This window comes from Lepidochelys olivacea (assembly GCF_965140295.1).
Source record: "Lepidochelys olivacea isolate rLepOli2 genome assembly, chromosome: 2".
Taxonomy (NCBI): Eukaryota; Metazoa; Chordata; order Testudines; family Cheloniidae; genus Lepidochelys; species Lepidochelys olivacea.
The window spans coordinates 104,835,762-105,124,119 of record NC_140412.1 but is presented as its reverse complement, the minus strand read 5'-3'; the positions used below and the strand labels follow the sequence as shown (position 1 = coordinate 105,124,119).

The following is a 288,358-nucleotide window of genomic DNA, read 5'->3' as shown; positions in this document are numbered from 1 at the left end:
ATTTTACCTCATTGTCTCTTTTAATAAATTATGCCTCACCAGGAGAGTCCACGGACACACTCACTTTATAACATTATTGGGCTTAGGGGCTCTCAGCCTCTGTGTTATATTCATGTGTGATATACTGATGCCTATTTTTAGCTATTCCCGTATCCTGATATTGCTGCTGTGCCCTGCTCTAAAAGAGCCGTGTGCATCTCTGTCATTACTCCCACCACTACCCAACGTAGGATGCAGCCATCCATAATTAGAAATAAATTAGTCCTCTTCTGCTGTCTGTCTGCTCTTGCATCATAGCTGCTTCAGCTTTCACTTCCCTTCCCTTCCTGGTTCATATTTTGACTCAATCATTTCTATTCTTTTCTTCTCAAATCTGAACCCTAATATAGCAAAATCTTTACCGACAAACAAGGGCTCTGAATCTGATTCCAACTATTACCCTTGTCATAAATATAAAGGGAAGGGTAAACCCCTTTGAAATCCCTCCTGGCCAGGGGAAAGCTCCTCTCACCTGTAAAGGGTTAAGAAGCTAAAGGTAACCTTGCTGGCACCTGACCAAAATGACCAATGAGGAGACAAGATACTTTCAAAAGCTGGGAGGAGGGAGAGAAACAAAGGGTCTGTGTCTGTCTGTAGTCGTCTTGGCCAGGGACAGAACAGGAATGGAGTCTTAGAACTTTTAGTAAGTAATCTAGCTAGGTATGTGTTAGATTATGATTTCTTTAAATGGCTGAGAAAAGAACTGTGCTGAATAGAATAACTATTTCTGTCTGTGTATCTTTTTTTGTAACTTAAGGTTTTGCCTAGAGGGGTTCTCTATGTTTTTGAATCTAATTACCCTGTAAGATATCTACCATCCTGATTTTACAGGGGGGATTTCTTTATTTCTATTTACTTCTATTTTTTATTAAAAGTCTTCTTGTAAAACACTGAATGCTTTTTCATTGTTCTCAGATCCAAGGGTTTGGGTCTGTGGTCACCTATGCAAATTGGTGAGGCTTTTTATCCAACATTTCCCAGGAAAGGGGGGGTGCAAGTGTTGGGAGGATTGTTCATTGTTCTTAAGATCCAAGGGTCTGGATCTGTAGTCACCTAAGCAAATTGGTGAGGCTTTTTACCAAACCTTGTCCAGGAAGTGGGGTGCCAGGTTTTGGGAAGTATTTTGGGGGGAAGGACGCGTCCAAACAGCTCTTCCCCAGTAACCAGTATTAGTTTGGTGGTGGTAGCGGCCAGTCCAAGGATAACGGGTGTAATATTTTGTACCTTGGGGAAGTTTTGACCTAAGCTGGTAAAGATAAGCTTAGGAGGTTTTTCATGCAGGTCCCCACATCTGTACCCTAGAGTTCAGAGTGGGGGAGGAACCGTGACAAGCCTAATCACCAATCCCTAGGGCCCTGTACTTCTATGGGGGTATAGGCTCAGATCAGTTCACATGCAGTTCCCATAACATTAGCAGAGTTTGCATTACACACTTTTGACAGCAGGACACAGACTATGGTTTGCAAATATTGGGACTTTGCTGATTCCCACTGAAGACAATGGCAAAATATCTACCAATTTCAGTGTCTGCAGGATCAGATCCCTAATGAACCGTTGAACTCTGCATAACTAGCATGTGTCAGTGATGTGATCTGGTGGCCCTGAAGTCTTATTCTGGACAGTTGGAAAACACTTTATTTTAATAGTCCAATGGCACCCCATAATCTCATCAAGACCTATCTGCCAGGATGGCTCCAGGGGTCAGTTGGAAAACACTTAACATGGAAAAAACCCTTTGCTTCTGTACTCCCTTCATATGCAGTACATTAAACTTATTACTTCAACGAGGAGAACTATGCTCCAGATGAGATTGACTCCTGGGACTGCCAGTCCCTGCTTAACTGGAGTATAGCCACATAAACTACCATGGAGACTAAATTACCTGTTATCCTCAGAGAAGCAGGTGATGGCAGGAGTCTGTTATGTTCCTCTGTGTGAGGTGAGGAAGGGGGTCTCTGAGAGGGCAGCTAATAATAATAATGGAGTTACTTGCAGACTGTCTGACCTGTGCAGTGCTACAAGGTTTTGAATTTTACTACAGTCATGGATTTTAAGGCAGTGCTTGTATTTATCCTCCCCAAGCAAATAAAATAATAATTAATACAATAGAGAGATCTTATGTACAACAGGTTGTTCTCATATATGTGCAGAGCATAGCAAGTCACAAGCAAACAAGGGGCATATGCCCACAGGAGCACTGTCTATCACACGCTGAGAGGAAAGCTGCCAATTGTTTATCTCCTTCCACAAGACAGGTCGCTCTAAGAACAGACAAAAAGGTTCTGCTCCCACTCCCTTAGAGGAGCAGGTGGGAGAGGAGAATTACATTTTTCTATTTTATAGAATCATAGAATATCAGGGTTGGAAGGGACCTCAGGAGGTCATCTAGTCCAACCCCCTGCTCAAAGCAGGATCGATCCCCAATTAAATCATCCCAGCCAGGGCTTTGTCAAGCCTGACCTTAAAAACTTCTAAGGAAGGAGATTCCACCACCTCCCTAGGTAACGCATCCCAGTGTTTCACCACCCTCCTAGTGAAAAAGTTTTTCCTAATATCCAACCTAAATCTCCCCCACTGCAACTTGAGACCATTACTCCTTGTCCTGTCATCTGCTACCACTAAGAACAGTCTAGATCCATCTTCTTTGGAACCACCTTTCAGGTAGTTGAAAGCAGCTATCAAATCTCCCCTCATTCTTCTCTTCTGTAGACTAAACAATCCCAGTTCCCTCAGCCTCTCCTTGTAAGTCATGTGTTCCAGTCCCCTAATAATTTTTGTTGCCCTCCACTGGACTCTCTCCAATTTTTCCACATCCTTCTTGTAGTGTGGGGCCCAAAACTGGACACAGTACTCCAGATGAGGCCTCACCAATGTCGAATAGAGGGGAACGATCATGTCCCTCGATCTGCTGGCAATGCCCCTACTTATACATCCCAAAATGCCATTGGCCTTCTTGGCTACAAGTGCACACTGTTGACTCATATCCAGCTTCTCGTCCATTGTAACCCCTAGGTCCTTTTCTGCAGAACTGCTGCCTAGCCATTCGGTCCCTAGTCTGTAGCAGTGCATTGGATTCTTCCGTCCTAAGTGCAGGACTCTACACTTGTCCTTGTTGAACCTCATCGGATTTCTTTGAAAGGAGAACTTTAGACTGAGCACGGACAGGAAATATAATGGAATTGATTTAGCTTCTATTGAATACCAGTTTTCTGTTTCATTAGAATACTCTAAAAAATCCATGAAGATGTTACAGAGTAACACAATCTACAAGACATCAACTGGGGTAGTAGGAGTTTGTTCTGAGGAATTAAAAATCCTCTTGAACCTCAGGTATTTGATTTGGAACCAAGGCTTTCATAGTCTGTGTTTCTTTTTTTGTACTGTCCATTTCAGGCTGGATAGCTTAGTGTAATAGTAGCAGTCCCTTGCATAACTACTGAATCTAGGAGGCCATCACTTAGGAAGAATCTGTGTGGTGACTCTAACCAGCACTGACTGCATTCCTTTGTATGGGAGCAAGGAGAGCTATAGGGTGTGTCTGGGTCCAGAAGCCTGAATAAAGGTTTTCCTTTGTACTCACTGCAGCTGAGTTCTGACACCCCAGGGAAGGAGTCTAAGTGACTCACGCCTTTCTCCATTTACCAGATCAACAGTTCAGATCAGCTGTGGTGTTCTTGTTGAGACCCTAAATTTGAACTCTGGGCCCCTGGAGGCAGTGTATGTGTTTTGGGAGATGGGGTTGGGCTCAACTCTGGATTGAGCCTATTCTAGGGGATCAGTGGGTCAAAAAAGCCCAAGTTAGCACACTTGTGACAGTGGGCATTCTGCAAAGCCTATGTGTTCACTGAGGCTCTTTCGGAATAAGTGGTGTCCGGGGGATTGAGACGTTAATTGTAATTTAAAATAGATTTATTTAAAAAATTCACTGTCTTTGTCATATGATAATTTTAAATGGTTGTAAATGCACACAGCAATTGTGAATAGGTGCAAATAAATAGCAAGTTTCCTTGAGTAGCCAGGCAGATGTGTGTGGAAAGGTTGTATGAGTTGTGAGAAAAAATCGACTCCAATGGTGGAGGAAATAAAATCAGGCCATCTTTGTGGCTTGTCACAGCATGATGACGTGCCACTGTGACTTACATTAATAAAATTGGGTAACCTTCTTACTATCCACAAAAAGAAAAGGAGTACTTGTGGCACCTTAGAGACTAACCAATTTATCTGAGCATAAGCTTTCGTGAGCTACAGCTCACTTCATCGGATGCATCTGATGAAGTGAGCTGTAGCTCACGAAAGCTTATGCTCAGATAAATTGGTTAGTCTCTAAGGTGCCACAAGTACTCCTTTTCTTTTTGCGAATACAGACTAACACGGCTGCTACTCTGAAACCTTCTTACTATCTTATCTGGCTGATAATGAATGCAGTAGAAGAACAGTACTATTGGAATGCACTGAGGGACAGTGTCTAAAAGTGAGATGTGAAGAGTCTGGGAGATTAAAAACAAGGGATGGTACCACAGTAGAGAGAATGGGTGAGTGAACATTTGAAGCAAATTAAGAGGGAAAAAAAATGAAGCCTTGGAAGCAGAAAGATTGATGGAAGAAATCCTGATGAAGGAAAACCACCACCACAAAGGAATTTACCCTAGGAGATCTTTCTGGCCAAGTGCACTGTAGCTCTGAGAATGTATTTTGTCAAGGGAAAGAATGTTAACAAAACTATTCTGTGACAAATTAAGGATGGGATTTTCAAAAGTGTTCAGTGCTGAGCCTAGCTCTGCTATCACTGACATCAACAAAGAGATGGAGTTCAATGGGAGCAGAGTTAGGCCACCACCACGCACTTTTGAAAATCCCACCAAAGCTTTTATTCCTTTCTTAGAATTTACCCAAAAACAAAGTTCTTCAAGAATGCGTAAAAATATTTGTTGCCCACCAGAATATACCAGGTGTCCACTGTTTGGAGAGTTCTAAAAGTTTTGTGAAACCGCAGGTTCCGCTGTGATCTCACAACCCAGGGGCAATTACTAAAGTATAACACAAGAGTGATTAAAGACTGCAATGGTCTCCAATCCTTAGTAGCTTTATTTGTTTCCTACTACTGTTTACTACATATTACGGTACTTAAAGCGTGTTTCTCAAATAAAATAATTACAAAACAAACCACATCCCAAAGCAAAGAAACCAGTATCCCACGTTTCTACGTTCTTTTGGTTTCCTGAAGCAAATGTAGTACTTAGGAAAGGTGCCAAGTTCACAGCTCTGCACATTGAACTCCTCTTTGTACATCTGCAGAATGAGCACAGAAGAGGGAGTGGCACTGTTAGCTTCCCCACGCTGCCCTGCCAATGTGCCTCAACCCTAACCTGGAGGGACCATTTCAAGGCGTGAGAAGGTGATTCAGACTCCACGCCTATTCCTCCTTTGGCCTTTCTGCTGAGACGATTAATAAAGATGCCAACACTGCTAGTAATTTGTGTGATGTGGCTAGTTATGCACTAGGAACATTTTCTATAGATTATCAAACAGCTAGTGAATGGCAATGACTTCACTCACTACCAGCTTGGGGTGGGTTCAAACCATTGGCCCATAGGTAAGGCTCAATATCTCATTTCCAGCACAGTCCCAGAACCCAGATTCTTAAAGGAAAAATCCCCCTCAATATGGTAACACAGGGAGGGAAAAGGATCAAGACAACGCTTATTCACATGGTAATAACCTTTACCCCATGCCATCTTAGTATACTTTGGTTCCCAACATAATTCCCTTATATTTCCACAGTGAGCTATTTCTGTGTATAACAAATGGAATATGTACCATTAGGCTGTTTTTGAAGAATCAGATCTCAGTGTCTATTAGCTCAGAATGCAATAATTATTAGATAAAGACAAACACTATAGCAATCAAAAAGAAAACTAAATAAAACCCACCTACACAGATTTCTCACAGTTGGCTCTGGACATGACTCATTGGATATGTATTAAACACAGTGGGTGAGTACTTTAATTTGTATGTGTTCCATTGTTAGATGTGTTTTGTACTCACTAATTCTGACTTTATTTTTTTGGCAAAATCTTAGAAAAAAAAATCTTGGGTCATAATCATGAACTGCAGCTGTGTTACCTCACCTGACTATCTTGGAATCAGGGTGGAATTCTCTGGGGAGAGGGGAATTATAGCCTATTTGGTTTGTTAATAGAAGCAGGAAAATGTAGATGGAAGGGCACAGGCATTATTCAACAATTAAACATGGAGAATACCTGACAGAGGATGACCTTCTTTAGAGATTTACCCGCTCAACTAGGAGTTACTTTGCATACTGGTCAGGCAAGATTTTTAAAAGCTTGTGCCTATGTTTTGTGCTCAAAAATATTAACAAAATAAACAGCCGGGCCCTTTAGTTTGCAACACAGTATTACACCCCGTATAACAAACCAGCAGGCAAAATATATATTAAATGTTGAATTTGCATGACATATACAGCTAAAACAAAAAGCATGTGTTTCCAACAGATTATAATATCACCCCTGAGTAAACACACACAAAAAATGATAAGAAATGAGAATGTTTGCTCAGAATAATGGCCAATTGTAACAATTTTCATTTCTAGATTTTTATAACATTAATAACATATAATTTTACTATTATCATGAATATGATTTGTGTTGTACTCTTCAAAATGCACTACGTGAGAGGGGAAGGGAAAGGTGGTGATGAGTGTAGGAGATGGTGGGTGGTGCTGAATAGAAGAAAGGCATTCTGCAATGTGTCTGGGAAACAGACTGTAGTTGTTAACGTTTCTGTTTGTTGAGATGGTGTAGAGTAAAACTTGGTTTCATCCAAGGACATTTCAGGGAGGCCTCCTGATATTCCAGGCTGAGCCATGAAAAATTCTCACATAAGTCCTTCCCAGCCACACAGGACAGTTGTCAGTAGAGCCCTGCAAATCCACAGACCACTTTTGAAGATAGTGGATCGGATGCAGATACAACTGTGCAGAGCTCTATTCACCGGCAGTGTCTGGCCTGTGGTGTCTGGCTTGGGCGAGGGGCGCTTGTGGCCAGTGGCACAGCCAGTGGCTGGGGCTGGACAGCTGGTCAGAGTCAGGGCTGTCCAGCACCTGCTCACCACACTGCTTCCTGTCCAGCAGCTCAGGCCGTTCAGGCAGCGCCAGCATCCCCACCAGGGCCCATCCCGGCAGCACTGGCCGCGCTCCCAGTCCCGGACCCGGCCCACCAACTCCTGGGCAGCAGGGCCCACCCCAGCCACGGAGATTGGAGTAGGCGGGGCCCCGGCATCCCACCCCTCTGCCCCTCTGTGATTCAACACGCACCGCTGCTGCCGTGTGCAGGCGCTTGCGAGCCCCCGGGAGCAGCACATCCTCCTACCCCCCTCCCCCCCCCCGTGCCTCCCCTTCTCCTTGAGACCCTGCCCCCGCACTGCCCCTTACCCCCAGTCCCCACCCTCATGCTGCCTCTTCCCTGTAAGATCCCGCCTCCCACTTTCTCATCCCCCCCGTCACTAGCCCTTGTGAGGTGGCTTACTAATGCAGGTGCGGATGTTGATGCGGCTACAGGTAAAAGCCGGCTAATGGATCTCGCGTCAGATCATGGATTGATCCTGGCAGATGCGGATCGGATGTGGATCCACATTTTTGTATCTGCGCAGGGCTCTAGTTGTCAGGTATAATAAGTTATAGTAGGTCACTCTAGTTTTAATTGGCGGTGGATTTTAATGGATAATATTTCACATACAGTATGCCCCTTTATTTTCACCGTGTTATATCAACATTTACCATTGGGGTTGGAGACAAAGCTTTGGTAAGAAGTAACACCACATATCACAGGGGTCCTCAATATCTTTGATAGTGCGATGCCACATTTAGCTACCTGTAAAAGGACCTGCACACCACATAATCCCTTGTGTCAGCTCCCATTCCATTTCAAAGGAGGTGCTGCAGGGATCACTTCAATCGTTTACCGCTATACTGAGAAGAATCTACTGCAGGGATTCTCAAACTTCATTGCACCATGAAACCCTTCTGACAGCAAAGTTACTACATGACGGGGGGGGGGGGGGGGGAGGGGGGGCGAGGCGCAGGCGCAGTCCAAGCCTTACCGCCCCGGGTGAGGGTGGAGCTTAGGCTTCAGTTTAAGCCCCGGGTCCAAGCAAATCTAATGCTGGCCCTGGCGACCCCATTAAAATGGGGTTGTGACCCACTTTGGGTCCCAACCCACAGTTTGAGAACCACAGACCTACTGTGAGTGACTGAACAGTCCTCTTCAGTAGAAGACTGGAGACTGGAATGAGAACAGGCTCACAGCCCTCCAGAAAGATTCTGGTGAACCCTCACAACCTGAGAACTGCTGATAAAATGGGCACAGCATGGCCGAAACAGCTAACACACCATTGCTGAAAACTGCTTGGGGCACACCCAGGAGACCCTGCCTATCTTTATACTCACCATTTACACAATTTCTATAGACAGAAGACCAGTTGAAATAGAGACTAGAAGACCAAATGTGTCAAAACCGTCCTATAGAACATCAAGAGTTGTGAGTAGAGCAACTTAGTGTCTGTTCTATTACCTTCCCAGAGTACTCTGCTGTGAGCCTGGATGTGCACAACTCAGTCACCCCTTTAACTGCCCTCCTGCACATATATTACCTCACAAAACCATGCACAGGTTAGAACTAACAAAAGGGTGCCACAGATATAGCTGAGATTATTTGGGCATCACTGATGATATGGATGCCCAACTCTTCAGGATACACAGTCTACTATAAAATGGCAAATTTTATATTCCTATGGTCAAAGTAATGAAGCTACTTCACCAAAATTCCCTGCTTTTCTCATTTACTTCACAATTAAAATATGCAACCAGTTTGACCTTAAGTACACTCCTTAGGAGGGTTCAGGCTGAAGGAGAGCCCAAAAATAAGCATGCTTGGCCTTACTGACCACTTTCCCTCAATCAGAAAGGAAACACCAATGCTACCATTGTGTAAATCCCTTTCTTTTAATGGCTGCAGTTTCAGAAGAACTACAGTCGCTAACCCATTCACTGTTGCTCCATGTTATTCTGTTCATTAAAAAGCAGCATCTACTTATGGAGTTACGTAACTGCTCATTTGTTTTCAATGGGACACTTGTGGGATATACGAGTCATTCAATTTTTCCATTATATCACATAAGGCACTTATGTCTGTCTGTTCCCATTTGTTTAAATAAGAAATGACGCTTAACTTTCCAGCAGCAGTTTCCTGTGTAACAACCATTTAAACGAGTGGCTCAGTAAGCTCCACAAGTATGTTTGGCAGCACTGGAGAAGCACATTTGAGAAACTAAATAGCAAACAATGCTTACTATAGTGATGAGGGAAACAGGCAGCTGGGGCAGAGTGGCTCTGGAGCCCCGCACATGCTGCAGGCATGACCTCTGTGGCAGGTTTCTACAAGAAAACAGGTGTGGAAATTGAATGTGTCAAGCACATGGCCAGTGGGTCTACCTGGTCCAAAATTAGCATTGGAGAGAAGCAGCAGGCTGCCTCCCCACTATTCTCAATATCCACCAAAAGCAATGAGTTGGCTGCACACTTGCCCTGAACTAGCATATTGACCTAAGGATTCCATCCTTTTTCTTGCATCTCCACAGCTCCACATGATCACAGCCTTATCAGAACTGGCCCTTACAAGAGCTGCAGTAAGTAGGCCCAATTGGGTAGGTTATGAGCTCAGAAAAATTCTTAGCTCTGAACTTTTGGAACTAGTTTCTGTTCTGATTTATACTGCTTTAAATCCAGAAAATCTTCAGTAAAGTCAATGGAATTCTTCCAGATTTAAAGGGATTTAACTCAGAGCAGAATTTCACCCTTAGTATTATTTTCTACTAATAATAATTATTTATGCAATGCTCCAAAGTGTGCTACGTACCTATTGTGTTTGAAGGCTCTTTATTTAGTACATATATTGATGCAATACTGCAAAACCTGTACCGTAAATGAACTTCTGCATAATCACTGAACTTCTGCATAATCACTGACCTTCTGATAGAACAGCTGCAAATGAGTAGTATGACCCTTGTATTTTTACTGATATTTGTTCTACTGTATTTTTTTTAATTGTGGCACTTTACACATATGAATAACTCTAGGAGAAAACACAGATTACTCAAACCATAGTGCAATGTTAGTGCAATGTGCAACTCAAATGATGTTAGTACCTTCAGTAGTGATATGGAGATCAAATAAATAAAGCATACACAGTGTAACATTAATTGTTCATATGCTGGGGGACAGGGAAGGGACTAAACTGGACAAAAAATGATAAAAAGAGTAGTAAAAACTGACCAGTCTATTTGAAAGATTACTCTTAGAACTGAAGTCATTCAGATACACACGGTACAATGGAACATTATTAAAAGCACAAAATATATATGGTCAATACAATTCTTTATTTATAGGCTTGTGCTATTACACCAATCACTGCAGTATCTGACCAGCTCACAAACATTAAATAGTTTAGCCACGCAATATCCCTGTGAGGAAAAGAAATATTAATCGTCTCCTATTACAGATGAGGAGCTTGAAGTACAGGGAGGAAAAGGCCAACATTTTGAAAACTGGCCACTGACTTTGGGTGCCTCCATTTTTTTGATTTGATATTACAAAGTGCTGGCACCAAGAATTCTAGTTCAAGTTGCTGGGAAGGAAGGATGCTCAGCACTTTTGAAAAATCAGACTCCAAGGTCTTGTCTTCACTACAAAATTAAGTCAACTTAAGTTACATTGATGTACAGCTGTCACAGTAAATACAGCTTTGCATGTCCACACTACAGTCCTCCTGTTGCTGGAGTGCGTCCACAGTAGCAGTGTTTGCATTGACTCAGGGAGCAGTGCAGTGTGGTGCACTGTGCAACTCACCACCATCTAGTGTGGGGTGTTTTGGGAAGGGTTTGCAATGCCTCATGGGTGCAAACGAGTCACATGGGGTGTCTGGGAATATGGGTTCAGCATCCCATGATTCAGTTTTCTCCATCGCATCATTCCATGGGTATCCTATTATGTTTTGCACCGATTTTCAAAAGCCCCACTTATCGGCACATCTGCCATCTCTGTGAGAAACATGGATCCTGCACTACTCTTCAGTATTGCGCTGAGCGTTATGAATACAATGTTCCTGTATTTCCTGAGCTGCGAGTCTGATGATGATGCCTTCATGGCTGCCTGGCTGTGAGCCAGGGAAAGAAACAATTCAAGACTGCTGTTGGCATTCACGGAGCAGCTGCACATGATGGACCGCTGGTTTTGGGCCTGAGAAACAAGCACTGACTGGTGGGATCACATTGTTATGCAGGTCTGGGATGACAAGCAGTGGCTGCAGAACTTTCGGATGCACAATGCCACAGTCCTGGAACTGTGTGCAGAGCTCGCCCAGCCTTCTAGTGCAGCGACCCCAAAATGGTGTCTTCCAGTAGAGAAGCAAGTGGAAATCAGTGTGTGGAACGCCAGATTGCTACTGATCAGCTGGGAATCAATCTGGAGTTGGTAAATCCATAGTGGGGTTGCTGAGATGCAAGTGTGCAGGGCCATTATTTGCATCTTGCTACGAAGGACTGTGACTCTGGCAATGTGTGGGAAATAATAAATGGTTCTGAAGCAATGAGGTTCCCAAACTGCAGTGGGGTGATAGATGGCACACATATCCCTATTTTGGCACCAGACCACCTTGCAACAGAGTACTTCAACAGAAAGGGCTACTTTTCTATGGTGTTGCAAGTGCTGGTGGATCACCGGGGTCGTTTCACCGACACCAATGTGGGCTGGTCAGGGAAGATGCATAACACATACATCTTTAGGAAAACAGGCCTGTCCAGAGAGCTGAAAGCAAGGATTTTCTTTCCAGGCCAAAGGACTATCTTTGGGGATGTTGAAATGCCGATAGTGATTCTGGGAGACTCTGCCTACCTGCTACTCCCATGGCCCATGAGGTTGTACACTGGCTACCTTGACAGCATCAAGGAGCACTTCAACAACAGGCTCAGCAGGTGCTGATTAACTGTTGAATGTGCCTTTGGCTGTTTGAAGGGCCGCTGGTGCTGCCTATTCACAAGATTGAAGACCCCAGTGAAGAAAATATGGTCATAGCTATGTGCTGCACGCTTCATAATATATGTGAAGCAAAGTGGGGAGATGTTTCTGGGGGGTGAAGCACGGAGGTGGATTGGCTGTTCACTGATTTTGAGCAGTCAGATACTAGGGCTATAAGAAGAGCTCAATGGGGAGCTATTCGGCTCAGGGAGACTTTGCAGGAGCATTTTAACAATGAGCCACCATAATGTGTGTTGCTGTAGTGTGCTGTGCTTGTCATTGGTTTTTTTTTTTTTTTTGCTCTGTGCTATGAACCTTGCAATGAGTGATGTGTGTGTGCTAATATAACAATGCAAAAGCAACTGTTTCTGTTATCTTTGAATACTGGCCACCGCCACCATATATTATAGACTAATAAAGATGAATTAAGTTTCCAAAAATAAAGGCTTTTATTCCTCACCCAGCAAACATACCTATTTAAAGCTGAAATAAACTTCATGCATAAAGGTAAAAGTATCTTTAAAGGGGAAGTGTTGGGAGGTCCCAGAATGCAGTTCTCTATGGACTGTAGGGGGAGGCAAGCATGGATGTGTCCAGCCTGAAAATCAGTTAGGGAACACAGCATGTCTGTGTGCTCCCTGAGCAGTGCTATCATCTCTTGCTGCCTGTTTCTCCTGCCTGTTTCTCCTGTCCTTGCTATCCCTCTGCATTTTGTCATTGATTCTCACCCTCCAATACCTCTGCTCACAATCCAAGGCACCAGAGGCTTACAGGACACCCTGGAACACATTTTCCATTGCCACTTTTTCAGTTGCTAAAGAAATGATGGATAAAGATACTATTGTGAATGCATCCACTCCCCTTGATCCACACAAGTTACAAGCACAACATTCTCACTTCCCCTTGGGATTCATAGAGCATGGCGGCAGTCCCAGACATGGTGAGTACAGCTCCTGGGGGCAGGGAGGGGGCAAGTTGGAACAATGAGGGGTAGCACTCAGGCATCAGTACAAGTGGATAGGGCAACTGAACTGAATACTGGCACCTTTTTCCACAGACGGTGCTGATTTTAGTTGATATCTCACTCATGAGGGTAACCAAGGCTGAAAGGGAACAGCTGCTGCATGTGTCTGGCTGCAGACCGGGTCCTTATGCTGCTAGCCCATGCGCTGCAATGGTGCCTGCTGAAGTAATTGATGACTGGTGTGGAAAAGTATCCTATTGCAGTGGAAGAAATAAGGCAGCCCTCCCCAGAAACCATCAGCAGAGGATTGCAGGCTACCCCCTGGAAAGTTTCCTAGAGATCTCTATGGAGGATTCACGGGACATCCTGGTGTGCATTAGCAAACTGTTCCAGAAGGCCCACTCTGCCTAGCTGTACAGGGCAATGAGAAGCAGATAGCAACTGTACCTCCACTGGTTATTTCACTGCCCCATCTAACCTGATTAAAAAAATAATATATGAAAAGATGTCTCCCTGCAATATTGAAGCAAACTAAGTACTTACCAGAGGTTCCCTCCCCTGCATCAAGCTAACCAGTGCTGGACTGCTGAGAGTGGCTTGACTGCTCAGGAGTCAAAAACAGGTCCTGGCTTGCCACGCCACTGGATCCCCTGGTTGCCTATCCCCCAAACTCCTCCTCCTCTTCCTTGTCCAGCACCTCATCTTCAGGTTTCACCGCAGTGCCCTGTGACTCCCACTCGTCCGAAGTATCCCCGGTGTGCTTGATGTTAGAGGTGGGGTTGCTGCTAAGGATGGCATGCAGCTCCTTGTAGAAGCAGCATGTCTGTGGCTCTGCCCCAGAGTGACTGTTTGCCTTCCTTGCCTTCAGGTACACCTGCAGCAGCTCCTTGATTTTCATCTGGCACTGCTAAGTGTCCCTGTTGTAGCCCTTCTCCACCATGCCCTGAGCGATCTGACCAGAGATGTCCAAGTTTCTATGGATGGATTGAAGCTGTGACTGCACAGCCTCCTCTCCCCACAGACCCAGGAGACCCACCACCTCCTGTGTACCCCAGGCAGGAGCGTGTCTGTAGCATGGAGCTGGCAAGGTCAGCTGGGCAGTTGCTAGGTTAACTCTCTACGCTGACCAAACAGGAAATGGAATTTCAAAAATTCCCGGGGCTTCAAAAGGAGAGGGGGAGTGTACCTGTTTACCTTGCTACTGGGTAGCAGAGTTCAGAACAGTGACCAGAGTGGTTATGATGGGGCATTGTGGGACTCCTCCTGGAGGCCACTAAAGTCATCGTAACCAGTGTAGTTTCTACACTGACACTTCACCGCCCTAACTACATCGAGCTAAGCGCTATGCCTCTCGCCAAGGTAGATTTATTAGGTTGGCATAGCAGGAACGTTAAAGTGGTAGGAGAAATATTTTAGTGTAAACACCTACACACTTAGGTCGATGTAAGTTGCCTTACATTGACCTAACTCTGTAGCATAGACCAGATCTGAGTGTCAAATGGGACACATAAAACTAAAAAAATGTTGGCCACAGGGCTGAAGTTTGCAAGATGCTGGGCATTCTTGTGAGGTACTGACTGCCCTCCACTTCCCTTGAAGTCATATGGAGATGAACATCTTGCAAGATTAAGCCCTAATAAGTGACTTTCATACAGGAAAGGTCATACAGGAAAGCTGTCGCTGAGATAGGAATAAAACCCAGGTCTCCCACAGCCCAATACACTGAGTTAACCACAAGACCATCTTTACTTTCACCTTTAGCTTTGCTAAAGAGCTTTCTAGTCTCTTCAGTTAAACTTAAAGTGTTGCTATCCAACTTCAAAATAATTAAAAACTTTAGTGCAGGGGTAAAATACCACTGTCTTGAAATGTGTATTTTTAAAACCACTCTTTCCCTCTGTTTCTAGTTTCCAGGGGCTGAAGCATTGTTGCCATGAAGAGTTCAGTCTGACTCTGTCAGTCATGGGATGCTGCCCATGACAAGTCATAGCTCTGATGGTTCTGTAGATGGAAACTTCATGTAACAAGGCTTTGGAATTCACATTCCAAGGAGGATTTTGCAAAGGAGACTGATTGACATATATAGTTTCACTGTGTCGTGCCTCCAAACTGAGTGGGACTCACTTCCAAATGGTAAAGTAGAAATAAAGTGCATGATTGCCAATGAAATTATTTTGTTGATTTACACATGACAGGGAGCTTGGATTAGATCGATCATTATCATCAACAGAGGGATGCATTGTGGCAATTGAACTTGCTGAATGCCTGATAAACTTTAAGGTTCAGAAGTTCAGTATTAGCTCATGCACTATAAGGAGAGATAGAGTGCACTTATGAAGACCTGCTAGCCTCATTACTGTGAAGCCCAGTGAATCCGCCTTTCCCTGGGGTACTGTTCAAAATGTGCATTGTATTTGACTGACGCATAGGTTCGAGAATGCTACAGTTCTTCTACAGTGAACCTGCTGCTGCTGCTCCTAAGAAAACTGGAGGGCTGATTCAGTGTAAATTGGAAGTAACTTCACTGGAATCAGTGGAGTTATCCCAATTTAAAACTGGAATCAGCAAGAGGAGAATCAGGTCGAGGTTTTTTGAAACAAGTTGTGATGAATTGGGGCTATATCTGTACAATTTATGAATTCTGACTGAAATTGTTAAACTGCATTATGAAAAAATGCTGAATCATCTGTGCCTATATATATGTGGATCCACCATTGCTGACAAGCCCTGTAGCAAGTACGCAACAGCAGGGTGGTCCCTAGGGGATGCAGGGCCTGGGGCATAAGTGACAAATCCGTCACTTCTGGGACCAACCTGTCACTTCCAGGACTGACCGCACTGGCCAATCGTGCCCCCAGCCTGCGGGGCCTGGAGCGGTTGCTTCAATTCGCCATACCCTAGGGACGGCTCTGCACGCCAGACAGATACAACAGAACCATGCTTCGGCCTTATCAACCCTATTCAGAAACAAACTTCTGGGACCAATAGGTAAGATGCATCCTTATACAACCAGTTTAGCTGACTCCTCTGAAGGGAGAAAGATAAGAGCAGTGGATACTTAACAGGAGGAGAATAAAGGGGCCTGGTGATCAGGAGGAGGTTAAGTAAGGGAACCCACAGGAACAGAGAATAAGACAAGAAGAGAAGTGTGGCACAAGGAAGTACAAGGTCACAGAAACTGGTTAAGGGGCACCAGTGGGGAGAGACCAGTGGGGAGAGACCCAGCACGTTATTGCCTGAATGAGGCAGGAGACTGCTTGCCTTCCTGGACACTGATGGCAATTGATCATAATGATCGATCTAATCCAAGCTCCCTGTCATGTGTAAATCAACAAAATAATTTCATTGGCAATCATGCACTTTATTTCTACTTTACTATTTGGAAGTGAGTCCCTAACGGCTCCCAAGGGAAGGGTGAGATAATAAGGGTCATTCTTTTGTATGATCTGTATTCTCCTGTGCTTCACATGATTAAGTATAAAGGAGCATAAAAGTGTTAGACTCTGTGCAAGGTGTCTGAGTGTGTGTATGTGCTTCTCAACTACTGCATGCCCCTGAGAAAGTTACGTTGTACACCAAAAGCTTCACACCTTTAGGTTGGAGTTCTGGGAGAGAGTATGTTTTAGTATTGGGGAGTCTGAAGGGTCAGTGATGTGCTCAGAGATGTTAGGTAGCTGGACAATGGACTCCAACTCTGAGAAAGGGGGTGCCATATAGAGGGTCTGTGCCCTGACTATGTGAGTAGGATCTCCAAGATTGGGGAAATGGCTGGACTCCATTCACACTCCAGGGGCTGGGAACACCTGGGGATGCAGAGCAGAAGCAGCTTGGATTCCCCTCACAGCAGTCCTAGTGAGCATCCAGGGTACATGACACAAATATATTAAATGTTGGCTACTCAAGGTAAAAAAATGAAGAGCAGAAATTATATATTAATATATATATTACCAGACCTCTGGAAAGCGAAGTTCTCGTACTCCCGTCTTAGAAAATAGCTTTTAACCAATAAAATATGACAGATACCTGAAAAAGGGGGAAGTGAAAACACCGCATGGTACTGACTGTGTTTTCTTTTAACAATAACCTCCCTTTCTGTCCTGTTCTTATCTCTGCCTCTCCTTGGAACTATATACACTGGTGAGTCTCACTTATTCTAATCCACTAGTTCTAAGGTAGGACATTTCTTCACATGGAGGACAAGCTAACCTCAGAGGCTCGTTTGCTAGTTGACTTGTGATTATAATCACAGAGATGCTCTGTCATATTTATAGAGCTAACTGCACCTGTAACGTCTGCTGGATTTGTCTTGAGTCTTAAGCCAAGATCTCTCTCTTGGGGTAAAATCACATGATTCTCCCATGCTTAGACTAGGCTTTGGGCTGAAATCCCCTATGATCATCTGCTATTACCTCAGCAGGTTTGACTTATCTTCAGTTCCTGAAGTTCTGTTTCCCCTGGGAGCAAAGACAATGATAACCAGTGACCAGGTAGCTTTCCTAAGTAAAGTATTCTTTATTAGAATCAAGGCGTGTAAGAGAAAAAATATCTTAAAACAATAAAGAGTCTATACACATGCCTGTTGTATTCCTGAAGGCTTACTATTCCCTGGGTCTGGGGAAGGTCCAATTTCTTCAGATTCCCTCTGCAGAGCCTCTTTCTGTGTCAGCCTGTTCTGGTGGAGGCCCCTGACAATTGACCCCAGCTTCCTATTCTTACGATAGCTTTTTAACTGTTTAGTGTCTTTTAGATCTGTAGGCTCCAAGCTTGCCAGCATAGGACTTGCATCTTCACAGGGGACAGAATATAAGATCCTCAAAGTTAATGGGTTTCCCCACGGTCTTTCAAATGTGAGCTCTTATCTGAGGAGTCACTGTGTTGCCTTCCTGTTTGTTCATCCAATAGCCCTCACTAAGTTAAAGAACACATGTATAATAACCATTCTGCTAACGCCTAATATAATTATACTGTCTCACTCAATAACTGGGTCACATGCAGTATTCACAAAATTACAGCGCAGAATCCTTAGATTATTACAGAGCAACCTCCCATCTGCACCACCCTCACACTAAGATTTTAGTTAACTCCCTCCCTACCAAGGTGAAGGTGAGATAGCTAAATAATGTTTCTATGGATGAGTAGAGACTGAATGGATGCAGGTGAGGAAAGAGGAGAAAGGAGAAAATTAGTTTAAATAAGGAATCCAGTTTCATTCTATTGATTGTTTGCAATGGTGTGAGGGGTGGAAATGATATTTGTTTGTAGATTAACATGCCAGTACATTTTATAATGAGAAATTAGATTAAATAAATTATTAAATGATTATGTAAGTTTTCCTAGGTTAGGGGTCCACCAACCACACTCTAAGAATTTAACTATTCACTTCTAACTGTCACATGAAAAAGATATCTGTCTTGTTAAAAAGCGAACAAATATCAAAGAGATATAGTCAAATTGAAATCTAGCAATTTAACAAACAAAAGCGTTGTGTTTCCTCACTATACACCATGGCGAAACCACACTGGCAGAGTTGGATTCCAACTAACTGTATTTATTAACTATGCACAAATAAACAAGACCTAGCTATCTACGTACACCGCTGCTCTGGCAGGTTCAGATGGCTTCTGCAACAGAAGACAGGGAGACCCACTAGACTAGAAGGCTCCCAAACTATTTAAAGGGATATTACCCAATTCTTATGCACTACAAAAAGAGAATGAGTCACAAGCAGTTTCAGAGACTACACCTGCCTTGGAGTCTCTCCATCTTTTTCTACTATTGTCCTTTAAATAAAAAAGTATTTCTCTCCCCCTTACTGTGTCAAAAACACACAGGGGAAAGTACCTGCACAGGGAAAAGAGTGAAATTCACTCTGGACAAAGTGCTTTCAAATGCACAAAGTAAACAAATGTAAAAACAGAGAAATAGATGTTTTTCTCTAATCTCTTCCATTTACAGTAGGCTTAAGCAACATTAATACTAGAGGTAAAACATTTTCAGACAGAAATGTGATTTTTAAGTTCATGGTTTCCCTTTACATTTTTCTCATGTAACTGTAACATGCAATATCAGGCAAATGGTTTCTTTTGTACAGAGGCCATTGTTTTTTGCTTGTTTATGTATACAGTAACTTTGGGTTGGTCTTACAAAGGGTAAAGCTGTGCCTTTCCTTTGTGCATAAAAATGTGGAAATGTGTCTAGCCATTGAACAAGCAATGCAGCCAGCTTGCATGTCCCACAAGCAGCAAAAAAGATTCTCATTGTGAGCTAGGTTCTAAAAGATCAGCTTTTTGCCAAGCCATTCAATATTGTGACATGCTGCTAATGAAGTTATAATTATATCTTTGATCACACAAAAGAATATAATTCATGCTGTAAATCATATCCTGACATGCCAACTTCTAGCGTCTTATTTGGTTTACTTACAATAATTTAATGCACCCGACTTTGAGGTGAGGAATTCTTTTATACTGTTGGTGTTTAGAGAAAGATGAATAGATTGTTTACTACTTTAATGAAGCCGTTCCACAAACATAATAATCAGCTCCTTCCTATTCCATTGCTGCTGCTATTTGCCTCAATGTACAGGTTCTATTATGGACCGAAGCACCAACCTTATATTTATTAAAGTATAATTACTTTAGTGTTATTGTTTTGGATTATTACATCATCACTAAACAGACACAGTTAAAACAAATAAAAATATTCCTTGATCAAAACTGATTTTCTAACCAATTATGGAAATGACCATGAAAAGCCTCACATTAAATTAGGTTGCTTTTCCCAAGTGGATTAATCTTAGTCTTTGCACCCACATTGGGGCTGTGTTTAAATTAAAGTGATTTCCTCACTTTTAGTTACAGTCTCTGCATGAAGAAAAGGAGTACTTGTGGCACCTTAGAGACTAACCAATTTATTTGAGCATGAGCTTTCGTGAGCTACAGCGCTGTAGCTCACGAAAGCTCATGCTCAAATAAATTGGTTAGTCTCTAAGGTGCCACAAGTACTCCTTTTCTTTTTGCGAATGCAGACTAACACGGCTGTTACTCTGAAACCAGTCTCTGCATGGTTCTGTGAACTTTCAAATATAACAAGGTTGCTTTCTCAGGGGCATGAGACCATTGCTCTGCAAGACTTTTATAGCAAAGACCAAAATCCGGTGAGATTCAGGTATGTTTGGGTTACCACTACAAGCCCAAATCTCAAACCAGGTTCACAACCCTGTTGCCAAGCAGGGACTGAGAATTTAGCAGGCATGGGCATCAACGTTTCAGAACGTCAGGCTGTCCAAAATCCAAATCTGAATCCAGATGTGAGTTTTGCAGTTGGCTTCTGTCTTTAATAATGATTTTGCAATGCCCTGATCTATAATAAGCTGGGGAAAACCAAAACCAAAACAACTGGATCTGAACATGCAAAAATTTGTTTGAAATCTGGATGGGAATGGCGCAGCTTGAACTCATCTCTCGTTTCAAGCAAAACATTCAGTTGTTTTGCATGATTTCAATCCCCAATTAGGCTATACTTGATGGCTTTGGCTGCGTTTTGTTCTAATGAACTCCAAAACTCAAAGTGAAATGCAGGGAGTGTGAAACACCACAAACCAGCCTGTGCATAAACTGATCCAGACCAATGGGATTCACACAACTCTGAATTTGGCCCACACTTTAACTATATGGATGTGTACAGCCAAAGAGAAGGGAGGCACTCAGCTTAATAGAATGTATTCACTCCCTTTTTGTCTCTCTGTAATTCCTACTATCCAGTCAAAACAAGTTGCTTTTAATATTTATCATTAGTCTGCCAGTTTCCTGAGGCAGTGAGAAAGCAGAATTTGGGAATAACAGCTCTGATTGGGCTTCAAACTGATTTATACTGCTAGTTGCTTCACTCTGAGAATTTTGCCCACAAATCACTGCCACCATGTTTCACTCGCACTAAGTGATGCTTTCCTCCTGGCAAGGGATGGGCTCGCCTCCACAATTCTCAGCCAGTTTATCAATTTTACTGATCTGAAACCATGGGTGGCAGGTAGAAGAGACTTGGGGAGGCTAAGCCTCCTGAAATGGGGCAAGAAATGTCAGTGCACCTCCTCTTGGAGGTGCACCGGCCTGCTGCCTTTGGATCGCTGCCACCAGAAACTCCTGAGAAATGGAGAGAACATTGACACCCGGAACATGGCCCCACCCATGCTCAGCCCATGCTCCACCCTGAGACCCTGCCCTTGCTTGGCTTCTTCCTGCCTCCGCTCTGCCTCTTTCCCCAAGGATGCCCCCACTGCCCACTGTTTGTTCCTCTCCCCTGCCATCGCATGCCCTTAAAGCAGGAGGGGACAGAAAGGAGCAACCATCCAGAGGGCACCTGGGTGGGGGGCTTGGGGAAAGAGGCAGAGAGGAGTGAGCAGTGGGTAAGGGGGCCTCAGAAGAGGGGCAGAGAGGAGCGAGTATGGGGCGCCTTGGAGGACAAGGTGGAGGGGGGGAAAGAGGTGAAGTGGGGCAGGGCCTCAGGGGAAGAGGTGGAGCGGGGCCTCAGGACAGAATGGAGGGCAGGGCCATGATCTGGAAACTGGTGGAACCCCCACTTCCAGGGAGCTTCTGGCGCTCCTACCCAGTCTTCCCAAATGCAACAGTCACCCACCACCTATGTCTGGAACATTGAACATCGTTGACTGAAAAAACACAGTGTTTATGAGGATGGAATCTGCTAGTGGATTCTGATGCACAGTTGAGGATTTAGACTGTCAGAACTATAAGGAGACGTAGGGAGGCTCAACAGCAGCCATAAAAAAAGGCCCCTCAACACACAAGGACAAAATGATTATGATTTTCCAACATTTTTGGTAACCCAATAATGAAAACAAGCAGCCTTTGATCCTACAAGGAACCCCCTCCCCTCAACAAAGAAAAGGGGATTGGCTATAGCATCACTTATCCATACCTGAGGTTCTTCAGGGGAAAGAGAAGCAAGTCTTTTGTGCTATCTGAGGCAATCTATACAGTTGCTTGATCACTAGAGAAGGAAATAAAATTCAGGATAGGCAAAATTATGATGACTTTTACTTTTTAGTTGGACAGTTTGAGTTGATTTGCTATAAGTGCTAGATTTTAGAGGAAACATAACTGAGGCTGGAGATAAAGCAGTGGTTTAAATTGCTATTCTTCACATTACAGGCAGCTTAATTTAATAGCAACTACAGGTTAATTTATATCGGTTTATTTGATTTTGTTGGATTGTTTGGAGAACAGTGATTACAAACTTGCTGAATAAGTTACTTTAAATATTCTTGAACTGTATACTCCACTGATGATGTTATATGTAAATGACAATATTCACTTTTAGATTATGAACTAGTCTGAGAATTATAATCTATTAATATGTACATTGCAACTTGAACTCGGGAGTGGAAGGTATTAGGTGAATGGTAGGGTCTGGCTCAATCCTGGTTGCAACCTACCTCCTCTCTAAAATAAAATAAAATTTTATTCAAATGAAATATACCCAGATTAGACTGTCCAACCATTACACTCAGATAAAGATGATTTTCCCCATCTGTACCTCATGCACAGTGATTTCAAATTACATAGTTCTCTCCATCTTCCCTAAATGAAGCCACAATTAGTTTTTCAAAAAGAGTTGTCAGCTCATATGCCTCTTACAAACCAATATCACTCTTGAATGTGGATAGTAAAATCCTAGCCAAGGCATATACAAACAACCTAGCACCTTTTCTACCATCCATTATCCATGCTGACCAGTAAGGGTATAGCCATCAGACAGATGCCAACAATAACATAAGGAGATTATTAAATATTATTCATTACCATCAATGGAACAAAACAGAAGCCTAATTCTTAGTTTTGATTCCAGGAAAATACTTGATAGGGCCCCAAGAGATTTTTGTTCTCTACTTGAGAAGCCTTTAATTTTGGCTCTCAGTTTAGATCATGGTTACAAATGTTTTTCCAACAATCTATAGCTGTGACGATAACTTAAAATCCCTCCCCCCTCTCCTTTTGCTTTATGAAGAAGAATGAGGCAACAGTGCCCCTTCCCTCTCCCCACCCCCATAAATGTCATTATAATTGAATCTCTAGCCGTGCTAATGAAATCACATGTGACTATACTGAGAATTAAGAAGGGAAACCATGAATAGCAGATCACATTCTTTGAGATGATCTTTGAATTATCTGAGTTCTTCCCAAAACACTTCCTGCAATACAATGGAAGGGTCAGGCTTCAAAAATCAATTCACCATAAATCAATGGCCACTACCATAGCTCCATTATAGATCAGTGAATTACTTGTTCAAATGGATTTGAAATCTTTTGGAGTAATGACTCCAGTAGAATTATGTTCTATTTTTCAAGAAAATAAGCCAACCCTATTAAAGAAAAATATAACTGAATGTAGCCATCTGGCAAAATCTCTCTCAAATATTTGGTTTTACTTCTTTTCAAGCTTAAGCAGTTTTTTCTTAACTTCTGCTCCTCCACTTAAAAAAAAAATCATAGATAAAGCCATGAAACATTGTGCATAGAAAACGATTTTAAAAAACCCAAATACCTAGAATTAGGCATGGTTTACACAAGAAAATTAAGTCATCTTAATATGTTGCCTCATGGGTGTGAAAAATCCACATCCCTGAGAGACATAGCCATGCTGACCTAACCCCCAGCGTAGACAACACTAGGTTGATGGAAGAATTCTTCTGTTGCTCTAGCTACCACCTCTCAGGGAGGTGGATTACCGATCCCAATGGGAGAACCCCTCCTGTCAGCATAGGTAGCGTCTTCCCTGTAGCACGACAGCAATACAGCTGCAACTGTGCACCACTGTAACATTTCAAGTGTAGAAAGGCCCTTAATGTTTTTTAAAGGAACAACCTCTTTTTAAAATCTAGTCAGTTTAAAAAAAACTAGTCAAGGCCATTTCAGGTGCTCCCACCTGCCCTTTGCCTCCTATCCCCTCACCAATTTTTGTAATTTTATTATCTTGGTTTCCTCTTTTAAAATAAAATTCACCTGTTGATGTGTGGAAGACCAACCTAAACAACATGCAAAATTGTTTAAGGGCATGATCCTGCAGACACAAATTCAATATGGCTACTCACTTGAATGAAGTGACTCATGAGCTTGAGTGTTTGCAGACCTGGGTCATCACTGACTACAGGTTATACCTGGGAACCATGAAACTAAGTATACACAGAGTGGTATCAAAGTGCACAAAGTACATACATTGAATAAAACAGAGGAAAAAAAGTTAATTTCTTTCATTTACAGTAATCTTAGGTGTTAGTTCTAATAATAGTAAAATATTCAGACAGAAACGTGAATTTTATGCTGCTGGTGCCCTTCAAACTACTGTCATTAAAAAAGAAAAGGCTTAACTCTTCTCAACTGGCTGTTGTGCAGTTACGTAACATTCTTATGAACAATATGAGAATGGCAACATTTTGCCTCTCACAAACACAAGGGCCAGATTTGGTGCACCATAGAGGAACATATCCTCTGTACTATTCCATAAGCATTATACTTCTTGTATTGAGTGACCATTTGAACTGCTAGCAGCAGCAGCCATTTGCAAACCTGGCATAGATTCAGGAACATAATCAATTATCTTTGGGAACTCATGGACAATGAGTGAGGTCCCAGATGACTAGAGACAGGCAAATATAGTACTTATCTTTAAAAGGTGGAACAAAGAGGACCAAGGAAATTATTGACCAGTCAGCCTAACTTTCATACCTGGAAAGATACTAGAACAAATTATTAAACAATAAATTCTGAAAGCACCTGCAGGATAATAGGAAGATAAGGAATAGCCAGTACGGATTTGTCAAGAAGAAATCAGGCCAAACCAGCCTAATTTCCTTCTTTGACAGGGTTCCTTCATTAATTGTTAAGAATCAAGAAAACTGAATGTAAAAGGTTTCAGATATAAAACCAATTTTATTATACTGAAACTAAGAGGAATCTATTTTTATTGGTAAAAAATCACAGTGTCACAGTCCAAGGCAACTGCACCTGGATTTCCCCTCAGTGGCCCAGCAAGGGCACCCATTCCCTGGCTTTCAGCTCCCCAGCAATTGCAGTGGAGACCCATGTCTCACTCCTTTCTGACTGGAGTCTTTCCAGACCCCACAGTTCTCTGCCTTCACTGTGTTATTCCCAGCAGAGACAGGCTGCTCAAGGAGGCTTGCTTGCTTTCTCTTCAGAGATGGTTAACAGCGTGACTGCCCATGGTTATAGATAACACACAGCTCTTTTTATGCAAGCCTATTTGTAAGGTAAAAATACCACACGGAAAAATTATTAAAAGCAATAAAAGAACTTACACGCATGCTAATAAGCTTACCAGAGATCACCCCAACTCTAACATGAGCAGTGGCCTGAGCAGGGCTGCAAAACTCCACACAGGGGGTTTCTTCTATGTTCACAAGTTCCTAGCAGCCTCAGCTCAGAACTAGTACCCAGTCTTATGGATGTCAGTAGGCCTAGTCCTTCCAACCCTTCTCTAAGGATTGGGGCCTCCGTGACCAGGGGTACTCTCCATTGGCTGGATCGGGAAGAAGGCCCCAAGTCAGTTTAAAACCAGGCTATTTATTCAAAAATCCTTTTTTTGTTGGTCATTGAAGAATACAATTTGAACTAGTATATGCCTACATCTCTGGGGAAGAGGGTGGCTTTATAGGGCTGATAACAGCGTACGTACAGTACCATCCACCTCCTGCTAGAGAAGGTACATGAAATTCCACAATAGCACATATGCAATTGCATTTTTAATACAATGACTCCAAAGGTATTAAACCCAATTCAGTAAAGTTTATCTTAATTCCATAAGGTTTGTCCAGGATATTGTTAGTCTGTCATAGGATGATCTGACATATTGTAGGAGACATGGTTCCTTAAATTGGAACAGCTAAATTTAGAGTACTATGAGTATACTGTATAATTCCACTAACAGAACTCTTCATGAAAAACGAATTCTATAACAGTATGTTTCTACAGCAATGACAGTATCTTTATCTACAGAAGCAACCTTCTTAGTGCAGTTCTGGAGTTAACCTAACTGTACAGACATATATCAATGAGGGGCCAGAGGAATGTTAATCTTAATAGAACATAATAAGCAGGGGATATTAAATCTGTGGATGCAACATTCACATGGACACACCGCTGGTTTGAGCAGAGCTTCAAAGAAAAAGGTTTGCTCTCATCGATCAGGTGAGGGGAGCAGACAATTTCCCCTTGAAAGCCTGTCTAAGTGGTCCGTTTAGTGGTGGCTCCCGGCAGACAGGAGCAACTCGTGATGTAAAGCCTTACTCACATCACTGTCGGAAAGAGGAAGGTAAAAGAACAAAGACAGGGGAGGCAGACGGAAGCAATTTTTATAAAAGGATTTAATTTTTTTTACAAATAGGAACACTGTGGGAAAATAGTCTGATGTAGCAAAATAATCTGGTTGTACTTACCATCCCAAAATGTATATTAGTTGCCAGGATCAGATGGCAATTTATATTCTATTTAACAATTCCAGCGAAATTAGGAATCCAGGGCAGGCATTTTTAAGGAATTATTGCATTTTTTTTGCCCTTACATTACTACCCAAAGGGTGCAGTCACCATCGGAGAGACATGCCTCATGGCCCTAGTTTCTGTTTTAGTATCGTAATTGTTACACCAGGTTTTACCAAGAAGGTAAATCATACTAATATTCAGCTCTTACAAACAGAATCTCATCTGTTTTTTACAAGTGTGTTGCTGGCATTTTGTCAAGAACAGACTTGCACAAACCACAATGTTTTGATGAGGACATAAAGATTAAAAATTGGTTTCTGTGGCTCAATGCAGAGTTGACATTCAGGAGGAGGGGGGAGAAAAGAAGAAGCCAAGGATATAATTGATGTAAACTAACCAACACTTTGTTTAATTATCCTCTAAGTAATTACCTGCCAACCCCCCTGCCCACAACTCTTTCTTAAAACCGTTCACAATAAAACCTCAAGACACATTTACACCTGGCCACAGACATTTCAAGGAAGCTGGTGTTTTCCAGCTCCCAATAAGCCATTAGGGATGCTTCCCACCCACACCTCAATAGGCAGGTCAGCTCCTTTGACAGAAACTGTCAAAAGACCTGGGCTTTCTTACACAGGGTATTTACACTAGGCTTTTTTACTACAAATTTTCCACTGGCACTAAAAAATTATGGGTGAGCTACTGTAGATAGTGCCCCAGGCAATTCCAACACCATATAATCTATTCCTGCTAAGAACATATTTGCATGAGATGGTTCTTAAAATGACCTGGCACCCTGTGTGCAATAACCTTTCTCCCTGTTGCTACCACAGGTGGAGATACACAGGTTTTAATGGTAATGGGAAATTTTAGAGAAATAAGGTAAGTGTAGGCCGGGCCTCAATGGTAGGGAGCTGGGAATCTTCAGTTTGTTCTGGCTCTGAACACAAGCCCAGCACAGATTGAGATATTTGCATTCACCATAGCAGGGAATACTCATGTGATCATTCGCAGAACACAGTAGGCATGTTTTGGTATGACTGCTGCATCAGTTATATGGTTTAAGAGCAGCCCATCGTACAGAGCTTTTTTGCCTGAGAACTTTATTTTGGAACAGGTTGTTGTAAATGAGTGAGTGAAGATGGAGTGTTGTCTGGGAGCTCTCTTGGTCTGTGAGACTACTCTTGTTAATACAGAATGAAAGTCTTCAAAATATCTTATGGACCTGGCTAGACCATCTCTGGTTATATAACCACCATCAAAGTCTTGTCTACACTAGGGAATTTAAATGAATTTCCACTGTTGCTAACCCAAGTTTAGCTGCACCAGTGCCTAATGTTTGATGGGATATTACTATCTTAAATAATGTTGCAAGAGGCTGGCATCCTATTGGCCATGCTGTTCACCCAGTTTAGTGTCAGGAATGGCCTGATTTGAGCAGCGAGGCAGCACTTAACAAGCCACCTGTTCTCTGGTCTCATGCCCTTTGTTCTTAGGCCCCATGGAAGGGCTAAAGGAAGGTCAGGTTACCCCAGTTATGCTGATATGGATCTTAATAGCATCTGCACTCTGCAGCTGCTGAGCAGCTGCATCACCTCCTTCTCCCTCTTACTCCTGCTGAGCAGCTGTATAGCAGGTGTGAACATCCAGTTACTTAGGCTGAGCATGAGGAGCTGCTGAGCAGCTGTAAAATGCAGGTGCCACTTATGACCTGACTGGGGCTCATACACTCCCTGACCTCAAAGGGATGAGCTCTCTGCCTCTGACTGCAGAGATTGGGACAAACTGGGTAGGAGAAGAGGTGGACTAGAGCATGGGAGAGAGATGGGGATGGTGACTAGAAGGAAAGAGCAAGAAAGGAGGAATAAACAGAAGGAATGGGAAAGAAAGAGAATTGAATACAGGGCGATATTCAGCAAGGGGAATAATTATTTGGAGGGGAAAATACATTGGAAAAAGACCTAAAAAAGGAGGGAGCCCAATAGGGAGAGAAAAAGTTAGTCAAGAAAGATAAAGAGCATGAACAAAAGCAAGAGAAACAAAGTAGATTTGTTTTTTTTATCTTATATAAAACTGCTGCCAGATAATATATTCATCAATAATGATATACACATATAAGCATATGTGCAATGTGAAGATGACTGGTTATGTGCCAAAGAATCTTATGTCGGCTGTATGCCAGTTACCAGGGAAACGCAAAGGATACGCAGCCAACAGCTTTCCAGAGGGGAAAGGGAAGTCATTTAGGCAAACTGGGTGGAAGCTTTGGAGGGGAATGGAAGCAAAGTCCCATGCTAATCTGGTGAATGGACTGAAGGGCTGAGTGTGCTGCTGAAAGGCTCAGTTGTCTTTCTGTGTGTGAACAAATAGTGGGGTCAAATGGCAGATCTGACTGCTGATGCTACAACAGGATAGAATCTCCAGTTCTCAAGACATGCTGTGGGTAAGAGAAACCTAGTTTCTCATTTTGTTTGGACCATTTTTACCCTTTAGAATTCAACATCATTTTAGTTTGAATTTCACCTTAATTTAGCTTTAGGAAGGCAGTGTGACTTAGTGGCTAGAACACTGGACTAGGATTTAGGAAACTTGGATTTATTCCTAACTCTGCCACAGGCCTGCCAGGTGGCCTTGGAGAAGCCATTTCACTGGTCCATGCCTCAGTTTCCCCATCTGTAAAATGGGGATAATGATATGATCCTTCTTGCAGAGTCTGAGTGATTACTCTATATCTTGTCCCAAGTCCAAAATATTCTGCCTGCAGCCCCATATACTTAAAAGTTTCCAGTGACATGTAGTTCTGGTGCTCTCTGTTCTTTTCCTCCCTGAGCAGTAGATAACCTTCTATTTGTACTCACCTTTAGAGCCAGAAGTGTTGCTCATCCCAGGAGGTGGATATTGCTATGTTAAATGAGATTTTCCCTAATAGTTGGAGGCATTCTCAGGTTCACGTCAAATTGCAGATGGGAATAATGTGGAGAGTCTTTTAAAGAGATTAAAGCTCATCTTAAAGAATATTTTTTTTAATTAAAAAAGTTATAAATGACTTCCAGACATCCTACTGGAAGAAGTAATTATATATATTTGGCTTGATTTTCAAAGGTACCAAGAATCACAGCTCCCACTGAAATAAATGTAAACAGTGGGTATTCAACATCTTTGAAAATCAAGCCAAAATTGCCTTTAGACTGTAAGCTCCTTAGGGCAGGGACCTGTTACTGGTTTGGCAAACCTATTCTTTTGCAGAGCACCTTTGCCCAGATAGCACTATATGAGTAATAATCATAATAATAGAGAACAGATTTGTGCTGGAAGTTAGGAACATTTGATGTGGTTCTACAGTCTTTGTATTACACATTATTTTTTAACAAAAATAAACTTTCAATTTATAAGCAATATACAAAGTGAAGCATGAACAAACAAACCTGTCTGAAAACAATTTGAAAACAGGAAGGTGTTTGCCTGCTCACACACAACTTGGATGCTTTCCCATCATTCCCTATTTTAGTATTTTGAAATAATTTGAATCAAATGCTTCCAATTGGAAATCTCAGGGAACAAGCAGACTAAGAAGAATGTGTTTATTTGTAGTTGTTCATGGAGCACTGAATCACAATGCTAAGTGATGGGGGGACATTGCTGATACATGCGTGTACACATGCGAGTGTGGATACACTCACTCTGTCACAGATCCACAGGATCGGTGCTACACCCACAGCTTTAGAACAATCTCTTGGAGGAACGCCTTCAGTGTGCTAGACCCCCAGGGGGACTCACTCTTCCTTCAGAGTGGGCCATACGGCTTCTCCACTTCCTAAGGCCTCTGGGGCAACAGCACTCCTGCTTTATATCGTGAGCTCTGGTCAGAGAGTCCAGTTGACATAGACTCCTGACAGAAACTTGTACGCTCTTCAAAGAGTAATGCACCTCACCAGGCATTTGCAGTACCCCTCAAATGGTGTTGTCCAAACAGTAGGGTTATTAGTGAGCTGCAACACAGCATAGGAAGTCCTTAGGTTAGGATAGAGAAACTAAGGATAAAGCATAATCCAAGTCCATTCTGATTAGCCCAGAGCCCCAGCCAAGCTGCAGTGAACTCCAAGTTCAGGCCCTGTCTTTCTCTCAGGTTGACCTCTTTGGTCTGTTCCCAAGTGAGATCCCCAATTTCCTCCAGCAGCCAATTCTTAGCCCCCCACACTCCCACCTTCCCAGTCCTTTGCTCTTGAGCTGGAGAATTTTGCTCAGCTTCCTTGCTGAGAGGTGGGGAATTCCATCTCCCTCTAGGCCATTGGTTGGTACGTGTCAATATCCTGGTGACTGGATTTGCCATGGTCTTCTCAGATTCTCCACTGATATGGGGTTGGCACTCAGCCATTCAAGCTCAGACAGCTAGGCAACATTCATACCTATGTCTCTTAGGGCTGGCCTACACTGAAAACTTACACCAGCATAGCTACATCTCCCAAGAGTGTGAAAAATGCACACCCTTGAGAGATGTATCTATGCTGACCTAATCCCCAGTGTTAGGTGGAAGAATTCTTCTGTCGTCCTAGCTATTGTCTCTCAGAGAGGTGCATTAAAGACAGCAATGGGAGAACCCCTCCTGTCACTGTAGCAAGTGCATGGGCAGCGGGTGAACCATGCCTTCGGGGAGGCTAGCCCTCTGGCCTCGCCACTTTCACCCAAGGCCCCACCCCCGAACACTTCTTCCCTCCACAGCTGGAGCCCCAAGTGGCCTGAGCTGGGCCAGCCAGCCCTATATTTGCATGGCCCAGCTGGCCCGATCTCCGAGCTGCTGGCCTGACCCCTGGGCTGGCCCAAGCACCAGCCCAAGCCGCCCATGGCTACTGGCTGAGTTCCAGAGGCTGCAGCTGGAGCCGAGTCCCGGCTAGCTTCAGGGCGGGGCCACAGCCTTGGGCAGTGAAGGCTTAGCCTTCCCTGGCCTATGAAACCTGCCGCCCCTGAGTAAGTGTCCACGCTGAAGTACTACAGCTGTGCTGCTGTAGCAGTTTAAGTGTAGATATACCCTAAGCTTGCCCTCAGAGCACAGAGTCCTTTTCCCCCTACTGGGTTTCCATGCAAAATATAGGAAAAACTAAGGCATACAGAGAGCGACATAAAAATGTTACAGAAAATTCCCACTTTGTCACACACCCCCAGCAGAAGTCACAACACTCCTTCAAATACACATATAATCCCCCTGCCTTCCATGTAGTCTCCTTGGTGATGGCTGTAACTACAAGATGACTCACTTTGACTGGGAGGCACTGGAGCCCCGGTATCGAATTCATAGGGTGTCATCATCACTGTATTTCCTGGTCTTGCTTCAAGGATCCTGGATCAATACAGTAACAGGGTGCCTTCAGTCAGCCTAAGCCCTAACCCATAACTCAGCATGGCGTCTCGTAGGTAAATTAACAAATCAACTTAATAATACACCTTCTCAGCAGAATTATGTATCAAATATTACAGAAACAACATTCACGGTTTATAAACATCAGGAAAAAGGAAAGGAATCTGGATTAAATTGAGCATAAACCAGACATCTCTAGAGAATGACATACTCCTAACAAAGAGTACTTTCTAGGCATCCCGCTTCCAGCAGCTACCATTCAAATCCTGCTGTTAAGTAATGCACGTTGGTCCGGTGACTAATACATCAGGTTGGGAGTCAAAAGACAGGGGTTCTATTCACAGATCTGCTGGTAATTCCCTGGGTGACTTTGGCTAAGTTACTTACAACTTGATTTTTGGAGGTGCTAAGCTCTGATGAAAGCCAAAGGGAGCTGCAAGTAGTCATTGCCTTTTAAACATTGTCCACTTCCTTCTCTGTGCCTCACTCTCCCCATCTGTTCCTCATCTGTAAAATGGGGCTAATGATGCCCACCTTTGAAAGTTCTTTGAGATCTATTGATGCAGGGTGCTAGATAAGTACTAAGTATTATATTATTGTAAAACTTGTGCAGTCCCAGAATTAATACCACATGACTCCAGGTGCTGGCTATGTCATCAGATGGCAATGTGAAATCCTTAGACTGTTATTTATTCAGAAGATTATAATTATGAAATATGAAAAAAACCCTCAGCCTAATAAGTATCAGGCCCTTCAAGAATGGACATTAAATACCATTTTCCAGGTAACAGATGATAGGAATCACAATGTTACGACATACACTTATTTTAATGATCCTGGTCAAAAGGGCTGTCTACAATATTTATTTATTTATTAATTTTTAGTTAAGTAGACAATATAAATCTACCCTTGGCTTTCATAAAAAGCCTTCTTGCTACATTCTATTTAGTTTAAATTGGCATGTATGTGATTCAACCTGGAAAGCCCAGCCAAATCCAATTAATGTCATTGAAACTCCAGGAGTACACATGTATGTTTTCAGTTTAAAAATGGAGTAAAAAAAAAAATCCATAAGGCCTAAATTTGGATTTTTTCCTATTTTCCATTTGGAGGAGGGGAAAGGAGGGAAGGGAGTAATCATAATAATAATAAAAATGTCATGGAAGTAGAAAAATCAGCCCATCAAGCCCATTTTGCTTGGCAGGTTGCTTTTCCTCTTTTGCTACAAAATACTTGATTCCCCAGATTTTTTTAGATTTCCAAAAAAAAAAAACCAGCTGGAATTCTAGTGGACTCGGTTGTTACTTGCAAAATTTGGGGTAACTCCCCCTCCCCTTTTACTTGCAAAACTTGGTTTTCTATTTACAGATAGAGATCCTGATGGCTTATTTGTTATATCCCCATCCCCGTCATTGGGCCTATGCAAGTCACTAGCAGATGAACTGTAAATTAACTTCAGCTAGAAGCCAAAAGAAAACATGCCGTTTCTATCTCTTGGCTCTTTCATCTACGGTAATTCCACATGTTTCTCCAAGTCACAGACTCCTCCCTGAGGGAATCACCTCTCCTTTCATTATGAATTAGGCATTACTGGAACTCCAATAGTCTGGAGAGAGACTGGTGGAGGTAACTCCCCTCCATTTCTAAAATGGTTAGTTCGATAGCCACAGGCTGACTGCAGTAAAGAATGGAGCTAATTTTGCTCACAAAAGCTTTTGTAGCTTATTACAGAAAAAAAAAGGTTCTTTAAAAATATTTCTGAAATATGAGTGTTTTGCAGAGGTTGCCACAGAAACATGTAGAGCTTATAATCCAAAATAGGATGTCTAGACAAACTCCTACTGTCTGACCTTTTATGTATTTCCTAATACAACCAATCTTGCCAAGCAAATTGGTGACTAAGCAGCAATTCACTTTACACTGTGTCATAAAGGCCTGACAAGGCCCAGGTCACAGTTATAAATTTCAGTCTGGCTACTTCAGCAACTCTCAGCTTCCTTTACCAACACAACTCCCATGTGGTTTCTGGGCTGTGATGTGTGCTCTGGATCATCATGAAGTAATTTTGGGGCTGTAAAATCCAAAAACCACAGCTCTGCTGAAAAACAGAGAGCACTTTCATCCAGTAGGACCCCAGAGTTTACATAAAACCGTAAAAGGAAGACTGGAGAAAGCCTCTGGTGAAAACAAAATAAAAGGCAGTGACGTTAAGGCCTAGAGCAGCCGTCTATTTCTGGGGGGCTCATAGCTGGCATCCCTGCCACTAAACATATTAACTACTAACTCCAATGAAGTTAATAGCACCAACACATGCTAATCACACCCTGATTCACAACCTTCTTTCTACACCGGGCTCCCCTCATCTCCTGCCAGGAAAAGTTTGTTTATTTGTGTATTAGAAGTTGCCTTGTACAAAATTAGCTGTTTCCAATTGTTGTTTCACCATAGAAAATTGAGACACTGCTCTTAAATACTGTACCATTCAGACTGCTCAGGTTCTTATGTGCAGAGAATCAGAAAAATGGCTTTAAAAAAGGACAAAAGCCAACATTAGGGCCCCTGTATTTAAAAAATAATATTCAAAGCCCATAAATGTGAAGAGATTTTACACAATTTTTTTTCCCCAAAGTAGGAACAAAAGCTAATTTTTCTACTTTGTTCCAGAGACAAAGTAAAAAATTGGAGCTTAGTTTGGGGTCAGACTAAAAGTGAACAGTGGATCAGACACTCAGCTAGAACAAATATTGTTGGTCCCAGCTGCAGTGACATGGTTAGTAAAGGGAAATTGTGGAGAAGGCTCTCAGATAGTACACTGATTGGAGTGGGGCATATGTAAGTTTCTAGATAGTGAGAAAGAGAGACAAAAGGAAGAGATATATTGCAGGAGGGAAATGAAATGGAAGAGCAGGAACACGGAAGAAAAGAAAGGGAACCTCGTTAATATTTGTACAGCACTTTCAATATGTAAAATATAACTCTGCTAAGTATTAATGACTGTTAATATCTGGCCACTGCATATGAATTGCATTTGCAAAAGAGGCATATTGGATTTTATATATATTTTCTGTGAAATTTAATTTTCCATACTATATTCAGCCAGGAAAGAGAGAGCTTCCCATGGGTGACGTGCTCATTAACATGCTAACAGAAACACTTCCAAGGAGGATGTGTGCTCTGATGCACAGAGGGAGGAGAGGACCCTGTGAAAGGCTCTAAGGGGCTGACCTTTCATCTTTTGAGCTACTTGTTTTGTTTTTATGTACAAGATCTGTTTCCCTCTTTAAAAATTCACCCCTTAGTTCAAAGAAATGGGAAGAAGATCTTCAAAATGCTCAGATATGAATTCATGCCAGTTAGAAGAAGGAAATTAAAAGAGTGCATTTTAAAAAATAGTGCACCAGACCTAATCAAACATATTGTGCCTTTGAAAGATAATTGTACTTTTCATTTGGGATTTTAGAGGTGTCTTTCACTTTTTTGGTGGTTATCAAATGAAAATTATGCTCTATTTATTTGAGAATGTTCTAGTGGATAAGACACTGGACAAGGAGCCAGGAGATCTGGATTCTATTTCCAACCCTACTACCAACAGGCTGTGTGACCTTAGGCAGATCACTTCACCTCCCTCTGCCTCTGTTTCTCCTCCCAGCCTTTGTCTGTCTTGTCTATTTAGTTTGTAAGCTCTTCAGAGGTGGAACTTGTCACTTGCTGTGTGTTTGTACGATGTGCATGGGGCCCCAGTAGTGGGGTCTCTAGGTGCTACCACAAAACAAAACAATAATCAGCCTGACCTGGTGAAGTTTGACAAACGGTATGAGCTAAAGAGAACAGGGTCTTAGGAAACACTATCTACAGGCAGAGCCAGCAGCAACACCTATAATAAAAATAAACCAAACCAAAATAGTATTCACCAAGCATCTGAGTTGTGTGATCCATCAGCAAAATATAGGATATAGGATATTTTCTGGGGTCATTGGGATTATGTGGTATAGAAGACATGCTTAGATTTGGCTTTAGCATTTTATAAATCTCAGTGGTATAGAAACTCAAAGGGAAAGAGTACCGTGAATTTGGCTTAATTTAAAGAAAATATCTAAAAGTTTGTGGTGCAAGATTCGCTCAAACACCTCATATTAGAAATGGTGCTTTTGTGGACTTCTCCCTAGAAACTCCCTGACCGCATTTTGCCATTGTAACTCGCTGGTCAGGATGCATTCTGTGTACCCCTCTTTGCCTGAACCACACAGGAAGTTACAGCTGGCTCTTCAGCTGTAGAGATTCATGCTATTAGCTCTAGATAGCCTTGGTTCAGTCCCCAGAGCTGGCAAAGCTGACACACTAGGGTCAATGAACTTTAGCCTGAAGTTGGTGTGGGAGACAAAGAGTACGGATGGGATGGCCAATTGCCCTGAAGACATTTTCCAGGAGTCTCATGGCCACAGTAAGTGCAGTGGTGAATTTTAGTTTAAATCGGAGTACAGACTCAACCTAGCATCAATACTGCAAAACTACGCAGAAGCAGCTTTGCTCAATTGCATGTTTCTCCACAGGGGAAAGAGAAACGGAATGCTTTTGGAGGTGGTGTTTCCTCTGAAACCTTCTCTCTTACCCCCCCTGCACGAGAGCTGACAGTTTGGGGGAATGTGTGTGTGTGTGTGTGTGTGTGTGGAGTGAGGGGAGAGATAGTTGTTCCCCCTAACTTTAAGCAAAATTATGCCAGGGATATGGTTAGATTTCACTGAGATGATTGTGGCATAAATACAATAACTCTCTATGAGTGAAAGCAGCAGGGATACCATACTGATTCCAATCAATTTCATCACCACCTCTCCCCTGAAACACTTATGGCTGACCCTGGACATTCTCTAATGCTTGCCTATAGAGGTGTATGATGCTGGATTGCAATCTATCACCAATGGTCTTTTATCCAGTTAGAACACTCACCGCCACTCTATCTTTTCCCTGATAGTAGTTCATAGAACAGTCCAATCAGTGAATAGTCATGTTGCAATATTCCTTTGGAAAATATATACAAGGGAGTCAGAAAATGTTAAACTTGTGGGTTTGGATATCTCCAAACTTTACCAAGTACCATGAGGGCCAACGAATCTGTGTCTTTGAGGCCACTCTGTTTTGATTTATTTTCATTACAACAACAACAAAACAGAGAATACAATCAGGGTAAATTCCTCCGTATGTATTACTGCAGAAAGCATAAAAGGTACCCAGACTTATGTACAGAGAGGGTTTTCACATGTTAGCCTTTTAACATAATGACTAGGCAGGTGGCCAGCAGGAACTACTGACACCATTAACAAATTATGTAGGTAGCCAGTCTATATAACCTTAGTTTCCCGTCACTGTTAACCTTGTCCTTCCTCTTCCACTCCCTCCACTTGCTTATCACACCAACATGTTGCATGTGTTAATTTTGATTACCAGCTCTTTGGGGGAGGTGTGTGTGCATGTGTTTATATGGCAGGGCCTTAATGTGATTGAGGCCTCATTCATCTTCATATACACAGCAAACCAAACCAGGTTCATATTCTGGGTTCAGTTATTTACGTGGCAGATAACAGTCTCTCGCTGCTTGGATAATGCATTTTCCACATGCACAGACAGCTCTTATGTCTCAGACTTTGTGGAGGACAAAAGACCCAACACACCCATATTACTAAATTGCATTAATGCTGCTTTGGACTGTCATTCCGTTGTACAGTGATGGGTTCAATCTTGTTCAGTCAGCCAACACTAACTGCATCACAGAAATAAAAGCGAGCTCCAGATTGACTGGAACCCAGAATTCTTTTGAAGACATTAATGTTAATACAAAACAGATTAATAACCAAAACAGGGGCTGGAACTGTGACCTCTGGAATTCCTCAGAGCTGTCTGAATGTACAGCATCTCTGGTCCTGTGTGCACCCCCCTTGCCTGAGTGACAGCTAACTGAAGGCAGCAAGGGGGAAGTGAACTTCGAAGTGCACACATGCACAGAGTTGCAGAAGAAAACTCGTCCTTTTGCTATTAAATGCAGAGTTTAATGGCTGTGACTGTTCTGCACACTCAGGCCATTCAGAACTTCACAACTGTGGGGGTAAAGTCTAAGTCCCCTTTCTCCAAATCACATGGTTCTGTACTTTGAGTTAAAGGAGAATCTTTTTTTGTTTGTTTTCTAGGTGTTAGTAATATAGGGCCTATATAACTTGGTTGAAATGGTTCCAATGCTCTCCAATAGAGGGCAATAGTATGTATACATACATACACACACACACACACACGCACGCATGGACGACAGTATCATGAAAAGGAACAGACCTGAGGGTTACACGGAAATTACTGAAGATGACAATCACAGAATACCCCCACTCTCTTTGAAATATCAAACATAAGCCTCTTTGCTTCAAAAATTGTGAAAATCCACCTCTCAAATCTATGTCATCCTCATCTACGTCCTACAGCCATTACACTAACAAACCAACAACAGAATCATTATGTTTTACAAGTCAACTTGCAGGAGAGGAAATCTATTTAATCTCTGGCCTTTTTGTGTATATAAACTCAGGACGTTTATCATCACTTCATAATGACACTAATATCTCTTTAATGGATGCTTTGTCCAAAAACTTACTTATATTACTGCCATTTTTGCTGATGCAGATTTAAGGGGCTGATAGTTTAAACATTTGAGTTAAAGCAAGAAAATGGAAGTTTAACAATGGACAGATTTTGCACTTGGGTAATTCCATTGCGGCTTTGGTTTGAAAAGAGAAAAGAAATGGCAACTTTGACTTACTTGCTTGTGTTAGAATAGAGGTTAATCAATTTTGATCTTTAGAAACAATCTGTAAACTAATTGATTTAATTAAGATGGTGCATGGCTTTTTTTTCTATGCAATAGCTACTTTTTAATATCATTTATGATTTATTGTTTGTAATACAGCAGCACCCAGAAATCTCAGACCCGGCTGGGGTTCCGTTGCACTAGGTTTTGTACAGCGGTAATCAAGAGCAGGACAAGCCTGCCTGCTGAGAAAACTGGGTGTTAAAAACAGCTAACCCCCTCCCCCCCCAACCCTCACTGTGTTTGTCAAGTGAAGAGAACTCTTGTTGCATGGCAAAATCGGAGGAAGCAATGACCATAAGAAATCAATTTGTTTGAAAAAAAAAACCAAACCAGGAGTGAAATCCTCAGACCTGCTCTAGAAGCCTGAACTCCTACCAGCATTGACATTGCAGAGAGAGCCATAAGGAAGCCTGCCTGGCTTCTGAGATCCCATAGGAAGCCCTAACATAAGGTGCATGCCAGGTTGCGGATAGGGGAAGGAGTGGTGTGTTGGGAGAGGTCCGCAGCAACAACGCTGTAGCGATTCTGGGCTTCACTGTGGCCCATAGCACAGCTTAGGGAGGCTGCTGGAATTTGGACAGCCCCCAGGGCTGTCTAACTTAAGCCCCCAGAGCAGGTCAGGATCCGAAGATGCAAAGATGGCTTAAAGCCACCATACCCCACCTCCTCCCATCAGGCGCTGAGTTTCATCTCACTCCAGTTGAAAGAATCTAGAGAGGTCTGCAGTCAGCACACAGACTGAGACTTATGTCTGTACAGTGCTGAGCACACTGTCAGAACATCATAAGCACCAGAAGGCTCAGACATGTGAAAGGCATATAAGCCTCGTTCGTATTTCACTTGCACCAGTTTTAGATGGATGTGACTCTCATTGATTTCCCCAGTGCAACCGGGAGCTGACTTGGGCTCTACAGCTCAAACCATGGCACCAGTACTATGCACAGCAACATCAATTTTTCCCTTTCCAGTTCCTTATTTTATATTTTAAACAAAGAAGCTGCCCTGGATCATTTTCACACCACCTTGCTTAGTCTCTTAAAGTATGTTCCTCTTTATGGATGAGTAGTTGCTCAGACTCTGATTTCTGGAATCTCCCCAAGATGTTATTTCAGAGCCGTCCAAAATGGTCACAGCAAAAACCTGAAACTATGTGACGCTTGGTTTCAGTTACAAAACTCAGCTCATACCCACTAAAAGTTTCAGTGAGGCTCAGGAACTGCAAGGGTAACCGGGCCAACACGCAATTTGCTCAGATCTGGAACTCAAAGCAAATGTCAGGGAACATGAAAGAGAGTGTATGCAGCCAAAGTATAGAAAATGTTTGCATGAACCACTGTATACTAAAGCAAGAGTTTCATGTTGATTTTACTGTTTCTTCAGTTAGGCTGCCTGCAACATATTGCTTTATTATGTGTAATTTTGTGCTGCTATAAACGATTCTACCTTTTTCCAGAGGCTTCATTCTCTCATTTACTGACCTGTCAGACTTTCTTTTTGTACCCTTCCGACTCTCATCTCTGATCTGGTTTAAAGGGTTTATTTAGTCCCAGCTGATTTTTCATTGCCCTGTAGTTCTTTGGTTAAAGTCAAGGCACCCAATTCTGTGCTGTTTTATTCCTGTGAACCAACTCCACTGGCTTCAGTGAAGTTACTCCTGAATTACAGTCTTGTAAGTAAGAGACCTAGGCCCGAGATATCAAAATAAAATCATAGAGCTCAAATTGCTTCATAAAATAGTATCCATATTTTACAGGTAAGGAAATGAAGAAGGCACAAAGAAGTGAAGTGACTTGCTCACGATAACACAGGGTTCAAAAATCCCTCATTTGCCCATGTTGTCAGGGGTTCAAACTTCCTCTGTTCACGTTTATTTCAACAACACTTCTGCTAATTTCTTTGTTATGCCTCTTGCACTGGCATCAGACACCAGAGAAATTTCCCCTAAGTAACCACTGTATAATTTTAGATTAAGCTTTGTAATTCTTTTCTCTTATTTCCCTCCAAGTCACACTTTACCTCTTTCACTGCTTACTATTATTTCCTGTCTGTTCATTCTTTGCTTATTTTAGCTTCTTCCTTCCTCTTTGCTGGTTGTCTGCCCCCATATATGGCTACCCTACACGGTTATACTCTTTCCAATAGTTGCCTGTTTTCTTTGCCAGTATATTGATTCCTATTCTCGACCATTGTCAGATTCTCACAGAATGGCCTACCTATTTTACGTTTTCTCTGTATGATTCACTGTCCCTTGTGGATGGACATGCCTTCCTTCATCTCTTATACAACAGTACCCCAGCTCTGCCTGAAGAAATCTCTTTGGGCCTCATTCTTCAGCTGGAACGCCTTACACTGAATACCCAATTCCCTCTCAGCAGTTAAAGTCCCTCCTTTTAACCTCTCATCTATAGTCTTTAATTCTGCACAGAGATGGACAGGAAAATAAAACAAAACTCTCGATCCAAACATCCCTGAATGTGAGAATTTATCTTTGAGGATCTGGCCCATCTCTAATTTTGAATGAACCAAAATAAACTGAATTATTTGGTTAATATGAACATTGGCTAAATAACTTCTTCAGTATTGCAAGTGCTCACTTTATTATTGTCTTGTTTTTTAAAAGGGTCAAGTAGGAGGACCCTGGAGATTAAAGTTAATGCGGTCTAATATGGTTGACCTTGCATACCAAGGTGATGAGCAGAGATAGATTAGGTAGCAATTGTGCTGAGTTTAGGTGACTGCTGAGCCCATTTTTGAAAGAATTTTGCAGGTAGCTAATACAAATGTGTGAAGGAAGAAATGAGGTGGAATAAGCTTTCATTCTCCTGAATGTTCTTTAAAGTGGAAAGCCTCAGCAGCCTTGTTCTCCCTCAAGTTCTTGATGGCACCCTTTCCAATGGTGGTCATTGTTTCCAGCCAGGAATCGAGCGAGCAAGGTTTACCACCCCCATGGCATCTGAGTGCCTTCCATAGTATCTGAGTGCCTTCTGCCGCTAAGGTAGAACCACATCATGGAACACTTGCAAATCTTAAGATTCTGCTACTTTTTGTTGTTGTTGTTGCCCCTATTTCTCTTGATTCTCAGTTCCCTGCAGCTGCTGAACAGTATCAACATAAAAAAAACACAAATGGAAGAGAAATATAAGCATAGTCAATCAGCAAGTAAACCTCTCTTCTTTTCACATAGTTTGCTGCACTCCTTATATATAATCTAAATCAATTTATGAGATGAAAACAAGTACATGCATACACAGGTTAAGATTTTCAAAGCTGACTAGGTGATTTAGCAACACAATTAAAATCCAAACTAACTCTTCCTCCCAGAAAAATAACCACTCCAAAGACCAACTCCTTCTTATAAAAATTAATATCCGCTGTAGTAGGAAAGGTGAAACAAACTTAAAACGTAGGGAGCATGGTGCCTGGAACTCCGAGTTCATCCATCACCAGTAACTTCCAATTTCCTCCCTCGCATCATCTCTCCCAGCAGCTTTTTAGCACAGCCCCAAAGAAACAAGTTCCATAAGAACTTATTATTGCCCTTGAAGTTCCTAATGGGCCTGATTCTGATCTGACATCAGTTTCATGCTGTCGTAACCCTATTGATCTCAGGGGAGATACTCCTGATTTATACTGGTCCAAGTGAGAGGAGAATTGGGCCCCAAATCTGAATTTTCAAAAGATTTGAGGCCCCTTTTTTCAACAACCATCTCAGTCATGATCTCTCCCAGCACTAATGTTGTGCTGTTATTTAGGAGGTGTTTTTTAAGATGTTGAGCATGCTGGAGACACTGGCCAGAGGAACAGCAGCGAAAGAGGTAGTGGGAGCACTTCCAGCTCAGATTTGATTGATGAGCCAAAAGCACCCACAGAGCCTCTGAAAGCAGGGCTCGCAGGAGTAGCTGGGATAGTTCACGAACAGGACTCTTTCATTGCTTTTGTCTCTTTTTGAGACGGAGCTTCGTAATTGGGTTGCAAGCCTCCGGCAGTGGGGTAAGCAAAAAAGAGAGGAGACTTCACTCAGAGTAGAGCTGGTTGATAAAACACTACATTGTTTTTATAAGTTTTGTTGTTGTTGTTTTGTGGGGTTTTTTACTTTTTTTCTTAAATTTTTCAAAATTTCAAAGAAATTTTTTGAAAATAAAAAAATTCCAACTAGCTTTAGAGCGGTTTGAAAAAATGGGAAAACTGTTACAATTTTGCAGGATACCCCTCCCCATAAAAATGAATCAAAAATTCAAATAAAAAAAAATATGAGCAGCTCTAACTGAGATACAGCTACACACAGCAAATTAAACCCCAGTTAGAAATCCTGTGTAGAACCTGCTGCTGCTGCACCAGGAATGTGCAGCTCCCCACGAAGCCAGCGGGAGCCATACCACCACAGTGGCTACAACAGCCAGCCCAGAAGGCAACTGTAGTTTGGCTCTATATTGTTGTAGCTGTAATGATAAAAATGAAATTAGTACCCAACGTGTCCACAACTTTCACACTCAAAAGAAGCAAACTGTTTTTAAAAAAAGTTTGTCTCAGCTTTGTGTTAAAGTTGCCAAGTAGCTTCAGAATTGAATGCAGATAGCTAGATATAAAGTGAAAAAAGCCCTGTTTGTGCTTAGAGCACAGACTGCATTGTGGTCACTGCTGCCGTTAAATACTCCGCTATTTGGTGCAATATGCCACTGAAAAGGACAATCAATCCTAGAAATCTCAGATGCACACTATACACACACTCACTTTTTGGGTATTTTTTTTTTTAAAAAAGGTTGCCTTTTGCCCTCTCCCCTGGGAATCTTCCCCAAACAGACTGACATCTGCAGAATTTGGAAGAGAGACCTTCCACACACACGGAAATCTGCTGCTGCCAAGAAAAAAAAAATCTTGTAAAATCACTTTATAAAGTTTGCAATTTTTGGAGAGGTTTTTATTTCCTTCTCTTTCAGCGCTAACTTGTGGCTTTTCTCACAATCACTGCATTTCAATGGTGAAGTCGCTCTCTCTCTCAGACACACACACTTCTCTCTTACACATATGTGTATGCTGCCTTACATGCTGGTAACCGTAGCCACATGCTGCATAATTTGGTACCTCAAAAACTTCAGAGTCACTAGCCAACTTCCTCAGATATCACAATAAGCTAGTGCAAGGCTGGTTCTTTGGTAAGCATATAGAGATCTTGTGAAAATACATTCAACATTACATCATAGCTCCAAAGAAATCTGTTCTACTGTGTACTTTTGGGGAAATGCATGAGGAAGATCTTGCACCTCCAGTGTTCACAACTGAAGGGAAATCTCCTTCTGGAAGCAAATATTGTCACAATTGAGCAAGCAGTCTAGACTCCCAGGCTCATGGTTTCAGTTAGGAGTGCTCTGTATATGTGTAAATAGATAATTATTAGATAAGGTGCCACTAGAAGGCAATCAAGAATTTGTAGCATAGTTCCTGGTCTTTGTAGGACCAATAAAATGTGGTGGTGTGCACTACACATGGCTTCCTCCGCCTTATCTTTACATCAGCTCTTAACAACTTCTACCCCCTATAATGAGGCCAGTTTAATTTGCTGCCTACCCTCCCAACCAGTGTGGTTTCCTGTATTAGTCTTATCACTCAGCTCAGTAATTCCATAAGTACATAAATACCTATAATTAGCTCAGCGCCATTCTGTTCAAACTGCAATTAAAATGGCCACGGTGCAAATACAGTGGGTTGCCCAGCTTGTGACCTCTGTATTAATTCTTGTGGCCATCCCCAATCACTTGGCTAAGTGTTTCTGAAGCCAAAAGGGGCTGTTGCTACCCTCTTCATGAAGGCTTTTCAGAACACTGTAATCCTGAAGGAGAGGGCTGGTTTCCCATTGCCATTAACAGGGTCTCCGCTGCACCCTGAAAACTCACAGCAAGCAATGTAGGTGAAGGTACAACAGCATCTTTTACTCACTGGAAGGCAAATTCAGTAACTGCTGGATACCAGGGCAAAGAATTCCCTCTTCAACAAGGGCACTTACCACAGTGTTGTTATTATTAGTCAGCTTCCAGTGAGGTACCCCCATGGTTCAGCTGATAACATAGGCTATCCCTCCCTGTGCACCCCCTTGCTGATTTTCACCTTCACTGTGACATCCGTGGGTGCTACCTTACTGGTTATCCACCCTGGATGTCCATTTAGCAGCTATGGACATTTTAATTTTCAGATAGAGTTTATACCAGTGAACAACAACATGGTGACTAACTACGTTTCTTGACATGTCGTACTGCTACCTAACTACTTAGATATCTATCTTAGGTACTTATACAGGTCCCATTACCATAGTGTCAGAGGACCTAATGTTCTTTAACGTATTCAACCACATGATGCCCTGGAGGGGCAGGGAAGTGCTATTCCTCTTTCTTTCTTTCTTTCTTTCTTTCTTTCTTTCTTTCTTTCTTTCTTTCTTTCTTTCTTATTTGTTAGGTTTTTTTTTAATACACCCTGACGCACAGAGAAACTAAGTGACTTGCCCAAGGTCACACAGGAAGTCAGTGGCAACACAAGGAATTGAATTTGAGTCTTCCAAGTCCCAGGCTAGTGCCATAACCACTGGCTCATCCTCTCTCTGACTCCATCATTAAAGGGCAGACGTTTCTAGATAATGAACTTCCCTTGCTAAGCCAGGGATCCTGATAGCTTCTCTCTGGATGCAGACAGTTATGTCAGACATCCTTCCAGGACCCCCAGCTGACCTCTCTCGGGGACCACTGTCTTGCTTCTGACCTCACTTTGGTCTTTATTCTTTAAATAGCCTGAAGTGCTATCCACAACTGTTGTCACCACCAAGGTTGTTATATCCCTGATATTATTTTGTGTAATACTTATTACCACCACCACTATACAAACCAACTAAATATGTCAGGGAAAAAAATAAAAATAAAATGTAATTTTATACATTTAAAGTCTATAAAATGTGCATGGAATTTTCATGAAAATAGGAAAGGTTAATAGCTATGGAACAGTTAATCCATTACATACAAAGGTTCCATGTTATGCTTTCATATCTAGAGGAAGATTGAACATTTAGTCTATAATACATCCGGACTGCTTGTCCCAGCTTGGAGCTTTTTTATATTCACCCTCCATATATATAATTGGATGCTGGACAAACCAGTTTCTGTGGAATAAAGATTGATCTAATCAAGTTCTCAAAACTGAGGCAGTCTGAGTAAGTGCATCATGCTGAGTAACTTTTGTTGTATTGTCCTTTTATACAGTAAGCAAGTTCAACAAGCTTAAGATAATTAGTTCAGGTTTCTGAGTGTCACACCTGGGTTTTATATTAGATAGTCACAAATTTATGATAAGCTTTCCTGCTGTCCTTTAACTGTGTAGTTAACACATTTTTACACCCATGTTATCTTTGCTGATCCCCAACATACATATGGCTGTAGTGAAAGTGATTAAGGTACGTGCCATTTCTATAGATGAATTTTGCATATAGACCCCAAAATTATATATGATGTTGTGATAGGGCCCTTAGTGGCTGGGCAGCCTAGTGGTTAGATCATTGGTTAGGGGGAAGGTAGGAGACCTGACCCCTCCTTCTCCCTCAGGTAATGGCCCAGGGTCCTGTGTTGCTCAACCCCTAAACAGGGGAGATGAATCTTTCTCCCAGCCATGAAGAGGGTGTTCAGGGCCTGTTTTCCTGACCTGCTCCCCATGCAAATCCTTTTAGTTTGGGGCATGGCCCCGCTAGTCCAGTTGTCCTGCAGTTGGAACTTCTCTGCAGATTCCCCTTGGGTGGGGAAGATTTACTTGCCTCCAGTGGCTGCATTGGCAGGCTGGTTCCTGGTCTATGCCTTCAGGCAGACATACAGAGAGCTCCTGCCTCTTCGCCAGTCAACCCTTGACTGAGCCAGGCTCCCATTCTTTTCTCCCCCTCCAGGCCTGGCATTGGCTGCAGGTATAATGGGGCAGGGCTAGCTGAACTCACAGGTGTTCTTTAACCGCTGCTGTGCCTGGCTGCTGTCTCTCTGCTCCTTCACACATTCCCGCCCCCCCTCCCCCCGATCCCATTTGGGGTCTGCCCCCACCCAACTGCTCTCCACCATCCCATGAAAAGAAGTCTGCATTCAGATGGGCTCTCCCAGCCCAGTGCTGGATGTGGAAGGAGAAGGGCTGGAGGGAAAGGTACCTTCTCATGATTTGGGGATGTGTGTCCTTCATGATGTGGAGCCAGCGGAGGGGTGTGTGGTCGGTAACTAGGGTGAAGTGCGTGCCCAGAAAATAATAATAGAGCGAGTCCATGGCCCACTTTACCACCAGGGTTTCTTTCTCGATTACTGAATAGGTCTTCTCTCGCGGGAACAGCTTCCTGCTAATATACAGGATGGGTGTTCGTCGCCCCCTACCACCTGCAATAGAACTGCTCCTAGGCCCACGTTTGAGTTGTCTGTTTGTAACAAAAACTCCTTGGCAAAGTCAGGGCTGTACAAGATGGCTTCCTGTGAGAGCTAGGCCTTCAGAGTTTGAAACGCTCTTGTCCACTGGATCCTTTTAGAACCCTTGTTCTTGAGGAGATTGGAAAGGGGGGCTGCAATGGAAGAGAACCCGGGGATAAAGTGGCAGTAATATCCGGCTAGTCCCAGGACTCGGCGTACATGCTTCTTTGAGGATGGCATGGGGCACAGCTGAAGGGCCTGGACTTTGCTAATCAAGGGTCAGATTATCCCCGTTCCCAATGTGTACCCGAGGTACATGGTCTCATTCTTCCCAAGGTATCATTTGGTGGCGTTTGCCGTCAGGCTAGCCTCCTTGAGGGACTGCAGGACCGTGGTCACATGTTTTAAATGGTGTTGCCAGTTGCAATTATAAATCACCACGTCATCAAGGTACGTGGCTACATATCTGGTATGGGGACGGAGAATTCGGTCCATCAGTTCCTGAAATGTGGCTGGGGCCCCATGCAAACTGAAGGGCATGGTCTGGAACTGGAAAAATCCCAAGGAAGTGGAGAAAGCAGTTTTTTCCCTGGACTTGGGTGTGAGGAGGAATCAGCCAATAGCCCTCCGTTAAGTCTAAAGTGGTGATGTATTCTGCCTTTCCCAGACATGGTCAAGCAGTTCATCCACCCATGGCATCGGGTAGGCATCGAACTTGGATACTGCATTGACCTTGTGGAAGTTGATGCAAAAGCAGGTGCTTCCATTGGGCTTAGGGACCAGTACCATGGGGCTTTTGCAGTCACTAAATGACTCCTCAATCACCCCCAACGCTAACATCGAGTGGAGTTCCTCTTTCATGGTCTCTCTAAGCTTCTGGGGGAGGGCCCTGGGTTTCTCCCTGACCTTAACGCCCAGGTCTATCTGAATATGATGAGTTATAAGGTGAGTCTGCCGTGGTCAGGTTGAGAAAATGGAAGAGAAGGCAGTGATTAGTTTTTGCGCCTGCCCTCTCTGCTCTGGGGTAAGATTGTCCCCAATCTTGACCACCCCTGGAGTTGAGGCCTCCATGGCCTGTGGGCCTAGTTCAGGTTCTGGTGGGTAGGACACTATTGGTAAGTCTTCCTGAGCTTTCCACAGTTTGAACAGGTTCATGTGGTAGATTTGTCATACCTTACATTTATCTGGTTGCTTGATTTCATAGTTCACCTGCCCCACATGCCAGATCACCTTGTACGGTCCTTGCCAGTGAGCCAGGAGCTTCGACTCTGAACTGGGCAACAATAGCAGACCCCCGGTCACTGTGCTGAAACTCCCGGAGACGCGCCTATTTATTGTAGGCCTCTTCTTGGGTATCCTGGGCATGTAGGAGGTTCTCCCTGGCAAACAAGTCTAGGGCCTCAAGCCTCTCCCACAGGTTTAAAACATACTGTATCAAGTTGTTGGCTCGGGATGGTTGTTCTTCCCACATTTCTTGCACGAGGTCTAAACTCCCCCGGGGTTGCCTCCCATATAAAAGCTCAAACGGTGAGAAGCCAGTGGAAGACCGGCGTACTTCCTGGACTGCGAGCAAGAGAGGCAGGAGTAGCTGGTCCCAGTGCTGGACATCCATTAGGACAAACCTTCGGAGCACTGTTTTTAGGGTTTGGTTAAAGCGCTCTTCCAGGCCGTCCGTTTGGGGGTGGTATACAGATGTTCTTAAGGTCTTGATTTTGAGTAACTGGCAGAGCTGCTTGATCATCTGGGACATAAAGTTTGTCCCTTGATCTGTCAGGATTTCCCGGGGCACCCCGACTTGGGCGAAGATGTTCATAATTTTCATAGTCACCCCTGGGGTAAAATTTTCATAATTTTGGCATTCATGGAGCGCAGTGGCACTCCTTCAGTACCAGGGTCACATAGTCCACTACAACAAGAATGAACCGGTATCCAGCAGCACTCTTCTCCAGCGGACCAACTATGTCGACTCCAATTTGTTCAAAGGGTACACTCACAAGTGGGAGGAGGATCAACGGGGCTTTCTCCTCTGGCTGAGGTGCGGTGAGCTGGCACTCTGGGCATGAGGCACAGAAGTCTGCCACATCTCGGTAGATCCTGGCTAAAAGAACCAGGCTAAAATCTGGACTAGCGTCTTTTCCCTTCCAAGGTGCTCAGCCGCAGGTATAGCATGGGCGAGTCATGTAACATCCCTCCGGTACGGTCGGGGCACCAAGAGCTGATGTCGGACCTCTTTGGTTGGTTGGTCTCTCTCTATGTGGTACAGACAGTCCACTTGAATTGCAAAGCGTGGGACCTGTCCCGTTTGGTGGGGTTTTACAGTCTCTGTTCACTGCCACCACCTGGGCATATGCCTGACTGAGGGTGTTGTCAGCCTGTTGCTCCTCCACAAAATCAGAAGGCAAGTCAGGATCTCCGATTCAGGTAATGGTGCGGGGGTTCCCCTCCTGGCTGGGAGGGGGCCTGGTTGGTCCGGGTTGACTCTGTGGACTGGGAAATCCCTTCACCAAGGGCAGCAAGCTCCCTTACCCCCGCAAGGGTCGCATCTTCAGGCCGGTTGGGGGCTGGAGGTAGGGGCCTTTGGCCACTGGACAGGGGTCCCACAAGTTTGGCTAACAATTCCCCAAAATAGTGCCAGTCCCTGTGTAAAATAACTGAGTAGGCCAGGGTCAAGACCAGACCGACCATCAGGGGCTCCTCGTGTCTCCCCACTGATATATTCCATGTGGGGGTAGGCCCTCATGTCCCCATACACACACTGTAACATACCAGGGTCTCGGCACACCCTGAATCAACTTGTCCCATCACTTCTCTCCCATTTGCCCACAACAGGATGGTCAATTTTGCTGGGTACCTAGGGCGTGCTCATGCTCACAGAGTCCAGATCTTCCGAAAGCTACATTCCATGTACGGTCAGTCTCTGGACCAGTGTCCAGAATGGCCACATGTGAAACACTGATCCTGATCTTGGGTGGAATGTGGGGTTTCCTGCTGGGGTACCCGGGCAGTCTGGTCACGACAGGCCTCCCCAAGTTCTGGGCCAAGTATGGGCCTGGGCAGGGCCTCCAGTGGACCAGTGGCCTCCCGAGCTGGAGTACGGGTAAACAGCTTTGGACCTCTGGGTTGGGGAGCCCTGGCACACCTGGATCCTCAAGCCCTCCGAAGCTCTGGTAGGGAGGAAGGAGGCTGACGTTCCTCATGATCCTGGGGTCTGTGAGTGGTTCCCTCCTTTAGGGGCACAGGGCTCTTGGTTCCAGCTGACTCCAAAGGGGGCCTCATCATGGGGGTCTCGCCAGCTAGGTAGTTCTCCATGAGTTGGATGGCATCCATCATGGTGTCAGGGTGATGTCGCAAACCCACTCTCTTCCCCCGGGGGCAGGATACGGACAAACCACTCTAGCAGGGCCCGCTCAACGACCTACGACCTTGCTTCTGGTTTGAGCGATCTCCAGCATGAGTTGTGCAGCTTCTGGCCAAACAGGTGGGGTCGGGCTCCCAGCAGGTACTGCTCCCCCAGAAGCATTGCAGGAAATAATCCTCCAATCTGTCCAGGGCGTCGAGGATCGCTGCCTTAACTTGGGCATAGTCCTGGGCAACAGTGGGGTCTAAGGCACGGTATGTGATCTATTCTACCCCGGTTGAGTACAAGGCCAGCACTGCAGCCCACTGGTCTCAGGGTCACCAGGCTATGGTGGCCACCCACTCAAAGGTCTGTAAGAAGGCCTCAGGATCATCGTTAGGCCCCATTTCGGCAAGCCGGATGGGGCGGGGTTAGGTAGCTTTGCTCAAGCAGCAGGTTGCAAAATGGACACCACCTCTTGGACAAGCTGCTGCTGGGCTGCCATTTCGCGAATTAGCTGCTGCTGCTCCATGGCCATCTGCTGTAGGAGTTGTTGTTGTTGCTGTTGATGTTGGGTGTTTTGCTCGGTGATCCATTTCAGCAGCTGTTCCATCTCCATTCAAGGGTTGGTCCTCAGGACTTTCTCTCTCTCTCTCCTTCCATCCCCCACACCTGTTTTTTAAATTCCCTTCAGCAGGGGCTAGGGCGATACCCGTGTTCTCCACCGTTTGTGATAGGGCCCTCAGTGGCCAGGCAGCCTAGTGGCTAGATCGTTGATGGAGGGGCTATAGGGGAAGTTGACCTCTCCTTCTCCCTCAGGTAATGGCCCAGGGTCCTGTGTTGCTCAACCCCTAAACAGGGGAAATTTATCTTTCTCCCAGCCATGAGGGGGGTTCAGGGCCTGTTTTCCTGGCCTGCTCCTCATGCAAATCCTTTTAGTTTGAGGCGTGGCCCCTCTCTGTAGGTTCCCCTTGGCTGGGGAAGATTTACTTGCTTCCAGTGGCTGCATTGGCAGGCAGGTTGCAGGTCTGTGCCTTCAGGCAGGCATACAGAGAGCTCCTGCCTCTTCTCCAGTCAGCTCCTGACTGAGCCAGGCTCCGTTCTTTTCTCCCCCCCTCCAGGCCTGGCATTGGCTGCAGGTATAATGGGGTGGGGATAGCTGAACCCACAGGTGTTCTTTAACCCCTCCTGTGCCCAGCTGCAGTCTCTCTGCTCCTTCACAGATGTGCATATACACAAGCAATGAAAGAGAGTTGCCTTAAGTGAATAATGATTTGGACAGCTAGATGGTAGCCCTGGCCATATGTTGCTTGCAGTTGTGGAGGAATAACATAGCCCACTTGTAATACTGCATTTGTGTGATCCTATTGCAAACAGAAGTTTCATGAATAGTAAGTTTCATGAATAGTAATAGTAATAGTATGAATGAATGCTAGACCAGTTTGCCTCTCATATTTCTGTATTCATTTCTTTGCTCCAAGTCTGTGGCACAGGATAATATTGTCATTCTTGGTATTCTGTAAGAAACTTGAAAATTATGTACACACTTGGTGAGCTGTTTAGCCACTGGACAGCCCAACATAGCCTTACCACCAACAATGGGTCACAATTCACAGCCACACACTTTAAGGCTTATCTTGCGGACTGTGCATGAACTGCACTTTGACCATCTTCATTTGTTCACAAACAAAAGATAGGGCGCCATGTTACAGTGCACATCTATACTACCAAGGATTTTGTGTGTGGCATTACAGAAGATATCCCTCCACTGCAGAACTTCAGGGCATACTACAACACCACTGTGCTGTCCCGTGGTGTTCATGCTGGGGAAAATAATTAAAATGCTGCTGAACTGACTGCAGAACCTCACAGGCTCAGACACATCTTCCTTCTGACAAAGGACAGTGGACCAATATCTTCACCAGACATCTATCATCTATCATGACCACCTCAACCAGTCATGCCTTCCACCTATTTTCTACTAGCAACTAGTTCTATAACCAGTGGCCCCGGATGGTTGAGAGTGGGGTTAATACCATCACCCAGAAGATGAGAACCAGCACAAGTCATTCAACAAGTAGGATAAAACCATTGCAGCTCACCCATGCTTCAAGATGGCATGCCACATGACAGAATGATATGGCCCACTTTGGGGACACATGCCATGCCACACAGCAGAACCATATACCCTCTGCAAAGACATGCTCATGGCACTATTTGGGAACTTCTCCACCCAAGAAGCCATTAAAACACTGTCCAACCAGTTGCAATTCCTGGACTCCTGCAGAAGAGACTCTGTGGATCTGTTCACACTGCACACTCAGCTTGGGTAAGTGGGACCCAGGTTCGAGGAGTTGGTGTTTCCAAGCTAGTGCTGGAGTGTTCACACTGCACTGTATGCCTGGGTTTATAATTGCTGGACCTGGTTCTCACAGCCGTGCTAACATGTCCATATTGCACTACTCATACCTTCTGACTTGGATCTGCATCCAGCCTGTAGAATGACAGTGCTTGGAACTGATTCATAGTGGGACTTGGGCTCTTACCCACCCTCCTAAGAGGGTCCTGGGATTTGGATCCTGAATGCTTGCTGACCTGAGTCAGACTGATGTGTGTGTGGGCAGAAAGGGAACTGAGGCTCAAATTTGACTCACAGCCCAGTCTTAGTGTGCAGTGGAGACATACCCTGAGTCAACCATACAATCCATGATTAGAACCATCAAGCTCTAGAACTCTGAAACCAGCTATTGCACTTAAGTTCAGAGGAATATACTGAGACTTTTGCAGGATAAGGCAAATGCTGTGCTATTACGCCATAGAACAGTAGGGGCCAGTGCTCCTTACGAGACATTTGCACCAAGAAATTAAGATTGTTTTAATGGAGCCTTCCTTGCTGCTTGGGTGTTGAAAGTTTGGAGGTCAGGGGAGCACGGTAGGGACAATGTAGGAAAAGCAGATTGTCATTTGTTAGTTTCTGTAAACCACATAGTCTCCTAGCTAGGCTGGACATCTGCTGAGGCAGTGGCTAAAAGCATCCTTTCCACACTACTCCAGCTGACTACAGAGACACTAGTTTACATTAGATCAGGTTTTCATCTTCACAGACAAGTTTGCTGCATTCCACATCAAGATGAAGGCAATATTTGTCTATTTTCTCTGAGCAACTTGGAGGAAAAAAGCTGCAAATCTTCACTGACCATCTCTCTCACACACACACCCGTCCCAGCAAACAAATTCACCTGTAGTGCATCTCAGTTTACTCAGCTGACTTCAGTGAGTCACACGGGCTACGATTTTCCCCTGCCGGTATGTCTGCACTGCAGCTGGGAGCACACCGCCCAGCCCGGGGAGGCGGACTCACACTAGCTCAAGCCAAGCTAGTGCGCCAAACTAGCACTGGACACTGTGACACCTGCAGAAGCTTGTGCTAACAATCCAGCCCCCTGGGTCCAAGCTGGGGCGGCTAGCCTGAGTATCCCCCAGTGCCTCACTGTCCACACTGCTATTTTTGGTGTGCCAGCTCAGCCGGGCTAGTGTACTTCTGTCTACTCAGACTGGGAGGCATGCCCCCAGCTATAGCACAGACATACCCCAAGGGCCTAATTCTCCTCTCCTGGACACCATTTTCATCCTCAGCTTCAGCAGAGTGTAAGGAGAGTAAGTACTCCTAACTTACCCAAAGTGACAGGAAAGTCAGCTCCCAAGTGTGTACTTGCTACAGACCTTCCATGTCCTTCAGGGAGGGTCTTTCTTCTAATCTTTAGAATTTTAAACCGAAAGTAAAGTAGGTGAGCACACTATTAAAGGTAGCCACTGCTCTGAAGGAGGGATGGGTGTGGGTGTATCCAGTCGTGACTAACCTGGGGAGACCATAACCATTTCTAGGTGAGAGGGTGTTTGATTTTATTTTGGTACAGAACAGCTGGCAGACACTCCTGGGTTTCTCCGTCCAAGTCTTTCATTTGAAATAAGTTACCATCACTCAAGACAGCTAGACACACACACACACAAAGGAATGGTGTAGTATTTAAAGCATTAAAAGTCTATAGAGGGAGAACTTTGTTTCTCGTAGGATTCGAACCATATGGGCATTCTCTCTCACTCACTCACACACACACACACAATCAGACTATCTACATGGAAAAGAAACACACTATGAACTCCATTTAGCAGCTGGCTAATAATTGATAAAAAACCAATTTGGGGGCTCAAAGATTTACGTGATAGATATCTAACACCGGAGCTCTCCTTGTGTGTGTTTTGCTTTCTTTCTGCTGCAGTAGCTCTTGCTGAGTGGGAGAGAGAGAGAAAAAACCCCAGCAGACTGGCATAGATCAGGCTTCCTGAGAGGCTGCCAAGTAGGCCTGGGAGGGCAGTTCAAATTGCCTGATTTAGCTAAATTTTATTTAAACAAAAAATTAGCTAGTGGGGTGACTCAACTGGCTAAGGAGCCAGTTGTGAATTCTGCTCCACTTGGGAGGCTATGGCTCATTTTCCAGCCCCTTTTGGTTAAGTCCGGAAATGTATATGTGATTGCAGCAAGTTACTGAATCTCCTTCAGCAGTCACCCCAGCAGCCTGGCATGGGGCGGGTGGTCGGGGGGGCTGGGGGGGGTGGTGGAATGGGGAGGAGATTGCTTTGCAGAGCAGTTTCTCCATAAATACAGAATGGGAGCTCCAGCAGAGCTTTGAGAGTGTTGTTGCCCCTTGGTTTCAGAGTAGCAGCTGTGTTAGTCTGTATTCGCAAAAAGAAAGTGAGCTGTAGCTCACGAAAGCTTATGCTCTAATAAATTGGTTAGTCTCTAAGGTGCCACAAGTCCTCCTTTTCTTGTTGCCCCTTGGGTTATTGCACACTGTGTATTCTGGATCACAGGCCGATTTGCCTTGAGCGCCTGCGAAGAAGGGACGGAGGGGGGAAGCATGAGGAATACAGATGAGAAATAAATGCTGCGCTCAGGGCTAGGACTACTCACTCTCCTCTTTTTGTGTGTTGCCTGAATTACAGCTCTCGACACTGTATCAGTGATATAAGCGTGGTCTGGAGTTTATTTTTCTATTTCTTTTTTTGGAGCATTTCCTACCACTTTCCAGACAAGTTTAAAATATCTACAGTGATATCTTGTTTCCTGGTAGGATGGAAGTGTGGTGACTTCTTTTGCCCATATTTTTTGGATGGCTACTGCATAAGGTAGGCCATGCCAGGCATATCCAATGCCAGACATGGTCGAGACACCCTGAGGGCTGCTTCATTGTGGGGTTACTTATTCCATCCTATGAAAACTCCAGCCTCCAGAGATTGCTGATGTAACAGCAATGCAGACTGAGAATCCCAATCCCTATTGCCCTGCAGCTTGCATGCAGTTATTTATGCTAGTGCAAAGCAAATGTCAAATGACTACACACGGTGCAAGGTAATGGTGAGTTATGCCCTCAGTCTTCTCAGTCAAGAGGGGCTGACTTACTATGACAGGAGGGTTTCTGTCACACTCAGTATAGGAGGGATTGTGTTTTCAGGTCAGACATCCAGGCTCTGTTCATAGATGGATTCAGACTTTGAATTCTGGATATACTGCTGCCAAACATTCTGCTTTATATAGCACTGAGCCACGTAGTGTAACTCTTTGCAAAAAGGACAAAGCATCAGATCCACATGCCTGGTTTCTATTACCCTTTATGAGGCATTTGATTCACTGAGAAAAGCAAGTACCATGCTCAGTTTTATCTGCTGGAATTAGATCACATTAAGGTGGTTGTGTGCATCTAGTGAGCATAGGGCAAAAACTCAGACACTCCTGAATGCTCACCCTGCTTTGCCATTGATTTGGGGGGTCTTGGGCAAATAATTTAGCCTCTCTGTGCCTACCTCAATGGGTAGTATAAGGGGCAATTACTTAATGTCAGAAGATGTAAATCCTTGTGTAAATGCTAAATATTCTTATCTTTCCTTTTGAAAAAGAGCGCCATTGGCCTTGAGAATTTCAGCATGTCTTGACAGGTAATAATAAGGGAATTAGTCCTCTTTAGACAGCGTGGTGATGAGTGCAGTGTAAGAATTTAGGGCAAGACTCTGGCCGGCCCTTGTAGATGCACAAGGGTGGCAAAGGGCACAAGGAGACTCCCCCCTTTTGCTTTCATTGTTCACATAAAGACGGGGCAGAATTGTATTCCCTGTGGCTCCCCAAAAGGGTGGGGAGAAGGAGGTAGGTCCATATCTCCACCCCTACACACCAGCTGGCTGCGCTGGTGGGCCACAGGGGGTAGTAAGCTGCTCCCCAAGAAGGGGTGTAGTGGAGAGTACACTGCCTTTTCTCACTTAGGGAAGAATTTTGATTCCCCTGGAGCAGAAGACCTCCTGGTCCTGTCCCTGAGCAAGGCTGGAGTCACACGAACCCAACACAGAGCTGTACCTAAATGGCACAACTGAGGCCTTAGCTTAGACTAATTGCTCCTTACTAGGTGGTAGTGTCCTATTGTTCTGCTCTCAGATGTCCCTTTTCACACAGACATTCTTTGCAGCTGTAGTGAGATTATGAAAAAATAAAACTAAGCGTTATACAAACCCCATACTTAACCTATTGAAATGATGTCCACATTGTTTGATGTTACCGATAGGCCACCTGTTTTCACTTGATTCCTTTTATTTGGCAATTTCATTCTCTCACGCTGAAGGGCCAGATGTGCCACAATTAGCTGCCCGGAGCACCTGGAGAGGCATGATGGGAACACATCTCATCTTGGTGAATCTCAGATGCCACAGAGAACGTATGCGTCAGTGACTGCAGCTTCCCAAGTGCGCTTGCCGACTGGAGTTGTTGCTGGCACCAGAAGAAGATTCACCAGGCTTCCCGCTAACAAAATACCTGGGGCTTATAGTGCTCTCCTTTCTTTCCTTTAGTAAGGAGTCTAAGGCGCGGGGGAGGCCGCTTTGTTTGTGCTGCTGGTCTCACGGAGCCCTGGGGAGAAAGGCAGAAGGGCAGTTTTGGATTTTCACCGACGGCGTCCTCCTTACTTTTCTCTGCCCTTTTGTGAACGGACTGCAGCTCACCCAAGGGTGTGCCTCTTTTTCTGACTCCATTACAGCCAGAGCACAAAAGCTGGATGGAGCTGCAGATGTATACAGATTTAGGAGCACAGGCGTGCTGTATATACCATGCTGAATAAATACGGGGAAAGAAAACCTGAGCTCAGAAAGAGAAAACCAAAGCCTGAGCCCTCAGCCTTGGCACTAGAGACATACAACAGCAGCAGCAGCAAAGTGAAATGAAACACCACCCTTTACATTCTATAAACAGATTGGAATTGAGCAGAGTAGATTAAAGGAACAACCTTGAGATAGTCATATATTAAAAAAAAAATCTTTTGGGTAGATTCTGCTCTCAGGATACGACTACAAGGCAGTTGGGAGCGAGCTTCCCAGCCTGCGTAGACACGCGTGTGCTAATGGGGCTTGCAATGGCACACTAAGAATAGCTGTGTGGATGTAGCAGCACCGGCAGAGGCTTGGGCTAGCTGCCCAAACTCAGTCTGTCACGGTGGGGTAGGTCTAAGGTTGGGTGGCCTCCAACATCCACCAGCGCTGCAACATCCAGACCGCTATTTTTAGCATGCTAGCAGGAGCTCTGCTACACAAGTCTGTCTACCCAGGCTAGGAAGCTTGCTGTCAGCTGCAGCATAGACATACCCGCAGTTACACTGGTGTAAGTACCAAATAACTGCATTAACTTCAGAGGTATTACTCTGGATTTATACTCTTGGCATGGAGAGCAAAGTGTGACCCTATATCTGTATTACCATACTGGCTTGTGCACTGTCCTGATGATGAGCTCCATGTGGGCTGATCACAGCACCTGCCCAGAGCCCCATTGTCTTCATTTGGGCTCTGCATAGACGCAGGGTCAGTCTGCACAGAGCTCTTTGCCAGATCAGGGCCTTAGACGAGTCAAGAATAAAAATCAAAACGCCGCCCCCCCCCCAAAACACCCCTCTGCTGATGAAGGATGTACCATGAGGAATCGTGCAGTTCCACTGCCTGAGAAGCAGTTGTTCTGTGGCTATGTAGAACTTAGCTTCCAGTGCACCTTTCACCAGTCCTGGATTCCTGACGAAGTGAAAGTGTATGGTTTCAATCCGATTCAGAGGGACCACAGCGAGGGTTTTGCTCCAGTTTACTAAGTGGGCTTTTAAACCACTTTAAATATGAATATCCACAAGGCCTTAGGTAATGGGCCAGTTCCACCAAAGCTACAAACAGGACTCTAACAGAGCCAGAAAATGGTTGTAAAAGCAGAAGAGCAAGGTAATTTGCACCAATTTGGCTCTAAACACATGTGCAGAACAGTGGTTGCAGTTGAAAGTACCATGTACCTACAGCTGCTGCACAGAGACAGCTGAGAGACAGAAATTATTTCCTATACTTAGATGTTGACATTTTAATGGTGACCTGCATAACTTACACTGATTACACGTATTCTGTGGCAAGGGAACACAGTGCTTGTCAGCTGCTCGATCAGGGGGCCAAATTGGTCCCAGGGAGTGCTAGGAATGATGTAGTGTGAGTTAGAGCAGCGAGGTGATAGCTTTAGTTTAGTGGCTTTCCTGATACGAATGTGTTCCCCACATTCACCAGCATGTAGGTGGCGCTCATCTTCGACACCTTGTGCAGTTTACACGGCTTTGCTGCTTACATCACATTTCAAATCAACTTGCACCATTGCAAAATTTGGCCCAGAAATGTTCATGGGAGTTTCACCTTCATACTCCAAGCTATATTTGACTTAATTTGGCTGTGTGTGTGGGAGAACACCCTTTGGGAGAAGTGCAGTAGTTACTGCACGGACACAGCTGCTGTTTTTCCAAATGACGTAAAACAATGTTAAAACAGAGGAGATAGTGTAAGTCAATCTGGCCCATGATTTGCTCTAAATTTCATTTGCCAGATTGCATTTCTTATATTCATATCTTGTTTTGGTGTGTTAGAGACACAAAGTATCTCTAACAGGAAGATGTTAACTTTATTTATGTCAGGGTAGGTAAAGCTATAAATGATCTTAGGCTAATTTTCAGGCAGATTTCTGTGCTCATGAAATATATTTAGAAGAGGACGACTTGGCAACGCAGCAGCAGTGAGGAGTATAATATCAGGAGGGTTCTGTCATGGAGGGGAGAAGAGATGGGGGGACAGAGAAGGGTGGCTCCCAAATTCACCCTTTAAGGAGGGGATATTGGTGGGCCACAGACTGGGGAGGTTAAAAAAGTGCATGTTGGGAAGGAGGCCAGACAGGGTGGTGCTTTATGCAGCAGCATTCATATGACACATGCCTTGGGCTTGACCTAGAAATACTAAAAGCAAAAGTCAAATGGCTAAAGCAATTATGGGGTTTCCGTATACAGACCAATGAACAATGTCAAGTCGTACCAGCTGAAATATTTGGGGCAAAATATTAAAGCCCTTAATCAGCCCTTACTCAACTGGAGTTTTGCCTGAGTAAGGGCTGAAGGCTTTGTCTCATTAAACTCTGTCTCTTGATATTTATGATTAACACTTACTACATCTGTACTGCCTTCTTGACTCAGAACAGCTCCAATGAAGGGACGTTAATACAAAATTTCAGACTATTAGGATGTTCAGGTATCCCTGTATTTTGTTATTAGACTACAGATCAGTGTGTCACTTTGGGGATGGGAGAACCCTTCAGGATCTCCTGCCTGTATGGCCCATGCATCAGAGAGAGCTCTGCTCTGACACAGAGAGCAGAAAACAATGCCATAAGGATCCAGTGTTTACCAGAGGTGTGGGATGAGTCTATTATTAAAAGACAGGAAGCACTGCCTTGTTCAGTTTACCAAACCCTAACTGGCTTATGGTACACTTGCAAGACATGCTGAGGGAAGACACCCCTAAACTTAGACCACCCCCCAGCACACTGTGCATTGCCACTAGAGTGCTAAACCAGCTCAATACAATTCATTCTTCATATATACACACTATGACAAAACACTTCAGAAAAGACAGCCAACAGAAGAGAGGGGCTTAGGGCCTTCCAAGGAGAAGCAGTAACACACACAGGCACTTTGCAAGGTTTGTGTATTAGATTTGTGTATTGTCGACACATGAAAATTAATCAAGAATAAGGTAGGGTGTGATTTTTAAAGCAGATTGCCTATTCCTGATTAAAGAGACAAGGTGGGTGAGGTAATATCTTTTATTGGATCAACTTCTGTTTGTGACAGCAAGAGATGCTTTTGAGATCCACAGAATTCTTCAGGTCTGCCTGATTATGCCTGATTTACAGTAGAGATGGGAATGTTCTTATTCCTGAATAAGAATGTCCACACATGGAGCTAATCAGGAACAGCTATTCCAGAATAAATCCCTGCATAAACAAGCCCATATTCATGAGTCTCCAATAGACAGAAGGGGAAACTGATGTACAGTGATGAAGTAGAGGAAAAGATGAAATGTGAAACTGAGGCTAATTAAGTATAATAAATGTACTGACACACATGAGTGGATATGGTATTTGTTCCCTTTGACCCATTTTTCAGGGCCCCCAAAACTGCAACAGTCAACATTTTTACTTCTCCTAGCTTTTCTTAATTATAATGTGAGAAAGCAAAAACACATGAAAATTGGGCACTTGGTAACAGAATAGCATTTCTGAAATACAGATCAGAACTCTCAAGTATAAAACTGCATTGCAGGATGACTAATTGTGGGATGAGTAATCCCTGTCTTTCCTCCAAAACTCTCCCTTCACAGTGGCCAAGAAAACATACCATCAAGATGCTGTTATCATAGCACTCCGGCTTTGCTCGCATTGAGAAAGACAGAGGATTTTAGGGTGCTTGTGTGATCACCAAGTGGTATTCTTTTCCTAGCAAAAACAGGGCCACTCAGTCTTCATAGTTCAGCGTGTACAATTGTGAGGGTGTTTCGTTTGATGCTTCAAGGGAGCTGTCTTTCAAGCAAAAAAAAAAAAAATTATTGTTGTGGAAGGAGATGGATATTCAGATTGACAGAAAATGAAAACCTGCCCTACTCTTGCTTTCATTAGTCTTCATTATGTGACCATGACAGCTTTAATTGCTGCCCCGCATACATAAGTAATAAAAATGTAAAATGTTTAAATGAACTGTGGCTCCCAAAAGCCATTATAAAAGATTAATGACAAGTACTCTTTACTAACTTCAACCGCTTTGAGAAACACATCTGAGCAGCCCTTGCGGTTAAGATGATATTAGAACAATATTTGCCGGACCACTTGTCTCATACCATTATGCACCAGGCTTTGATGGTTTTGATTATTCCATCTTTAGGTAGTCTGACTTCTAGACATATTTGATTCCAATTTACTCATATCTGACAACTTATCCCAGGCCTGCAATCTAAAGTGTCTTCAGGTATTCATGCTAATATTCTGTCTTCAAGAATTGCTGATGCTTGCGTAGAGGGTTTTTACTGCAGGGGCCGTTGTATGGAGGGTCTATTAGCAGCACTCCAAACTTGTCCTGCTAATTAATACTACCAGTACATAGGTGAAGAGGAAAATAGTACCAGACTCCTTTCTATTTAAACTGGAGACAGTGCTCAACACCCACTTTCCTTTGTTGAAATGCAGATTTGAATCCTGATCCAAATGTAAGAACTGAGTCCTGTCTGTAACATAGGCCAAACCAAAACCCCAGATCCAACCCCCTCAAACTTTAGGTAAGTTTGGCTCCATATCTAAGCCCTGCAGTATAGGCTCCTCTCTAGTTGAAACATTAAAACTGAGGTGAAGGGACCAAGCCTTTTTTTTCTTACAGCTAGTCAGCAAATCTTCCATTTGTGGATTACAAACTCACCTATTGTGGAAACTCTGGCTCAAGAATTCAGTGTGCCAGATTGAACCTGATCCTTGCTCTGGTGCTTGGTAGGGGGTGGGAAGAGAAAAGCTAAGGAGATTTCCTCGTGCCTCTTTGCACCCGCTGCATGGGGACTCAAGCGCAAATGCACAGCCTGAGTTCACAGACTGCTGCTTGTTATCTCCTGAGACTCCCAGATAGGTTGAGGAGGAGGAGTCAGTCTGCCATATGGAAGATTGCACGACACATAAGGGTTCCATAAGAGTGCCACGGTACCCACTCTGAATGCGTGCATTGCTGTGCTTGGGGTTTCAGGACTAGAGTTATAGTAGCTAATGCTAGGAAATTTAGGAAGGGATATGCCACCACATGCTTCAGTGCATAAACCCATTTCTAACTATTAGGATGAGATTATACCACACCAGTCTACTTCAGGATTTTGCACACTTTCCTCTGAAGCATCTGGTGCTAGCCCTTCTTGGCAGCAGGATACTGGACTAGATGGACCATGGGTCTGATCCAGTAAGGCAATTCCTATGTTCCCTTCTTCTTCAGGGCTTGACTCAATACACTCAAATACAATGTTGAATTTAACCATAAGGCCTCCTTTCCTGAGATTATTATTATTTACTATTATTATTATTAATAAACAAAATTTAGCCCTTCGCCCTTGTACCCAGGCTCCCCAACACTTTTCCGGCTCTTCCCCAGGGCTTTACCAGGTCCCCCTGGCAAGTTGTGCTCCTGGGGTCCTGCCCCAGCTACTTTTGCACAAGGAGCTCCACTGATCACTCCAGGCTCTTGGCCACTCCTCTTCCCAAGGCAGCTGTCCCTCTGTCAGCCTCTGTGGAAGGACCCAATCCACCATCATCATCACCACAGCTTGAACACTGAACCTTAAGCACAGCAGCACACACTGCTACCATTTGAGGACTAACCATATTACCTGATAGCAGGGGAAGGCTGTTATCCCAGGGAGAAGGGTGGCAGAGGTGGAGATGGATGGAGGATTTTGGGTTGCTAGGGTCATGTCCTTGGAGGTGTTCAAAGAGATCTCAACCCACCTCTCTCTTTATCCCTCCTGAGAAGTTGGGGGCTCCTGCACCATGTGGCGCCCCCAGAAGTGGGGGGGGGGGAATGAGCGGTTGGGGTAATGTGTTGGGTCAGGGGATTAGTTGGAGGAGCCCATCCCAATGCCTTCTTTCTCTACCGCTACACACTTTAGAAGCTGGGGGAGCTACTGCCCCATGTTCCAGGTCCAGGAAGAAGTCAGAGTGATGAACCCAGCTTCCCCCCCAAAAAACCTCCCTGCTGCTACAATTGCTCTGGAAACCCCCTGCTTTCCCAGTGAAGTGTACGCGGCTGCTCTGGTGGTGGCACTGGTGCAGTTCAATTGTTTATGTGTGAAAGAATGTCAGTGCTCCCAATGTTTTCCTGAGGAACACCAAACAGAGAAAGGAAAAGGTGATTTTTAACTGCCAAACTTGAATAGAATTTCATCAGTCCGAAGAAAAGAAAAGAAAAGAAAAGAAAAGAAAAGAAAAGAAAAGAAAAGGTATTTCTCTAGCCCAAGGGCTTTCTTCTGGCCAGACTACAAAGGCCTGCTTCAAACTGTGGGAGGTGTTAGAGATTCTAAAAAAAATAAAAATAAAAAGGTTGCTAGAATCTTTTATAATGAAAGGTATTAGGCAACCTAAATAAAGGAGTGGCTACCTGCTGACCCTATAATAGAAGCTGTCTGGAATTATAATACACACTGAGGACATATTGAGGAAGAGAGATGCCAGCAGTTGAATCATTTTTCGCTATTTTCTGGCAGATCTCACATATTACAGTAAGTGTTGAATCCAAAGCCAATTGAGGTTAATGGGAGTCATTGGATTAAAGTGTAGAGACTCAATTGGCTTTGGATCAGGCTGTAGTGGGACAGGAGACGTGCAAAGAAAACCTAGTGTGATGAGGGAGGTGAGGTTGGAGAATCACTAGTAGTGATCTTCACTCAAGTCTCTACTTTGCCATGCTAGGCCAATGGGGGCTGCGGGAAGCGGTGGCCAGCACATCCCCTGGCCCACACTGCTTCCCACAGCCCCTATTGGCCTGGCATGGCGAATTGCGGCAAGTGGGAGCTGTGATTGGCTGAACCTGCAGATGCTGCAGGTGAACAAACCGTCCTGGCCCACCAGTGGATTTCTCTGGCAGGCTGTGGAAAGTGTAGAAGATATAAAAATTGGTATAAAAAGATCTTCTACACTTTCCACAGTATGCATCCGATGAAGTGAGCTGTAGCTCACGAAAGCTTATGCTCAAATAAATTGGTTAGTCTCTAAGGTGCCACAAGTACTCCTTTTCTTTTTGCGAATACAGACTAACACGGCTGTTACTCTGAAATCTGGCAGGCTGCATGCCAAAGGTTGCCGATCCCTGCACTAGGCCAAATTCTGCCTTCAGCTACACCCATGCAACTGCCATGATTTCACAGACATAATAGAGGGCAGACTTAGCCCCACTGTGCTTAAGGGCATAGGGAGATTGAGTAAGGACAGAGACCACCAGGAAACCTGAAGGCACTTCTCAGACTTGCAGTAATGTTTATGGACAATACTCACCCAATAGTGAGGGAGGGTTAAACCAAAACCTCAGAGGCAGTGATTTGGCAATACATAGTGTATGCACCCAAACAGTAAACACTAGTTTTTCCATTTTCCTCATTTGAAACCCAAACATTGCTCTGAAACACACCTTCCCCTGTATGGCAGCATCTCCTGTTCTAAGTTTCAGGACAGTTCTCTTTGCCATTCAGAAACACAGTGAAAAGCATATACAGGCAGGACCACGGTATACCAATAGCCCCAAAAGCAGGAAAGCCTACACTCTGAAACACACACACCTGCTTCAGGCATAAACTTTGACAAGCAGCTCTGGTGTCCCATGAAGAAAAATATACATATAAAAGTTAAGGAAAAATCTTTTCCTAAATTAAAAAACAAAAACCAATGCAAGTGAAAAACACCAACCACATGTTTTTGGATTTATGTCTTTATATTCTTTTTCTTCCTTTGTCTTGGCTGGGTTATTCATCATTTTATATGGGAGTAAAGCTATCTTCAGGGGAATCATTCCAATTGTATCATTCTGTACTCTTGTAAAGCATCCCAGCTGGGCGTGACACATGCTGTAGAATTTAAGACTGGAAATCATTTTGGAAGAGAATGTCCCAGGATAACCTGAGCTGAAGGGCTCTCTTACAAATTGCCAAAATGGTCCCCATGTCTGAAGAATACAGAAGTGGGTAATATCAGATCACTCCTCTTCCCATTCCTCAAAGAATGACTCTGGCCTATTGCTTTTACATCCGCGCATGGGAGTGAAAGTGTGGCTGTAATCCTCAGCACACCTGTTAGCCGTGATGGGAAGTTATAGGGCGCTGGACCAAACACTAAGGCCCTTCAAGGATTAATGGGAACATTTTCCCTGGCAGGAATTCACTGGTGTCTTTTTTTTAAACCATGCCAACGCATTTCACTGGTAACTGAAATAGTTGCAGCTGTTGCATCATCCAAGATGGGACACGGCTTTCAGAGAGTTAAAGACTCAAGGGGATTCATGATTCAGGATTGAAATGCGGCCAGTAGATCAAATCTAGTCCATGTAGGCAGAACTTAATAGATGGTCGCCTAGCGTAGTAAAAACATTAGAGACAGCAAAACAACTCAGTAACTGATGGGTGACTATGTCTATGGCAGAGAAGGATATTTGCAGATTTGCCTAGGGCAGCAGAACTCCCTAGAGTAGATCTTGTGTGTCCAAACATGGAGTACAGCATTCACAGCCTTCCTTGAACGAACAGAAGAAATGAATGATCAAGAGTCATGGTAGGAGATGCAATCCCCTGTCTATAGGCGTTTAGCTACTGACAGGGTAACATCTAGTGGTATCTAGGTAACTGCATCTATAGGCCTAGGAACCTGTGAAATACTGAATTAGATTATAGACAATATTATTTGTGCTAAATAAATTCAATAAATCTCAAAACTTTAAAAACATCATTATTGTGTTTCATATGACGTCTTCTCGCCTCCTCCCCGTGTACTTGACAGGCTGAGGTCTGGGCTGCATCCAAGGTCTCCTAAGGGCTAGATTTACACACTATTGATGCTTAGTTCAGTTGGTAGAAACCAGCGCAAAAAGCCTCTCGTAACTAAAAGTCCATTGTGTGCAAAGTCAGCTGGGATACAACCTCCTTTCCACTTGGGGGGCTCAGAGAGGGCCAGAACAAATGGAAAATTTTTGCCTCCCTGTGCCAGCCAGGATGAATCCAGCTACTGCAGTGATCTTGTTATTACTGTAATCTTTGCCCTCCCTTCCCACTGCACCTCTCAGTAGAGAGAGGGATAGCTCAGTGGTTTGAGCATTAGCCTACTAAACACATGGTTATGAGTTCAATCCTTGAGGGTGCCATTTAGGGATGGGGGCAAAAATTGGGGATTAGTCTGAGCAGGGAGTTGGACTAGATGACCTCCTGAGGTTCCTTCCAACTCTGATTCTATGAATATGTTTTACCATGTCATGTCATTTTCACTTGGATATAAGTTCTTCAAGGCAGGGACACTGGGCCAGATGCTGACCTAACTCTGGCATAATTCCGTGAGTTACTCCTTTGAAAGCAGTGAAGGCACATAGGTTTGAAATAGAAAAATCAGGCCTATTCCCTTATAACCGCACAAATTTGTGGCACTGTAGGAATAACAAAATAATTGATAATATTAGCAATAGAGCTATTTGGAAAAATGAGAACCTTTTTCCTGTCAAAATGTCAACAACAAGAAAAATGACTAGCTCGGCAGCTAGTTGAAATAGAGTGTTATGAAAATACCATACTGGTTTTACATCGATATTTGAAATTGTGATGACAAATTTAATCAAAAAAATTCAAAATTTGGAAAACATCACCCAGCTCTAATTGGTACTGAAATTGTTCATAGCAGAGACTGATACCTCATCTCAGCATGGAGAGGAATATGTGATGATGGGGCTTCTTCCAATTCTAGTTTCATTTGCTAGGTAGTAGTTACTATATGTTAATATCATCTGAATTGCCTCAAAAGATTGTTCAGAGAACAGATAGCATAAGAAATGTTGTTTTTTCTCAAGGGAAAGTGTTCGATCTAGTATAAAACCAATTCTAATAAAATCATCCACTTGCAAGGAACTGATAGCAAAGATTTCAGTGCACAAACGAGTGGGTTTAGCCCTCTGACAGCAAGACTCCTATTCTGCTGTGAAACAGCAATGAGCTGGAAAAGCATTCAGAGTCCTGGCAAGGAAACAAGCACATTGTGAACTTCATTAATCCTGGTCCACTTTAGAAAGCTACTTTCTATGGTCAGGGTCAACACTAGGTTTATTTGGGGCTTTATACAGAGAGGGGTGGGCAGGACTTCATCCAGCTCCGTCCCTGCCTGTGGTGGCCCCACCTACTAAACTCTACATACTCATGACAACGCCCCATCTGGCAGTGTGTGCAAGGGCTGCTAGCACATATGCAAGCCAGCCAGGAGCATAACAAGCAAAACAGGGAGGAAAGCTGGCTTGGTGCTTTGCCAGCCTGCATCCTAATGCCAGACCACAGACAGGGAAGAAACAGAGAAGATGAACAGGGAGAAGGAGACCCCAGGCCTCTGAAAGAGTGGGTGGCCAGTCAGTAACTGGGTTATTGGAATTACTTGCTGTTTGGTGCTAAGCACCTGGATGTCTGGGGCTCTTTGCAACCATAGGCCTGAGGCCATCCATAGCCACGACAGAATGAGGTATACAAATCTGGAGGCAAAGTGGGACATCCAGAGTTTTCATTAGCATGTTCCCTAAAATGCTCAAACACAGTAGTGCAGTTTTGGAAATAGCAATTGAGATCTGGTAGAACAAATGAGAGGCTTATGCATGCATTCAGCTCTTTGAAGTATACTTAAAAACACAGAAGAAGAAACTAGCATTGAGATTCTATAAATCTATAGAATTATAGATGTCCTTTGATACTCAAGATAACCTAGAGTGCTTTACAAAGTATCATTTCAGATACTGGGAGTGCCTTGATTCTGTAGGAAAATTTAGCAGCTCTCAGGCCCTCAGCGGTAAGTCTCACACACAAGCAAAGACATTAGAAAGGACTATTCCACAGGAAGACAGACATCAGTCAGAACCCTGGGGTTGCCCTCTGTTCTTTTAAAAAATGCCCTGTCATTTCTGATATTCCCCTCGACAGCCACCAGAGAGACTACCAAATAACTAGTTTTTGTGCAAAACCTATTGAATCTGAGGTCAGGCTGACTCAGTGTCTTTTCTTTCAATCCAAACCATTCAGATACATTACACTGATAAGGAGTTTGCACCGAAAGAAATGGCCTCTCTGCATTTTCTATCACCCAACAGCATCAGTGAGATTTATATCCTGCAGGATTGTATTGTAATCTCAGTGTTTCAGTGTGTCAGATGACAACATAGGGCATGTTTATTATTCCTACATCTCATGATGCTGGGTGTGGAGAAGAGGAAGGGGAAATGTTAGGGTTTTAGGTCATTCACCAGGCCACTAGGTAGCAGCGATAACCGATGTGCCATTCCTGCTCATGAGCACTAGTTTACAAACTTCAAGTGTCATGCAAAGCATTATATTTACTACAAATGTTATATATTTCATGTATTATGTTAATGTATCCCTGAAATATGTTATATGCATTTTAAAAATACTTAATTTCCATAATTATTGCTGGGAACAAGCTCCATTTCTGAACTTTAACTTTGGTACATATACAGTATGTCTATTTTGGGTTGGGGATATGTAGGTGAAAGTTTATTACTATATCTAATCATCTAGCTACAGTGAATGTGCCTTTCATTGTACTACCTAGCTATTGTGATTTATTTTACATCTCAGTGTATGGGAGTTCTAATGACCTACTAAAATGGAACAGATTTTCTGGCTGATTTGACGTGGCTACTGCAGTTAATGGAAGAGCGAGATGTCTGAACTTGCCCTTGTTTTGAGTAAGCCTGTGTTCCTTAGCACAGTTCCCTTATTTTTTATTTCAGGGCATTCAAAGTTTTTATTTGGGCATGTGGTTTTACATCACAATGCCTGTGCTGAGAGCAACACGTGCTTTCTCACTCATCCTCACCATGGCTACTGTGGGAGGATTTTGCATAACATCTTTTGTGTTTCATTGTTTTCTGGTGAAAAATCCTGCTATGAGTAGCAGTGGCATCTAGTAGTCACAGAGCCTAAATGTAAGTCTCCCCATTCCACTGGGTGACTGTCCATGAATGTGCACATTCGATATCATTGCCAAGACCATGAGCAGTAACAACAACGTATCTATTTATCATGTTACCTTTTTATTGTACCAAGGAAAACCCAGCTGTTAAAGTATGCCAACCAGCTCAAGATGATGCTGTTCATGGGTGTCAGTGCACGGCGGGGAGCTTTTGGGATGTTATTTTTTTTGTTTACATGAAGAATATTAGTGTAATTGGTTTAGTTCATTTGTGGTTTAATACACCATTTTTTAAAGTGGTGACTACGCCATGAGCCTGAGCTATAGGTAATTTATGTCCCACATTGTTGCCCTAATCTCAATGGCAACCAGTAAGACAGAACCAACAATTTATAGCGGCTGCCATGTTAAGATGTATGCTGTCCAACATGGCCACACTGAACTTCTGGGAGTAAGAAAGACCTGAACTCAGAACTTCCTTCAAAAACACCGTTCTTACATACTTGAGTAAAGAAGACGCTTTTTTTGCTCTTAATTGTATAAAGCCATGTAGCTGAACAGTCCTGATTCCACCCAGGAGAGGGCAGCAGTATTTACATATACATACACACACTCGCTAATTCGTTCTATGAAGCATCTGCATTTAAAATTAGGAGGAAATGAGCAAGACGTTATCTTTATTTTAAGGCAATCATGCTGCGGTTTAACAGACATTCATAAAATTCCCCAATTCCTTTCCTTTTAGCTATTAGTACTGAAGAAATCTTAACTGCAAATTCAGAATTCCTAGATAGTTTATTTAAAGAAGACAAAGACACGTCCATTATGAATATTAACATATGAAATATCTGACTAATATGCTAGACTAAGAACTACAGTCTTCTTGTCTTGTGTATACACTTTCATTTGACTAGCTGAAATAACGCTGGTGCATTCTGTACAGAAAACAACAAACCAGAAATATCTACCTCAACCTATAGTTTCAAAGAGCTACTCAGGCTGTCAGTTGCATGACATGCACTGATGTTAAATGGAGTCATCTGATTAACTTCACATGAAACTGTCTGCAAACATAAAGTACCTCACTGTGTCCACAAGCAAAAAAGAAGAAATAAAATGCTTTCATCTTTAAAGAACACGACAGCTCCAAAAAAGTTAGCCATAGAAATAGCAGCATGAGGGTTTTATGTTTATTGTCTCTCAGTGATTTACAGATCACCAGTGGCCAATTTAAAAGTTTAAAAAAAAAGGATTACATCTACTCCTGCAAACTCTCTTTGGAATATGGACATCAAGCTGAGTTTTTTCCTTCCCCTTCATCATCATCAGTGATAAAGGATCTGCAAACCAAATTCTGCCTTTGATAGCACCTGTGAAAGCTAGATTGGAACATACCAAATAAGTCTGTTCACACATAAACTGAAACAGAATCCACTTCATTCCCTTTTAGCAGTGTTGTTTCTGCCATGCTACCAGGTGTAAAAGCAATATAGACTTTGGTGAAGTTGGCAGATATGCCAGCAGTAAATACATACTGAGAGTATTATCACAGTTGTGTAAAAAGGTGTAATTTTTACATGATCACTTTCAGAGTACACTTGCAACATCAGTGTCTAAGGGTTGTGATCACAACACTGCTGATCAAGAAGGATTCTTGGAAAGGACTCTTCAGAATCCATCAGTATAGTTCCTTAAGCAGCTCAGTGTAGGCTCAATACTGAGCAACATAAGACACTCCCTCCCTGATAGGAGGCAGGTGCATTGGCTCTGCAACACTGCTAAGCAGAGGGAGTTGACTGTGCTCTGCAATGAAACACAGGTCTTTCAGACGTTAGTTCAGGACAGAGCACAACTCATGCCACTGAGCTCCATGGACTGAGTGAAGGTTCATTTAGATTGTCAGAATGTTGATGTTTCTAGGGTTCCTAGTTATTGTAGGCCAACAACCTCTATTGCTAAGGAGTAAGGTTTGGTATAGTCTTTCATGCAATTCCAGACAGGCATTTCCCACTCACCAGGCTGTGGCAGGGAATAACTAGCTTTATACCATGAGTTCTTTCTTTCTTTTAACTTTGGCTTTGTTCACTCACAGCTCCTGTCTTTGCTTGGGCGTAGTGCAGAGGACTTTATAAAACTAAAACTCTTCTTTACTCCCTTGCTTATGTTTTCTTCATGTTTTGCTAGACTAAGCCACCAATTAGCAGCTAGGCAACTTTTCACCTCCTCTCACTCTGCCCTGCTTGCTTTTTTTCTGTGCTCAAACTTCCTCTTCCTGTCTGCAAACACAGCTGACCCCAGTACACCCTATTTAATGAGGAACTGCATGATAGTAGCCTTCACAGAGTCATTGAGCATTTATCACAGGAAAATGCTTAATCCAATTGAAATAAGAGATTTGTATTGCATCCCTTATTTTTCATGAAACGAAGGTTCACTTCTCAATCCTTAGATCAGTGGTTTTCAGACTTTTCGTATTGGTGACCCCTTTCACATAACAAGTCTCTGAGTGTGACACCCTATTATAAATTAAAAATGGGGGGGGTTAATTTAATTTAATGGGGACTCAGGGCTGTCAGCCCCATGGAGCTGGCAGCTCGTGACCCTCATATAACCATCTTGTGACCCCCTGAGGGCTCACAACCCCCACTTTGAGAACCTCTGCCTTAGATGTCCTATCAGGGCCCAATCCTGCACCCACTGAAGTCAAGGGGAATTTTGCCATTAACTTCTGTGGCTATGGGATCAGGCTCATTTGACTATTCATGGTTAAAACATGTTGATAAAAAGAAATGTACATTTTAAGAGGTGTGGAAGACATTTTTAAACACGTGTTTGTGTTTCTCTTTCTGAATGGTCACATTAATTGAGTCTAAGTCCAGAAGGAGCCACTGTGATCACCTGGGAGGGTGTCCACGCTAGTCTGTCTGTCTATCTCCTCTGTCATTAGGAAGCTCTACGTGGCTGTGTGTTCACGATAACAACTATTGTGCCATTTCTGGATGGGTACAGATTTGTTGCAATTCATAGCGAGTGACAGAGCCACCTAAAAGGGCATAGAAGTACAATTGCTTTATAGTCACAGCAGGGGTTTCAACGTTTTTAACTGACATTGATTTCAATTGAAGTTCTGGATGCTCAGCCCTTCTGAAAATCAGGCCCACAGAGCATTTCACTGGCCTGGTGCTTGATGAGTTTCCTAATGCCAAAGCACCTGCAGAGTCACCGTGGCTGCAGTAACCCTGGTCCCTCTGCATTCATTATAGTCAGGTATGTCCACCTAGAAAAAGTATCCGTGGGCACAAGTTTGTTGAACTGCCACTCTAACAACTTTTGTCTTGCCTTTGGCTGCTCTCCTCTCTCTCTGACTTAAGTCAAACGATGTGAGCTAAGGTATGGTGTACTATAAACAACTGCCTGGTCATCAAGGACAGACATGATTGTTACTATGTGGCCACAGCAGTAGTTAGGATGGAATTCAAAGCCTTCTGCTCTGAAAGCATAGGCCCATGGGCTAAGCACTGGTAGCTGTTAGTAGGCACCAATGACACAAAGTGGAGCAGTTCTGATTCATCTAGGAGAGGGCCGTAGTCCATTCAGTTTGTTTCAGTATTTTTAAAGTCTCACTGGCTGCTCTTCCCAGAGCCACTAGTATTTGAAAAATAAGTATTTTCTTGATTTGCTTTGAATGGTCTAAGGGATATGCCAGAAAGCATCTATGAGGAGTGGTAGCTATTTGCCTAATCTACCTATAGATTAGGTTTTAATACACTGTGTGTCATCATGGTATTTGAGCACTTGATGGAAGACTAGGCCATTTCTGGATTCCCTACCTATTTCCCTTGTGTGCTGTTATGAGGATGGAGTTAACGTTGATTTGCACAGCAGGAAGCTAAAGGCATAACTGAAACTCATTCAGTATTCCCCAAGGTATATTGTAATTATCTGGCTAAAGCCAATCTATTTAATAGGGCAAAACATAAAAGAAGCTTGCAATAAAACAAAGTATCCCAGCAGGCTGAAAACAGTACATCAGATTGCCCCTGCCCAGGCAGAAATCTTTGGAAGGGGGGGCCAGATAAGCAGTAAAAATACACGAGGCTGACAAAGAGTTTCCAGGAAAGCATCCAATTGATGGGTGGAGTAAAGGCTGTGGTCACATGACTCCCATGATGCACCACAGTAGGAAGGGAGACCATATTGCATTATGTGAGATGTAGTTCAGCCAGAGAGCTCAGCCTATAGAGAATTCAGTTTGGTTAGAAAATGTGAAAAGTTTAGATTTTGGTCCACCTGAGCCAAAATGAAATATTTCATTTAGATTTTGCTGGTAGAAAACTGACAAAATTCAAGCTTGCAGAAATTGCATTTTCTGTTGAAAAAGATAGGAAATTCCAGACCAGGTCTAACATATACTTTGTTAATGACATATGGGGATTACCATTACACATATACAGGAATTGATAGAATTTCAGAAGCCTAATATGCCCAGAACCTTGGGTGAACTCAGATCTTGATTTGAAAGTCAACCCTATAGGTGAGGCCCATCTCTGTGGAAATACTGGGAACAAAATACAGCTGTGTGTTCAAATAGCATCCTTTTTTGTAAATATTTTCAGGGCTGTGCACCAGACAATTTTAAAATGTACAGTCTGTTCTTTCAAAGTCCTTTATATGTGTAAAAAAATAACCGCACGAGACGTCTAGTTAATGTGCCTTTTGTACACAAAAACAAAGATGCTGAACTATAATGGGTAACTAATCTCACTACATTCTCACAACAGGCAGATACAACCCACTTCCCACTAATACCAAGACAGAATTGATTCCCAGATACCCCAGCTCTGAATTTGATACTAGGGACCTATTCTTTGGCCCCATTTTGACTTGAAGAGCAGTAGAAGGATTCCCTCTTCATAAAGGAAATCTCTGGTGGTGTAAGGCTGCCCTGGGAGCTCCTATACCATCTCTCTCCTGGCTTTTAGCAGAGGTGGAGTGACCCAGGGAAAGGGGATAAGACCGGGGCATCCATCTTGCACCCTGCCAATTTCCAGCTTCTGGAACTGTCTCTGGTTGGGGGCTGTGGGTAGCTAACATAATTTTTCCAGGGGACTATCCTAGTACCCAGTGACCCTAGAAACTAGGGTGAGCAAAGGTGAAATAAAGCATCCTTCAAGCCTTATCCCCAAGCTGCACCAGGTACACAAAGTCCAGACTGGAGAATCTGCCTCAGTAGGTGTAAATCTGGTAATGAGATATTTGATGTCTGTTGCAAATATGTTATGTAACATTATATGTTATGGTCTCCCCAGAATCTATTGTTCAATGACACAGGGGCAACAAACAGGGCCCATGAGCAGCATGTGAGACTGAAAGGGTCTCTATTTTTTGGGAGGGCAGAACGGATGCCATGAGAGTATTTGGAAACCCTGCCCCCATATTCTCCCCCCCACCCTTTTTTTTTTACATTGGCATCTCCTAAAATGACTAAACTGAATTAGCAGCGCATTCAGACAGTAAACTCCTAATTCCCTATAGTTTAGGTGGCTAAATGAGCACCAGGATAAGCAGCTTTTTGGCTTAAATAGTAAAAGCCAAGGTGCACATGACATACCATAAGCAGCAGGAATATTACCAGTGAGTTTAAATGTTGGACGCTCAGCCCTTTCCAGCTGTTAAATCTCCTCAAGTTTGCACAATCCAAAAATATAGTCTTAGCCAAAAAAAAAGAAGAAGAGAAAAAAGTTGGTTTTGCAGTCAGGAATGGCTTGATAATTGAATCCAACCGTACGCGAATCTGTAACTGATCTGCTCTGAACATATAATTTGGCTACCTGAAAAGAGCAGAATCAAACCCGCCCCCCCCCCCTTTTTTTTGGTGAAACTGGGTCAAATGAGTTAGAGAAGAAGAATACTTGGTCACTGAAAAAGCAGAAAAAATGCAGGCAAATAAAAAACATCAAGTGGTCAATCTGTTGGTTGGAGAAATGTGCATGCGTTAGAAAAACTGGGAATGCTTTCTTTTGATGAGCAGCCCATTAGTTATCTGCACATGAAGTTGAAAAATCAGCATGTTTTAAAAATTTATAAAAACACCCATTTAACGACTGCCTGAGCAAGATTTATGCTGTTGCCCTGGACTTCTCTTTCCTCAACTGTATACTTCACTAGAGTTTTTTTGTTTGTTTTTTTATTGAGACCAATTCAGGAAAATGAGACTGATGAACACAGTAAAATTACACACATGGTAGAGCAAAGTTTAGCTTCATGGCAATGCAGAGCTATCCAAGGAATTTAACTCCTTGAAATTTGCCATTTTCAGCTCTAGAGGGAAATCTGGAAGGCGCAGTTCCAGGAAGACTGTTTAGTCAAACAGTACCAGATGCATGTGTGGGATTCACTTTATGCTTTGGTTATGAATGAATGTAGTCAGCTAGGAATTTGTTAAAGACAATTTTTTTCTTAAAGAATTATGGTCAAGATGTGGTTGATGTACTTGGCATGGCTGGGTCTGCTGTATTATGACTTGGGGATTCGTGGCAATGGAAAGAAAGGGAAGCTTATATGAAGTCAGGTAGCATCATGACCCAAACATGTTGCTCAAATGAATTCAGTGTGTGAGCAGACATTTTATTTTTGTATAAAATGTGGCCACAATCATAGGGTGGTAGCAAAGAATTTGTAATAGCTACTTACTTTGTCCATGTTCAGAGAACTTCACAACAAGAATCCTCACATCACGTCTGTGAGGAAAGTATTATAATTTCCATTTTACAGATGGAGAATCAGGCGGATATTTGCCCAATGCTCCCCACTGCCTCTCCTGCCAGAGCCTTTCACTGATACGTGTAGCTACACACCACAATGTGGATGCAGTCAGCTTTTCTCTGTGTCATGACATATCCTGCATGCCACCACCAGTGGTGTGCAATATAGACATTTGCCATTGATCCGATCATGCACTCACTGCAGTCAGATGAGGATTTTGATATTGACTTCAATAGGAATGGGAGCAGGCTGAATATCATCTCTAGGGAATGTCTCAGACTAAACTTACAGACAAAATGCAAAGCAAAGACAGACTGTGATTCAGGAAAGTGTTTAAACACATGCATTGGTCCACCCCTTTTCAGTGGAACACTTAAGCACATGCTTAAGAGCTTTCCTGATATAGATGCTTTACTGAATCAAGGTCATGGTGACTGTGGAATGGTAGTTCATTATGTATATTTCCTAATTAAACCCAAATAAGCTTGTATCAGTTTTTTCCTGTGATTTGGATCAGTCAGTGTTACATAGTTACAGTGTTACATACAACTGCAGCATCTGATGAGATGACCCAGAAACTCAGAGAGTTCAGCCAAACTTTGATTATGTTCACATCCTCCTAGTTTTTTCAGAAGAAACAAAACATTCTCTGAGGCAAGGTACCATACTACAAAGCTTCTATATCCTTGCTCTTGGCAAGATAGACTGCCCACAGCCTTGGTGAAGTGAATTTTTCTTCATGTATATGCAATACACCCCCAATCCAACATAAAGACCTCATTCATATGGTGAATTAAAAACAGCAGGGCCAAATCCTGCCCTCTGCAGCTAATAGACTTCAGAAAGGTTTCCAGGGGGTTACAGAACAGAACGTGGTGCAATTAATACAATGACGATGCAATATTTGATTGCAAGGCTAATACTGTACTGTTTGATTCATTTTCAACAGTGATCTGTCAGGGATTTTTAAAGGTGAGAATCGTCCATGGAGAAAAGAAAATGGCTTGTGTTGTTTTTTAAACATACATACAAAGGGCACGTTGTAAGTTTTTACAACTGTTTTCCCTGGAAATAATTGCTCAGTTCAGAACCGTTGTTTTTCAAAACAAAAAACCCCTCCCAAACAAACAAACAAAATAAACCTGGTGAAAAGTTTTTAAAAAATAAAATTAACAACCACAACACACACACAAACACAAGGTATCATACTCATAAGGGAAAGATTTCTGGTTGCATTTTTTATTTTATGAATACATATACAAGAGATGCATAATCTTCCATTATCCAGGCTTAAAAGTAACAGATTTATTTATTTTTTCAAAATAGCTTAAAGAAGAAAAATAAAAATTAGGGACAAAGGAGGTGCAACATATTCAAAACATACAGTTGATTATCTTGCTAAAGTTATTGCAGAAATGCAGACAGTGTGTGGGTGGGAGGAGGGGTTCAAAGCCTCACCAGGGATATTTCTGTAATAGATTCCTCCACTCACACTTTATTGACATTTCTGAAGTACAGAGTGAATAGCATCTGAGAATTATACCATATATCAATTTTTATTTCTTTGGCAGTAATGTCTTTTAAAAGAAGGAGAAAAAAGTGTGATTCTGTTGGCAAAAGACATTTACTTCTCTAATAAAATGAGTATATTAGTAGGCGGCAGCAGGATGCAAATAGCTTCAAATAGAAGAGCTTGTGATATATACGTATATATGTATATAATGTAAAAAGGCTTATTTTATATGAGAAAGGAAGATTTTTCAAGGTAACATAAAATGAACCACTCTAACACTAGCTTCCAGACTTGCTTTATTGGATCTATTTTCTAACTACAAGTGAAGCTGACATCTGTCAAACTTTTTATTTTTTTATATGGCAGTCTACAAGAAATGTTTCATGCAAGTTCTACAGTGCTAAACACAGGGTAAATAACTGGGATTAAACAGATTGGGAATTACAGACTATGATTAGGACCAGAAACAGCATAATATGTACATAGAGCCATATTATATTCTCATGTCTTCACAGTCATGTGCAAATGTGACATATATGGCTTTCAATATTTTTAAAAAAGAAAGTAAGACATAATTGTACAGAATAAGATATTTAAAAAATGTTTCAGAGAATTTCACTTTTTTGTGAAATCTGTTCAATTTTTATAACATTGTGGTTAATTAGTTACGACCTCAACACAGAGGTGTTGTTCAGGCATATTTCCAGTAGGGGTCACTGATTCCTAAGGCACAATATTAACGTTAAACATTTTTAAATTAAACCATGCTCTTTTTTTTTTTTTTGGTTTGGTTATATGAAATAAGAAGTCATTGCTAGTTATATAATAAGCAATTGATTGTACAAAATACAATGTTAAAGACTACGCTACAAGCCTATCTGGTGCGCCATAAACATTAGCTAATCTGAAAACATATTGTACAGCGTTGTATATTAAACATTTGGTTTTTGGTAATATTATTTTTCGTACATGTAGCAGAGAATTATAAGGCTTCAGTGGAATAATAATCTTATAATTGAACAAATATTTTACACTCTTTCATAATGGTATTTACAATTTCTTTAATTCATATTTTGCCATTTGGTAAATAATTATGTATTTCGTATGCATCCTTCTTGACTGTCTAAAGTGCTTGCTTAACTGCATGAGGAAAGAAAATGCATACCTGTCTTAGGTGTAACAAACCATCAACAAAAGTAGCTGAAACATTGTTTGGGATCTGAAATGCATTCGCAGACATGGAAATTATTGCTGAATTCAGTGCCCTCACCAGGCAATCACCTATAGTACTTGTCATATATAAATATATGCATATATACTAGAATGTATGTACATGCATACACATACATCTATCATGTAATAGATAGATTTCAATTTTTTTGTCCATCAACCTTATTATTTTGTGCTATTCAACATACTTGTGCTATGACTGAAGCCAGATTAAAATCAAAATCTTAACATGCTGTGACTAACAATCCTATGATTCATTAGCAGAGAATAAGGACAGCATATGAAAAAAAAAGAAAGAGCTGAGATGACAAATTGGGAGGCTTTTGAAATGCACTGAGAATAAGGCAACAGGCTGTACATTACAGCAGAGGAAAAGCTGAAGAAATTCTGGAATTCATAAATGTATTTGACTTTGAGTAGGGATGTCATTCCCTTTCCCACTGGCTGTCTTATGATTTTTAAAATATCAATTGCCAGAATGCAAGCACGATAGCTTCTGCACCTACAAATACTTTTTATGGTAGAAAATTCAAAGCCTATTAAAAATGTCCTGATGCCACAATCTGGTAAAGTAAGGCACTTCCAGGGTTGAATTCCAGTGGTGCCAAAAGGCTCAGTGCTTGGGACAAGCAATCAGCTTTTGTTGAATTTCCCAGTTTTATCCCATGAAATGTGCCATCTTAGAGTTTATTCCCTCCCCTTTTTTTCTCCTCTTGAGATGATTTTCTTTAAAGAAGATATTTCATTGGTTGAAGAGATACTTCTTTGTAGGCAAGAGGTAAATCTTCAGTTCCTAACATTCAGTAAGGTGGAAGATCAGAGTGGTACCAAGTTATGTCTTCAGTTTATTCAGTTACGACAGCTCTGTGATGTAGCTGATATACCAGCTGAGCTAAAAGTGTATGGATTTGAATTAGTCCAGTATTGCAAGCTCTGAATGGACATTGGTGCTGGAGAGGTCATTCCTGATAATTTCATTTACTGTAAAGAAAGAACACAAGAAAAAAAAAAGAATGATTAGAATGAAACTACTGTACAATTACTATTTCTTCTGCTGTAAAATATGTTAAACGAAGCTTGCATCAGTTTCTTCATGGTTTCGCTATAGTTTTGAACACTAAGTGTAACATTAGTAAGTAACTGATATAGGCTGACCTAAGAGCAAAAGAGCAGGATTAACCATGGTTATTAACATGCAAAATACGTCACAAAAACAGCGGCATCTTGGGTCTTCTATTGCATTAAACATATTTAACATTTTTAATTAGTTACAAGTAAAAAGATGTCATTTGCTTTAGAACAAGCTCTGAAGCTCAAAGTAACGAACCCTGGAAAGTCTTAGAATACGTTATCTACTCCATATCTAGCCCATAGGACTGCTTGTTAGCCCTCTTTCCACAAAAGTGGCGTGCGCAAATCTGCCAGGTGCTGAACTGAGCACTTGAAGCTGCAACGCCTCTGCAGAACTGGACTACGCATGTGGACTCTTGCACTGTGTGCTATCATTAAGAAATAATAATCATAATGATAAAAATGTGTGTGCATGTGTTTGTCCACTACAGGTAGCTGTAAAATGAATAAAAATACTCTCCTTTCATGTTGATCAACAGCCACGAACAAGTGACCTTTTCTCTTATGAATAAAGACTGAGAGTTGGGCAGGAGCAAGTTCAAACCCTGGCCAGAAGTTGAAGAAAAGAATAAGCAAGACGCATTATCTCAGCATCAGCCAGTCAGACTGCATCTCCACTGATAAAAGCATTGTTTTCTTTACTCGTGACTCTTCTTTCATTCTCCTCCCGCCCTCCCCCTCCCCCAAAGATCATCAACCCATATAGTTTCCCACACTCAACCTATGTCCATTTATCAGCTTGTGATTTTTGGCAGACGGACAGGAAATGACTGAACCTGGCAAAGGCCATCTACAGTGAACTGCACAACATCCCTTCTATTTCCACCCCACCTCCCTGCAGCCACTGCCACCATCTGATTTACATGAAGATAGACAAAATGCCATCAGGGAGGCTGTCATCGCTGCTGAGTTTCCTAACATTACTAGGAGGGGGAAACACATGCCCACGTCATGGAATGACCATGGAAAAGCCCAAGTTTCCCTTTGCTCATGGGCTGCAGTTTGCTGCCATCCAGATAACTCCATGTGTTTGTTGGCTAGAGCCAGGCCTGGCTAAAATCAACTTCCTGAAGCAATTAGTTGTTGGACATGTTTTTTCTTCAGACCTATTGCACATTTTATACCAACAGTACACAAATCAGTCAGGTTTTGAGTCCCAGAAGGTGGTCAGTGGATTGATAGATACCAATTCATAAGCAGGTCCTTCTTCAGCCACGGACTAGCAGTGGTATCGGTGATTACCCATTCATTTTAAAAAAAACTATAAGAGCAGTATGGAAATAACATGTAAAGACACAAAAACTTCTTTTGATGGTGCCATGGAGTTTATCTTTCATATTAGTAACCAGTGGAAACCAATTTAGGCCATAACCCCTGCCCTGTGACAAGGAGGTACATTGCACATAGCCTATTAAGGTAATAATGCCACAGATGTACAGGTTACAAGGCTCAGGACAGCTTTCTGAACTGCACCTCTCCCCAAACGTAAACACTTATGCCGTGGGAAAGATTTTCCTTGACAATCTTGTCAAGGAAGTTATCTTGATAAGCATCTCTGGCAACACTGGCTACACTACAAATCATATGGCATGTAAAGTGTGGCAACAAGTGCAAACTAACTGACGGCCAGATACAGAGTTACACCTTTGCTTCATATCTGTATAAGTTTCTTTCACACTGAATAATAATCAGATATTATTCATACTACCACTTAGCCTTTATATATAGTGCTTTAGAAATATTAATTTATCCTCACAACAGCTCTGGAAAAGAGTTAGATAGGTATTATTATCAACATTTCACACATGGGGAAACTGAGGCAGTGAGCTCAAGGAGCTTGCCCACATGAGTCAGTGGGAATACCAGTAGAACAAAGGTCTCCTGACTCTCAAGCCAAGAGCATGACATGTTCTGTATTCTATCCAAGGAAAGTGCGATTTACGTTAACTTGGAATACCTGACACAGATGTCAAGGGAAAGGTCAAAAAGCAGCAAAAACTGACTAAGGCAAACAGGGGGAAAAAATTCAAAAACACCTCACTGAATTAGGAGCTAAGTTGTTTATTCAAAAATGACTTAAGCACCTTTGGCTTTTTAAGCTATTGACTTACAGTGAGACTTAGGCTCCTAAGTGCCTTAAGTCACTTTTAAATATAGGACTTTGGATCCCCCAGTCACTTAAATGCTTCTGAAAATGTTACCCATCGCTATTCAGTGACTCTCTCAGAGTCAGACAGCAGTTCCCTAGCGTTTGGGAATGGAATCCAGCTCCAGGACTCCCAGTCCCATGCTTAGGCCACTAGATCACAACTGCCATTCATCAACATTTTTCCAACTCAAGCCATTGAAACTCAATAGTATCAGGGCCAAATCTGGGAGCTCTTGAAATCACCAGGGGTCAGCGGGATGAGAGTTTGAGGTTCCTGCTCACCTTATATATATAGGTTTCTCACTATAGTGTTTTTTAGATGCGACAGCCACGTGCAATTTTCTTGTATAACAACACGTTTGTTAAACGACAGCCACTCCACCATGCCAACAGATACCCAAGAGATAGTTGAGCCTTGTCTACAATGTAGCCATTGTCATTGGAAAGCCACAAGATGTCCAAAACAAGGGAACTGAGATGACATAAGGAACCAGAATAATAGCTGGCAGGATCACTCTCATATATTGTAACCTACAGAGAATTCAGAGGTAGGTCTTCAAGTCTTTTCTGTGTGATTCTTTACTTGGTTTCATTTTTTTTTACCCTGCCAATAAATTAAAAGAACGAGTCCTTTAAAGTGTGTATTGGAATGAGGTTTACACTGAGGAACAAAGGATGGCTTGATGCAAAAGAATTTCTATCTTATTGCCCAGCAATAAGTACTGAAAGGTTGTAAGTCTAGCAATACAGATACAAGTGGAAAATAACATCTGTCTGAAAAGATAAAAGGGGAAGGAACAGCAGAAGTATGCTAAGAGCGGGCTTTCCCTTGCTGCCCACTAAAGCACCTGAGCCTGGGAGGGAATGCCCTTCAGTGGGTGTGAGCAGGCAGAAATCATTCAGCGTGTATGTGCGGTCTAGGACCAAACTAAGTGCTGTTTGTGATGTGATGTTTGCTTCGACTGACTAATGAAATTGTGCACTTTCTTGATTTACATGCAGCTAGCACCTTTATTAAGAACCCTGCTCTTCTGTCAGTACAATATGGCCACAACCATGCTCCACACAGCAAGCGAAATGCCCTCCTGCTACGCAGACCATAATGGAATGGCTCCTGCTCCCTCTTAGTTTGCCTCTGGTCAAGCAAAAAATTCAAAATGTGTTCAGTGAGAGTCACCTATTGCTCTCATGTATGGGCAAGCTTCGGATTGCAAATCTGTTACTGAAATGAGGTTGTATGGTGTATATGAAGTAAGTAGCACCAGGAATATTTTGGCTTATGTTTGAGTTTCATTTCTAAAGCAAATTTGGTCTTTGGGTTCAAATAACACAGGGCACTGAGTGCTCACTTGTCAAAACATCCCAGGAGTAGCAGTATTTTGCACTCACATAATCCATGTTAACTAATGGCTTTACACACAGCAATTAAAATAACAATCATAGAACTCTGATGTGGTATGTATTATTATACCCATTTTACACATGGGGAAACTGAGGAATGCAGAATTAACTAAGGGCTTGTCTCCAAAGTAGAGCAATGTACACTAGAGGGGTGTGATTTCTAACGTACACCATGCTGTGCACTAGCTGGTCCACATAGGCCCTGCTAACGTGAACTAAAAGTAGTCCCATTTATATTAATGCACACTCAGGCATTTTAGTTTGTGCCAGTAGGGTCTATGTGGGCCAATTAGTGCACAACATGTTGGTGTGCTTTAGAAATCACACCCGTCTTATGCGCATTGCTGCTCCATGTAATAAGTCCTGACTTACCAGAAGTCGTACAGTAATTCAGGCTATTTCTACAATAGGGAAGCTTTGCAGGTATAGATATACATATTTACTGTACTGGGCAAATGTTCCTCGTTTGTTTCTTTGTACCAGTACAGTAAAACCGCCCCATGAGTGAAACAAGCTATACTGATAAAGTGCAATTTTGTTGCTATGACTGTGTCAGCACTAGGGATTTGTGCCAACAGAGCTGTATCAGTCAAGGATCACACCTGTTCATACCCTTGACCGTCATAACTGTGTAGGCAGACTTGGCCTCAGTGGCAGATCTGGAATAGAACGGAACACTCTAACTTTCCATGCCTAGTCTAGAACAATAGTTCCTGTAGAACAACAGATTCCTTCCTGTTCAAAGAGCTGAGTACGATGATTTACATCGCATTTGTCATCAGATTTTTTTAGTTTGTTTTTCTGGTGTTTTGGGGGGGGGGGGGAGAAGAAGAGAGGTAGGCATTGTTGCTTTGGTAGCTAACACCTACAGTTCCCCACAAAGCTCTCTGAACAGATATTTTCCATCTTCATGTTCAGCTTTTCCACTGACATCAAGTCAAAAAAATAATAGTGCTGAGAAATGCAGGTACCATGTGACCGCTGACAAGTACCTGTCAGAAGCCTGAAAGAGAAACCTTTCCTTCGCTAAACATCAGATGCCACTGCAGCAGGATGTGGTGAGCTGTTACACCACAATTTAGTTTAATAAGGAGTTTTTCTTCTTATATTTAACTTTGCTTTAAAATGTCCTTAAAATGGAAACTTTTGTTTTACTAAATAGCAAAATCAATATCTCACGGATGCAGCACGTAAAGTTCCTGCTTTTTAAACAAGGCAACCGGATATAGTTAAAGAAACATGGATTCCTTATATGAATAGGAACTTAAATATATTTTACATTTTTGGTCTATAGCGTGGATTCGCATCAAACATAAATAAAAGGAAAAGTTTTCTGCAAACTTCTGCTTTCCTTATATTTGACTACTGCTTTGAATAGAGGTAACAATATTGCCCTTTGGTTTAATAAAATATTTATTCTTCCTAGGTCAAGTTCTGCTTTCCTTGCACACTCAGCATGAAGTCTGATACACCACTGTGCGGTGTCCTTCCACTCAAATCAAAGGAGTTACATAGGTGTAAAATGGGAGTAATGCCAATGTGAAACAGGTCTGTGGTAAGGTCTTTGCTGCACAAAGAATGCTGGATCAGCTCCCCTATGGCTTTACACCATTATACTGTGTATCAAGGGCCAAATGTTTCCAAAGAGACCCCAAAACATCAACTGACTTTAGAGCCACAGATGTCCCAAAACTTAGATGTAGAAAGTTGCCTCCATAGATTTAGAAGCCAGGACAATGCCCCTTTGAGAATGTATCCTGATATGTGTGAACTTTATTACATATAATAGCCCCCTACCTACACTTCCTCGCTTCTGTTTCATAAAGTGTTCAAGGCGCCTAACCAGGAATGTTTCTGCTGCCACAGAGCTACTTTGCTTAGCTGTAGGTGCAAGTGCCTAGGTCCTTCTCCCTGCACACTGCCTGAGTACAACCACAGCTGAGGCCACCGTGGAGCTGTGCTCTACACTACTCAGGAGGGTGTTGATGCCCTTTGAGAGGCCTCTTTACTTTTCCTTTTGCTTTTGCCTCTGCAACAGAATTGTACTGGTCCTGCTACATTCAGGCCCTTCTGTGGCCCCTCACTTGGGCTGGGAGATGTAGCCTACAGCTGGTAAGAAGCTGGAGTTAACACTTGGGTAATGATGTAAGACAGGTAGCACTGATTTTTTTAAAATATATTGCAATAAACCTAAGTACTTGACTAGGATGTAGGGAAGAGAGAATTTGACATTAACACAACTTTCCTGGAAGTGTTACTTTGTTCACCTTCCAATCATAGAATATCAGGACTGGAAGGGACCTCAGGAGGTCATCTAGTCCAACCCCCAGCTCAAAGCAGGACCAATCCCCAATTCCTTCCCTGATTATGTTTCAAGTTTCTGATTGGTTGAAGCTGGCAAGTTCGTCAGACAGCACTACGGGCTTGATCCAAAGCCCACTGAAATAAATGACTTTCCATTGACTGCAGCGGTCTTTGGATCGGGGCCTGAGAGTTTTGTATCATCAGAATGCCGAATGAGGCTGTGGGGTATAGTTACATTCCTTTCCGATTACACACTTTACCTATAGAAAACCCAAACCACTTCTGATGTCTTTTTGCTCCAGGCAAGAAGCTACCTTCAGTAAATCCGCCCCCATCCCTGGTACAAGTACTAGTTATGCTACATAAATAAATTATTGCACTTTGAGATTACAAATGTAAAGGTGTTGGTGTTTCTTAATTTTACAAAAGGAGACACGGCCTGCCATTATCAATATCTTTCTGTATTAAAATACAGAACAGATGTGTGCTTCCAAGTTATTAAGGTAGAAAGGCTTGCAGCAGTATAGATGTGCACGCTGTACGTCACCTGTTCCATGTGCTGCCATCTGCACCCTTCCCCCCCACCCATCTCCCTTCCTCCCCACATTGGTAGCTCTCTACATAAATTACTGCAAGGCTGCAAAATAATTACAAGAGGAAGTCTGATGGAGGTTTACAGAGGAAATGCGTGAGGGCCTATATTGATCAGGAGGATTTTATTGTACTCTGTTTCTTTTTAAAGAAGTCTGATATTTTTAAAACAAAGTGGCATCAAAAGGTCTTCAGTTGATCACACATATTGTGAGTCACTAACACTGTGTGCATTTTTTATGCAAATGGAGATAGCAACAGTTAAATGCTGTGAAGCCTCTTCTGGTCCAGTTTTTTGTCCCATTGTTAAGAATAGTTATACAGCGTGTTCAAAGGAATCTATCGTATCATATTCAAATCAGGCTTTTGTTAACAACTGTTATGTTGTCTGTATATGCAGTGTTATACTGTGTGCATTTTGCTTAACTATGAACAGTATGGATCATCAGCTTGAAGATGGAACAGAACAATAGTAGATTCCAAAGCTCCTATAAATTCTTTGACTGGACCTGAACAAAATAAGCCACCTAAACTTGAAGATATATTATGCCAGAAAAAAGAGGCACCAACTGTATTCTCAAATACTTCATTCTGTTCGTGTTATGGATGTATGAAATTATGTATTGATTCTGCTGTGTACTGAGTTTAGTACCTAATCTTTCAGTGGGTTAAGTGTCCCAAATTCCCACTGACTTTAGCAGATCATAGGTTGCAAGCTTTGTGGAGAAGGGACAGCATTTTCTTCTCGGTTTTGTACAGTACTGAGCACACTGTCTGCACTTGGCAAATGAATAATAAAAATAATTGCTATATCCAAAGAAACAGAACATCAGAGACAATGAGGTTGGCACTAATACTGTTTCCTTTTAGTAATATAAAATATTGTGGTATTTGCTTTTGTTGCCTACAATGTCTGTCCTTTGATTTTTCCACTGGAGTCTTCAAATCTAGATCCTTAGGGTTCCTGTACTATCATGTGTCCTTATTTCAGATGTTACAGCTATGTAACTCAAATGCCGTACATTAACGTCATCAGTGAGTATGAAGTCACAAATTAACAAGTAGGAAATAGAAACACCAAAAGGAAAATGCCTCCCCTGTTGATTTTTTTTAAAAAAAAAGAGAAATGGCTAAATATAAACACATAGACAGTTAGTAAATAGATACAGCTCCTGGTGTGCACTCTTTTGAAACAGTAGAATCCTACTTTTGTTGCCAGAGAGCCTTCCTCCCCACCCCTTTAATAAACAGCAATTCTCTCTTATGGATAAATGTCATCACTATCTCTCTCTCTCTCTCTCTCTCTCTATATATATATATATCAATATTATATAACCATGAGCGGGAAAAAATGGTCTTGATAGAAGCTGTGTTTTAAAAGCAGGAACTATGCTATGAATAGAAAAAAATAATAATCAAAACATGGTGATATTAATTCCTGAGGTGGAAGTCTGCAACGTGAAACCACAGATCACTTTAAAACTTACTGAATTTAAAAGAAAGCATACAAAAACACCCCCAAACCCCAGTCTCGTGAAGCAATGGAAAATATAACTTCACACGTTCCATACAGAAGTCAGATCTTGTATTACCTCAGGTGTCCTGGATACATTTAAACCTTAAACTTATTTTTATCTGTTAATCATAATAAGCCATCACCACGGGGCATGCTATTTTTGGAAAGCATGAATAGGACAGTGGAGCAAGTGAGTGACAACAAGTAGCAGGTTTTAATAAAACATGATCCTCAATATGAATGTAGGTTTGGCATGGATGAATAGTATTGTTAGACATGACAGTCAGGCATTAACATGGAATAATTTTCCTACCTGCAGTACCTGTTTCCTTATTTAGCCTGATAACTCCAAATAATGCAAAAACTTCCACAGTGGAAGCATTGTGGATGGTTAAACAAGGAAAAGTTCCTCACTGAAGTGTGGTGACAACATTGTGTGGCAGTAACTTGACTGGGACTTTTGACTGGGTGCCCATCCTAAATGAGTCCCAGTCCCTAGCCTCACCATATCACATCATGCGAGACGTGCTAGTTTTATGTTTTTCATCCACCACAGATGAAAGCCTGGGAGCATTTTGAGTCTTTTTTCTATAAATTTTTAGGGCCAGACCCTCAGCTGCTGGAAACAGCACTGAAGTCAGGGGAACGCCACTGATTTACATCAGCTTAGGATCTGGCCCTTAACCTTTTCCTCCATATTCTAAGGACAAGAGTGATCAGACACTGTTTTTCTTAAAGGAAAAGTTTAAACTTGACAGGATATAATTGGCAGTCTTCACTCAGGCAAAACTCCCCCTGAGTTCAGCAGGGATTTTGCCTGAGTAAAGGCCACAGGATTTGGCCCAACATGATGCAAGCCACAGTCGACACACAAAAAGCGGTAAGGGGACAAATAAACCACATTTTAACCGAAATCATGTGTTTACGTTCCTAAGAGCACATGTAAGAGAAACAAAATAGGCACAGTTGCAAGTTTTATATGGAATTTCCATGCCACAAAAGACTCATGCGAATGTCACATAACATTGCTGAGGTTCAAGATCAGTGGTGATAGAAGTTGGGTGGGATGGAAGAAAGGGTGTGTCTTCACCCCGAGGCGGGAGTATGGAAGCATACAGCCTTCTTTGCCACAGAAAATGCAGCTTCCCTCCGTAACATTTGGAATGAAATGACTCAGACCGGTTCTAACTGACAGTCAGGGTTACCTTCCATTTTATTTCCTAGGACAGAAAAACAGCACCCAAGGATTCAAAAATCATGACTTAAATTCCCAAAATATCATGACACTGTCTTAAAAATTATGAGATTTTCAAAATAATACATTGTGGGGCTCCTGGTTTCTGAGCATTTAGGCTTCACAAGCTTCATGTTTTCAACCTTCTCTCCCCAAGCATGACAGTTAGAATTTTTTTTTTTAAAGTTGAGATTTCCATGCCATCTCCTGATTCCAGTAGGTGGACCTTTAAGAAAAACACCAAATATCACAAGAGTCATGATAAAATCGTGAGCTAGCAACATTTGAAATAACTGGCCTTCCATCCAAGGATCTCAAAGCATTTTACAAACAAAAAATAACCATAAATAAAAGTCACCTGATGTTCAGAGGAGCTGAGCAGCTCCCATGGAGACAAGCATCTTTGAAAATCAGGTCATTTTTATTTAAATATTTAGACACCTATCTTTAAAGATGTCCACATTTGAAAAGTTTTGATCATATAATTTTTGCTATTTTCTCAGAATTTTAATCTGACCGCATGTGAGGTATCTAACTCCTGGACCATGAGCTAAACAGCACAAAATTGCACCAGGTTATAAAGTGTCCACATTTTATTTGACTATGTTGCAAGTCACCAGTACCAGCGTTATCTCAGCAACCAACCGAACTACACAATAAGCAACTGATAAGATCCTGACTCATTTTAGTTTTGCATCGGTTTTCTGTGTGGGCGCATTCGCACACTTCGTACCCTATCTCAGTGAACTCTCAGTGTTAACTCACAACTATATCCTCCAGTGCCGTACAGTGATAAAAGTGTGACAATCACAAAGACAACTGGCCACAGAAATGCTATACTTCCATATGTTCTGTAGCTTCATATGAGTCCTCACATAAACTAGTTACGAGAAAATGTTAGTAATGGTTAGCCTGTGGCTTTGTCTATGATCACAGGGATACTGCCCGCCATTCCAGAGAACCAAGTAGTTACATAGGAGTGAGGGACAATAACTACCCTCAGCCCCTGCCTTCTCTACAACAAACTAGTCAAAGCCTTTGAGCTGCTGCAGAGACAACAAAGAAAGACCGTGAAGTAGCTATATGAGGTGGCACTGAAAATCATGCAGTCCTCTGTGTCTGCCTGCTTGCCTGCTCGCAGTCAAAACAATTTTCAACTCCATTGTTGGAATGGGTAATGAAACTGATAATTTTCATAGGTGGTGGGGAGGAAGAAGGGTCTAGCTCAAGTACCAAGGTACCAAGCATGTTGCTGAAGTTTAGTATCAGGGAACTACTATCTCTGGCTTTTATTACAGCTCCGAGGGTACTATCTCCTACCCCCTACATGCACACACATATGTATGTCTGCAGCTGGCTATCTGGAAAAATAAAACTCCAGTGTTCTGGAGATTGCCCAGATCTAATGTATGTGGGCCACCGTTAATCTAGCTACAGAATATGACTTGCTACTTATGCTTGACTAAAGGTGGGGGATGATAGAGGGAGGTGGTGAGGAACCGCCTAGAGAAAGAAAGTTCAAAGCATAGCACTATTTTTCCTTTCTTGTTCTATTTGATGTCTCCTTAGAAGTGAAATTCATCCCCATGCAGAGGGCCAGCATGTTCCAGTTAAGTCCTTAAAATAGAGCTTAAGTACTGTACAGTTCTTGTGTTGGCCTTCTGCAACTGGGTAATTTCACCCTGCATAGCTACTACTCTCTCCCCTTCCTAGGTAAGAGGTATTTTGAATGGGGTTGGTCAGCCGCAAGTGGTATCATATGGCAACAATACCAGATTATCCTGAGAAAAAATATGGGGCAAACGGAAATATTCAGGGATTGCTTCAGACTTTCAGTACTTAAAGCTCAGCTTTAGGAGGCCCAGGCAGGTTGGACGTTATAACTGATTACCTCTGGCCATCTCAGTGTTACCACTACGGACATATTGGGTAGGGGACTTTAATACTTGTCCATACCATGTATCCAGAAACACACCTCAATGCTAGAAGAGGCTGGGCACACCTGGAGAGTAGTATATACAGAAAAAGAACAAAATTTTTTTAGAATGTGTTAAGAAGGGCTGATGAGGAATTCCTATTATAATCAAAGTAGTGGCTTAGCCTTACAAAATATCATCTCTCTCTCTCTCTCTCGCTCTCACTCACACACACACATATACTGGGGGTACACAAGGGAAGGGGGGAACAAAACAGGGTCCATTGATTTCAGAGTTTAAAAAGAGCCAAAACAAGATTGAATTTCTCTATTGATTATACAATTATTAATCTTTATAGAAGCTTTTCTAACATTGCACATAATGAGCAATTCATCAAAGTATATTAGGTGCCACGGAGGTTGCATTTGATATAAAGGGGTCATTAAGTTTCTTGTAATTGCACATTACTGGAGCTTTAGTTAGTTCCAAATCAAATCAACAGGACATACACGTATGGTATCTAATTGACTTAATGTAATAATAGGGTGGCCCCTGGTGATCATCAGGAACACTCTTCAATGAGCAGCCTTTTGTTAGTGTTTTTAAAAGACTAGCTCAGGTGCAGCTGGGGCATATCGAATAACACAAAATATATATACATAAAATGTAGTGCGAAAGAAGGTGAGTCACAGGTGAGTTTTCATCAAGTATCCTTTTCCTTTCACATCCGGGAACAAGTAAAAGACCCACTGAATCCATGGCAAAATTTGGAATGACTTCAGTGAGCGCAAGATTGGGCTCAAAACTAGAAATGGCTTCCACAGATAACAGGACCATATTCCAACCTTGTCTGAGCAGGTGCAATACTCGTGACTTTACTGGAGTTGGCGTGTTCACACCAGGCCCACATTTGTCCAAATGCGTGCAGTAGATTACATAAAGCCTAAACTTAGATATTTTTAAGGTTGACAAATTTGCACGCGCACACGCTCTTGACATTTGTGTGTACAAATGGGTAGTTGCTCAGGCAAAGTTGTAATTAGGTGCTCCTGGCTGAAAAGGTGTCCTGAAAAGACGCTCTGTTGAAGGTCCAAAGTACAGCGCCCCACTATGGTTAGGATATTTGTAGAAGTCAAAAATCAAAGGCTTGATACTGCAGCAACTGCACTGGAAGGAGTTCAGCAAGGAGATCATGAGTAAGGCTAAGTTTTTGTCATGGTTATTTTTAGTAAAAGTCACGGACAGGTCACGGGCAATAAACAAAAATTCACGGAGCCCATGACCTGTCTGTGACTTTACTAAAAATTACTGGGGGGCAGGGCTAAGTAGTGGGAGGAATGGAGTTCCATGGGTGGGGCAGTGACTGACCGGCTGAGACCCCCGCAATGGTGGGGGGCACAGTGCTGGCTCCAGAGCTGGCCACAGCTGTGGGACAGGGGTGCACAGTCCAGCTGCAGCCCTGCCAAGTCCAGGCGGCAGCAAGGGTGGGAGGGAAGGCGCAGGGCTCTGAGACACCATGAGGCAGGGACATGGCACCCACTGCAGCTGCTGGGCAGGGACACCTGGCTCCAGCTGCAGCCCACGGCAGAAGCCTCCCCATCCCTGCCACAAACCAGAGGGCAGGGGCTGCAGGGTCCTGGTGGTTCCAGCCATCCAGCCCCAGTGGCAGCAGGGCTGGGGTGCACAGTCCCGCCTCCAGCCCTGGCTTCAGCGGCTGACAGTTGAAGTGGAAGAAGTCACAGAGCTCCGATAAAGTCACGGAATCCGTGACTGCCGTGACTAAATCGTAGCCTTCATCATAAGTCTCCCAGAGACTTTATAAGATATAGTGTCATGGAAGCCTAGTAGGCTTCCTCTTTTCATCCCAAATCATGTCTCTCTACTATATGTCATTCTAAGGAGCTTCTTCACTTGTTTTAGTTGCAAAATCACCTTTGTTCCACACAAATTTGGCATCCCCTCACTTTTGTTCTTGAAAGTTACTTACATCAGTAATAAAGAATTATGAAAATGAGGATTGAAAAAGAGAAGAAATGAATCCAACAGTGTTTTGGTCTTCTTGAATTAATAGGGATTTTTGGTAACTCTCATCTTGGGACTCTGTCATGCATTTGTTCCACTTTTGGGTCCTGGCAGGTTAAGAGGTATGCCCCAAATTCAGTTTAGTTTTAGATGCTTTTACAACAGTTACCAAAGTTATACAGAATGAAGGCTCTCTGTCATTGGAGGTTTTTAAGAACAGGTTAGACAAACACTTCTCAGGGATGGTCTAGGAGGTATACTTAATTTTTCGTCAGCATAGGGGACTAGACTAGATGACCTCTTAAGGTACCTTCCAGCCCTACACTTCTATGATTCTGTGATTTCAGGGTGCCTTATGGAGTGCAAGGCTGGGTGCTGATGTGTCCTCCAAACCACTGATGTGTTTGTGCTGGCAAGTACGCAATGCCTGCACACAAAATGTCATGTGCACATTTTGAGTGAGGTTGTCATTGTGAGCAGAAATACATGGTGAGGCTTGATTCTGTTTGTCAACATTCAGCACATAATTTCTTCTGACTGAAGATGAGAGGACAGCCATTGATGATTTGGTGTGTAGTCATGGGCTGTCCTGTGGAAAAAGGCGAATAAGATTGTTGAGTTGATGGTGTGTCAGAGAAGCAGAAGCAACTCACTTTTCAGCATGTTGGGGAAAAGCTGACAAAACCTCACACAATATTTGGTCACAGTCATTTGGTCATGAGTATGTCATTCCTATCCAGCGTTAAAAACATAGCGAGAAGTTAAAATTGGCAATATGTACTGGCGGGAATGGCACAGACAGAGTCATGTGACAAATGTGGTGTGAGGTTGTCACAGAAATCAGATGTCTGTGGCGAAGTGTCTGTAGCAAGATGACGTGGCCTTTACCATAACATAAACTATACTTAATTCCATGGGATTTTGTTTTAACCACAAAAGGGTCAATTACTAAAAACCCATGGAATTCTAAGAGACATACATGTTCTATCTGTTAGTGCTCCTTGCATGAGCAGAATTCAGGGGCCTAATTCTGCTCTCACAACAGTTTTACATCTAGGTAACTAAACTGGGTAAAAATCTCTACTAATATAACTCATTGTAGTCAATTTGGCCCAGAGGATTTGGCCCAAATTTTGACCCGAATGGAGTTACTCTGGATTTATACCAGTGTAAGGGAGAACAGAACCAGAACTTAGAGACCAGATCCTCAGACTGCCCAGGTCCCTTTGTGTCGCACTCATGGTTTTAAAGCCACCAGCTAAGGATTTCCCCACTGGCATAGCCAGGATAGATATGTGGGACCAGAGTGTTGCTGCATGCCTGTTATCCTTGGCTGCCAGAACTGCCCCCTTGGCTGCCAGGCACAAATTAGAACAGCTCTGAAGTGGCTCACATTTTCTCTGGAGGCCAAATAGGGCCCAGGGATTAGGAAATCGGGATGGTGATAAAACACCTTTGCTTTGGCCCCTCCTCCCAGCTCTCAGGTCCTGTCGTGAAGCATAGCTTGTCTGGACCCAAGGAATAGCCCTTAGTGTGGACTGAGAAGGTTGTTTAGGGATATTGGCATATAGTAAACACCGGACCTGGCTGCAGAAACTCAATAAGACCCATTGACTGGTTAGAATTGAAGAACCAACCACCCTACCTTGCTAGCTTGTAGCATTACATACAGAATTCTGCTGAGTGCACTGATGTTCACAGGAGAGATTTATTCGGCCACAGGATCTAATCACTGACAAACCTGCTACACGACTTCCATCTTTGAAGAGCTAGGAAAAAGGCACTTGAACAAGAGAGATATAGAATGTTCATTTTTCAAGCACACTTAAAGAGCTGGAACATAGTTCAAAACACTGCGCTCTACTTTCTAAACAATCACTTACAATCAGCCACTGCGATCAGTCCTGCTATTTCTTAAGCACTTGGAAATACTCAAAAATCTCACCAGGTTGGGATCTGAAAAGTTACAATGGGGTTGCCCTGGCAAGGATTATGATTCTGCAGTTCACAAAAACTTACTGGGAATTCAGCATGCACTTTGATTGACTGAGAAACAATTTAGGCAATAAAATTGTGTGAAAGAGCTTAAACATATATGAGTAGCCTTCTCTTTTTAAAAATCTATTTACACAATGAGTAAAATGACTATAAGCTATCAGGAACAGTATACCCGATAATGTCACGGCAAACCTGGTGGCTGAGCTTTGTGACTTTGCCCTCACCCACAACTATTTCACATTTGGGGACAATATATATCTTCAAGTCAGCGGCACTGCTATGGGTACCTGCATGGCCCCACAGTATGCCAACATTTTTATGGCTGACTTAGAAAAACGCTTCCTTAGCTCTCATCCCCTAACGCCCCTACTCTACTTGCGCTACATTGATGACATCTTCATCGTCTTGACCCATGGAAAAGAAGCCCTTGAGGGATTCCACCATGATTTCAACAATTTCCATCCCACCATCAACCTCAGGCTAGACCAATCCACACAATTGGTCCATTTCCTGGACACTACTGTGCTAATAAGCGATGGTCAAATAAACACCACCCTATACCGGAAACCTACTGACCACTATTCCTACCTACATGCCTCCAGCTTTCACCCTGACCACACGATCCATTGTCTACAGCCAAGCTCTAAGACACAACCACATTTGCTCCAACCCCTCAGACAGAGACAAACACTTACAAGATCTCTATCAAGCATTCTTACAACTACAGTACCCACCTGCTGAAGAGAAGAAACAGATTGACAGAGCCAGAAGAGTACCCAGAAGTCACCTACTACAGGACAGGCCCAACAAAGAAAATAACAGAAAGCCACTAGCTGTCACCTTCAGCCCCCAACTAAAATCTCTCCAGCGCATCATCAAAGACCTACAACCTATCCTAAAAAATGATCCCTCACTCTCGCAGATCTTGGGAGACAGACCAGTCCTTGCTTACAGACAGCCCCCCAACCTGAAGCAAATACTCTCCAGCAACCACACACCACACAACAAAAACACTAACCCAGGAACCTATCCTTGCAACAAAGCCCGATGCCAACTCTGTCCACATATTTATTCAAGTGACATCATCATAGGACCTAATCACATTAGCCACACCATCAGGGGCTTGTTCACGTGCATATCTATCAATGTGATATATGCCATCATGTGCCAGCAATGCCCCTCTGTGGGTTTGAATAGAGACTGGGAGTGGCTGGATCATTACAAATATTGAATCTATTTCCCCATGTTAAGTATACTCACACCTTCTTGTCAACTGTCTAAATGGGCCATCTTGATTATCACTACAAAAGTTTTTTTCTCCTGCTGAAAATAGCTCATCTTAATTAATTAGCCTCTTACTCCATCTTTTCACGTTCTCTGTATGTATATACATATCTTCTTACTATATATTCCATTCTATACATCCGATGAAGTGGGCTGTAGCCCACAAAAGCTTATGCACAAATAAATTTGTTAGTCTCTAAGGTGCCACAAGTATTCCTGTTCTTTTTAAAGAGTAAAACTGGCTGCATCTATCAGAATGCTAAGTCACTTGGGGTGATGGACTCAGAAGTTTAACCGGAAGGGATAACCACCTCCAGTTTCTAGTACAGCAGACATGGAGAATCTCCATAATGACAAACTTGGGGCCTGCTTCTGAAATGTGCTGAATGCTCCCAACTCTCCAATGGGAACTCCACATGCTCAGCACCTCTGAAAACTAGAACACTTAGTTAAGGTGCCTAAATATAGACTTAGGTACATAGCCTTAGACCCCAAGTGTCTAAGGTTTGGCCCTAACTTCAGAAATAAAATTGTGACAGGAAGGGGAAACAGGATCGTATCAGGTGCTGAGCACCCTCAACTGCCATAGAAGTAACTGGGAACTCAGAACATTTCAGGTTTGGGCCCTAGAAAAGTAAGAAGTTACTTTATTGGTGTAATAAAAAAAGTTGATTGCAAAAAAGGCTTTGATCAAAGATTGTGTAGGCTGATTTGTGTTTGCTCTATGCTACAGCATCCCCAGTACACCACACCTTTTGTAAAACAGTATTTCATTTAACAAATTATTATAGACAGTAGCTTCTGTCTACTCACATATCTGAAATACTTTCATTCCAAATTGTTTTGAGAGGAAATGTTATAAAGAATGGAAACCTGGCATTTAATCCAGTGGAAACCTCCATTGTTTCCAGTTTACAGAGTAGAAAAAAAATATAGAAAGAACATCAAACATTATTGCTAAGTACAGAGATGAAAGATGAGTAGACACTAGTGATAGGAAGTTAATGCACTACATGCATTTACCTGCACTTGGATAGAGTTCTAAAGGGTGGGTCAGACTCATCTTGCTGTTTTGTTTCAATAACCACGTAGACACACAGTTAAGAGCCAAGTTTCACCAGATGAACATTTTTAGCTTTTTTTTTTTTTTTTTTTTTTTTGTTACTCATGAAATAAATACCTTGAATTTTTTTCAGACTATGGATGAGAAGCTCTTCTGGTCAAGACACAGAGCAAATATTTACAGGTGCTGGGGAGACACCACTTCCTCCCTCTAGGCTTCAACCTAGTGTCTGCCACATAATTTTATCCCTTGAACAATTTTTTTTCCAGTGATCTGCCAAGAGGAAATAACTTTGCTGTATTGGGAGTCTGGGAATCCTAGAAAACAATCTTAAATCCATAAAATAATTGAAGTGCACTTTTACTGAGCTGTTCAGTTCGATTCTGATTTTTATTACAATGTCAACAAGAGTTTAATTTGTTTTAAAGTTGAGATTCTTAAATCTGAGTGATATACGGTAGTTTACAGCTTGCTGGCAACAGCTACTGTGGAAAAAAAATTGAAAGTGCATATAAAGGCGGGTCTAAATTTGACATTGTGAAAGCAGGGAGCTGTGCCAAGAGCAGCAAACAGCATGGCTTTCCCAGTCCTGGCTGGCTTTAGGGACTGCTCACTATTGACATCAGTCGCTACGGGATACACTTCCCTGCTCTAACAAATCTCATCTGGAGACTGCAATTAAAAAAGAAACGTTTTAAAATGTAATTTCTCTCCCTAAAACATTTACAGATGTTAACTAGATTGCTAATGGTGTAAGATGTCTGTGGGCGGACGTCTTCCTCCTTATCTGCTGTGTCAAATATCAAGATTTCTTTATTAAAAAACCCACAGTTTTAAAGGTGACATCTTTTGGAGGCCTAAGGGGTGGTTAATTTTTTTTTACTAGATCCCTTACTGAATTGCAGAATTTTGGAGGGGGGTTACCCATCAGCATCTGTTTCTTTTTTACATTCCTTTTTTTTTTCAGTCAGTTTTTAGAGGTAGCCTGATTCAAAAATGAATGTATTCAAAATGGCTACAAATTTCTGCAGTGAACAGATGAAGTAGTATTCCATCCAAACTTTCAAATAACAATAACAATCGTGATGTAAGTTTTCTGCTTTAGCGACTTTGCCATGTATTTTCTGTCAGTCCCCTTGGCCCGTGTATTTTTCTAAGTGATGTTAAATGCATTTAGAGAAACACACTGGCCGAACCTGTAAACTGATCCTCTTTATGTGTACACGGGACATGAGAGAGGATAGCATAAAAATGGATGAGCTTTTAGAAGCACTTGTCTCTGGGGACTCAAAAGGGGGTTTTCTCAGCTGGTTAAAGACTGTGCAAGCAGAAGTCTCTGCTTGCACTGACTGCACACGTGTCAGTTCCACCTCTGCAGTGTAACTGAAGTGGAACTTTTCTCCGAGCCAAGTACTCTGTGATTTACACAGCCGTATCAAATAACTCTGGAGTACCCTGCAGAAGGTGATGGCTAAAACCTCAGTTCTGACATACTCAGCCCAGACACAGTTGTCTGCTTGCGCCTTCTGTCTTTTTTTTAAACTGGCTTTGATTGGAGCCAGAGCCTTGGGTAAAGCAGAGGAATTTCTAGATTTTTCTGAGTGCTGTGAGCTCTTGCTGTTTTCCGGTACCTACTTCCTGCCATATCTAAAATAACAGCAGCTGCAGGGGCCTGATAGAGAAGAGTTCCAGGGGACAAATTCACACAAATGGGGTGGGAAAGGGAAAAAAAAAAAGGAGAGAGAGAGAAAGAGAGTTATTAGGGAGTTGATAACACACACACTACATCAGATTCATTGTTACTGTTGATAGTCCTGTATGCGGTGGGCCTTGTTGTCAGAACAAAACAAACCCTATAATTTGGCCATGGGAATGATAACTCTTAGCGCTCGCTAGGATAACAGAGGTAGTTTTACTGCACTTGTCTTATTGTACTGAGTATCAAGCCTTGATTAGCTAATGTCTCTGTAGGCCAGATTAGCAAGGATGAATGTTTTGAACTAGAGGCTTTAATGTTCTCTCTTTGTCATGGCTGTAGATAGGTGCAATGCAGTTTTTGTACATATTCAGCATAAGGATTTCTGCTTGCAAGAAAAACATTATAGAGCACTGAATGATCTCAAATAATCCCACAATCAATGGGAAAAAAACATGAAGGTAGTGTTATGGTTGCCATATTGTAGGTCATGAAAATGAATATAGAAATTCAAGAGACTTGAGAAAGGAATGAATTAGTCTTATATACTTCTAATGCCCATACTAAGCTGTGCTAATGCAAACATGACCACTGGACCTGGTAACATTCTATAGGCTGTGGGTATAATTCTGATTTCACGAGCACTGGTGTAAAGTACATGTATGGTAACTCTACTTACTTCAGTGGAGACCCTTCTGATTTCCACTGGTGTAAAGAAGATCAGAATCAGGTCTGTATATCTTCCATTGAAAATATGTGAACTACTCCCAGTTAGAACCTGGTTGACTCTGTAGAAGTGCTGCATGCATGTTATGGAAATTAAAACAAATTAGAAAAAAACATTTTTTTGAAGGCACAGAAAGTTAGGACATTTAAAGTGATAGCCCTCAAAGTATCCATACATCATCCCCTTTGTGCACAGATCATATTTCAGATTATTGTATATGTCGTTAACCTTTATATATTAATGTAATATGACTCCAGTGGGCTTTAGACAGGCCCATAATGAATACAAGCAAATATGCCAGGTGAGACTAAATACACTGTTTCTGTTACCATTGCATGATATTTGAAATATTTTAATATTTATATGAGATTATGTATTGGAATAAAAGCAAGGAGAACACATATTCTCTTTTTACGCACGTTATGAAATACTGTAATTTCACTGACTTCAGGGGAGTTACTTCTGATTCCCATCACTGTATGTGAGAGGGAAGGATATTTAGAATAAGATAGACTTACTCTCCCCACCATTGGCAAAGAAAAAAAATTAGAACTTGAAAAAATATTCATACATAGCTATCTTGAAGAAGAGTTCTTAAAATAATTTTAAGAATTTATGTTTTTCCTTCAGTGGTGTGACCCTCTCAATTTAAGTTTATCGTTTTGCTTTTTCCTATTTTAATTCTGTATCCTGATAACTTGCTGAGTTTAAAATTTCAGTTAATGAAGGTATGTAGGGCATAGTAGGGATTGTGCTGTAAAGTAGAGTATCATCCACAATACAGAGTGAAATTCAGCCCTATTCAGAGGCCCTCACAAGCCCTATGAATCACTTAAGTCCTGCCTTTAAATAGAGCTTAAGTGAGGACTTAGGACTCGCATTGGCCCTTGCTCAAAGCCAAATTTAACCACAGTAAAAGCATTGTTTTATATTCAACCACCAATATGCCAGACATTGTTGGATGATCTCAAATTAGCTGATCAAAAGGCTCTCAAGAAGATCACAAGTAACAGGAGAGGAAGTGGGTAAGCCTTGTCTGAACCCTCTTTCTAACAAAAGCAGGATGATATGTTTATGTTTCTAATTCTAGCCATAGGTTTGTTATATATTGATTTAAACCATTTAAAAAATAAAAAATAAATCAAGTTTTTAGTGTTGTTAGATGGCAGTCCCACTCCACTTTATCAAAGGCCTTCTCAGCATTTAGATTCTTTCTTCTTGTTGTTTGAGTCCTTAGTAATTTTCATTATTCCAATAAATTCGTCCTTGCTACAAAGCCTGTATGACCGGAATATACAAGGTTAGGCCCTGATTCAGCACGCTGTTTCATATAGATACAGGGCTTCACTTGCACACAGCAGCTTGCAGAAGAAGGCCTTAGTTAACACTTTCCTAAGCCTTAAAGCTTCAATTTGCAGGAATATTTTATAGTCATAGTTCAAGGAGATTGTTCACATCTCATTGGTTCTCTGCTTCGTTTAAGAAAGACAGAGGTACCAGTAGTAGTTAAACTGAACTGTTGAGAAGAACTTTCTTTTTCAGTTATGTAGATGAATGCCTTAGTAAGTACCAGTGCTTTGGTCTGGAAGCACTTATGAATTTCTGGTGCAAACCATTCGGTCCAGGTGCTTTCCCTGAGTTAATATTAAATATAGCTTTGAAAACTTCAACGGATGTTATACTTTTTTTTCAAGTTCTAATTTTTTTCTCTGCCAATAGTGAGGAGGGTAAATCTATCTTATTTAAATATTGCTCTGTAATTAATTCTTGGGATTCAGATGAAAATCATATATGATAACATGTTGCAAAACTCCTATTTGTTTGTGACTATTATTGTTATTTCCCTGATTTGGCACATTAAGGCCCTGATTCAGAGCCAATTGAAGTCAAAGGAAAGATTTCAATAGGGTTTGGATCAGGCCCTAACTGCATTTTGAGTTTCATCTTTTTAAAGCTGCTAAGTAAGGAGATTTCTTGTTTCATTCCTCCAGCCATAGGCTCTGGTGTTTGTACATTTTAAAGCTTTCTCTGCCTTTCCAGAAGTTAATTGTCTTTACTCTCATCTAGAATTCCTTCATGTAATAAGCATTGCTAATATTTTTTTTTACATGTTTTCTAACTGGTGAACCATCTAATTAATAAAAAATCTACTTTTTCTGTTTTTCTCTTTGCTTTTTGTGTGAATATTCTACTACCGTATGTGACCCCTTAAAGCTGATTTGAGTGCTTGCCAGCAAGTGAGGTGTGACTGTACTGTATTAGTATTTGTTTGCTCAAAGAGTAATTTTCCACCATTTTATCAGATTCTGGACTTATTTGGGCCACACTGTACCCTCCAACTGAAAAGCTGTGGGAGGGAACTTTATACATGGATATCTCAAAAGGATATTCATGCAGAGATAACACCAAATTATCCTGCCAGGATCAGAGGAGAAGGTTTGATCTTCTCTACCCCATAGAAAAATCACCCAAACCCCATGGATCCCCAAATATCCTCAAGAGGCCAGAATCATCTGTACGGAGGCTCTGTACCCCTGTTGTGGCTCTGGCCACTGCTCGCTGTCAGTGCCGCTCCACAGACGCATGCTACCAGGGACTCCCCTCTGGCCATTGCTGCTCCTGGCTGTATTAATTTTTCCTGTGTGACTTACACGGGACCAGAGCAGCCATGATGTGAGTCCATACTGGACTCATCCCAAGTCGGTGACAATCAGTCATAGAGCCATAGAGTTTAAGAGCAGAAGGGACCACTAAATCATCCAGTCTGACCTCCTGTATATCACAGACCACCAACACCACACACACGCTAAGCCCAACAATTTTCTATAAAACTAATTTAATGTGGCTTTTTTATTCCCATTGGTTTAATTTAATCCTTTTATGTTCAATGCACTCCCTGTCATTTCCCTCCACACTGAAATTATCATCTTTAGATAATATTTTCCATAGCAATTAAATCCCGGGCTATTGTTATTCATTTGTGCAGTCTCAGATGTATATCCATTTCCCCCACCACACACACATTTATCCTACCCTACTTCTCCCACATCTCATTCTTCCTTGTTCATCTTTTTTAATGGAGATGTTTTATTTCCCCTTCCTCTTATTAATATTCTTTCTCACTTCCTCTCAAATTATACCAACACGTAATTTCACCACCAAACGAGCCATATATTCTAATTTTAAACTTTACAATGTGTATCTACATTTTATAGCATTATGGCAAAAATATTTGTACTGTAGATGAAATAGAGATTTTTTTCCAAATCAAGTAAATATATATAAACACACATACACACCATCTCATATCCGTCACCAAATATAGGGCCTGATACTGCAGTTTGAGCCATGCAGACAGACCCTTGTCCCAGCGTGGCACCCCACTTAAGTCAGGCTTCCCTTGAATACAAGGGTCCCTCCACGCAGATCTGATCTTACAAACATTTAAAATCTTGATTGACTCAATGGGACTACTCAGATGCATGTTTCAACGGAGGTATGCTGAACAAAGGATGAAAATCTGGCCTATCACTCAATGTGTAACCAACCTGACTGCCAAAACAATAGAGGAAATGCCTTCCTATCAGCATAATCTCCATTTGCTACATTGATTTATAAAAAATTATGTTCTGGTTCCCAGTCTTTTTCTTCAGCTTCCTCTGCAAAACCTTAGATTTAGGTTTCAACACTGTAAGCCTTTTCCCAAGTCTTCAGTTTTATCATCAAAATATTGTAAACCTTTCTGCAACACTTAAAATTCTCTGCTGGCAGAGAGAGGCTTTAACATCTCTACGAGGAGCTGCTCTCCTCAGTCTCTGCCATTCTAGCAGAGGATGGGCCAAATCTTCACCTGGCCTAAATCAGCACAGTTCTATGGACATCAATAGAGCTTCAGCGATTCATGCCAATGGAGAATCTCACCCAGTGTTTCTAGTTTTGAGTCTAAAATTTGAACAGGTTGCAGTAATTCTGGTCTGGGCTCCAGACATCTAGCATGGATTGCTGGAAACAGCTGCTGAGTTCCTGGAAAGTCCTCCAGAGCAGCCATTGCTGGCTTGTGTATGATCATTTAGGAGCATACATTCCTGCTGAAGGCTAAGACTTTCTGTCTTGGAATCAGTTTTTCTTCTCTCCCTTTTCTCCTAAGTTTTCTAGTCAATTTTACTGACATTCATGTGCAACAAAGTAATAATCCCATCGCTTATTCTGGTTTAAATAGACATAAAGAGGCTGGGATTGAAGCTGTGACTGTGGATCTGCCTCCAGAAGCCCCCTTTCAAAGAGAACCATGCACAGTGCTTGAGAGAAACATACCTGGCTACAGCCAGGGCTATCAGTCTTTATCACAAAAACCAAATTCACCCCTGTGTATGAAACCCCTCCGCCCAAACTATTTACGCTACTGAAAAACACTCCGGATATTTCCACATGATTCTGAGCACTCTGGCTGACTCTGCTGCCAAAGAAGAGACATCTGGCCTAGTTCTGAACTCCAGTTTTACACTGGTATCACTCGACTGACTTCCACAGACCTACTCCTGATTTACACTGATGTGAGATCAGAATCTTGTGCCACAGAACATTTAATGGAGTGGGGAAAGGTCTGTCTGTCTATCTAAATATAAAATAAACAAAACCAAAAGCAGTATAAATGAGTTATCATGAGTAATAACAGTTCCCCTTGAAGTCTATTTTGACATTGAAGTGTAACACACCCTCATTTTAGGTCAGACAAACACATTTCACCTCACTAGTAATGCTCATACAGTGGTTTGCTATTATAAAGTGATTCAGTCTGGAGTGGTCATTAATGGATAATCCAGATGCACAGAGGGAAAAGTCTTCAAGTAATTAGTCTAGGTTTAAATCTTGGAATACTGTAGAACTCAAATTTATTCTCATTTAAGATTGAAAACAGCTAATTAATAATAGTGAAGAAATAATCTTTACAGTTGGCTTGTATTTTCCATGAAAATAGTTGATTAACGAATACTCAAATGTCTGAAAAATATTCAGTAATAGAAAAAACTGCATCTGAACAGTGTGGAGCCAGTTTCAGAACTCAGTCCTGTAGTTCAGTTTGGGAATAGTTTAAGGACAGCAGAAAGTCCATCGTACAGGGTATCCACCTGCCCTCACATTTCCAATAGATGTGGAGAATTTCAATAGATGTGGAGAATTTTCAGTGAGCTCAGTCATGAATGGGAATGACACACACCACCACATACACATTCAGGTCAGTCAGGGAAAGGATCTGAATAGTATATAAATATGACTTGTAATCATTTTAGTTTTGTTTCTAATAAATCTTTTGCACTTTCATATTTTTGCAAGCCTCAGAGGTAACAACAACAAAAGCAAGCAGCAGCAGCATTTCCTCCCTCTCTGTCTTATACAGTCTCTAGTAGGTGTTATTTATTTGGTATCCATGAATTTCTGCTCTCAACTGGTCAAAGTGGGTCACATTCCACTATCATTCAGGTTGAACCTCACAGACTTCAAAGGGCTAACAAGGGGACAGAATTTAGTCCACTGTCCAAACCCTACAAATCTTTAGTCCAAGCTTCCACTGAAGTCTATAGTACAGGGGAGGTTTGGCTGAGTAAGAGGTTGGGTGGGGGAACTCTGTGGCTCATTTCCTCCCATTTTGCTTGGGGGCTGTGATTGGATCCACTGATTATGACCTTCTTGTAGCCTGCAGCATGTTTTTCAAGGTAGTCCAAATATTGGAACTACAAATATGGTGCTCCAGGACTATAAAACTCAAGTGTTTGTATATTCTTTCAGCACCATCTCACTTTACCTAATACTCTTTTTTGTGCTATGGTAAGTTAAAAAAAAACCAAAAAACCAACAAACCCACACCACACTAAAAGGTCTTTTCAACGTCAAAGTCTGTCTTTGTCACACCAGCAAAGCCCCGGGGCAGGCTCTTTGGTCTGCAATTGAAAGCAGCTAATTTTGTCAAAGAGATATAGGCCCATGCTTTCCCATTACGTGGCTTATTTGCTGATATTTACAATGTTAAGACTGGGCAGCCTTTCCCAGATGTGGAGGACAAGGAGGGCCTACGGGGTGATTCTTTGTGATAAACCTCCTCTTAGCACAGGGGTAGCTCAGGGAAAACAGCTTCCCCTTTGGTGGCAATACAATTAGAATCCCTTAGAAAACTCTGAGACAGGAAAGAACGGGAGTTACTCTATCAAGTAGCTCACTGAGGACAACTGATGCTCAAGCTGCCATAAAGCCTTGCAAAGAAAGCAAGCATACAGCGTCTATTATTGTACCAAAGCTCTGACTGAAAAAGCACAGTTGTCAAGCAGATGTAGATGAAACAATCAACTATGCTGCATACAATTTTCCCAAAAGAGACTCCAGTCTTTGACTGTCTATCAACAACTAGATTTCAATGAATGTGGCTATTATGCATTTTAACTGCTAGCTTTGGGCCTGGTCTACTCCCTGTGAAGCCAAAGGGAATGTTGACTTAAGCAGGAATAGGAGCAGATCTTTTGCTTTTTAGTAATCTAATAACATTATGGCTTGCTAACTGGTAGCAAAGTTCACTGTTCTTGAAGTCAATTAGACTATTTACAGGTGTAAACTTCCTTATATGCCTAGGTGTTGGCAGGATTGGGCTGTATGTTTGTTAAATCTAACTCCTACTAGATATAGCAGGGATCTATGTGTTACTTCTTTTATACTCAAGTCAATGAAGAAAAGGGTTCTTTCTGAAACAACTTCTCCAGATACCTTTTGTCAAGACGGGTCAGGGCACTAGAGTACTGGGACTTTAAGTGGCTCACATGATAATAACTCCTGACCAGCTAACATTGCACAGCTCAATGGTGACACTCTTCAGAAATCTTTTAAACAAATATCATATTCCAAAAATGAGCGCTAGCATCCGAACAAAGCTTTCTCAGGAAAGTCTTTGCTTCTGCAAGCCACAAATTTTCTTTGGCACCAGGCCAGGCTTATAAGCAGACGTAAATGTTACTGAAGCTGAAACGCAGCAAGTCCTTCTCCCCAGCTCACCTAAGAAAACTTTAAAAAACCCTTCCTGTTTGAAACACCAATGCCAATATCCATTACTATGGAAGTAAGAGAATGAATAAGATGTAGAAGTGAGACGTGATTTTTTTTTCATTTAATTGCACAGGGAGTACCAGGGCTGCAGAGTGAAATTGGTATTTAGTTTGAAGAGACGCAGTATGACACAGCCTCAGTGTGCACTTAATGGCCTGAAATGTTTAATGCAAAGGCACACACAATGCAAATATTGTTTCCTGAACACTAAAAATACCATAGGATATCCCTACTGCAAGTTACTGCCAACTGAGACCTTCCTCTTTTTGGATGCCTGCTCACCCTTGTCCCTGCAAAATACCCTCATTCAGTAGCCCTGGATGTGAATGGGAGTTGCGGGCACTCAACCAATCACAGGAGAGATCTCAACACCTTGAAGAATGGGACTCTTAAAGACCTTGTGTTAATGTTCAAAGAAGAAAAACAAAGTTAACCATTAGATTTCACAACACACAGCATCTAAAAGGTTAGCACCAATAGGTTGCATGCACTGGACTGGGCGGAATCAGGAAGTGACACCTGTTCTTGTCGTTTACAGTTTTGGAGGCTCTCTTTTTGTGAGGCTCCAGGGAGATTCTATTCACAAAGACTGCTATGAAGAGTGAAAAGGCAAGCTTGCTATCCTGACCATGTGTGGTTTAGTTTAATGGTCTACCACTCAAACTCAGACATTTATGTCCATTAAAGGTCTGACCCTAATGAATTATTTGAGTCCTTTATATTATTTCTCCTACCCATCAGATATAACCTACATCCTAAATGTTAACGACACAGCACGTTTTACCACACTAGCATGTACACTTTCAACTATCATTAGAAACGAGAAGGATCTCGACTCAGGCATGGGGCCAGGTTTAGTAAAACTTTCCATGAGGAAAGCTTTTTGTTTTCTCCCAGAGCTGCTAGACCAGGCCAACAGGGAGGGAGGGAAAGCTCATATCCAGACTGAAGTGTAGACAGTATTACTGGACTTTGTAGACTACCTGCATGTTGTTCTAATGACATCTGGACTACTGGAAATCAGAGAGTGAACTCAGAAGTTTTCAAAGGCATAATTGTGGCAGCACCAGACTAAACTTAATGCCTTGAGAGCCAATCACTTTAATCACAAAACTGAAATGTATGAAAAAGGATACATTTCAGCAAAAGAATAATTCTGTCTGCTACAGTTCCTGTTCAAATAAACTATATCACCAAATCACGTGCACTTCAGAAATATACGGGGATATAAAAAATGAACATATGGTTTAGAGGCAACCGAATTTCATATATACCGTATTGGAGATATATGGACTTGTCAGACATCTAACAGTGAAACAATATAAGCAATTCATGGGAATGACATTAGCAATAGCTCACATTACATCCACGAGTGAAACTTTTACTTCAAAAGTTATTTTTAAAAGAGCGATGTTTAAAATGAAATGGCTGGGGAGGCTGCAGCTTTCACTAACACTTTACCCGTGGTTTTGCCACTTTTACTTATTATTGGGAGTTTAATGGTCCCAATTTACCTTTTTAGATTAAAAAAAAGAAGTTGAAAAGAGCGCATTCATGGTCAAAGAACGATAAAACTCAGCTGTACCAAGATAATTATGGGGGCAAAAGCCTACTTGTTTTAAAAAGAAGCTGATGATGTGTTTTCAGTAACTGCTGTCAGCCACATACTGAAAAATTCAGACACCTCTTTGTTTATGATGTATATATTCTCGTCACTATGCAGGGAGTTAAACATATACATCCAATAGCATCAAAAGCAGAAGCCAACCCTTTATTTAAAAAAAAAAACAGGGGAAGGGAGGAATTAACTTTCAAAGCAGCAGAAGAGAGTTCTTAAAATCCATAGCACCTGGAATCAGACCCAAAGGAAAAGTGCTAGGAAACAAATTTAAAAACCAGTTAGGACAGAATTTTACCTCAAAAGTCTGAGTCCAAACACTCATGGGCTTTGGGCAAGTTTCAAACTTGAACTTTGTAGCTCAAGCACAACCTTTATTCAAAACATAAATATTGTTTTTTAATTAAAACGTATTTGTTATTGTCTCTGTACTAATTAAAATGAAAACTGGGAGCAGGAATATATTATAACTGTCAAAATGTGTGGAGAAGACAGATCACAATGAAATCCCTTTCCTGTAGGTACCAATGTGTTTCCCCCTTGCTTGCAGAGATATCATTACCAATGAATGCTAAGCCATTTCTTTGATGTTTTTAATGGCAGGAAATAATTCTGCTGTAGCTCAAAAAATGTATCAGTAAGCTGGGGTGCCAATCATAACCCTAATGATGTTTCTTGGCATTAAAACACCTCATTGAATTCTCTCTGTCCTCACAATATGAAGATTTGGGCTCAATTCTTTGTCCCGCCCAAGCTACACTAGGCACAGGAATGGGAAGTGGGGGCAGGGAAGATGACTTTAAGCCACCTTTGGCCTCCCCTATTCTGAGTTTAACCAAGGGCCTGTCCAGTCCACAGACTAAGTTCTACTTAGCTGCTTATGGCCACAACATCTGAGTAAAGCAACCAGAAGTTCTAACATCTGAGTAAAGCAACCAGAAGTTTGGAAACTTCTCTGAGCCATCTTGGTCAGCAAAACTGAACTGAAAGTACTATCAGAATGGACTTTCTTGTGGTATTTTGGCACAAGTCGTGACTCAGACCAGGAAGGAGAAGCAAACAAAAATATAAAATAAACTTTAACGGAGCATTCACATCTCAGTACATGAAATAATGTTTAGTTCCAGGAATGGACAAAAGGTCAGGTCAGTCCTTAATTTCCCCAAAGCAGCTACTCTTTGGCTAGTTAGTGATAATTTTGTTCTGTATAGCTCATTTGTACTCCAGTGGCCTGGCATGCCAATGATAGCTAACTGTTCCTGGGCCCAGTTCTCCTTCATGTGGCAGTTATCTTGAGCCCTGTGAACAATCTTCTGTCTGGCTTTATATTGAAGATCCATTGGCGATAAATCAATGATTCTTAAAACACTTAACAGAATAGAATTTGTGTTTAGCTGTCTGTCTGTCTCATAGGGTTTTCTATAGCTCCTATCACCGTAGTTTCTGAGCTGTTCCCAGGTTAGATCCTTGTGCAATTCATGAAATCTTCTCCCTTCCCCAGTACAGGAGCCTCTGCTTGGGATATACCTCTTTCTTTTTAATAAGGCACCTTTCATATCAAAGATACCCATTGACTTCATTGGGCTCTGGATCAGACCCCGAGTTCAATACCGCTAAGGGAGCAGCCATTAGGCAATCAGCAATATCTCTCTCACACACTGAGTAAGGAGTGTTGGTCAGGGAATGGAGGGCATCTTCTATTCTTTTTGCAAAGAAATATGGAATTTCATGGATGACCACCAGAGACAGGGATAAAAGCTCATTTTAACTCTTTCATCTGAAGGACAACACCTTGAACAGTACCTCAGCCCTTACTACTGCAGTGTCAGCACTGGGAGTCAGTCAAAGTCTTGTTTGGGATTAAATCTCAGCATCATGTGACACAGGAGTGCAAACTGAGGCAGACACGTCAATATTAGTAATATAGTCACATATAGCTCATATTCTTTTTCAAAGGGAGTTTCAAAGGTTTTATAAATGTTTTTGAGACAGTCATGTACTGAAACAGGCTACCAATCGAATCAGTAGCCCAGGTGGCAACTGTTCGTTTTTGTTTAAAATGAAATTGCCAAGACCAACACTTACGTGCCAAAATAGAAGCCTCATTGGGTTTTTTCTTTATACCATGTTAGCTGAGTATCATTACACCAACACTGAAACATCATATACAGTGCATATATTTTTATAAACACACTGACTGCTTTTCTGCAAGGACCTCTGTGATGTAGATGGCCTAAGTCTGGAACTACTCCAGACCAAATGAATGAATATTGCTTTGATCCCACGGACTGAACATGAAAAACTTCTGTTTATTCCAGGTCCAAGATTACTTAAAATGTATTAGAATTAGGGATATATAAATCAAACCAGGAGAAAAAAAAAGGCAAGTTTGTGAGACTCTGGATCAAATGTCACTTTGTGTAACCAGGGTTGGATTTTTAATTTGTCCTGTGGTCACATTAGCATGCTGTCTATCTATTTTAGGATTTTATACTGCCACCCATCACCGTGGTATCTGAGCACCTTCCATGTAAAATCAATAGCCATAAAAGTTGCTATTGGGCTTCATGGAATCACTGGCACTTCTTCTTTTACAGAGTAGGGCCTTTGGTTTTGATTTCTTATATTTTATTAAATTACTTTTAGGGAGAGGGGGAGTTGGGTGATATATTTTGGGAAGGAGGGAAGGAATGCTGTGCATTAAAATTAACTTATTTTTACGGCTTTTGTATTGTTTATTCACACAAAGATGTAGGAACAAAGTTTAATTAGCTATAACAGTTTGAAGGAGACATGATTGAATCAATGTTTAAATTATAAATCCAAGGTGATTTTAATCTATTTAAAAAAAAGATGAAATTGTCTCCTTATTCCTTGGTTTGACTGGAGTTCTGCTTTTCCACATTCAAAATATTATTACAAAATACATATAGTCTACATAATTCTCCAACAAAAAAAAACCACTTGAAGATGGATAAAATACTAATGGGAAATAATGGCGATGGTTTGATTTTAACTGCAGCCAAACAAAAACAAACAAAAGGGTCTTTTCCCTAGATAATCAGACCCACTTTATGATCTCTTTACTCCCAGTGGAGAGTACCTACAATTAGTACCTACAATTGGCCCCAATTACTTCAGTGAAACAATTCATGACCGTAATGCACTATTCACTGTGAGCAAAGGTATCATAATCTGGCCCTCACTGAGTAATATATAACTGGGAAACCAAGAGATGTTGCAGTAACCAAGCTGCTCTTCTGAACTATGCCTGTAGGTCAAAATTCCATCCTTCTACAATCGGTCTTTAGGTCTGAAACGGTGGCTCTTTACTGAAACAACCTTATAAAAATTATTCGCTACACTTGCAAGCAATGAGACAGTTAGGGAAGATGGGGCAACCCTAAAAGGACAGACTTCTACTACTACTGTAACTTATGATTAACTGTAATGGGGACTGATGGGGTGTGAGGCGGCACTGGTGAAATGTGAATTTGGTTTTTTTCAAATGTAAAGTGTAATCGATACATAAAACAAAACATTATTATTGGCACTAGCACATAAAACGTAATAGAAATAATAAGCAGCAATAAAATTGCCACTGACAGGAAGGGAAGTAAACAGTGTAAATCAGTTGGAAAGAAAGAGATGAGGTGGGAAAGGAGACATAACATTATAGTTGTGAGAAAAGTTTGTCAGGTACATTTCTGGGAGTCAGATGTTGATGCAATTGGGAGAATTTCCTCTGTCCCTTAAATATGTATTATTATGCTACCACTGCTTTTAGAGAGTGATCCTTAATTTGTGGAAGTAAGGTAACAATAGATTCGTGTATTTTCCTTTTACTATTAATAAAAGCAGGGATTGTTTCTCTGTCTCTAGTTCTGTGGCTAGTCACAGAATGGCTTTAAATAGTATGATACATACTGAAGTATGGATTTCATTATCTGGCTACAATGATCGGTGACTGCAAAGTAATTACTGTGCCAAAGTAATTTATGCTATGTCAGAGAAAATGAGCGTGGGGTGGGGAAATGAAATTCTCTTTTCCAGAACACAGAGCATCAACAGAGTAGCCCTGTGACATCTACTGCAAGCTAGGAGCTGTAGCAGGTTCTGAGATTGCTGTGCTCCTCTTCACTGGGGGGGCAGTTCTGGCTAGTGGATCTGTGCACCCCTGCATCCAACATTCCCAAGCCCCAACCATGGCCCTCCAATGGGGAGCAGCAGAGAACCCTTCTGAATGCTGAGGGGGGTTTCTCCCAGTGGGACTGCACCAATTGCCCAGCCTATCAGTGTGGCCTAGAATGAGAGAGTTCTGATATTCCGATATTTCTCTCTTCCAAAATGATCCTTTTAATTTTTTTATTAGTTGTAAAATAAATAAATTGCATTAAACAAAAAAGGAAGAGCGGGGATGATGGGTATAATTTGTGGAGGGGTAATGTGCTGCTTTTCTGGAGGCATAGTTACATGGTGGCTACTGATATGGATTGAATCTCCAAGATTATTATATATAGATCCTAGCTGTTAGTCTTGTGAGCAGTCCCACCCTGGGTAATCTTTGTTTTCTATCAATCTTTCATTTGATTGGGGCATTTTACTTCTTGTTTATTTCATTTTGGGGGTTGCATCAGCTTTAATCTTGTTTCTCATAGCAGTATGCATGTGGAAAAAGTGGATAATGTCTATATGAAGACTAGCCTGTCCTCAGCATAGAAAGAAATGCAGTGAAGTTGTGTAACAGCCATGTAAAACTTTAATGAACTGTGCTCCTAATTAGGAAAATTCCTTCGATTTGTCTGTCATGTAACTGATTAGGATCTCTATTAAGGAAAGATGTTTTCCCAGAACTGAAAAGCAAAATGCTGTTATTCAAACTCAAAAATACTAATTTTTTTATCCTAATTCAGCAAGTATCATGCAGTTTGAAATCAAATGAATAACTGTCCCCAAAATTATATTAAAAAAGTAAAATTAATTGTCTTTTGTTATAATTTCTCCCTGAAAGACAATCATATTCAGAAGCTCCTTGGTACCAATTACTGTAGTTTCAATACAAACTTTCATTTTCAAAATAGCATAGAATATTATATACAAATATATTGCTATTGAAAGGGAGATCACATATTGCATTAAGGTGAAGGTTCAGAAGACTACTGGGATACTTAGTGGTAAGTGCTAAATCACAGTTCAGGGAGGTCATATAATCAAATTCCAGATTACCCTCTTTATTATGTTCCATTAACAAATCTTTGGAAACCAAAGTCTGACAAGTTCATCACAGCATTTTAACATTTGAGTGGTACGTGTTGGTGGGTATATATATATATAAAATCTTACAAACTAAAAAAACATCGGCTACAAATCTATAGTAGGAACTAAAGAAAAAAGTCTTAACTGCAGATGCCACCAGACTGAAAAGCCATCAGCTGAAGGACATGCCTCAGTTTTTAATTTGAGTTTTCTCAGCTGAAATAGAGCAGTTTATTATTTAGTTCCAGTTAGCAGATTTGTGTATCTGAAGTTTCATTGCATTACGAACAGGACAATGTTAAATATGTTTTCACTGCCATTCCACAGGTCACTGGCATAGGCAGAAACCAAGACCATATGGTTAAGATTATTGCAATGTAGCTATTGGTCATGCAGCTAGCTCTACAGTGACTAACAGCATTTAATGCTTCAAAATACAGTTTCGTTATTGCAAACAAAATTAAAGAACTCTTTCTCAGACAGAGAACATCAGAGCAAAATTCTGCACCATTCCACAAAGCTGTTAATTTGCACTTTCTTCCATCAGAATTCTGAAGGGGGTTAAAAGAACTCACTGATATAGCAATATGGTTGAATGCAAACCTCTACAGCTGTGGAAGACTTACCATCATCCAGGTACAACTGGTCCAATTCCTCAGGTTCTCGCTTGATCATTACAGGAATAGGGGCCAAATTATGATTACTGTCCTCATGCAACTCTGGCAATGACAGTGGTTGGTTTGTTGGAGACTCATTTCTTTGAACCTTCGGCAGTTGGTGCTGCTGTTGACCCATTATGGATGAGTGAGTTGGACTGCAGGACTGCAAATAGGTTGGCTCTTGGGTAACAGATGGAACTGGAGAAGAGGGACTGTTGGGATAGAGTGTTTGTTGGTAACCAAGGGAACAGCTACTGCTCAGATGTTGACTCACCTGCGGCTGCAGCATGATGAGAGATGATTGCTCTGGAGAACTTGGGTGCACAACTATAGACCTTGGCACTTCCTGTATGGTGGGGACACCTCCAGTGGGTTGCTGAAGTCCTAGGTGACTGTGGCCCGGGTTGGTGATGCACTTGTAAGCAGAAGATGAAAGATCATGCAGCTTGGGGCTTGAGTTGGGGGAAGATGACATCACAGTGTTTCTCTGCTGACAGGAAGTGAAGCCAGCCACAAGGCACGAACCAGGATCAGGAGGCATCATGATCTGCTGGCTGTAGTATGGTTTAGAGAGAGGGTTTAATCCTTGGTTCATTGGTCCACAGGTTTGAGCAGGCTCATAGTCATCACTGGGTTCTGTTTTTATAATTGGAACTGTTAAGAGAAAAAAAGTTTTAAATAAACATGAGTTGCATATTGGTATGATCAAGTTGGCTTGTGGCTAGGATACCCTTTGCAAAACAAACAACGTCTTGAATAAGACTCTCTGTGTCTTTTGCTTAGTTCTCCCACCCTATAAAAAAAAATGAATGAGTCATCAGCTCAAGAAAGTCACAGCTGGTTTTAATATTGAAAAGGACTATTTTCTTTGGACTCTCCTTCAGCACTAATGTGCTATAAAAATCTATTTGCAAATAGCTGTGCTGCAGTAGAAGCCTTGGACCCAAGGGCTCCATGGATTTGTAGTAATCAAAGCAAAAATTTTAACTTGGATGTACTACTGCATTTCTAGTGCTACTGATGGCCCATTTGATAAATGTCTGCACATTTGGTAAACTCAAGAATAATAAGGTAGAGATGGGGCTTTCAGAGTTCAACAGAAATAAAATTGCAAAGATAAATTACAATATTGTTATGGACAAGGAGGTTTTGATTATAAAGCTTTTTTTTTTTTTTTTGGAAAGACCAGGAATCTCACTTATTTTTTCTTTTACATAACTGTGTTTAATCTCTGCTTCCTGCTACCCAGCCAATGGGTGTAAAATATTCAACAAGTTGGAGCGAGCTCCCAGAGATCACAAGTTGGATCCAAACTACCAATGCCAACTCTGGGAGAATGTTAGTCCGGACTCTGCATACCAAGAAGAAACCTGCTCCTGTTATGGACAAATTGTGTCCTCCATCTCCTGCCCCAAAGGTGTGCTGAAGAGGCTGTACCTGTCAGTCATGGAGAGAACGCTCTGCTCTGAAACATGAAGGGTGACTGGCATGGAATTTGCTACTTCAGCAGACCTTTGAGCATGAAAAAAAATCTTGAGCCTCTCTCTAATAAAGGCAATTCAGAGGGGAGAGAGGATTTTGCCTTTCCTGGATATCCAGCAGCACATGAAGTTGACAGGGAAAAGACTCCCACTTCCTAGATCAGGTGAACTATAAATTAGAAGGGCCAGGTAGGCCTCTATGGCCCAGATTTTTAAAGGTATTTAAGCATTCAGCACTGCAACACATAACTGATTTAGGAGTCTAAATCTCATTTGCAGAAGGGAGTTAGGCACTTACAGCCTAAATTCTATTGACTATCAATGGGGTTTTTGCTCCCAAGTGTCTTAATCCCTTTTGAAAATGAGATTTGAGCTTCTAAATCAGTTAGGCATTGCAATGCTGAGCACAGTAATGCCTAAACACCTTTAATAATCTGGGCCTAAATGACTTCAAGGAGTTTGAATAAACATATTTATTCTAGGCAGACCCAAACTTAAATACAGAGAGCAGTGATTTTGGATTCATGTGAGGGTTTATCTTCTTGCCCTAATAAAAGCCTACAGAGACTTTCATAGCTCTTAGGCACTGCTAGCAATTTATGACAATATCACGGGATATCTGTTAGGGTATAAAAATAACTAGTCTGCTAGGGTAGAGTAGATACCAATGAAATATCTCTGGGTACTGTGATCTAACAATTCAGTTTCAAGTGTATGCATGTGTTTGAGGATTTTGAACCTTTAAAAGAGCTTTTAGTCCATTTAATATGCGTGCATATATTAGCTATAGTTAACTTCTTTTAATGCTCTCAATTTTTACTTCTGGTGAATGCACTTTGCTACCCTTGTTTTACAACCTTCTAGTCCCTTGTTAATTTTGCTCCTTCTATATTGTTTTACACACAGATGCTTGCAACACTTGCTTCAAGATTTCTTGGGCTACTAGTAAAAACATGCTTAAATACATAACAGATGCACGAGTGCCATTCAAGATGCATGTGTTACGGATAATGGACTGTCATCAGATTCCTCCTTCTCCTATTTTCACCTGCTCACATGCTGCATGCTAGTTAGCATGGTTCAGAATGTACTAGTTGCAGGGAAGGAGATTCCAGGTTCAAGGACAGCTTTATAAAACCCAGATTATGCCCTTTATGAAAACACAAGACCAAAGAAACACACCTCAATAAACAGAGAAGCATAGAGACTGTAAGAAAATACCTTTCACAAGATCCTCATGTGTTTTACATTAGGTTCACTGTCCTAGCACAAAGCCTGGCACAGCTGGAAATACGAGGATCGCTGAATACTGAATTTTCCCAATATATCACAGTTATAGAAACACCTGTGCTAAGTAATTCCAAATTAATCCACTGACAATTCAGTGCTCAATAACCCTTGCAGTATCTCATTCATTTAAAACTATGAGTCTATGGGTATGTCTACGCTGCAGTTAGACACCTGCAGCTGGCCCATGCCAGATGACCCGGGCTCATGAGGCTGCTTAACTGCGGTGTAGACATTCTGACTCGGACTGCAGCCCAGCCTCTGGGACCTTCCCACCTTGCGGTCTGGACACACCCTATGAATCTTATGATGGTGAATGGTGGCACATGGGGCTGGTGGGCGAAGCATTGAGGAATACTGATTCTATGACAATGGTGGGCAACCTGCAGCCCATGGGCCGCATGCAACCCATCAGGGTAATCTGATTGTGAGCTGTGAGACATTTTGCTGACATTGACCATCTGCCAGCATGGCCCCTCCCCCCCTCCAGCTCTCAATGGCTGCAGTTTGCCATTCCTGGCCAATGGGAGCTGCGGGAAGTGGCAGGCTGCAGGGTCATGCTGACCGCCGCTTCCTGCAGATCCCATTGGCAGGGAAAGGCATACCACGGCCACTGGGAGCTGTGGGGGGCCGTGCCTGTGGAGGGTCAACGTCAGCAAAATGTCTGGCGGCCTGCAATCAGAATATCCTGATGCGAGTGGCCCACCACTGTTCTATTACCTCAGGTTGTTCTTTTTCACACCCTTCGCAGTGCACACCTTTGCTTCCTCACTTAGCAATATGTATATTTCCTTGTTTCCATCTTCAGCACATTTATAAAGGGGCCACTCAGTCAAGGTCATATTCAGTAGCAAAGTGAATGGTGGGGAAAGTTATGTGTTGATAAGTCTGGCTTCAGTCTTCAGCTGCAACAAACTTATCGCTGCTACATCTGAGGAGGGTGGCTTTCCACTCTTCTGATCCTGGGCCAGCCTGGGGCTGAAAAGGCCCCCAGAATAATTTAGAACAGCCTGTAGCTGTGCAATTGAAGGTTTGGCCCTCAAAATGCCTCCTATACAGAAGTGTGTGTGGGAGGCTGGCTATCTCAGCTTTGCACAACTTGAGGATGTGGTCTAAAGGGAATCCTTGGCTGCCCTTTTCTGGCTTTCCAGCTGCTTTGCACTGTCTCAGTAGCTGAACGGGGGAAAGGATTCAGCCCTCAATGTGGGCCTGATTCACCACTGGTTTACTCCAGCTCTACATTGGTGTAACTCCATTTACTGCACTGTCAGACAACTGATGTAAGGCAGTTCTGAATGAGCCGACAGAGACATGCTAACTTTGTGTTCAGTGGAGTCACACTGGTATACAACTGGAGTAATACAGAGGTGGATCAGGCCCCACAATGATGAGTAGGTGTAATCTACAGGATGTAGTGTGGCACAAGAGTGAGTTTGTAGCCGGAAAAGTAACCAATGGGATGATGTAAGAAGGTGAAAAGACAAAGTCTGGGTCCTGCTTAATCTTACACCCCCTGTTTGTTGCTTTTCTTGCTACAATCCCACTTCCTCCACCTCCATTAGCATGCAAGCCACAGCAACTTACACAGATTTACTGATGTCAGTTACACCAACTTTTGTGCACCTCTTAATTTATGAGGTCTCTAGGTAAATAGTGGCTACTTGGACATGTAGTTGGAGGTTTCTGAAGTAGTTCAGCTAAATCTTGTCTATTAAATCCCCCAAAGTGTTTTTCCAGTGTAATAAAAAGGTCCTCTGTGTTAAATACTGTTTATCTGCTAATATCATTACTAATACAGGTATTGTACTGGGAGAGGGAAAAAAAGCATTAATGCTGAAATTGCTAAAGAATGTGGGCCTGATTCTCCACTGCCTTGCACCTTTTACAAGTCTTTTACATGTGTGTAAAATGAGAGTAAAAAATTCTACCAAATAACGACAGTAGCATTTACTCCACTTCTACAGATGTATAAATATCTTCACTAGGTACAAGACAAGAGAATTAGGCCCTGTGGGATCTTTGTTTTCAAGGAAAGAGCTAGAAGAAGAGCTAGAATCACATTTGTAAAGATGAGTGTGTCTGCAGAAAGGAGCTGATGAAAACTATTACAGTTAGTTTTCTTATCAGGCCTTAGTCTCTTCATAGGAATGGATGGCTATATTACTTGCCTTGTAGAGGACAGATATGCCACGGATTGCTACACTAAGACATACTGCAGTGTATTTGTGACATTCCATCCAGTATCTGCTTCTGTCCAGCATATGTAACGCTGTCAAGTGGAATAGCAAAAGCTGGTAACATACAGCAGCTGATACTTTTCAGATGGAGTTTAGAAGAAACCGTGGCTTTGATTCTCCACTGCGTGGCCATTCTGTGAGTGATTTGCACCTGTGCAAAGCTGGTATAAAAGGCTACTGGTCAGAAGGATGGTGTTTTGCATTCATTTTGCAAATGAATACACAGGGGACGATCAGGTCTCATATATTTTATGCACATCCTCAAAAAATTAATTAAGGGCATTTATTCTTCTCTCTGGCCTGTCTCTAGTTTTATCACAGGATGCTCTGTTTGTGGAATCAGTTTATTATCCTGGAAACCAGAGCATTTCTTTAGACCACAAACAAGTTACAAGTATTTGCTTTGTCACATTATAAGGCTAAGAAGGGCCTCACATACCGGCTAATGGATATCCCCATCCCTACTGTCCTTTCATGACCTTTATTTGGGTCAAGCGAACAGCATAGCTCCACAGATGTCTTTGGATAGGTCTACACTGCAGCTGGGAGATGTGATTCCCAGCATGGCACTAGCTCACTTTAAGCTGGCACACTAAAAATAGCAGTGTGGACGTTGTAGCCCTGGTGGAAACCCAGGCTAGCCACCCGAGTTCAACCCTGCCGACTCCCTGGGATGGAGCTCAGGCAGCTCGCCCAAGCCACCACCTGTGCCGCTACATTCACACTGCTATTTTTAGCACACTAGCACAAGTCTGTCTACCCATGCTGGCAATCACATGCCCCCAGCTGCAGCATAGAATCTAGACATTCCCAATGGAGCCACACTAGTTTACACAAGCAGCCTGGCCCCATAAATATTGCATTATGAAGACATCTTCTTCTAGCTTAGGCACCAAACCAGTGCATTCCTTTGCCATGGCTGTGGCAGGTCAACAGCCAACAGGAGAGTAGTGGTAAAGCATGATGTGTCTAACACCATTTACCTTATGTCTTATGTTCATGCTAACTTCCAACCTTTAGAACCAACCTGAGGCCAGATACCTGGTACTAAGTCTCAAATGCACCCTTCAGAAGGCATAATTTTCCATGAAGCTAATTGGTGGGCCTCTGTCATTCAGTTTTGGGACTCCTATGACTCTTAGATTGTTTTGCTTCATGTGACATAAGATTCCCCATATTATGTGTGGAGAGAAGCCATGTGATACCAAGAATATGATTAATAGCTCTGGAGTTAATATTTAACAGAAAACAGTATTAACCCAATCTACTTTAAACTATCAGGTCAAATATTTAAAATTGGCTATCAGCTCAAATGTCTTCTTTAAATGACACCAAGCTGAAAGAGACACTGCGATTCTAGCTACAAAACAGTGTTAAAATGACAAACAACAAAAAGCCCTGCAGCTGTTCAGAATCTATCAGCACTATTAGCATGAACAGGACTATTTTTTAATTTAATACAGCCGTCTCAAATGTCAATAAGCATGCTGTTTTAGGGCTGCTTTGTGGTGGTGAGATAACACTCTGCACTGCAGACTCTCAGCTCATTACAATGAAAAATTAAAAACTGAATTTGCTCCACTCTGAAACGTACCATTAACAAATTACCACAATGAGATCACAGTTTATAAAAGACAAAATAACAAACATGATGCCTGATCCTGCAAAGACTAGTGCATGGGAGTAATTTTACTCACTTGAGTAATCCCAAGCCTTTGCAAAGATCAGGTTCTTACTGTGCAAAGGAATGATAAATATATTTGATTTATCATTGTTAATTATGTTAAAATACTTGCTTTTATATAATGCACTAGATTGGTCTACTGATGATATTGGACGGTCCATAATTTGAAATACTAAAATATGAAAATGTTCAAAGTTCTAAATTAATCTGACAAACATAGTAACTGTGCTAATTGTTTTTAAATGGCTTGATGATGATATCACCTTAGGCTGCTGGACTTGTGTCATTATGTCATTTCATTTAATGTGAAGGTCTGGGAACCATGTGTTGGCAGCAGCACTGGCTATAATAAATCAAAGCTACTTCCAATTCTTGCTCAGAAAGACAAGCATTTATGACATCATATCAAGTCACTAGGCTTAAGACAATGGCCTTCTGTGTGGGTTTGAATGTGGGAGAAATATTTCAGTTAGTGTTGCAAGCCTGGATTTAACTGAAAGGTTTTTCTTAGAAGGTAAAAAGTTAATATATCAAACTTTGAAGAAAAATAATAAATCATGCACATTTACGAGAGGGTTCCTAAAAGCTTTTAAAATGTACATATATGTACATACATATATAGACAATTCTAACAAGTCTGTTTGCTTTTACATTTTAGCAATCCAGATGGTTTTTTAAAAAACCCTTTTATTTTTTTCATTATTAACACAAATGAACAGAGAAAATATAATCATTTCAATTATACAGATGTTTATCCTTATTAACTGTAACCTAATCAAGTCACATTTCCACACATGTATTAACAATCCAGACATTTATTGCCCTATAATATATTTATTTTGCTCTTGGTTTGATAGAGCATATCAAACAAAACATCCACCGTTCAAGGTGCAGAATATGATGTATTCGTCTGGAACCTATTTACAAATTTTGGATACTGTATTAAAAATAGCTACATAATTTTTTCATCACTTACACACAGAAAATTCTTGAATTTTGGGAATAAATGTCTCACCACTAGTGACAATTTAGGCTGGCATTTTCAAAGGAGCATAAAAGAATTTTAGGACAAAATTCTCCTGCAGGTCAAATTGGAAGAGATATTGGGGTTGGGTTTTTTTTTGCCTTTTTCTGCAGCATGGGGCCTGGGATGTTTGCTAGTTGAACTAGAGTAAATGGTGGATTCTATGTAACTTGAGGTGTTTATATCAAGAATTGATGACTTCAGTAACTCAGCCAGAGGTTATGGACATATTACAGTAGTGGGTAGGTGAGGTTCTGTGGCCTGCAATGTGCAGGAGGTCAGACTAGATAATCATGATGGTGCCGTCTTAATGTCTGTGATTGAGATGGGCAGCTAAATGGTATATGTGCCTTTGAAAAGCTCTCTCATCAAGTAGTCTTGATCCAAACAGAACAACCCTGATACAGAGAATCAGACATCCCTCCAGAAGATACCACACTTGTCATCTCATTTGCTACTGGTCTAGAAGTCTCTTAATTCTCACTAATTTAGAAATGGTTATCAATTTGGACCCACTTTTACTTACCTTTTAAGCATATTTTTGTTACTACAATACACCTAGGATTTCACCCCAAGTTTTGATTTTTAAGCAAAAGTTAGTGCTGGTGAGAAGTGACAAATTGTTCTCCCTAAAGCTTGACATCTCCTGCTTTACTATATAACAGCTGCAGAGAGAATGCAAACTTCCTCACAATACTCTGTCAGGGTGTCTCAGCTCTCTCATGGAGGGACTAACAGTTCTAGCGATTAAGACAATAGCTCAGTCTACAGGCCCATTCAGTTCTTGGACTCTCTGCTCAGATTCTCAACAAAGGTGCTTTTTGAGATGGTGCGTGATGTGGACATTTTCCACTAGGAACTGTATTAACCAATTCATTCCTAATGGTCACCAAACAACCCTCAGATTGTAACATCTTGGGGCAGAACTGAAGCAGTGCCGCAGAAATGAAAGGTACCTGAGCACTCTAGACCCTTTAAGTCGTTTATGTGCACAGCAGCACCACTACATAGTAAACCAACCTGTGCTCTTTCAATAATTGTAGGGATTATGTAAACTGTGGCTTCTTTTTTGCCTCTGCTTAGCTGACAACTAGCATTGTGTGGTTAACAAAGGAGAACCTAAAGACATCCCATTAAAAATTCTTCTCTCAGCCAACAGATATTCACTAAGGAAAGAGGAATGAAAATACAGAAGCATTCTAGGAATTGAGGGAAGGGAGGGGGAAAAGGAAGCAATCTTTGAAAAAACACATAGGTCATTTAATCTATTTTTATTTTTTTCATTTTGAAAAAGATACATTTTCTGAAGGACTAAGGCTAGGTTTTAAAAACCAACAAAACAAAAAACAGATGAGTCACCACTGGGGCACAGCACTCAGGTGACAATGTGGCCCATGCACTACGTCCATTTTCCCCTACTGCATTTGTCCTCACCTATTTGTAAACACCAGGGCCTAGATGGCTATGGTGGTGGTAGTGGTGGGGTGGGAATGACAATGCTTTACTATTTATTGGGCCTACAAAGTATGTCTTGAGTAACTTCAGTCATTGACCCAGAGTCCCTGGGATGGCCGAGCTGAGCTTGGCGAAAGACTAGAGGAGGTAGAGGGAAGGGGGAGGGAATATGAAATAAACCTAGTTTTAAACCACGTTTATTCACCCCTGAATAAACCAGGCTCTGGCATAAATTACTCTCAGGTATTCAGGGATCACCGGAGCACCCAAACAAGGCCCTCCCCTCCCCTCCCCTGCTGTCCCCTCTATGTCAGAGGCATGTTGGGGTAGGAGCTACTGGAACGCCTCTATGATGGCGGGATAGAGGGAGGTTGTCTTTTTGCCAGCTTTATGACTGCTTTACGCCCCAAAAACAATATTAAGCAGACTAACACAGACTAGGATCTGGCCTGCTGGGTCTTCTATGGAGTGATGGGATTCAACTGTCTGAAACAGTACACAGCCCTGGGGCCCAGTTCTAATCTCAGATATTATTGTGATGGCCACTAATAGAGGAAACTGAAGAGATCTGTCTTGCTTCCACCAGTGTGAATCAGAAATTGCTCATTTACGGGGCTCATTTGATTGCTGCCCCCATGTAGGGAAAGAAATCAGATACCTTTAAAGCTGATTGGTTGCTTTCCCTACTCACAAGTAGCAGTGCTAGAAACACAGAAACGTAGGGCTGGAAGGGACCTCAAAAGGTCATCAAAGTCAGCTCCCTGCGCGGAGGCAGGACCAAGTAAACCTAAACCATCCCTGACAACATGTCTGTCCAACTTGTTCTTAAAAACTTCCAGTGACAGAGATTCCACAACCTCCCTTGGAAGCCTATTCCAGTGCTTAACTATCCTTATAATTAGAAGGTTTTTCCTCATATCTAACCTAAATCTCCCTTCCTGCAGATTAAGCCCATTACTTCTTGTCCTACCTTCAGTGGACATGGAGACTAATTGAAATCACAGTACTCTTTATAATAACCCTTAACATAGTTGAAGACTGTTCTCGGGTCCTCCCACCAATCTTTTCTCAAAACTAAACATGTCGAGGCTTTTTTTTATTTTTTTTTAACCTTTTATCCTTTTTGTTGCTCTCGTTTGGGCTTTCTCCAATTTGTCTACATCTTTCTTAAAGTTTAACACCTAGAACCGGACACAATACTCTAACTAAGGCCTCACTGGTACCGAGTAGAGTGGGACAACTACCTCTTGTGTTGTACATATGACTTTCCTGGTAATACACCCCAGAATGATATTAGCCTTTTTCACAGCTGCATCACATTGTTGATTCAGATTCAGTTTTTGATCCATGATAACCCTCAGATCCTTTTCAGCAGTACTATGACCTAGCCAGTTATTCCCCATTTTGTAGTTATGCACTTGATTTTCCCTCCTCAGAGTGCTGTACTTTGCACTTGTCTTTACTGAATTTCATCTTGTTAATTTCAAAGCAATTCTCCAATTACTGAGCATGATTGTCCTGTACATTTCTATGTGTCTGTTTTTAAGGGCTCTGATGTGTGTGTATACGTAGGCATAGTATCCAAATAGACATGATCTAGGCACAGGATTTCAGTCTATAATCTCATTTTGCGTATATTCTCAGACAGCACCATTATCTGAGTCGAAAGTACTTTCAGATAATTCAATTACTAAATGCTTTTCAACTGCTGTTAAACTATTAGGTTGTTCAACACATATTCAAATGAAGACAAGATACTATATGTTGTAGAGACATGTGCACTCTGTTAAACTGGAGGGATAGCCCAGGGACATCTGATTTGTGTGCTTGTTAATAATGAAGAGAGAGTATATATCACATTTCTTTGAATATGGGGGGGGGGGGGAAGAGAGTTCTAAGAGACATGATTAATGTCTTATGATAGAAAATAAATCATACAACTTTGACAAGAGTAAATCAAGTCAAAATATGATTTTAAAAAACATGTGAAACAAGTTAGAGCTTTCTTTCTATTTTTTTATTTCTTTTTAAAACAAAACTTTCCTGTTGTTAGATCTTTATGGTCTCCAAATACTTTGCCTTTGTCTGTGTGACCCAGTTGCAATCCAAAACAATGTGGCTTGAGCACTCGGGATGTTGTTTGAAAGTTCTGAGTTGGAACTAGATGTCTGGTTAGTTGGAATAGATTAATTTAGGTCTGAAATGGGACTTGTGTCATCAAGAGATCTTGTGATCATCTCATATAGCAAATGTTCCTTTTTTGCTGCACGGAGGAAAGAAGATTTAGCCTACCTAGAAAAGAAAAGCAACACCAATGTCTTTCTCTTAAAATATTCCTACTGACGTGAAGGTCTGCTTTCCAGTTTCACAGCCTATATGCCAACTTCAGTGGTGTTTTCACTGCATGCACTATGACTAAAGTTGGAAGTTTGACGATGCACATAAATGTAACATTGGTAAAAGTGACTGGTTTTCATGACATGTCAGTTTGTCAATACATATAAATACTAGGGCTGTAAACGATTAAACATTAATTGTGATTAATCACGAGATTAAAAAATAATCACAGTTTTAGTCACACTGTTAAACAATAATAGAATACCGTTTATTTAAAATTTTTATATGTTTTCTACATTTTCAAATATATTGATTTCAATTACAACAGAATACGAAGTGTAGAGGGCTCACTTTATATTATTATTTTTTATTACAAATATTTGCACTGTAAAAAGATAAAAGAAATAGTATTTTTAATTCACCTCATACAAGTATTGTAGTGCAATCTCTTTATTGTGAAAATGCAGCTTACAAATATAGAATTTTTTTTACATTACTGCACTCAAAAATAAAACAATGTAAAATTTTAGAGACTACAAGTCCACTCAGTCCTTGTTGTTTAGCGAATTGAGTTTGCATGGCACTGTTGTAGCTGGCTTTGCAAGGTATTTACGTGTCAGACATGCTCAACATTTGTATGGCCCTTCATGCTTCAACCACCATTCCAGAGGACATGCTTCCATGCTGATGACAAGTTCTGGTCAATAACGATCCAAAGCAGCACGGACTAACGCACATTCATTTTCATCATCTGAGTCAGATGCCACCAGCAGAAGGTTGATTTTCTTTTTTGGTTGCTCAGATTCTGTATTTTCTGCATCGGAGTGTTGCTCTTTTAAGACTTCTGAAAGCATGTTCCACACCTTGTCCCTCTCAAATTTTGGAAGGCACTTCAGCTTCTTAAACTTTGGGTTGAGTGCTATAGCTGTCTTTAGAAATATCATATTGGTACCTTCTTTGCGTTTTGTCAAATCTGCAATGAAAGTGTTCTTAAATCGAACTACATGTGCTGGGTCGTCATCTGAGACTGCCATAACACGAAATATATGGCAGAATGTGGGTAAAACCACAGAGCAGGAGACATACAATTCTCTCCCCAAAGAGTTCAGTTAAAAATTTAATGAATGCAATATTTTTTTAACGAGTGTCATCAGCATAGAAGCATGTCCTCTGGAATGGTGGCCGAAGCATGAAGGAGCCTACAAATGTTTAGCACAGTGGTGGACAACCTGATGCCCGCATGCGGCCCATTAGGGTAATCTGATTGTGGGCCACGAGACATTTTGCTGACATTGACTGTCTACAGGCACGGCCCTCCGCAACTCCCAGTGGCTGCCAGAGGCCTGCCACTTCCCGCAGCTCCCATTGGCTGTGAACGGCAAACCGCAGCCACTGGGGTTTCGGGGGGCCATGCCTGCGGACGGTCAACATCAGCAAAATGTCTTGCGGCCCACAGTCAGATTACCCTAATGGGAGGAATGTGGCCCATGGGCCGCAGGTTGCCCAACGCTGGTTTAGAATATTTGTCATGTAAAATACCTTGCAAACTGGCGACAAAAGTGCCATACGAATGCTTGGCCTGTTCTCACTTTCAGGTGACATTGTAAATAAGAAGTGGGCAGCATTATCTCTGTAAATGTAAACAAATTTGTTTGTTTTAGCAATTGGCTGAACAAGAAATAGGACTGAATGGACTTGTAGGCTCTAAAGTTTTACGTTGTTTTGTTTTTGAGTGCAGTTATGTAACCGAGAAAAATCTACATCTGTAAATTGCATTTTCACAATAAAGAGATTGACTTGTACTTGTCTAAGGTGAAGTGTATAAGGTGTAGTACTTGTATAAGGTGAATTGAAAAATACTATTTCTTTTATCTTTTTTACAGTGCAAATATTTGTAATAAAAATAATATAAAGTGAGCACTGTACACTTTGTATTCTGTGCTGTAACTGAAATCAATATATTTGAAAATGTAGAAAAAAATCCAAAAAATATTTATAATAAATTTAAGTTGGCATTCTATTATTGTTTAACAGTGCGATTAAAACTGTGATTAATCGCGATTAATTTTTAAAATAGAGTTAATTTGTTTTGAGTTAATCACTTGTGTTAAGTGTGATTAATTGACAGCCCTAATAAATATATAGATGTGGGATTCAGGCACCCTTGTTCTGCACTATGGTAAAATAGTACATCAAGAGATTTAACATTACGCTTGCATCGTTCTCTCTGTCTGCTTGCCCTCCAGGGAGTTGTGAATATTAAAATGTAAATTGTGGGCAGAGTGCCCAAAAAGGCATTAATATGGGAGTAGCCATAATTTATGCAGCCTATTGTATATAAGCAGAATTGTACAGCCAGTGTGGGATGTAATCCTCAAGAGGGTTATTGGTTTAAAGGAATATTTATTGATTGAAGTTGTATATTGAGATTAGAATCACAGTCAAACATGCATATTTTCCATCATGTAAACACAGGAATTATTGTTAACTAGTTCACAAGATTCACTTTCTATGCTATAAATATTTATATGCCCTGGGATTTCTATAAGCCCCTCTCTTATTTGGGTTTTCTTCCTCTCTCTCTCTCTCTCTCTCTCTCTCCAGAGTCTGGTGGCTCTAGACAGACTAACACACAAAGTGTGCTATAAATTGCTCTAATGAAGGTTTCTTTGGCCAATCAATGGCTACTTTCTAATATACCACCAATACTTTTACTCCTATTCTACCATCAGCAGCAAGCAGGCTAATGTGGCTTTACCGCAGGATGTCATTTTTCATCTCTCTTTACAGCATGTTTTGATCTTGGCTGTTCCGAGCCATTTTAGCTCTTACTCAGCCTTCTCCTTCAGAGACTTAGAGAGTCCTTCTCTACAGCCTACAAAATACATTTTCTTGTGTATAGTTTATCTGATGCAATCACCAGAACAGCATTCCCTTCAGCATCAACCACAGGGCTAGATTAATTATGCTGATCAGCCATTCCAGAAGAACAAAACCAAATCGTTATGTTATTTCACCCTTACAATTTGAAACCTCATCTCCTTTATGGAAGTTTTACTTTTTGGCTTTTAAACCAATTGGAAGAGCCTATTGGTCCAACCCTGATAACACTTACACAGGTGACACCAGTGTGAATACTCAAGATGTAAGGGAGGCAGATGATAGCCCTTGAAATGCTAAAGTTTAGCGGACAGCTCAGGAAGCTTCAGTGATAAAGACCACAGGACAGATTCTGCCATCCTGACTCAGGCTGAACAGTACTTTGAAGTCAGTCGGACTATTTGCTAAGTGAGATACTGCTCAGTGAGAGTTAAGGTGCCAGAATATAGCCCTAAATTCTTAGAATTACCTTTTCACATGTGACCAGTAGCACCAAGATGGAGTTTACAGGTCAACTGTAACTCTGGAGTTCAGTGTAGGAAGTGAGCACCCTTAACCTCAGCGAGGTTATGTTCCTCTGTGATCATAGAATCATAGAATATCAGGGTTGGAAGGGACCTCAGGAGGTCATCTAGTCCAGCCCCTGCTCAAAGCAGGACCGATCCCCAATTAAATCATCCCAGCCAGGGCTTTGTCAAGCCTGACCTTAAAAACTTCTAAGGAAGGAGATTCCACCACCTCCCTAGGTAACGCATTCCAGTGTTTCACCACCCTCTTAGTGAAAAAGTTTTTCCTAATATCCAACCTAAATCTCCCCCACTGCAACTTGAGACCATTACTCCTCGTTCTGTCATCTGCTACCACTGAGAACAGTCTAGATCCATCCTCTTTGGAACCTCCTTTCAGGTAGTTGAAAGCAGCTATCAAATCCCCCCTCATTCTTCTCTTCCGCAGACTAAACAATCCCAGTTCCCTCAGCCTCTCCTCATAAGTTATGTGTTCCAGTCCCCTAATCATTTTTGTTGCCCTCCACTGGACTTTTTCCAATTTTTCCACATCCTTCTTGTAGTGTGGGGCCCAAAACTGAACACTGTACTTCAGATGAGGCCTCACCAATGTCGAATAGAGGGGAACGATCACGTCCCTCGATCTGCTGGCAGTGCCCCTATTTATACATCCCAAAATGCCATTGGCCTTCTTGGCAACAACGACACACTGTTGACTCATATCCAGCTTCTCATCCACTGTAACTCCTAGTTCCTTTTCTGCAGAACTGCTGCCTAGCCATTCGGTCCCTAGTCTGTAGCGGTGCATGGGATTCTTCCGTCCGAAGTGCAGGACTCTGCACTTGTCCTTGTTGAACCTCATCAGATTTCTTTTAGCCCAATCCTCTAATTTGTCTAGGGCCCTCTGTATCCTATCCCTACGCTCCAGCGTATCTACCTCTCCTCCCAGTTTAGTGATCTTTACGGGAGGCCATTCAGATCAAGATGGAGCGCTGCATACTGAGACCAGTGGGGTCCAAAGTCCAAATCTCTTTATTAAAAGCCAAGGTGAGCGCAATCTGCAAATGAGGTGTGGCTATTTGACTCCTGACCAGTGGCTAATGGGATTCTCATTTGCGTGAAGTATGGAAGCCCTTGCACTAGAGCTAAATATACATTGGAGGGGCAGACAGTGGGGAGGAATCCAACTGCATAATATTGGAGAAAAAAGGCTCAAAAGTGAGATTCCACTTCTCCTGCTGCTCTAGAACACATTCTGCTGCTGGAATGTAACAAAAGAGTTGATGGCCCAGTTATGATGAATTTATCCACTGTTTAAGTGGAAACAGGAGTCTGACAAAGCCTTGCCTGCTTTTTGTTGCACTGTTAAATGTCAAAAGTAACATTCAGCCACATAGCAGCCAAATGAAATAAATTGTAACAGCACATTATGTAGAAATGAGCAACCATAATTCAGATTTTCACTGTTAAAAAAAAAAAAGTGAAGAAAAAATTCCCTCCACACCATTCCACCTTCCTTGTTATTCTGCCCTGATTAGTGCAGACTTTACGACACACCCTTCAGGAATCTTTCTGCCTATAAAAAGAAGATGGGGGAGTATGCTTGTCAATGCTGACAATATCATTTCTAATATATTTGAGAGTTTGAGCCTAATTCACAGTTACACCAGGCCCCCTTTGCACAGCTCTGGCAGCAAAAAGTTGATTTACAGTGGATATAAATACAATTTACATCCGCCTGCAGACACATTTAAACTGTTGTTTCTTTGGTTTTCTGAGTTGGCCCTGAACTAACTAAAAGTGACTTTCTATGGGGCTGAATGTGTGGTAGCATAAGCAGCTGTGAGGGTTACTTTCTCTTTCTGCTTTGGTTTATCTGGTTTTAGCTGCCGGTCTGTCCTGAGCGCTGGCTGTGTCAGTCAGTGGCTTTCCAAATGGCCTCTGCAAGCCAGGGTCTACAGCTCTCCTAGCCTGTCGATCACACACACACACACACACACACACACACCCACTTTCACCTGTCTTATCTTGCAAATTCATTGAAGAATAGCTCCTCTTTCTAACCTTATGTTACCTGACCCGGTGCATTTTATGACCTTTTTACAACCCCACAACAGGATTTGGCCCAGGTTCCCTATGTAATCCGATGATCAGTTTGCAGACATAGCAAAGATGCATATTTTGCCAGCCTCGGATATGAAAGTTCACCAGAAGTTCCAAGTCGAAATGTGTCAGGTGGCTATCAGTAAAAGCTGCTTTCTATGTCACATTAAAGCTCACTGCTTTACATCTTCATTTTATTGTTTTCAGCTAATATGACTAACGTAGCATGTTAACTTAGAAAGTGAGTGGCTGGCGGAAGAGGTGAGATGAAATGGAGGTGTGACTGCGAAATGTAATCACTAGAAAACTGCTGATCGTACTCTTCTGCAGCATAGTCAGGAGATAATTTTAGAGCTAAGGCAGGAAGCTGAGTAGGATGCTGAAAAAAGCATGCAGTGGGCACTGATCACCATTTTCATAAGCACCCTGAGAACTTTCATCACTTTCAGACTGCAAAGCTATGAACCATGAATCAGATATATCTAGTAACTAAGTACCAGGTTTTCAGAAGAGCGTAGCTCTCAAAGCTAGCGTTAGATTTTCAAAAGAACGTAGCTCTTATTTAGGCCCCTAAATAAGTGGCCAGGTTTTCAAAAGAGCTCAGCTAAAAGGTTCCTATTTCTGCGTGCTTATTTAGGTGCTGAAATAGAAGCCGAGCTCTTTTGAAACTTGGCCCACGTATGGTGAAGCAAATGTCCCCAAATGTATCCAATATGTTAAGCTTTGAAATGAAGATCACACAGCTTATCACCTGCATTTAACTAAATAATAAAAGTGGTAGGGATAACATTTATAAAGTAATTTATTATTTTAAAATAATTCATTAGAGTTAAAAGCATGAGTGAAACAGAGAACAGGAAATATTTTACCAACAACAATGCACAAAATAATATTTTTGGTGTCAGTGTAACAGGTACACCAACTTTTTCAACTTCCTATTAACTTTGCCCATGGAACACAAACATTTTCCTAAAAAAACAAACAATGTTTTTTAAATGGGAAAAGTTACACTGAATACACAAAATCTTTGCTATTTATAGCTTAAAATAGTGTGAAAAAACAGTCTCTTCCCTTTCTTTAATGTGATCAAGAGTGGTATTTCCTGTGTCTCAGACTATGTGATCAGACTTTCAAAATGGTAGCTTCCCGTTTGATTGATCCAGTTTTCTTTATTATATTTAACACACCTTAAAACATCTTTTAGTGCTTTAAGATCAACCAATGATCTTAGCTGCACTAGTATAATTTCACTGAAGACAAACAGATTTACTTTACACAAGTTTACACCAGTGTATCTGAGGGCATGTCTACACTGCCCCACAGCTTGGACACCTGGGGTGTGAATAGCAGTGCCATCAAAGTACTGCACTTTAACTCTCTTGTGTGGACACTGTGGGCATGAACTAAAAGGTTCCTATTTTGCACTAATGTAGTCCTATTTGAAGAGGACTACAGGAACTCCTCACTTAAAGTCGTCCCAGTTAACATTGTTTTGCTGTTACGTTGCTGATCAATTAGGGAACATAGAATCATAGAATCATAGAATATCAGGGTTGGAAGGGACCCCAGAAGGTCATCTAGTCCAACCCCCTGCTCGAAGCAGGACCAATTCCCAGTTAAATCATCCCAGCCAGGGCTTTGTCAAGCCTGACCTTAAAAACCTCTAAGGAAGGAGATTCTACCACCTCCCTAGGTAACGCATTCCAGTGTTTCACCACCCTCTTAGTGAAAAAGTTTTTCCTAATATCCAATCTAAACCTCCCCCATTGCAACTTGAGTCCATTACTCCTCGTTCTGTCATCTGCTACCATTGAGAACAGTCTAGAGCCATCCTCTTTGGAACCCCCTTCCAGGTAGTTGAAAGCAGCTATCAAATCCCCCCTCATTCTTCTCTTCTGCAGGCTAAACAATCCCAGCTCCCTCAGCCTCTCCTCATAAGTCATGTGTTCTAGACCCCTAATCATTTTTGTTGCCCTTCGCTGGACTCTCTCCAATTTATCCACATCCTTCTTGAAGTGTGGGGCCCAAAACTGGACACAGTACTCCAGATGAGGCCTCACCAATGTCGAATAGAGGGGAACGATCACGTCCCTCGATCTGCTCGCTATGCCCCTACTTATACATCCCAAAATGCCATTGGCCTTCTTGGCAACAAGGGCACACTGCTGACTCATATTGAGCTTCTCGTCCACTGTCACCCCTAGGTCCTTTTCCGCAGAACTGCTGCCTAGCCATTCGGTCCCTAGTCTGTAGCTGTGCATTGGGTTCTTCCGTCCGAAGTGCAGGACCCTGCACTTATCCTTATTGAACCTCATCAGATTTCTTTTGGCCCAATCCTCCAATTTGTCTAGGTCCTTCTGTATCCTATCCCTCCCCTCCAGCATATCTACCACTCCTCCCAGTTTAGTATCATCTGCAAATTTGCTGAGAGTGCAATCCACACCATCCTCCAGATCATTTATGAAGATATTGAACAAAACCGGCCCCAGGACCGACCCCTGGGGCACTCCACTCGATACCGGCTGCCAACTAGACATGGAGCCATTGATCACTACCCGTTCAGCCCGACAATCTAGCCAGCTTTCTACCCACCTTATAGTGTATTCATCCAGCCCTTTTTACATGCTTGTTTAAAGCTGTACAATGCTCCCTTCTAACGTCGTTTGGCAGCCGCCTGCTTTGTCCACTGCTTGCAGGAAGAGCAGCCCGTTGGAGCTAGCTGGTGGGGGCTTGGAACCAGGGAGGACCGGCAGCCCCCTTATCAGCTCCCTGCTCCCCTAAGTTCCCTGTGCAGCAGCCGCCCAGCAGGCCAACAATTGCCTGCAGTTCAGCTGTCCCTCCCACCACTGCCATGTGCTGCTCCTGCCCTCTGCCTTGGAGCTTCTCCCAGATCCTCCTGCTTGCTGGGGGGGGGGGGAGAAGAAGGGGGGTGATGTTAGTGTGTCCCCCTCCCCCCTGCTCCTGCCCCCCATTTACCCCATCTCCATAGAGCAGGGGGACACACGACAGGACTCAGGACAGAGGGAGCTTCCTGGCAGCAGCTGTGGTCTCAGCTTGCTGATTAATTTAACAAGGCAGTGTACTTCAGAGTGGGTCAGCGTACTTAAAGGGGAAATGCGCATCTCTCTCTCTCTCTCTCTCACACACACACACACAGAGTGTGTGTCTCTGTCTGCCATGCTGTCTCCCCTCTCTCCATTCCTGCTGCCCTGTACAGGTGTGAGGCTACTTTAACAACGAGTGAACCCCTTGAGGGCTCAGCCAATTGCTAGTTCATCATTTAGCACTGAGCTATTCCCTGGGAAATATCCCACCCTCTGACTCCTCCACCTCAACCAAGCTTCACAATCATCATCGCTGTGTACCAGTATTAAATTGTTTGTTTAAAACTTATAGCGCGTGTGTGTGTGCGCGTGCCGGTCTTTTGTCTGGCAAAAAAAAAATTTTCCCTGGAACCTAACCCCCCTCCCCATTTACATTAATTCTTATGGGGAAATTGGATTCACTTAACATCGTTTTGCTTAAAGTCACTTTTTTCAGGAACATAACTACAACGTTAAGTGACAGGTTTCAGAGTAGCAGCCGTGTTAGTCTGTATCCGCAAAAAGAAAAGGAGTACTTGTGGCACCTTAGAGACTAACCAATTTATTTGAGCATCAGCTTTCGTGAGCTACAGCTCACTTCAAATGTTAACTGCTGGAAATGGCCCACCTTGATTATCACTACAAAAGGTTTTCTTCCCCCCCTCCCCCTGCTCTCCTGCTGGTAATAGTTCATCTTAAGTGATCACTCTCCTTACAGTGTGTATGATAATACCCATTTTTTCATGTTCTGTGTGTATATACATCTCCTCACTGTATTTTCCACTGAATGCATCCGATGAAGTGAGCTGTAGCTCTCGAAAGCTTAGGCTCAAATAAATGGGTTAGTCTCTAAGGTGCCACGAGTACTCCTTTTCTTTTTAACGTTGAGTGAGGAGTTACTGTACATTATTGCAAACTAGGAACCTTTTAGTTCATGCCTGCAGCATCCACAGGGGAGGAGTTCCAGCACTGCTTTTTGGTGTGCGCTGCTCTTTGCACCCTCATAGTCTGAACTGTGGGGCAATGTAGTCATGCCCTGAGAGCAGAATTTGGCCTCTATTTTCAGATCTAATTTACAGAGGCAGTTTGGAAGTCCTAGCATTCCCCCATCATAACAACCTTTTCCTGGACAAATAAACTCATTGATTGTTTTCCCTGCTTTGTTAAATAACATTTATGTGGCAAAATGTAATGGAAGAGAGAACTGCTGAATGAACTAAAGTAGTATGTGACATCAGCACTCTGCAGACACCACAGATACCTTTGATGGCACTAAACCCCTGTTTATGAGAGACAAAAGTCTAAAAAGGTCTCCTTGATTTTTAATCTACCTGTTCAAAAGAAATCTGAATAAGCAGACACCTAATTTTAATACTTAATGAATTTCTTGAAATCTTCTCAACTTTCTCCAGAATTCCACGCAACAGGACAACTTTAAACATCTGCATCTGAGACAGAGAACTAGGGCTAGATTTTCAAACTATTTAGGGGGTCTAACCCTTTTAAAAATCTGGATCCTAGTCTTACCTTACTCTTACTTCTTAAGAGTAGCATACACATGCTGTATGGAATCTCAAATGGATCTTTAACTGTAGCATGCATTTTTAAGTGCTTTCCTTCTCCTATAACCTCCTTCAGATTAGATAATTCCCCAAACCCTACTGATTATGCCCACTGATATTCTTATTAACATAAATGATTATGCTAATCATGTAACAAACTCATATAAACAAAAACATTCCATCTTACACAAAATAAAAAATATTTAGCACACATAATAATGGTGTTTCTAGATGAAAATACAATACAAATGCAGAGTTGGCTAATGCTTTTTCACAAGTAACATTACACTCTATACTAATAAAGCCTCTGGAGCAAATATCTAAAAAAGGGCTACTATGAAGACTGCCTTTAAAGGGTGGACTATTGAAGGGTAATCTCATCTTGCTTTGCAGAGATTAACAGTTTACACCATTTAACAGCGGGGGGAGCTGGGATATTTTAATGGTATGTGGACATGAAAAATGAGCTGCGTGGACTCACCTACATCAAAAGGTTAAGGAATTTGCTTATATTCTGTGTGACAGATATCTCCAGTGTATAATCTCAAACGTTTAAAGCCTGCAGGCTTCAGGGTAAAGCTGATATACAGTAGCTCAGGCCTTAATATCACTGCAGCAACATTTAGAAAAAATGCCAATAGCCAAAGATCAACAGCTTTTATCTGTTATCAATTTACGTATGATAATAGGAAAGTGAGATCTGGGATTAGTTACTTTCAGCAGAGGTGGACCCAAGAGCCAAAATTCAGAACCAGATCTGGATTTTGAATCCCCCATGGTTTGAGTCTGTCCAAGCCAGAGTTTTCATACAGACTCACCTCTTTTCAAAACACAGCTCCACTTCTCCTCCCCACCTTGTAAAGCCTCTATTTTATGTACAAGTTTTCCCATTATGGGATATAGTTTTATGCTGTAGAAACTCATGATCCCCCAAGTAAGCTCCTTTCCTACAAATTGTTTCCATTTATATAGAGAGGGGAAAATCCTGCCATGTCTCCACAGCCTAGGAAGTCCTTGACTGCAGGGAAAGCAGAGAGTTCTGCAGTACAGAGTGGTCTGCACTCTCTGCATGCCACGAAGTTGTACTCTCTGCGTGCTATATGGGGCTATTCACAGAGCTTGTGACTGAGTGAATCCATCACTACCTGGATCCATTGGCTCTTCGCCTCTGTAAAATGGGGAGAAACAGGACTGTATGGAATACTTTGGCTCTAAGATTATGGTAGCAGCTGGGAAGTGACCCTGTGGCGTGTGTGTATCAGTTCCTTCCCTCTAACCCCACAAAAAGTACCAGCACAAGGCTAGTACCTTGCTGGTACCATACTATACCTTGCTCTGGGAATGTTTAGCTGAATGTAAAGTGTAACATGTATCATGTAATTTCTAAAGGACCCTTAATGCACAGAAATCCATGGAAGGCTTTCTAATCAGACAATATGCTAACATTTCAAGGCTAAAAACAGGAAGAACACATGATATACTACCTGATTGGTAAAAAGAAAAGGAGTACTTGTGGCACCTTAGAGACTAACCAATTTATTTGAGCATGAGCTTTCGTGTAAAACCACATCTAATAGTTGATGATTACTTTGACATTTGCTTGTTAAAAATCTATAGTCTGTACACTTTGTGTGATTTTGTCTGAACAAGTCAGGAGGTGTTCACTGGACAAATATGTTGCTGATATTTTTTAAACCTTTTTACCTAGGTAACATAGTAATTGCTGGCTTAATTATTTTTTTCTTGATGAGTGTAACTTTGGTTTTCTTTAATATCTTTGCAAACTACAAGAAGCTTGTGAATTAAATTAGATAAACCAGTGCAACTTAAAAAAACCCTGCATTAAATATAGCATATTGGATAACTGAGTTTGGTGCTAAATTTAGTCTAATTTGTGCATGTATATACATATGACAATAGTCAAGATGTCGCATCCCTGCCAGTAAAGGGCATGATGCAAACAATTACAAGCATCACCAATACAAAAATATACTCTTTGAATAATTACAGGTGATTACAAAAATATATTTATTCTTACTACTTCTATATGCATAAGGGAGTTTGTAAACAAATCAGCATGTTTCTTAAAATTATTTATATATTATATACAAAAAGGGTCTCCCAGGTCAGAATTTTTACTCTCTTACACTGGTTCTACACCTGTCAATCAAGGCTGCAATGGTTTGAAATCCTTGGAGTTACATGGGCATAAAACCAGTATTGGAGTGGTGAATCAGGCCCACAGTGTTTCAAAAAATGACATTGTCATAAGGGCTCAACAAAATAAAGTAGGAGATCATTCTCTATTGCCTGTTTCTTGGGAAGTTATTTATACTCGTGCAAAGAGATTGTAAAGTGATACTAAATCCAAATGGTAGTGTTTTACACTCACTTTGCACTCCTGTAAATGACGGCCTGAGGTGCAGGGCAATGGAGAATCAGGGCCAGGTAGATGAAAAAGAAGGGAGTATTGTTGTTTGAAAGAAAGTGTTGCCGTGCAAATAGCAATCAGCAACAGATCTGAGATTTAAAAATCTATGGAAGGTATAAGGCAAGGTAAGCACTATCTCTGGCCATCACAACAGATGCTTGCTGCTGAAGGTATCATATACGAGAATGATACCTCTTCTGTTTGTCATCTAGAAGAGTTACACAATCTTCGACTATACATAGACATACACACCGCAGAGAAGATTTGCATAATTAGGCTAATTCAACAAAACCTGGGGCAACCATCTCAGTAGAGTCCTTCTATGACATTTAAGGAGTAATCTTTTGTTGTCAAATTCCCTGTTACTTTATGATGCTTTATTTTGAATTCAAGTCATGATAAAAGTCAGGACTGGCATCAAACTAGAGCTGTGTGAAATTCAACATTTGTATTTGATGGAGTTTCACCTAGAATGTTTGCAAGGTTGTTTTTTCCAAGCCATATCATGCAACTCGCATTTTACTTTGTGTAAAATTCCTACAAAATGGCTATTTTCACACTGGAAACCTGTGAAAAGTGTGAATTTAAGCATGTTTTCCTTGCCAACCCATTTCCCTTGACAACTAGGTCATTTTCACTTTAAATAAACCTTCATATCTCACCAAAAAAGGGCTCTCTGAAATTGATACATTTTAAAGTTATAACTAAATGTAAAGAAACAGGAGTAAATTTACCTTTTTTATGATGAATATTGCACACACCTCTCTCTTGAATGCCCCTAGTATTGGTAGGTTACCATCACTTCATAGCATTTGGCAATATGAGGTTCCAAAATAGCACAGATTACCACACTTGTGAAAATCCCCATGGCCCAAACCTTTCATATACATAAAGGATTTTAGAAAACCTTCTGATTTCCTTTCCCATTATGCTTTTCAACAGTGCTCCAGAGTAGGATTCAACTGGAAATCAACCTTCTGATTTGAATGGTAAGAAAGTAGGGGGTCAGAAGGCATTTCATGAAAGTAGCCACACAATCTGATTCCTCTCACAGGAGATCCTGGAATAGTTCCTAAGTGGTACACTCAATCCCCTCGTGCATGCAGACTTTGCAAGAGCCAGCTTGGAAAGATGAGTGCAATGGGCCTTGTTTTTCTCAAGAGAAAGAAAAATTGTTCTTGAGTCAAGCTGCTCAAGAGTGAGTTAGCAATGCCTGCTCCCTCTTACTCCATTGTATGGCCTGTTCTACAGAGAATCACTGACAGGTCCCTCTGGCCCACCAACCTGACAGACAGCATAAGGACGCTGTGGACTTCATTTTATCTCTGATCTGGGGCCAGGCACCTGTCCTGCAAATAGCATTAACTACCCCCTAACTCAATCCTAAGCTAGGCTAGAACTGGCCTCTCAACTCCACATTCAAGGAGCTTGTGTGTTCAGCACCCACAGTGGCCTATAAGTAACACTGGGAGGAATTCTCACCTCACTTTGAGACTCAATTTCCAACCCCAAACAGGCAGGCAGGTGAAGGACGGGTGGCAGGACAAATCCCCACCAGCTCCAGCTCAGAGCACAGCACAATTTGTGGGTTGAGTTCAGAAGCATTGTTCGAATGATATGCTCTCTGGGGTTGGGAAGTTGGGACTCTCGAGGAAGCCTGAGAGACAGCTCAGCAATCTCATTTTTTAAAGAGTCTTTCTGCTGCCCATGGGCACAGAGGACCTTCTTTCTCCTCATGTGCCACATGAGGAGCTCTTAGATGTATTGAGCATGTATAAACACAGGCACAATCCAGGGTCCCCCTGAGGCCACAGGCTTTGCAGACAATGAATAACGCTTGTTGTGATTTTGTTCCAACAAGAGAGAGCTCAGAAGTCTCTACCACTGAAAAGGAAACGCTTTATTTGGAAGGTGTCTTCTTCAGACAGCAAATTAAGAGACAGCCCAGTGGGGCAGCTCACATTTTTTATTTTATAGCAATAATTACAGCCCTAAATTGCTCGAGTGAGCTACAGAATTATTATCAGTTACATTCTATCTTTTTTCTGTGTCTTTTTAGCAAATATTCATATCTCTAGTTTCCACTACCGGAGGTTAGAAATATATTGTTACCATTAGCAGGAAGATAGGTGAATAGCTGGTACTGGCTTCTCTTTCGCTTTCCATTGCAGACATAGAAATTGACCTGAACAGGACTGGTAATTCTCTGATTGCGGAAAGGTGGTATCTCCACCACCAATGAATTCTACAGAAACAAACGTTAGAAAGTCAGTACATATCTGAGACAGGAGCTCTGCACAATAATACGAGCACATCCACTATGGGAATGTCTCTACTGAGTTCCCAAAGAGAAATATCGTCACTGCATACCAACTGGTGAGCAAGCCTTGGTGGAGCTGAAGGTTGTGCCTGCAGCAGGTTTTCTGGGTCCTTTCTGGCTAATGCTCCCTGCAGCTTGGCCTAGATTTGGGTTTCTTCAGCAATGAGTTTGATTATTGGGGTCAGAAGTGTGAAGGCAGGATAACCAAAACTGTACCACATGTATCATGTTTGTAGATGTTCCTTGCTAGGAATTTATACTTTAGGAACAGTAGTTTCCAGAATGATGAGATTGGGGTCGGGCATCACTGGGTGACATTTGTTAATAATGTTTGAGCTGCTCTGATGCCCAGTCTGGGTACTATAGAAAGAAAAGAAGCTTTAAATGGTGTGATTAGAGCTTACTCTTGGTATCACAAAAAGATTTTCTTTTTTAATAATACACCTCTACCCTGATATAACGTGACCCGATAGAACACGAATTCGGATATAATGTGGTAAAGCAGTGCTCCGGGGGGTGGGGCGGGGCTGCGTACTCCGGTGGATCAAACCAAGTTCAATGTAACACGGTTTCACCTATAACGCGGTAAGATTTTTTGGCTCCCGAGGACAGCATTATATCAGGGTAGAGGTGTATTTCCATGTTCCACAATGAAATATTTTTTATCTAACATATTTCTCCAGCCACGTCAGTTCGTGGGGTGATCTTGTCAGCTCTTCTCACCCCAGGAAGGTTAGGCCTGGTCAATGCATGGGTGAGAAATCCCAAAAGGACACCAAGTGCTACAGGAAGCAATGCTGGTGATCCCTTAGATGGCTCTCTTCCCTGAATTATTAGTGGAACAATGTTCCAATAGGGTGCTAAGAACAGACTTAGCTGCTGACAGCATCAGCTTTTAGACCCAAAAGTAAGACTGTGGCTCTATTTTTGATCACCAAAAGACCCCTAGCACTTTTTTGACTGAGTAAGGGTGATTGATAGTGATTAGTATCCTGGCTGGTTTCACATTCAGGTCTTTAAACAGTTTGCCCACATTTCCCCTGTAGTTTCCCTTGGATAAATTATTCTTCACTTCTCCTAATAAACCGTTGTGTAGGATTGCTGGACTGGAATAGAGGCCGTGCTTCCCACCTATAAATAGCTGCATTTCAGTGACGGTTTCAGTGATCAAGTTTGTAAAGCTATACACTTCTCAAACTGTGAAGCTGGTCTCCTAAGGAGACTCCAAATCTTTCTGGAGACGGCACAAGGAAGCCAGAGAAAGTGTTGTGTCTGGTGTGTTTTTTTGAGAAAAGCAGAACCCAGAACTGAATATCTTTCTTTGCTGAGCTCAAAGTGGAATTGAGCCAGCAAAAAGAAAAAAAGATACAGGCTGGCCCCATCCAGATATTGAAAATACACATTCCAAATGCATTTATTTTCAGAATAGATTTCACTGAAGGCCTTTTGCCCCCACTCCCATTAAAAGAAAGGTTTCCATGAGGGAAGGCCTTAGTACTTGGTCCGTGTCAGGGCTGGGAAAGAGTGCCAAAGTCTTGGAAAGCCCACTCTGGAAGAAGAGTGCTAGAGAAATGAAACATATTTTTAATTGCGATGTTAAAATTAAGGCATACTTACTGGTTTGCACATTTCTTTGTCAGTTTTGGCTTCCATTTCCCACACATGGTGACCATCTAAAAGACAAAAGGAGGAGGAAAATAAATCTAGTTCTGTGCTTTGTTTTCTCCCCTTCAGCCTGAGCATACAGCTGTTGACAAGTTATAAAAGTTCTGCTGGGGTGAAGAAAGAAGGAAAATAGTTCTGTTGATGGGTTGCCCAAACTTTGCCCAACCAAGAAGGTACATAAGTAACTTGCCAGGAGCATGGGATACCATTTAGTTTGTTTAAAAGGGAGGGAGAAGATGGGAGTAAAGAGATTGGGATTAAAAACAATTCGTCACTAATATGAGTAGCTCACTTCACCGCTCAGTTTCCCCATATGTAAAATGGGAATATTGATGCTTACCTCCCTTTGTAAAGTATTTTGAAATGTATGAATGATAAATACTATCAGAGCCAAGAGTTAGGATTAAAAAGGAGCAGTGTAATGAAGGGTATCAAATTATAGCTGTCCTCATCTTCAATAGGTCCCAGCATGCAATATTCTATTTTGATATGAGCAGCCTGACACAAGCTGTTTAAGTTTCTGCTGCTTAGATCAAGAGGGAACATTGCTGGGAAATGTAGTTTCTGTGCGTGACATCTCCACATTAAAGATCGATGTACACCAGTGAAGGATCTGCTCCTAGTACGTCTGTGGGCCACGTTGTTGAATTTTGGGGCTGCATCTGGCTTGCAGGCTGTGCTTTGGCCAGTCCTGTTCTATTAGTTCAATGTGTCCACATGAGATTCATTTTAAACCATGAGTTTTAGGTTTTCTGGTGATTTCTTTTGGGAAATATTTGTTTTAAAAAAATTCATTGATACAGGAACAAGTGGCCAATGAGGAGATTCTTTTTTCAGGGTTTCAAAACTCAACAACAGGGAAATGAGAAAAATAATCCAGAATGTAAGGTTTCCATTCACTGATCCTAGAAAAGGAAAAATATGTACAAATGGCCACAAACAGATTGCTGTCTGAGTTCAGCAGCAGGGACACTTGTGGTTTAATGCACATGAGATGTCATTGGAGTGAATGGGAAAATTAAACTTGATGTCATCTCTTTTGTATATTTATTGCATTGGGACATGCAAATGCAAATATTAGTTATTTTGAACTTCACCACACAGCTGTTCACATGTTTAAAAAAACAGCCTCTCTGGAAGGTACCAGTGAATGCACTTTTTCTTCTCTCTTCTCTTTCATGCCAAGGATGGAGGTGACACATTTAAAACGGTCTGATTTATTACAAATGTCTGTAAATAATATTTTTGTGTACAGCACTCCCACTGTGAAAGGAATGCTGTAGTGCAACTGGCTTTTGGTGATTGTTTTTAAGTCTAAAACCATTTCTTCTTGTGTGTGAATGCTACACACTTTTGAGCACAACTGATTTCTATCAGAAATAATCAGCATATATGCCTTAGTTTCTTCCTCCATTTTAAATCATGCTGCCAAATAAAAATAAACAAGAAGAAGAATCTTTGCAGTAGGTATTGCAATAGTAGGGAGACAGAAGAGAAGAATTAGCACTCAAATCTTTCTAGCAGTGTCTTTTAGCACTGCCAGGATTAAACAGACCTCGCAGGAGTACTGGATATAACTTCAGAATTAATCTACCAGATGCTTTTTCTAAATTGACAATAAAAAAACCTGACCACAATCCCTCAAATTGGGACCCATCTTTTCTCTGTGAAAAAAAAAAAAAAAGTTAAACTGAAGTTGAAATTAACATGATTTTGAAAGTATCAGAATTTTGACAGCACTACAAACTATTCAGAGTAACAGTCTTCTTAGGAACCTCTGCTTTAGTAGTGTTTTTACCTAAAGAAGTGCAATCTAGTAGTTAGCATGTGTTAAATTTGCTTCTGTAAATGGATTACCAAACTTCAGGTTATTTCGTTATGTTTAATTTCCACCTTGCAAGATGAATGACTTGATTCAGGATTCTGTTTTTATTTCTTGCCAATATTTTTGTAAAATTCAAAATGGCTCCTTCTACAGCTAATCTTTCAATTACCTCATCCAGTGCTGCCATTATGTGCTTTTTAAATTTTTATGATGACAAAGAGTGAGTTTTTTCAGAAACATTTTAGATGATATAATCTAAACTGTTATATATAAAATAATCCCGAGCTGTGCTTATTCTTTGGCTATTATCTAGAAGCTAATAAGAGCACTAGCTTTTGGTCCAATAAGAAATTCTCTTGAGAATGTCCAGACCTTTGCTGTTTAAAGGGGCGGGGAAACAGATGACTCATTAAGAGTTAGTGACATTTCATTTAACCAAAACATAAGGAGGAGAAGTTGTTATGAAGCAGAGACAAAAAAGTAGACAATTCTTCATGTTACGTCTGGTGAACCGAGAAGGAAATCTCAACGCCCACGGACTGGGATCAACTCCAGGAGGGAAACCTTAGACCACTACGTCAACTTCTCACAGTAAACATGTTTTGCAGGTTTATACAGTTCAGCTGAAATGTAAAAAAAAGAAAAGAAAAGAAAAAAGAAAAAAAAAAAAGATGGGAATGGAACAATTTGTGGGGGCTTGAAACATTTGCCTATCTCAGGGAAAAGTATTTTTCTTCCAGTGCCACATATGCCCAGTATCCTACCAAGTATGCAGGATACTGTCTCTTGTCAGAATGTGCCTGAGGAGTGAGGACCAATAAACCACAAAAGTTTCCATTGTAAGTCTGCCACATCTGCATCAGCCTGGCTGACTCAAAGCCCAAGGCAACTCCCTTCTTGGCCAAGGACCAACAAAAGTACACCAGAGCAATTTATACCTTTCCAAAATGCAAATAATTCAAATTACAGACATAACACAAAGCTGAAGCAGACACATTTCAGGCATTCCCGTTAAAGTTTACTCTCTGGAATTACTGTACCCAAATGGGCAGTTGTTATGAAAAAGAGAGAGAGAGAGAGAGTCTTTTCCAAGCAACTTATTTTATTTATTTATTTACGTTTACAAAGTATTTTTAAAATCCCCTCTTGAAATCAAATGCCTCGTTTCAGTCAGAGTGCTTGTTAACATTTTGTTACGGTATATTGAAGGGATAGATGTATGGGAAGTCTCTCTCCAAATCTCACATTTTGCTTCTCTTTTGAACCAAGAGAATGCCTCAGGGTTTTAATTTTTTTGTACGGGGAAGGGAGGCACACCACAGAGAACATAGAGCAAAGCCCACTGAAGTTACTGGGGATTAAATCTTGGCCCCACTCTGGTGGTCTTCAATGAGCTTTGGATCAGGCCCAGTGTGAGGAACTAGCTACACAAGTAACAAAAGTTCTATGCGAGCAGGAAGCTGTTTGGCTCTTTCTACTCAGGATGGATCTCAGAGTCTGGAAGGGCAATATTTAGTGCTGTTTGTCGTCATTTACAGCTGGTGATCAGTATAATTGTCAACTGAAAACAAAGGGATTTGTTGGGAAGTCTGACACTGAAAGACTGATAACTGTGATGTGCCGTTATTGATAGCATTTTCTGTTCTGAGTGTGCTTCATCCAGCTCTGCTTTATCGGGTTTTTTTCAGTCTGTAGTAAGCCCCTGGAGTTACTAGAGATGAAAACACGGTACACCTACTTCATTAGTATGGGTTTTTTTGAACTTTTCAATATATAAACACCCATTTAAAATGAAATGGCTCAACAGTGAATGGTTCTTTGTAGTTCACTCCTATCAACTGCTCACTGCAGAATTAAAGGAAACTGTGCAGATGTCCAGAAGTAAAAATATTCTAAATCATTAGGGAATTCCCTGCAGCATGAGTCACAGGAACGGCTTCCCCACCACACCCAACTAGAAGATTTCCACATAAAAAGGCATTGTAGGCCTGTTTTAACACAGCAGAAGCGCTAAAAGAAGTTGAGTAAATCTCACAGTATCAGTTACTTACATATATCGTTGTGGTTTGTTAGGCTTCAATATTTTTCTTCATACAGCTGTAACTTAGAGTCAAAGAGCTATAAAGGCTTTCCAAAGAATTGTTCTGCTGTCTTCTAATCCTTATTGGTGTACATTGGAAATTATCTTTATATGTCTCTAGGACTGTGTTTACTTTCTATACACCAGAAAATTGCTGTTAAATAGCTAGAGGTTTAAGAGATCACAAGAATCAAACCAGCAGTTTAGCTGGAAGATTATATTAACGTGAAGGTTTTATAGGCACACAAAAATTAAGAGGAGGAACAGCAAGATAAAAGAATATGCATTATCAAAACAAAAAAGAACTAGAAACCAGAAAGCATATGCCATCCGTATCTGGTGATCACTCAAGCCTTTCCTCCATGAAATGGACATAACAGGAGACTTTGTAGACACTTACATTGTCTTGCTTTACTTGAATAGGTTAAAAATATTCCAGCTTCCCCAATAACCATGGCTCACTCAAAGACATAGAAAGGAACAGATATTATCTAGGATTTCATTGCCTATACTTTGCCTCCTTCCAATCTGTAGTTAAGCCGAGCTTGGTGCAATGGTGAATTGGGCCTGTAGTTTTTACACAGATATATTTTTCAATCAAGGGTATGGAGCTATTTTCTCCTAAAGGGGCCCACTGTTTGATTAATTGTTGTGAGTTTGCTGTCAACACTGATTTCCTGAACAGCTCAGTTCACCTTATAATATAGGAGATCCACAGCAAACTGTGCAATACTGGGGTCCAAACTGAGACATTGTTTGAGCAGAACATGGCATGACCATATGTTCTGATTTTTGGGTGCCCTACAGACATAGCCTACCCTACACTTATTCAAGTTAATGTGTATTTCACTGCCATCCAAATCCTTTTGCATTACAGGAGTCACAAGTTTTAGATTTATCTTCTAATCATTCATTCCTTGTGAAGCGTGTTCATGTTATCACTTGACATGGAGATGATTGATCTGCAATTATATCCTGAGGGAAGGGTAGGTTTCTATGCTAGAGGAGAGAGTGGATATTAAGTTGGAGTCCTCTCATTCAGACCTGCAATCAACCAGCCTTGTGTTGAGATACCATCAGTTCTTACAAGGTAAGCAGGCTGAGTCAGGTGTGTACTTGGACAAGAAACCTCCAAAGGAAACCTAGTAGGGCTGTCGATTAATCACAGTTAACTCATAGGATTAACTAAAAAAAAATTAAGCGTGATTAAAGGCAATTTTAATCACACTGTTAAACAATAGAATACCAACTGAAATTTATTAAATATTTTGGATGTTTTTCTACATTTTCATATATATTGTATTCTTTGTTATTGAAATCAAAGTGTATATTATTTTTATTACAAATATTAAAAATGATAAACAAAAGAAATAGTATTTTTCCATTCACCTCATACAAGTACTGTAGTGGAATCTCTTTGTCGTGAAATTGCAACTTACAAATATAGATTTTTTTTTTTACATAACTGCACTCAAAAACAAAACAATGTAAAACTTCAGAGCCTACAAGTTCACTCAGTCCTACTTCTTGTTCAGCCAATTGCTAGGACAAACAAGTTTGTTTATATTTACAGGAGACAATGCTGCCCTCTTCAAATTTATAATGTCACCAGAAAGTGAGAACAGGCATTTGCATGGCACTTTTGTTGCCGGCTTTGCAAGGTATTTACGTGCCAGATATGCTAAACATTCGTATCCCCCTTCATGCTTTGGCCACGATTCCAGAGGACATGCTTTCATGCTGATGACGCTTGTTAAAAAAATAATGTGTTAATTAAATTTGTGACTGAACTCCTTGGGGGAGAATTCTATGCCCCCTGCTCTGTTTTACCTGCATTCTGCCATATATTTCATGTTATAGCAGTTTCGGATGATGACCCAGCACATGTCGTTCATTTTAAGAACACTTTTAATGTAAATTTGACAAAATGCAAAGCAGATACCAATGTGAGATTTCTAAAGATAGCTACAGCACTCGACCTAAGGTTTAAGAATCTGAAGTGCCTTCCAAAATCTGAGAGGGACAAGGTGTGGAGCATGCTTTCACAAGTCTTAAAAGAGCAACACTCCAATGTGGAACCCGAACCACCAAAAAAGAAAATCAACCTTCTGCTGGTGGCATCTGACTCAGGTGATGACAATGAACATGCATTGATCCACACTGCTTTCGATTGTTATTGAGCAGAACCTGTCTTCAGCATGGACGCATGTTCCCTGGAATGGCGGTTGAAGCACTAAGGGACATATGAAACTTTAGTGCATCTGGCACATATATATCTTGCAATGCCAGCTACAACCGCGCCATGAAAACGCCTGTTCTCACTTTCAGGTGAAATTGTAAACAAGAAGTGGGCAGCATTATTTCCTGAAAATGTAAACAAACTTGTTTGTCTGAGCGATTGGCTGAACAAGAAATAGGACTGAGTGGACTTGCAGGCTCTAAAATTTTATATTGTTTTGTTTTTGAATGCAGTTTTCTTTGTACATAATTCTACATTTGTAAGTTCAACTTTCATGATAAATAGATTGCACTACAGTACTTGTATTAGGTTAATTGAATTTTGTTTTTTTACAGTGCAAATATTTGTAATAAAAAATATAAAGTGAGCACTGTACATTTTGTATTCTTTGTTGTAATTGAAATCAGTATATTTGAAAATGTAGAAAATATCCAAAATATTTAAATAAATCGTATTCTATTATTATTTAACAATGTGATTAATCACAATTAATTTTTTTAATCGTTTGACAGCCCTAAAACCTAGTAACTGTAAGAGATGATGCTGATGATTCAGAAGGTGGCACTCTTCTCTCCAACTCAGTACTGAACAAATGCTCCCCACGTATTGTCTTACACACTCCGCTAAACAATTGCTTTATCTCACACTAGAAGTGGCTGCATTTCAAGGCTCAGAAATTCATAGCTTCTAAAGCCAGAAGGGAACATTATGATCATCTAGTCTGACCTGATGCATGACACAGGCCACTAAACCTAACCCAGTGATTCCTCCAGTGAAGGGAATTATTCTTCCCTGTACATAACCAAATAATGCTGGGCTCAGTAACTTGTGGATGAAGTTGATCACTTTGTACAGACTGCGTATCAGTTTACATTTGTAAAGAGCTTTATGATGGGGTATGCACTAGCAAATATAAAACAGAAATATTAACAGCACTGGCTAAGTAGCTGTCTGTCTCTGGAAGAGTGTAAAGGAGGAAACATTGTTTAGAGCAACACAGGAGAACGCCTTTTGTATATACAATACGGGCCTTTCTTTCAACTTCCCCAACAACACTCGGCTTCTTTTAGTTTAGTGGTTTCTTAGATCTCCACTAATAGGGACTGAGTAGGAAGTTTGGCAAATCCCTCCCTGTCCCTGCCATCTATGTAAATAAAAGTGTGTAGGGTTTGACTAGAGCCAACTTCAGAGCAGCTCCATCTTCTGCATGCAATCATCTCCTCTCCCCATGCTGGCAGCATCTCCTGCCTGTGCTCACCTCAGTCTCTCCCTCCCCTCCTCTTCCTGCTGTGGGCTCAGTCTCTGTTCTGACACCCTTATCTGCCAGTGCTTCTCTCAGCCATTATTCTGATTTTCTCCTCTGGTTATATTGGTTTTCACCATTGTCTCTTCCCACTCCCTCTGTCAAAAGGACACCCAGCTACACGCTCCCTCCTTCCAGCTTTTCCCTCTTCCCTGCCAGAGAAACCCTCCCATTGCCTCTTATATTTCCAGCCATTTTGCTCCCCAGGACAAGAAAGAACCCTTTTATGTGCTCTATTTCCCCTTTCTGTCTGAAACTCCCACCAACCTGTTGCCTTTTCCCAGAGAAGTCAAGGCCTAGTGGGGGAGGATGGCTGTGGGGGGACAAAGACTGAGAAGGTCTTCTGATCAGTATCTGCACTTTTGGATGCCAAATTCAAACCCATCATTAGAGGTTCACCCATAGCTGGAATATATTTATTTTTATGAGGATGATGGGATTTTGGGTGTATTTGTATACACACTTTTGCAATGTAAGGCTGAGTTTTGTGTTCCTACTCCTATGTATTTTTTGCAGATTTGAGCTGAGTTTTGTATTCAAATGCACACAGTATCTCTGATGTAAAGGCGAGTTATTTTTTCTTTCAAAGTTCTCTTTAAATAAAAAATAGCTTAATTGAACAACAACAACAAAATGTTGTCGAGAAGCCACGTACTAAAAATCAGATAAAAGCCTGTTTCTTCTATGTATCACAGCGTGTGTAGGCACCCACCATCTGAAAGTCAGACCCCATTACATTTTCTTAGATTGGGAGTTTCTCAAAGTTTCTCAAACCAAGACACCCCCAAAGCAATAGCATCATGTTTACCTCTGAATACAAAGCACTTTGCAGTGTCTATCAGATGTATCTTCTTATCTAACTTTATTACATGGTTTCTAGCGAATTGCATTTTTTTAGTTCAACTAGGCCTTTGAAATTAACTATATTTTGAGACTGATCATTTAAATAAGTTTCTTTGCTAAAAAGTGACTCCAGAAACAGAATTTGGAGTTCTACATCTGTTGCCTCTCAATGATTCTAAATCAAATATACTCTATTTACAAGTAAAATCATAGTTTCTTCCTTCTCTTAATTGTCAGCCCTGAAAACTCCTTCTGGAACAAGAAATTCAAGTTGAGTAGTTTCCTTTCCACACATTATCAACAGTAGTAATGAATGGCTCTTAAGACCAAATTCTGCTAGTTGGTCTGTCCATGTAATGCCTCCATCTTCAAATTATACTCTCTCCCATACAATCCTGAGCCAACTCCCTCAGCTTAATCCTGCATCTCATCCTGTCTCTCAAACTTCTCCAATGCATATCTTCCAGTCAACAAACTTATCACCACCAAAACTGAACTCCAGATCTTCCCTTCCAAGAACCACTCCTTTCCTCCCATGCCCTCTGTCATCACTGACAGCTCCACCGTCTGCTCCCTATGCACTTGGGCCTGTAACCCAGGAGTCATCACCAACTTCTCCTTCTCTCTTTCCTGGCGCAGCCAAGTTGGGCCCAAATCCAGCCACCTCTCATCTAGGCTCGCATCCTCTCCCATCATGACCGTTGCAACCTCCTCTCTGGCCTCTCTGACACCCACATCACTCTTGGATCTAGTCAAAATAATACGTACATCTTCCTTGCATGTCAATCTGAGTTTGCCACTCCCCAATCCTTTTGAATCCCTCCACTGGCTCCCTCTATTCCAAAAACATCCAGCTCAAGTTTAATGCCTTTGATACTCCCTCCCTACTTAATCTGCCCTTGTCTCTTACGTCATCCTCTGCGGCACTCGTCTCTGCAAATAATGCAAGCCTTGACAAAGCCCCTTATCTCTCTATTTCTCCCTTAACTATCTTTATACTCTCTTCCATGCTGTTCTTTACACATGGAGTGCCCTCGTTGAACTGACCCACTGTCCTCTCCTCCTTCAAGTCTCTCTCTGCTTCTACCATGACACCAACAAGAAATTAACCTACTAATAGGAGATAACTGCAAATGCAGAGCACAAAACTGTGTAGAAAGGTGCAAGTTTATAGTCCTTTTTCAGTCATGTTATCATCTTTCCTAGGCTGGTGTCCCATCCCACCTCTCGTCTGTTCATTAGCTCCAATCCCCCAAGGGTCAGAGTTAAATCTGTGTGTTTGGATGGCACTCCTGCACAGCCAATCAGGCTTGTTTGCAGAGTAGTAGGGAGTGGGGGAAAGGAGGGAAGAGGAAGGATCCCTCTTGTCAAATCCACACAGATGTAATCTAAAATTCACAAGAATGCTCGAACACCTGTCTGGCAACTGGACTCGTGGTCTCCCGGGTTACTGTCTTATTTGAAGGAATGCTGGCAACTCAGCCCAGCCAACCATAGATACTGCCAGAGAACCTGCCCCTCCTCAGTTCAGGCCACTTCTGCACATCTGAATTTGCCATTACATTCTGGTTAAACCTAATTGAAAATGTGATTGAAAATACCACACATTTTCTAAGAGGCATTTCTACGGAACCGCACTCTGAGCTTTACTATTGGGATCTACAGTTCTTTAGCTCACTGGACCTTTACCTATCTCTGTGGATGGGGTGTGCATAAAATATCACTGATAACATTAGAGTGATGCACTATATACACTAATATAGTATTTAAGGATCAGATTGTACAAAGCTGAAGTCTGAGGTCTGCACACAACTAACACCATTGCATGCACAAAACAGATGCTTTATCCCTCAAATGGCTAGGTAGCTCACTAAATTTCCATTTTCATGTGCAATTGCAGTAGCATGCAACTGTAGGCACACTTGCCTGCGTATCTTTTGCCTCCCTTTAAAAAAAAAAAATACCTGTCCTTAGTCCACAGTAGATGCTTGTACTTGACCAAAGGCATTTAACAAATACTACTCTTAACTGTGACAGAGGCACCTTGGTGATGATACCATCTCATGCGTACAGATGCTCTCCCATTCTATCTTTACCATTCCTTAGGCTAAAAAGCCAGGGAAATCTGAAACATGCTGACATTTCCTACAAGCTATGTCATAGCTTCTGCATAGGCATGAAAAGATTTGGCCATCTAATGTCCCCATTATTTGATGAAACTATCAGCCCAAGGATATCTGTTTCTGGTCAATGGCCAGAAACCTCCTTGGCTACCAATAGATCTCTAGGAACAAGGTACAAGTGACCTTCACATGAGTTCTGTGCTCCCAGCTGTATGCCTCTCAAGTTTCTAGTCTCTCCCACTGCACATGAGCCAGTGCATAAACTCTTAGTACTAAGTGGAATGTGTGTGCTGACCTCTGATAAACTGGCGGACAAAGATAAAATTATGTAGCATTTGCTCATCTATAAGCACATTATGCCACTTGTTTATTTATTCTATGAGCTACAGTTTGATTACCAGTGTGTAACATTACCCTTTTTTTTTTTTTTTTGGCTAGTTGCCCTCCAAACTGTGACTGCGACTAGCAATAGAAGGAGCAATGGAAAGATCTCTGAGAATGTAAGATCTTTTACCGAATGGCGCTCTGCCAAAACTCTGGTCACCTGTCTCTACGTCACATCTCGCCAAAACAGACTCAAACTGTGAGCTTTCCAGTGCCTCAGAGAAAAAATAAAAGCCCACATGATTCCTCAGGACTGTCCATTACATGCAAAGCTGCTTCAGGAACATATCAGTTATCAGACGTTTGGCAAACTAAATGACCTCGTGCGACAGCCCCGCATTTGAATACCAGCTGTATGGAAAAGCTTTTGCTTGGGCAATGTTCAGCAGGCAAAGCTGAGATTTCCCAACAGGTTTCTATGCTTTCAGACAGAAATTTTACCTTGCAGCAGCAGCACATTGGTTCTATTCTTTGCTAGAGATCATGGAAATTGCAAAACAACCAGCAAAATGTTTCTTTACATTTCTAAATGAATGCGTGTTGGCTGTAGTCCCTTCCCTTTTGTGTTTGCTGTCTGTGAACCTTCACTAGATCACGTTTTACTAGCACAAAAGTTTATAATAGGTGAATTTAAGCTTGCCTGGTGAAATACTTGCTGAAAGCAAATTTAAAATGTGCTTTCTCTGAGCAGATGCACCAGAAACCTGATTTTCTTTAACTATCTGAAGTCTTTTCTATAGTACCCATTACTAGAGCTGAGCAAAAATTTTTGGGCGAATAGTAAATTTACCAGTAACTGCATTTTGGGGGGCATCAAAACTACTAGTGAATTTAGGTCAAATCTGGCAAACAATTAAAAATTGAAATGTCTAAAAGTTTTGTTTTGACATTTTGAAATGAACTCTTTTGATATTTCATTTGAAAATCAAACATTTTGTGTAGAAAATGCCATTTCAAATCAATATTCCAAGCATTTCACTTGACCCAAACAAAATGTTGTTCCATCAAGGAAAAAAAATCCATTTCAGTTGGAAAAAAACAGAATTTCCCCCCATATTTTTCAATTCAGCCACCAAACCAAATCCATTTTTTTAAACCAGCTACTTGCTTGGCTCTACCCCTTACCATGGCATCTAACTATATAGATTTTAAGAGCTATGCCTGCCCTATTAAGGAAAAGAAACAATCACAGATAAGCAAGACAGCAAATGTTTGAAATAGCAAGTGACAGAATAAATGATATTTACAAAAAGCTTTGTTTAATAGCTTCTAATAATGACTAAATCTGAGAAAATCCTGTTCTGTTTGAGATCATTTCAGAAACAGAAAAAAAGATGACATTCTTTGGAGACTTAAGCCATTCTTTGGAGACTTAAGCTTCATTGACTTTAGGCGTAATATCTAAGGACAGTCAGCTTTGTCGCTGGGTCTCAGAATATGTTGGCGCTAGTAATCACTGCTGATTTGCTGTTTGAGTAATTAACAACATGTTCAAAACCACTGAAGTCATCCAGAGAAACAACAATACTTGTGAAACAGCAATCTTGTGAAATTTACTAATATACATGACAGAAGTATGAGAAATGCTTGCGCACTTACATTTGTCATGGAAAGTACAAATGTATATCCTTATCCATAAAGAGACACCTCTATAAATTAAAGGAAAAAAAAACAGAATTTTGGATTGAATTTATTAAAAAAAAAAACAGTTCTGTAATGATCTTGGTCATTGAACTCTGACCTTTCAGCTTTTTAACTCTTTTTACCTCCTGATCTGGTCATTAAGCATAGAGCCAAATGAGTGTGTATGGGACTTCAAATGCATTAGTGGAATTCTGCCTTACTAAAAAAGATATGGAACACACATGTAATCCTGTGAAGAACTATTTGACATCACAGCTGAAAAGTCTGGAGAATCTGAAAAAGTCTGCCAGTAATGAGCATTTCAGTCCCTTGAACCTAATCTGTTAGTCTTTGCTGTCCTTTGGTGCTGTGGATCTTGGTTCTGTTCCTGGCTGGTTACCCTATGAAACATTTTGCAAACTATTCTGAAGAGAAGCTGTTATTTTACTGTCACAATAATTATATACTCAGTTTTGTGGGTCATCATCCATAATAATATTGCTGTAAGGTAATCAGCAGCATGGTCTGCAATATGGTGATTTCTGGTTTGGTATAGGACTCTCTTTGTGTTTCTTTGCCTTCTACAGCTTGCAAATTAATGCTGCTACTTAAAAACTAGTTTTGGAAAACAAATTACTCAACATCATCCCTTGTAACATTAGAACAGAACCTATGTTCTTTGAAGTCATTGTGTCAGAAAGGAAATATTTTGTCATTTCTAAGCCCAGTGTACTTCCTCAGAAAGCAAATGTGTTTCTAATTGCATCAAATTATGTACATAAAATGCTATGCCTTTTCTTCACTTGTAAATGCCTGTATACAAATATTAAGGTTTTGTGCTCCTGTGCTGCAAGTGTCCAGGCAAAATTGTTGAGCATCTAACTTCTGAAGATGATACTAAAATAAATAAATAACCCAGGCTTCTATACTGTGTCTAATGTCCAGCAGCAAAAACTGAGAAACCCAGAATCACTTGTCATTTTTGAAAATCTGGGTTTTTTCTGTTTCAAGCAGGAGGAGAAAACCACAAACTTTAAATGGAGAGGTAAATTGAAAAAGCAGAACATATATAAGAGTAATGCGTAATGAACAAAGTCATTGTGGGACCCACTGATGTAAGGGAATACTGAATTTAAAAGGTCAACCCTCTTAAGCATAGCTGGCATTCATATTTTTACTACTACTGTGGCTGAGTTTCTTGGATGCACATTTTATATGGACTTTCATCACCGGAAAATATGGTCTGATGTGCAAGCAATAAAGGATTGACCAAAATCCTTTGAAATAAGGACTTATTTCAGTACGTGAACTTTTTTGTGGTAGTATAAAAGGTCTGAGCATATTATAGTATGCTTCTGAAAAGACACATTATTTATCTTGTAAGAGCTGCCCTTCTGCCTTGATGCTGTGCTGTATTACAAAGAAATTCTACTTTTAAACATGCCCTTTTAAATACAACTAATCCCCTCAACTAACCACTTTCTTCTCCACAAGAGATGCAGCATCTTACAGGCTGTGTTAGTATTTCACACTGTTTCAAACACTTCTTTGCTGAAAAATAGTAATTCAGGGGTTAACTGACAACACGACTCTGCTGCCTCTCCAGTTCAAGAACCGACTTGATCATTCTTCAGGGATTCCCTTTTGTATGAGTCATTGTTAAGATAGACAGACTCCCCACGCAAAGAGGCCAGGATAATGCCATTCCTCAGGAGATTACGACAGCTGAGGGTTAGCCCTTAAAGACAGAAGACTCAGAACTCATGCATGGGAAAACATTCAGTGGACTACAATGCGCTCAGCAGACATAAAGAAATTATTCAGACAGAAATCCCATCCTGCATTAACCAATTAAACATGCAGAATATCACGATCTTAATCACATTACATATACACCCTAGTCTAGGGATTTTACCGGAGTAGGGACTATACTACGTGGGTTCCATTCAGTAATGTAGAATTATATATAACTGCTACATTCTTTTTTTTTATGATTGTAATTTTTCACAAGGTCTATTACATTTGTAATAGCTGAAATCCTAGAGTTAACTGCTACCCAGTAGAAATGTGATCAACATTTAGATTTAAAAACAAACAACAACATCAAAAAAGTGAGTAATATATCTAGTAATCTTCATAAAGATTAGTAACTTAACGTTCTAAGTGTGTGGGGGGGGCAGGGGAAAGGGAGAGAGAGAGTCTGACTGCACCGGTGCTCCATTTCCTGCCTTGCTTTTATTTAAAAGTATAGTTGCTAGACGATCCCATCGGGAGAATGAACAGTAATTGAAATTATTGTTTGATTTCAATTTGAAACAAAATGTACTGATTTTGCTGAAGAACAATTAGGAAAAGCCTGTCACTGAGACAATGGTGTATCATGTGCAGTTGTTTTAAACGTCATGTTACATTAGGTGATGCAGCAAATGAGGAGCCGAGCCGAGGAAATAAGTTAAGTAGACAACCTAAGTGAATGACTTCACTTTCTGAATGTAGCCATGATTTTGTCTAAGGGATTAATCATTTTACAGTGGAAAGCAGATGCTCTTCTTGCTACCTCTTATGGGATCTTGGATCTCAATGAGGTTGTGTCACTAGGAAGGCCTGCATTAGGGCTTGTAGAGACTTGGGTTCAGTCCTACGAAGTGCTGAGTGCCTCTGACTCCCATTAACTTTTATCGGTGTTCAAGGTGCTGCTCAGCACCTTGCGAGGCTGAACGATTTGAATGTACCAAACAAGATTTTCATCATACAAGTACAATAAACCTACCCAGATTACTTAAATTGGACTATGATTTAAGCCTCAGTTATACACCAGACTAGACTTTCTAGTATAAACAGATGGAATACTCACCATAGATAGCAAAGTAGCTCCTGATTCATTAGACATTTTGGGGCAGGGAAGGATTCTTCTGATGTTATCCACATGCAGAGGGAACCCAGAGCATATGGATCTCCCCCTGCCCACAATCCCATGTGCCCCAGTACTCTTCCTGTGTGTTTTTCTATGTGAGGTGGAAGAACTCTATTATTTACTTCCACTTCAGCATACACATCCACATAGACATTATTTATATAAAATACGTTGTACTGTGCTCACCTGTTCATTGTTTATTTTCTTATTCATTTTTTTTAAAATCCTAAAAAATTACATTTACTTCAAAGTTATAAACACCAGAGCTACAAACAGACCAGTCAGTCACATACCTCATTTGGAACCAGAAGTATGCAATCAGGCAGCAGTAATGACAAAAAACAAAAAAACAAATACAGTATGGTACTGTGTTAAATGTAAACTACTAAAAAAATAAAGGGAAAGTTTTAAAAAAAGCAACAAGGAGTCCGGTGGCACCTTAAAGACTAACAGATTTATTTGAGCATAAGCTTTTGTGGGTAAAAACCCTACTTCTTTCCTTGTTGTTTTTGTGAATACAGACTGACAGACTAACAGCTACTCCCTGATATTTAAAAAAAAAGGTTTGAGAAGGTAAGGAAACTGCTTATGTGCTTGTTACATTTAAATTAAGATGGTTAAAAGCAGCATTTTTCTTCTGCACAGTAAAGTTTCAAAGCTGTACTAAGTCAATGTTCAGTTGTAAACTTTTGAAAGAACAACCATAACATTTTGTTCAGAGTTACGAACAACCTCCATTCCAAACGTGTTTGTAACTCTGAGGTTCTACTCTATTTTGGATCTGATTTTGAATTCCAGGAGCCTTCAAAGCTCCCCTTGACTGCAACAGGATTTTTGTTGAGTAAGAACTGCAGGATTGGGCCTTTATTTGGATCCCTGGAACTGAAGGCAAATTTTGGTTTTGGCATGTCATATTGCAAAATGGGATAGCTTTATATACCCAGGCGATGTTACCTGCAGATGACTGGATAGCTTCATATTCAGAGGTACCCTGTAAGGATGGGTTTCAGAGTGAACATCCGTGTTCATCGGATGCTTCCGATGAAGTGAGCTGTAGCTCACGAAAGCTCATGCTCAAATAAATTGGTTAGTCTCTAAGGTGCCACAAGTACTCCTTTCCTTTAAGGATGACCTTTCAAAATTTTTCCAGTGCAGTGAGAAAGTAAAGCAGAAAAAAACATGCATCAAAGAGGGCAATCTGTGAGACAGTTTCCTTCCTGTAATGAGTCCAATCTAGATTTTCATTTTTGAAATGTCATCCTAACCCATTTTCATACATGGAGGACTAAACAGAAACGAAACATAATATTTTCTTCCCAATTCACTCAGATTCTGGAACTTATGTTTTTAAGTTGTAATTCTTTCACTTTCTAAAAGATAGACAGATATTTGCATTACTGCTCAGGCACATCTGGCCAGATCCTCAGCAGGTGTGAAATCAATGTAGTTCCACTGAAGTCAAAAGTTGCCCTTTGAAGTCAATGGAGCCAATTTGCCAACAGAGAATCTGAGCCATTCACGTTAATGGAGATATTCCTAGGTATAGTTTTGATTACCTAAATTATGCCAAATCAGAACCCCATTGGGAAATTTCAGACGGGCTCTTTGGGTTTCTTTGAGTGGGTCAAGTTCTGAAGGGACCACTCTGAAATAAATTCACATCTACTTTGATTTGTTAATGAGATTTGTTAAGGAGGTTCCCTGACTCAGCACAAACACATGCCTCCCCCAGACATACCATTGACAATAGTCACACAGCAGGGAAGTGTAGTCTTACTGGAACTTAATGAATGGTGAGGGTTAAACAGACAGAATGTCAAAGCCTGCACTTGAATGGCTGTGAGATGCTAAGTGCTTGAGGAGCTCAGAAGACAGCTTACAGTTCAGGGGGTTGCAGCAGGCAGCTGTGGAATGTACGGTTTGCGCCAGCACCAGGGAAACCCTTTCCAAAACAAGAATACTCCTCCTCCTTAATTATCTCCTTTCAGAGCCTGCCTTTTACTCACAGCTCCACTCTAACCATCATCTTATCAGAAATAAAATACCGTATTTTGCATTATTGTTACATGAACCACAATCCCTACAGATGCTTTAACCTGAAACTTCAAATAGGGCCTAATCCCATAAGGTACTGAGTGCCCTCAATGCCCACTGACTTGAGGGTGAGTTGGGACACTCAGATGCTAGCATATCGGTTGCAGTAATGATAAACTTGATGACTAAAAGTGTGTGGGAGAGAACCTTGGTTCTTAATGGCAAAATAAAATTGTTCCTTTGAAATGAATGAGCCTCCACTGGACAGGCTTTTGACAATGTTAATCCTCTTAAACGAACACCTAATAAATGATCAAAGCCCTTCAAGGCTTACATTTTCTACACAACCCGACACGGAGGATTAAAGGTCTCTATTATCAATAAAAAAAAATTCACCACAAAAGGAAAAAAAAACACATCCCCTTCCCCACCAAACCTACCGCACCAAGGTGCTGTCAATGTGATCTCCCCACTAATTATAAAAATGTTTAAGAAGCAGCAGTATCTTGCATGTTTTCACACTAAAATGTGATGAAATTCTTAGAATGCCTTTGACTAGAATAACTAAAAAAACCTGCCAGGTACAGTTGTGGTTTGCTACAAAAATAAACTTCAAACTCTCACTTTCAGTGTCACAATTGTATGCCTGCAATGAAACATATCTACAGCTATAACTGCATTATATACAACCATAACATGACACAGTGCTGAGATCACCTACACAGCTCCACCCCTATGACGTGGAAAACATGTGGAAGAAAATGGGACGACAGTGTTTACATTACCACCATTCAGTAATCAAATTTCCACTGGGTTTCAAAACAAGAAAAGGATGCAGACTGTCTATTTTTAAAGAAAAATACCTGGCGCTTTCTCCACAAAGATGACTTTGGAGTCTTGTAGAAAGTTATGGCCAGAGAGTATAATTTTTTTCCCCCCAATCACAGGAAAGCTGTCAGTACTTTGCTTCTCCACCAAAGGCAGTTCCTGGGCAGATCTTTGAGCTGGAGAGTTTTAAAAGGAAAAGAAAAGAAAAAAACAACCACAGACACACACACACACAAAATCAGTAAATATTACTTAAATAAGTGACCCAACTTTTACTTTTATTAGACAAACTGAGTTTGATACAGAAACTCAAGAAAGTTCAGGAGGTCTATAGGAAACTCAGTGTACAGTTGGTTTTAAGTGCTTTAATTGTAAACAATGCTTTTATTATAATAAGGTACTATGGATTCAAAAGAACCATACAAAGAACATTCTGTTCAGTTAAAAACGCCAATTTGTTCTGTGTTACTTAAAATGGTATGTTTCTTTTATTTATTTTAAAAGGAATTTCCTATAACATAAAGCCACATTCTACCATACCTATGCCAAACATTTATATGGCACATATGACAGCAAGAGCCTCTGGGTCCAAAATAGGCATATGTTGCTCAGTGCAGGGTTTGCAATTCGGCAAAGTGCCACACTGTACTCATGACTTCAGTAACCCAGCAGTTACAGACCCTTGCTGGAGAGCATGGTTCCATTAAGCTCTAAGTACCAAATTGCACATGGACCATGCAAACAGTAACCTATAGCCTCATGGCACGTATTTTATCATTCTCAACTGAGGTATTCAGCTTGCACACCTGTGCTTCCGAGAATGATGTGAGTACTTTATCTATTTTACTAGGTCCTTCTGGTCTCACATGCACCAAGGGATTATGGAGTATTCGACACATGATTATTTCAGATTTTTGCACTTGAAATAACATACGGTACACCTTTTTTTTGCACTTGTCATATTGCAAGAGTATTTGCTTTGTTTGGAGATAATACACTGCACTTCCGCTCAGTCCATAGTATTTTACACTGCAACCCCTGACTTACATGGCATGCAGATATAGCCAGCCTCATTTTTATTGGATAATTGAATTTGGCATATTAGGTATTACAGTCTGATCCTACTCTCATAGATTTAATTGGGAGGTAGGATCAGGATATACTTGTAGGTGCATTTCAGGCTAGAATTTGACCCTTAGCAAAATTTAGCCTTTAACAATCCTGAAATGGGGAAGGAGGGAAAAAATGTAATAAATATATATTATATATAGATATAGTATTTAGGATACCAGCTTGTGCCGTTCTAGCTCTTAGTATTAGGGAGGTTCTGCTACTCTTCATATATAGCACATAGCACAGGCTTAACTTTTCTTAGAAAAAAAAGTTTGTTTCTTTAAATGAGATTGGCTTGGGAAGGAAAGGTTTTAAGTTGTAGGCAAAAGGGTTTCTGGTTTCAAGACCCGATAGTTACACATCAGATTCTGGTGGTGGAATATGGGTCTGCTCTTCTCTAGACACACCCGAAAGAGCACTGTGCTTCCAAGAAACCCCAAATTTTACATTACACAGGGCTTCGCAGGTATGTTGTGCAGTCTGGAGCACCTCTCCTGGGAATGGCACAAAGAGCAGCAGCAGGTTCTGAACCCACCAAAAAATCTTGATGCTACGGGTGGGGGATGATGGAAGGCTCAGAACCTCCCTCCCCCTCAAGAGAGCTGTGGATGAGATCCTATGCCTACGGCAATTTGGGAAGGCAGACTGTCAAACTGTTCTCAGTTGTGTTACTACTTCCAGGGGAACAAGGGGAAGTCAGAGAGATAGGTAAAGGATCCTCTAAAAAAGGGTTCCGTTAATTAGAATCTGAATTTGTGGCTGCTAATCTGAGTCAAAAAGAACCTCCAAAAGCTGGTGGTGTTTCATCCAGTACTGAAAGCAACAGGAGTTAGACTGAAGCTTGTTTTTTCCCAGCTAGACAAAAACTGTAAAGTTAAATGAAGCAAAGGGCCTTTTCTGTATTTACTAGGCTCATGAAGCAAGAATGAAATGGGAGTCTCGGGGTCGGGTGAAGAGAAGTCTATGTCCAAATCTGACAGGTTTATAAAGTGATGTTTGTTCTATTAAAAAGACCCCAATACTGAAGGTCAGTTTCTTGGAATTTCCTGAAACTGCAGTAAACTAACACTAATATGGCAATTTTAAATATCTCACTAGCTCCTTGTCAAAGGGATTTTTTGGTGGGGGGAGAAATGAGGCTGGACTGGAGTTCTCCAAAACTCTTAATAGCAGTTATCTCTGTGAAAGGGCCTCTCAGCATAAAGGAACTTGCCCAAGTCAGTTCAAGTTCAAACACCAGCTTAACGTGGCTCTTCATGTATTGCAAAGGAACTTCCTGTAGGAGTGAATGCACAAGGGACCAGATATTGTTTTGCCAAGGAAACGGGTAATACTTTTCATGCAATGTAAAATACATTTTTGAGATGTAAAGCACGTTTCAGACAATGGACAGATGCGATGAGACAACATTTAACATACTGACAAGGACAGGCTGTATGTCAGGCAATTGGTTGTACAATACCTGGCAAGAACAAGAAGGCTATTGCTACTTACAACACTCGATAGGGTTGGACGCTACTTGCAGAGACAGAGTTCTCCCGTTGGATTGTGGGATGTGAACTCGGAAGACCAGCCGCACTCGTGTATTCTTCCTTCCAATGTCTGTTTCTCCTTTCCGTAGTTCAATATCTGAATTTCTAAGTTTTAATATTCCAGCGCAGTCAATGCTGTCCAAAAGACAACACAGGACATTTCAACTAACTCTCTGCAGGTTCCAGAAAGTCACAAAAAAATATTTCTACCTTCCCTCCCATGCTTTTATTTATTTACAACTGCAGAAACACTAAGATTTTGGACATTATTACGCTGGATGCATGATAATTCCTTTTAGATATGGATTTCTAGCATGTGTTTTATTACACTGGATATGCATAGTTTAATTTTATTTTGCACTTGTATAAAATAACCAGTGCACATGTAAATGCAATCAAACAGTTTCACTTCTCCCCTCCCTCCCAAGTAGTGTGATCATATATCCTGTTTTGGCTGGGACAGTCCCTTTTTTAAGCCCTGTCCTGGCTGTCCTGACTTTTTTGGCGAAAGTGGGCATCTGTCCTGTTTGCTCTTGCCAACTGATGATCAGTTGGCAAGAGCAAACAAGACAAATGCCCAATTTCACAAAAAAAGTGGGGCACACACTCCTCGAGGGCGCAGAGGAACATGTGGGTTGGGGAGTGAGTGGTGACGCCAGCCACGTGGAGGTGTGTGTGTGTGTAAGTAACAAGGCTTGGGTGGATACCACATGGCAAGGAGGCAGGGTTTGGGCGAGCAGTTACGCCAGCCATGTGGAGGAACAGGCAGGGCTCAGGTAAGGGGCAATGCCAGCCCCCTTTGGAGAGCAGGCTGGACTTGGATGAGAGCCCTGTGCATGAGGGAGGCAGCAGGGCTCAGGCCTGCCCCGTGTGCAGTGGGGGGGGGGAAGGGTGGGCAGGGAATGGGTCAGCCCCACGCACAGAGGGGGAGAGGAGCAGGGCTCGGGCCAGCCCCACATTGTGTTTCATTTTCCCTTTTGGGAAATATGGTCACACTACCCCCCAGACATCTAAAATTCTACTCTGAAGCAAACTGAAAGATTATTCATCAAACACACACACTGCAAACATGAATTGTGGAAGGCAATCCCCCAGTTTTGGTCTTCATGCCTTTTAAGAGTGTGGATATAACAATAACATAGGCATTTGCTGACAAGATCAGAGATGCAGTGTTGCCAATGAATGAATTAACAATATGCATTGACAGAAGAGGCCATAAGAGCTATGGAGTATCCGTGTCAATGTCAAAATTTAGTACAACGATCTATACAATACAAAGGAGTAGATACTGCACTTCTAGTGCTGCGTATGTTATCTTTTTTAGCTCCTATTTAAAAACAAAGGAATTTAACACACCATTAATTAAGGTTCTAATTTAAGACCCTGATACAGTGACGCACTGAAACTCACACATAACTTTAAGCATCTGAGCAGTCCCATTTGAAGCCAATGGGAATACTCATACACTTAAAGTTAAGGATGTGCTTGACTACTTTAATGAATGCAGATGGGATTTCTCCTGTGCTTAAGTGCTTTGTTGCACTGGGGCCTAAATGCACATAATTGTAAGAAAGACTTGCATTTCATCTTTAACCCCATTGTTAAGGTTTCATGAAGGGAGTGTGAGGCCTAAGCCATAGAGATATAAAGTCCTATAGAAGTCAAAACATTGTGTGTGATGCTTGATGGGACTTTATTACTGGAGTTGGGTGACATTTTTTGGATGAATAGTTTATCTGCTGAAAATTGCACTTTGGGGTCGATCAAAACTATTCACCAATTTGGGTTGAACTGAGCAAATAAATCTGGCCAAAAAAATGCGGGGGAGGGGGGGGATTTTGAAAAAGCCAAAATGTTTTGTTTAAGAAGATGTGGAAATGAAATGTTTCATTTCTAAATTTAGCTAGATTTAATTAAAAAACTAAAACCTAAACCTTAAACTAAAACAAAACTTTTTTTGTTTGTTTTTTCAATTCAGCCACCAAACCAAAAAATCAATTATTCGTCTGGCTTTGTTTATTTTCAGCCTTGCAAATTTGACATGAAAATTGATCAGCTCTGGTACAACATCTTTTCAGCCACCTTTAACATGATTATGGTGACAGAAAAAATTAATATACTACTTACTTGTCAAAAAATCAAATAGAGGGCCAAAGAAATATTCTGCTGGTATAAAATGGTGCAGCTCCAATAGGTTGAATGGATCTGTGTCAATTAACACCTACAGATAATTTGGCCAAAAGTGTTGTAGGGTTATTCTACTATATAGCATAATGAAAGTCTAGAGGTCCCAAGATCTTGAGCCTCCAGCAGTCATTCTGGTCCCCATTAGCCCCACTGCAAGTGCCACTGTAGCTGTTGTCAAATGGATTAAACACGGAATTTTAGCCTTAATTTGCATCTTCTGAGATTTAATGGAGTTAATTTAGACCTCTGATACATGTTGTTGCTGCTGCTGTTGTTTGCATGTTGATTTTTTGTTTTTGAAAAATTATATATTTAAATAAATATACAAACATATAACATTATGGGTGACATCATGGCCCTATTAAAGTCAATGGGAGTTTTGCCAATGACTTCAGTGGGGCCAGATTTCACCCCATATACATATGTATCTAGGTGAAATTCACCCCAGTACAGAGGACCCATACAAGTTTCTCTGTATCACTTGTGACCTTAAGCTGGAGCTTAATAAATTTGGAGACCCTCATACAAGCCCTGTGAACTGGAATGAATTTCACTCTACCAGTATTATCCTAGTATGAAAATCACCTGTGTGAAGAGGACCTACACATATCTCACTTAAAATCTAATCTGGGAATTAAAAGGTGCATAGGCCCCTCTGCATGGGAGTGAATTTCACCCTTAGAGATTGTAAGAATAATTATACCTTGCTCAAACTGAGAAATAAATGTATCTTTGCTACTTTTTGTTCTAATTGTTTTGCTTCTACTGTCACATTTTGTTTTGTCTTGACCTAAACAAATTTCACTGGAAAAGAATAAAGATTCTTAATATAATACATAAAAGATGTTCTATTTATCTTAACAAAGGCTAAATTATTTGGAAATATTCGTTATGAGATTTCCCCCAACCCAAAGATAATTTTTAACGGGCCCTGTTCCTTGTAGTACTACGTACAGGAGTAAATAGGTGGCATGTGTAGAACCTAAATGCAGGAGCTGAGGTAGAAGATATTTACAGCTCTGTAACTGAGATACTCATTTTAAATGGCAAATAAGGACATTGACTGAAACTCTAGAATGAAACTAACCAGTTGTCATTAATATTTGCAAAGTTTTTCCTGGCATTAAACTGATTAGGGGTAATTTGTCCCAACAAATCTTTGGAAACCTGCTAGGAAGCTGGATTATTTATAAAATTCAGCAGGAAAAAAAAAAAAAAGCAGCAGCATACACTCAACAACAACAAAAAAATCAAGTGGGTAGACTGAGAGGAAACTGCTAAGCAGTCAGGTACAGTGCATGGGTCTTACATTGCTCTCATCTTGTTTTCTGGTAGAAGTGGAATTTCCAAGACTTTGGTGTTGGAAAGTATTGTTTCATGGCTGGTGGTGGAAACAGTCTTCCCTGTGATTCGATGAACCTGGTAGAAGGCATGAGGTCTCAGCAGGCGGTCGTCTGCAGTCCCAATGAACAGCTGTAGCGTGAGCGGCTCACTTTCTATGTAACCGTGTAGCTGGCAAGAGAACAGAAAACTCCTACTAAGCACCATCCACATAAACTGCTGGGAATCAATTAAATTTTTATAAGCAAGAGAGTCTAATTCAAGGAGAAAACTTGTGACAGGTGCTAAGTGTTAAGCGCCTTTTTTTTTGTAACATAATATTGGTACAATAAAAAAGGTGCACTCAGAAAACGTCTCATTATTCTCAATTACCTGAGGCACTTTAGTTGGAGTTAGCCTTTAAAACAGTCCTGCTGCATGCATTCAAAAACTTCATATTACTTCTCTATAGCAGTGTTCTACGAAAAACAATGGAGTCAATGTTCCTGCAGCAACACTAAGGGCAGCAGAACTAATGGCCATGAAACTGGAAGGGACTATCACAATGCATCCCTGAACTCCCCCACCATCACTAGAAGGTTGTGGTTAGTGTATCTTCTTCTTCTCTTTTTTTTTTTCTTCTTTTTTTCCTTAATTGAAAATGCTGGTAAATGCTGCCTGGAATAGACTGGGGATATAGTATATGCATTACATTATTTGTTCACCTAAGTGTCAAATTCTTAGAGAATTGCACACAAATCTCACTGAAGTCAATGGGCCTCAATTACCCCACAGTAACCCTACTGACATCAGAGTTATGTATGCTGATGTATGCTGGTGTGAGAGCAGAATCAGGCCCAGTGGATTAGAGTCTGGTCTCATTTACACTGGTGTCAACCGACAGTGACTCAGGCAGTGGTGTTGCGGAACTGATGGCATGGGTGTAGAAGAGATCTGAAATTGACCTAATGGAGTAGGACACGAGTAGCTGACCATAAATGATCATGCTGGCTTACTGTTCGGATACTTAGTCCAGTAGTTCGATAACACTAACAGCAACCCCTCTCACAATACTGACACGCATTTTTAGATTGAAATGAAGCCCCAACTAAAACTTAATCAAAAGTGAGCATACCGTAGATATCATCCAGCAAATAGTGACCACAAGCTGAGACAATCTTAGCTCAACCCCTGCTGGTTTGGCTCACCTGGTTGATCTGTCACCTTCAGATTAGGAGGGTCTCAGATCATAGTTTTGGCTGCAATAACAAAACAGCACACTCAGACCAAACAAATCCAGCCAGCAGATGGGTGTGTGCGGAGTGTGGGAGGAACTCTCCTAATTGGTTAAATATGCCGTAGTGTCTGACTACCAGCTGGCAGACATGGGGCCAGGAGAACTGCTGATGGCTCTCACCACTAATGCCATGGCAAACAGAGCACATTGCTGCTTGCAGAGTATGCAATGGTCAGACACAAAGGGCTCTATAGTTTCCTCCCATTTATGTCTTTGTCTCTAAAACAAGATGCTTCACAACTAGCCTATTTCCTAATATCATCATCAGATCAGACACACAAAAATATTAACAACAAAAATTGGTTTTGAATTCTTTGGCTGCTAAGATCCATCCTTAGGTCCCGGAGGATACAGCAGGGACCTGGGAGAGCACTGGGTGTGCTTTTCGCCATACGTACATTGGTGGTACATAATCTTCTAGCTTTTCAATATAGTATAAGCTTAGTGGCTGCTAATAACAGTTCACACAGAGTTGCCCAGGTGCCATAAGTAGTCATTTTATGAATAACATTTTTAGTTGCTGCGTGTGCAGATGCAACAAAACCCAAATACAGCTGAAAACAGTAATATGTGGCTAAACCCAAAGTCTAGTATAATAGATACTGGTGTTTTGCTTACTTTTTCTTTAGTTAATAGCTCAGGAAGCCAATTGTGAGGGGTCAAAAGAACATGAGGTCTGGTCTTCTTTTGGTATTTCTACCATACAGGACCTGAAATGCTGCTAGAAGACAAGATCTCAAGCTATTTTGGCCCAATCAAGTCCTTCCTGAGGAATTGCAAAATCCTGTGGAGCACACATAGAAACACTAACCTCTCCCTGCAGTACATACGCATATTATAATAATGTTAATCATATCTCATATTGCAGGTTCTTAGATAATTACAGCATTAGTCAGGAAATTTGCTCCCATATGCAGCATTGATCAGGTGCACCGTGCATTTGTTCACCTTCCTCTGAAGTCTCAGACATCCCACCCTGCCTTCTGTAGTGGCCAGACTAGACTTACTGGGCCAAATTGTTTTATCTGGTCTGGCACTTTCTATTTTCCTATCTAAAGAATATACATGGAGGGAGAAAAGAAAAAAAAAGAGAACAATTCAGCTACACTGCTGTAGTATTTTATCCAATCTACATTGCTAGGACACCACATAAAGGGCTTTCACTGCAGTTTGAGCGGGAACTGTTTTAAAAGCATTCTACTCTTTTTTAGTATATTAACATTACCAAATATAAATCTAAATGAAGTAAAATTAGTTAGTCTGATTTTTCAATAAGCATCTTCTCTCTCTCTCTTTCTTTTTTAAAAGACTAGCTAGATTGGCCCCTCCTATGCCCTTACATGGAGCAACAGGTGGCTTACGACCCATTTTGTTGAATGCAAGCAAGCATGGCTTATTATGGGGGAGGTTGAATGCATTATGATTTTCATTAACTCTTCTGAACCCCCCAGTACATGGCACTAAGCCAACGCTAGTACTATTATAAGATAAAAGGAGACCTAAGTCTGAGTGTTCACTTCAAACAGGTGCCATGGTCTGTATCCCTTAGTTCAGTTAACCACTTCAACAGCCACAAGCAGCAGGGAAAAGTCTTATTTTCTTTTGAATCAGAAACTAACATGAGTAGGGGCTTTCTACTTTGCTGCCTGAATGAGTGTAAGAAGTTATATCTCTCAGACTTAAGAGGGAAGTTTTAACAAAGGATATACTTTTCCAGCAGGGGTTTATGCCACCATCTTAAGCATAACTGCAAGAAGGTTATATATCCCTGTACTGTAGCAATTCTAAGCCTCTTCTTGTTGGTTTGATTCTACATTTACCATGTTTCTCTATCACTTGTAGTAACTTGCTCATCAAACTAGCAGGGTCTTCAGAAAACGTTATTATCCTCACGCTCTTTTTAGGTTTAAAAAGAATAGTTTTGTTTTTTTTCTACTTTAGGAATCTGACTCTTGCTGTTAATCTTGCATATAGTTACTAAAGTCTTCTTTACTATTATACACAGTCCAATTTTAATGCATAAAATAGTATCACACAAAAAACACTTGATTCTCCCTATAGAGACAAAAAGGACTTGTTGTAAGTATATATATTTATACTGTATATGAAAATGGGATGTTTCACCTTTAATTCCTAATGTCTCAATATCCAGTCTGAACAATTAAAGGGCAATTACAGCACAAGCTGTGACCCTGTGGAACAGGCACCTCAATGTGGATCCGCCCCTGCATGCCGTAGAGTCATAGCTGTTTACTACTGTTACCACAGTAGACTCAATACAGCTATTGCACAGTGACCTGAAATCTATTTTGCCTCATGCCTCATCAACATTTCCAATCATAGAACCTTAGCATTGATGTAAGAGGCAGAACTGATGATGATGTAAGAGGCAGAAAGAATACAGCTGGATCTTGAGGTGCCAGATGGAATATACAGGGTTGGCAAGATGCATATTTTTACTTGTAATCTGAATAAATTTGATTTGGAAGTCACTGAAAGAGATTAAATATATAACTCCACAATACTACCTTTAAAGATTCTCTTTTCTAACTCCACTCACTCTTTATGGACAATAAAGAATTAAAATAAACATACATGGAGATATATTAAGGAGTGAGAGTTTTTAGTTAAAATAGACTGAGTGAAGAACTGTCAAAGCCCTGGCTCAGCAAAAGTAGTACACTAAGCATGCACTTAAGGCCCTATATGTTTTGCTGAATCAGGACAAAAGGACTGAAGAAGAAATGGTAGACTCAGATCAGGCTCTGCTATTATAAGACTGTTTGGTTTTAAATCAAAGCTGACCAGTGTTGCCAACTCTCACAATTTTATCATGACTCTCACCTCAGGATATTTGGTGTTTCTCTTACAGCCTCAGTTCCTAGAGTCAAGTTAATATGTGAGAATCCCAGCTTTCATTTCAAAAAGAAAACCGAGTTTATAACCTTCCTGCTTGTAGGAAAATGTGACCTTGAAAGGTTCAAAAACCAGAAAACAAATAAAAAGATCCCAAATTTATTTACTTTTTAAGACTCGTGAATTTTAAGCCAACCCTGATTTTGGGGGAGTTCAGCTCATGATTTCTGTATGCCTGGGCAAGACTACAGCTCTTTGCCTAACAACCTCAATTAGTGATGAACTACTTGGCTGGCTTTGAAGACCTATTCCCTGTTATCTATTTAATTCCCAGTCTGAAAATAGATATTATTTATGGTACTCAATGAACATGGACATTCAAGCCCCAACAAAGCATTGGTTGCTCAACTGCCCACTCAGTGAAACAATAGAAATAAATAATTCTGATAGGTTTCTCACTAAACTAATCAGTACAGAGCTGACCCTGCAGTCCTTACTCAGACAAAATTTCCATTGACTTCATGTTATCTATGGCAATGGAAGTTTTGTTTGGGTAAGTGCTGCAGGATCTAGCCATGCAGTAGGAGGCACCTGATCTCAAATAAGTGTTCCCCGTTAAGTTTTATCCATTGCATCATATTATTTACTTTTGCATTATGTCACATAATCCACTATGCCAACAGAAGCAACAAAATGTAATGCAAGGATTAACATTTAAAAAGGACACGTATGGTGCATGCCTAATTTTAGATCAGGCAACCACTATCAATAGCGGTGACAGACAGACTTGGGCTTTTGATGAATTTTTGGCAGCTAGCAGATGTCTAGAGAATGGACTAGCTTTTGCTCTCTCTGAACTAGTCACAAGAAAGAATATCCTGCCACACTCTCTAAATATTTAAACGTTGTCACATTGAGCAGTGTGACAAGGACCGGAGGGTGGGCAATGAAGGCACAGCTGGAATAGAGTCACTGGACTTTTACAATTGTAAGCAGGTAAAAGAAATATATACAAGATGCCTGTAAAAGAGGAAGGCAATGCGGGGCGGGGGGGGGGAAGGGGAATAAGCATTCCTATTGGTTAGGAAAAAATTTTACACGCTCACACACGTGCATATTTTCCATGCATGTTCTGGAATACTGTATTTGGTTATAAAGATTTCTGTATCCTGGCTTGCAGCATGGGATGCATGCGTCAGACACCCTATTTTTATCTTTTCCCCTCTGTAACACGGTCCCAAAGCAGAAGCTCCTCTCTTAATATCCCAGTGGCTGAACATTGGCAACAAGGTTGCTCTCAGCTACATTATTCATAATAAAAATGTTGCTCTCCTAGAGATCACATTTTATCTGGCATGAGTATGTCTGCACTTAAAGCGCCTGATTTTAATTTATACTAAAGCCCCTGCTGGAGCACTGTAAAGGGGCTTTACTGCAAATGAGAATCAGACCCAAAGTAGTTTTGGTGGGGGATTTTTTTCCCCCTTGCTGAGTAAATTTGAAGATTGTATGTTCTCCAAGACCTTGTTTTAATATAGACTAAAAGATGCAGACAAAGCTTAAATGCACAGATAAAGATCTTTGTTTTGGTTTTGGAGTGAAAATAGGTCATCTATCTTCTATTGTCATATTGATTTATCACTGACTAATCTGCGCTTCTCAATTTTGAGAGATAGTATATCAAATTGATTTCATGTGGTAATGGAGATTCTGAACCTGGTTCTGATCTCATGTACCCTAGTTTTACACTAATCTAACTGCACTGAAATCAGTGAAGTCACTCCTAATTTACACGAATGTGATTGTGATCAGAATTAAGCCCCATGTCACCATATGTAATTTTGTGCAACAGTGAGAAACAGGATACACTGGCTGGCAAATTTCTTTTTGCTCTGATAATCATGCTAATGTTGCCTGAAGTAAGGTTTCTTTGGAATTCCTAAACCCTGAAGTCACTTCTTTCACAACACCTTCTCCCACTGAGATATCTTGATTTTCACTTATAAACTGCTATTCATCTTGACAGCGCCAAAAAAAAAAAAAAATCCCAACTTTTCTCCTATAGTACGTGCTGCATGCAGAATTAAATGGCTAATACTGGCACATCCAGTCCCTGAAGTGGTCTAAGAGCAAATAGATATTGCTGTAACAGCCAGAGAAGCTTGGGGAAACCACCCCCACCCCCACCAAAAAACAATACCAAACAACCCCCCTCCACCACCAAGATTTACTTAGAGAGCAAACTTTTAATCACAAGGTAGTGTTTGTGATGGAGAAGATGGGACCAAGTCAAGCCTCCAAAAATGAGCAAACTGGATCTTTGGGAAGTTCAGATCAGGATCCAAACTCTGCATCTTGGGTCCATCTCTTATTTGTAAAATTAAATTAGCAAAATTACAGAGTTGGGAGGAGTATGATGGTATTTGAAAATTACAAGTAGGATTTGCCAACAGGTTATTTTAATGTAAACATTTAGAAATCCCCTTGAAAATCTTACCATAGACAGTTATATTTTGTAGAATGCAATGATTTCTGGACATTATCCTATCCAAGTATGTCATACATAACTCCAGCAAAAGTGGCTATTTTCAAGATTGGGAAGTAAATTTCTATTATAAACCGTAATGTTTATTTTGAGAAAGGCCGTTCAAATACTTTGCATGTTTCCTTCCAATCTCTTTATGCCTTTGGCGTGTTAAAGTATGTCAAAATACTTAGAAAACCTGTTCTAACAAATAGACTTCCTAAAGCTATCTGAAAGAATAATCTCATTCTCAAAGACACAAGAGAAGAAGATTCTGTCAGAATGAATTAGAAAATGTATATACTTGACTGAAAGAATAACTAAAGGCAATGCAGACTGCTCTATTCTACATAGAAACTTCTTAATACATGTGTATTAGCTTCACAAACAGTACCTTGCAAGTGCTATTCGGGTGTCATAATCTGGCCCTTAAGGACGATAATCGATAAAAATACCTTGATTTAGGAAGGGTTTTTTGGCCACCAAGTATACGGGGAAAAAAGAAGATATTCTAGGTAAGCTTGTTTGCAGCCAGATGTTCACAAAAAGGTAAACAAGGGAATTAAAATCTAAGACCTATAAAGTAAATGCTGCATATGTACTTAAGTCTCAGAACTGTGAGCTATGTACAGCATTGCTGTACTGCAACCCTATTCAGCCAATAGGACCTCTTTACAGTATCTGCACATGATAAATGATTAAAAACCAACAAATAGCCAGGTTTTTAAAAGTTCCTTAATATTCCGCTTTACACAAACATTTCAAATTCTTCAATATAAAAGAGAATTTTAGAATCAATCTGTTTAAACAGTAAACTAGCTGCATATGCAATTTTAATACTGAACACTTAGCATCAAATCAATGTAGGATCATCAATCTGAATTTTACGAAAACAAATATAATGTAGTTCACACCTAATAGTAATATAGAGCCTGACCCCTTTAGGTCTTTAATTGGGAAGAGGGGGAGGATGCTCTTGTGGGCAATGACTGTCATGTGATAAAAGGGAACAGACACAGGGGTCAGAAGACACGGGAATCTTTTCTGGTCTCTACCACAGATGTCCTTTGTGACCATGGGTAAGTCAGTGCAGAGCCATGCTTCAGTTTCCCCATATGTGAAAAACTATTTCAATGTCTCAAGCGTGCCTCTTCAGAGCTCTAGACTGCACAATCTTTCCCTCTGTGTAGAAAGCCAGTTACTAGGACTGCCTCAAAAAGGACTATTAAACAACCATCAGACCTATCAAAATAAGCTTTTCTTCATCCAGCCACTGCATAACCTTGCTCAACTCCCAGGGAAAGCTGGGGGAACAGATGAGCCTTAAAGGGTGCCCCGAGGGCTCTGCAGCATCAGTAGGGGATGGAAAGGAGGAGGGAGTTCCAGCCGCCAAGCCACTAGCCTTCTCCCATTTAAACCATGGGCCTGTTACCTTAATTACATCTGCTAATCAGAGGCATCATTTCAGAAAAAATTCGGGGTAGTGGGGAGGGCAAAGTTGTGTCAACATGCAGAACATTGTATATTGGTTAGTATATAAACCAACTGGTTAATATATGTTATATTCTGCAAACTATTGCTGGTGGGGGGCGGGGGATAGAAGACATAATGGAGCATATAGGACTATGAAAAGTTGGGAGGACAAACCAACATCGGGGGCATGGGGGTGGGGGAGAGGCTGGCACTGACCCCTGGCCCCTTAGAAAATGATACCCCTGCTGCTCATCAGAAGTGCTGGTACATTGGTCAAGAGAGATGGTCTGTAAGATAGAACCAAATATATTTTAGATTCCATAGATCAAAAACCATATCTTAAAATTCACCTGAAAAATCAGCTAGTAACAAGTGCAGATGAGAAGCTCAGGTGTCGTGTGATCCCTCTGGGAAATATCACTGAATACGTGGGTAGCTGCAGTCTGCACTAGCAAATGGTTTTTAAGGGTAGGCTCATGTAGAGTACATTAGAGTAATCCAAACCCAAGGTGGCAAGAGCATGGATAAGTGTAGTGAAGTGTCCAGGTGAAAGAAACTCATGCCATTATTTTGCCAATTTCAAATGACAAAAAGCACTCCAGGTGATCTGCTACCTGCCCACTGAGTGACAGCTCCATAGAATTCAATAGGATCCCAGGTTGGAGGCTTGAGTGCAATCCCTGAAGGTTCTCATTGAATTTCTGTCCTTTTGCAGCTGCATCCTTCAACCTTTAACATTACTGTACTTCTACATGTGTATGGTGTTTAAATTAGTGCTATACTATTGAGATGTCATATATTCCCTTTACTTCCCTTTGCCCAGAGCCATCTGCCTTGTGCTGGGATAGCTCATCACTTAAGTAAAGTTAAATGAGGGTTGGCACTTCAAGGGAAGAACTCACAGAACACCTAATTCCTGTAGGATACGGTGTTGATGATTCTTGGGAGCCAGACTCTGCTTCTTTCTAGTGTTGCAACATTAGATTCAACATAAAACAAAGTTCTTGACCATTTGTCATCATTGATGAGGCCATGGCTCTTTTGGAAAAGGTAGAGGTGCTAACCCTTGGACAAATATCAACTCTGTTATACAATGCATTCTTTAATGAATGTGCAAGCCAAAAGAAGAGGAGTGTCTAGCTTAAAAGAGCAAACCAGGAAGATTTGAGAGTAAAATAAAATCTGCTCTTGCAGATCTGAAGTTGTCCTCTGAACATGACAACTTAAGCTGGTTTTTACTTAACTACTTGCTTGCATATTTAACTAAGAATGATTTCATGTCATCCTTTTGTGTCATAATACAAACGTTATCTCTTCACCCACCCTCAAGTCAAAATGTAATAAAAATACCTAGAGGTTTTGTTCTGTTTGCAAGAAATTTTTGAAATACTAAACCAGTTTTTTCTGGGTTCATTTGAACTTTGTTTTAAAATCCAGATGTGTTATTCACGAGTCCAAATATTAGAGTTGGTCCACAAATAAAAATAAGCTGGCTCCCATCCCCAGAGAAACAAGCATGGGCTAAGGGTGAAGGGTGCCAGGGGAAGGGAGCAGAAGGAGGAGGAGAGTGAATGGAAAACAGCTGGAGTGTGTTTTATGTGCCACTTTCCTGTGCTGCCACTTGGACTTTGCTTAGACAGTGTAGCAAAAGAGCAGCTGTTCACATCATGATGGATAAAGATCCATATAAAACTTCCAGCTGCAAATATGCTATGAGGAATTATTATTTGTAATGTAATAGAGATGCTGTGCACTCAATGACTGGCTCACTAGGCGTTTAGGTCTCCATCCAGAGGAAAACAGTCTTCGTGGCTGCTGGCTTGCAGCACATCTATGAATCTCCTGGCTAAACAGGCACCGAAGCTGCTCCCTGTTTCTAGGAGGAACTTCCCCCTCCAGAAGCAGCTGTACAATGCAACCACCCCAACTTGCACTCTTTCCAAAGTCATTAGCCTCCAGGGAATGATGCCCTAATTCAGGGAGAGTCTTCATTTTACAATTTACAGATGTAAAGGGGTGGCCATTTTGAGCACTTTGCCCCCAAACACAGTACTTAAGGTTACTATCCTTGTGCTCTGCCAATAAAAGGAATCAGGGGGAGAAGGGGAGAGATTTTCCACAGTGAGACTGAGGAGAAGCTCTCTCCGTCTCTAGATGCATCAGCAATCTGACCGGTTTCTCCCCTTCCCTCCCCTATCACACCTCGCCCCACCCCAACCCAGCAAGGGGGGTTACTCCAGTCCTACAGTTGTAGTAGTTTTCCAAAGCTGCATGGCCTTCCTCATAAGGGGTGTGGAAAGTAAAGAACCAGGCCCCCCGAGACGGAACTGGGGTGCACTAGAACCAGGTAGCTCATTTAAAATTAACTCTTCTCATGAACAGCTCCGTGATTCCTTGGTAGGTTGCAGCCGGCCCCTATGCACCATGATGACTTTTCCCCTGGATAGCTTGTCCTGCTGCACATATACCATATGTGACCTTTGGTGGTTTTTATATCCCAGCAGGCTGTGTTTTTATCTGACAGGATCCATAGCAGTTAGAAACTGAAGCATGAGAGACTTCCAAATTACAGTTAAATAAACTCACTGGTACAATGTAGGGAAGGACTGTGAAAGTTTCAGGGGAAAAAAACAAAAACTATCTCCAGTGTTTTCTTCCTAGGTCTCCAACTTAAATACCATGAGCTTGATTATTATCAGTATAAATCAGAAGTTACTCCACTGAAGTCAACAGAGTTACATTGGTGTTAAAAGATTTGGCTCAAGCCCCACATTTAAGTGTTCTAGCAAAAAAAAAAAAAAATATCCCTATACAGAGAGGTTCTTCCCTTTCCATTTGATCTGCCATTACACCTTCCTACCTGAAAACTCAACTATAAATCATTTGACTGTGATCATCCGCTCAACACTATTGCTTTTCTGCACTTATATGCACCCTCTAATTAGCAAGTTATATCTGTGACTACTAAAAGACTGTAGCTGAGCAGTGCAGTAGTGATTTATGATATGTGTATAGGCAGATACCACACGCACACTTTTAAAGTTGCAAACATGCTTTTAGTCATGTCACACAGTGGCGGATTAACACACAGGGCCTGTGCCAAAGAGTCCTGGCCAATTTGGGGGACCCCCACAGGAGCACCGGAACCTGGGTGGAAGTGGGGGACCACGAGCCCCACAACTGTAGTCTTGTTCCCTGTTCTTCTTCTTCCCCTGAGGCCCTGCCCCTGGAAGCTGGGCAGTGGTAAGAGCTGTCCAGAGAGCCTGGGCTGCTGTGTGGAGCCCCAGACCCTCCACCTGCTCTGGGAGAGAGCCCAGGTGCCCAAGAGCAGCCCCTAGCCTGTGTCTCTGCCCCCCAGGGCACGCTGCTGCCAGTGGTCTCTGGTCCGGCCTCTTGCCCCCTCCCTGGCACCTGCAGACACGCTCTGCAGGGAGTAGAGGCCCTGCCCCAGCTGGGAGGCGGCAGGGGCCCTGAGAAGGTCACAGGCAGCGAGGAGTCCGGCAGGGCCTCCTCCGGCGCAGCTCTCACTGCTACTGGCCTGGTCTCAGCGACCGCCAAACTCCACCAGGCTCGCTCAGTGCCCACCCCGGCTCCTGCTGCCAGGCTGCCCCTGCAGGGTCCCGCTGCTGCCAGACTGCCCCCACCAGCTTCCTCCTGCTCCCAATGACAGGCTGGCCCCGCTGCCGCCTGGGCTTTGTGCCCAAGGCAGCAATCATGCCCCTCCTGTCACCTCTTGCCTGAAGCTTTCAGTTTGGGAGGGGCAATGCCCCCCTGTTCCCCAAACTACATCCATGCCATCACTGCTCCACACCTGCTCAAGGCTACTACACCCATGTTAAAAAGTGGGTGGACACGGTCCCCCTGACCCTCCCAGTTCTGGCACCCCTGAGGCCCCTGGTTGTGGAGGGCCCACATGCTCTTTGTGCCGGGCCCACATGCTCTTTGTGCCCAGGGCCCCAGTAAATCTTAATCCGCCTCTAAGGCTACGTGTGCAGTTTTTAAATTAAGAATGTACGTATCTGTGCACAAACTGACCCAGATGAGCCTAGGGGTACATCTAAACTGCAGAAAAAGCTATAGCAGTGAGTCTCAGAGCCCAGGCCAAATAACTAAGACTTGAACCACAGGGCTAAAAATAGCAGCATAGAGGTTGCTGCTCAGGCTGGGGCCCAGACTCTGATACCCTCCCACCTAAGATGCACACAGCTCAGCAGGTAACTTTAAGCCATTTTTACAGTCCCCTGATTTTGAGGATAGGTCTGAACCCCAGTGTCAAGCAGAAGAGCGTTGCCATTGAAATGGACTTTAAGGGGTCCAGGATTTCAGCGCATCTATCACAGACTGCCCCATCACGAGCTACCACTCACTGCTTGGACACAACCAATATTAGTCAGTTGGTCACATTTCAAGCTCTGACCCTACAACTTCTTTCGTGTGAATGCAACAGTCTGCCCATGGGACACGTTACAGTATTAAGGCATTAGGTGTGGTTTTATTACACACAGAGGTGAACAAAGATGCAGATGTACTTGGCGCAACATTGTTCTATGCAGACTAGTTACGCTGATTATAGAGAACAATAAGATATTAGACCACTGATGGTTAGAAAACTGTTGTGTATTGAAAATAAATATATTTCCCTCCCCATTATCAATTTTCCCCCCAAATAAAGCCTATTTAAACTACTACATCATTTGAAGACAGAAAATTAGGCACTATGTTCACAGGCTTTATCTCTGTAAATATTTGGAGCGCTATAAATACTGTGCAATAAAGAACCACATTCAGAATATTCATATTGGGCTTACTGTTCTGTTGCCATGAAAATTAATATATTTTTAACATTTAATTTCTGGTTTCATATTAACTGATTTGCCAAGATTCCCTTTTCAAAGACAACAGAATATTTGTATGTGAGACGTCTTAGTCTATTAGCGTTCTGCATAGAAAGCTGCAGCACAGAGTAAGGCCTGAAAACTCAATGAAAGAAGCAGAAACACTAGTGTTCTAGAAAGTTGTATGCCCCCAGTAGGACTTATCATAATCAGACAGGCCATAAGTTTAACTCTGATTGCTTCTTCTTTTTCTTTTATTTTTTTTGGAGGTGGAGGAGGACAGAGGTGCGAGAATGAAAGTCTGAATTCAGCCTTCTTACTCATTTTGTGATTCACAAGAATTCTGCTGCCTTCCAAAACTTGCAGCAGTTATCTGCTTCTTGTCCATGGCTGTAGAAATGAATTCAAAGGGGGGTATTTTGACCAAAAAACCCCAGACAGAATTGCAAAATATTGTTGAGAGAGGATGATTGTGAGATTAAGGAACTGGGGCTGGAAACTGGGTGATCTGGTTTCCATTCCTAGCTCTGCCACGGACATGCTATGCCTTGGATAAGTTACTTAACTAGACCTGGTTGAAGTTTTTTCAGAAGTTTTCAGATTTCAAACGTGCTCTACATTTAACCAATCTGTGCCTCACATTCCTGTAAAATGGGTTATAATACTTCACTGCCATATAGGGTGCTGTGTTAATTAACAAACATAAAAACATTTTGAGACCCTCCCATGGAAGATGCCAATATTATTTTAGGAATACTACTATCTCATCTGGATTTGGACTTTAATTCTAACATATAAATTATAATTGACTTTTGAAAGACTAATTTATACTATTAAAACCCCTCACTTCTTTAGCCAGTAGGATACTATCTGGCTCCACATGTTCTTAAAGACAAAGGGCCAAATTCTGCTTTCATTTACACTGGCACAATCCAAGAAGAGTCAGTTGAGTGTGTATTCATCAGGCAATATACACACACCTTTGGCATGTTAAGGCACTTATCCATGACTGCGGTCGCAGCTTGCACAAAATATAGGTGTATTGACTGATCAATTCACATTTGTGGCCCTGTTCTCCTGCCACAGAACACAAATAACTTCTATTCATCGACTTTATGATTCCAATCATGTTGTAGTTTCTTCTGTAAGAATACGCCTCGCAGCGTAAGCTGCTAATAGAGAATTTGGCAATAAGACTACATCAGGTATATGTTATAGCTGGGATTCCATGATTTTAACATCAAAAGTCTGATTAGGCTGTGAGAAATTCAAATAGGTTGTATTCTGTGTCTTGAATTTCCATGGATTGAGAAATGGAGAGCCCATTCATTGGTATTACCCGATTCACCAAAAAAAGAAGTCTATGACATTTATCTCTTAATATAAAGTATGTGCTGTGTTGGCCTGCGAATTGTATTGAAACAGGATAGCAATATATATGCAATAGTACCGATTCTCTTATTAACAAAATGTGAATGGACAACCAGTGATAGAATAAAACACTAAGGCTCCGCACAGCTAACTCATCTCCAAGAAATATTCCTTAGATGATGAAGATTCCTAGACAAAGCTTTCAACATATTTCACTTATTTTCAAACAATTATTCTAAATATTGTCAAGAAGAGTACAGTAGAACTTCAGAGTTACGAACACCTCAGGGATGGAGGTTGTTCATAATTTTGAACAAAACATGGTGTTTTTTTCTTTCAGAAATTTACAACTGAACCTTGACTTAATACAGCTTTGAAACTTTACTATGCAGAAGAAAAAATGCTGCTTTTAACCATCTTAATTTAAAGGAAACAAGCACAGAAACAGTGTCCCTACCTTCTCTAATCTTTTTTAAACTTTCTCTTTATTTTTTTTAGTAGTTTACATTTAACAGGGTACTGTATTTGTTTCCTCTCTCATCTCTGCTGCTGCCTGATTGTGTACTTCTGGTTCCAAATGTGGTGTGTGGTTGTCTAGTCAGTTTGCAACTCTGGTGTTTGTAACTCTGAGGTTCTACTGTAATATTATTTAGCAGTCACTGTTGCCCTAGAGTTTCAGCCAAACTCTGATGATTGAGTTAGTAAAATGGTCAAGTACAATTTTGCATGTTTCTGTGACAGAAATTGCCAGTAAAAAATTTACATTTGTGGGCCAAATTATTTGCTAGTGAAAATGGGGAACATGTAATTGATTGTGGATAGCTTATCCACATCCATTGGTTGTGGGTAGCTTATGCTGTTTGTGCAACTCATCTAGATTCATTTCCTAATATGTACATGTTTTGTGTGTGTGGTGTACTTTAAAATAATGTAAATATCTGAACTCAGAGGCTCCAAAATAATATCACACCCTTTCAGAGTATATCTTTCTTCTTAAAGGATCCCAAGTTACTTTACAAACCACATATATTAAGGGATCACTTAATTCAACACTGAGATGCAGCTACCTCTAGGTTGATCACAGCAGCTGTTTAACTACTCACTGAAACACTGTTTAACTACTCACTGTTTAACTACTCACTGAAACACAATCAGAGCTATGTGCAAAGCCTAATGAGGCATAGTAAATAAAGAAGTTTCACACAGACAGGGATGAAGAGCTTCCAGAACAGAGAAAATTAAATTATCTTTCTTTTGAAGAACACTTCACTGCACTGCTCTGAAATACTTAATGAACATTTCCAATTAAAAACATGCTGTGAAACAACTACTTTCTGTCACAAAAAAAAATAAACCAAAACAAAACATGCTAGAAATGGTGAAGCTACAGTCCCACAGCTCTTTTAATGCAGCATGCATGGTTTAAACCACACTGGGGTAGAAGTGGCGTCTCAGAGCTGGGAAATATATTGGAATTATTTCCATGGTCATCCTAAAAACAACATACTCGAAATAGTGCTAACTTCAATGAAATATTTTCCTCATCTAGAGTATGAATTTGCGGGCTTCTTTCCTCCGCTCCCAAATAAATGTTTGAAAATTAATATACATGGTATTTCTATTACTGTAGCACAGAGGAGATCAAGGCCCTGTTGTGTTAGGTGCTGTACCAATAGAACAGAAAGATGGTCCCTGCCCCAATAACTCCTTAGTTTTCCTAAGCACTGACATCATTAACTTGAGCCAGACATAGTATGGGCAAAAGCTGTGCAAACTTTTCCACATAGTCCTGCCTCATGCATACGGCTCAATCCTGACCTGCAGCAATCATCCAGGTCCTGGGCCTCTTTTGTGCCAACATTGAGGATCTTCTCCGAGTGAATGGTTTTATCAAATGGATATGTGAGAATGGGATGAAAGTTCCAAACTCACTTTCCATTGGTTATCTTAACCAGGTTTTGAACAGCTTTCCAGAATTAAAATGCGAGATGTGCTGTAACCCACTCTGTTTATTTACAGGTGCTCCCGCAATATGCTAGGCACTTCCCAAACAGAAAAGAAGTCATCGTCTCCTCACAAACGCACATAGGGTTGGTGGAAGGGGTGTATATATAGGGAAGCATATATGATTGTTATGTTCAATAAATACAGACATAGAAATGTAAATGATCCCAAACCTACTCCTCAAGGTTGACATTATCAGCAAGTTTCCCTGAGGGCATCAGGACTCTTCGAAGGGATTTGAATAAGGAAAGGGCAGAGGCCTTGGAGATTAGTTCTGGGAAGGACCTGAATGCAGAAGAGGTAGTCTGAAAGAATAAACGGGAGGTGTGAGAAGCCAATAAATGGGTGGATGAGGCTAGCATCATTGGTGGAGTAGACCATGATGCAGAAAGAGACAAGGGTGCAACTTTCTAATTATCCAGAGTTACACATGTCTTTGAAAGTGATAACATGACTCTTAAATGGTGTGTGGAGAAGGAGAATCTATTAGTGGAATTCAAAGGGGGTAAGGGGGAAAGGGAAGCAGATCAAAATGACAGGTAAGAGATCATTTTAGAAGCAATGTTCTATATGGACGGGGGGGGGGGGGAGACAAAGTGGCTGTCATAAGGCCAGAGAGGAGGAAGTTATAAAAAAAAAAAATCAAGATTTGAGAGCTTGGATAAGAGCTCTCACTTCAGGGATAAAAGGATGATGCATTTTAGAAGTATTGAAGAGGAAGAGGCAGCAAAATTTGGACATGGCTTAGATATGGGGGTGGGGATAGGGGTAAGCTAAAAAATGGCCAACATTTACAGACTTAAGTGATGGAGAGCATAGTGGCGTTTCAATAGTAGTAGAGGAAGGAATAGTGGAAAGGGAAGATACGGAGTTTGTTTTGGGCCACATTAGGCTTATCTTTGTGGCAGGATATCAAGGAAGAGATGAGAGAGAAACAGTAAAGATGTGGGATTGGATTGTTGGAGACAAGCTGGGTGTGGAGAGATATATGTGAGAGTTATCACTATGGGGGAGGTGTTTAAAACTGCATGAGGATAACATCACCCTTAAAGAGAAAATAGAATAAGGAAATGAGAAGGCCAAAGGGAGAGGCTTGCGGTATCCCCACAGACAGTGGGAGAGGAGGACCCACCAAAAGAAATGTTGGAGAGATAGTAGGAGAATTGGGAGGGAACCATATTATGGAAGCCCAAAGTGAATGAGATCTCAAGTGGGAAGCCTTGTTTGACGTTGCGAAAAGCAGCAGAGAGGTCAAGGATGAAGATAGAACAGAGATTCCACTACCTTTGCCCCTTTTCAAACCATTTTGAGTCAGCCTGCAGTAAGTAGCAGCCATTAATGTGCTCCTTGGTATACTAGAGCGAACATGAAAGTTTGTGTGTGCCACTCAGAAAATCCAGTTTCCTTTATTTGCTGAGAGATTTTTGCATCCATTGCAGAACAGACCAAAGAACCACTATGAAATGAACAATCTCAGCAATTAAAGAGATGCAGGATTGTATTTCTAAACACGCTGGCCAGTATCAAATATCAATATCATAAGCAGCCTCTGAGGAGATCAAACAGTAACAGAAAACAAAATGGGTACTTTCAAGCTGTGGAAGAAGGAGGAATAAACTGTGGTCTTGAATTAAGACTGCCATTTTGGAACAATCTTCCTGACCATGTTTTTTCTGCAAAAGTACTGTTCCCTAAAACAAAATTTTTAGACAATATATATTTTGGCATATGTCTAGCTTGCAAGTGTGCAGTTCAAGATCTGTGCTTGCGTAAGGGTGTGAAAGCTTTAAAAATCCACCACTGCAGCAGAGAAATGCTGCTCAGCCAAAAGCCGTGACATTCCCAGAAACAAGACACCTGAGAATCAGGATGACAGCATAGCATTTTGGTGCATCAGAGGTTATAGGGATATCTTTGTGTTCCAGTGTGTGATTCCAGTCCAAAGCTCCTTTGTAATTCATTTGGATGACTTGCAACAGATCAGTGGGATATATAAAACAAATGCATGCTATTCATAAAAAACACTACCATTTCAGAAGGTATCTAAATATAAAAATAAATTTAAACATTTTTAAAATGTAAAGCTCAGTTCATACCAGGAAGCCTTGCAGTAATAAATAATAATTTGCATTTTAATAGCACCTTCCATCCAAGGATCATAAAGTGCTTTACAAACACCTGTCTGAGGTGAGTGAAGTATCATTATCCACACTGTGCAGAGGAGGAAACTGAGGCACAGAGATGATCAGTAACTCAAGGATCCAATTCAGCAAAGCAGCCCCATTCAGCAGAGCACTCTTAAGTGCTTAACTTTAGCTTAATCTGACTGTGACATAAGCACATGCCTAGAGTGCTCTAATGAACAGTAATGAAAAGGTCACATTGTTAAGCTTGTCTATGTTAAGATTTTTCTCTTTTGTTAGAATGATGATGTATCAATCAACATTTCTGCATGTATGGGATGCAAGCATTAAGGGCCAAGCTCGTGTTCTATTGAAGACAATTGGAATTTGGCAACTGATGTCAGTGGGACCAGGGTTTGGCAAGAACGCTTATCAATGACACAAAGAGCAGAGGTCAATAAAATGTTCCTCAATATTTGGCACTGCAATGTTGTAGAATTCTTAGGAACTTAATGACGTTGTATCTTTAATAGCTGTTTATTGCTTTGAATAGGTTTCCATTAGAAGTGTACATCTTGGACTTTTAAACCCTAATGTACATACTGTCTGTGTGGAAACAAAAAGCAGAAGTTCCCTAGTTTGACTGGATAATGAAACATTAAAAATCGGTGTTTTTAAACCATTAAACCTATACTAAAAATCATATTACAGATCTCTCTGCAACCCGCATTTTTTAACCACACACAAGTAAACTGATCACTATCCCATTCCAATTGTTACAATGAAAATATGCAATTCTTGCTGAATTATTTTTTAAAACACGTGCATGGTGGAGTAGGTTTATTTGATTTCATTGCGTGGACAGTATGCAACATGTTTTACTAATGTTTATTTATATAACAGATGTTGTAGTAGATTTTCTTTCTTTCACAGCTCATAACAAAGAAGATCTCTTAAGCCATGCTTCACGAGAAGAGAAATGATAAACCCATGCTCAGAGTGGAAGCTACAACATACAGAGAGTGTTTGAGTAACATGACACTATATTTTCCACCTATTCCATTTTTTGTTAGTTAGAACGACTGATTACAAAAGGAAAATATGTTATAATCACATACATAGACATTGTATTACTATATGTACAGATTACAATATACCTATGGGTTTGATTCTATTCTTATAACGTCTCAAAAATAAAAAAAGTTATAAATCAGGAATAACTCCAACAAAGTTACATAGGTATAAAACTGGTGTGAGATCGAAATTGGGTCCTATTATATATTTCTTTACAATACACACTGTATTACACACTTTATAACCCATGAAAATTATGTTTTATGTAATTGGTAGTAGGGAGGAGGAAAAAAATCATTTGCCCTGAGATATTACTTTAAGAATAGAGGACAGATGTCTAGTTACCGAAGCAGACTTGTAAAAAATTAATCACTTGCCTCATGCAGGTTAGCTGGTATTTTGCAGGTAGGTTAGTATGGTTCATAAAGAAGCATCTGGATTTTGGTCAAGCTTTTTAATTTTAACGGTTTCATTTCAGCTTATGGGTGCTAGTCAACATGCCAAGTCTGGAGCAGATTTATTCATTTGTAACTTTGGTGCATGATTTCTAAATTGAAATGAATATTGCAAGCAAATAAGTCATAAATAGTTGGCCTGCATTCACAAAGCCTTGGCTCACTCATCTATTAAACGGGACTAAAATTGTACCTCCATTTTAATGTCATTGAGCCCAATCCTCCACTGAGACAGAAGTCCAATTCACTACATAAACATTAAAATAACTAAAGCCCAGATCCAGTAAGCACTTAAGCATATGCTTAACTTTAAGTATGTGACTAGACCTATTGACTTCAGTGAGGCTACCTTTGTACTTAAAGGTAAGCACATGCTTAGGTGCTTTGCTGGACTGAGGCTGAAGGGCTCTGTTCCCTATGTGGGAATAATCTGCATAGGAAACCACAGAAGGGTTTGTCTACACTTACAGAGCTTCAGCAGGGCAGCTGTGCCATTGTAGCACTTAGTGAAGATGCTACCTATGCATATGGGAGAACTTCTCCTGTCAGGGTAGGTACTCCTCTTCCCCAAAGGGTGACAGCTATGTCAACAGGAGAAGCCCTCCCATCAGCATAGCCTGTCTATACCAGGGGTTAGGTTGGTATAACTACATTGCTCAAGGGTGTGGATTTTCCACACCCCAGAGTCATGTAGTTATACCAATATAAATTGGTAGCGTAGACCAAGCCTAAATTTCAATATACAGAGCATCCTAGGAATTCTTCTCTCAAGGGAAATGGAATGCAGAAGTCTGGAGTCCCACTCCCTTGACCAGAAGATCTCCAGAGATCAACACTGATCCAAGGAGATCTACAGGCACTTCCATGCAAATACCCCTTACCTCTCTGCCGCCACTCAGGACCATCAACTCCCATGGCTACCTGGACAGTATGCTGGTGCAGTACTCTCAGGGATTCCTTTCACTCTGACTGCAAAAATGGAGGAGTAAGATTCCTTGTGCCCTACCCTTCCCTGTCCAGAAGTCATGCACTATCTGGTTCAAAGCATTTATTTGTTACTTAGAGAGACATCTGGGCGTGTCCAGTATCTATATATTGAGGCATTTATACACTGCATATTACTGAGTGCTCAGATACTTCTAATTTGGTTTTTTCCTCTCACTAGAGGATAACAGGTGCATTAAGAACTGGATTAGTAAAGAATCATTCTAGAGATCTGTGCTAGGAAATTAAAGGCAGAAAAAGCTGCCCAGATTGGATTTCCCTGGGATCTCCCAGCCTTCAGTCCCATGGTGTAGAATTAGGGTTTATTTCTTTTGTAGAATCTGGCCACAAACATTTGAGGCCAATTCTCCAATGCTTACTCAGGCTGACTAACAGTAAGTGTATTCAAGCTGTGTGAAGCTTGCAGAACTGGAGCCTTCTAAATTTGTAAGTCTGATCATAAACATTTCTAACCAGGCATTTCCAACTGTAGGGTGCCTAATAGCATAGATTTATTGATAATGGTACAGAGTAAATACTGTGTACATGCAGGGACCACTTTTCAACATTAATATCTCAGACATCTGAATAATTTTCTCAAAAGACAAATCTATTAGGCCATGCAATTAACTGCTTATCAATTTTTATTTTTAAATTATAGCTGTTTTTGGAGTCCTATGAGTGCAAATAAATCCTCAAAGACCTGACTCATTGTCATCTCTCTTGATCTCCCTCTTGTTTAATTTAAGATGAACTATTTCTTTTTAACATGGTTTTAAAAAGAGAGGGAGAAAAAATACCATGCTCATGGGCTGTGTCTGACAGCTCTCAGCCAAAACTGAATTTATAAAACTGGATTAGGAACAATGAACTCTGTAAGAGTATCTGCAGTACAGTCTGACCAGAAGCATTACAAACACCTTGCTAATCTACTGCAACTCAGGTAGCCATTTCCCTAGCATGGAGCAGTAAATAGTCAGTTGGTCCATTTCAGTCAGACTTCATTTTTTGTATGTCTCATTTTCTGCCATCCCAACAACCCAGACACAACTTGGTCAACCAGAACTACCCTTTCTTCAGTGTTGTGGGGTGGGCACAGAGTTTTTTCCCTATTTAAAATAAGCTTTGCTGTGAACTCAATGCTTGCGAGCAAAGAGCACATCATCATACAGGCAACAGAAGAATATCTGTCCATAGACACAGGCTGTAAGTCAAGAAGTGTCCTACAATGATGAGCACATGGCTGAAAGGTAAGGAAAGGGCAGGTGCAGAAAGCTGCTACTTAATGGTCCCCTATGAGCATCAGTCAGAGCAGAGATATTTTGAACTACACTGTAAAATAATGATAGCTCATCCTATCACATGGTGCTCAAAAAAACCCATTCACTCTGCACACAATAACCACAACTGAAAAGATGCCTCCACAACTAAGTACTGGGCAGGAGAAAAAGAATGATTACCTTTTTGCTCTGCTTTTCCTTGCTTTTCTTTGTTTTATAAAGATTTCCTCTGCACTGTTTTTAGACAGTTAGGCTGTATCCAGAATGCACCAAAATTGATCAGACAACAGAAGCAGACAGACCAGGTTCTGAAAATTGGTATACAGATTCCTTCCCCATTTCCCTTCCACATCCGACCATGATGGAAAATATCCACTAAAATGTATGTAAGTAGTGTGAAAGCAGCGTTGACACTGTCCACATCACATCTATCGTCACCAAAAGACAACTAGAAGATCATCCACAGATCATGAAGAATTCTGTGACATTCCCTGTTGAATCCCTCATCTTAAAAACCAGCCAAAAAGGAAAACAGGAAAGGGTTGAGAACAAGGGAAATTGAGAGCAGATATCCCCATTAACTAGTGAACAGTATAATTTCTAGAGACAGTGAAGGTGAAACATCGGAGGACATTCTATATCTGTTCGATAGACTTCTTCCCTCCTCCCTAAAATAAATACTTTTCAGTTTACTTTGAGTGGTCCTCTAGTGTATTTGATAAAGGTTGTTCCAAAACAGGCTTATTCCTAACTTATGCAAAAACCAAATGTAACCCACTGGTCAGCATGTGTTACATGTCCATTTCTATGCCTAATCCAGAGAGGATTATTATTACTAATTATTTGTATTACTGTAGTACATAAAAGTCCCAGTCGTGGACCAGGACTTGGTTGTCCTAGGTGCTGTACTAACACAGAACAAAAAGATGGCCCTAGCACCATACAACAGATGAACACAGACAGACAGGAGAATACACAGAAACAGAGCTTGGCTCTTTAGCAGAAGCTGTAGTGACTCAGGCTGATAGCTCTGGTGGTTCAATCCCTGGTGTCAGCCAAAACAGTGGCCATTAAACACCCTCCACAGCCAACACCATCGTCCTGCTGTATTGTCCTTTCCTAGTGGAAATAAAATTTAAATCATCAACAAGAGGTTTGTTAAATCCCTCCAGTCAGAATGGTCGATCGATTATCTTTGCTACCAATAATGCCTCTTTAGAAGTACGAGTATGTGCTGCAGCGTGTCAGTTTGAGCATAGGCAAAAGACATTTTTAAGAGAAGTTGAGTGCATCACCACATGTGACAACTGGCAATTGTGGTTCTCACTTGAAATGGGCTGTTGTTCCAAACTACTGAGGTCTGTCCCCAAAACCCTATTCTTAAGGTGGGGATAAAGTAGCACTTCACACTGTCAGAAAATCTTGACCGGCTGACACCCGGACACAGATAAATTACTTTCCTCTGGAGATGCCCTTCCAGGGAGGATAGCAGCTACTGATGTAGCTATGCTTATGTAGTAATCTTATGGGAGCAATTTTATGTGAAGTAACCAACGAGAGCCCTCTTGCCACAATCTTCCCCCCCAGCCAAAAAATAACCCTATCTAATGGTGAAAAGCTTTCAACAAATTCTTCCCCATTTGTTAGATTTATGGAAGCAATAAGCATCCATAAAACATCTGCCAGATCATTCTACTTTTCAGTTTTGATTATCTGTCTGCTAGTTTGAGGAGAGCTTTAACTATGCAGATGCAAGAAGTGTGAAAGCCATTCAGCTTAGATTTATTCTTGAACAGTACCGGCTGTCTAAAATGGGGCTATAAAATCTAGGCTCCCTGTCTGGTTTGTTGTATGGCTTTGTGCTATTAATTGCAACCTGGCTAACAGGTGCTTGCCGACGTCTTTACATTCTTACCATAAGAAAGGATTATATTTCTATCTGGATGAAAGGGTAGTGCTTGCTTTTAAGTAGAAGTTTAAAAAGGCACAGAGTAGTTCATCATTTCCCAATAAAATTGGATAAAGGGAATCACTGCTAATGAAAAAATGGCCTTTTCTCTTATTTGAGAGGAAGGGGGAAAGCAATTTAACATTGTTATTTGCATATCCACTCTGCTTCACCAAGTGTCAGATGGTCATGAGTTAGACTCACGATGGACTTACTCCCATGGACCTCTCTAATTCCTTTGACTCATCCAGTAATGAGTCCTTTCTGTATCTTCAAACAAGCACATCAAGGTTGGGCCCCAATCCAGAAAAGTATCTAAGCACACACTTAACTTTGATTGAAATTAGACTGGTCACATGCTTAAAGTTAAGCACATGCTTAAGCGCTGTGAGGAATCAGAGCCTTGATGTGACAGCTTTGTCTGCAGTTCTTTTTCCTGGAACAATGTTCGTGAAACTCGACAGCTCATTAACTATTCATCTCTTTTCAAATACCATCTGAAAATGTCTCTTTTTTGCCTTGGCCTATACTTCTTCATTTCTCTCTCCCTCTGATATTGTTGATTTAACTTTGCACCTCTATTCCCTAATGCTGTAAAGCATTTGAAATACAGTTGTGTGAAAAACACCCGAGAAAAAAAAAATTGAGGGGTAAAAGCCTGATCCAAATACATTTGTGACCGGTCGGGCAGGCTCTGCCACATTAAGTTAAAACAATACGATGTTAGCTACTGGCTAAGCGTGAGACAAAGGTCATAAGAATTCTTGGGACCTGAAGGCAGTTAGACAGCCCTGCAGTCAGAGTTGGTCCCTGAAGTCTTCGAGCCTTTTAACTAATTGGTTATGTAGTCCTTGAATATTTTGGATGGAAAGGCTAACAATCTACAAGTGTTAAAATGGACAGCAACCAGTTAAAGAGGGTCACATGGCTATATTTTCAAAAGTATTTAGGTGCCTAAAGATGCAGATAGATGAGATTTCCAAAAGTGCTTAAGCACCAATGGATTTTGATGGGAGTTAGGAGCCTTGCCTGCATAGGCACCTTTGTAAGTCCCACTAGGGGCTTAAATACCTTTGGAAATCTGGCCCAAAGGGCATAGATTAAATGTAAAAGGGACCATTTAACACCCATAATGTCCACCACGAAGCAGTACCATCCAGCTTGTGTGTGGAAAGTCTATTTGAATGGAAATCATTTTGGTTAGTGGCATAAAATAGTAGGCAAGGACATTTTATGGCTATAAAATGAGGGAGTCCAGCTACTCACAGGATTAAGTCAAATTCTGCCTTGACACACACCCTGTGTAACCACAAAAATTTCAGTGGGGTTGCATAGGGAGTGGAATAGAGAAAAATATGCTTCCAATATTAATGTGTTTTCAAGTGATATACAAATTCTAACACCAAGTTTCCCTATCTTAAAAAACAAACTAAAACTACTTTTCTTCCCTGGCCATACACCTACCTCAGATTGCTGCTGATATTGCAGAAAATGCCTTACATTCTTTACATATAAGCATTCAGGTAATAAATAATATTTTGAAAGCAGTTCTTAACCTATTCCATTTTGTTTGAATATATTTTTTATTGCTCAGTCCAGTCCATTATGGGAGTAGCTAAATGCTTTAATTAAACATTCTTGAGTATTTGGATTTTATCTCTCATAGATACATCGCACCCTGGTTGTAAAAATGCCATCAGAAGCAGCCAAAATATTTTTCTTTCACTAAAGAGGAGTTATTAATTAGAATAACTATATACCTTACAAATACCTTACATTTATAATCTAGGGCCTTTCCTCCCCATGACTATATACCTTACAAATAGCTTTCTTCCTTTCAAAGTGCTACACAAGCAATATCCATTAGATTACTGACCTGCAGATGAAATGCAGCCACCTTCAGGTAGAATGCAGCAGCCATTTTATACAACACTAGACAATCATGTTTAGAATGAAGAATGAGAAATCTCTCTACCTGGGAGAAGTTTTTAGACTCACCGAATGTGTCAGATTCATTGTTGGTGTAACTCCATTGAAGTCAATTCACCCCAGCTGGAATTTGGCCAGAACTATCTAATGAATTTGTCTTCGGGTTTTCTATAATGCCCATCATAAATTACTTCTCTGGAAACTCCAGGGTTAATACCTTAACTCTTGCAAAAAGTGCAACATTATCATTAACGACCATGAGTGTTCAGGGCCTGGATTTTGCTTCTCAAGTGGTCAGGTTCTCAATTTTCAACCTCATCTGAAATATGGCCTCTCCAGCAGCACTATATGCCCCCATCACTGGCTGGGGCATTGATTCAGTACTGACTCAGAGCGGAGAATACCACCTATTAAACACTGAAGGCAATTATGACTAGTAGCATATTTCTGTGAGCCAAAGTATAAAAACCCTTGCCAATCATTACCTTATCACGACTGACTAACCAGCACCCTGGATTTGCCAGTGCTGAAGCATTATTAGCTTGCTGGGTGTGTCAGCTCATCCTGCTCTCCCAACATTTAGAAATCAAGACTGATGATAGCTCCGGGCTGCTGAGGCAGCTCCACACCCAAGCAGGTAGAGTGCAAATATGCAGAAGTGGAACACTGCATTAGGAACGCCGGTAGGTGAGCACTGCTATACGCAATTTTAAATGCAAAAGAAAAAATATCATCAAAAGTAAATGCACAGAGGAAGATGCAGCCATCAACGTGGGGGAAATCCATCCTACCTGCAGGAATTCCTAATAATCAGACTCTACGTGGATGATGCAAGGGGGCTGGGAGGTGAACAGTACCCTCCAGTCTTGGAGTCAAGGCCCAGGACTACACCCTGTGGCACGGAATAGCAGCTACAGCCCTTCTATACCACTTGGTTTGGTGTTGGGGGAAAGTAGACCAGTGTAAACATGGCTCTTGCTTGATAATAAAACTGGTGGTGACCACGTCCACGGCATGCAGTGGGAGTGGGGTAAGCACCTATTGTGCAGCAGCTTTGCCTGTATTCCCGTCATGTAGCCCCAATGTAAGGCTTAAATGGTGCAGCCCTCTGCAGCATGGATGAATTTCACCTGCCTCAAGGAGCCAGAGGATCTATGGGAAAATTAGGCTTACACCCTGCAGAGCCCGTCACCTCTATGAGGGGAGCCTGCCCTCCTTCCACACTCTCTCCTGACAGTGAGCATGTTTCCCTCAAGAGCCGTTGGCGCCCAGCTGCAGCTGAGCAGTTTCCTCTCCTCCAGGAGGAGTGAATACTGGGGGGAGGGAGCTAATGCGGACTCGAAAAGAGTTAAACACTGGCTGGCTAGAGAAGAGTAACCTCCAGGGCAATTAGCCACAGAGTTTAACCTCCTGTATTTGAGGACCATGCCACACACAGCGGTTGCTCCCTGGCTCTTCTTCCTCGGTGGCCTAACACACCCTGCAAATGTCTCCAGTGTGTGTGGGGGAAGCATCTTTGGGTCTTTTCTAGTGCATTTTCTCCTCTGTGTTGCTGAAGGAAAGGGAAGGGAATATTTTTTTTAAAGTTTAAAATGAACCCTCCAAAAGTAACAGCAACAGATAAATGCAGCTACCAGAGCACGAAAATAGTAAGCAGAGCATACAGAGGAAGCAGTGGAGGTCAACAGAATTTCATAATGGATTTTAGTAACATAACACAATCAAAAACGCTAAACTGGATCAGAGTGAAAAACCTGCACCAAAACCCCAGATCAAAACACCCCTGCACTCCGGAAAAGCATGGATTCAGATCTGAACTTTGCAGCTCTGGTCTGTCACCAGCTCATCATGAAGTGAGCTGTAGCTCATGAAAGCTTATGCTCAAATAAATTGGTTAGTCTCTAAGGTGTCACAAGTACTCCTTTTCTTTTTGCAAATACTAACACGGCTGTTACTCTGAAAACAGCTCATCAGACAATCCCCTTCCTCAGAGGGCCTTACTGAAGAAATCAATGCTCTCACTTCTCATGCTTGGGCATTCTAAATTCTCTCTTCTTTTATATAGTTTACTTTTAAAAAATCCAAACAAAGAAACAAGTCTGGTCCAAGCCAGGTAAGCTAAGGCTCACCATATTCCTGAGTGGATGACACTGCAAAAGTTGGGAAGGATGAAGAGAGGGTTAATCTGGGGAAACTTTTCTCTGTCCATATGGCTGGGGCAATCTACTCCTGCCTTCTAGTGCCTGTGTCTCCACTGTGCCAGTTATTTGAGTTTCCTCCACCAATACCCTTGCAATCTTGTGCAACAGCCTATTTACAACATCCCCTATGCTTCCAGCCTTCACCTCAGGACCTGAGAGGCGCAGAGGTCTCCCTTCCCCAAGGCTTCTGTGAAACTGTGCTCAACTAGCCCTGTTCCTTTCTCTCCCTGGCAATGCCTTCCTGTGTCTCTCTATCAGTTTTGAGCTGATGAGCTAATTGGCTTATTAGCTCACCAGCTAATTATCTTGAATTACCCCAATCAGCTTTTCCTAGGGGAACTAATGGGTGACAAAATGATCAGAGTGCAGGCTTGCCTGTTAACTCCCTGCACTCTGCCACAGTCTCCTTTGGAAATGTGGGGTTGCGGTGAGAGGGGCATAGTGCTTAATCTCCCTATGCTAACAGAAGGATTGAAAAATAGATTCATCTTTATCAAACCAACAGATCAAGCTGGGTACTTACTCCTTGATAAATTCTTTCCTCTTCCTTTCTTTGCCACTTGTCTGCCCCCTTCGTTTTCCCTTTCCTTCCTTCCTGCTGTCCTCTCTATTCAGAGGCAGCATACTTCATTCCCTGCATACTGGAGCAAGAGATTATAGGGGAAGTGCCTGGACACATGTAGCCCAATTAAATGTTGGCAGTGTATTCAGTGTTTCCACTACGCGAGTTGGAAATTTTTAAATGTCAAGTTGGCCACTGTGAATTGAAGCTTCCCATCTACATTTCCCTGCATTAAGCAGCTAATGGAGTAGGTATTCATTGTCATCAAGTGTTCTGCCACACATCTCACTTTAAGACCATTCACAAATGTTCAGCTAAAATTCTTCGTCTTTCAGCAGGTCTCTCCCATAATCCCATGTCACCAATGACTTTTGGCAGAAAGAAACAACAAACTATGACTCTGCAGACTCTCACTCACTCTCTCCTTAGCTATCTCACTAAATATATACAGCATTCCTCGCTGAGTATCATTTCGAGCTTGCATAATTCCTTCAAATAATGTGATACATCACAGATTCTGAAGCAGATAAACACATACTGACTTTGTGTGCACAGACTTTACATGATCTGAATCCATCCAGCAATACAGCTGGTCTTTTGAAAGGATGTTACTCCCAGAACAAACTTTGTAGCTTCAAGGCAATCATTTTCAGTATTGATCCAAACCGTACTGGCCTTACTCACATTAGCAGACTTCAGTGGGACACTTTATCATGAGAGTAAGGGGAATAAGGTATGAGCCTTTACAAGCAGAATTCATTACAGGTAGAAGTAAAACACAAACAGAACTGCCCTGATACAATAGAACCTCAGAGTTACAAACATCAGAGTTATGAACTGATTGATCAACCACACACTAGAACTGGAAGTATGCAATCAGACAGCAGCAGACAGGGGGGAAGGGCAAATACAGTACAGTACTGTGTTAAACGTAACCTACTAAAAAAAAAAGGGAAAGTTTAAAAAAAAGATTTGACAAGGTTAATAAACTGTTTTTGTGCTTGTTTCATTTAAATTAAGGTGGTTAAAAGCAGCATTTTTCTTCTACATAGTAAAGTTTCAAAGCTGTATTAAGTCAACATTCAGTTGTAAACTTTTGAAGGAACAACCATAACATTTTGTTCATGGTTACGAACATTTCAGAGTTATGAACACCTCGGGAACAGAGGTTGTTCGTAACTCTGAGAATCTACTATACTTTAAAATGTGTTTGGGGGCGGAGCAGGGGGAGGGAAGGAAGGAGATTCGCTTATCTAATCCTTTAAACATTTCTTACTAGAAGAAACCCTGCTTATTGTCATTCTGTGTAGCAAAATGCACCATAATTTAAAAAATGTCTATGAAAGAGGAACCCCCTGCAGGTTCTTAGTGCAACTCAGCAAAATATTATGAGGGCTTAATCTTGCTCGTCTTGTTACTGAGAGAAGTCCCATTAAAATGAATGAGATTACTCACATGAGTAAAACAAAGAGGATTCAGTTTATGACACTACTTACTTAAATACTGAAGATATAGAAACTAAAAAGTTTAGTAGCACCCAGGATACTACATTAGGAGCTCAGATATATACCAAAGCGATTAGAGTTTTGGATAAGGATCTAACCAGGCTACATGAACTAAAATAGTTCTTCATTTTCTACTTCACTGCTATCTCCAATTTAGTCACACATTTCCATGATACTGGATCCAATTCTGCCATTCAATAAGCATTCACAGCTACAGCTGGACCCAATAATAATCATAACCTGAGGAATTTACCCAGCTGACTTCAATGTGAACTGCATAGGTATAATCTGGCAGCAGAAACAGGCCCACTATATTTAAATTCTAACCAAATATTTGTTAAGCTGGGAATTAGTGCGCAGATATAAGATACACATTTATTTGTATCTTCTTATTCAATATGATGCAACAGTAGGAAGAAAAGAAGAAAACAATCATATACAGAGGCCTTGTTTTTCTACAGCCAGTCTATGGAATTAAAGGTATGTATGATGCTGCTTCTCGTCATTAAAGATCTCTTGGCACTTTTTATTTTGGCAAAGGAAAGGGGTGCTTCCCCCAGTATGCCAGGATAAACAAACATCCTTGCCATTACAAATATCAATACCTGCACAACAGGATGTCCCCCAGCAGATGCCTTCACAGCCCCTCGACTCCCCTCCGTCTCATAATGAGCTCTGTGATGGGATTTGGGCTGCTCTTCAATCCGAAGTTCATAAGGTCCTGAGTGAGATGGCAACTGCCAATCAAGGGCAGGCAGGGATGGGCTATAATGGAAGAGAAAGTGTATTAAATATTAACATCAAGTAGACTATCACAGACCACAAGAATCTGGTTCTATTACTTTAGAGACCATGTTTAGCAGTTCATCCTTCACCATCTTACATTTAAAATTTCATCAGTATGGATGTCATGACATAAGTAATTTAAAAGGCAATGGTTATTTTATGAAGATTTATAAGTAAAGCATAATTGATGGGCTAGATGCTGTCGGATTTGTAAACAAAATGGAAAATTTTCTAAGCATGGTTTAAAAACGCTTTAATGTATTGATCGTTGAATCAAAGGACAAAGGTGGATACAAAGGAATTTAAAGAGTGGTTCTAGTCTGAAAATGACTATTAACTTGGCATCATGGAAGTTCTACATTTAATGTACCTCACTGACTAGATCAACTATGCTTCGTTTACAAGAAAAAAAATCCCCCCCCCCCCCCCGCAACTTCCAAGCCTGAAAACTCGTGTTGGATTCCCAAAGTTAAGCAGGGTTCTTTCTGGCTGATATTTCATCAACAACGTAGATCTTCAAGCAGAACTTAATTAAGAATTACATTGATGGTGATATACAAGACAAAATAGAATCCAACTCAGTCTCCCAGTTCTATACTGACTCTGCAATTATAACAAAGTAAAAATAATAAAGACATTATTGTCACTAAACAATCAGACATGACTGAATACAATAATAAGAAGCTGCAGGTTTTACAGAGCCACTTTCAGAGAACCTCACTTTAAAATAATGTCAGGAGAGAGCATTACTGAAAGCAGTGTACTGTTTATGTCAGAAAATAAAACCATTGGTTATAACTGTGTTTGATAGGCTCAGGCTTGCTGTAACTTTATTGGTCTTAAAATTAAAGCAAGCCACAGCCTTCTGATAGAAATAATAGGTTTTAGGTTAACTGCATAAGCTTTCAAAACCCTGGAATTGGTAAAGTCTCTCAATAGAATGACCTTCAAACATACCTTCAGCTATTCAAATAGTACAACAAATTTAAAATAGACAGTTATTATATATTATATTTTGCAATTATATAGTGCCTTACCATATCTGATCATGCACCATACAAGTCAGCAGAAGTTTTTCCATTAACTTGAACAGGAGCAGGATCAAGCCCTAGATGAGAATCTCAATTTGATTTACAGAAGCACTTACCTCCATTGTACAGATGCGAAAGCCAAGACAGAGAGAGGCTAACTTGCCCAAGTTCATATAAGAAGGAGTGACCTAAAGAAGAGCTGTGTGTAAGCTCAAGAGCTTGTCTCTCTCACCAACAGAAGTTGGTCCAATAAAAGATATTACCTCACCCCCCCGGTCTCTGTATGAAGGAGTGTTATTTGGAATTAGCCAGTCCCCTGCTCTGACCACTACAATGCCATTGTCGGAAGACAGGATACTGGGCTAAATGGACCTTGGTCTGATCCAGTATAGCTGTTCTTATGCTACAGCCAGGATTTGAGGAGAGTGAACCAGTGCTGTGAATGGGACAGTTTGAAGTTCTGACACTTGCGTTAGATGATCCACCAGAGATACCCTTTGTCTACGGTTGGCTTATTATACAAAAAGACATGCTGAGATGGTCATACAGCAGAGACAAGCCAATGATGAATGATCAGATGTGTACCAGTAATTTAAAATATTATAACACAGATAGTGTTCCATACACTCCAAGATATTCAAAGCAAAGCTATAAATGAGATGAAATACACAGGAATGACATTACACCAGTTAACTATGAGCATCCCCATTAGTGGTTCTCAAAGCTGGTCCGCCGCTTGTTCAGGGAAAGCCCCTGGCGCACCGAACTGGTTTGTTTACCTGCCGTGTCCGCAGGTTCGGCCGATTGCGGCTCCCACTGGCCATGGTTCGCCGCTCCAGGCCAATGGGGGCTGCAGGAAGGGCGGCCAGTATGTCACTTGGCCTGCGCCGCTTCCCGCATCCCCCATTGGCGTGGAGCGGCAAACCGTGGCTGGTGGGAGCCGCAATCGGCCGAACCTGCGGACGCGGCAGGTAAACAAACCTGTCCGGCACGCCAGGGGCTTTCCCTGAACAAGTGGCAGACCGGCTTTGAGAACCACTGCCCTAAACAACCCTGTCAGGCTCTGCTGCTTGCTTAGTCAGCTAGAGGCCTTTGACATGAACACAGCCCCACGGCATCCTCAAAGGTGAGAACAAACCATTTTTAAAAAAATCTTTTCAATATAATAGCTTAAGGAATTAAAACTGTGAGGACTTTATGCTGGGGGCATGCAATGCATTTTCCTTCTTTTCAAATCACCTTCTTTCATAGAAATGAGTTGTCTTAAAGGAGGCCACAGGCACAAGAGAGGTTCCCTATTGGATGCACGTAGTGTACAAGCAAGCACCTTTTCAATCTGAGGCAGAAAATTACATCTCAGAGTTCTGGTGACTCCACAAACCAGTCAAGACTCTTATAGTTTGTCTCACCACTAAAACCCCTGGACAGACAGAAGAATATCCTCCTCCCCTTGTCTGTTATTTAGGCCCTGACACTTTACAGACATACATTTGCTTACTTTAGCCACTGTGAATAGTCCCATTGACTCAACACATAAAGGTAAGCCCAGTCACAAGGCTTTCCAGAACTGGGCCCTTAGTCTAGATATGCTACAAAAGCTAATTGTTTTTTAATTTTTATTCAGTACCTTTTTACCAGCATGTTTAATTTGTAACCGGGAGCACATGTATGTAATTATAGGCAGTGCTGCTAGCACCGTATTGCCCAACACTTCCCATTATAACACCTTATTTTCAGTTGGTTTTAACTTTGCCAAATGTTAACCATTTAGGCTGAAATTTTTCAGGCTGGGTGTCTCCTCAGACTGGGTTTTTTGGAAAATGTCATCATCAAAATGATTCAGCCATTTCTGAGAATTAAGCTACGGGAAAAATGCTGGTTTGCACATTACACATTTTTGGTGACCTTTACTTTGAAAAGCTCTAACATCACCATGCTTTGGAGCAGGAACGGCCAAGTTATAGACTTTCAAAAAAAAAATCACACTTCAGAAGAGACTTATTAGTTTAATAGCTAAAATCTCCAAAGATTCCATTGTCACTGGGCATGCTCAACATAAGAACTGCCATACTGGGTTCATCTAGCCCAGTATCCGGTCTTCCAACAGTGGCCAATGCCAGGTGCCCCAGAGGGAATGAACAGAACGGGTAATCACCAAGTGATCCATCCCCAGTTGCCCATTCCCACCTTCTGGCAAACTGAGGCTAGGGACACCATCCCTGCCCATCCTGGCTAATAGCCATTGATGGACCTATCCTTCATGAATTTATCTAGTTCTTTTTTGAACCCTGTTATAGTCTTATAGACCTTCCCACCCTACAGGTTCCTAGATTCCAGGCCAAGCCCAGATGTCTACACAGCAATAAAACAGCCCCGCAGCCTAAACCCTGCAAGCCCATGTCAGCTGGCATGGGCCAGCTTCAGGTTTTTCTTTGTTGTATAGACATACCCTCACACTCCCAGTGCTGACCAGAATTCATATGCCATCCCCACAGAGCAACTGAGCATACTCCATTCCCTCATAGCTCCTACCTGCATCTGGACTGTGCATGCACCATCCCCACAGAGTGGCTAAACATGCTCCAGCACTGGTCTACAGAGTCAAAGGTGGCTACAGACCCAAGAGGGGAGGGGTACAGGAACTGAGAGCAGGGAGCCCGTCTCTTCTGTCCTCTCAATGACCCTCCAACTGCCTGGGTTCCAGCACAGGGAAGAGGAAGCTGCCTGAATCAAATGCAAAGCAGACAAGAGACAAAGTAGAGGGAGGGAAAGTGGAGAGACAAGGAGTGGTGAGACTGGCACTGGCATGGGTGGGAGAAGCCTGGGATAAGGAGCAGGGGAGGATACTGATTGAGTCATACTGAGATCCCTGGAGGGGAGATTAGGACTGGCTGGGCAAGGAGACTGGGACTTAGAGGAGAAGCCTGAGGAATGGAGACTGGGATTAGGCAAAGAAAATGGGAATTGGGATAAGGAGCCGGGGAAGGGCCGTGGGGGGAGAGAGACAGGACTCAGACAGATTTAAGGCAGAAGAGGACAAGGTTGTGAGAAATGGGCAGAAGAGTCTGTGCTGATCCATTTACCTCCATAATCCTGTCTCCCAAGAAAGTAAGCCTCACCCATGTCTAATTACTCAAATCAAGCCACACCTAAACACACAAGGGCACACACCCCTCCAGAGCCTGAAATGAAACCCAAGATTCCAGAGTCTCACGAGTCCCCTGCTGTCAGCAAATATCTGTGAACTTATCTGGCAAAGTGTGTCTCTCATCTCCCACTAGTGCTGGTCCACATAGCGGATGATAATCTACTACTATCAATTACTTTGTTAGCCCAAGCGGCAGAGATCAGTGTAGTGTAACTAAAGGGTCCAACCCTCCTGATGATGCCAATATGATGCCACATTGTGGACATTTCTGTTTTTTCAATATTTGCACAGGAAACCTTAAATCTGGCATATCCTAACTTGCATGCTTGACTTTGCAATCTTAATAATGTTCTTTAAACATCTTTTTTTGAGTAATTTATATCATATATACACATACTACATACCTACAGTATTATAGTTGCCCTTAATTTTCCAGTTTTCCTTAAGATAAATTTTTCGTTAAAGTATTTATATTGCAATAGCACCTAGAAGCCCCAGTCATGGGCCAGGGCTCTACAGTACTAGGTGCTGCACAAACATGGTTATCTAGGTATCAAAGATTCTCTTGTACTTTTTTTAGACTTACTATAGGATGTATCTTGAAAACTGTAGCTACTGAAGTTATTTCTCTGCCAATGCTTATGGTTGGATCCTGCACCACCAAAGCCAATGGGAGGTTTGCCACTGAATACAACGAGGGCAAGATGAAGTCTTTTGGGGGCAACAGTACCTTCAGGCACAGCCCACAGTAAGGGTTGGGTTGGAGCTACCCTGCCCTGGCAGGGCACTGCGTGGCAGAGTTGCAGAGTGCCTACTGGAACTCCTCAGTGTGGAAGGGGAACATGCTGCTACTACACCTCTTTATGGGATGCTGGCTTACTACTCCCAGCATGGCTAGCCAGCACCTCAAATGATGCAAGAGAGCAGCAGGACCATGGCCTGCTTACCACCCTTAGGGGTGCTGTGTACCCCTGAAGCATTAAGAGCAGTGCAGCTCACCCAAGCACAGGGACTGCAATTCTGTCTGGTTCTTATGCAGGCAACAAAATGGGGAAGGATGATAGGGTCTCTTATGCCCTCCCCCAGCACTGTGCATTCACACAAGCAGAACCTGGCCCTTAGTTATTGAAAGGCAGCTGGCAAGTGTTTAAGACCACCATTGTGTACATATTGCATTCTGGATATACTTCTGCCTGAAAGATTCCTGGAAAACTTTCTGGAGAAACTCTATTTGACTGCAACAATAAATAACAAAGACCAGAGCAAAACACCTGCATATCTCCTGCTGATGATCAGCACACATATTTAAACAGATGTTTCTGGTTTTAGGTATGTTCATATTTGATGGATCTTTTCTCTCTTTTTCTGAGGACATGGCCTCTATTGGATTAAGACATTTTACCACTAAATAAAAAAAGCACTAATCCAACTACCAGAACAAATCTTAGAGTCCTCACGTGCAAAAAGAATAATAATAATAATAATAATAATAAAAGATATGAAACTGCCTGGAAAATAACCTGATCTCCTCTGATTTTTTTCTTTGTTTAAAATCTTTAAATTAGCACCTAAAATTGTAATAGCATTAAACTAAAAAGGAAAGTTACTGATTCCAATGTAACACTGATCATAAAAATCTGGTTTGCTGTTAGCTTCCTATCATCAAAATTCCACTGTGAATCCTGACTGATAATAAATTGACAATGAATGATAGCTTTCCTGATAAAGGAAGCAGAGTGATGATTTTAACAGTTTCATGGGCTGTGGCTGTCAGAGCTATTTCCTATTTTAGGTTATCTTCATCATGCACTTAATTTCCTGCAGCATAATATGGTTAAAGAAAAAAAATCATGGAGCAAATATTTTAGTGTTAAAAAATTAATCTGAGTGCTGAAAAGATCCCTATCAATTTGGGAGAGCTCAACTATACAAGCTGGTGAAGCCCTCATTGTAGTGGAGAAAAGAACACCAGGACAGATCCTCAGCTGGTGTAAACTGGTATAGCTCCATGGACTTGTTCACACCAGATTCTCATTTTCAAGAATAAAAGTTTTCTCCTGTGACATGATAAATCCAGCTGTGATCCTTCTAAAAGCCATAAGCAGGCCTGCTTTTTTCAAGTCAGTTAAATTTAAAAAAAACTGGATCACCTTAACTCAATGGGACATAAGTCCGACTACAAGATTGATGAATAGTGATTTAGTTCACCTATCCAGATAAAGCATGTGATTAAATCAATCACAGATTAGCCAGTCTGACTGACCTCTGTCTTTAATAGAAAAAATTTAGATTAGCAGACAAAGAATATATTAAGCAGTATGTTATCATGTCAGTTGAAATAAAAAAGATCTTGAGTAAAATTTTCACAGGTTCCTAAGTGATTTCTGGGCCTAAGCTGCATTTTCAAAAGTGACAGGCATTTAGAAGCCTAAGTCTTACTGAAAGTCAATGGGATGCAGGTTTCTAAATGCCTACATCACTTTTCAAAAAGGAGCTTATGCTCATAAACTTTTGCAGATTTTACCCTTTAACTGACCCTGTCATATTTAAGGATCTCAGCACTGATCTGGTGACTGATCTTACATTAGGCCTAATTCTGATCTCACTTCCTGTATATCACTGTAAATCAAGAGTAATCCATTGAAGTTAATGGTGTTACAACAGTGTAAAAATGGTTTATTGGAGAATCAAGCCTTATGTGTGTTCCAATGCCTAAGTACAAAGACAGGGTGACTGAGAATCAGGCCCTCTTAAGCCCTTCCTTATCACTCTTGTAGTGTAATGAGGCCCTAAAGTGGGTGGAAACAACCCCTGAGAATATCCCCAGTGCAAAATGTCTTCCTAACCACGGAAGAACTGGTGTGAAGGCTCTGCACTGGCCCTGCTCCCAGCCCGTGGCATAGGGGACATGGCTGGAACTGAACTCAGTAAGACTAATTGCATGAGTAGATTTATTCAAATGCATAAGTGTTTGAGAGCTCAGGCCCTAAATCTGTCCAGCTGGCCTAATTCTCAGTTGCACCTTTCCAATGTTTAGGGCAAAGATGGATGTGAGAGTGGGGAAGGGAATGTGGCTTATAAAAATGAATAAAAAGGCACTTTAGCATTCCCACATTCTGGGTTGTGAGTAGTTAATAATGTTTAGGAAAGATCTCTGATATCATGCCAAGAGAAAGTTTTTTCTTTCTTAATGCCAGTTTCTATGGTAAGCTTTAGTTTCATAATAATTCTTTTTTTTTTTTAAATTACCAATTTACATCTCATCTTTACCCTAAGAACAACAATATTTAGCCTTAAAACAGCAGTTCAGCCTTACCTATAGTTTAAAAGGAAGGTCCTGACTGCTGGTGATTATTAAAGATCTCATGATACTTTTTTGCAAGAACAGGGAAGTTAGTACCAATGCCCTAACTAGATTCCAATGTGGTAACTAGTATACTTGGCCTACCTATTATAATTGTTATTAATCATATTTATATTAGAATGGAGCTCAGAGATAATAATGAAGACGGACATTTCATAGGATAAGTCTCTGTAAAAGCACATGTGAAGACACAGTCACAGTCCTGAAGTGCTTGCAATATGAGAAATATATTTACTGTATATTCCCCCTGCAGGTTTATTTGCATAGATTTTTCTCACTTCCTGTGCTACACAGTTGAGCAATGCAGCCGAGGGCTGTTAAAACAGATGCTATGTTCCGCTACAGAGGTGGCTGCATTTCCTTAGTATGTGAAGCAAGTGACTCCTGTTTCTAGTTCCTAAAGTACTTTGGGATTCTTCATGATGAAAGGTGGTATAGAAATGTAAATTATTATGATGATGCTCAGGGGCAATCCTTATGAATTTGAGCATCCTATAATCTATACTTCAAAACGTATTGGCATAGACAAAAATTTATTCTTATTGATTTTTCAGATAAGAGCATGGACACAGCAAAGAAATATTTCATAAAAACAGCACAGTTAAAAATTGGAGGCTTCCCTCACTGCTCTGAATTTAATATTATACTATGCTAAAACTAGCCATAAAAAAAACAAACAAAACAAAACAAAGGCCATGAATAAAGATCTCACAAGGGAGCTTGGACACATCCCAAAACAATGGGAGAGAAGAGTTCAGATTAACTAAGCCACTGCCCCAGGGTAGCCCTCAGCACCCTACTACAACAATCTAACAAGCTCAGCCCCACAGGATACCGTAGCAATCAACTTTACCTAAACAACAGATATAACATGTGGGTATATGAGAACTGATACCAGTCCTGCAAATGCTTTGCTATAGGGAGTAGGATGCATAGCTGGAAATACTTCAGGCACACACAGACGGTGCGCCCACTGCTACACCGCATTGTTGAGTGTTACTTACTAACCCCCATGGGACAGCTCTGCTGGCTCATCTTTATGGGATGGAGCCATGGCCTTCCCAACTCTGTGACCCCTTGAGTTGCAATACTTTCCGATGGAGCAGCCCATGCACTCCCCTACGCATAGCAGCTTCAGTTCTGCCTGACTGCAAGAAGGAGAAAAGGGGAAGGTAAAGACAAAGAATCCCAAATAGATCACTGTAAAATTTGGTGAGGACGGGGTGGGGCGCTGATTTGTGATTTTTGAACACTTGGGGGTTTGCAAAACTGGAGGTTGAAGAATCTAACACCAATTCCATAACAAAATGTACATATGCACAAAGACCAAATGTGCGTTTGCCACTCAGGTAGACGGGTACCCAGCCACCCAATTTGTGTTTGTAAATTACAGCTTCCATGTGTAAAAATATATGAACATGCATTTCTGTGGGCACAAGTACTTGTATGTATATTTTTAAGGCTGAAAAACTGAGACTGCAGCTAAAAAGTTAGCTTTCAACTTTTAGAAAAAACAAGCCATACAAGAAAACATAGTAGGGAGCTTTTATAAGCCCACCTGAAACTGACATTCAGTTCCTGGAAGCTCCTTTTCATGTGGTACACCTCATACATACCATGCATGACCAATGAACCTAGCAATACTATACTGCTCTATAATTAATGCAAACACGAATGTTACGGGCCATCAGGCCATCACACTTTCTGGATTCATGTAATAAAATAAGCTTGATATACAAAAGGATGCTGTTGCTTTTCAATGGACAAGTCTCTAGGAAATTTCAAATGTTATATAGTCCAGACATACAGATCTATAAGTTCAACATACAGAAACACACACCCCACATAAGGTTTTCAGAAATCTGGAATTTTTGTGGAGTGAGATGCCGGTTGTTTTTGATACTATAAAGAGAATTTTTGGACATGCAAATAATTATTTTAAAGCCTATTTTCTAAACCTTTGTAAAAAAAAAATCCTAAACACTGTTTGGTCACAATATTGTCTTTATCTATGCCTAAGATTAAAAGTGAAATAAAATTTAGTATTTCTAGTTTGATTTTGAACTTATCATCCTTCATGCACATTAGCCCAAAAACATTTTAAGAAAGTATGTAAGGTACATATAGAGAGATGTAACTTTATATAGAGATTGCTTGATAAATACAGAAAAATATCTGTTTCCAAAATAAATGGCTGATAAGGTGTTTCCTTTTCATTATATTCTGCATTTATTCTTGAAGAGGAATTACAAATGGAAGATGATCCGTTCTATAGATTGTTGAGACAGGTACAATTCAAGAGGATGCCTGAGTCACATTTTTACACTTGCTTTGTCTTATGGAGTCTACAGATAAATCATGAATGTAATAAAAGTGAGATAAGCACTAGCCATCCTAATAACAAAGATCCTGGAATAAAAATTAAGAAGTGATCTTCATAATATTCTATCTTCCCTCCTTTCTTCTTTACCCTCCATATAATAATTTACCTTTAGAATATTTTCCTACATAAATGGAGAACTTTAGATAGCAAATATTCTATTTTGCTGCAAGCAAAATTGTTCGCATTGCTATCACTCAGCTTATATCAGTGAACTTGTATCTTGTAAATATCTGTTTCCCTTATAAACATGTTCTATATCCTACAGCTCAGCATACAAGATTAAAGGCCAAGGTCCTGATCCTGCAGAAAGAGCCATGGGGCAGACTCAACTCATCAACATCTTCTAATGCCACGTGCCTTGAATGGGACTGTATGCAGATACATACAATTCTGCATTGGGATCCACAACACTGCATTGGGATCCACAACACACATGCAGAGTTCCAGGGGCTTCAGCAGGTCTCTGTGTGAGCATAAGGGTTCATGCTAACAGATCCCAATGTAGGACTGGGGTCTAAGCATCCAACCAATCCTACTTCCATTGAAGTCAATGGGAGTTAGTTTTGCCAATAAACTCAGAATCAGGATCAGAGTCTAAATTGGCCCAATCCTGCAATCCTTATGCATGCTTTGAACCAATACTGAAATTAATAGAAGTGTTAGGTACACAAGGACTACAGAATCAGGCAAGCCTCATTTGAGGTAGGAATTATTCTAGCCACTTATCTATTCCTTCTTTCTCTCTCTACTCCCTTCCCCTCCTGCCCCCCAAACCCTGGACTAGTTTTAATTACAATAAGTGAAAAAGTGTCACCAATTTTAGCAACAATTCAAAAAAATAGTTTCCTTTATTGTCTAAGGACCTCTGTAGATGAATCTAGAGGGATGTGGCCCTTAGTACTGGCAGATGGTCTGGTTGAAGAAAACTAATACATTAGGGGTTAAGAAAAGTAAAGAAAGAGTGATTTGGAAAATCACTGGATTTCTTTCTTTTCATTTAAATTATAATACATATTCAGGAAGAGATCCAGGAGGTTTATTAAATATGGTTATCTAAAAATCCTTATGACAGAGTGGATTTTGGAATGTGTGTTGTTTGTTGGAACCTAACCCTACAATCCCAGCATTTGAAATAGAACAGATGTGTAAAATAACAGGAAAAAAATCCAGACCTGTTGTGACAAATTCTTATCCAGTCTTTTTGGAAAGATTTAAAATAACAATTTCTATTGCGTAGTCTGTGATCCTGTTGACGTCTGTGTTCAATTGCCCAGCACTCTTTCATCTACATAAAACGAGAGGTATTTTTTGTGGAAGGAAGCTTGGTCAGTGTATTTGATTGGTGAAATAACTTAAAATCTCATTTCTACAGTAGCATCCAGCTGCCCTGGAGCACAAGTTAATGAGATCACATGGAAACATATTGCAAACCAGGAAACATATTTTACACAAGACCAAAACAGTGGAAAAAATGTTAAATACACAGCATATGGACGCTCAGTTTTGTACATTTCACCTTTTTTGTTTGTATTAGCACATAGGAATGTTGTATGGATTCTGGTTGTATATAATAAAACGTGAAGAGAGGCTCTTTGTAACTGAAAGATTTTTTTTGTCAAATTGTCATATTATTTCCCTTGAAATTTTGAACAAAAAGAAGCCTGCCTCTTTCAATGAATTTAGACTAGTTTATATCTTTGGAGGGAGAACACAAAAGCCTTTTTAAATATGTAAGAAGGCCCTAAGGGATTTCTCTGGTGCTATACAAACCAAGGGCCCAATCCTGGAAGGTACTGAGCATTCACTACCCAGCAACTTCATTGGAACGGAGAGTGCTTAGCCTCTCCCAGCAATTGATCGGCACTGTACAGGATCGAACTGCTAAAGAGAACTCAGACAGATGCTTGAGATCACTCTACCTAGAAAGGAGAAGGAGGAGGACTGGGTTTGAGGCTGAAGAGGCACAGTACTGTTTGTTGTGATATAAGGTGCCACAATTGGCTTAGTTGGCTTTTGAAGATAGCCACTGATAGGAAGATGCTGCATTAAACAAACTGTGAAGTGTGGAGAGAAGAGGGTGGTGGGGATAGGGGTTTTCCCTACCTATCCACCTTTTCTCTTCGCTTTTAAAAACACAGTTTAGCTTGTTGTGCCTGCAACTTCACTGACTTTTATGATCAGAATTAGAGGTCTTAGACTAGCATTTGAACTGTTTGAAAACCAAACTTATCTCCTACAGCATTATCCCAAGGAGCATCACCCTCTGTGTTCATTCTTTTTCTAGGAAGACTTAAGAATGAAACACAGTACATGAGGACAGGACATGGTTATTGCTCTTTAAAATTCTGAATATTATTTGGCTTTTCTTTGCTGACAATACAGTGTTACTGTGTGATAAATAAATGGGACAGGATCGATTGTGTGTTACTAGTTGCAATGGAGATTTTTTTTTAAATAATTGAAAGAACAAAGCTTGTCAGAAAAAAGCTTTGTCCTTCCACGCAAAGGAAGGCATATGTAGCTTTCAGATGAAGGGAGCATAGTGTATAAAGGTATTGTCCTGCGTAAAATAACCAAGTCATGTTGTGTTTTTATGCCCTGAATAAAAAGCCAACATGGAAAGAGCCCTGGAAGAGCCCCATTAGCAGGCACACCTGTGGGACATGCCATTATTTTATGAGGGGAAAAAATGAAATGTTGAACTAATTAAGTAAATCCAATGGCGTAGCAGCACCATGTTGTCCTACTGACTGACAGAGCCATGGTTCTGAATGTACCTGTATTCCTTCTCTCTAGACTGCCAGGAATGGGGTTCAAGTCTCCTGGAAAAGAATATTGTCTTGCCAATTTGACCCCAAGATGGGTGACTCTTAGAACTGCATTTTTTACCACTCAGTGTTTTCATACACCAAAGATGTAGTATTATGAAATGGCAAAATAGAGCACTTAACCATTTACAAGTGGAAGTGTGGGAGGAACTGTGTTTGGAAAAGGACAGCTGAACAGGAAAAGGAGAAAAAGTACATATAAAAATGTTATTAGAATTTCTTCATAGATTCAGGAAACCTTACCTCATGTATGATGTAGGACACAGAGACTTTGGTTTGGCCCATTGGTATGGATGCTGTGGCACAGAAAGGTACTGATCACAGAAGTTTCCTTTCCTGATGTGCTGAAACCCGGAAAACTCTTCTGGTGATAAATCAGCAGTTGGTGATATGGTCCCGTGATCCTCACCACTTGGTTCAGTCTTGAGAATCATGGATGGGGTATGATCTATTGCAGTCTTCCTAGATTTAATAGGAATCCCATCATTCATATCTATTGTGCTGTCAGTGGTAAGGGCATTGATAGCTGCAACTATAGCAGAACTGGTATACTGGTTAGTGTTCCCAAGCCATGTATCATCAGTTACACTAACCCGAGGAGAACTCTGAGGAGAAGGTGTCGGAGAGTGGTGTGGTGAGTAAGAGGTCTGCCTACCATTCAGGCTGTATTTTCTTTTGTTACAGGGAGAAGATGGTCTTGAGTTGCGAGCACTTAGCCAGTTTTCCTCTGTAATGCTTGTTCTGGGAGATGTAGATGGAGAATGTCTTGGTGAATTAAGTAAAGTACAGGCTACCATACTGCGTTGATATCCTTCCTCAGTGTCAGTGGTCTTAGGAGACACACATGGGGACTGCCATGGAGATGTCTGGGGCGAAGTATAAGGATAAGAATAATTGGATTCATAGGAAGAAGCTTCAGAATTGCAACTTCTGGAAGACAAGCTACTTGCTGGACTCAAGCAAGAGGGGTCTCTGTAAGCCTCAATGTTTGGTAAATTCAAAGTGGCAGTCGAAGGTGATCGCTTGGCATTTGGGATGGCTTCCTCAACCTCAGCATCATGGAAAAACTGGTTGTTATTATGATGCATTCCCGGATAAGAAGTTATCTCAATTCTGGGGCTTTCTAATGCTGGAGCTCCATTAGGTCTGACATTTGGAGACAGATAATATCCAGAGGCCCCACTATCAATGTGTCCTCCATATCCAGAAGGATGATTTGTTGATGGGACAATTGAAATGACAGGATTGGATGTCTGAAGGCCATGACATGGAGCTGACAATGAGGAATGTGCCACATTTAGAGGCAAACCGGCATTTATATTTGAAGATGCATAATTATAGTGTTCTGAAAAAAATAAAATAAAAATGAATGACATGAGGTGTGTTGCACATATATACTAACCTACTAGCCTACTGAGTCTTAGTGGAGCATGATGCGATTATCACATGAAAACACTGGCATTCCTGAGCAATCTATAACACAGACATGCAAAGTAGTTCAAATGCTGGAGGTTGGTACTTTTGAAAATGTTGGTATTTTGGTGGCACAACAAGGCAAATCATCTCTGAGGAAACTGAGTTTCTGTATCTCCAAGGCACTCTTCTGAATAGTCTTAGATACAAACCTTAAAAGCCGAATTCTGCCTTCAAACCACAGAGCTGAAAGACTGCAGTGGTACTGCAGACAGAAACTTGCACTTCATGTAAGTGAGCCATGGTCCCCAAAGAGAAAAATAATAGTTTAAAAAAACCAGGGTGGAGAGAATATAATATGAACAACATGATCAAATACATTGCACTGAAATCACATACAACTGGAAGTTCCACTATGGTACGTTTCCAACTCGTTCCAGTTAACAACTGGATTTTGGAACAGAACAAGTCTATTGGCCTACTCTGGTTTCTGGGACAAGCCAGCAGAGACCAGGTAAAGGATTCACATGGTGATGAAATACACTGGAATTCCATTAATAAATAATATCCAATAATCCTCTTATTGTTTAAGCACTGACTGCGTTCTCTCTCTTTACCTGTATTTTATCAATTTTATAACATTCATTACAACACACATTATTAAATGCTGGCACAGTTAACCAGTTGGTGCAGAAATCTAGGAGAGTCAGAGATCACCAAACAATTCAATTTGAATCAGCTCCATTTGGCTTACTGAATGACCATTAGTGAGTCACATGAACTTCATGTGCCTTAGGTCTCAATTTTTAAAGGTATTTAGGCATTGCAGCGCTCAGTGTTACAACACCTAACTGATTTAGGAGCTAAATGTAATTTACAAGAGGAATTTAGAGATTTACTAGCCAAGACCCCATTGATTAGGCTATCCCAAATGCTTAAATCCCTTTTGCAAATGACATTTAGACTCCTAAATCAGTTAGATGTTGTAATGCTGAGCGCCGCAATGCCTAAATACCTTTCAAAATTGGGGCCTAAGGCACATAATTCTAAATGCCTTTAAAAATCACGGACCTCTGTCTATTGGACTATAAAGGGCTACACTGTACTTGCTCTCACATGGTGCACTTTGGATTGGGACTTGGAGGGAAGAAATGAGGTAAGGTTGCACACAGCCTCCCTCTCACCCACAATATCTCTGTGGAGGAACTAGAGATACCTGCCATACTGCTCCATGCTAGTGCCCTTGTGGGGCTCCAGCCTTAGCCTTCCCCTTCACACAAGACAGCAGAGCTAGCTGGCCACCAAAGGCAATGCATTCTCCACCCTATTAAGAGGCGATGCCATGGGCACAACTCGCCAGTGTCTTTCCGAGCTCCTTTTGGAGTTGAGGCAGCTCTGGATCACCCCTCCTGCAGGCCAGTACCCTTACACACTATCTGGCCCCATACTGGGAAAAGAAAAGCTTCCCCATACTGGGAAAAGAAAAGCCACTATCTGGCCCCATACTGGGAAAAGCCTTCCTAAAATAGCCCCTGCATTTTGAGTTCAGATGATCCTTTGCTTTCAGTTTAATTCCCTGAATTAAAACTATAACTCGCTCTAATGTTCACCAACCTTTTAAGGATTTTATTACGGAAGAGATACCTTCTTCATTCCTGAATGATAGTAATAAAGAAGTAAGGCTTCCCTACAATAGGAGCCCTTTCACACACAGTATTTGTTTCCTTCCCTCTCCAGAGGCAAACACCCCAGGCAGTGATCATGCCTTACCTTGCATGCTGAGATCCAGAAAAGCTTTGTTAATTTCCACAGCTGCTATTCCCAACATGACCCAATCCTCAACAGCACTGAATATGCAAATGAGCTTCTGAGCTTGTTGCACCAGTGCAGGAGCTTACTCCATTCCTTCTCTTTATCAACCCTACTCAATTTGATGCCATTATCCAGCTACACAGTGTTCAGATTTCTTAATGTCAATGATTCAAAGAAAGACTATATTTATATAAAATACATACATTTTAGTTATTTGATAGTAACTCTGAGATGTTTATACTGATTTATATCCTGTCAGGCACCATTAATGTGTTCAACACCTATTTGAATCACTTTCTACTTAGCCTTAGGAAACTGGCTATTTACCAAGAGAGGTTCATTACATTACACTAGAACATGTTACAGATGAAACAGGACAATTCAGAATATATTCTAGTTTGACACTTTAACCAAACACTGTGAAGGGAGGAGATATCTTAAGAAAAATACTATTAAAAAGAACCCACAAAAAACTGGCCAGTGTCACCATTCACATGGGTATTTAATTTTGTCGTCCTCTTCTTTCTTCCTAGCAGCATGCAACTGATAAGGCTCAAATATTTCCTCAGTATTATTAATAAATCTAGTTAACCTGCATTATTTAAAATAATCCTTATTTCATGCCTAAGAATAGGATATTTCATACTACACCAACCTATAATCTGAATGATAGGGAGTGATTTGTAAATAGATTTGGATCTAATGAAAGGCAGCATGGTCCAGTGCTGGCAGGCAATGAACTGAGACTCAGGACACCTATGTTCTAGTCCCAGTTCTGCCACTGACCTGCTGTGCAACCTTGGGCAAATCAACTTTGCCATTCTGTGCCTCTGTTTCCCCTCCCATCTTTATCTGTCTTATCTATTTAGAGTGTAAGTTCTTTGGGAAGGGACCATCTCTGACTCTGCATTTGTACAGCACCTAGCAAAATGAGGCCTTGATCTCAATTGTGGCCCCTAGGCAGTACTATATTATATTATTAATAAATAAATGATATCCATAGAATAATTTTCTTCTGTGGTCAGAAAACATACTCATCAATTAGTTGAAAGACTCCTCCCATAATGCAACAAAAGGGCATATATAATAATACCACCACCTAGCTAGTAAGTCTTGGTGAAATGCATCGGCAAGGAGACTTTTGAGAAACATACCTTTTAAGCACCACAAGTTAATTGTCACATGTCCATCATGTAGAACCCAAGCAGAATTTTTTAAGGATTTAATTGTCACCATTTTGTTAAGGTAAAGTAGCAAAATGGTGGCATCTTAATAAGACATATTAATTATTATGATCACCATAGGGAACTTCATGCCAATATAATTAATGACTTGTCTTGGATTCCATAATAAACCCGATTTATAGAAATCTGGCCATCAGAATTCCCTGGGAGGTGAAGCTTGGTGCAGAAAGCTCTAATAGTCACAAACAACTTAGGTATTTTGAAAAGAAAAATTTGAAACAACAAAGAAAATCAAGGCATTATGTTTCTGAGTGGCTATTGAGCATGTGTAGTGCACTTCCAACAGAAAATTCATCTGGACTTTTGACATGTGGAGTGAATTCACATGATGGATAGCGACAGCTTTGATGGTGCCATTTTGGAAATAAGCTCAGCAGTCTGCACCCAATGCGATGACATGTAGAGAACGCTCAACTCCCACTGACTTACATGGAAATTGTGGCACTGCACAATATTGGGCCTCGCATTGTGTTAGCACACACTAGTATAACAAAGATTGGAACTGGACCTCTTGTTTTGTGACAGCTCCTAAACACACTACTTTTCACTTTATGGTGACTTGGAACTATCCTTCTCTCCTCCCCCAATTAAATTATAACATGAAAGTTTCAGTCCTTCTACAGCCTTAGGGCCTGATCTTGTAAAGTGCTGTTTGCCTTTGGAAAAGTGTTGAGCACACAGAGGGGTTTTTGTTGTTTTTTGTTTGTTTTGTTTTTGTTTTAAGGGTGACAAACACTGGCACATCACGTGGACTTCAAGCGGGAGCTAAGGTTGTTCAAACACCTTTTAACAGACTTGACAGAGTTTAAGGCCAGAAGGGACCATTTGCTCATTTTGCATAGCACAGGCCATCAAATTTCCCTCTAGTACTCCTATATTAAGCCCAGTGACTTTAGTTAGACTAAAGCATTTTAGTCCTCAGGAGTCCGCAGGCACAAAACAGGAGAGTCATCAATGCCCGAGTCTTCTGCACTGGCAGGGAATTGATCAGGTTGGATATGCCCTGACAAGCCCTAGCAAATGGTCCATTCCCTCTCTCATTTTGATGGTAAGCTCCTATAGACAGCAGCCCTCTATGTTTCTACAGTCGCTAGCATACTGTCTGAATTTAATCCACAAAGAGAAAGGAGCTTGCCCCCGCCCCGTCCCGGTCCATGCCTTTCTGATCTGGGAGAAAATTCCTTCCCAACTGCAAATTTGGTGATCAGTTAGACCCTGAGCATGAGAGCAAGAGACACTGGCCAGGCATCTAAGAAAGATGATTTTTGATGATCACACTATTTCTATTGAGTGGCTTAAGTCCATATTTTCAAGGTGCTTAAGGGAATTCAATGGGATTTGGGCACCTGACTCCCTGGGGTCCCTTTGAAAATCTCAGCCTGAGGTGCCTAACTTCCGGCATCCACATTTGCAAGACATTGTGACGTTATTAATGAATGCATTTAGACACTGTGCACATGCCAGAGAAGAGGGCAATAGATGGTCACTATGTAGCTAATACAAACACAGCACATTAAACCTGCACATTGAAGAGCTGCAACACTATACTTGGAGTGTTGCTTTGACTGAACGTCAAAACTTTGGAATGTAGCTCTAGTGATGCTCAGGGAGGTGGAGGACGGGTGTCTCCAAGATTCCACTATAGGGTCCAGTTGTGCGTGACTGGGAGCAACTCCAGCACTGAAAAAGTGGCAAGTGACATCTCCTTGGGATGCAGTAACAACACTCTTCTCTCCACATGCCAATTTCAGTGCCAAACAATAGGTTTCACCCCAAGGATGAAAAAAATGCCATTGGACTCTCACATTGTGTCTCATGGTGACGGAAGTGTACCTTCTAACTCAACACCAACTAAAGATCAAACACACCTGGCCCCTGAGTTGGAGGAAAAGATTTGAAATCCAAACTCAGCTCTGGATTTCACCATTGGCTCTTCTTTTTAACAGGTCGGAACCAAAACCCCAGATGCAAACATCCCCAAACTCTATGATATTTAAAATTCAGATGTGGATCTTAGTATTACAGGCTTCTCTCTCATTTCCTAGAATCATAGAATATCAGGGTTGGAAGGGACCTCAGGAGGTCATCTAGTCCAACCCCCTGCTCAAAGCAGGACCAATCCCCAATTTTTGCCCCAGCTCCCTAAATGGCCCCCTCAAGGATTGAACTCACAACCCTGGGTTTAGCAGGCCAATGCTCAAACCACTGAGCTATCCCTCCCCCCAGGGAGCACCATTTGGATGGTAAACTCCTATAGACAACCATCTTCTGGGTTTGTACAGAGGATTGTCCAGTAGATTGCACACTCAATAAATAACATTTTTCTTTCTGGGCTGAGTACCCCTCAAAAGTCGAATGTTTTCCCCATCCCCACCCCAGCTCCCAAACCAAGAAATGCAAAAGGGGTCCCTTCCCTGCAAACATTATAGCCTGTATCTACCCCCCTCCTCCTCCCATCACCGCTGAGGATCCAGGGGGCAGCAGGATCTGGCAAAAGCAACACTGGGGTGCCTCCACCTCCTGCTGTCAGGAGCAGTCCCTGTTCTTGGGCCAAAGAGCGAGAACCCTACAAAGCCCCTTCCGCTTCCGCCCGGCTCCCCAAGCGCGCCACTACTTCTCCTATTCCTTCCCAGCGGGCAGCCCCGCGTTGTGATCACTCCTACGTGCCCCCACATGGCATCTCAGCGCCACGCCACCTGCAGCGTGCAGCACGCCGCCGGGAGCTCTGCCGCTCGGGGAGCCCTGAGCCCGGCCAAGGGCTGCGGCTGCTGCCTGCTCTGTACCCACCTTTGCCACCGGTGCAATCATCGCCCTGGTTAAACTCGAAAAGGAAATCAAAATCAAACTCCTGTTCTTCCTCCAGGCCAGTCATGTCTCAGGAGACGGCCGCGGCGCCGACCCCACCAGCTGGGAGACAAGGAGCAGCTTTTCTCAGGCTCTGCCCGTTGTGTCTCGGGCTGGGGCACCGGGGGCTGGGCGGGAGCCGATGGGCCGCGGCTCCTGCTCCCTCCCGGCTGCGGGAGAGCTGCCGCCGGGGCTGTGAGCAGTGGGAGAAGCAGGCTCTGGTCTCCCCTGTAACTTCTGTGTAATTCAATCGGCCGGAGCGGCTCGCCGCAGGTACAGGCAGCCGGCTGCTGCGGGCGGCTTCTGGGCTGTAATGTGACCCTCCCCACGGCCTGTCGCTGATCCTCCCTCTCTCGTTGTTGATGTTTCCGGGTGTATATAAACAATCGGGTTGCTCTGCCTGCCTCTCTCTAGTTCCTTGTTTTAAAATAACCCCTCGGCGCGAGTGAAGGAGGAGAGGGCTCTGTGTGTGTCCCCCCGGCCCCACCCCGAGAGGCGGCTTAGACAGGTGGGCTGCTTAGACAGGAGGGTCAAGCTGAGCGGTGGCCCTCGCTAAACGCCCGATCGCCCGGGGGCAGTTCCGCTGCCCGTGCAGATGTCTCTTTTCTGTCCCCCCCCTCCTTTTTTTTTTTTTTTTTTTTTGCTAACGGGAGCAGTAAAACTGAAACCCCCGCTCCCTCCCCTCCCGCTCCTACGGACACGTGTCTGCGCGCTTCTGACAGCACCCAGTGCTTTGCTCCGCCGCTTGTAGTTACTAATGCAGTCAGGATGCACTCACTCTCTCTCTCTCTCTCTCTCTCTCTCTTTCTCTCCCCCCCCCCCCATTTTTGCAACGTTCCTGAACTTCCTTAAAAAAATAAATAATCTGGGCCTCAATAAAGCACGAACAAAGCGAAAAGGCTGCAGAGGCTCACAAGCCACCGCTGCAAGCTGGAGGGTAGCTATACTGCGGGATGGGGGAACCGCCGTGGAGTAGCCACCAGGGAACCTGGGAAATGAAGGGGTTTCTCTGCCTCTCCACCACATTGGCAGACACATTTTAATTGCCACCGGTTTCAAGTTCCCCGGACCGCACTGATTACAAAACGGAGAAGGCGGGGGAGGAGGGGGCTGAGTTCTCTCTTCTGGGCCAACTGACAAACCTTAATAATGGGCCCTCATGATGAGGAGGAGTTCAGCTTGCCCGTCTGTGCAAAGCTATGCTACATGCTATTGTTTTCTGGTCACCGAAGTGGCTCGAGGTGGTGTTTTTGTTTTTGTTGGGTTGTTTTGTTTTGTTTTTTGGTGGGTTTTTTGTTTTGTTTTGTGGGTTTTTTTGGTGGTTTTTGTTTTGTTTTGTTTTGTTTTTGGCTAGCCGTAATATTTTGCATTTAGTTGCAGCACCCACTAGTGCCAGCTGCCATAAAAACACATTACAACGGGACGTTTAATATTATCAATTGTATTGTACACGTACGGTGGAGGAAAGGGGAAATTTCCTGGGTCAAGTCTTCAACTTCATACTGAGGGGAATTGGCAAATTGTTTAATGAAAACCTAAAAGCGAAGCACAGTGCTTCCCCCCACTCCATCCCACCCCACCCCCAGAATTAGCGGTTCACATAAAAGTCATTATTTCCCTCCCTTTAAAGCTGACAAGAAAGTTGCAGTGCTCTTTGAATGGTGTCTTCTGTATTTTGCCCTGTTTTGTTTTAAAAGTTACACTTTACAAGAATGTTGTCTTCTCTATTTGGGACTATATTTATTTCCGATTCTTCGAGCCAGTTTTAAAGGCTACAACATGCAAATGACCTCACCACCTCAGGAGCCAGGACTGAGATGAAACTGTTGAGCTCCCAGAATTTTTAAGGCTAGATTTCAAAGGAATATTTTTTAAAGCAGTTATGGAAACGGCATTCCCTTATAAACTCAGGGAATACCATTTTCCAGGCTAATGGCTGAAAACTCCATTACAAAGTGCCAAGCAAATACAATTAATTATTATGATTATTGCATCAGAATTCATTCTGTTTTTTTCTTTCCGTCACAAAACGTTGTGCTGGACTTACAAATGGTCTCTTATGAGCTACACAGTGCTGGCCAGCATCTGCCCTCAGGCAATTTACTAAACTGACGTTGAACTTATGGTGGTCTCTGACTTATTGTATGATGGTTACAGATAGTGTTGCTAACAACTGAAATTTCCCCCGTCTTCAACTACAGCTCCAGAATTGGGATAGGCTGAGTGGGGACTGGTTTTGGAGCGAAGTGGGCTGTTGTGGCCGTGAATCGCACAGCGGGGCAGTCGATTGGCAGGACAGACGGCTAATACATTGCGTAATGCTTGTGTACCAAGCTCCTTTGCCTTTGCAGGGTTTCCATTATTTCTTTGCTCCCAACTGTTTGTTCTAAGCTGCAAGGCTGAATCACCAGAGAACGTACAAGGCATTGGCATCAACTTAAAACAACCCTCTGGAACAGCAGGATCACTAAGGTGGCTGGTTTAAAGGCTTTCAGGGGGCAGAAGAAAATGGTGGGAGAACAGAATGCCTTCTCCACTGGTCATAAATGTACTCTCTTTCTTTGTCCTCCACAGCCAGCATCATATTCCGGCATCTCAGACCGTGGTCTGATTTTCAAGGAGGCCAAAGAGCCACGGCTGCTGTTGACTTCAGTGGGACTGCTCAGCACGACTGAAAATCAGGCCACGTATTGCTTACCTAAATATGGATTTGGTGCCTAACTTTAGGCAGCTCGGGTTGAAAAGGCTGAGCTTTGTGGCCGTGGGTTTTCTAGGCGTTGCTACGTTTCGCTGAAAGCGGTAACCTATGCAGAACTTCTCCTTGAGCCTACATAGTGCGAGTTTCATTTTCTTTTTACCCAGCTACACTTCGCTTTAGTTTGCCCTGGTTTAGAAATATTTCTCAAGCACATATTTGCATTTTGTAGCCTTTGGGTTCTGAATTATAGCTAAAAGCGCAGGTAAACCAGAAGTGCGCTTCCTGACCCAAAAAAACTAACAAACCCCCAAAAGTGTTCATAGTCACTCATTAAGGTTATTACCACTGATCCAAGGGAAGACAAATCTATAAAGTCAACATCCATTCCTACAAATGATTAGTTTTCCATCACTTCAGACCGGCTCGCCTTCCCTTAACATCTGAAATAGTAATAACAAACTATTTGTGATTAGCAGGACATATTTGCTCTCCATCTGAGTCCCTGCCAATGATACACGAGGACGGGGAGGAGGAAGGGAGACTCATTACAAAATATCTGCTACATTTATTATTGAATCGTTTTCATTTTTGTTTCTACACCCTGGTACCTTCGATATTGATCGATGGTTCGGAACGATTCACAGACAGTTTGATTTGCCAGTCCAACGAATATTAGTGTCGCCGGTGAAATGTTGAGATTGGCACATCGCCTCTGAAGAACTGTATAGGAATACAGAACTGAAGTGATGGAATGCGTTAAGACTGAGTGAATGTGTCCTGTCTGTTAACAACCTGGATTAAAACAATGCCATTAACCTAGGGAGACCCTCACTACTTAAGGGAAAACCTGTTCTATTTCTATAAAGAAAAACTCTCTGAATGGTTGCAAGGTTACATCGACACTCCTTCCCCCCTCCCCTCCCCCCCTCCCCCCAAGTCTTTGAAGCAGATCCTCAGCTGGTGCAAATTGTCCTAACTCCATTGGCTTCAATGGAGCGATAACAATTAATACTAGCTGAGGCTCTCGCCCCAGTTGTGTTCACCACAGTCTGAAAGACAGTTTCAGCTTTAAATAACAGTAATGTTTGATTCGTTTTAACGCACAGCACTCCATACTTTGGTAGATTCCAAAGCATCATTGTACTGATCCATAAGGCTTTATACAGTAACTTTCCTCCCCACTAAGAGTGATGCGATAGTTTCTTCACAGTTAAAAATTAAAATAATATATCTGATTGTTGCCACTTGGCAGTGGTAAACCTTAATTTGCAGAGAGTCAATCTTTACTTGTAGAGTCCCCCTATGTATTTACTGCATTAGATCATTCTTTCTGTTGGCCTAATTTCTTAGCACCTTGAAAAATATATCAACAGTAAAGTGAATTATTGCAGATAGCTTGTGACATTTTAGCACAGGAATCAGAAAAGTTATTTAATTATGCAGGAAATCATAGAAATAAAGAGGAATCTCTCTTTTTTAGCCTCCCCCCATTTATGTTTTTGCTTGTTTGTCTTCTGGATTATTTTTTGAAGTTGGAACATTAACTGTCTTTGAAGTTAAACATTTTGGAAGTCCTCTGCATGCAGCATTTGAAAGTTCAAGAAGGCAAAAGTCACGAAATCTCTACGAACATGGACAGTAACTTACTAATATTGCAATACGTAACTCATCTAAAGAGGAGTTTGAATGATTTCAATATCAGAGCCCAATAATTCAGCAGCATTTGTAGTTATTGCACGGGAAGGATTCTTTCAACTGAAATCTAGTGAAACCAGCTGTGCAGAAAAGATAGACACTGAAAAGGAGTCTAGCATGCCTGTGCAAACTCAGAAAATAAGCAGCATACTTCAGAGCTGCTGGAATAAACACTATTGACTATTTTCACTATGACAGGTTTCAGAGTAGCAGCCGTGTTAGTCTGTATTCGCAAAAAGAAAAGGAGTACTTGTGGCACCTTAGAGACTAACCAATTTATTTGAGCATAAGCTTTCGTGAGCTACAGCTCACTTCATCGGATGCAACACGAAAGCTTATGCTTAAAAGTACTCCTTTCATTTTCACTATCAACTTTTTAATCGCCTTGTCCTTTTAAGATGTTTGACTTTAATTATACTGAAGAGCGGTATATCAAACGCCCTCCCACATTTTGAAGATTGAAGGCTTGAGTCTAAACTGAAGAATATACTGATTCCAAAACAGAAAGCTGAAAACTACATGACACCTGCCAAGAGATGAAAGTGACTTATCTGTGCTACAGTCTGTCATTCATAACAAAAAGAATGGTGATTCCACCAAAAGGCTTTGATTGTAATACTATTTTGTAAAACAATAGTTTTATTATTGTAGAGAGTGCCACGGGTTCCCGATGCCTTAGGGGAGAAAATGTCGTGGGACTAGAACTCCCATTTAAGTCACTGGATCAGGCCTTTGGTTAAAAAAAAACAACAACTAGTGGCCAGAGGTTACCTTATTTGCAATCCTAAATATGGGCTAACAGTAAAATGTTTCAAAAGACCTGCACCCAAGATCTTTCCCAGTTAACTTGGCTAGCGTATTTTCCAATTTAGAACACTTTAGGACTATGGGCACCTAGACAGCATTCAAAAAAGGAAATGAGTTGTCAGAAGTAGCACAATGTATAATATAATTGCATGTTATGAATTAGGGTTCAGTAGGTGTGAGAAAATGTTCCCCCTGGTGCACATGAAAGAATAAAGTAGTAGAAACTTTGGCGCTTTTGTTTATTTGTTTTGATACCCTGGAGGAGGGATCATCGTTATTAGGTTTCAGACTACGCTGAGACTTTTTGTTTATACAGGGTTTCTAATTTGTCGAAAGGTTACACACGGTTTTAGTTATAGGGTGTAGTCTAGCAGAAAACCATATAGCGCTTCATCATAATACAATCGTTTCCAATGTGCTATTTGCAGGTCAGAATTTAGTGGCTAAAAATGATCCAATACGCTAACTTCGCTCCGCGCTCTACAACTCCGTGAAGCATTAACGCGCCGCACACACTCAGCCATACTTTAACTCCACAGTACCCTGGGATGCCTTGAGCTGACGAGAGAACTGTTCCCCCCGAGCCTGCATTAATCAAACTACAAAATAAATAAATAAAATGGCTCCGTTCGGTTTAAATCTAAACAGACCCTGCATGTGATTCTGACAGATCCGCCAAAAAAGCACTCCATTGTATCTGCTTGTGCTGCCTGCCGCTCAAGGATCCAGAAGGCAAGGCCAAGTTCAGGCAGCGCAAGAGGAAAAGGAGACACCTATTGGCAAAAAGTCGCATTCAAACCTCAAGGCTGCCTTGGGGAAACACCAGGGGGACACCGCTTCCCAATCACTGCAGCCAGCGCCAGCAGCGGCCGGTCCTCTTCCTCCGCGACACGAGCTGCCCCGGGCACGGTCCCGGCCACACTCTTCCACCCTCCTCCCCAAAATGCAAATCCCAAGCAGGAGCAAACAACGGGGCATGCACAAACCCTTCTGACAACCCCAGGTCTTTACCTTCCTCTGCTGATTTCATGCTGCCGCTGCTGCCGAAGGGGCAGGAAGAGCGCTGCAAAGCCACCAAAGTTTCTCTCCCTCTAGCTGGATCCGGAGGTCCGGCTAGAAAGTGCTTGGAAGTGGGAAGGCCAGGGCTTGGCATCCACTCGGCAAAGAGGGGGTGACGCTGGGGTGGGGAGGGGGGGAATCCCTCTCTCTGCCTCTGGCTTCTTTCGCCCCGCTTCCCGCGCTCTCTGGCTAGCTTGGAAACCGGGGTGCGGTGTGTGTCACCCCCCCCTCCCCTCCCCCAGTGGAAGCCTAAAGGGAAACGTTAGATGGCAGCAGCTGTCCCCGGGGCAATGTCACTGAGCGGAGAGGGCGAGCGAGTGGGCATAGCCCAGGCACTCGCGCTGCGGCGAGCCCTGCTAGGCAGCCCCCGGGAAGTTCGCCTCTCTCCCTCCCTCCAGTCTCCCGGGGTCTTATGCAGGGGGGTGTATTTTGATCAGTGAGCATGAAGAATCTGTAAGTCTCTCTCTGACGCAGGGCTGCGAGGAGACGGCTGCCTTTTTAAAGCTGGAAAACACCCCCCATCCCCCGCCACCGCCCCCCCGGCCTTCCCGTCCCAGCCCCTCTCCCCGCCCAGCGTCCCGTGATGTCACGGGGCCTGCCAGCTCCTCTCAGCTGCACGAGCGGGGAGCCAGCAGGAGGCTTCAAGCTTCAGTGCCAGGGAGAAAAGTCCAAGCGGAGCCCCCTCGCTCTCCTGCCTCTGATTCTGCTGAAGATGCAGCTCCTGCTGCAGAAAGACCTAGTTTAATCGGAGCATACACACAGAGAGAGAGAGAAACTGGCACCCCCCGCCCCAAAACTTATTAGATTTCTAAAAGTTTGAGAGTGTCTGTTTCAAATGTGTAAGCAGCACATTTAGTTCATGAAATAAATGAGGGAGGGAGGGGGGGGGGAAAGCCCTGTATGCTGAAATCATTATGTAAAAAATCGCAGGCTTCCCTCGCTGTGGAAATTTGGAAAAGAGCATCCACTGGCAGGCAAGAGAAAGGAAAATCCCATTCTGCTAAATTACTTACAGACTCGACGGAGTTGATTTCAGCCACTCAGATTTATTATTAGTTTATTTATTTATTATTCTGTAACTATCAGAGCAACACAGCCTTGTTACATCGCTTAGGAGCAGGGCTAAAGAGACCGGCAGAGGGGTCCACCCGCAGCCCGCAAATAGCATCTCACGGGACCTGTCCTCAGTTCAAACAGGACAGTGTCAAAGCTTGCAGTAACTGGGAGCGTCAGCTTTTAAAAGAGTGCGCGCCTCGGGTGGGGGGGGGGGAGGGCAGAATACTAGTTAAATCGTCTCTTAATTCAATCCATTTTCCCCTTTCAGCTCCTACCCTCTCCCTCTGCCCTCACAGCTGGCAAAAAGGGCCATACTTTCTTGTTGGAGTTGGACAGCAGCAAATGGAGAGTTAGGGTGGTTAAAATATCTGGTGTATGAAAAAAAATCATAAATCTGTTGCATGACACCCAGATGTGGTTTAAAATAAACCCAATATAAACGAAATCCTATCTGCTTCTGGGGAACAGGAGGCCATAGGAGATTCTTTGAGGCAAATTATTGCACTAAGTCATTATTGAAAATGTTCCACCTCAAACAATGAGCCCTGAGAAAAACGTTTCCCCCCCAAATGAGGAACTATCCATTCAGATACAAAGGCGAAGACATGTCTTTCAAGGCAGACTTTTCAAAAACTTTTTTTCAAGAACCTAAAAGGGATTTTGTCTTCTATAAACATGAAATTCAAGTGAGCTCAATGTTTGCTTACTCTAGCCAACGTTAGTAACTTATTCCTACAAGAAATGGAACCAAATTACTAATTATGAGAAAGCAAAGATCTAATTGTTTCAGTTATCTATTGTTACGTAAGAGGCTTCCAGATAGGAAGTGTGTGTTATACGATGTAGATATACTTATATGGATACGTGTAGGGAGGGAGGGTTGGAATACAGTTATTTCTTGTATTCTCAGGTATCACTTTCCCACATATTACAGATGCCCTCAGAAAAGTGAAAAAAGTATTTAAGAGTCCAAATAGAATCCTGTCTAATCTATCTAGGTTTTTATATTTTTCTCACTATGGTAACTGAACGCGTGGGCGATGGATGGAATCGGTCCTGAATAGTAGCCAATTTCTTTTTGGAAAGTTTGGAGTTTTGGCAGATTTTCTCCCTAGTCGGTCACCTCTCATTAGTTGCAGAAAAAAAATACTACGAAACCACATCAGTGCTTATTGATGCAACAATTACAATAGCACGGGACACTGACCCTTCAAGTGAAGGGGTAATCCTAAATAATCTGCTCGGGGCCACAGTATTTTCACTCCAGCCATTTTCACGTCAGAACACCCTTTGATTTTGAGCTCGTTTTCTTTCTGTGGGACTTTGTGCTTTTCAGTGTCAGATACCAGGGACTTGGGCTCGGCCCATAAGGGGTGTTTTCTTCCGGGGTGGGGGGGGGGGAGCAGCGGGACAGATGAGCAACAAGACAAGTGCGGATGACAAATCGCTGCTATTGTTTTAGTCTCTCTCTCTCTCTTTGCCAAAGGAGTTTTTGGAGCTACCTTTCCAGATGGGAAGCGCCAGCCCTGTGCGCTCTGGAAAGAGGCTTGGGGAGGCGTTAAGGTCAACCAAAGTGCTTGTTTTCTGACTTCTTAACGTGTCCGCTGTACATTTTAATGGCGTGTCGATTTTGGGGAGCTACTTGCTTGGCGGTGAGAGGAGCGGGGAGATCCTTTCCCAGGAATGCAGAGAAAATCCAGACGCCCAGCGAGCGAGGAGTCACCCTGCTGAACACACACACACACACACACACACATTGCTCCCGGCAGCAGTCCCTGCAATGTAATGCGCACACATCCAGAGAGAGTCCCAGCAAACCTCCAGCGGCTCCCCTCCCCCCCCCCCCCCACACAACTACACAACAGAGCCCTAAGCTTAGGCTGCTGGTGCCCGGCCCCTAACGCTGTGCATTGGGGGCAGCTCAGTGAAGAGAGCGGAGGGCGAAAGCTGCTCTCTCGTTCTTTGCCTCTCTTTCCCCCTCTGCTCCCAGTGCTTTCCTTTCCTCCCGTCTCCACTGAAATGACGGAATCCCCAGTCTGTTTCCTCCTGTTTAATGCCGTTGCCTGGACCACCGTGGCTGTGCTCCAAGTCCCAAGGAGTTTTCGAAGGCGGCAGCAGCAGCAATCTCCGCAGCCAGCTAACCGTGGCCGCCTGGTCCAGAGCCCAGAGAGCCGCTCTCAGCTGGCCCCGGCTCCAGATGTTCCTGACCGTGAACTGGGCCCAGCCGGCCTCGAGTTGAGGCTGCGGCGGCGGCGGCTACCCCAAGAACGAATTGCTCCTGCTCCACCCCCTGCTGCTGCTCATCTTCCCTTTTCCTCCCTCCTCCTGAAGTTTGTTTACAGCCGCTACTAGGAGCGACTGTTACACGGGTTTTATTTTAGGAGTGGGTGATGACTAACAAAGAGCTTAGTACAGAAAACAACCCTATTTTTAGGCTGCTGTTGTTTCAGTGGATTATTGTAGCAAATATACCCGCCCTATTTCTAAAGCCACTTCCAGATGCCAAATCCTTTCTTCTGCACTGTTTCTGAAACACACAGGCCTGTCCAACTCCTGCAGCTGGCCCAGACTCATGGGTTTGGTTGGTTGGGTTTTTGTTGCTGTTGGTTTTCTTTTAATTTTCCCAAATCAAATAGCTAAATCCTACACATAATTGCTATGGATACAATTGGTTTTAATTAATTTGGTGTTTCCAATACCCAACCCTACAGCTCTTTCCACAGAGAATGGGCCAACCAGGGAATGCTCAGAGCAATTCTATTGAACTTGGGTCATCCAGAGGAGCCGGGTGCTCTTTCTTGCCTTGCAATGCTTACACCTTCTGTAGGACTTTCATCTGCAGAGTGTGTTCCAGTGTGGGATGTCTCCTCTTTTAGCTTTGACTCAAGAGTTCTGTGCTTCCTCAAGTTGCAGCCAAAGACTTGAGAAAGACTTGCAGAGTTCTGCAGAGAGCTGGATGTCCTTACCCTTCACTCTCAGTCTTATCCATCTCCCCCTTCCTTTCCTTCAGTCTAGTTTAATGGAAGAGACCATTTCAATCACCTAGTTTGACTTGCATAACACAGGCCTGAGAACCTTACCTAGTAACTCCTGCCTGAATCCTAATCACTTGTGGTTAAACTATAGACCCGGCACCAGCACTCCCTGCTCTAGTGGGTACTGAAGACCAAGCAGAGAAATGAATGCCTACCAGGGGACTCCTCACAAGCAAGAGCAAGAAATGCTCCTTTGTTTGGTGCTTTTTAGTCAGTCTGTCCCTCTACCTATCATAGAAACATAGAATATCAGGTTTGGAAGGGACCTCAGGAGATCATCTAGTCCAACCCCCTGCTCAAAGCCCCAATTTTTGCCCCAGATCCCTAAATGGCCCCCTCAAAGATTGAACTCATAACCTTGGGTTTAGCAGGCCAATGCTCAAACCACTGAGCTACCCCTCCCCCTTCAGAGCAGTGAGCTTCCTGGTGTCTGGGGAGTGGCCCTTTCTCTGTTCATCAGCTGAGAACTCCCCTGATTAGCCTTTGGGCCCCACTCTATGTAGGTATTTGTATGAACTCAGTCACTAAGCACCATTCCAGCCACAGGTCCCAGGAATGAGGAACAGGGAGAGGAACAAACAAATGTCCTCTCTACATTGGGAACACAAGGTTTGTTCATTAACCTATGCTAAAGAACACTGCTTAGCACTTAGATAAAGATACTAGTGTTTTAAAACATGTTAGCTGCCTGTGGTCAACCTGAGGGTGATGGTTGATACATGTGGAAAGGGGGAAGAGAGCCACAGTGGCACCATTCCCCAACTCTTGAGCTCCCATAAGCCCTTTTCTGTGAAGACAACATGATTGGGCCTGATCAGGTTTGGGGCTATGTCATCATGGTAGAGAAGATGGCAGAATTGTAACAACCACACTGTGGCATGGCCCTCTATGAACCCCTCAGACTTTCTGTCAGTATAGGTCATGGAATTTAGTGCTGCTTGGTGGGAGCAACATTAATTTCTGCTCAGCAAGCCACATTAGAAGGATTGCAGAGCAAAGGCATAGTAGTGAGTTTAACAGAGGAGTTTCCACTTTGCATGGATGCCCTGAGAGCCATAGGTCTGATGCTGGTTTTCCCTACAGATTCTTTTGCTTTGCGCAGGTTAGATGCCACAATCTTATTCCCTCCAGAATAGCACTAACCCTGCATAGGAAAGATAGGAAGTATTGCAAGAGACCAACCTGGCTTAACCAGAAGATCTTCAATGATCTGAAACTCAAAAGAGAGTCCTACAAAAAGTAGAAAGTAGGTAAAATTACAAAGGCTAGATAAAAGCAAATAACACAAGTATGTAGGGACAAAATTAAAAAGCTCAAGACAGAAAATGAGATTAAAATAACTAGACTCATAAAGGGTAACAAGAAAACATTCTACAAATACATCAGAAGCAAGAGGAAAACCAAGGACAGGGTAAGCCCATTACTCAACGAGGGGGCAAAAACAATAACAGAAAATATAGAAATGGCAGAAGTGTTAAATCACTTTTTTGCTTCAGTTTTCACCAGAAAGATTAATAGTGATTGGACGTCTAACATGCCAATGAATGACCATGAAAATGAAGTAAGATTAAAGGCTAAAATAGGGAAAGAATAAGTTAAAAATTATTTAGACAAGTTCGATGTCTTCAAGTCACCAGGGCCTGATGAAATACATCCTAGAACAGGGGTTCTCAAACTGGGGATTGGGACCCCTCAGGGCCTCACAAGTTTATTACATGGGGGGTCATGAGCTGTCAGCCTCCACCCCAAACCCCACTTTGCCTCTAGCATTTATAATGGTATTAAATATATTAAAAAGTGTTTTTAATTTATAAGGGGGGGCCGCACACAGAGGCTTGCTATGTGAAAGGAGTCACCACTACAAAAGTTTGAGAACCACTGTCCTAGAATACTCAAGGAGCTGACTGAGGAGGTATCTGAGCTACTAGTGATTATCTTTGAAAAAGACATGGAAGATGGGAGAGATTCCAGAGGACTGTAAAAGGGCATGTATAGTGCCAATCTATAAAAAGGGAAATAAGGACAACCAGGGAAATTACAGACCAGTCAACTTAACTTCAGTACCCAGAAAGATAATGGAGCAAATAATTAAGCAATCAGTTTGCAAGCACCTAGAAGATAATAAGATTATACGTAACAGTCAGTATGGATTTGTCAAGAACAAATCATGTCAAACCAATCTAATAGCATCTTTGACAAGGTAACAAGCCTTGTGGATGGGGGAAACCAGTAGATGTGGTATATCTTGACTTTAGTAAGGTTTTTTATACTGTCTCACATGACCTTCTCATAAACAAACTAGGCAAATACAATCTAGATGGAGCTACTATAAAGTGGCTGCATAACTGGTTGGAAAACCATTCCCAGAGAGTACTTATCAGTGGTTCACAGTCAAGTTGAAGGGCATAACGAGTGGGGTCCAACAAGGATCAGTTCTGGATCCAGTTCTGTTCAGTATCTTCAACAGTGATTTAGATAATGACACAGCGAGTACACTTACGAAGTTTATGGACAATAGCAAGCTGGGAAGGGTTGCAAGTGGGCTTTGGAGGATAGGATTAAAATTCAAAATGATCTGGACAAACTGGAGAAATGGTTTCAAGAAAATATGATGAAATTCAATAAGGACAAATGCAAAGTACTCCACTTAGAAAGAGCAATCAGTTGCACATGTACAAAATGGGAAATGACTGCTTAGGAAGGAGTATTGCAGAAAGGGATCTGTGGGGTCATAGTGGATCACAAGCTAAATCTGAGTCAACAGTGTAATACTGTCGCAAAAAAAGCAAACATAATTCTGGGAAGTAATAGCAGGAGTGTTGTAAGCAAGACACAGGAAGTAATTCTTTTGCTCTACTCTACACTGATTAGGCCTCAACTGGAGTACTGTGTCCAGTTCCGGGTGCTACATTTCAGGAAAGATGTGGATAAATTGGAGAAAGTCCAGAGAAGAGCAACAAAAATGATTAAAAGTCTAGAAAACATGACCTATGAGGGAAGATTGAAAAAACTGGGTTTGTTTAGTCTGAAGAAAAGACTGAAAGGGGACATGATAACAGTTTTCAAGTAAAGAAAAGGTTGTTACAAGGTGGAGGGAGAAAAATTGTTCTTCTTAACCTCTGAGAATAGGACAAGAAGCAAATTGCAGAAAGGGCAGTTTAGGTTGGACATTAGGAAAAACTTTCTAACTGCCAGAGTGGCTAAGCACTGGACTAAATTGCCTAGGGAGGTTGCAGAATCTCCATCATTGGAGATTTTTAAAAGCAGGTTAAACAAACACCTGTCAGAGATGATCTAGGTCAGCCATTCTCAAACTTCATTGCATTGTGACCCCCTTCTGACATTACTACATGGCCCTAGGTGGGGGGACTGAAGCCTGAGTCTGCCTGAGCTTGGACGGGGGGCGGGGGGGTCCAAAACCAAAGCCCAAAGGCTTTAGCCTCGGGCAGGGAGCCTGTAACTTGAGCCCCACCACCCAGGGCTGAAGCTGAAGCCTGAGCCCCGCCATCACAGGAAGTGGGGCTCAGGCTTAGGCTTCATCCTTGGGCCCCAACAAGTTTAACACCAGTCCTGACAACCCCATTTAAATGGGGTCATGACCCACTTTGGGGTCCTGACCCATTGTTTGAGAACTGCTGGTCTAGATAATACTTAGACCTACCATGAGTGGAGGGGACTGGACTAGATGACCTTTCAAGGTCCATTGCAGTCCTATGTTTCCATGATTCTATGATTCTCCTACTGAAGGAAGGATGAGTCAGAAACTCCACAAGTTTAAATTTGCAAAGCTTTTGACTGGCTTTCCCCCTTCTGGGCATCTTTGCAAGTGAGGGAATAAATTGGACCTTTTCTCTCAATCCTCGTGCAAATTTAAAGGTATCCCAGTTTTATTACTGCCACATATTTAGGTAGGAAGAGCTACATCATGAAACTGAGGTTACAGAGAAATATTGTTTATACTAAAGAAATTTGTCTCACATTATTTTAAGCCTTTTTACTCTTATTTTTATGTGTGCACGCGCACGCACGGGTATCCCCCTCCTTTCCCCCCCACCCTCCCCAAGACTGTGTTCCTGATTGAGGTCTTGGCAGGTTGAGAAGTATGTCTGGTCCCTCAAGTACAAAATAATTACAGTACTTCTCAGGCAAGCTTAGAAGGTTTTACCCTTTCAATTGAATCTCTTCATGAGAGACCTTATTTTAGAAGCATAGTCCACTGGCTCATACACTGGATTGTGTTCTTTTCCTGGCTCAGTCACTGGCCTACTGTGTGACCTGGGACAAGTCATTTCACCTCAGTCTCCCCATCTGTAAAATGGGAATATTGGTACTTATCTTCCTTTGTAAAATGTTCTAAAAATCTATGGATTCAAATGCTATATAAGAGCTAAGCATGCTCAGTATTAGATTCAAGTTTACCTCCCTCATTCTGTCTCACATGTATTTATTTGGTATATGCTAAACCATGTAACCAAAGGTACAGATCAGGAAATGTTACTTATGCTATAGACATGAATTATTACATTTTAGGTGGCCACCCTATTTGGGTCTTTGCTCCCACCTTTCGAACTTTGACAGCTTCTGAGACATGAGCGTCTGTTCAGAATTTCATGCATTGTAACAAAAATGTACAAGTCTCAAACCTCCCCACTCAAGCCTCTGATTAAAGTCTTTCTTATCACCTGCTTTGAAAATTGTAACAGGATTTGCTGGACATTGAGAGAGTTTGCAGCTGATTTTAGTAGCTGATACAACATCATTTAAGAAACACATCAATGCATGTTTCAAACAACCTGCTAACTACATACTGGCCTTGCGATGTCACAAAAGTAAGGAAACTGTGAAAACCGACCGGCCCAGTGCAGCCTGCCGTCCCCCCAGACACAGCCTCTTTCAGAGGCTGCCAGAAAACATTTGTCCACTTTTAAGGTGCATTACGCTTACCAGGACAAGTGCCAGAGGAGGAATTTTGTGTGCTTGAATAATGTTGTAATTTACCTTATTACTGGTCTCATTACGACTTAGAGTGCTCTGTTGATTTACCTGGCTTTTGATTTAGTGGGCTTTTTAAAAATGACTGTTTAGGAACACAGCCAGGCACTGCAGGCAAAAAACCTTAAACCCTTCTGGAGTTATAGTCACTCATTCAGACACTGACTTTTTAAATAAAGATAGACATCAGACAACCACACCAAGTCCATATCCAGGAAAAGGGAGAGTGCATTAGACAACGATGGTAGTTCACAGGAATAATTTCATAATCATATAATATGGTCACATTTTTACAGAATCCTAGGGATGTGAGGGTGCTAAGGGGGTATTTATTTCTGTTTCTAGAAGAAATTTCTCTTTGGTCTAGTGTTCTGACAATATAATGTGCTATCTTTCCCACTGCAGATCACACTCATGCTCTGAGTAAGGCAGTGGTTCTCAGTCTTTTCCATATGAGTACCCCCTTTTTCACCCTGGACTCCCACTCCAGTAGCTGCCTCCCATCCAGCTAAGATTTAGCCAGGGTCCCCTCTCATTAACAATATAGGAAGAACAGGGAGGTTGCATGTCCCTGACACCAGTTCATAATCCCCAGGCTGAGAACTCATGCAATAGGGTTTTATGTTTTGTTTACTTCAGGGATCAGGGCTACAGACATAACAAGCTTAATGTAATCAGCAGATCATTAGTAAAAAAAAGTCATAGTTTTCTTTCTTACGACATTTTGATTAACTACAACTGGGGAGACAGTCTAGTTCTGGTGGATAGGGCACTGGACAGGAAGTAAGGAAATCTAGGTTAAATTTCTAGCTCCGCCACTGACCTGCTGTGTGACCTTGGGCCTTCACCTCTTTCAAGAGATCGCCACTGCTCCGTGACTCAGTTTCCCCATCTGTAAAATAAAACAATTGTACAATGTAAAATATTGATACTTAACCCTCCTTTGCAGAGTGCTTGGAGATCTATGGTTGAAAAAGTCTAAATAAAAGGGAAGTATTAATTATTATTAATAATTAATTATTATTATTATCATTGGTGACTTTTTCTTAATAGTTCATATGACAAAGCAAAAATAAGAAGAGTTTGTAACACTAGGTACTACTGGTGCCAGGATAGTTCCATTTGTAAGTGATTTCTCCATTTTCTAGTGAAGTGAATGGTATGAATATTTTTACCATAGCTTAAGTTGTTTAATTAAGCGAAGACATGGTACATTTTAATGTAGAGCTCCAAACTGGCAGCAGAAAAGATCCCTGTGGAGGAGGAGGAGGAGAGATTTCTGATGCCCGAGAGAGACTGAGACCTATAGTATATATTCGTTCTTACCCACTGTGGGATTTACACCTACTTCACCTCTGAGGCATGTGAATTGCACCTTCATTTTTACTCTGTGCAAGTCAGTTTTTCCAGAGTCCCACGATTCAGTTTTATGAGTCAGGCTATGATTCAGAACTTTCTGCTAGCACTGAATGCAAGGAGGACAAAATGTGATAGGACAGACTTCTCAGCTCTAAAACTCCCAGCCTCCAGAGGTGCAGCGGCTGAGTGCTTAAGGCGTTTGACAACAATTTTGAACTAATGGGTTCGAGTTTCACTCAATCTCATACTGAAAAGCCACTTCCAGTTCACCCAGCTGCAAAATGGGTACCTGATCCATCTGGTCAGGGCAGTCAAATGTCATTGGATGTGATGCTGGCTACATCACTCTCTTGTGTACCGTTGGCAAAGAAAATGATGTGCCTTAACTGCATCAGCCCTACAAAAAATTGTTGGGGGTAATTTTGAGTGCAACATTATCGCTTGACAGTGTAACACTGTTGAAAAAAAAAGCAAACATCATTCTGGGATGTATTAGCGGGAGTGTTGTAAGCAGAAGTAATTACTCCACTCTACTCCGCGCTGATTAGGCCTCAACTGGACTATTGTGTCCAGTTCTGGGGGCCACATTTCAGGAAAGATGTGGACAAATTGAAGAAAGTTCAGAGAAGAGCAACAAAAACGATCATAGGTCTAAAAAACATGACCTATGAGGGTAGATTGAGGAAAAATGGGTTTATTTAATCTGGAGAAGAGAAGACCAAGAGGGGATATGATAACAGTTTTCAAATACATAAAAGATTGTTACAAGGTGGAGGGAGAAAAATTGTTCTCCTTAACATCTGAGGATAGGAGAAGAAGCAATGGGCTTAAAGTGCAGCAAGGGTGGTTTAGGTTGAACATTAGGAAAAACTTCCTAACTGTCAGAGTGGTACTCACTGGAATAAATTGCCTAGGAAGGTTGTGGAATCTCAGTCATTGGAGATTTTTAAGAGCAGGTTAGACAAACACCTGTCAGGTACAGTGTCGGATAATCCTTAATCCTGCCATGAGTGCAGGGGCCTGGACTAGATGACCTCTTGAGGTCCCTTCCAGTCCTCTGATTAACAACATTTTTATTTCAAGTGAATTAAAACCAAAGTAAATTTGGTTTGAAAAAAACAAAAATGGAGAAAAGTGGCAAGTAAATCCAGCCCATCACCCTGCCAATTGCCCAGATAGTCCTGTCTTCCCAACTCTAGAGACAAACATCAAACCTGGTCCTCCTTAATATGGGGGTTGTTGAGGGGAAGCAATTGCAACACAAACTGCAGGAGAAGGTTCCATAGGAGTTAAAATTGTCGCTGCAGTTTGGTAAGCCAAGACAGACATGTTCCACAACCTTTATTCTCTTTGCAAGGTTTCCAGAGACATAACGTACAATCCATGGCCACAGTTGCTCAGTTTATGAAGTCAGACATTTTGATAGCCTATGATGGCATAAGTGCAGGGGAGTGGTTTTATTAGTTGTATTCACTGAAGCACAAGATAATGGGAGAAGGAATGAAACCCACGTTTCCTACATACTCTTTCTCCCGTGTACTGTCAAATAAAGACCATTCCCACTAGGCCACCAGGAAAAAACAATTATGTGCATTGTTTGAAATAAAATCTTATCAAAATGTATATGCAGTATTATTAAATCATTTGCCCGGTGCCATACATTTACACAATTCTTTAAAAACGTAGCAAGATATTTTCCCCATCCCAACTGTCTAAGATGGGCAAGACAAGGCAAGACACTGAGCTAGACTTCAGAACAGTCAAGCTGTGGTGGGATCATAGGGGCGGGGGAGAAGGTGGGAAAGATTTCTAGAATAAGATGTGGATATTAAGGTGGTATATGGAGGATGAGAGAGAGCGAGATGGGGTATGGGGGCTGTTCTAGGTGTAGGGGACAGCAAGATAGATGACAAACAAGTCAAGAGTAGGGGGAAATCATGAGGGTCAGTCATCACTGAGAAGCAAGAAATCTAGCACATCAGGTATTTTCAAGTGAAAATTCATCCCCATACTCACCAGGTGCAAATCTTCTGAGGGCCCTTATGAGTTTGAGGAGCATTTGGGACTGTGGGAGAAGGAGATGAATTGAGTGGAGGGTCCTTGGGCCATTTTGTATGTGTACAGCAGGATGATTCATGACTCTGGGATTGGGAGGACACCCTGCCCTGAAGTGTTCTTTAGTGCTGGTCCCAAAAGTAGCTCTCTGGGTTCTTCCAGGCCATGCTGCCAATGAACGGGCAGCAGGGTTAGGGGGGCTGGAGTCTCGGTCATGTTTTTATGCCAGATGACCAAATCCTTAGGGGCCACAGACACTGCTGGCTGCATTAGCTGTTCCCACTTCCCCCATCAAGAAAGCACCGGTAATTCAGACTGACAGACTATTTGTTTTCAAGCAACCACTCGCAACCCCTTCAGTTGCAGCTTACTCTGTCTCCTATAATTTATGTATCACAGCATACACTTATAGATATGCAAGAACAAAAAAGGATATTGATCTGTGCTCAAGGGTAAGTGGCCAAGGGAGTACAGTATTTGATCATGTGATATTATAACCAGCAGATAAAACTATATGAAAGACGACTTTGAACAAAGCCCCCTACTTATTGTAGGCCACATTAGAGAGAGAAGGATGGTGTGGTGGTGAAGATGCTAACTTGGGAGACATGGGTTCAATTCTTGCCTCATTGCTCACTTCCTGTGTGACCTTGGGCTAATCGGTCTCTCTGTGCCTCAGTTTCCCATCTTCAAAATGGGTATAATAGCACTTCCTTACCTCAGAGGGGTGTTGTGAGGATAACAGATTGACAGTTGTGAGGCACTCAGATAATATGGTAACAGGGGCAATGCGAGTTCCTAAAATAGATAGATAAAGTTCTGATTGCTTAATGGAACAACTCACACCCATAAAGTTAATCATTAGTTGTATATGGATTGTACAAAATGCGCAGCACCTTTCTAACAGTAAGTAGAACCACCTGCAGGAACCATCAGAGCAGATGAACCTTAATACATTAAGGAATTCAAGGTATTTAAATACTAACTTTCTCCTTCCTAAACAAAACATTCTCAGGTCACAGGTACTTGTCTTCATCAAGAACTTACTGTATGGCAAGTTCATACTTATTAAGGCATGTCATTTTAAAGCTATGAAAAAAAGTGACAATTCTTAAAATCCAGACATGTACGTTTTTTTACAGGGGAAAAATTCAAAAATGTCTCATCTGATTTTGCCCAACTTTCCAGAACAACCCACCTCTGGGCTGAGTCAAAACGTGAGAAATTTCAAGCTACAGGGATTTGATTTGTTGAGACTTTTCTAAGAGAATGAACAACAGAAGTCACACTGGACTAGCTTTTGCATTAGGATACTGTTCAGAGGTGTTGGGGTCCTACAACTCCAGCTTAAGACTATGGGAGCTGTGAATGATCAGAAGGGCTGAGAATCAAACTCTGGAAATACAATAATTCCCTACACAACAATACTTAGCACTTCCATAATTCTTTTTATCTGGAGATCTCAAAGCTCTTTTCAAGGATGGTTCCATTTTACCATCTCTACCTCACAATGGGGAAAACAAGGCACAGGAAGGTTAAATTATTTGTTCAAGGTCACACATCAAGTCAGTCACAGGCGCAAACAGGATCCACATCTCTTTCATGGAATCTCTCACTCTTAATTTCTTTTGTGAATTCCCGATAGTGGATGATAGCCATCTAAATTCTGACGTCAACTCATCTAACCCTAGTTTCTTTTGCTCTGATATTTCTTTTGACAAGGGCATTCTGCATGCTAGTCACTCTGGATCAGATCCACAAAGGTACTTAGGGGCCTAAGTGGGGGGTTTAGGAGCCTAAATCCCAATTTTAGCTCCACTAAAATCCACAAAACTCCTGCCTAACCCCTATCGGCGCCTAAACTCACTCAGTGCCTAAGGTTTCAGGGTAAAACTTCCCTAGGTGTCTGTGTTTCTGCATCTGCAATGCACACAACTGTCTCATTCGAGGCACCCAGATGCCTGACTCCTGTCTAAGCCCCAGACTGATTCACGAACCAGGGGATGACTGGAGTTCACCTACCTGTTGGATTGGGTCCCATTCAAAATCCACCAGGAGGAAGTGGCACCATCCAGTTGATTACTTTTAGCTCAGTGGTCAGAGGAATTGCTTGGGAGGTGGGAGACCCAGGTCCAAGTCCCCGCTCTTTGCCTGAGGGGGAGAAAATATCTGAAGAGAGGTCTCCTGCATGTCAGGAGGGGGCGCTAACCACTGAGCTGTGGGGGAGTCTGATGTGGGATTCCCTCAGTCTCTCCAGATGAAGACATTCCACTGTGGTTAAATAATTAAAGAGTCATTAGGCCAGAGAAAGAGAAAGACTATGTCTCTGTAGTCCAGTGGTTAGGGGCCCCACCAGGAAGGTGGAAGGCCTTAGGTCCAGTCTGGTATCAATGATTGGCTAGTTTGTTTGTTTTTTGGCTTGCCTGCTGGGATGATTGGCAGGGGAGACAAGGGGAACATGGGCACCTGCAAACATTTTATGCTCTGGCCTGCAAAGCACCTAGGGCCAGCCCTGCTGCCCTCCTTACTGCACAGGTAGTCCCATTGAATTTGAAGACTATTGATGGAGAAAGGTGCTATTCAATGCAATGAGACTGGCTGAATCCAGCTTTCTGTTTGCAAAATCCTGCTTCTGATACCTACTTTCTTTAATCTGTGCTCTTATGCTTTTTGACCCTGTACCGTGAAGCAGTTAGCCACATAGCCTTCTCCATCTCCTTTAGGCACATAGTAAGATCCTTTCAGTGCTGAGCACGTTACAACCTCCAAGCCCTTTCTCAGGAGACAGACCCGGTTGTCCTTAAACTAGACTCATTACCCTCCTGTGCAATTTTTCCAACCTCTGACCATCCTGTTTTCAACTCTGAGTTTGGTAGCGGGAGCACCAGGATTCCACATGAGAAGGGCCAGATGCAGTGGAGTCATTATCTCCATAGCTGCAGAATTTGTTCCTCTCTTCATACATTTTTATTCGCTTTTCTTGCGGCTGTTATCACTTGCCCCCTGCACCTTCCTACCATCACTCACCACTACCCCAGCTCACTTTCTTCATTAGTTCATGTCAGCTCTGTTTTGTTAAGCTTGTATTTAAATGTGCTGTCGGTTCTCCCAAGCTGCAGAACCTTCCATTGTGTAATATTGAATTCCATTGTATTAGCCCATTTCCCCAGTGTCTCCAAATCCTCCTGCAGTCTGGTGCATTCCTGAAACTTATCAACAGCCTCCTTCCTATCATGATGTCATCTGTGTCTGGACACTCAGCAACCCGATCCAACCTCAGGCTCATTTATGTAAGTTTTAAAGAGAACAAGTCTCGGCACTGAGCCCTGAGAGATCCTACTTGCTCGCTCTTTCCATGTGTATGGTCCTACTTACTGTACCTCTCTCGTCTCTGCTCATGTTTTTTTACACCCAACGCTGCTACCTTAACTTGCAAAAAGAAAAGGAGTACTTGTGGCACCTTAGAGACTAACCAATTTATTTGAGCATAAGCTTTGATGCATCCGATGAAGTGAGCTGTAGCTCACGAAAGCTTATGCTCAAATAAATTGGTTAGTCTCTAAGGTGCCACAAGTACTCCTTTTCTTTTTGAGAATACAGACTAACATGGCTGCTACTCTGAAACCTACCTTAACTTGGATACTCTTTACTAGCCTTGCTGGTGATATATAATCAGAAACGCTGTTAAACTCCAGTAAAAGTAAGGCAAAGCTGGCGCTAGGCATAAGCAGATTAAGCAATTGCTTAGGGCCCCGAGCAGCTCAAGGGGCCCCCTGTTAATTGTTATGTGTTGGAGGAGGGGGGTATTCCTGCTTAGGGCCCACAATGGGCTAGCACTGGGACTGATGCAAGGCCACCATTTTACACTTCCTCTCTTTCCTTTGGCCACTGTCGGGAAACTTATGCTGATTAATTAGCTGGATGACTGTAGAACCTAGAGGCCTCAGCTGAGTTCAGGGTACATTGTGCCAGGCGCTGCAAAGACACGTAGTAGGAGACAGTTCCTGCTGCCCTGCAGAAAGTAAAGTATAAATAGACAAGATCGACAAGGGAAGTGGGTGAGAATGGGGGAGGAAGGAAATATTGTTATCCCCATGTTAGAGATGGGGAAACGAAGCACAGAGGAAAAAACTGACATGTAGTTGACATGTAGTCAGATTTATCCGACAAGATCTACTTGGGGGCCGGGGGGAGGGGGGGAGGTGGGTAGCTACTGAAATATGGTGAGGCACATGGATAACATTTAATTTCCATTAGAAATTACATTTCAAATTTGGTAAAAATGATTGATAATTCTCTAGTTGGGAAAAGCATATTTCCTCCCCATTTTCCTTGTTCTTAAAAATCGACTGAACTGCTCAGACATCCAGCCCCTCCCCTCCCCTCCCAAAAGAAAATTGCCTCAGGCCCAGAACATTTCAGTCTTATGGATGAAAATTACAGCAAGCTGTGAGACATTGAAAGCAGGGATTTTTGGAAATGCTCAGGCAGACTTAACTCAGTGGATCCCCCAAAATATGTTAATCTACTAGTGATAAAAATTACTGTACTGAGGTGCCCTGATCCTATGCCTTGCCAACTGTACTTGATATAGCTCAAAGTGGTTTACAGCCACTCCTATGGCTTTTGCTACGGGTCTGGCTGGATGTTTATCCGGTCCCTGGTATAAAGTAGAGCAGCCTCAGGGCTGCTGCAGTTCATATTGGCTGTCCAAGGCCCCTAAGGGCAGTTCTGGGGGATAACTGGGGCAAAAGGGATCTCCTTTTTTCACAGAAATGCTCTCCATGAGGTGTTGTTTCATAGGATCCACTACAGCACAAGGTTCCCTCTCTGGACGGGGACTCCTTAGGGAGTTGGATCAATTGGTAACTTTCAGCCTAATGGGAACATAGAACTGGAAGGGACCTCTTGGGTCATCAAGTCCAGTCCTCTGCTAACACAGGCAACCCCATCATATAATCTACCACTTCACTTCCACACATCTAAAACATTATCTCCCCCTCCTTTTCACTCAAATTGTCAATGGGAAAAGGGCAGTTTCTCTGTAGGGAATATTTGTTGTGGGGGGGTAGGGGGCTCTCAGTCCTGCTGCCTTCAAAGTTAATGGCAAAACACCATCATCTGGAGTGGGAGCGAGTTGAGGCCCTAAATGTGGTGTTGGTTTGCAATAGCTTGTCTGAGATACAATAGAAAGAACAGCGAGGCAAGAAGCATTTGTTATATTACTGACTAACAGAATTCAGGGTTTGTGGCATTTTTATGGAGCAAGAATAAAGAAAATAAAAATGTCGGGGAATCAAGTCTCTCCATTAGCAGCCTGCATGGCTGAAATCTAGCTTAGTCCATTTTTGATGGGTGCCTGTAAAGAGGATACCAAGTAGAAGCATAGGCAATCAAAATGATCTCCAAATGGAGCGTGCAGAACTGGAAGGTCCTGTCCTTTCTTGGGTCACATGACCTGTCCTTTCTTGGGTCACATGCGATACTGTGTCTGAAAATCAGAATCCACACGCAGTTAGAACAGGGACCATTCTTAAATGTTATCAGGCCCTAACGCAGAGCTAACTCAGGTGCTGAGTGTGGGGTTTTGCTGAGTGTTGTGTGTGAAGCAGAAGTTTTTCCACAATGCTCACAGATGTTTTGCAGGATCAGCTCACCCAGCCTAGAGTGAGGATCCCCATTGTTCTGGACACAGAGTTCTCAATTTTGCACAGCCAGAGAGCCATTTCCCTCATCAAATGACCTTGCAGAACATCAGAAGGTACCCGTGGGGAACTCCTGGACATTTTGTTGTGATGTTTCCATCATGAATTGCGTTGTAGTGACAGGCTAGCACGTATTGAGACAGCATGATGCTCAGTTTTCCCCAGCATCTGACCGCTGCTTTGCGCTCTCTCTCACACATAATTTTTCTTTTTAAACTAATGCTAAATAAATAGCCCTGGAGCATGTGTCTGAGCTGTCCCCTAGAACGTACAAATATGCAAGTTCCTCTCCTCTGCCTAAAGGGGTTGTTCTTCTTCCCGTCCCTCCCAACCAATTTAGTGTTTTTGTTTTTTTTTCAAAACAAAGATAAACTAATGTGAGTTGTAAGCTGCTGTACAAAGGCACAAGCCTTTCCAAATATACTGTATGGGCAAGATGCTCCCTGCAAGTATTGGTGTGTATTGATAAAAAGGCAAAACAAACATACACATAAAAACACAGCCCCGGGCAATTAAACCTTCTGGTTAGCCACAAAACGGGTACAACAAAGGCAGAGCAGTCTCCCACACAGTGTCTAGCGGTTGCCTTTATAGGCCCACAAAGCCCACGATACAGGCCTCCCTGATTTCGAGGAAACTAGAAGTGTAAAGGAGAATCTTAGCCTTCATTTAAATAGGAAAAAAAAAAGTGCATAGCCCCTTTCCAGGGGAAGGCAGCCTTGTAAATACAAACCAATCACTAGGAACGAAAGCTTGTTCCAGATTTTCTCTGAAGATCAGAGGTTATTCTCAGACTCCTGGCAGCCAACCAGAGCTGGGTTCTGGGGTCTATGAAATCTACAGCTACATTTTTAGCATGATCCTAGTTAAGTGGCGGACAGTGCCATCCAGCCTATCATTTATGGTCTGAGGGCCACAGCAAATGCTCTACTGACCAGCTCTTTTCCTTTACCAGCCAGTGTGAGCTCTGCCACACAGAGAGCGGCTGCTCAGGAATATGAAAGGCAACATTGACAAAGGAATGAGTCCAAGAGACAAATTCCACCTCTAATGCTACCTCCCTCTGTGGCCTTTGTCACGTCAAATAAGTCAAACATTTTTAAGGGTGAGTATATAGGGTTAGGCACTGAAATCAGGGTGCTGACCCCCTGCCTCTTCTATTGGCTGCAGCTCTGAAAAACCAGTCTGCATTTATTAACGTGCCTAACTTGATATACCCAAGCTTGGAAATGTTGTCCTTAATCTTCCTGTGCCTCAAGTTCCCACATCTGCAAATGGGGCTATCCACACTTACCCATCCACAGAGAGGCTGCAACAGTTACGTAGTTAATGATTGCAAAATGCTATGTATAAACCCTAACATTCATCAGAAGGCACCTCCAGTGACTGGGGACCAAGCCAGAACTCCAGAGCATTTGGACACCTGTCCCTTGCAAATCTTTTCTAAATGCTGGCAGCTATGTGTAGACTCCCCCAGAACACAAGTCGCTGGGCTCCGCTTCTCCTGCGGGAGGAGGTGGGCAAAACCCAGTAAATGCAAACCCATCTTTACATACTACATATACATTATCATTTGTAGAGTGCAGTATACTAGGTACTGTCCAAACCTATGGCCAGCCACAGCCACAGCCTCTGCCCTGAATTCAGAACTCAAGACAAAGAACAAATGAAAGGGGGGTGCACGAGGAGGGACAAAGCATACGTATCAATGTACATTTTCTAGCAATATCAACTACCCCCAACTGGCCCTGGATTTAGCACTTACTAGTTGGCTTGGCTAATCTCATGTTGGCATCATTCAAAATGAGTCTTGAGGGGAGATTTGAGGGAGGACAGTGTAGTAGCTTCACAGTTCAGTTTGGGGAGGGAGTTCCAAGTGTCATGAGGACAGACAGATAAAGACAGATGTTGGCGAAGCAGCCAAGCATAGGATTAAGGTTGGCATCCCTAATTCTAGGCAAAGTGATAAGAAAGAAGAGAGGATAAGCAGGGAGAACGAGAATTGTGAAGTTCCCGTTAAGTTTGGGATGTGTGCTAAAGGATCATCTGACTCACCCTCGCCAAAATCTTCCTGGTGATTTTGGGATGCATTAGAGAGCTGATCCTAAAACCAGGAATCCTGTATAGTTGTGGGCGTGGCAGGAAATTGACACACAGGCCCACCCAAGGTGCTAAGTCTGGCAAAACAATTAGTGACTGACTCTTATGATCAAGAACTGACAAAAGGAGATACAGAGTCTTGTTGAAATGAGACAGACTACTCTTCCATCACCACTAGAAAGTCTTCATTTGATTGTGAAGCGTAGACTGCAGCCAATATAAGCCACACACAAAGATTCAACCCACATTGTAGCGTCTTTCTTGACTGCTTATTACTGTTTTGTGAATGGGGAAAAGTTAAAACTAGCCCCTGACACTGCCCCCTCAATACACCTCAGTCCTGACCCTGGGGGTCTACCAGTCTCCAAGCTAAGGTGACCAGATGTCCTGATTTTATAGGGACAGTCCCGATTTTTGGGTCTTTTTCTTATATAGGCTCCTATTACCCCCTGCCCCTTGTCCCGATTTTTCACATTTGCTGTCTGGTCACCCTACTCCAAGCCCACTGGAACACTGGCTGCTCTGCCCATGGGCTTGGCAGCAAGGGTTTCATGGTGAGGACATTCTTCCATTAAAAGCTAGACTGAGGACACAAATTCATTTCATACATAGGTTCTGAACAGCCAAAGACTTTGGGTCACCGTCTACCTGGGCTGGTGCCAAACCATTGACAAAATAACCTTTATCTCCCATCACCTATCTCCTGGGATATTTTAAAATAGATTGTGAAGTGTAGACTATGTCTGAGTTTCATTCCAGTACAAAGAAGATATTGTTTGATAATTACATTTTGAATTGTCCTTTTCGGAACAATGATTTCTGTTTGAGCAAACCCCAGTAAAACACAGATGGAAGAGAGAGTTATCAAGAGAACGGTTATCTACAAAGTGACTGAAATATGATTTCATAAAACAGTTCTCTAGTATCTTGAAGCAAGATTTTTTGTGTGTGCTAGCATTACTTCGGTTGGTGTTATTTCTAGTCCATCTCTTAGTTTGTATCGCCCCCTTCTGAACTATGCTAGGATTGCATTCTTAGCAAGGACCCTGCGCTTTGAATTGCTATTAAGTGCCATTAGAAAGAAGAGAGATAAGGTAGGTGAGGTAATATCTTTTATTGGACCAGCTTCTTATATTACCTCACCCACTTTGTCTCTCTCACATCCTGGGACCAACATGGCTACAACAACACTTCAAACAATATTAGTAAGGAGACACAGCTATGAGTAAGGTACACCGCAGGCCAAAGCTAAAGTAAAATATATTTAGTGATCTTCACTCAGACCCAAGCACACAAATGATATAAAGACGACCTTCCCACAGGTACCAGTAATTCAAATGGAATTGCTACCCTTTTCTGGAGAACTCCAATGTTATGTTAGCGCGTATGTGCATTGCATTTAGAGAGTTTCTTTGGGATTAGATTTAAAGTAATTACAGCAAAGGGACAGATGTACCGTTTGCAACACACAGGTTTGTGTTGTGGATCTGTAAAGGCCTTCGCTCTCCAGCAGTGTTATACTGGTGAGCTTCTTCGTTCAGCATGTCATGCTAGGGCATTTTCTCTTTGTATCTGTGCTCTCTGTATCATTGTGCATGGTGTGCTAAAAATCAAAACCTCTCTCAAAGCAGAATGTCCCTAAGACTTTCTAATGCCTGCAGCGCATATGATTCAAAATTCTTCAAGTGCAAATCAGTATCTGTCTGTGTCTTGAATTTACTCTTCCTTCCCATTCCCAAATGCCAGGAAACGCCATAAAGCAGCAAACTGGCCACTGTAAGCCTAGGGAAGAGAATGGCATGACACTGGATGCTGCAGGAGTAACAACAGTGTGTGATTTGAGTCTGTTACTAGCTTACAGGCAGCATTTTGGCAGGAGATATGAAATTTGTTTTGCGTACTGTAAAACATGAAACCAGTTAATTTAATTAACTTTGGTGTCTTCTCTACCTTGGGCTAATTAGAACCAATTAAATTCCATATTAATCAATTCAAGCAGCACAACCATAGTTTCCACTCCTAGGATTAAAAACGTATTTTCATACAGCTCATGCAATGCAAAAAAGGCAGGCCAAAGTTTGAGTAACCGGGCTCCGTGTGGCTTGGGGGAATGGAACTGACTCCCCAAACCACAGGTAGGCCATGCAGCTTCAGTGCAGACACTTTCTAGCAGTGCCCTTAAATACACGCCCCTATACAAATACTCCCCTGGCTTACACTCATGACCTTTGCAGAGCTAGATGCGTGGAGCTGGTGTTGAGCATCCATCCACACAACCTGGGGAATAAGTGTCATGGAGGGCCCTCCACGCTAAGATGCAATTTTATAATACAGCCAAGGTATTTCCTCTCCTGTATTTTATAATACACCTACGATATTTCCTATAGTGTATGAATTAAATTTGAAAGATTACCCCTTCTTGATTACCCCCGAGTTCAAAATAAAAACACCATTCACCACAAAAATGTATATGCCTATGATGTATACCTGGAAGCTTTAGTTTCCCTTTTCCAATCCATCTCCGCCATGCACAAGGGCTGTACTTCCCACTGACGCTGTGGTTCTGCTGAAATCACATGTGTGCAGGAGGCTGGCAGTAGTCAATTAGTTAAGAAAAAAAAAGTGGTGGCAACTCTGTGTATTATGCTAATGTTATTGATTGAGTTTCAAGAAACTGTACAAGATTCAGCCAAAAAGTTAAAGCAGCCCTGGGCCCAAAGCGGGGAGAAACCAGCCAGCCTAACAAACAGAGCCAGGCAAAGAAATTACTGATTAAATGAGCAAAACCCTGTGAATAATATTGTGAAGATAAATGTCAAACAAAGCACAAAAGGAGACTGCTGGTCTAAAATTAACAGGTTTACAATTTTAAAGACAACAGTTTGTTTCCTTGTAAGTCAAATGAAGGCACAATTTCCTTCCTCCAATTCATTCAAAATGCAGCTTCTAGGATCATCTTCCTTGGCTGTTGTTCTGACTACTTCACTCCCTTTGGTGAATCCAGTTTAACACCATCAAATTCAATCCTCTTGTCTTCACCTTCAAGGGGAGGATGTCCTTACCCTTATTTGTCCCCTCCCATGTGACCCTCCACCCTACCTCCTTCACCCTTGTCCCTCTATTTAGCATCTTCTCCCATTATTGTCTCCCTGCTGTGCCTTTGAATTCCTCAGATAATGCCTAAGGCCACACTCTGAATTACTCTTTCAGAATTAATTTGTAAAGCTACAACCTGCCCTCTTCTTCCTCATGTCCCTCCTCAAGCCCAGGCCTCCACCGTGACACCTACAACAAATATTGTTTTTGTTATCTTTGTCCTCTCTTTTTGTTTGCCTCCTTCTGTTCATTGCACTCACTTGTTGCATCTTGTCCCAATTTACATGAAACTCTTCAGAGCAGTGACTGTCACTATGTGTTTGTAAAAATAAAAGGAGGACTTGAGGCACCCTAGAGACTAACAAACTAAGGTGCCACAAGTCCTCCTTTTCTTTTTGTGAATGCAGACTAACACGGCTGCTACTCTGAAACCTGTCATTATGTGTTTGTAGAGCATCCAGAACAGTGGGGCCCGAATCTCGTTGGATACCTCTTGATACTACCACAGTCCATACATAATGATGGCCAAGGTTTGGGATGCCCAACTTGCGACACCTGGAAAAGCCGGATTGTTTAGAGGGTGGGTGGCATAGCATTTTCTGAAAATCAGCCCCCATGTCTCCAAGTTGGGCACCCAAAACTGAAGGCACCCAAAATCACTGGTCACCTTTGAAAAACTTAACCGATAATAAAGTTAAGAGGTTTGGAGTCGATAACCGATCATGGAAGCTATTACTCTCTCCCCACTCTACCTGCCCTGCGCACAAGAAAGGCGCCACATTTTCGAGTATTGGCTCAGTCTTTAAAAGTTGCCTGAGACCTTTTTTCTCTCTGAACTGCCTGGGATTCTCCGATGTTCTCTATTGTGGATGCTGAAAAGCTCTCGCATCTCCTGGGACTTGGAGACCTGCTGAAGTAGAAAAGGAGGAAGGGTTCTCAAGTAGCCAAAGCAGCAGTGAGAGGAGGTGTCCGAAATGCAAAAAGACAAGGGTGGATAACAGGAGAAGGCTGCAGGAAGTTCTTTGCCTTGCCCGTGTTTACCTTTATCCACATAATTGTGAGAGTGCATCTGATCTAACGTTTCCCTCCAAAATTTGTGTCTAAACTAAAGCAGCAGAGCGTGTGTTGGGTTCAGCTTGCCAAACCAGGAGCCAAGAGCAGCTCAGGCCACCAGCTTTTGCTCAGTCACCCTCATCACACACTTGCCAGATGATTATGCCTCTTATGGAATTACTTGCTGTTCCTTCTTCTGTTTAAAACCAGCCAGGGCGCTGTGATAGTCACTGACACTGAGCCACCCGCAGACGTGACTGTGCTTGAGTCAACAGCTACGAGATCAGCATGCTCCAATTTCAAGGCGCTAATGGGCGTCCAGATTACTCACAGGACAGAGCTACTCAGAACATAGCCCCAGACACAGGAACAACTGGAAGATGCTAAGGGGGATGCTGTGGCAGCGGGGGGGTCTACAGCAGATCTCCCCAAAGGCCTGGGGCATGATGGACACCACACTGGTGGAAATCCCCCAAGTGGTCTGCTATGATCATCCCACATGTCTATTCTCTCGTTTGAGGACAATACATTCTGCATAAAGTAATAACTCCCCTATGTCCAATTATGGACAGTGCTATCGCCGACAAAGAACATGGTGTGGGCCCTTTTTAAGCAGGTGAGAGTGTGGGAGGTAGATTCTGTCTTTCTCCTTCTCCTAGAGATCTGTGGGCTGGGGGAAAGGGGTTGGTCACATCTTCTTGATAAATATGCATGACAGGGAAGTAGCCTGGGTAGCTGATGGGTCATCAGGGTAGGAAGTAACCCAGGAAGAAGGCAGGGCCTGTGACACTTCCTGGGGGAACCCAGGGCTGATAGGCACCTCACTACCACCTGCCTTTAGTGTGAGGAAACCTTGTCTGTGCCTGCAAGACGTCAGCTCCCTGACTCCACCAGCCACAGGTAACACAAGCTCTCCCCTCTTAGCCTACACAGACTCTGCTGTCTTTTTCCAGTTTAGCAATAGCTATGCTCCAACTCCCCAAACCCTCCGAGCTCCCTCCTGGAGCGTCCAGCCCCAGTCCACTGCACAATCACAGCACTCACAGAACCACTGCGTCCCAAAGAAAGAGTACCCTCCGCTTACCAGTTACATCTTAGATCACAGCTCCACTTAACACGCAGCACTTAGATAGGTTTATAGTGAAAACAAGTACAAGTTAATTTAACAGGGAGATTCAAGAAGTACCAGGTATTGTGTATATACATATATATAAAAGTTACATGTAAAATAAAATCATACTTCATTAGTGATATGTTCCTGTCTAACGAAGTTTAGTTCACCCCAAGGCTTTGCAGCATTTTCCAACCAGCCTGGTTGTGACCCTCCTTTCTTAAGAGGGAACACACTGACAGTTGGTCTCCTCGGTGAAGAATCCAGCGTGTACGTCAGTACCCCCAGTTATACCCCCAAATCCATTGTCTTTGCTTGAAAACAGAATCCCCCTTCCTCCCCAGTTTGTGTTTTTCCTGCAGTTTTGCTCTCCTGTGATTTTTCAAGCTCTTCACTAGCATCAGGCTCAGTAATGCAAACAGGCCTCCACTGCGAAGTGGACAATACTCACATTACCAGCTAGAAAAAGATAAGTGTCTCTTCCCTCCTACCTGACAGAATCACGTGTGTCACCTTCTGGTGACCTGCCTTAACTCACATACCTTAAGAATTTAATTTGTAGCACAGATACATAATGCCATAAACAAACAATCGTTTAAGTACCTTTTGCAGTGATTATAACGACCAGTGGGCTCTTGGTAGAGACCTCACCTGCCTCACGTTTGGTGAATTATTATGGTGAATTATTCCCCCTAAGCCAGGGGATCCCTGTAAAACTCTATGCATCCCCTGGGCCCCCTGTCAACTGGCATCAAGAAGTCCCTTGGTCACAGAGCCTGAGACCTTCAAATACCTTTCATGATGGCAGAGGTGGAGCAGGAAGAAGCAGAGAGTTACTCTGGCCTATAGTTATTACAAGATTTATGTTTTTCTCTGCACTTTGATTTTGTGTTAGTTTTATTTATAGAACTAAATAGATTCAGCAGCACTTGTTTTGTGCATCACTCTTTCATCCCTCGCATGTTTCCTGTGGACGGCCAGAGTCTTCCTGGAACTACGTCTGCAATATCTCACAGCACATCTCCCAGATCCTGAGGTAGCTGCCAGCATGACAGACTTTCCTTTAAGAAACCTTGCTTCCATTCCCGGCCAGTGAACTCCACTACTCATTTTGTTCATCTGTCTTCAGTGGCGGAATGAGTTACTTCTGTGTCAAGAAAAGAGACTCCCAGGCCACTGAGTACTAGATCAGTGACTATGGCTGGCTCTGCATTACAGCTGAGGTATGACCTCTTTCTGCTCGGCTCACCTGCCATTTCCAAGCAATTGCTTTTGGACAGATGGTAAGCTAGTGGTGTGGTTGTGTGACTAGCTATTTGGCTCTTCTCCCACTCTCTGACAAAAGAAATCTGCTTCTGGCCAAACATGGATAGCTTATTTTTCTCTGCCCTTCTTCTATTCCAGCATCCCAACCTAGTTTATATAGGACTTCATTATTAGTTTAGCAATAGAAGTTCTTCAACTAGGGCCTACTTGCATCCTTGTCTGGTGTTCACCGCACATAACAAGCATTTAGGACAAATTTGTACAATTACTATTCTACAGGTAACATGGAAACACACATGGAACAGCATTCTACCCCAGGGGAGAATTTGCCGGGTTTCTGTTTGCCACGGATGCTTTATGGTTCGGTCAGCGTGTACCCTGTCAGTGATCTTGGAGTACATAGAGGTAGTCTCTGCTTGCATAGGGCTCATCACTTCAGGGGGGAAAGGCTTGTTACTACTGGCTGAAAAGAAATAAGCCTATGTACACATGCACACTTCAAAGTTGTTTTTGTGTCTAAGAGTTTGAAACACTCATTTTAAATGTTGGTGGGCTTTTTCGGTATTTCAGCTTCTCTAACATTAAGAGAATATGTGTAGCCTTAAAATGACAAATTCAATCTACTTTTTAAGTGAGTGTATTTTTAAAAATTGTCTTCTTCCTCGCCAAAATCGCAGTTCTAGGTTTTGTGTCCCTTTTGTTAGGGTTGGTGGCACCACAAACCACATAAGGTATTAGCAGCAGAAGGACCAGGGTATTCAACTAAAGTCCTGGCAGCTCAGTAAGTGAGGAAATGATTTTCAATGATTATTTCCAGATGTATTTATTTTACGTGGGATAGGCTTAACCATTTCACTTGGTGACTGGCAGATCTTTAATATAGATGGGCCAGGCCCAAACTGGACCCTTGGATACCGGGAGTTATCTCCTGGTGAGTCAGTGTCGCTCACAGGAGAGCGGCCACACTGCAGAACAGCACTCGAGCTGCACCGGCAGCGTCTGTAACAGCAGCACAGAGGAGCTGAGTCCTCACTGCACTGCTAGCTTGAGCAGCTTTAACCCACGCCCCTGGAGCTGGAACATGCCTCCTGGCCTGGGCAGACACATGCTAGATCCCTTGGCCCCAGTGCACTAAAATTAGCAGTATGGACCCAGGGGTTTCCAGTGGCCTTGTGCTCAGGTGGCTAGCCTGTGCCACAGCCTTTGCCCCAACGTCCACGCTGCTATTGTTAGCATGTTAGCTCGAGCAGAGCGAGCGTCTGTCCGTCTACCTGAAGTGAGAGGCTCCAACTCCCCCGCCCCCGCCCCGCTGCCGAGTAGACATACACCGACAGGCCAGCTCGTTTGAGCTTACAGCACCACTTAACGTGAGCTAGAGATTTTTGTGCATTGATGGGAGTTGAGTTATGTCTCAAGCTAACACTGCTGTGAAGACGAGCTCTAGGTGTTATTCAGAAGCATAGGATGTCTGGGTGCAATGTCAGTAAATGTTTGGGGTGCTCAGCTCTCTATGAAACAATAAATCAAATCTCTTATTTACTATTTATCTTGGTTTTTGTCTGCTCTTTTCACCCACCTTTCTTTCCTTTCATCTCAGTGGTTCTCAGACTTTTGTACTGGTGACCTCTTTCGCACAGCATGCCTCTGAGTGTGACCGACCGTATAGATTAAAAACACTTTTTTATATATTTAACACCATTATAAATGCTGGAGGCAAAGCACAGTTTGGGGTGGAGGGTGACAGCTTACGATCCCCCATGTAATAACCTTGTGACCCTCTGAGGGGTTCCAACCCCCAGTTTGAGAACCCCTGATTTATCTCTGCTTGTCTGTTGCCTTTGATGAAATTTCCTGTTCTCCCTCCATCCCTGTCCCTGATCTTTCTTATTTCTCTCACCCATTTCCAACCATCACTGACCATTCCCTCTGCCTGGGTCTCTTTCCCCTCCCCATCCCCTTCATTCTGTGACCTTTCTATCCTCCTCCCTCTCATGGCACCTCTATCCTGGGGTCTTCCTTCTCTCTTTAGGCATCCCTGTCTTCTTTATTTTCTCCAGTTATGCCCTTTCGCCCTCATTTCTCCTTTGTAGGGCCCATTGCCTCATCCCCTGGCTTCTTTTTCTCTCTTCCTTACTCATATCTGCTATATCTTTCTTCCTGCCTTAAACCCCAGTGTCGTCCATCCCCCAGCCATGTATCTGTATTATGATTATTTGCATTATCGTAGTGAATAGGGAGTCCCAGTCATGGACCAGGGCCCGATTATGCAAGGTGTTGTGCGAACACAGAACAAAAAGATGGTCCCTGCCAACAAGAGCTTACAAACTCTCTCTCTCTTTCTCTCCCTTCTTTCCCTTACCAGTGGGAGCCTCCTCTTCTGTGGCTCTGTTCCCACTTTTTGGGGTCAGTCTCTCTCTCCCCCACCCCCACTTCTCACAGTCTTTCCTTTTGAAAAACAATACTGAAACAGCACTCCCAGAGCACACCAACTCCCCTAAGAGCCTCCAGCTCATATCTGCCCCACAGTACATTCAGAAACTCAGCTATTCAGTTCAGCCAAACCATTCAGCTCCCTTAACTACTCAAAATCAACCACTCCCTCAGACATTTAAGCCCCTAGCTCTTCCTGTCATTTAGCTCTGCTATTCAGCTCTCCAGACCCTTTCCAGCTCCCACAGCCTTTCAGCACCTCCCTCACAACATTGCCATCCTTAGACTTTCAAAAAGCATGAAGCAGGCTCCCCAAATCACAGGATTTTAAAAGATAAATGTGGGGACTAATTGCACCTTATCTCAAGTTTTGACCCTATAAGCCTTTTAAAGCTTTTCTCTGCATCATAAGGGCTAGAAACTTACTTTTTAAAAAATGACAGTCGTTCTCTTGTATTCACATGACTCTAGGAGCTGGAACTTTAAGAAAAACACCAAATATTAATGCTGTGCCCCCCCTATCTCCCACCTCTCATATATGCATCCCTCATACAGTGTCACATACCTGGGAGACCTTATCAAAGTGGGGAATGAGATGGGCTGGAGGCAGTTGACAAGGACACAGTAGCAACTGCTGTGGGTACCTGTATGTAGAAGGCAGTACCTCAGCTTTCCCTGCTGACCTGAGATAGATAGCGCAATCTTTCAGGGATGGGCATCTGTAACAGTGGCCAAATAACCTCCAGGTTTTCCCTCCAAATAGGAAATGGGTGACTGCCATTGCTATGTCCCCCATGCATTCCCCTCCCGCCTCGTGTTGGAAAGCCCAGTCAGGGAATATCACAAATTCCCAACCCAAATTATGGGGAAACATTAATAATTTGCAACAGACTTGTGATCAATTGCCTGTGATTTGCCTGTCACCCAGGGCTTGCTTTGTAAGAGCAAGCTGATGCTTAGAAACAAAATGCAATAAGACAATGGTGAAACTCAAGTGTGTGCTACAGAGAAACAATGGAAAATGGTTCTGCACACAATTTACAGTGCCTCTTAAATTGTTGGCTTAAAGTGACTGAAACATCATGACCAGAGCCTCCCCTAGTGTTTCTTTCAGGTGCAACAGTGGTAATAAATACAGTAGCTACTTACTCCAGGAAGAACAAAAGGGCACAAATATTTGCCATGCTCAGCAATTTAAAAGAACCACCACCTCTTTTTGGCGTGGTGACATTTCCATCATTTGTATTGGAGTAGTGCCTACAGCACCCATATTCCCAAGCTCCAGCCCCTCCCTAGAAAAATGCAGCAGTTTAGAGCCACAGATTATGTCCTGGGACAGCAGGAGGGATGCAGGGAGGGAGGAGGAGGAAGTGGAATCTGAACAAGGGGAATGCGTAGCTGCAATTTTATTTCAGCTTTGTCAAGATTGGAAGACTATGTAGAAGCAGAGACTATGTATCATTGCAGAGCTTTCCTTCCTTATTCCATTCAAGGCATCAGTTCATGTTGCCTTGTGTAGAATATTTTGATTGAAACTATGTTTTTGGTTGATGGAGTGACAAGTAGGTATTCGAGTGTGATTCCCTATTTGAGGAAAATTTCATTAGCAATGGGCTGAGCAAATTCCCACTCACAATAACAGCTGTGGACCCTGCTGAGAGCGTCTGTTGGGTAGTTAATATTTACTGGGAAGTATTTTGTTTTGAGTGTTTTGTTTACAAAATAAACTCGTATGCTATTTAACACCATGTTAAAGATACTGTGCCTTCTGTTTGTTTACATATAATGTTCGACATGGGTTGTCTGTGTTCATTCATACTGATTTTCTTTCTTGAGGAAGGGGGGAAATTGAAGGGCTTTTTGGATTATCTTTAACTTTCAAGTGAATGATACTACCAGCCTAGATACGATATCATTCCACAACGTTCTTCATACAGCCTGTGATCCTGATTCTCCTCCTCCTTACACCAGTGTAAATAAGGAGAAACTCCACTGAAGTTACACCATTATTATTAAAATTGGTGTGTATGGGAGGAGAATCAGGCCTTCTATGTACAGTGATGACTTCTGTATCAACAATACAAAAAGAAGGGTTACTTGCCCTACAGTAATTGTGGTTCTTCAAGATGTGTTGTCCACGCAGATTCCACTCTTGGGCAGGGTGGATTTGATTTAAATCATGATTTCAGTCACTAGTTGGAATGACTCAATTTAATCATGGATTTCTACATAAAAGTAGAAATTGTTGGTTGTTATAACCTTAATACATATTCTTCACAACTCAGCGACAGATGTAGGTTTCATTTTTAGAAGGTACACACGATACATTTTTAAAGTGATTAATTTTGAAAACTTTTCCGATGAGTTTTACAGCTATATCAGAAAATGAATGATTGTTTGGTTATTTCATTTACCAAAGGTAACTAAAGCAGATATTTATGAAGTCACTGGGAGGTGAACTATCTCCAATTCAACAGGCTAATGATTAATATTTGGAGGATTTTCTTGCCATGCTGTATTAGGAGGAGAACATCAGCAGACAGACATTTAAATTGTTTTATTTAACTAAAACAACGTTATGTATTCTGGATTTTTTTCTTCAACAGCAAACATATAATATTATAACAAAACAAACATATGAATTTTTGAATGTAGTTAAACATTCAAGGTTTTTAAAATCAGGTTTGTTTTTGTTAAAATTGGTTTTAACTAAAATAGTTACATGAAATATTAAAAAAAAACCAACAAAAATTAAATTGACTGGGTCAGCCAGGTCAACATGAGAAACTTAAAATATTGGCACCTGTAGCTAACTTAGTCGTCTTCACCTTCATTTTCCTGTTTGTTCATAATCTGGAAAAGAAAAACAAGCTTTCCTGCTTTTTCAGGTCTCAAACGATTTCTCAATTTGGAATGAATTAGTCCAAAGGAAGAAAATATTCTTTCTACACCAGCAGAAGAAGCTACTGCTGTTAAAAGTGAGGTTATCACTTCAACAGTCTCTGAATCCAAGTGCTTAAGTGACTTCCACCAGTTCACTGATGAGAATTTCTTTAAAACATCAGCAAACATATATTTCTTGAATGGCTCTGTCATAACCATACAGCTAAGGGTAGCCTAGAATTCCTCCTTACCTGTAAGGGGTTAGGAAGCTCAAGTAACCTGGTTGGCACCTGACCAAAAGGACCAATGGGGAAAGAAGATACTTTCAAATCTGGTGGGAGGGGAAGGCTTTGTGTGTTCTTTTGGGAAGCAGAGAATTATCAGGTCAGAAAATTCCTCCACCTATAAACCATCCTAAAATTAGTCTCAATATTGCAAAAAGAGTAAGTAAGTAAGGCAAGACACGTTAGATTATCTTTTGTTTTAGCTTGTGAATTTTCCCTTTGCTAGAGGGAGGTTTATTCCTGTATTTTGTAACTTTGAAACTAAGCCTAGAGGGAGTTCTGCGGTGTTTTTGAATCTTTTGTTACCCTGTAAAGTTATCTTCCATCCTGATTTTACAGAGGTGATTCTTTTACCTTTTTTTTTTTTAAATAAAATTCTTCTTCGAAGAACCTGATTGATTTTTCAGTGTCCTAAGACCCAGGGGGGTTGATCTGTGCTCACTTTGTAACCAATTGGTTAGGAAAGGATTCTCAAACCTCCCCAGGAAAGGGGGTTTAAGAGATTGTGGGGATATTTTCGGGGAATAGGAACTCCAAGTGGACCTTTCCCTAATTCTTTGTCTAAATCACTTGGTGGTGGCAGCATACCGTCCAAGGACAAAGGATTTGCACCTTGGGGAAGTTTTTAACCTAAGCTGGTAGAAATAAGCATAGGGGGGCTTTCATGTGGGTCCCCACATCTGCAACCCAGAGTTCAGAGTGTGGCGGGAACCCTGACAGGTTCTTATTCCCAAACTAGGTCTCTTTTACAGCTTGCCACCATCATAGGATTTTCCTTCTAGTGACAGAATGGTATGGCAGATCTCAAATCAACGAAGGCTACACTCAGAAAGACCTCAAGACTTTTGGAATATGCTGCTCAAACAGGTTTCCCATCACTCTCACAAATCTTGGGAGACAGACCAGTCCTTGCCTACAGACAGCCCCCCAACCTGAAGCAAATACTCACCAGCAACCACACATCACACAACGGAATCACTAATCCAGGAACCTATCCTTGCAACAAAGCCCGTTGCCAACTGTGTCCAAATATCTATTCAGGGGACACCATCACAGGGCCTAATCACATTATCTACACTATCGGAGGCTCGTTCACCTGCACATCTACCAATGTGATATATGCCATCATGTGCCAGCAATGCCCCTTTGCCATGTACATTGGTCAAACTGGACAGTCTCTACGTAAAAGAATAAATGGACACAAATTAGATGTCAAGAATTGTAACATTCATAAACCAGTCAGAGAACACTTCAATCTCTCTGGTCACTTGATTACAGACCTAAAAGTCGCAATATTACAACAAAAAGACTTCAAAAACAGACTCCAACGAGAGACTGCTGAATTGGAATTAATTTGCAAACTGGATACAATTAATTTAGGCTTGAATAGAGACTGGGAGTGGATGGGTTATTACACAAAGTAAAACTATTTCCCCATGTTTATTTCCCTTCTCCACCCCCCATTGTTCCTCAGACATTCTTGTTAACTGCTGGAAATGGCCCACCTTGATTATCACTACAAAAGGTTTTCTCTCCGACCCCCCCCCCCACTCATCCTAAGTGATCACACTCCTTACAGTGTGCATAACACTCATTTTTTCATGTTCTGTGTGTATATAAATCTCCTCACTGTATTTTCCACTGAATGCATCCGATTAAGTGAGCTGTAGTTCATGAAAGCTTATGCTCAAATAAATTGGTTAGTCTCTAAGGTGCCACAAGTCCTCCTTTTCTTTTTTGCTGCTCAAACAGTTTCACTTTTGTTTCTACTGCCTGTCCCTCCCTTCTCACATTTATCTCCAGACTTTTTCTCCTTGTCCAGATCTATTCCGCCCCTAACAATCTTCTATTCATTGAACTTTTTGAAACTTTGCACTTTTAGAGAGAAGTAAGGGATTGACTCTGTGTATACAAATTTACAGAGGGATAATAGGGTTGAGGTCTGTTATTTCTCACCTCTCCATATTATTTAATTTTTTTTTATGTTAACAAGCATGTTACCTCTGGAGACACAAATCCACAGTGTGAGAACTGGAAAACTAAGCATCTCTGATGGTATCTTCTAGATTGAGCACTGAGTCCCACTGGGTAGATAGAAAGATTAACCTAAATAATTTATATAGAAGCCCCTGGAACCCCATAAATTTGGGTCTCTAATCCATGAACTATTGGAACTCATTTACAAAAGTTTTCTTAAACATTACATGAATATATTGTCTCATACTATAGAATTAGAATTTATAATCCCTATTCCATGATGAGATATCTTTGAGCTATAATGTATCTATCTTTAGATAGTATTTTTCCTCAAAAAACATTTTATCAAAAAAATCCAGTTTAAATAAAAATCTGATTTGATTTTTTTTTAAAAAAAATCATTGATTTTTATTCACCCTGCTCTTGGGGACCAACAAGCAGTTGTCTAACTGCTTGGAGGTGAGTAGTAGGAGTCCTTATTAAATAATGACTACAGAACAGCCCTACCAAAACTGACATCCAATAAGGAAGCCTCTAGGAAGGAACAGTGTCTTGTACATGTGTGGATTGAACTCCACAGAGCTGCTCTACACATTTTGGATACAGAGACATTCCTCAAAGAGGCAGCAGCGGCTGGAATGAGCTCTAATATGGCTAGGTTGATCTTACCTGGCTAACTTGCACCACATTCTTATTCAGCTGGAAAAAACTCTTAGGTAACCTCTGAGACTATAGGTTGCCCCATTAACTCCACTAGCATAGGCCAGAAATAATCTGGGTGTGTTCCAGAATGATTTGGTTTGAAGCAAAAGACAGCACCCTTACTACAGCAAGTGTATGAAGTCTAGATTTCCCCAGGGTTTAGTGAGACTTGGGAAGAGAACCCAGGAGGTGAATGCATTGATTTTATATGGCAATCTTGGGCAGAAACTTGGCGTGAGGTGTAAGAGTGACCCTGTCCTTATGATACAATGTATATGGCGGACCTGTCATGAACTGAATCTCCCTTATCTTTCAAGCTGTGGTAACAAGATACCAGAAAGAGAAATTTCATTGAAAGGTAGTTTAGAGTACAGGTTTCTACCGACTCAAGCAGGGTACCCAGCAACCCCCTTAGCACTATATTGAGGTCCCAAGAGGGCTGGGCTCTCAAATTGAGGGAAACAGATGCATGAGGCTCTTCAGGGATCTTACCATTGTAGGATGGGAGAATACAGTACAGTCCCGGATGGAGAGGTGATGTGCACACACTGCTGCTGGATGGATCTTGTGGAATTCAAGTCAAAATTATTTCAAAGCTAGAAGATCGTTCAATATCCAAGGCTAAAGACAATTGCACAGTACACAGAGTAAACAGACACTGCAGGGGCTCAGTCTTGCTGCCAGTGGTGGTAAGAAGAAACTGAGGGATGACTGGGCCCACTCCACTCTTTATGCTTTGGGTGAGGGTGCATGGAGGCGTAGGCATGGCTCCCATGGACATGACAACTAACAAAATCGGATTTCACACATGAGGAGCGCAGTCCATGTAGACAATCACTTGAAAAAGAACAATGATTTTGAAGGAAAGAGGAAGTAACAAATACAACGGAAACACTTCCTGCAGCACCCATGCTTTTCTTTGAGCTCTCCCCTCCAAATGTGGAGCAGACTCAGCCAGGTTTGGTTTACAAGATTTCTCTTAATTACTGGGAAAATAGAAGAGCATGATTTTTGTTGTTGACTCCATCCTGGTCACGTCTCGCCCAGCTGGGTCTCTTACCCCACCTCCTGATTTCTTAAAAGTATGTTCAAAAGTGTATCACTAATTACTTTCAAACTTACACCTTTATCATATTTGATGTAAAAGCTAATGAGGGAAAAATAAGCATTTACTTTACACTGATGGTCCCTCTAATGTGCCTAGAAGGATAAAATTTACAGATTCAGGGCCCAGCTCTGCTCTTACATACACTGGTGTAGGCAATTAATTTGTTCCTAACGTATATTGATGTAAACCGAGAGCTGAATCAGATTCTCAGGAAATATTTTATTCAATCACATACTGAACGCGTTACCACTCATTCTGCTTTCAGATCCTTGCTTGTGAGACAGCTTTGATTTTTAGCTTTAAATCTGAAAAACTGTGTGCAGAGTCAGGGAATGCTGCACTGTTTTATTCACTTTGCACTAAATTCCATAGTATACTAACACTTTATTTTAAGCTTTGTAACATGGTGTTTTCTGAGCTTTGTGCAATATTACTACCTGTATACCACTGTTAATAGAGTGTGCCTGAGTAACATAAATGAGCAAAAAATTCCCTTTAATTATCTTCTACTTCTATTGCTCCAACAAGTCCTTGAGGAAAGTAGGCCTGAATTTGAAAAGTTCCATGTAGCCGTTAGGGTCAAGTGCCTTTTGAAACTATTTATTCAAGGAATTTATTGAGCCTTTGCTCCATCCAGACTATGCCTGAGAAATAGTGTAGTCCAGAGATACCTTTTCTTCTTTTGATGTGGACCTCAGAGTAGAACAGCCCCAAGGAAACTGAGGTTAAGTTAGGGTAACGAAGTTCTGACATAGAGAGGGCAATTTGATATGCATGAAAATATCCACCACACTGGAGAGGAAATCAGGCTGTGCCGTAAGTGTTTGATGGTTAGTGTTTTCTCCTGTAACCAGTGCATGATTTAAAAAATAAATACCATTTGTAAACCCTTACTCTGGAGTGAAACAATTTTGTACTTAATGAACTCCTTGTGTTGGACAGCCTTTCACAGAACACTGTGAAATGATCAAAGCTTTCACCTTCCATATAATGCATTTTAGTTTGTCTACATTTGGTCTAATAAACTTATCTACAAGAAATGCTTTGTCTGCATGTATGATCTCTCTCTATAGCTACTATCATACTAACCTCACAGTTTTAACATTCAAGTTTTTGAATATATACAAATACATTCAAATGCACATGTATATAATTTAGCTCTCATACATAGTTACATTAAGGTAATACTACTCCTTGCATGTAACCAGTTAGATTTAGGATTTTATTTAGTTTTCTACCCCACATCAAAGGTGTGCGCGCATATATTATATATAACAGAGAGAAACAAGATGACCAACCATGTATAAGCTTTTGCTTATCTATTCAATTTTCCTTTATGTGATTGCTCACAATAAAAGTCATCATCATAGTTTAACAATGATTGTATATTGCGGACTACTTTTTGCTAATAATTTGTTGATTAATTCAAATTGTTTATATGCACCCAATGGTCCAAAATAATCTGATGCTTTATTGGAGGAAAGGTGAAATTAAAGCAAATCAGCAACAAATAAGGCCATATTTAACTAACTTAAATATGACCATTTAAACTAAACTAACAGAATAGTTTGGCAATCTCAGCATAAAACGAGAAAAGTTTCTGCTAGTACAAAAACAGTGACATCTTGTGGAGATATACAGAAATGATTTTTCATAAGGGCACAGCAAACTATTTTGATGACTCTAATGCTTATGCACTTAAAAGAAACACTAGTACAAAGTTTAATACATATATCAATAATATTTGGTAGAAATTAGGCTTTATTGCTTTTATAATGAAGAATGCAAATTTTAAAAAATAAAAAGCAAATAGCTGTTATGAAAAAAAAAAACCCACCACCCTCAAAAAATAAACCGCACAGAGTGAAGTGCAGTCCAAATAGCTCTGCAACAGTCTCATTTTCTGAAAATGGTTGGGTTATTCATCATCTCAAAAGTTTCACTCATACAATATAATAATTATGACTTAAGGGGCATATTGTCAGACACTAAAGGATTTATGTTGGAAAGACACATAGTCAAACATAAAACATCTGTGATAAAATGAGATCAATATAAGGTATTTTAAAAATGTACAAATAAATCTCATTAACAGAGAAGCATGGATTGGCCATGATTTTTCCTTCAGTGGATGAAAGACTATGCCAAATAATGTGTTACACATATTTCTTGAAAAGGCAAACTTATGCACAACGGGAAATAAAAATAACATATGCAGTATCCCAATACAGTACATAAAATGTAGACCCCTCAGATTGTATTGTCTTAGAGAATATCACTTTCTGGGGCAGACCCTCAGCTGATGTAAAGTGCCACAGTTCTGCTGAAGTGGATGGGACTATTTTAATTTACCGCAACTGAGGATCTGCGCCTCTGTTTTTTTTACAAGTTTTGTATCCAACAATCTGGTTCATAAAAAACATAAAAGATGCCTGCTGGAAGATGATGGATTTTCCTACTGTAACATTAAATTGTTAGTCTTCTTTCTTTTTACCTGAGTAACTTACGTAAACAGATTACAAGGCAATTTAAACATATTAGCTAATACAATGTTTACTGGACTTTTGATATATAGAAATGTACCTTGACACAATGTATTTGGAATTTTATATATACAAACTGGATAGGAACTTTTAAAACATATTTACTGAACAACAATGTCTGATGTTCTGTACAAATCAGTAGGTGCAATGGAATTATGTACAGAAATTTTTTTTTACAGATTTTGTGCAACTTAGCCTCCATGTGCATTTAAAGAATAGCTGTCAATGTAACAGAATTCACATATCTGTTAATATTTACTGATGCTAGGAATGGAGAATACAGAAAAGAGGACAACAGCTCCTAAAGTAATACTGTGCTATGCAGACATCTGTACATCATTCAAATAGTGCATATTATCAATGTTTGAGGATGAGTAATATATAGCAGCAAATACGGACAATGGCATTTACATTATCTAGGTTTTTTTATATTGTATGTAAGTGGGAATGAATATTCCTATAGAGGAGCAACAAGGAAATAATTTGAATCTTTTAGGAAATTATTTACTATTAAATAAGCTTTCAGTTCAACTTGCAGGACAACAGTGCAGTTGGAAAAAAATCCTTTACAGTAGCGATCAAATCATTCAGAAGCATTGTAAATTCAAAGGTAAATTCAGTTTATTTTCTACTTGTAGCAATTGAAAAAAAGTAAAAAAATCAACATGAAGAAAATGAAGTTTATTGATAATATCATCAAAAGTAAAATAAAGTGTAGTTGTCTCTGTTGCCTCTCAGATGTTCCCTGTTCCTTTTTGTGCTCTTACTCCATTTTTTTTTTTTAGTTTTTCTTTCTTTAGCCCAACCCAAATATATTGTCATTTGAAGCACAGTTTGTGACCTTAAATAAATTCTCAGAGTGGCATGGGTGAAAAAACTGTAGGAATACAGTCACTTTTACGAGGTAAGCTTGGAGTAACTCGGAGGAGAAAATTTACGCTTCAAGTACTTGAGAATGTAAAGTGGAAGACAGCTTACAACAGTGATAGCTGACACTTTCCACAGGAAGGTCACAGTCATGATAAAGGCAACATCTGCAAAAATACAAAAGAGAAAATAAGTTATAAGAGGTGGTAGTATAGATTCTTGGACTTCCATAGTGAAAACACATTAAATAGTTATAAATTGTTTTCATATGCTATTATCCAAGACTGTGCTATAATTAACACTGACTAAATCAGGAATACAATTGTAAGTTCTAAGTGTTCCCCTTTATCATTATTATTTGTTAATGCTATCTAATCAATTTGGGCCATATGGGGTTTTAGAGCCTCTTTATGCCTCTCCAGTCCTTTTACTCAGAATAAAGTGGCTGGAGTGAGGGTGAGGCTCTCAACTAAGAATCAGAATATCTGCAATGTACAAAGTGGTAGACTCTTGCATGTCCTGCTTCTCTGGTACAGAAAAGTTTTGCTATTGATCCCTACTTTACAAATTCTCATTAGGAAAAAAATCGAACTCACTAATCCATTTAAGGGTTAGGATAATTTTTTCATGTTCGTGTGGTTTCTCTTCTTCTTACAATGTCTTCCCCAAGATATAATCCAAATTCACACTCAGAAATTTTAATATTAAAACATATTTTGAACCCCCCCTCCATTTTTTCGATTCATGTTCTATGAACTAGACAGTTAGACCCAACATTCCTTATACTATAGACGTGAAAATCAGCCAAAAACCAGAAAATATTCACAGGAGAAAACACAGTATTTAATGACATCACCATTTGTATAAATAGCAGCCAGCTGAGGCATATTTTCTGTGGGTCGTCAACAGAGATAATGGTTGTAGAAATGAAGATCAAGTCAGGAGAATAAAATTACTTTGGTCCCCTACCCTTTTGCCTCAATTATTAGAAGAGATAGGGTTTACATTAATCATATTCATTCAGCAATGCTAGACATCTCACTTCTAGTCTTCTGGGACATTTTGAAACTGCTAGAGAAATCCTAGTCAGATTTGTAAAATTCAGATTATATTCCAATCACATGCAAAGGCCACAAAGCCAGGTATCTTGGAAAACACATAGTTAACTTACATATAATTTATAATGGGCTTATAAAAGAAGTCATAGTTTATTTACTCATGAACACTAGAAACAGCAATGTCTTTTTAAAGTGAGTTTGGCTTTGTTTCTCTATTGTATTTTTTATCTTTGAGGAAATTGTAACTCTACCTACCTAAGAAAGCTCCAAAAGACACTCTGCCTATACCTGTTACATAGAAGGGAAATAAGAAAGGGACAGATTTATAGAAAAACAAGGAAATTAGGAAAGATTAGCTATACAAAATGAAATAGGTAAGAGAAATTGGGAAGATATAAGTGGTGTTAATCAGAATAATATCACACTATGTGATACAGTTGAAACAATATGGCATTTTGAAAAGTTTAGTATATTTTAAAACTATTTAAAAACACAAGTAGCCAGACAGTTCCCTCCAAGTTATATCACTTGAAGAGACTCAAAAGTGTAAGTTATTATATCAACAGTCAAATGAAGCTTACAAGTTTAAAACTGAGTTCAAATTCACTTCAGAAAGATGCAGCATAAGAAATGTTAATGCTCTAGTAAGTCTAAATTATTATTAGTCAAACTATGCCTCTCGCAAAATATACAGGATTTAGTGTCAAGTCTGCCTAAATGTCCTATAAGTCTGTATACTGTATGTTGCAGAGATGTGCATAATAAGCCCAATTCTACACTCATCAGCAATGAGTAACTTGCCTAAGTTAGAACAGCAGGATAGAGTCAAATATTTTTAGCTTTTATCTTTCCAATGTTCATATGTCATCAAATGTGTGATTTTTATTACTTTCAGGAGTTAAACATGCTCATTCAAAAGAAATATATTAAAAAACCCTTTATTAATTTAGTTAAAAGTTCTTATTCATATAAAAATAGAGTGGGACGTGGCTTATCTGAATATGTTATCCAAAAACTTCATTTTCTGACTGACTACAGGCAGGGAATTGTGTAGTCTGGAAAAATCCTGGTCAGGAGAGAAAGACACATGGGTCTCTAGCTAAGAGAGGTGATGGCTGAAGAGACAGGAGGCTAGAGTGGGTGCCCTCAAGGGATCATAGAAGGGGAATACAGGTGCAGTTTCCCTGAACTGTGACAGAAATAAATGCTTTCTTGGTGTTGAATAAAGTTGTTAGGATATAGATATTCAGGCCTGTCTGTAAAGGCCTATACTCTAAGAATTTAGGTGTATTCTTATCACTTGGCTAGTGATAGAGGTATAAAAGAAAGAATCAAAACCACTGTCTGCCAGTGTAAGGGCCTTCTCTTATTGTGACAGTTTGTGGCCCTGTGCTTAGGCTCAGGCCTTAGGCTAAGCAGCAGAGGCAGCCATAAGCTGGGAAGCGAACGGTCACATCCTCACATTCCAAACTAGTCACATTGAAATAAGGTGCTATTGGGCTGTTAGGCACTATCAGGACAGGATTGTATTCCTATCACCTCCAGAGAAAGGGAAGTGCCTAGAAAATGTAAAAGGAAACTTAGTTTGATAGCATCCTGTCTGGCAAGAACTCACTTATCAATAGCTGGGATGTGAAATCCTCACTTCTGTATTGTTTTGTCATTATAGTTCCCACTTTGCTGTTGTTTGTCTGTATAATCTCTGTCTGGTTCTGTGATTGTTCCTGTCTGCTGTATAATTAATTTTGCTGGGTGTAAACTAATTGAGGTGGTGGGATATAATTGGTTACATAATCATGTTACAATATGTTAGGATTGGTTAGTTAAATTTCAGGAAAATGATTGGTTAAGGTATAGCTAAGCAGAACTCAAGTTTTACTATATAATCTGTAGTCAATGAGGAAGTGACTGGGTGGGGGTGGGCATGTGGGTGTGTGAGATGGGAACAGGGAATGGGGGTAAGAAAATTGGAATCATGTTTTGCTAAAGGGGGAGATGGGAACAGGGAATGGGGGTAAGAAAATTGGAATCATGTTTTGCTAAAGGGGGAAATGGGAACAGGGAATGGGAGTAAGGAAGTTGGAATCATGTTTGGCTAAGGGCAGGAATGGGAACAGGGACACAGGTGTAAGGCTTTGTGGTGTCAGAGCTGGGAAGGAGGATACTAAAGAAGGAAACTGGAATCATGCTTGCTGGAAGTTCACCCCAATAAACATCGAATTGTTTGCACCTTTGGACTTCGGGTATTGTTGCTCTCTGTTCATGCGAGAAGGACCAGGGAAGTAAGTGGGTGAAGGAATAAGCCCCCTAACAAAAGTTATGGCCATTTGACCAAAAGTTCCAAATGTGTGTCTATTCTCACGGGCCTTTTGCCATGTGCAATCCTTCTGTGGATCTTCAGTTGCCAACCCACCTACTCCCATTTAAAGCCTCTGTCCACAAAGCGAAAGCCCAGCAAGATCCAGAAGGATGCATAGTAGACACATCAAACTCAATAGGTTCATGGTGGCATAATTAAAATGCACCTCTCCTGACATCTAGGAAGTAACAGGAGTACCCAAAGCAGGAGGTGGAGCTTTTTCAAAGGATATTGGTAGAAAGTATCACTGCTACAATATTTGCACAATATCTAGAGGATAATGTGTGGGGATTTGAAAGAACATAGTTTTATAAGACCCAGAATCAACTAGTTAATATTTAAAGTAAGATTTTACTTTGAAAAGTGAAAGTGTAAAAAATGGCAGTTTCTTACTAAATAGATCTGTTTCCTATGAGTATTCACTTTTAGCTACAGAAAACCTTAGGATAGAGAGATATCAACCGACTTGTATGAGGAAGGAAGCTTTTAGTGATATTTACTCCTGTTAGCACTTCAGAGCCAATGTAGTTAAGAGAGAAGGAGTTGTATTCTATGCAAAATTCCTGTCGATTACACCTGTGAAATCACACTGAAGGCTAACCGAATTATACAGGTGTCACCGAGGGAATAATTTGACCTGCAAAATCTTTTTTGTTTTAAATCACAGTAAGAAGGAAAAGACTGACTCTCAGATCCTAGGTGAGGTCTGCAGGATTTGCAATTCAATTTTTTCCACCCTCTAGCCCCCTTTGTGCTGTAAATTGAGCACACACGACACACAGTTGTATTTTAGAAAACGGTACTTCAAAAATGAGTGTGCATTTTCACATCAAAGTATGCCTTATATAGCAGGAGGATTCTACTGGGCATTTTCCTAGATTACTCCTTGAATTCCTGTCCCCTGCAGATTTCTTTGTTGCCCCGCAGAAAAATGACTTTCTGACAAGAAACAAAAGAGAAGCTGCTAGAATAGTCACGCGTCCCTTCCCAGCAGTGCAGGCATGTCATTTTGGGTGCCTGGAGTAGCTGGGGGAGAGGTAAATACTGGAGAGAGGAAGTGGCAGGGGCTGGGGATGCCACAGCTTCTGGCTCCTACCCTGCACTAGGCTCACCTGCTAGTTCCGGCTGGGCAGGGCAGGAAGGGACTTGCTCTTCCCCTGCAAGGAGTGGCTGGGTCTGGGGAAGATACACCCTCAGAAACCTTCTCTGGGTGCAGGAAGCTCTGCATCCCCCATGCTTCCAACTCCCATCACTCCTCAGCCATGGAGGATGGGGCACTGTACAGGGAGCTGCTCCTCATCTGCCAAACCCCCGTGCATCTGGACTGGCCCATATGCAGAATTTTAAAATATTGTGCGCAAATTTTTTTTTGGCACAAAATTCCCTGAGGAGTACTAGATGGACAAAGGACCATGAGACAAGGTATGGCATATTGTAATTTAATTTAAGAAAAATAAATCTTAGCGCGAGTTTCCTCTGAAAATGGCAATTAAGGATTTTCCTACAAAGTCTCCTGTTTCACACTAATGCCTTCTAATCTAGTGATATACAAACCCTTTTATGCTCTTGGATTGGATCTAATGAGACTCATTTGGACTGGCTTCTTCCAGGAACCAACAGAATAAACCTTCAGCTCTAGGCAAAGTCCTAGAACCTGATAACCTGCCACACACATGGACAAAATGCCTCCTTATTATACTAGTCTGACCTTCATATCTGGTTTAGGTCTCAAATGATATAATTTATATTGTTTTAGTCATTAGTGGGTATTTGATTACAAAGGCTTTAGGGGAGGGACTCTCAGGTTTGGAAAGTGCCTAGCATATTAGGTGTTGCTGTAATCTAGGCAACAGCAATGCCCATTACAACAGACTGAAATTAAGGGAAGTCCATTGTAGGTCGTATCTAAATTGCACAGGGAGAAGATGCACGGAGAACACTGAATACTGCAGGCCTTCACTGTACCCAGGTTTGGCCAGTAGTAATATTTTTCTGGACATTTCCCTAGTCCCTCGTTGAATATTTTTATTCGTTATATGAAAAATGATGATTTAAACTGGGAACGTCTTTTTGGACTGTTTTTGCCACCTTATCAAATAGACGAATATTATTGACATAATATTAAAATACATTTTATTTACTATCTAGAGACTTGAAATCAACAAATTAATAACAATTTATTTATATTTCTGGAAATCTTTTTATATTATGGGAGTAAAACATTCATACGTCATCAGGGTTTCTCTCACTAAAACACTTCCCTGCCCTGCAGAGGCCTGAGCCATTGATGCACCTCGGTCCCTCCTGTCGTCTGCCTGTGGCACTTAACAGCTTTCTGAAAACTGTATGACTTTGGCCTAATTCTGGTGCTTGGGGTGGGGGTAGCTGGGTGGTGTGGGGGCCTGGGACATACATTAGGTCAGACTAGATGATCTGGTGGTGTCTTCTGGCTTTAAACTCTATGACTCCGAGACTTGGTCTACACTACAGAGTTAGGTGAAAGCAAGGCAACTTACGTCAACCTAACTATAAGCGTCTACACTAAAATTTTGCTCCTGCTGATGTAACTTGCCTGCTACACCAACTTAATAACTCCACCTCCACCAAAGGCGTAGAGTCAATGTTGATGTAGTTAGGTTGACACAGTGTCCGTGTAGACATTGCATTGCTTACATTGCTGTTGTAAGCTTTCAGACTGTTGCTGGCTTTCAGAAGCCATCCCACAATGCCCCACACTGACAGTTCAATCACTGCAGGTGAGGACGTGCGCTGCCAACTCAAGGAGCAAAGTGTAGACATACACAAGCGATGCAATTACTGTAGCGGCTATATGCTGACATGGTTCAGTAGACTTAATTTTGTAGTGTAGATGTGCTGTGAGGCCAGGTCTACACTACAAACGTACATCGGTACACCTATGTTGCTCTGGGGAGTGAAAAATCCACCTACCCCTGAGCGATGTAGTTATACTGACCTCACCCCCGGTATAAACAGCACTATGTCAATGGGAGGGCTTCTCCCCTCGACACAGCAACCACCGATTAACTACGCCAATGGGAGAAGCTCTCCCGTCAGCGTTGTAGCATCTTCACTAAAGTGCTACAGTGGTGCAGCTGTGCTGCCGCAGCCTTTTAAGTGTAGACCTGCATTTAGGGTATATCCAAACAGCAATAAAAACCCCATGGGATCAAGCCTTAGCGCTCAGATCAGCTGGCTCAGGCTGTGGGGCTATAAAATTGCTGTGTAGACATTTGGGTCTGGGCTCTAGTCCCAACCCAAACCTCTACTCTGTAATTTTATAGCCCTGCAGCCTAAGCCCCATGAGTCCGAGTCAGCTGACTTAAGCAAGCTAGGGGTCTTTTGTTGCAGTGTAGATCTACCCTGAACGTTTTGAAAACTGGTTCTTTAGAATGTTTTTTCATTAAATTACACCCAATTTCAGTACTGTACGTCTAATAACTACTCAAAGCTGATTCAAGATGAAAAGCAGTTTGAATGTCACTGAAACGAAGCACAGTGAAAAAAGCTTATGCGTCTTGAATAAAATTTTTTCACATATACTATATAAAAATCTGTTACAAATCCTACAGAGAGAAAAATGATAAAGCATTTTAGAGTTCATCATGAAAAATGTCTTTACATACAAGTTAAAGTCATATTCTACTGCCTGAAGCTGTTTCACAAAGTATAATATTACTCATATTTACATGAGTAACATGCAGCTAAAAAGAGAAAAAGATTACAAAGAACTGTATGTTAGAAAGTATACTTTTGCAGGCAAAGATTTTCTACTGCTACTCACCAAAATATTCATTGAGAAATGCAAGAGAGGCCACATAGCAGCCAAGACTGAAGAATTCAGCCACCACCATTAACCAGTGCCACGTTCGTATGGTCAGTGCAACCATCAAGAGTTCAGTCAAGATTAGGGCAGTAAAAGAAATTGCAACAACATGTACAAACTCAGATTCAAAAAGGAGAAGGGCTCCATACATCAGAATGCCACCTAGGAAAGGAACACAACATGTTACACAGTCAATCTGTAACTATATTTTGGGTCATTCATCTTTACAAATGCATGTTGAAAATGTATCAGTTATCGTGAAAACTTTCTCTGTTAATTTCTTATATAAGAACAGCACTAACTTTTATTTTACATTCTGTGTGTAAAACAAAAGAATAAAAATAAGATGGTTAAAAATTAAAATATGACTATTAGAACATTAAATACATTTCAGTGTAATGCATCTGATCAACCATTAATCACATTTTCAACAATCTCTCATTTATTTGTAGCAGTAGACAAATGAGGTTAATTACTCTTAATTGATTACATAATTCAGATTTCTTAAACAGTACTTCTGTCATTCAATGAAAGAAAACTACTGTGGAGTGTATGCAATATGATAAGCACTTGTTACAATTTTTTTGGATTAGCATTTAAGTAAAAACAGGTCAGTTTTTAGACAACATACATCAATAAAAATACCAATCCACACTGCTAGAATATCGATTTACGAGATAAACAGAAAGCAATATATATAACAGTGGATGAAATTTTAAGCTTTGAGAATTTAACCTGGAGCTGAAAAAACATTGTTAATAGTAGACAAAAAAATCTTTAGTCTAGTAAAATTAGGGATCTCTCCTACCTTGGTAAATACTGATTAAAACCCAGATGAGGAAGGTTTTAAACGACAAAGATCTTCCCTAGAGGAAACAAGTAAGACAGGTTAGTTAAGTACAGTAGAAAAATCTACTTGATTTGTAGATTTTCAGAGTAGCTAGATGTTCATCAGAGTTACTCTTTCAAAGGCAAATGTTAATTTTACAACTACGCAGAGAAAATTTTACATGTGACATTGGCCGCAAAGTTTTTGTTGCATATGAATTTCCAGGATTAGTTTCAAATTTGTGTGGAAAACTCATAATTTTGGCCAAAACTGGGGAAACTATTGTATAATATAAATAGCAAACCTGCATTTTACATTTAACTGTTCTTGGTTCTTTTAGAAAGGCTATAGTTATACTAAAATTGTTACTTGGTTTGCTTTTAAACTTTTTTTTATATCTGTCAATTCTGACGTATACATGGGACAACTGCAATCGTAAGTCTCAGAGACACCAAACAAGACCATAGTTAATCTAATCTAGTATACGCTAACCATCCCTTTAAATAGACAACATGGGTGAGGTAATATCTTTTATTGGACCAACTTCTGTTGGTGGGAGCGACAAGCTTTCCAGCAACATAGACTTCTCTTCTTCAGGTCTGAGAACCTTTCCCAGTCCTGAAGAAGAGCTCTGTGCTGCTCGAGAGCTTGTCTCTCCCACCAATAGGAGTTGGTCCAATCAATTAAAGATATTACCTCACAATATAATGTTGTCTCTAACATTCTGGCGCTGACAGGGCTACAACATTGTATATTACTTTAAATGTCAGGTAGCCATTTGCTAAGATACAGTGCCCATTTTTACTCATTAAAACTCTGAGAGCTTACTACTTTAAAAGTTTCTGTAGATTATTTCCTTACCCAATAATTTTTGTCTTCCTGTGGCAGTAAACAAATCATGGTCCCAATCAAAATTCATTGGCTTACACATGTATAAATCAAAGAACACATAATTTTGTTTGCATGTGTATATGCATATGTTTCATACATCCTATGAATGGATTTATGAAACTCGTTAGGGCTTAGAAGAAAGTGCAAGCAATGAAAATATAAGCAGGCATAAGAAAACATCTGTTTCTGCCCATGAAAGAGCTGATCACACCAGCACAGATGTGAATCTGCACTCAGCAAAGAAATGGATTTCAAAATAGCCTGGCCACAGACAGTGATGGATTAACCCATTCTGTTGATCTAGACCAGGGGTCAGCAACCTTTGAGAAGTGGCATGCCAAGTCTTCACTAATTTATGGTTTCGTGTGCCAGTAATAAATTTTACAATTACAGGGGCCCCTCAATGGAACCCCAGACTGGCAGCGGGCTGAGCAGGACCAGTGGCCAGGACCCCGGCTGGCAGGGGGCCGGGCGGCTGGAACCCCAGACCAGCAGCAAGGTGAGCGGGGCCAGCGGCTGGTATCCCAGGCAGCAGGCTGAGCGGGGCTGGCAGCCGGAACCCCGGCTGGCAAGGGGCTGGCGGCCGGAACCCCAGACCAGCAGCGGGCTGAGCGGTTCAGCCTGCAGCCGGTCTGGGGTTCCGGCCGCCGGCCCCACTCAGCCTGCTGCTAGCCTGGGGTTCCATTCACCCAGGCAGGTAGTGGGCTGAGTGGGGCCAGCGGCCGGGACCCCGGCCGGCAGCAGTTTGTAAGTAAAAATTGGCTCGTGTGCCACACGTTGCTGACCCCTGATCTAGACTGAGACTAAAAACATACTCTTGCTTGATACAGCTTAGGACAGATAGTAAAAAGTGTACTCCTTATCCTGGTAAATTGCCTAGAATACGGGTACCAAATGAGGTAAACAGACAAAACAGTCAGAGTATGTGCAAGAATGCACTGAACACTATTATCCAAATGATTTCATAGCCAACACAAAATACACATCCAAGTGTTTGTGCCAATGAATGCCACTAGGTGGCCAGCCATCACATGGTTGCCAAAAGCTTTGGAGGCACAGTAAGATTGCCAGTGATGGACAAACTGACTATCCAGTCACAACATCTTAAGGACCTAGCTAGAGATTGATCTGGGTTGTGTTTAATCTGCAAGGAGATTATGATCCTTTGGGAGTTGCCATGATGATCTCCTTTGGCCTAAGGAATAGAAGTCCTGAAACTATTATTAAACATGGACGGCCTGTACAACAGCTCAAAGAGCAAGCGTAGCAGGATCTTATTTCAACAACCAGGTTTACCCTTTTTAAATATTATGCTAAAGTTTTGTGTAACAAAGCAGTAAGGCTTCTCACCAGATGAAACCACTGAGAGTATAGCTAGTTCAGTACATTTGATAAGTGTTTTTAAAAATCTTTTGGTTTTAAGAGCCCGAGATATTTGGAATGGGTCTTGTTTACCAGAACAATTGAGAATAATTATGATGCACAACTGCATATTAAATAAAGCAGGGTATGAAAACTATACACAAACAGAAGTTGGGTTATGAATGGAGATAATACTGAAAGAACAGACCACCACAGATCTTTAAAAATACCTGGCTGTCATACTGTTTGCTGTACCAAAAGAGATTATCCAGTTCTACCTAAAATTATCAAAAAAAGCCTAACTTCTCCTTAAAATTGTATTTCTAAAATTAAAACAATTTTAAACTTAGAAAACCACCTATAAATTATATTGTATTATGTTATTTCAACTAATGAATAACAACAACAAAAAATAACACCTGGAAATCATATGGCCTAGTTATGAGTTTGTCTTACCTGGAACATCTCCACAGGGTGAGTATAATAACCTGAAATTATTTTTGGGCATACTAGAGTCAAAATGAATATAATGTATATCTGAACACTTTGTATATTCATACCTTGGTGAGGTCCTTATAAAGTTCTGGATATAGCAATGCCATTTCTGGCTTCACATCCTGATCCAACACTAAAGAGAAGACTGGAAACATAGTGTATATGGTTGCATACCTTAGAAAAAGCATATAAATAGTCTGTATGTAAAAATCATTAAGTAGTACTCTTTATAAGCAATCTATTAACATCAAATAATCCTTTTACTGTGATTTTTCAAGTTTGAGTAAATCTGGCTGAGTGAATATTGTAGTGGTCAGCTCTGGACAACTTACCCACGTAAGTTTAACAATACTAAATTACATGGTCCTGGGCTTCTTCTGAGAGCTGCCAATTGTGCAAAATTGTAGAACATGGCTACATTAACAAAGTTTAGATAAACCAACCACCTAACTTATTTCCAGTCACCAAAGTCAATAATCCACTTCTGTAACCAGGTCTTTAAAAGGAGAAAGACAAGACAACAAATCCACTGTTGCATCTATTATTCTTAGCATCTTTGTAATGTAAATGCAATATGAAAACAAATACGGAAATACAGAATTTGGCAACAAGTGTTGTCATGTCCATGAGGATCTCAACAGCCCAACCAGGAGGCTGGATTTTTGATAAACACATGCTGTCTTAGGACCACAAATTATTTTTTTTTAATATGGTTTTCTAGACTATTTGTAAATGCTTTAAGGACTTTTACTATATGCCTATGCAGTGCCTAGGACCCTGACTTGACTGGGGCCTCTAAGTGCCACTGATGTCAACAGAAAAATGGAGAGAGAGTTTTCTAATTTATGAGAGCACTCTGTTTGAAAAACACCTAGATTAGTAATTAAATATACAGGCATCATCATAATGTCATATGTGACTTAAAAGGACTTGTTTCAGGAACACTTTGAGGAGTTCTGCCTTGCAACTGCACAGGATCCAATCATGCTTGACTCTGAGCTGTGACTTGAGCACATGATCTCTTTCATCCAATACTATATTCTCATTCTTCTTGATTGTTATGCAGATTCAAAGCCAGGGCCAAAATTCCTTAATACCCGTGAAGAGTTTTGAAGTCTTCAGACGCTCCATAAGCAAAAAATATTGTAAGACAATCATGCTGGGCTGTTAACAAGGCACAGTGTTTTCACCCCACCTATGCTTGCAACCATGGCTATTTCCAACATGTGAAGCAGAAAAGAGTACATACATTCCAGCCTCAGAAAGGAAAGACATTTCAGGGTGGAAAAGGGGTGGAACTGGAAACTGATAATGGATAAAGGTCCATACTCATGAATAAAATGTGTTACGTTCAGTTAAAATTGAACTCACTAAGCTGGATATGCTCTGTTATGTGCAGCTCACTTGCTTTTGCAGTTGCGATAATGCAGGCATTTGGACCACAGGCTTTGATGCTGAAATGCACATCAACTTAACTTTTTGCCTTTTACCAATACACCTCAGTATTTGGGATTTTTTTTCTTTAGAGGATTAGCTACAAGGCCATGCCAATGGGATGCTTGGTATCTTGCGCTGCTTTTGAGAGGTTCAGCACTGAGGAGTGGTAAAGGAGGTTGGGTTGCTTTGTGATCCTCTGCTACATGGATGCTGTTTTGCTCATACTAACACCTGTTAGTTCATCAACCACAAATGCACGAGGAATGGATCAGAAACCAATATTTTCTTTAAAAAAATTATTCGGAAATAAATGTTACCTGGTATTGTGACTATTGATTTAAACTTACCCTACCATTAGGAATCCCTGGTACAAAGGGATAGAAGCAAAATAGAAGACTGAAGAAAATACAGCCTTGAAAAAAAGAACACACATTTTAAAACTATGCATTAGTCAATTACCTTTTCTTTTCTTTTTTTTTTTACTATCCCTCTGTGTGCAGTGCAGTGCACTACAATAAATCAAATTAAATGATTAATTTTAAAACTTTCACAATAAATATTTTTAAGGGTAATGACATTTTGTGGGCATTATAGAAACATAAAAGTTTAAATACCTGCATAGTTGAAATAATAAGGCCCCGGTGCATGACAAATTGACCAAGTGCTGCTGATCTTTTGTAACTATTTCGACCATGAACCATCAGCAGCCTGCCTATGTGTTTAAATTGTGTGATAGAAAAGTCAGCTGCCAGGGAAGCTTGTTTTCCCTCCTAAAGCAAAAACAAAATACAACGTTTTAAAAATGTTACATTTTATGCAGAAAAGGATCTTGGAAAGTACAGTGTCTTAAGAGATTAATAATAAACAAAATGTTCAGATTTCAAAATTTTAATAAGCAACCAATTTGTAGCTGCAAAATTCACTCCTGCTTCATAAGAGGTAAGATTAAGATTCTGTCATGGGTATTTTTAGTAGAAGTCAAGGACAGGTTACGGGGCTGGCCATCATCTGCTACTCTGGTAGACCCGGGACTGGCCGCTGCTCCTGCAGCAAGGGCTGACCTAACTCTCCCACCTCCGGCTGTTTCAGCCCTGGCGCTGCTGCTCCGGTGCTGACAGCTGCACCAGCCCTGCCACTGCGGAAGTCGTGGAAGTCCCAGAAAGTCACTGAATCTGTGACAGAATCAGACCCTTAATAACAGAGTTTTATCAGCATTGCAATGTATTTAATGTAAAATGCAAACTGCTGTATATTGAATATATTGAAGTCTGTGATGACTGCTACAAATAAGTACAATCTGTCTCTTTCAGTGCAACATATGTCCCAAGCCTGTCTCTTTCAGTGCAACATATGTATTTTATACAAAATAACCTACAGGGATTGTGTTTTTCTTGACTGTTTCTGTACACAAGGTGAGAAAATATTAACACACAGATTTTATGACTTTTTGAAAAAATACTTAAACACTATTTGCATTGTACTGAAAAGTGTGAACTTTACCAAGGTCTTCATTATAAAGCTGCTGCATAATTAATTACAATTTAAAAAGAAAGCTTGAGTACAATATTGTTGAAATGACACGTAGGATAATTTACATGAAATTAGATAAGCTTACCTTGCCTTCGATTCCAATTCCACAGTCTGCTGCTTGGATCATGCTGACATCATTTCCTCCATCACCTGGAAATGCCATTGCACTATGCAGTTATTCATACTTTCCCTTATACATTTTAAAAAAACCTTCTCTCAATAGATCTTTTACTGTAAAGAAGTTGTAATATTTGGAAGTTTACTGCCTTGAAATGTTGACCTGTAACCATTCTGGTTCACTGTTGCCACCTACTCTCCAAATTTATCAAATTCTTGTTACTATGAATGAAACTAGGTCTGGCACTCACCTATTGCACAAGTGCGTTTTCCAGTGTGGTGTTGCAACAGTTTCACAATATGAGCTTTCTGGGTGGGTGAACATCGGCAACAAACTACAGCAGGGCACTGGCATGCCAGCTCTACAAATTCATGCTCATAGTACTTCAGACAAACCTATGGAAAGGAACATATTTTATCCTATTTGACGTTCTGTTCTCAATCATGAGAGGCACCATAGTACAGGCTCATTTCACGAATAGAAAACACTTGATGGAAAAGGAAATCCCTCCTTCTGCCATAGAGTTTTGCTTGAGTGACATCAACAAAACAATTTTACCCACATTCTCTGGACCATGGCTTTTTACTGTAAACTAGCACTCTTACAGCTGTTTCATTGGCCCTAATAGAAGAGACAAAATTTCATATATTCACATTACCAAATCATATTGCATACACCTTTCATTAATCTAAATCTGTCTTAAGCAACCATCAAAGAACTAATACAATTTGGTTGTCTAGTAAAGTTGTTCTTGATTTATGGCTCAAGCAAAATTGCACTGGCAACCCTGAGATGCTTTAAAGTACAGGGGGAATTTTCAAAACCATTTTCTAAATAAATGAGGATATGAACAACACTTTCCTTTTCATATAGAATAGTGCAACTAAATTACTTTTGATAGAAGCCCAGGTCTTACCTCTAGAGAGTCCCCAGATATCACCAAGGCACAGTCGTGCTTCCTTCTAAAAGCATTAAGTTCTAAGTGAGCTTCTCCTCGACTGATTACCTTCAATAAAAATACACACTCAAAATTAAAAGATTTAATTGTTAAACAAGTTTGAACTGAAATACCAGAAACTAGAGAAACCAAGACCAGAAAGCACATGTTATTCAAAGTGTTCTACCCCAGTGTGTGTAACACCAGGAAGTAGCTCTGCATGTGTCTTTCCCATCTTGCATGAAAGAACTGAGATGTGAAAGCAATCTTCAAAAAGGAGGCAAATCTGTGCAGGCAGCGCATTCAGTGCCTCACCAAAGTGGATCAGGCTGCAAAACCATGCATATAAAATCTCTTAAGAACTTTATGTGGGATTGAATCATTCAAGTTTGGTAACTCTAGATAAACCCTCTAACTCAGAAAAATGACATTGCTTAATAATGAATAAGATGTATCTGGAACAATGTGATGTGGCCACATTAGTGGTTCCATTAGTTTGGATGAGGAAAAGTAAAACCCTAAATCGTTCAAGAGGCACAGGAATACAATTACTTGTGTTAGTCCTTTTTGGAACTTGCAGCTGAAAATGTTTTCCTAAGCAGGCAATACGAAGACTAGTTTGGGTATGAATAAGTACCATGGAGTCATATAACACACACAAATCATAACGAACCTCCTGGGGGTCAGAGAATATCATTATACAGTATTTTTATTCACATAAACGTATCACAGGATGGAATCAAATTTGTGAAATGCAATATGGGTTCAAAGTGTACACAATATAATTTTATAAGGACCAAATTAAAATACAGAACTTGCAAAATTTACAATATAACCAGGTTAAAGTGTACTAATATAATTTTAAATACAAAATGTTGACTTTCAAGTAGACTTTTCTGCACTATCCTGGACAAGATACAGTTGTTAGTCTAGAAGAAAATTTCTAAAATGCTTTCACATGTGATTTGGGCCCTGTCAACATTGGCTGTCCAAATCAAATTTAAAATGGGCGAGCCTGAACAAAATTAAACTGATTTGGGATAACACTGTTCTTGGCCTACTGCAGACAGAATCAGAGGCTGCATGTCTTGAACCTGTCTCTCTCCAACTGTAGGAACTCCAGGTCTGGCTCCTGTTAGCACACAACTCCTTATGCTGGATTAACTGCACACAAAGATCTGCAGGGGCATTATGATGCAACTCAACAACAAAATGCTCCAAAAATAACAAATATGGAATTCTCTTTCCTTCCCTTCTAAACTAAGTGTGTGTTGGGGGAGGTTGAAGAGGGAGGAGAAACAAGCTCCTATTCTGTCTACCACCGGGGGCTGGGCCCTACTACTGGGTCTAGCATCACAGGAATCAAGAGGTGTCTTCACTCAGAACTAACTACTCAGCATGACACGCTCCCTCTATAGTGCCACCTGTCAGCTAACAAAGAGAAAGAAAGTTTTTATGTTTGCGACATATCCATTTGTTTTACCATAGACAGAAACAACATCTAAAAACCTTAAAAATAAATTAAAAGGAGCATTCACAAACCTAAAAAAATCTAACTTTTTTTTAATAGGAGTCTAAGTGGCAAACTCTTTGTTAATTGATATTTGGAATATCAGAGAAGACATTTTAACAATGACTATCAATCTAGTACAGTGACTTCTAGTAATTATTTCTTTACCCTGTACATATAATATTATAAAATAAGCCATGGACATACCATATTTTTGTGATTTTTCAGGTTCCCCCAAACTGATCATGTTCAATTTAATATTTATTTCAATTGTCAGTCAGATTTAAGTACTGTAACATGCTAAAACATTTTTTTTTAAAAATTGTTTGCAAAATGCTGGCATAGACAAGATAGAATTCTATATAAATTAATTTTCTAACTAATTTAAAACTTTGTGTATTCTAAATTAACAGTTCCAAATTGATCTCTTATTACTAATCTAGGTAATGAAAATAAAAATCTAACTCAAACTAAATAGATTTGTTCAGAAAGACTTAATTTGTAGTGTTACAACATGGAAAGGTCAACAAAAATTGATCTGAAGTTTTATCAGAAGCATTAATAATTGAATTGCAAATAGGAGTCTGCAGGGCCTAATTTGCTATTCTGATGGTTCGGAAGAAACTAAATTTACATGTAAATTATATTGAAATAATTATTTCTGTAGGTGCAAGTGGTTCATTTAGAACAAACAGACTTTATGTCTGATCAGACATCATCAATCAAGACCTAGGGAATCTTTATTTTTGTTTGAATTCAATATAGTTGATGTTATGAAAATATAACAAATGTATATAAATACAGATATTCAGTTTGCATTTCTATTCATTTTCTTAAAGAGAGAAATGAGAAAATACAAGTATTTTAACTGAAGACTAATAGATTAACAATTCTGGTTTTCTGCTTTTGATCAGGACCCTTGTTCTGCAGAAGTAATGTGTTTGGACTCTCACTTATATCAGTGTAATTCAGGAGTAACGCAGTGGAAGTCAAAGGAGTTATACTAGTGTAAAACTGGTGCATTAGGACAAGTCTTTTATGAAACATCTGGAAGAAGCATCAATAAGTTCATACGTAATGCTTTATAATCTTCAGTCTTTAAATAGTCACCAACTTGAAGTACAATTTCTACGGAATTGTAATATGACGTCCACAATAACAGCACATCAACTCCTTATCATTAATTCTATTACCATGAATATCAAATTAATGATTAACAGCTGGCCACTTATTAAGCAATATTTATTTTACTCTAACTCTTATTTGATGAGGCCAATCTTAAAATATTATCTGGAACTATACTCACAGGTCTGAAAATATGAATATCTTGAGTTCTAGATACTAAGTGGGAACTTTTTGCAATACAAGTAGCTGTCTCCAGTTTATCTCCTGTTAACATCCATATCTGCAAAAGAATTTTAGAGTTAATTCAGTTGAACATTAAGACCTGTTCTCAAAAGCTGAATGATATTTGTATCTTCTTCAAATCTTCTCCTACTACTCTGCTGAACCTGATAACCAGGAAGGATGCATTGGCTACATATCTTTAAACCAAAGAAATTAATAGGCTCATTTTTACTATAATTGCACACAAAGGGTGAGATTACATGCTGTCCCTTTTAGGCACAGCACAGATTTTGCAGTTCAGGAGGAAAAGGAGGTGGGTGGGTTATGGAGGATTTAAACAACTTTTGCATCCTCCCAATCCTGGGCTGTTCCAAGAACTGGAGAGGCTCCTATGACCTAAGTTACAGCAATGTCTTGGGGCTGCCCTATGGGCTAGAGCATCACTCAGAATCTCTAGCACATAGCATACTGTGGCCCTGCCCTCAACACACCCTTCCTGCCCTCCCCCTTCTATTAGTGCTTGCAAGGAGGCTTGGAAGGTAGCCTTATGTCTGTCATCCACAATTCCTGTGCAGGAAGACTGCTCCCTCCCCTCCAGACGTAAGCTGTTCTGGTCCTCTTGGTCTGGGCACTATACAGTTATATGGGAAGACACAGTTCCTGACCCAAGGAGCTTACAATTTTAAAGGCCAAAGTTAAAAAGTTTGGGAAAGGACAAGTAAAATGGATAGGTTTACGATTGGCACATATTTTGTTGGTTTTCTTTTGTTTATGTAGACAACCTATCCCCCACTGCTCCTCTACTTAGCCACTGTCAGTTATTCTTAAAATATAAACTATCCCCTTAATCATTGAAGGGAAAGGAGAGAAGGGGAGATGGGAGACACAAAAGAGGAAAAGTTGGCATGGCGAGTGAGTCAAAGAGACTGTGATGCAGAAAGGAGGGAGGAGACTGAAGCAAACAATCAGCAGAGAGTAAAGACTTTACATAGTTTTATTTCTGGCACCTAGGGGAAGGAAGGAAGTCTCTGGTGTAAAGGAGGGACTACTGTGGCCAGTGGACCCCTCCGGGGTATAGAGGGGAAGAGATGCCCCCTACTAGGACATGTTGGATTTGTGTGGTGACAAGGAACCCTGCCCACACCTTAGGCCCTGTCCTACTACTGCTCCAAGCTATCTGGCCATATGGTGTCTATAAGTCTGGCCTGCCTCCAGGAGGTGCTGCTCTTCCTTCAGACCACATTCCAACATCTGATGGAAAAGAATGAGAATGTGGATTAAAGATGTTTGCTGTGGTCATTGACTTCACAAAGGCATTTGATTTGGTTTGGAGGGAAGCATTATGGAAAGTACAAAAATCATATGGAATTCCAGATAGGATAATTGCAATTATAGAAGTTATGTATGAAGTTATGTATTATGACAATTACAGAAGTTATGTATGAAGATTTGTCACGTTATGTATGAAGATTTCTCCTTTGCCTTTTTGCTGAGACTTCATATGAATACTAATTAGTGCCAATTCAGTGGTTTTATGATGTGAACACCTAAGTAACGTCGCTAACTCTTTTAGTACACATTCCACACAGGACAGTTTCATGGTAAAGATTGATAAGCGTCAATGACAAAATAATAATAGATAAATTCCTCTCTTTGCACAGGCTGCTGAAGAGGTGGATGCTTAAGGGGAATCAAATTTGTGGAGGGAAAGGGAGTTTGTGTGTTCTGCTTGCTGTTCATTGATATTTGTTTTTGTAATTTAAGTCAGGGACACCTAGAGTCTTAGGTAGGTGTCCTTTTTCATTCTGTATAAATCTAAATAAATAAATACAAAACTAAATAAATCAGTTTTGAAAAAATACACAATTAGAATACCATGTTAACTGTCTTTTGGTAGTATGCATTTAGTACCTTTATTCCAGCATTTCTTAGCATCTCCAGAGTTGGTCTAACATCAGCTTGTAGTTGATCCTCTACTCCAGTGAGGCAAAGCAATTCCATTTCTCTCTCCAAACTCTCCACAACAGCAGCCACCTTGAGGGTTCTATCATGTATGCTTAGCTTTGCTTGGTTATATCGATTCTGTTCACACAAACACAAAACCCCAACCCCCTTATTTTAGAGAGAGCTTGCTAACACTCGTAAAGAGAAAATAAATCTTCAGTTTGTCAGTATTTGTTGACAATGACTCATGATGTAACATATTTAAATTTATCTAAATATCTTAAACCCAAGAACTAACAATTAATCAACACATTTTACGTCAGTATATCAGTGCAAGTTTCCTTGCCTGATCCTTAGAGTGAATCATGAGAAGACTTTATAAAAAGCAGGCCTCATGACACTTAAGTAGTGATTGTCCTTGTTTTTCAGAACTAATAGATTTTTGTGCTACACTGAAACTCTAAAATTAATTTAATGAGGACCTCTGATGCTGTATAGCAGTAATCCAATAGTATAATAAACAAAACTAAACAGTATCCTGTGAAAGATTTTGGAATAGTTGCTAAGGAATGTCAAAAACTGATAGAATATCACAACACTTCTGTTTAAACACATCAATTATTACCGATATTTTAAATCAAAATTTGATCACATCATCTTAATAGAATACAAATAGTAGTATTCCTTATAAAGTGCTTTGCATTATTTGAGCTCAAGAGCTATGCCCGGAATACAGATTCCTCTCTATTTTCATACCTCAAAATCTTGGTACTGCTCTTCTGTTAATGACTTCTTGGCAACCACCAGAGTGCGCAATCCTTCTCGTGCCATGTTGCCACACTAGATAGACAAAAGTACAAAAGAAGAATGTAGGTAAAATAGCATGCTGTTCTGTACTACAGACCAACAATAGGGCATGTGGTACCTATCTTTACTGACAGGAATTACAGATTAACCAGCATCACTTTAATACTTGGAAATATATTGGAACAAATTATTAAACAATCAGTTTGTAAGCTTCTAGAGGATAACAGGATGATAAGTAATAGCCAACACAGTTTTTTCAAGAAAAAAAATCATGCCAAACTAACCTCCTCTGATTAGGTTACTGGCCTAGGGGATCAGAGGAAGCAGAAGACATGATATATCTTGATTTTAATAAGCCTTCTGACACAGTCCAATATGGCACTCTAATTAATTAGTTAGGGAAATGTGGTCTAGATGAAATTACTATAAGGTGGGTGCACAACCGCTTGAAAAATCATACTCAAAGAATAGTTATCAGTGGTTCGCTGTCAAACTGGGAAGGTATATCTAAGAGTTAGAGGGGTTTTGTCCTGGGTGAGATACTATTCATAATTTTCACTAATGGCTTTGATAATGGAGTAGAGAGTATGGTTATAAAATTTGTGGATGATACCAAGCTGGAAGGGGTTGCAAGCACTTTGGAAGACAGGATTAGAATTCAAAAAGCACCTTGATTAATTGGAGAAGTGGTCTGAAATTAACAAAATGAAATTCAATAAAGGCAAGCGCAAAATACTATACTTAGGAAGGAAAAAGCAAAAGCACAAATACAAAATTAGGGAATAACTGGTGAGGCAGTAGTACTGCTGAAAAGGATCGGGGGATTGTAGTGGATCACAAACTGAGTCAACAATGTGACGCAGTTGCAAAAAAGTTGCATTAATATAATTCTGGGGTATATTAACAGGAGGTACTTATTCCACTCTATCTGCCATTGGTGAGGCCTCAGTTGGAGTACTGTGTTCAGTTTTTTTGCACCACACTGTAAGTAAGATGTAGACAAGTTGGAGAGAGTCCAGAGAAAGCAAAAAAATTATAAAAAGTTTAGAAAATTTGATCCACGAGGAAAGGTAAAAATTGGGTATGTTTAATCTTGAGAAGAGAAGATGGAGGAGGAGCTTGATGATAACCTTCAAATATGTTAAGGGCTATTATAAAGAGGAAGTTGATCAACTGTTTTACATGTCCACCAATGGTAGCACAAGGAGTAATTGGTTTAATCTGAAGCAAAGGAGATTTAGATTAGATAATAGGAAAACAATTCTCACTATAAGAAGAGTTAAGTACTGGAACAGATTACCAATGGAGGTTGTGGAATCCCAGTCAGTGGATGTTTTCAAGAAAAGACTAGACAACTGTCAGGTATACTAGACCCTGCCTCAGTGTGGGAGGCTGGAATTGATGACCTTTCAAGGTCCCCTCCAGCCCTACATTTCTGTGATCTCCAAAACAGCTAATTTGGTTTTCCAGTCCCTCCTAAATTAGTCTGGACACTAGGTAAAATGATCTCCAACTAGTATATGGAGAAAGGAAAATTCAATTAAATGTGTGATAATACATTTTGGCTAAGCAATCCAGTCTGAGAAACTTCTTAAGCAGTACAAACTTCAAAATCAACTAAAAAATGAACTAATCACAGAAAGTGCAATGAGCAAGGAAAGGTATTCAGGACAAGAGTTAAGATTTACTGGGAGGTGGAAGAGCCATGGTTTGAATGAAGCTACTGCCTTTAGAAGACTGAATCTGGTGTCATAAATAAAGATAAAGGAATCACTAATCTTCCCTTTACTGCACATAAGGCATCCATCTACATGCCAAGAGAGCTAAAGTTCAGACTGTCATCTGTGCCACCCTGCAGAAAGCCACAAGGCTGAGTACAGAATTACAGGTAGGGTAATCTCTCTAGCTCCATAACAAGCCCTGTAGCTGCCCAGGCTTCATAGTAAGATTGGTTTCTTTTGTGCATGCAGCATAGTGGTTTTAACCCAGCCTGATAACTCCTTTATCTCAAACATACCTTTTCCTTAGCCAAGCTGAGACAAATAAGTAATTTGGATCCTTGCGGAGAACCACACATTGAGAATAGCATCTGATACTACGGCTCATGAAATCTTAGTTGAAAAGATAATTCAAATCGGCTTTGATAAAAATGCTATAGTAGACACTGAAAATTGGCTAAGAGGCTGTGATCTAAGTGGTAAAGTACTGAACTGGAGGAAGGTGCCTAGTGAGTTGTGCATAAATCTGTGTTAGAATAAGTACTATTTCAAATTTATATTCATGATTTATTAAGGAATACACAGCAAACAGATAATAAACAGAGGAGTTGTAAAACAGAAAAAAAACTCTGAAATAATACAAATATACCCAGAATATACCCAGAAATCTTAGAAACAGCAGAACTTAATAAACGTGATAATCTGTGAAAAATATAAGCTAATGGACATATAGAGAAAAATCATCCACAATGCAGATATTCAGTGGTAATGAGTAACATGGGAAGTAGTAATTCAGAAGGAGACTAAGGAGTAAAAATGGACAGCAAATTAAATATGTTTGCAATTGCATGATTGCAAAATAGGCTAATGTAAAGGGCTAAAAATGTATACTTGGATAGATCAATATTAAAGGGTAGGAGGTGGGTAACAATAACAGTTGTGAAGCATGCAAACACCAAGTAGGGAGAGATTATTTTATGCGGTATGAAGGGATATAACTAGAAGTAATAGGATTAATTTTTTTAAAATGTAATCTGAATATAAGGAAAATCTATCTGGCAGCATGGTATTTTAGGCTAGTTTTCCCCATTCTTTTGATAGTTAAGTCCCCCTTCAGAAAACTGAAACCAATTATGCCTCCTTCAACTCTCATGTGTTGTTAAAGGCTTAACTAAAATGGAGTAGATTGTGTAGATCTTTAATATATTTCCTATTTTCTTACATGCTTTGATGGTCAATGAAACAGTTAACAATGCTGACATTTTAAAGTATCATGATTTGCATTTGAGTTAGCACCTATTGGAATGCATGGGGCAATTTACAACTCAGAGCTTTTGTTTCAGATCCTCTGCAAACTAAGACTACCATTTGTCATCCATAACACTCGGGATACTTTTACAAGGTTTTCTTCATAGCACAACAGCTAGAGGCGCTGGAGGACCATTGAGACACCTGTTCACACTCACGCTGGCTAGTCTTGGGCTATGGAATAATCTCTCAACGTATGTGACAGAATCTGCATCATTTAGCATTTCTATTATAGACTGGACAAAGCAATAAAATATGTACTTCCACCTTAAAGCCCATTTCCCTGGGACAATCCTGCAATGGCTCCAAGGAGACTGACTATAGGGGACAGTGTCCTGAATCTGGTTGTCCAAAGTCACATGGACCCACAACTAGGAGAATTCCAGTAGTCTCACTTTTGTGATGTAGGGCTACCATGTGCCTCTACTCTTTCAGGCAGAGAAAACAATGACTGCAAACACAATATATACGTAATTCCCGGGGT

The 288,358-nt window shown here is 41.4% G+C and overlaps 2 protein-coding genes across 8 annotated transcripts in view; both read right to left on the bottom strand.

Annotated features, from left to right (window-relative positions):
- Positions 1–77,698: 77,698 nt before the first annotated feature.
- Positions 77,699–224,852, bottom strand: NFATC1 (nuclear factor of activated T cells 1; the record flags this gene model as incomplete). 3 transcript variants are annotated; one of them, XM_084618290.1, is made up of 10 exons in its annotated part: positions 77,699–80,149; positions 114,790–115,476; positions 141,005–141,137; positions 142,830–142,885; positions 161,109–161,249; positions 163,681–163,853; positions 167,215–167,417; positions 198,252–198,411; positions 211,430–212,531; positions 224,711–224,852. In XM_084618290.1, the coding sequence occupies 10 exons, from the start codon at positions 224,850–224,852 to the stop codon at positions 80,082–80,084; spliced, it is 2,865 nt and encodes a 954-aa protein (XP_084474416.1). In that variant the 3' UTR covers positions 77,699–80,081. The 3 variants fall into 3 exon arrangements, with proteins under 3 accessions (XP_084474416.1, XP_084474417.1, XP_084474418.1); XM_084618291.1 differs by lacking the exon at positions 224,711–224,852 and adding an exon at positions 218,443–218,527; XM_084618292.1 differs by lacking the exon at positions 224,711–224,852 and adding an exon at positions 218,443–218,527 and having other exon boundaries at positions 115,097–115,476.
- A 37,872-nt stretch (positions 224,853–262,724) lies between these two features.
- ATP9B (ATPase phospholipid transporting 9B (putative)) overlaps positions 262,725–288,358 on the bottom strand; it is a 295,180-nt gene continuing 269,546 nt past the window's right edge. For 3 of the 5 annotated variants that reach the window (XM_084621950.1, XM_084621951.1, XM_084621953.1), the window contains 13 exons: positions 284,798–284,881; positions 284,009–284,179; positions 282,057–282,155; positions 279,220–279,309; positions 278,554–278,698; positions 278,271–278,335; positions 277,270–277,425; positions 277,003–277,067; positions 275,284–275,392; positions 272,450–272,507; positions 271,600–271,803; positions 265,694–265,726; positions 262,725–264,547 (listed from right to left, as the gene is read on the bottom strand). In XM_084621950.1, the coding sequence (XP_084478076.1) occupies positions 264,411–264,547; positions 265,694–265,726; positions 271,600–271,803; positions 272,450–272,507; positions 275,284–275,392; positions 277,003–277,067; positions 277,270–277,425; positions 278,271–278,335; positions 278,554–278,698; positions 279,220–279,309; positions 282,057–282,155; positions 284,009–284,179; positions 284,798–284,881 (1,416 nt within the window). In that variant the 3' untranslated portion in view covers positions 262,725–264,410. The remainder of the gene's footprint in view (positions 264,548–265,693; positions 265,727–271,599; positions 271,804–272,449; positions 272,508–275,283; positions 275,393–277,002; positions 277,068–277,269; positions 277,426–278,270; positions 278,336–278,553; positions 278,699–279,219; positions 279,310–282,056; positions 282,156–284,008; positions 284,180–284,797; positions 284,882–288,358) is intronic. The other 2 variants (XM_084621952.1, XM_084621954.1) reach the window with 1 other exon arrangement.